At 44.5% G+C, this 257,500-nt stretch overlaps 9 protein-coding genes across 12 annotated transcripts in view; 5 read left to right on the forward strand and 4 right to left on the reverse strand.

Moving 5' to 3' along the window:
- Nucleotides 1-4,624, forward strand: part of col24a1 (collagen type XXIV alpha 1 chain) — a gene marked incomplete at its 5' end in the record, with an annotated part of 106,599 nt that extends 101,975 nt beyond the window's left edge. The window contains 5 exons of the mRNA XM_080010460.1: nucleotides 612-677; nucleotides 902-1,070; nucleotides 2,010-2,119; nucleotides 2,229-2,465; nucleotides 3,199-4,624. Coding sequence (XP_079866586.1) covers nucleotides 612-677; nucleotides 902-1,070; nucleotides 2,010-2,119; nucleotides 2,229-2,465; nucleotides 3,199-3,345 — 729 coding nt within the window. The 3' untranslated portion in view covers nucleotides 3,346-4,624. The remainder of the gene's footprint in view (nucleotides 1-611; nucleotides 678-901; nucleotides 1,071-2,009; nucleotides 2,120-2,228; nucleotides 2,466-3,198) is intronic.
- Nucleotides 4,625-5,642: 1,018 nt separating this feature from the next.
- On the forward strand, nucleotides 5,643-41,899 carry znhit6 (zinc finger HIT-type containing 6). Of its 2 annotated transcripts, none has more exons than XM_080006200.1 (10): nucleotides 5,643-5,817; nucleotides 7,294-7,359; nucleotides 9,683-9,789; nucleotides 14,428-14,513; nucleotides 15,749-15,852; nucleotides 28,881-28,949; nucleotides 29,262-29,342; nucleotides 31,003-31,083; nucleotides 39,171-39,307; nucleotides 41,165-41,899. In XM_080006200.1, the coding sequence occupies exons 1-10, from the start codon at nucleotides 5,735-5,737 to the stop codon at nucleotides 41,659-41,661; spliced, it is 1,311 nt and encodes a 436-aa protein (XP_079862326.1). In that variant the 5' UTR covers nucleotides 5,643-5,734; the 3' UTR covers nucleotides 41,662-41,899. The 2 variants fall into 2 exon arrangements, with proteins under 2 accessions (XP_079862326.1, XP_079862327.1); XM_080006201.1 differs by having other exon boundaries at nucleotides 5,798-5,817; nucleotides 9,666-9,789.
- An 11,591-nt stretch (nucleotides 41,900-53,490) lies between these two features.
- On the reverse strand, nucleotides 53,491-56,352 carry ccn1 (cellular communication network factor 1). Its single transcript, XM_080005115.1, has 5 exons — nucleotides 56,065-56,352; nucleotides 55,630-55,861; nucleotides 55,049-55,387; nucleotides 54,728-54,930; nucleotides 53,491-54,590 (listed from the first exon to the last, which is right to left on the reverse strand). The coding sequence occupies exons 1-5, from the start codon at nucleotides 56,110-56,112 to the stop codon at nucleotides 54,288-54,290; spliced, it is 1,125 nt and encodes a 374-aa protein (XP_079861241.1). The 5' UTR covers nucleotides 56,113-56,352; the 3' UTR covers nucleotides 53,491-54,287.
- Nucleotides 56,353-57,721: 1,369 nt separating this feature from the next.
- Nucleotides 57,722-128,561, forward strand: ddah1 (dimethylarginine dimethylaminohydrolase 1). 2 transcript variants are annotated; one of them, XM_079999504.1, is made up of 7 exons: nucleotides 57,722-57,998; nucleotides 64,012-64,414; nucleotides 112,594-112,693; nucleotides 113,696-113,769; nucleotides 118,861-118,980; nucleotides 124,067-124,210; nucleotides 127,901-128,561. In XM_079999504.1, the coding sequence occupies exons 2-7, from the start codon at nucleotides 64,112-64,114 to the stop codon at nucleotides 128,009-128,011; spliced, it is 852 nt and encodes a 283-aa protein (XP_079855630.1). In that variant the 5' UTR covers nucleotides 57,722-57,998; nucleotides 64,012-64,111; the 3' UTR covers nucleotides 128,012-128,561. The 2 variants fall into 2 exon arrangements, with proteins under 2 accessions (XP_079855630.1, XP_079855629.1); XM_079999503.1 differs by lacking the exon at nucleotides 57,722-57,998 and having other exon boundaries at nucleotides 63,960-64,414.
- Nucleotides 128,562-131,202: 2,641 nt separating this feature from the next.
- On the reverse strand, nucleotides 131,203-139,012 carry mpl (MPL proto-oncogene, thrombopoietin receptor). Its single transcript, XM_080010568.1, has 12 exons — nucleotides 138,895-139,012; nucleotides 137,865-137,985; nucleotides 137,572-137,741; nucleotides 136,921-137,072; nucleotides 136,248-136,398; nucleotides 136,045-136,156; nucleotides 135,744-135,910; nucleotides 134,653-134,795; nucleotides 134,415-134,565; nucleotides 133,462-133,549; nucleotides 133,213-133,300; nucleotides 131,203-132,182 (listed from the first exon to the last, which is right to left on the reverse strand). The coding sequence occupies exons 1-12, from the start codon at nucleotides 139,004-139,006 to the stop codon at nucleotides 131,700-131,702; spliced, it is 1,938 nt and encodes a 645-aa protein (XP_079866694.1). The 5' UTR covers nucleotides 139,007-139,012; the 3' UTR covers nucleotides 131,203-131,699.
- Nucleotides 139,013-142,453: 3,441 nt separating this feature from the next.
- tie1 (tyrosine kinase with immunoglobulin-like and EGF-like domains 1) lies at nucleotides 142,454-165,050 on the reverse strand. 2 transcript variants are annotated; one of them, XM_080010035.1, is made up of 24 exons: nucleotides 164,743-165,050; nucleotides 163,419-163,715; nucleotides 162,894-163,004; nucleotides 162,159-162,314; nucleotides 161,597-161,728; nucleotides 161,107-161,247; nucleotides 160,833-160,961; nucleotides 160,427-160,572; nucleotides 159,448-159,592; nucleotides 159,018-159,176; nucleotides 158,334-158,474; nucleotides 157,493-157,801; nucleotides 156,708-156,998; nucleotides 154,893-155,086; nucleotides 153,408-153,554; nucleotides 153,255-153,318; nucleotides 152,936-153,046; nucleotides 148,324-148,514; nucleotides 148,130-148,243; nucleotides 147,330-147,400; nucleotides 144,256-144,296; nucleotides 143,995-144,091; nucleotides 143,760-143,859; nucleotides 142,454-143,487 (listed from the first exon to the last, which is right to left on the reverse strand). In XM_080010035.1, the coding sequence occupies exons 1-24, from the start codon at nucleotides 164,789-164,791 to the stop codon at nucleotides 143,416-143,418; spliced, it is 3,408 nt and encodes a 1,135-aa protein (XP_079866161.1). In that variant the 5' UTR covers nucleotides 164,792-165,050; the 3' UTR covers nucleotides 142,454-143,415. The 2 variants fall into 2 exon arrangements, with proteins under 2 accessions (XP_079866161.1, XP_079866162.1); XM_080010036.1 differs by lacking the exon at nucleotides 157,493-157,801.
- A 23,886-nt stretch (nucleotides 165,051-188,936) lies between these two features.
- Nucleotides 188,937-189,923, forward strand: cUnh1orf210 (chromosome Un C1orf210 homolog; the record flags this gene model as incomplete). Its single annotated transcript, XM_080010688.1, has 3 exons — nucleotides 188,937-188,952; nucleotides 189,069-189,263; nucleotides 189,718-189,923. The coding sequence occupies 3 exons, from the start codon at nucleotides 188,937-188,939 to the stop codon at nucleotides 189,921-189,923; spliced, it is 417 nt and encodes a 138-aa protein (XP_079866814.1).
- Nucleotides 189,924-192,468: 2,545 nt separating this feature from the next.
- Nucleotides 192,469-229,204, forward strand: ap1m3 (adaptor related protein complex 1 subunit mu 3; the record flags this gene model as incomplete). Its single annotated transcript, XM_080013810.1, has 12 exons — nucleotides 192,469-192,510; nucleotides 199,218-199,374; nucleotides 201,818-201,885; nucleotides 202,397-202,527; nucleotides 209,724-209,871; nucleotides 214,964-215,090; nucleotides 219,452-219,594; nucleotides 221,266-221,337; nucleotides 222,254-222,412; nucleotides 224,118-224,243; nucleotides 224,845-224,920; nucleotides 227,756-229,204. 12 exons carry the CDS (start codon nucleotides 192,469-192,471, stop codon nucleotides 227,776-227,778), a joined length of 1,272 nt encoding a protein of 423 aa, XP_079869936.1. The 3' UTR covers nucleotides 227,779-229,204.
- Nucleotides 229,205-232,164: 2,960 nt separating this feature from the next.
- On the reverse strand, nucleotides 232,165-232,869 carry tmem125a (transmembrane protein 125a; the record flags this gene model as incomplete). Its single annotated transcript, XM_080010805.1, has 1 exon — nucleotides 232,165-232,869. The coding sequence occupies one exon, from the start codon at nucleotides 232,867-232,869 to the stop codon at nucleotides 232,165-232,167; it is 705 nt and encodes a 234-aa protein (XP_079866931.1).
- Nucleotides 232,870-257,500: the final 24,631 nt, after the last annotated feature.

Here is a 257,500-nt window from a genome sequence, read left to right on the forward strand (position 1 = left end):
CCAAGGATTTCGAAGGAATTGAAAAGAGTAACAGCTGTTTTTTTCAACAGTAGGGCCAACTGGACGAAACCCAGCTACAACTCAACTTGTTGATAACACATTTGCCAAATCCACCGTTTATTTTTCCTCGAAACTAAGGCCAATGCCCTCTTTACTTTTTACTTTTATAGATGATGTGTAAAGTTGTTTCACCGGAGAAAAACGCCGACATCGGCATTGATGAATCCCTCGCCTTCTCCTAGAACAGCGGCAAATGTTACCTCACGCTGCTCCAGGTTAAGAGCAGTAAACCCGAGCTTCCCACTGTTTTGACGACCTATTTTTTGGAATGTCCGCTAACGGTTCCATAAAATCACAACTAAAAACATCAGATAGTATTTCTGTTAACGCTATGTTTTTGACTTGAGTTTAATCATTTAATTCGTCCAGCACTGCCTTCTCCACAGAGGTCAGGAATGCAGCAGTTTATTGATGCGGGGCTTATTTCCTAGGTTTTAACATCCATTTAGACTGAATTTGTGTTGAAACTGCTCCAGGGTTGTTTTTTAAAGAAAAATTGTTTTATATTTGACAGTTTTTTTATGTGATGTTTTCTACTGTAAATCCCACAGAGGCGGATCAACGCTGATTCAACGGTCCATGCTCTGTTTGACTCCAACACAGCCTTTAGGACAGAGGTAAAACCCAGAATAAAGTGTCAGTCAGAAGGATGGATTGGTGGGTGGCCGGTTGACGTAGTTTAAATGATGCATGATGGGTAAATGGATGGATGAACAATACAATGATTCTTAGGTAGCTAGGCGGATTAGTGGATGATAGATCGATGTCAATGTTAGGGCTTGTGTCACCATTACCACATCCATCATCTTTCCTTCCGGCCTCAAACCCATTTCCCGCCCAGAGTTTCCAAAACACGGAGATGGTTCTGCCCGATCAGAATTCCGAGATCCTCAAGACCCTCCAGTACCTGAGCAGCGTGATCGAGAGCATCAAGAAGCCGCTGGGCACCCGGGAGAACCCCGCTCGGGTCTGCAAGGACCTGCTGGACTGCCACCACAAGCTCCCCAATGGTGAGAGCCGTCCCCACCGGGCATTGGTGTTGGGGGTAAATGGGTTGTTTTTCAGGGTTGGTTTCTATACATCTGTGCATCCTCGCATCAGTAGAACATTCTGGATGTTTACAGTGGTGGAAAAAGTACTCTTTTACCCTTTTACTCAAGTAAAAGTGCAAATACACTGACACAAAAGTCTTGTAAAGACTCTCACAAAAGTGGTCGCACCGCATTGATAATTGAAGTGTTAAAGGGAAAAGTACAGAGCCTATAATATGGTATAACAATTTTTTTAAATATATTTAAAGAAATATAAATCTGGATTTTTATTTAAAAAAAACCCACACAATTTATACACATATACGAATCCAGATTTTTTGAAAAACCAAATCTATATCATTAAAAATTCCGATTTTTGTGACAAATTTTACATTAAATAAATCCCAATTTTTAGAAAAAAAAAATTGATGTGAATATAAATTTCGATTTTTGTTCATAAACTGCATAAATAAATCACGATTCTCATAAAAAAATTAATTCATATACATTTTAATCCTGAATTTAAAACTAATTGTTTTAAAATATAAATCCAGATTAAAAAAAACATTTTATATATGTATATATATATATATATATAAATCCAGATTCAGAAAAAACACGACTGTGTTGAGCTTAGCTGACACAGTCACACAGGTAGATTTTCACACGATTTGGTCAATTTTAGACTTCAGATATCAGCACAGAAATAAAAGAAAAAAGACAAATTCTGAACTATGACTCAAGTGAGTACATTGAATTTTCTCACATTTATCTGTTCCTTATGAACTTCATGATTTCCCATTTACTTAACTCTGCTTTTAAAATTTAGCTATGCAAATAATGAGTATTATTACAGAGTACTGTTTTCTCTCCCCAACCCCTACCCCTCTCCCTCCGGATTGGGCATCGGCCAATCAGGTCGCTTCTGGGTCGATCCGAACCTCGGCTGTACGTCCGATGCCATCGAGGTCTTCTGTAACTTCACCGCAGGGGGGCAGACCTGTTTACACCCACTGGCTTCGAACAAGGTACGAGTGAAGGTTTCCTTTAGGGGGCAACAGCAGCGAACGGTTGTCGTCTCAAACGTTGTCTCAGTTGAACCTGTGTTTTGACGACGCTTACCCAACCTCCTTGCAGATGGTGTTCGGCGTGGGGAATGTCCAGATGAAGTTTCTCCACCTGCTGAGCACGGAGGCCAGCCACAGCATCACAGTCCACTGCCTGACCGACCCGCCCTTCAGCGCCACGGACACCTTCAGCGCTAGCGGCCCCATCCCCAAGGCCAGCGGCCTGCCCAGGTTCCGTGGCTGGAACGGACAGATCTTCGAGAAAGACACCCTACTTGAACCCAGCATGCTCCAAAACGACTGCGAGGTGAGGGGGAATGATATGGAAAACGTCTGAGTGTGTGTGTGTGTGTGTGTGTGTGTGTGGTGTGGGGGGCCGGGGTGTTGCTCTGCGGGTTCTTGGCTTCTCTGTGTGGGTTCTCGGTTCTTCTGTGAGTGCTGTGCTCTGGGCTCGGAATGTTCTTGCAGCGGCGGGCCTGTGGGTGGCTGCCAAGCCTTTTCCGCTGGTTGGAGGCACTACGATATGTTTCTGACCTGATATCCCACAACCAATCGAGACCAATCCTGCGCATTCACAGGTGGATCCATCACACACACACACACACACACACACACACACACACATGCACACACACACTGCCAGCCTCTGCTTTACACACTCCCCTGAACGCCCTCCTGATTACGTCTTTCGCTTTTGTTCTCCTTTATTGTTATGGTTTTCAGATTTTTTGGCGATTGAATAATGTTTTGTCAAATACTGTACATGTCATCTGTCTCTATCTTTCTATGTTTATGTTTTGTTTGTGTTTTTAATAATAATAATAATAATAATAATAAAGATGATCAAGATCGGCTTTGCAGGTTGTGAATTTGAACTCCTCTTGCAGATGAACTCTGTCTTGGATGCAATGGCATACAAGTACCCTGTCTACCTTCCTGGTGACAGCACAGGTTTAAAAAAAAAAAAAGAAGGAAAACTAAATAATAGAACAGGGTGGATTGTTTCATTTGAGCTTTTTTCCCCGCTCTCTCTTTTCAAGATCCACGACGGCAGCTGGCACCAGTCGCGCTTCACCTTCCATACTCAGGACAGTCGTCAGCTTCCCATCGTCGAAATCCAGGAGCTCCAAATGTCGCCGTCCCGCGGCCAGAAGCATATAGAAGTAGGGCTGGTCTGCTTTCTCTAAGGCCAACGCAAACCCCCTTTTCCCTTAATATATTTATATAAACTACAAAAGGGCCGCCGCAGAAAACAGCCGCAGAAAACCAAAGAGAGCGGTTTCCGATCCCGTCAGGGAGGCAAAACCCCTCGCCCAGCTGACCAGTCGGGAGGAGCTTCATTGGAACACCCCAAGAAGGCCAATAGGAGAACAGTTGTACATTGCAATTTGTTTTGTTTTTTTCCTCAAAAGGTGCTTGTGTTGACTGCCTTCTGGTATCAGCCGATCCAAACCCAAAACGTAGAACCCCCTTTCATCACTTAGCCATCCCTCTGCCCGGAGAAGCGTGCCAGGCCTTGGAATAGGAGCACTGTCCAACTTCTAAAGAGTGCAATAGCATGTGGAAAAAAAACAAAAAACAAAAAAAAACGTGCGACTGTTTTGAATATTGCATTTCCAGTCAAAGACGATATTTTACATTGTTTCTCATGATCTTATTTTTTTTTTTCTTATGTCCTACCCAGTCGGATGTGTTCATCTTGATAGATGGTGCTCTACCTCTACCCGCTCATTTGTCTTCTAGATGATATGCTTGTGTCAAGTTTGTTTTTTTCTTTTTTTTTTTTCCTGCAGTTGTATGTACCGGTTACATCTAAGGTTTATTCTGTTGTTTGCTTGTTTTTATTTGGTCATTTCTAATTTATGAACCTTTTTTTATACACTTCATAGTTTTTTGGTAGCTTTTCCTGCTATTTGGTAGGTTCGTCGGTGGTAACCTATCATTGGTGCTGCATCAAAGATTGATACATCAGTGAGTTTTACTTTTCCTGTGTATATATTGACAGTATACTGTATGTTTGATTATTTATATCCCTGTTTTTTTTTTTTTTGTTTTTTTTTGTTCACATTACTGTACCGCAGTACGTTATATTCTCAGAGAACTATTTGACAAATGTCAACTCAGTCTAAATATGTATTTATGTCTAAAAAAAGTTATTTTATGTCTACACACTTGTGATGGTACTTTGATTGGACTGGCAGCTACCATAGGCCAGAATCAGAATCCATTAAAAAAAAAAAAACAGTCATCATATTAAGTTATGTATCTTTGGACAAAGTGTAAGTATATAAAAAAAAGAAGCTCTGGAGGATAAAATTAGATGAAAATGTGTAAATATTTAACATGTTGACATTTAATAAATGGAACATTTTATCCCCAAATAATTTCACTCTCGTTTGTAATTATAGGAGTTCTCATTATGGGAGATCTATGCAGTTGGGGCACAGAGACTGTTTTTTCTTGGTATTTGCACATGTTATTTTTCTATTTTTGTCGTGATGACCTGAGTGCTATTATTACAAAAATCTCATTAAATAATAACAAAACCCCTGTATTGGCTGAAATCCCGTCACTCTGATTCTCATTCTCCTTTCCAAAGTGTCTGGGATATGGGCCTACTCTGCCTGATTGTGCCTGATTATGGCAATTTTATAGCCAAACATAGGAACAAACAAACAAAACATCCAGCTGCATTCTACATATTTTAATTCGTTGCACTTTATCTTTTTTCAACAACAATTTTGGATGTTTATGTTGAAGAAATAAATAAGTACTTTGAGGCAGTTGTGCTCAGCCCTGTTGGCAAACAGTTGGCTCTATGTGAAGCGAAGCAGTAAAATTATCAATATTATTATTGGAATTATTACAATTATTATATAAGTCTCGTGTAATTATTCACGGATGTTGTTGAATAAAGCAGCTATTAGACGTTGCCCAAGAGTTCAACCCACACCTGCCAGCCCTCCCAACGCCCGATTCCACAGAGACAAACAACCCGATGAAGCTAATGTTGCGTCAATCAATAGGAGAAAAATTGGTATCTAAAAGGTCAAATTAAAACAAAGACGTATCGACCTGTTTTTGCTTTGCTTTTTTTGTTGTAATAAATATATGTTTAACGCGGAGACACGTATTTTGTGATCTTCATGCATAAAGACCCCACATTGAGAACCACTGGGGCCTATAGTGAGGCCCCAATTACCTGAGAGCACACTTGTTCCACCGCGTCCTTTGACACTTCTACACTCAAATGAAGGAAGTCAGACACTTCAGATGAGAACAAGTGGATTTATTTTATTTTTCTGGTTTGGGATGCGACCAACACGCAATAAAACATCCGATGGACTCATGGTGTTGGACATAACTTCCCCCGGACGCCAGGGGGCCCCAGCGCGCCATTTACCTTCCCAACCGGAAGTCTCTCGCCCCAACGGAGGCGGAAGTGGGGTTGTTGTGGCGCCGGCCCACGTGATTGTAGCTCGTGGCCGCACGGCGTGTGCGCTGTGTTGTTGTTGTTGTTGTTGTTTGTCGTTTTTTGCGCTGCGGGTGGAGGGGGAGAGGGGTGGCGCCGACACGATGCCAACGGCGGCGAGTCCAGGCGAAGACGGAGACACGGAGAGAGATATGACGGGAAAGAGACGGAAAACAACTCTGTCGACGTAAGTGGCCTCTCGTTCGGACGGCGCTAGCTAGCCCAGCCTGCTAGCGCCGGCGCAGCCCCGTCGACCTCGTCGTCTGTCGGTCACACTCTCGTTTACGTTTAGTCATTTAGCAGCCGCTTCTATCCAAAGCGACTTACAAGGGAGAATAACATTCAAGCTACATTGCGACAGAGACGTTAGTGTCACAATAAACACTGGTAGGTAGTGCTAAGTAAGGAGAGGAGGTGCTCTCTGAAGAGCTGGGTCTTCAAGTGCTTCTTAAGGACAGAGAGGGAGGCCCCCGCTCTGGTCATTTTTGGCAGCTCGTTCCACCAACGTGGAACTACAAATGAGAATAACCTGGATTGCCGTGGCAGAGCCAGCCACGGCCGTCATCATGGTCGTCACCGAAGCGCTCACTGATCAACCCCCTTTACCAACGTGCGATTAGATTACATTACATTTAGCAGACGCTTTTATCCAAAGCGACTTACAATTGTTCAATAACTGAAGGACGCAGCCACCAGGAGCAATTAGGGGTTAAGTGTCTTGCTCAAGGACACTACAGCATGCTAGCAGGAGGAGCCTGGGATCAAACCAGCAACCTTTAGATCACTAGACCACCAGCTCTATCTCCTGAGCTACCATCCCCGATATTCCCCTTAAATGACAAACACGTTCTGAAACGAATCGATATGGTGATTACGTTGAGTGCGTGTTGTCCGCACGTTTCTCTTGCACGGTAAGAGTAGAGCAGGAGAGCCGTCAGGAGTGTTGTTATATGACGTATGTAATCGCCGCATCGCGATTATTTGATCTGATCAGCGATCTTTTGTGAAAAGCAGGATGACTTTAGAACTAATGAGGAATGTCACAAGAAATTAATACAACGTAAATTAGGCGAGCTTCCATTTGTTGGGTTGAGGCAAATTGACTGTTGAAAGTTGTATCTGGAAGTGATCATTGTCAAAAGGTAGCTCGTCTTTTTTATATACTATTATAAGGTGGTTAAAATAAAAAACAAACAAACAGACAATTCAATTGCGATTTGCAATTAGTTGTTTACAATTTGTTAACTGTCAACTAAAATTGCACGATCACGAAAGCTCTACCTGTTTTGCAGATTGGTCGATATTGTGATCGATATACCAACACACCATTGATATTGTGATTATCAGTATACATTAGATATCATCTGACATTTTGGTTATCACGATAGAGTCAAATTAATATATTTTTCTGCCTTGACCTGGTTTGTTATAATATAGACATTACTAGGGATTGTTTCCTGTGTGTGTTAATATCTTATGAAGGGATGGTATCCTCTTAAATATTATCAACTTGTCAATATCAAGGTGTAGATGTCAAATATAGTACAATTTGATTTTGTCAAAATTGCCCAGCCCCAGTACTAGTAAGCTATGTCAGGGTGAGTTTTTTGTTTTGTTTTGTTTTTTTTGGTTTTAATAGTGTTTACTTTTTCCCACCCAACAGTTGTGGCGTTTGCGGATCACATGACGCCAAGTACAGGTGCCCGGCGTGTCTCAGACAGTCTTGCAGGTGAAATATATGTTGTCAAAATATTGTTAGGCTAAATGTTGTTGTTTTCTGAACACATGCCCAAGTTCTGTATTTGGGCGCGAGCACCTCTCAAACATTTGACAAACGTATAACTTGTGTCAAGCCTGTTTCATTAAAACCATAAAAAACATTTTTTTGCGGAAACAATCTCGTTGTTGCAGTTGACTGTGGGCAGCTGCTGTCTCTCCCTCTTATTGGACTTATTTTTGGTTAACAAGTTCCATATGTAACATATGTATTTGCATTGACTGCAATATATATCTTTTGACAATGACAGCTACTTAAACAGAGTAAAACGATTGTCTACAAAAAAAGGGGGTTTTGACCATATTCACTTCATACTTCATTTTGAGTTATCCATTTTTCTATTAGAGTAGAGCTTAGTAGCACAAGTGCATATTGCCAAAATGTACTGTGTCAGCTGGCTCCATGTCGGTATCAGTCCTTTCAATGAGTGCTTTTTCATTTATGAGCCTGGCAAAGACCGCGGGCTGTGGAACTGTATGGGTAGAATGAAGATGTAATAGTCTTGCCTTCATTTCACTTTCCTGCCCAGTTCAAAACCTTTCCAGCCCCCAAGCTGCAGCTAAACTGAGGTGGTCGCCCCCTTTTAATACTCAAGTCGAATCAATTAATCTTTGTTTTATGTTACGTAATCTGAACGATTCAACGATTTTGGTTGGATCTCAGAAAGGTTTGGAAAGAACACAGTACAGTTTGCCGTATCACCACAATGATACCACATAGTTTCATTACCATCACAAAGGCAGCAGTCACATTATGCTTTGGCATTTCAATGCACAAAGCAATAATCACTTGCACATTGTGCAAAAAATCTCACTGTATCCAAGATTGCGCTATTGCCATGTTTTGGGTTTTACAATATGTCAGCAATATGATGTCGGCAATATGTGTCCCATCCCTTGAATTTTGCCATCTCAGAGCATTGGCAGGTCAACCTTAAAGTTTTAAATGGCATGATGAAGGTCAGAACTGCTTATTTCATTAGGATTTAATGAGGAGGCCAAGGGGTTTTGCATTCACTTCTCTCTTGGCTCCCTGTTGTTTTGGGCATCAGTCAACATTCCTTTTGCATAGTTTTAGGGGATATAGTCTTTGTACGACTCTAGCCAAATACCTTTCCTTCAGCATGTGCTTGAAATTGACCTTTCTTCGCTTGGACCCCATCCAGAATCGTCAATTACAGGCATTTTCAGAAACAAAATTGAAGTTTAGTGGTATTTTTATCAGTGCATATCTGGATGTGTTAACCTTCTGTGCCTTTCTGTTCCCATCATCACCATCTAACGTCTTTCAGTCAGTTATAGCTACAGGTCAAACGGCAGCTATATTCAAGGCGTTTTGGCTTTCTCAACTAATATTATCAAATGCAACTGAATTGTGTCCATGCTGGCCTAGACCTGTTTAGTGGCATTCACATCGTATCATTGCATTTATTATAAAGTGATAATGAAATTCGTCTCTGCTTGTTTTCTTAAACGTGAGCACAGGAGAAAAAGGGGATAGAATGCAACAAATAACCTGTCTACCTCTGGCCTTTATAACTTTTGCGCTAAGCCATCACTGGCCGTCCGTCACCGATGAGGCCCATTTGACGGGCAGACAGGGGCTTTCAATCTATCAGTAGAGGGGCCCGTTAGTGTCCACAGACAGTTCCCAGTGTGCGGCCAGACATCTTGAGATTGATTTACACCTCCTCATGAGATATAGTGTCTGTTCCCTGGTGATTTATGTCCCTGTAGAGCGCAAAACGCTGTCTCACTTTTGGTTGTTCAGACTTTGCATTACGGTAAACTCCATGTAACAGCTGTTTCCTGACAGACACGTCTCCTATTAAATTGGAAAAAATAAAAATATAAAGTCTCCAACTAACTGCACTCAACAGTGAAATACATTGCGTTCAGGATGAAATTACAAAACACCTTTGAAACCTTATTTCTGCCATGCGTGTGGTGGCATGTCGGTACAGTATATCTTCTGGTGGACTTGAGCTATTCCCAACGGTTGCCAGCAAGGAAGAGCAGATTAAAACGAGTGTTTCACTCAGATGTGTTGTAGTTGTACCAATGTCTTTTAATGGTGCATTTGTTCAAGAATATGGTTTGTCGAGGTTTCAAACTATGTCGGAAATGAAGACCCAGTCTGGAGACGGAGGACCTTGCTGTGTCACAAAATGGGATAATGAAGTTGACTGTCTAGAGGCTTAAGCTATTAATAACAATGTGAAAACTGTAGGCTTCTCTGTGTGCTATTATGTTTTTAAGCTCCCTGTGCCCTGCAGCTTGCTGTGCGTCAAGAAACACAAGGACGATTCTGGATGCAGCGGAGTGAGAGACAAGACGACCTTCGTGGCCCTCTCCCAGTTTGATGAGATGAACCTTCTCAGTGGTGAGCCTGTTTTTACTGCAGAACCCATAGAACTACAGAAAACGCACCCATAGAACTACAGAGAAAACAGTTTTTTCTCTGATTTGCTTGACTTTTATTTACGCTTGATTTTTATTTATTTCATTCCTATTTATTAGTGGTCAAGCCCGCAACCCTATTGCTGTCGTTCAAATTTTCATCATTTTCCTCGATGATGATAAAAACTGTCTGGAACAGAACAACTTAAGACATCTCGCGGTTCAAGTTTCATCCAAATCGATGCACATACGGAGCAGAAATTAGTGGAAAAACCGACTAAATTTGTCCCAAAGTAGCCGAACGTTCATGCCTCACCGACACGCCAGCATTTGAAAACTAACTAAAATGCTGCGTTCCGCCATCTTTGTTTATGTGCAGAACTGCTTTACGGCAATATTTTACGACACAGTGCTAAACAAGTGTAAACAGACATGGCGGAATGTGGCGGCCGCTTCGGGGAATTACTACTTTTTTTTTTTTTGTTCAATAACAGAATTGTACAGCTGTGTGGAAAACAGGGTATTCACAGAAAGTGTACATTAAATGATAGAACACAATATAAATTCAGTATACCAGGGATAGTATACACACAGAACAATAACATAAGAACCAGGGGTATATCCCACTAGACAAAAATATTATGAAACATACTGATAAGTGTTTTGATAGCCTTTTTGTTGGTCGATTTAGAAAGTAGTTTCACATATTGCTCAGCATCTTTCAGGAAAACAACCAAATTTGTTTTGTTTTTTTATTGCTAAACTTACATTTATGAATGAAGAATTTTGCAAACATCATTATACAATTTATTATAAAGAAATATTTGTCATCTTTTCTTGGGGTGACAAATCTTGTTCAATCTTGTTGTTCGATCTTCTTTTCCTGGATCTCATAAAGGCCCCCGCTGCCTCATGCCTATAGAAGCATCTAATTTATTCTGAAGGTCTAACAGATTTTGCCTTTCTTCCTCTGAGATGTCGTCAGGGGGCTTTTGATAAAATGAAGTAATTTGAGTAATCACCTCTGCTTCCTTGGCAATAAAGTTCCATACCCTTTTAAAAATGTATAGCCAGTGCTGTAGGACCTCTCTGTCTTCACTTTATTCCAGAACTGAGTAATCAACTTATTGATATCCACTTTAACTACACCATGTTCCAATAAGGAGTTATTTAGTTTCCAGTAGGATCCAGAAGGATCTACCAAGTGTATTATCAAGTACAGATAATGGGATGTTATTATGAAGTGCCCTATGGTCAGTAAGGCGTGTGGTAAGGATATTAATTGTAATATTGTCTTTATCGAATGAATTGGATATTAACCAGAAATCAAGGCGAGATTGCCTGGATCCTGCCCTGTTGCTCCAAGTGAAGGATCTATCATTAAGAAATCTCTCTCTCTCCACACATCAGCCACATCAAACTTCCCCATAAATGTTTTCCATCTTGCGTTAGAAGAGGAGGGCTGCTATCTATCAATTGCATTATTTAGAGTTATATTAAAATCTCCGCCAATTGAAATAAAATAATTAGGGTATTTGGAAAGCCAAAGGAGAATTCTGTTTTACAAGGATTCAAGTAAATTATCATTCTGAGGTATAGTATATCCATATACGTGAACAGTAATGATAATAATATTATTATACCTAATCACGAGACAGATATAGTGTCCTTATGAGTCACAATCTGAATGTGAGACTTCTTCATTGAAAGTATTTTTAACTGTGGTGACTCCAGCAGAGCGCTCAGAGCCATGAGAGAACCATATTTGGTTACCCCATTGTGATCTCCAAAAGTTGACGTCAGCAGATGTGGAATGAGACTCCTGTGAGAAACAAATCAGTTTTAAGTTTTTTAGCAGATAAAAACAAGGTTTTACATTTACAATTCTGTCTTAACCACCTGCCATTGAGAGAAACCGAGATAAAGGCATGGTTATTAATGAACAAGAGAAAAAAAAATTGAATAGTGGTCACCAACCAGTTCACCAGAAGTGTATCACTAGATAGGTTCTGCATCATTAAAATCAAATACCAGTAAAATTGGTGTAAGAATATGATAAACCAAACGAAAATACAGCATTCTTACCCTGCTGCTTAGGCCTTTAGATTTGCCTATAAAAGCCTATCAAAAAAAGGTCAACGCATTGGCTTTGTAAATTAAAGAGCAATTTAAATAAGAAATATCTCCGTTAGTTTCATTATAGTATGACTAAAGACCTAAAACCAGTATATGATTTATAAAACAATTAAAAAAAAAAAACTAAAAAAAAAAACACCATCCAACCAAATTATGTCACCATTTGTATGACTCAGTGAATGAGATCGTCAACAGCGAGGGAAGGGGACTTCGGAAAAATCCACGACCTCCAAAAAAGGAAGCTGCTTTGCCCTCCTTTCTCGATCATCGGCCACAGCTTGTTCCTATGTTCCCCGTCCTCTTTTGAAAGATCCTTCGCACATCTTAGGCCTTTGTCCCGCGGGAAGGGCGGCGTCTTTGCAGCTTTCCCTACAGCATCTCTGCAGACACGAGAGGTGAACTGGATAAATAACCCCCCCTGGGCTTGGCGTCGTCTTGCCGCTCGGTACCGGGACGATGTGCGGTGCCGATGGCGTCAGCAAGCCTGTTCCTCTGCTCTGGCAGGACAGCTTGACCGATCCCGACAGCCTTCCTTCGCCGATCCTTCAACTCCATAAAGCCTTGTTGTCTTGCTCCTGGCTGCCGTGCACATCACCGTGGTCGGGCCTTGGGGTTTACTTGGAGTGACAGGCAGTGGTGGAAACGCTTCCATTTCGTCTTCTCCTGCAGGAAGAGTCACGGAGGCGGTGGTATAGTCGTGACGTTACCGGCTTTAGCAACATTAGCTTCGTCGAGCTTAGTTCTGGAACCTTCAGAAACTCTTTTATTTTCGCATTTTACCGCTTGTCTTTTATATGGGTTGTATATGGTTTTCCGGGCAAAAAATATTACAACTGTTTTCAAAACTTAAAATTGCAGAGCTCGGTAGAAAGCGTGAGCTTCACTCGACCATCTTGGCGTGCCCCCTTCAGGGAATTACTCATTGAATGGATTATTACAACATTTGCCCGTCTAATTGAATATACAGAAACATGAATACGGTGAAGTACCGTATACCGCTGTATTTTGATAGATGCCGTACCATACTGGGAAATTATACCGTTACATCCCTAGTGTGTATCGCCTTGGACTTGGGAACTTCCACATGGAGTGATTTCCTTCCACAGAGACACCGTGAGACAGGACTCTGTGGACTACAGGGAGACAGCCACCTTCTATTTTTTGAGGATAAAGTCATAACACGCAACAAGTGTATCAACTTGTGGTAGTAATTCTGCGTGTCACCACCACTCAGAAAACTTGCGTCACTGAATCATCCAGGAACGATCGTAATTCTCAAAACACCGTTCTTCAGGGATATTTAAACTGAACGCCAGAACAGCAACATGCGGTGACGTAAGTGCAGGTTGATCGGTCCAGACGTACGTCCAAGGGGTTTGTAACTTTTGTAGCTTGCGCTGCGTTTCACAGAACCCGGTAAACTGTACTTCGTGCCTAAAACGACTAATCTTCAGCTCTATTTTATTATTTATTTAATATGATTTTAATGATGAATTTAGAGTAAATATGAAAAAAATTTAAATTTTGATTAGTATTGTAAACTGTACACATAATATGAAACAAGTCAACGATTATAATAATGTGATAAAGACACAAAAGGTATGTCTTTATTGGTAGCAAAGTAGCACCTCCAGGGGCATTTTTTTCATCTAACTTGAATTTGGAATTCTTTTGAATTTTGAGTAGTTAAATTCTTTACACTGCAATATACCACAATTAGAGTATAGTAAAACAGCCTTAAATTGGGCAATTTGTAAAAAAGAAACATAAGGAATTTGGATGGTCGACCCCTAACGGGAGCTGCAAGAAGAGGAGCTGGTGAAATGTGCTCTCCCATTAAGTAGCTCTAAATTTAGCTCAGCTAATTTAAAGAGCTTTGTCTTTAACCTTGTTTCACAGCAAGGGCAACATTGAAGTGGAAAAATAGGATCCACTCAACTCATATCTTGGTTTGAGAACACTAAGTGGTTAAACCCTGCAGCCTCTACCACAAATTCATTTTCCACCCTAGATAGCAGTTGCACGAGCGGAAGGGGCATGGAGTTTACTTTGAAATTCAGCTAGAAGCGTTGGAGATTCTCTTTTCACCACCAAGGTCAATCTCTTTGTGAGTGTGTCTGTGTACTGCTATACATGTGGTATTACCGTTAGCATACGAAACGTGTATGGAAAAAGTCTGTTGCTTTGCTATCTGACCCAAGCTGTTATAATTACCGTTGATATAATCATCTAGCTCATAAACGACCATATGTAAACCTCATACTTACCTCAACTATGTACCAAATTTATAGCACTAACCTGCAAAACCTTATTTTATAAGGGAGAAATGGTTTTCCAAATATTTGTCTTAAATGTGTTTACGATTGCTCTTAAAATGTTCTGAAAAGTAATACATTGTTTAATTCCCTGCAGTATTTTTACTTTCAGTAAGTTTTTGTTAACCTCATTTCTGCACACCACTTTCTCTCTGCTGCATTTCCTCCAGACTACAGATTTCTGGAGGACACAGGAAGGTTGGCTGATGGTGCCACGAGAGACAAACTGGTTCGCACTCCACGCGTTACTTTCAAAGTAAGTCATTTTGCGATTTCTCTTTTCTCTGTGTTCTATGTGTGTCAAACTTTGCTGCGTGAATCAAGCTCTCAAAGCTCTCTTATTTTGCCGCTCGTGGGGTTCCTTTAACTAACATTTAAGCGTCTAGGTTAAAATCATTGTGCCATCAAGCGACCTCAACTCAATCAAAATCCCTGAAACCCGGCCAAATCACCAATCCATAATGCTGTAGAGAGATGATGGACTGGCAACGTTGCAATGGATATTTACTGAATGTTTTTGCAAAATGGAGCCCTAAGCCCCATCATCCCTATATGTATACTATACTATATTTGAATACCCATCATTGGGGTTTTGAAGTTACTGTGTACTTGATTGAGACAGATTCTCAGTCAGAGATAAAAACTTCTCATACATTACACTTTAGGCGACTGGTTTTGTCTGATGTCGTTTAAATTGTACTAATGTGTCAGTAGCTCTATAAGAGCCTACTTGCCATGAAAATGTATTATGTGTTGTTATCGCCATCCTCTCATCTCTCCCTGCTGATCTGAAGTCATTAAGTACTAAAACTAGAAAAAAATAGGCTTGTCCTTTCAAAGCTTTCAAAGAGCGTAGGGTAGCTTGGACTGGATTGTATTGTTGATTAAACCTCTCGAGCAAGATTTATTCAGGTGAAACAGATGCATATACTTTGTATTTCCACCTACAATATATGCTCCAGCAGAAGATGGTCGTCTCCTCTGACTTTCTGGGCTGAGCTGAAATGTCAGCCCATCTGTGGTCCGTGCGAATCTTGTTCGAGACAAACAAGAAAACGATTTAGTTTTTGTCTGGAGTGGACTCTTCTTTTAATTTACCCCTTTTTTCATGTTCTCATGAGGTTGTGTTGTCATAAAAAAAACATGGTTTCCATAAAGTCAGTAATACTGTTTTTTTTTATCAATGTTATTGTTCGAAGATTTTCCAATTTACATATACTTGTTGCGTGGTTTTTGCTCGTAGTCTTTGTCCATATCTATTCTGCACCACTTATTTACATTTACAATACATTTGAAATGCTATGGTCTTTGTAATATTCCATATCTTTCCTAATAATAACAATACTTATCAGGAACTGTTTGGATCATGTTTTAGTAAAATCTGGGAGATCAATTCATCACTATGAATTGTATTTGCAAAAAAAAGTTTATTTCGCTATTCCGTTGGGATTTATTTTGTTGGGGTCTTAAAACTCCTTGTGCTTTCAAAAGGCTAAGAAGCTGACAGACGCTGCCAGGGAAATGAACATCAATCTGAGGTGTCTCCCCGCCACCTTCACTAGGAGCAGAGAGAACTCCACCGTCTTTTACGCCAGGTAAGAACAGAAACGCTGGATGGACATTCTTGAATCCTTCATTCTCTGATGAAAGAAAACGGCTCCTTCATATACGTCTTGATAAATGGACAACACTAAAAACACCTTATCCATGAGATCTCCCATTTCACATAATGCTTTTCAGTCAAAAAATACATACTAGCACGGTACCCACTGAGTCAGTCTTTGTAGACATTGTAGACATGTTTATTTGGAAAGAATTTTTTGCCCCGAACACCAAGCTCTATATTATCACAGAACAGGATGTTCATATAGGCTTAGTGCATTCCCCCTTTGGGATTTCCTGAATGACGGATATGATGCAGCATAGAAACAAGAAATAAAACGCTTCATGTGTCTCAGCTCTCAAGCCTTGTTGGGATAACTAGTAGTTGGAGCAAAGCTACATGAGGGGGGTCCTAGGTAAGTACTGTTTGACCTTTGAGCACTATTGCCAAGCTATTAATGGCAGGCATTAATATGAAATACAGCCCTACATATTTTACAGGCGACTGACTTACGTCAGAGCTGTAATTGTCCTCTGATTACTGATGTTTAACTTTGCCACATGATGGCACTCTTGTTAAGTCCTAACCTATGTACTGTAGGGCGGTTTGGGTACAACAGCTAGTTTTCCTGGGGTTATCTGTAGGTTGTCCTGGGCATGGCAATGAAAGAACCAGCTCAGTACTGGCCAGTCACACACTGAAATCACTGATGGAGGAATTGGATAAGGCCAGCCAATGTGTTTCAGCACTAATATGGCAGCTTAACCCAACTACAGAGGTGAACATCTTGACACATTCTAATAATTCTTATGCCACTAAATGGCATGTGAGCTCTTCTGTTAAAATGTACCACTAATGTTCCCCCAATCCTACAAAGATGTTTTTTAAGGCTTTTAAATAGAATATATTTTTCTCTGTTGGGTGCTAACTAAGTGCAGGACAATATTTTTGCTTCCTGCTTAGCGGGCAAACTTTAAGAAGTGACATAACATTGACTCCAGTGCTTAAGCCATAAGTCATATAGGGGCCACTCAAAGTGGCTCCCAAATGGGTGACCTTCTGTTGTGTTTGTGCATGTCAGCTGGATCTTGCCACATCTCCCACATGCCTGTGTTGATGAATCAGAACCATCACAGGCTCATGCCTGCCACTTCTAATTAGATTGAACCACACCCTGATTCTCTAGATAAGGAAGTTCCTTGTGCAAGCTCACAAATGGAGAAGCGTCGATACTACTTTGATCGAGCACTGAAAAAGTTCACCATGGCCCCCAAAGATAAAAAATATGAATATTTGATGAAATTGAAGTTATTTCAGAAGTTGAAGCCAGTAAATGCGTTGTTTACTCAGCCTCTTCTCTGGAGTGACTGGTGTAGGTTTGGGTTGCAATAACGGAGGCAGTGAATACTGGGTTCCCTGAGGTTTGCAATTTGGTTCGATGTAAAGGAAAGAAAAGTGAACATAAAAGTCAATTTTCCTATTCATAAAATAAATGGACACTGAATGGTGCTTACATTGTGTAATATACTGCTCCAGTTGTGTTGGGCATCCAAGAAAGGCCATGGAACCGTGTAATTGTGTATTATATTGTATTCAATGAATTCACATATATATGGCAAAGCCCATAGAGACATGTAGCCAGGAAGCCGACGGTTGAGAGGACTTGGACAAGTGGTCTCAGATGGCAGAGGTCCAGTGACTGGGTTGCCGCTCCAGGTTATTACATATATACACAGATAAAGAAGGGCTTCTCTTCACAGTCGATATCAGCCATTGATCACATTTGGGTCTCTGATGAGCCTGCTAACTAACACACAAACTATAAAATAAGACAACCCAGTCAGTTTTTTGTAAGCTGTCCATTTCAGAAAACATGTCATGAAACAAGCAATTCAGATTTGCAGCCCTTATCTATGTCATTTAGGGCCTCAGTAGAATTAGAACCCCCCCCCATCTGAGTAACTCCACCCATGGCTAGAGAATAACAAGCGCCACTGGGAACTGCTCTGTTGGTTTACAGACCAGCACAAATGTTTTAAAGGAAGAGGAATTAATACCAAATGTTTGTGAAGAAACCGCAGTCGATGAAAATCTAAGTATTGAAAAAATTCTTCTGCTTTATGTTTCTTTCTAAAAAAACAGAAAAAAAAACAAACAATGCAGATGTAGGCTGTGGCTCACGATCCGCTGTGCGTTTCTCCAAACTATTACAAGAATATGTATTTTATTTCATTTTATTTTCCAACATTTACAGCAGCCAAAAAATAAAACCCGTGCGGTGTCTGCAATGAAAGTCGAAACAAGCTTTTAAATTAGGCCTTTTAGATCTAATATGAGTGAACATTTAGCAACTGGATTGCTTATTTGTCGCCTCAAATTTGTTCAGAAACAGATGTTGGTGGACGGATAATGTGAAATCAGTCAACGTTTACAGACTTAATTCAACGGAACTTTTATAAATTTTAATATTGAATATTTACCCAAGTTTTAGCTGTGATTTTCTAGGACTGATTTCATAGAATTCTAGGACTTTCTAGGCCTTCATGATTTGTGTATATGAGTGGTCTGAGGCCTTTCTTAAAATGTTTCCGAAAGTAAGAACAAATTCAACTAACAACATAAGAAGTAAGAACAATCTGCTTAAAGTGTGCATGCATACGATGTAAGCACAGATTTGTGCCGTACATTGTTAATGAATGAGACCGAGTGAATCTACAGAGCTATGAGAACTGATACCGGGGGCAAGACCAAGCATGAGCCAAAGTCCCAGAATAAAGATTTCTGCTCGCCATCCTCTGCTGCAAAAATAAATAAATAAATCTGAGAGGGTACATTTCTTAAACCACAGGTTAGAGAAAGAATGCGGCAGCGCACTGTCTCTTGTGGTTGCCCACATGACAAGAATGCCAGAGTCATGCGGGGTTCTAATAAGCCCTGGTGCCCGCCTGGGCTTGACCGAATTTCTTAAATTCGGCTCTTAATTCTGGGGCTATGAGGACTTACCCTATGAATCTGAAGGCTTGTATATAGGATGTGATGGGATAGCTCTTTTTCTGTAATGGATGTTGTGTTGCCGTAGCAACTAGCTACCATGTGGCCTCCTCTGTTAGGCTTCCAAATAGAGTCATATCCTAAAATGCTTTGCCTCATTTCCCCCCTCAATGTTTCTGTTACTCCTTTTCATTTTTTTTCTTGATTTGGTTCTAGTGGTCTTGTCACATTTGACATTTCCTTTCAGTCGGACAACCCTCTGTTACTCATGTTCACTTTTTCTTTTGACTGAACACTAACACAGCTCTCTCCTCAGTGGGAGAATAAACTTTTGCTGTTTTGCTCCTTGCTGTTAACTGGAAAGTTGCACATTTAAGCCCGGGACTCTGTAATGCCCAGGGACAACATTGGGTGCCAATCAGTACTGCCACTGAATGATCCCTTTGTAATTTCTACCAGCTGTTTTCATGTTCTAAGGCCCCCCCTCGACCGCCGCCACCTTCTTTTCCATCCTTCATGTCTACCACTTCGTCATGTCTGTCTGTCTTTGGTGCTTTGTAAGTGGCGCGTTTAATGTGCATGTCACATTTCAGGATGAGGCAACATTATGTAAGGCTATAGAAAGACACCCCTGAGCTCTCACTCAGTAGTCCCTGCATGATTCCCATGGCAAACCTCAACATTACATGTTTTTATGGGACCATGCCTACACAGCAATTAGTCCTTTGTGTCATGATGGCTACTGTGTTTTCATGTTTTCGACCAGCATATTCTTCTTGCTTCTGTTATTGAAGCTTCCATTGAGGGAATTTCCAAATTCCAGTGCATGGATGTTCTCCTCTTTGTTTTTTTGGATTTTGTGTGTGTGGTTAGTCTCAGTGGGTTTTCTAGTCTCCCACAACAGTGTCTCTTTCACAGAACACTAAGTGGACGCAAGGGATTGGATGGAAGGTGTACACATAATAAATTGCAGTTGGAGGGAGGGGAGCAGAGAGCAAGGGGCTGAGTTTCAGAGTGTACCAAGTACATAATATAAAAAGCAGATGTGTGAGTGGTGTGACTGCAGCTGGTTAGCGACATATTCCTGCTACGCTCTCAAACAGCCAGAGGGATGTGTGTGTGTGTGTGTGTGTGTGTGTGTGTGTGTGTGTGTGTGTGTGTGTGTGTGTGTGTGTGTGTGTGTGTGTGTGTGTGTGTGTGTGTGTGTGTGTGTGTGTGTGTGTGTGTGTGTGTGTGATTTGCGCATGGGTGAGAGCTTGTCAATGCGCAACTGTTCATTAGAAGGTGTGTACTGAAGTAACTGCACCTCTGCTCTATGCCATCTGTCCCGAGTGACTAATATAAAAAACGGGGCACGGGAACAGATTGAGTCAAAATTACAGGCCTCTGCTACCTCTCAAGCCAACCCTTGAAGGGTCGATATGTAACAGCTGGCATTTGGCAGAACATTGGGACTAGTTGTGTTTGCGATGGGATCATGTTTTCGTCTGCCATCAGCCTAGCATGACAGGGCACTTCACCTAGAGAGGCGTTGCTTTATTTATTTAAGTATAGATTTTTTTTTTCTTTTATAATAACTTGAACGAATTGAACAGATGAGCTGGTTTGTGGCTTGCCTTAAACATTATCTCCCAATTATAAGGTGCCTACTCCCAAATGTCCCCCGCATCCATCAGCATCTGACTCTATAAGCACTTTCTACAGCTCCCAAACCAGATTTTTCAATAAAAAGTAGATTGGACAGAGCATCAGGTCTTGTCAATTATTCTGATTAGAAGGGCGGGCATTTCTGTTTAAATCTGCATATTCTAATGCTTGTGAATGTCTAACTCCTTAATTTCTCTTACTATCTAACTATTGTGTATCTTTTTAGTTGGTGGTTATGGTACTATTATGAACTGAGCAATTGCCGTGTTGCAAATGTATCATTTCAATAGTCAACTATTTGATGGGTGATCTGAGTGACTAATGTAGCCTCTATATACAAAAAGACAAATTTGACAGAAGCTTTTCTGTCAGCAACCCCTCTGCTCCCCCAATCATTCAATTCAAGGCAAAATTAACGAAAGTACGTCATGCTACAACTTCTTTGCTGCTTGATACAGTAGGCAAACTCGCCCGGTTCTCATGTTCCAGGACTAAAAAAAAGTCTCTTACACTGGAATATATAACACCATTTGCTCCGATTTAAGGGCTGTTGGTAGAGTTGGGCGGGTATGAGTTTTCAAGATCCCTAGATTCTGTAAGACATGCATTTCAATGTTGCTTATCGGTTTCTAACTTTTGCATATTTCAGTCGCGCTCCCAACTCGCTCACCTTATGTTGTCGGGGAGCGGTAGCAGACGGGCAAATGTTGTTGTAATCCATCCAATGAGTAATTTACCGAAGCGGCATGTTTCCCCATGTTTGTTTACATCGCTCCCATGTGCTGATAACAAAAATCACTGTGGGGTAAATATTGCCATAAAGCACTTCTGCCACTGATTTGAGATAGAAATGGTGCACCGGTGACCGCAGCAAATGCACAAAAGTTTGGCTTGTAATATTTTTCCTTCATTTAAATAGTTTTTATTTATTTATATATTTGTTTATTTATTTCATTTAGTTTTGCTTTTTTGAAAATATTGATTTTTATAAATATAAATATTTTTATGTTTTTTTTTTAATGTATTTTTTTTATTTTCTATGCAGATGCACTCCCCTACAAATCACCCCAATCATTCTAGAATGATTAATTCTTTCCAAATAGAGCTTTAGAAAAATCATTTGGGGAAAATCCTTGTGTTTTTGTATTCTTGTGTTCAGTTTTTTCCAATACCGTGCAGCCCTAAGAAACACACACACACACACACACACACACACACACACACACACACACACACACACACAAATTACAAGAAGAAGTGCGCTAAACTATGGTTAGGTTGGAAGTTGTTGAAAGGTGTCGTTTGCAGTGGTTTATGGTATGAGTAGTTCCTTCATATCATATCACTCCAGTTCTCAGGTCTTTACACTGGCTTCCTGTCCATTAAAGATTTGATTTCTAAATACTACATTTGGTTTATAAAGCACTGAATAGTTTAGGGCCAAAATTACATTTCTGATCGTCTGCTCGGTGAAACATCCAGACCCTCTCAGGTCGTCTGGGACAGGTCTGCTCTCTGTCCTCAGTCAAAACTAAATATGGAGAACCACATATCTGGAATTAACTACCAGAAAACTGCAGGTCTACTGCAACTCTCACATCTTTGATTCAAGGCTGAAGACTTTTCTGTTTGCCGCTACCTTTGACTCAACCAAATATTCATTTCTTGCACAGCACTGTCACTTTTATGCCTTGATTTTATGCGTTTTTTTTCTTTTATGTGTTCTTCCTTTTACAATGTGTTTCTTTTGCACTTTGTCTTGATGCTTCTGATGTTTCATTTAAAGAACTTTGAATTGCCTGGTTGTTGAAATGTGAATACTAGTGGCTTCATGCGCACTATACTATAACGGCCTTGGCCTATCTGAAATAGCGATATCAGATAACTGAAAGATCTTCAGACCAGTTCTCCAGGGCTAGGATATCACCTTGACATGGTGAAACGCTATTCGGCGAATAGGCAAAATAATTGTTAACAAAGAATAAAACAAGTTTCTTTGATTCATTTCTTGCACTGCACTATAACCTTTAAGCATTCTATGTATTCAATTTATTTTACTTCTCATTCAACTTCTCATTCATTCAACATTATGTCCTTTTATAATGTGTTTTTTTGCACTTTGTCTTAATGCTTTTAATGTTTTATGTAAAGCACGTTGAATTGTCTTGTGGTTGAAATGTGCTATACTCACTCTTAAAATAATCATGTACACGTTGTGTGCCTTTTTCCCCGTTTTCTAATTGTTTTGCTCCAAATCAAATGTTTGACGGTCAAGATTCATCTTGTAGATGGTTGGCTTGGTTCCAGGTTTAAAACTCTTTATATAAGGATTTTCTGAAACGTCATTGGAGTGAATGAATGGGAAAGAAATTCACTTCCGGAAATGGAGCTGTTCAAAAAGTGGGCGGTCACTGTTGAGCTCTATGATGGACAAAGAGTGAGGAGTGGCACCAAAACATTTTGTTGGCATTGTTTGTGATTCTTGCATGGCATTATTGTTGCATAATGTGCATACTGTATACTGAGTTAAATGTACACAGTTGGAAACCATTCAAGCCAAAGCCAATCAATGTATAAATTGTTATCTAGCTCGTATATTCCCGCATTGCCATGCTATCTTAAATTAAACTTGTAGACCCTTTACCTCTGCTCGTCTAACCCCTTAGTTGAGACTCTTTCGGGATTGTGGGATAAGGGACTTCATATTTTGAATGTGCAAAACATGGGATTTGAAATGCAGTGATTTCCTGACTAATTGTGATCATAACTTTCAACTGCATATATGAGTAAAAATATTAATCTTGCAACACGTCAAAAGATTTTTCGACCAGAACCCAGATTTTAATCACATGGTTTTCATTGTTTTACACTGCAGGACAGACATTGAAGCTGTTCTTGCAGGAGAACGGAATATTTGCTGTCAAACTCTTTTGGCCATCGATAACCTTTTGGGCCTTTTGTGTGCTGGTGATTATTATGTATTGTAAATACTTGATAACACACACAGGTCATTTCTTTCGTTTTTTTGGCACGGTAGCGCAATGCTTGCACTGCTGCATCACAGCAAGAAGGTTCTGGGAGCGATTCCCACCTGGTGCGCTGTTTGCACCGTGCTCAGGTGCGTGATCTCCCAATTAGGGGCCTTTCTGTGTGGAGATTGCATGAACTCCCAGGGCTCAAATGGGTCTCCTCCAATTAAAAAAAATAAAAATAAAAAAAGGACCCCAATGTAAAAACATGCAGGACACTTTCCTGTCGTGTCCCTGACCACGACATTGATCTACACCTGGAATTGGTCCTCAGGTGCCATCGAAGTAAGGGCTGCTCCTGGCTGCCCCCTGGAGGAAGGGTGGCTGGGTTGGGAGAAACGCAGAGTCTCTCTCTCTCTCTCTCTCTCTCTCTCTCTGTCTGTCTGTCTGTCTGTCTGTCTGTCTGTCTGTCTGTCTGTCTGTCTGTCTGTCTGTCTGTCTGTCTGTCTGTCTGTCTGTCTGTCTGTCTGTCTGTCTGTCTGTCTGTCTGTCTGTCTGTGTGTGTGTGTGTGTGTGTGTGTGTGTGTGTGTGTGTGTGTGTGTGTGTGTGTGTGTGTGTGTGTGTGTGTGTGTGTGTGTGTGTGTCTGTGTGTGTGTGTCAAATTAAAAAGGATATATTTTTTAAGAATATCAAGTTCCTTTACTAAAACGGAATTGGCCTGCATTAGAAAAGGTTACACACCAGAATTACGACTTCCATTCATTAATCCCATCCCAAGCCAGGACCCACAGATTCTTAAGATGCATCTGTCTGTAATCCTCCTCTCTTCTGCCTTTCCTATATCAGCATCTCTGCCTCCCCACCCACTGAGGCCTTAGAGCAAGTTTTTCTGGTATATATGTTATAAATAGACTAGAAATAGAGCCCCCGACTAAAGATTTTTCTTGTCTAATATTTGCCGTCAGTTCAAGCCATTAGTCCACTAGTCATCGCACGTTTCTGATAACCGGGTGGGGATTCCAGTTGGGGATTCCGGGTTGGGATCCTGGAGGGCCGCCGGCTTTCCAGCGGCCCTCCGCCCCGACCTCGCTGCTTCCCTACATGACTTTCAAAGTCGTCAGATCTGTCCTGTTCACAGTACTCAACTTTCTGTCTTGTGTTAGGGAATCTTGAAGGAGGTGTTGTGGTTTCACACTACGTGACTGATTGACGACAGGGGGTCACACATTACAAGATCTTTCACCAGGAGGAATCCCTGACCAGTCAGTCGTTTTGTCACTCCCGAGTCGAACCCGACCACGACCAGATATTAAACGTCGATATAAAACGCTGGCATCTTCAAGCGCTTGCCAAGCAGTTCACACCAGGCTCGTCGCTCACGGGAGCACGCCATATGATGCGCCTCCGATCTGGGGCTCTGCTCAGCGATCTCCAAAAACCTGTCGCGAGTGGAAAATCAGGCCAGAATTATGTAGTTTGAGCTCTGCGTTACTAGTTGCGCCTTCCCCCGGCCAGGATCCCAGCCCCCCAGACCTGAGGCGCACCTCTGGCCCGCCTCTGCCAGGTCCATCGGGAAGGTGGCGCTTGGGTGCGTGTGATACACCCGAAAAATGGGGAACTATGCCTAGGCAGCAGCATTTAAAATATGATTTGAATGTGATTAATGATTTCAAATGGCGCTTAAAATATACGCCATATTTTTTACAATATACATTCGTTTAGAATAGACTTTTAGTCAACTAGTCTAAGTTTTAACTTCCGTTTAAACGTAAGGGACTGGAAGGGGAGCAAGGGGACTGAACATTTTGTTAATTTTTTTCTAACACCAGCACAATAACTTATAACCAGCCTAAAATCTAAATTTATTTTACAAGTCCACATACGCATGAAGCGAACTCATCAAAAGCTGTAATTATTCTTCTGAATGTGTTGGAACAACCAGCAAGGGGACTGAACATTTATTTTTGTTAAAATGTATTCCAAATAAAAAGCCCTCTAGCGTTTCATACACTGGTCCAGCCATATAGGTCTTAAGGTTAATTTTGACAAAGCACAGCTCCTGAATGGAATTTGTTTTTTTTTCTTCTTTTTCCATGTGACCAAATGACCAATGAAAAACTTTGTTGACTAAAGCTGCTTTCACACATGCACTGCAAAACTGAAATTATCCAGACCAGCTGTATGTGTGAACCCAAATGTCTGAATCAGTTGGACAGGACATTAAAAAGACTAAACCCAGGCAGCACCCTAGTACAAATTCCACGTCCGATTGAGTGGTATGTGTGAACAGAACAGGTGATTGTCCGGAGAGCGAACGAATGGGCATGCCGCACTGCTGGACACGTATCCACAACGCGGCAGCTTTCTTTTTCCATTGGGATCTTTGTGCACGGGGCGCAGCTGCTTCGTACTCCATTCTGCCTTCCTTTATTTATTTATATTGTGGATACGTCCAAATATGTGGAGTATCAACACAAAAAAAGTCGAAATTGCTGATAGTTGGTAGCCTCGTCCGCCATTTTGGTGTGCTTTAAAACTATGCAGTGTCATTGCGTCATGTCCTGCCTCCTGCACGGTCTACCAGTAGGTGTGAACGCGTCTGACACGGAAAATCTCCGGTTGTGTGCTACATGTGTGAAAGGGCAGCTCCGGAAAATGTCCAGACCTCATTGTCTGCGTATTGTCCGGAGTTCATGAGTGAAAGCAGCTTAACACTCTTCTCATCGACTAGCGTTTGGTCGACTATTTGGGGGCAGCCCTAGTTATTACTTTGCTGCATCTCAGAATAGAGTTCCACAAGGTCCGTTTCCTCTCTGTCAAGAGGCGATTAATGGCACCCTCTCATCATCCATTACCTGGTATCTTCCCCTAAGATGCAGATGAAGTGGGCATAGGTTGGCTGCCATGCAGGCCTGGTGGATTATTTTTATATATTATATATTTATTTGTATATATTATGTTATTAAATCTGGGGAAATGTCTTCTCCTGAATCTGACAAGTTGAATTTCAAATCAGTGTTACCTGTAACCGCTCATCTGCACATACAGATTTGATACAGCTGGCTGCTAATGAATATGTGACCCGTCCTCTGGAGTCAGTGCATTTATTTGGTCAGTAACTCCAGTTGCTAATTTTTGCCATCTCACACCTAAGTTGACTAACAACTTTCACGAATAGGCAATCTAAGCAGGTGGACTTGTTTGTCCTCTCTTGGCTGATAGACTGTCTGTATTTTATTTTATAAATTCAGTAATGTGGGCATTCAAGGTTTTGTATGTGGAGAAAATAACACTGGTTCTGATAACGACCATATTTTGCCAATAACATCCAAGTGATTGCTCTTTAGGACTGTGCTGAAAAAGCGCTCTTAATTACTTGGAGTGCATAATTGCTAATAAGGCTGCAATATTTGATGTTGATGATCAAATTTAGGGAAGAGGGTAAATGTTGATCATTAGAACACAAAAACCTGTAATTAGAGCAAGTAATGAGTAACAAGAATGTTAATAATATGACTATTGATATGGATACTAAGCGGGTGTATTTTATAAATACAGTTCTTGGATTTGAGTAACCTGTATTGAATTACTGTGGCCTAGATTGCCTACCATTAGGCAAAACTCATTGTGATTTAGTAAAATAGTTCTTTCTTATGCATAATTAAACGGTTGCTATTTTCGTGTATAATTCAGTTTAAGTAAACCAAGGCAAATTTTTTTCACTATATTAAGCAACAAAATTTAATATGTTTATGAATCTATGGGTACCTGCTAATACTTATGCAAAGAGTGGCCTCCAGAGAGCATTGTTCCTCTCTTTTGTTGCTCCATGGGGTGGGTCACACAGTCATATACAAGTGTTCACTGGATTGGCGGTGGACTGAGATTTGCAGCAATCACAAAAGCCTTGCAACCAGCAAAAGTACTTTCTGTCTGTGAGCTGCTCATAGTAGTTATGATCAAACTTGACATTGCATTTGACCACCAACTTGCCCTTTTGTTGATTATAAGCGGAGAGCCGAACTTACGCTTTGAATTTATTCTATATTATTCTGGACTCCCTCTAGACATAAAAATGTGTTTGGATGTAGATTGGGATGCACTGGAAATCACTGTGTTAAGATTGTCTATTCTTCAGTCCATAAGTCTTAAACCAACATTTTCCCAGAGCACACACTTATCTTAAACTAGAGTAGAGGTTGTCCCTGCTGCTCAGCTTTTGAACATTTCGGAGATAAATACTTGACACAAAGGCTTATTAAAGCTTGCTCCTTGACTAGACCAGACAGTGGTACTAGTTCATGTCTGTGTTTCTCTTTTTTTGCCAAAGTGTTAATTTGACTTGGATGTAACATTTTTTATTATGAGATGACAGGCAAAGTTCAAAAGGCTTATTTTACTTTATAGGAAAAAATAAAATCTTACGCTGAGCTCCAAGCTCAGAGCCTTAATAACAAGGTCTATGATGTGCACCCCAGTAATTAGGCTATGCCACTTTCTGAGGGTTTCATCCCTATCCCTAGATCCACCAAGGCCTCTGGTTCTGATGTTTTGCTGATTAGGTAGGTTGTGTATGCACTCCACCCAATATATGGTATCATTTCTGGTCTTGGTCAGCATAACAGATGGCCTGACTCTTTGTAGTTTATGTCAGCCAGTAGTCTGGGATACCACGGCTCTGGAAGCACACTGGGGGCATACCACTGCCGGTGTCTGCATTTGGGCCAGCAAACTCTCTTTTCTGAGATTAACAGCAATCAAATTCTTTTGTTACATAAATGACATTTGTTAAAGTGTAATCCTTGTTTTGTTGTTTTTGTCTCCGTTCTACAGTCAGTTCAGTTTGTGGTCCAAGCTTCCATCAGCAGTTATCAGTGTTCTAGCCCATGGCTTTTTTTTAACTAAATGTAAAACAACCAATGTTTGAAATTTGTTTCCTTGTATTTCTAGGTTATTTTCTGTATGAAGAATACTTTGAGACTATGCTAGATTGCCCCATGTGACAGTATGGGCACAGTAACAGTTTTGTTGTAGAGTACACCCAGCAACCCAGAAAATCCATCCACATGTTTTAGTAATAACTGCCCAAGCAGCACCCCAGCATAAGTGACCATTATGTGATATCCACCAGCTGGTGACCTAATATTGAGTGTGTATGTCATGGTATCCATGGCGACTCTGGTCTGCTCGGTAGACACACACATAAACAAGAGGAGATGGACAAGATCTTGTAATCAGTTGTGTTGCAGTCGGTTGTACTGCATGAGACAAATGCAGGCTAAATCAGTTTTTGCATATTGTGTTCAAACGGGTACACATCTGTTTGTCTCTGACACAAGTAATACAAGCGCACTTGTCGACACTGGTCAACCAAGTTGCTCATTGCCCCCTTTCTTTGTTCTTCTCTCTTAGGGATAGAAGGTTTCTTTGGCATTTGAAGCTCATCTTCCCTCAGAGCAAAACAGAGTTTTGTGAGAGGAGGTAAGTTGCACAACTTCAGTGGCTCTAAATGTTTGTGTGTGCGTGCTTGTTTGTTTTGGTTAGTTGCGAAGGCCGACCCTGCCAAGACATACTTTGGAGGTCTCCCATTTACACGAGGTTTAAATGTACCGATGCCAGTGCAGCCACTAAGCAGCCGTGTGACCTGTAACTATTATGACCCTTCTGTTTATTGTTGGTTTGGGAACATAGAAGCATCTCAAGATTGTCTTAAAAACCGTGATGATGCATTTGGTTGCTGACATTGACATGTTTTGCTGTTCTGTTTTTCCGAACATCTGTTTCTCTTATTAGGGTTTCAGAGTGTCAAACCCTGGAGCAGATCCTGACCCCTTACATTCATCCCACAGAGTCCGACCCTGTCAGGCGCCAGAAGTAAGCTTTCCTACCTAGTTCCATGTGCATTGTTCAGATCGCTGCCTGAATGCTGCAGATGTGTTTATATGAACACACATCCACATTTCTCTCAATTGTAATACGGGTGTATTCTTCTCATGTCATGTGTCCTGTAAACAAACAGGTTAACTGTAAACTGCACCAATAACACAACCCACTAATAGCACAAACAAAATACAGGATACATGAGATATTGTATTTATTTCCACCAATCTTCATAAAAAAATGCACACACATGCAGATGCACGTGCAGAAACAGATCCGCTACAGGGTAATCTTTTGTAAAGGTCAGGACTTTGTCATGGCCCATTCTACAATCCCTGATTGTCCCAATCCTCTGGCATTATCTGACTCCTGATGACATTTTTCTTTTGAGAGGGCAAATGTGATGTGGAGTTGGCTGTGCCTGAAGTTTAGATGTCCATTCTGGCCTTTGCTTGATATGTATTTATTTTGAAAATGTGCCCCGGATCCACCATGATTTGGCTTGAAATTGAACACTTTGTTGTTATTCAATATTCATATAGCTTTTGATTTTATATTTTATATTATTGAACTTGTATTTTCTCCAGTTAACAGTATTTCATTTGGCCACCTTGTTTAATTTGGGGCTGCTCTCCAAAACCCCGACTTGTGTATCACTTTTGATGTTAGAAATTCAACTACAGGTGTTTTGAGGTCTGTCACTAAATTTATGAAGGGGTGTGAGATAATTAAAAAATATATATGTCAACAATTTGATAATTGACCCAGAAACCAACTCCAGTTTGATGTGCGGTTTGGAAGAAGAAGCCTTTAATTGCGCTTCCCTCAAGAAACAAGCAGTGTTACTGTTGGGAACAGGAGACCACTGCACAGGCTGCGTTATGTCACTTGATCCTTATTTTCCCAACACATGGGACTGGGTGTGGTTGAAACAAAGCTAATTTAATTGCTTTAAAATATGCCCGCTCTTGTGCAATTATAGTGACATAATGAATATGCAAACACTATGCCACACAAGCAATTACCAACAGCTGCACTGCAATCTGCATAGTGTTGCCCGATATTTTACAGAGGAGCTTTTTGACTTTGTGTAAACCTTGATATTGCTATCAACAACTGTACATACAATACAGTTGCTGAAGTAAAAACACAAAAAGAAACCCCGATCTTTATGTGCCCTGTGAAAACACACGGTATCCATGGTAGCAGTACTATGGTTGTGGTGACCCGTCCCAGGCCTGCAGTGGCCTGCATGCAAGACCTGAGCCCCTGTAATTGCGTTTGGCAGTAGTGTGTGCAATGATTATGCCTCCACCGTAGACTGGCTTTAAATCAGTTCTGTACGTAAATGAACCCTCTGTGACAGGGAGTGGACCCATCCACAAATATAGTTCTCCAAATCCTTTGGTATCCATTAAGAATTCTCAAGGTTTTTCTCACTCCTCCGCAAACCTACAACTATTTAGCAGATTTTCTTCCAAAAACGGCAACGTGACCATGCCTGAATACACTACACTATACTTCAGTTTTTGTGTTTTGGCCGTCCTGTCGACCACCTCATCGTCACAACCTCATCTGCTTTTCCTCTTCTCTTTAGCTGAGAATGAAGTTGGGTCTCTTTAATTATTTTTGAATGTTTGTTTTTTTGTCTCAGATTGAAGATGTATGCTCAAGCGACATTTGATGAAGTGAAGGTCTTCATGGGAGCAGAGGGGAGAAGGGCCAACTCTGTGAGGTACAATGTTATTTTTATCTTTCTCCCCTTTCATCACATCTCATTTCCTGTGAGCCCTTTCAGATTCCAAGGAGGTTGGGTTGAAGGAATTCCAGTCCTTCCATATCTATCTATTTGTCTGAGACTGGTAATCCTCGCCAAAGTCCTTTGGTGTATACTAGGAATAAAAGCCAATACTGTTCTGAATGATTGAAATTTGTGGTGTATAAACTTGGGACCACCATTTTTCTAGTGGACTGAATATTGGCCACTTTTGACTTTAACATGACATCCATTGACTCTGACCACTAAGTTAAAGGGTTAGAGAGTGGCTGGGAAAGTGTCCTCATTATGCATGGGCCCTTTTTTGTTACATTTAATAAGGAACCAGAGTAAAATAAAAATACATCTTAAATAAAAATCACAATGTTTTCATTGGTTTTATTTATAGGAACAGGGCAGGGGGACAAGAGTGTAGATCCTGGGCGCAAATTACGCCCCGATCGCTGCATTACACATGAGGAGGGAGACAGGTGTGCAAATTGTGCCCCCTGCACTGGTCGCTCCCCACCACTCCCACTCCATGCCACCACGCCAACTTTTATTTATATTTTTTTCATTCTAATTGGATGATTATCGATAACAAGAGAATGAGTTAAGCCTTGTGTCACATTTCTGTGGAGCCCCGTAGATCAGGGCTTGACAGTAGCACCCAGCAGCATCTCTTTGTTTTGCTCAAAATGAACATTCATTTAACACTAATGTATTATTCACTTAAAATTTTTAAATAAAAAATGTGCCTTGTCTCTGTTTGCTCAAGTAGATATGCACTCCATTTATTATTTTAGATTAATAAAAATGTCAAAGTCAAAATGACAACAAATTGTAGGGGTGTCACGATTCTTTCGAATCCATGGTTTCTATTCATTTTTTGATGTAAACCTACCTATTTTTTTTTCAGCACTGACGTCTATGCCGTTGTTAAGGCCCTTTCACACATAGTTTGAATTAATTAAGTTTAATTACTGGGATAACCTTTCAGGCACCACTAGTGAGTTTCACTATTCACATATGCAGCTACCTTCAGGAAAGAATCCGTCTTGCACCTTTTCACACGTGCCATGATGAAGCCAGAATAGATGGGCAAGGGACAGTCCAGCAAATGTTACCCTCTGCAATGTACCGCAGGGTTTCGTGAGACCCTCTTCTGCAAATCTTATGCCAAGTTGCCATTTTCGAAATGTGAGAAAGCAAAACACCTGCAGCACACACTCTCTCCCTCTCCCATTTGGAAAACAGTACTGTTAGTTTAATTTTATTTTTAACGTTTTATTTAGGCTATTTTAGAAAACAGTAAAGTTTGTAATAGGCCATTACAAAAACAAGATTTTCGATTTTACTGTTGACGCGGAGACAGACTGTCAATTAGTCGGCACATTTTAACATCCCTAGTTTGTACATTTGTTTAAATAGCATAAATAAACTGTAAATTCCAATAAATAAAGACCGTAGTTCTTTTTTTTTTTTTGTATGCAAATGGGTGTACTTTAGAACTGTCCACCCCTACGCAGACATTTTGTTTGTCAGCCTCATGAGAGCAGGCATCGGCCAATGCCGATTACCTCAAAATGCAGATAATTGGCAAATCGGAAAAATTACATGCAAATGAAACCCAAGACTCTCCAGGAGTGTGGAACCCCTGAACACCAACTCCACCACCACCAAGAAAAGACGACGCCCTTCATTCCAGTGCAGTTGGCTGTACATGGCCGTCTCCTCCGCTCATACTGTAGCATTGGCTGCTGCTGAAATTCTGATTATAAGCAAACCATGTCCAACAAGCCGCGATGACTACCTCCAAACATAACCAAAACTTTTACTACAAACACAGATTCTGGCAAATGTGCAATGTGAAGTGTGTTAACGATTTGGTAAAAAATAAAAATAAAAATAAAAGGGGGGGGGGGTTAAGGGGTTGAGGACATTCAATCTAAACAGCTTGTCTTCAAATGCATTGGCTATAAAAAACAATTCTCAGGGAAAAAAAACAAAAAAACAAAAGTGGCTTTTATAAGCTCCCAAGGAGTTTGGGAGTCCTGTCACTGCTCAGGCATCCTGTCCGTGTGACCGCTCTGCCCGTTCCTTCGGGCTTGTTCCCCGTGACGGCTTTACTCTGCGTGTATGAAACAGACTTTAATTGGTTTATGAACATGACATCACTGACTTGTAAATTCCTGCCCGGCTACGCGGTGCCGAGGCCGGGGCCTGGCCAGAAGCGCGCTACCTCCCTGCCCCCCTCTCGTTTCCTCCCCTCATGTTTCCAGAGGTGAGACATCTCTTAGAAATGCCATTGATCAGGGAAATCATCCTCGAGGATTTGCTCAGCGACTCATTCCCTCCCGTTCTTCCTTTCGATCGCTCCCCATTCCCCTCTTCACAATGGTTTCTCCCCATTGTTCTCAGGTCTCGAGGGAGGGGTGCGCAGGGCTGGCCTCGATGGCATCCTCTCTCCTTGCTTGGCGTTGGAGTCTTGGCTGTCATCCATTCTTTCTTCGTCATGGAGTAGATGATACTACAATGCTCGTGGTCATTCTCTCCACCTAGCGTGAAACGTCATGAAACCTCCCCTGTTCTGTCCCAGTTGCGTACAGATATCTCATCCTTTTATCCCAGGGGATTGGGAAGCCCGCGCTATGTTATTATTATTATTTTTTTCTCTTTCTCACCTTTTGATTTGCATTCCGTTTCGGTCTCAGCACATCTGTAGCCTTATCGTAAAGCTCCCTTTCGGAGGAAACTTGATTTGAAGAAAGGCACCCACCTTGTTTCCTCCAGGGCAAATTGGTGTGAAACTAAGGCTTTCAACATACAGTTTGAATGCTCATTTAATTCACGTCCCCATTTTAAGAACGGGTTTAAAACCGTTGGCAGGCCAAAGAAAAATAATTGTTTTAGTGCCCGGTAAATATCTCCATCCTGAGATCTTAGTTATAAAGGAGATTGATGAATCAATAAGTCATCCTGCATGAGCTGTAGACACACAGATAAGAAACCTGGCATGCAAGGACTCAGACCTTTTTATACATAGACACGCTCATACACAGAGCCTCTAGACATCACACGCACACAAAAGGGCCTCGGATGCTCCCAGTAAGGTTACGTAAGCCGGGCTCAGAGGACAGCAGTCGTTAAACCAGCCCGGAGAAAGCTAGGATTTGCTCCACATTCTCACCCGTTGAAGAGGTTTCCGAGTGATTGTGGATCGTTGTTTCTTGGGCTCAGGCAGGTTGTTTATGCATACTGAGGCGAGATACCGTCACGATACTCATGGAATTTCTCCCCTGTCCTCACAGAAGCAAGCCAGCACTACAGGCCACAGCTGGGACAAGTTATGAGATGTGGCATAGAGAGGGGTTTGGGTTATCAAATCAGGCAAACAAGTGCAAATAAATATACCGTACTTTAGTTATTGGCAAGAGGTCGATGGCAACTAACTCCTATTTACTTTCTTTCAGCATTTTGCCTGTTTGCTGCCTTATAGTTGTTGCAAAATGGATATTTGAATAAAATGCATATTTTCCTCATAAGGTACAGGGAAATAAGCCACAATATGTGGCTATATCTTTCTTTGCAATAATTGCAGTTTGGGTCATGCAAATTTGATGAGGAATGTTTTGATAATGTTGCCCTACAGCGTCACAAGAAAGAAGCTGCCCAGTTAGTGTTGCAACTATTGGTTTCTCCATCGTCATTGGCAGTCTTTCAAATAAAGTATGCTGGCATTGTTTCTGTCGAAAACCAAGAGGCCATTATGATGAAGGGGAAATATTAATCTCAAAGGGGACCTATTGTGCTCCTTTTCAACAAGTTAATATAGGTCTTTGAGGTCACCAAAACATGTTTTTGAAGTATTTTGCTGAAAACATCACTTAGATTTTGCATTCTAGCCATTCTAACATTCCTTTATGCCATCCTGTTCCAAAACGGGCTGTTTTTTATGGGTGGAGCCACCCTCCTGAGGCCCCTAGTTCTGTGAGCCAATGGGGTTTGAGCTTCACTCCGAGTTCCGTTATATTTAGTCTGTAAACTGTCACTGATTTCACCTCATCAGTCCACTAAAATCAGTTTCTCAACAAATTTGAGGTGAGAAATAATCAATTCAGTTGCTGAATCTTCACTCATGTTAGATCTACGGTGAACGGTTTGTTTTATGACATGTTGACTGACTGGTTTGTCTTATTTAACAGCGTATGTGTTAGTAGGCCAATCAGAGACCCGAATGTATGTTCAGAAGCACTGAAAACGTGAGTTTTTCCTTAATGGTCCACTTTAATAACAAGGATTTTTTTTCTTTAGTTTTCATATTAGTTTAAGTTCAAGTTCAAGAGATTATTTGTCACATACATACACATATGGTCGTACATATATGCAGTGAAATGTCATGACACCCGGTGATTACGCACAAGCTCTATAAGCTCGAGAAATACTCAAATGTGCGTAATCAACACGCGGAGCTCACGCAGGAGGCCGCAAGGGGCGGCGCCACAATCGCGATTCTGGGCTCTATAATTATATAATAGGATTAATTGTCTGTGTTGTATTAAATATACATCTAAATCCTCCTAAATGAAACTTTACCATACCTTACCATACCTTACCTTCAGTCCTCACCTCAGAGTAGAAATCCTAACAACACAGGGAAATGAAAATTTTGGAAACAGCTCTGGTTGTGGGGGCAGCGACGCACTTGTTTTTATTTTGTTTTAATAGCCCTCAACGAACGTTTTCCAGGCTGACAATCAAATATACATGTTTCATTAATGACTCTTAATCATGATTAAATTGTGGACTTAAATCAGCCCATAATGATTCCTTGGAGATTTAGTTTGAATTCTCTGGTAATGCGTAAGCTTTTTCAGATTCAGTTGCATTTCCGTGGTCATTTCCATTCCCTTTCCATTCGGTGTGACAGCGTGAGTCTAAAGGATGAAACGGGAACAGCACACTGGCAGCAGTGAGGGAAAGTGGCCCACTGACTACCATGACTAATGGGATGTTAATCCATCAGCAACACTTTCTAGAGCAAGGGCAGGCAGCTTAGGGGAGGTGTTGCAAAATGAGAAAATGTGCCCCTGTCAGCTGTATGCGAGACGTGAGGGACGTGTTGAGTGTGGTATGAAAAATAAATTGTGCACTATTAACCAGCCTCACCTCCAGAGACGATCCCATATCTCCTCCCATGGCCCCATTTCTCCAACTGCAGGCATTGTATAATTAAGGGCAGTTAAGTTTAGAATCTCATTTTTATAGGGTAACTTTATTAAGTGGATAATGTCAACATTAGCCGTTTTAAAACGGACAGAAATGTGGTATCCAGCCAAGGTAGAATTACCTCATATCAGCAAGGTTCAGTTATATAACGGGGCCGCAAACTATAATTCTGCCATGAACAGAGGACCCGTCATAGGGTCCCAAACGTGGGTCAGTGCATCACAGGCACGAAGCGGTCTCCGCCCTTGGAATAATGAAGTCCTCTGGGATGAAAAAAGCACCCCTATCTCTGAGCAAAATGATGAATGTTAGTAAGTCATGTTGTTCTCTACATGGACACAATTGCACATGTGGTTGTGGTATCGCTGTACAGTGGTGGTGGTGGGGGGGGGATAACCTGTGTTTGAAGCCTGGAGATGGTTAATGGCATGAACAGGACATAAATTAGCCACGTTCAGATAAAACATGTAACAGGTAAAACAGATGAAGACCTTTCTTGCCACATGACAATGAACACTTTGGTGTTTATGGATGGGAGTGGAATGATCCATTTGGCCCTGAGAAAGCCCCTATTATGAAATGTTTGTTTTATTACTTAATGTCCTCTGGAATATCGTGGTCCATCAAATAAAGCAGAGACTGTGCTAAACTAAACTTGCTGTGTAACCAGTCAACATCCTCTTACTGGAAAGTAAGCGCACTGTGCATCAAGAGGGCCATTCACACTCTGTCGCTGTTTGTTTGTGTAATATCCCTTTTTTTTTTTTTTTTTTTTTTTGGAATGTCTATTTATTTCTGATTAATTCCACCGCTCAAATCCGCTCGAATGTTCCTGCCATCTTTACACCAGTCAGTGGAAGAGATGACCTTACATCGGCTGAGAAAGACACGTGTGTGTGTGTGTGTGTGTGTGTGTGTGTGTGTGTGTGTGTGTGTGTGTGTGTGTGTGTGTGTGTGTGTGTGTGTGTGTGTGTGTGTGTGTGTGTGTGTGTGTGTGTGTGTTTGTTGAGTGTGTGTGTGTGTTTGTTGAGTGTGTGCATGTGCGCGTGTGTCTATTCTGTTTTGACTTGTGAAACCACATATTTTGTGGCGTAGCCTCTCTTTTGCCTCTACCAGCCAACCACTAAGCTTTTCCTGAGCTGCATTTTATTCCGAAGATGCTTCATTTTTCAGCTCTGGTGGTAAAGGCCTTATATAGTTAACATTGAAACAACTAGACATTTACATCAGCAGCTCATATTATGAAATAGATGAACTCTACAGCGGTGACATGGAGGCTTTATCTGTTTGCTCGTATTTTCCACTTTCTGTATATCACTCGGCATGCATTGTTCACAGAGGGTTAAAGGAGTTAACAAAATAAGAGGTCTACCCATTTGCTTCTTTTAATGGCTTCTTATGACACAATGGACATTGATGTAAGAAGTCAACCTCATTATTACTCCTGTGACCACCAATCCAGATGGTGCCACGGCGCTCATTTCAACCATTTGACTTTGCTATGACGGCTGAGCAAGACGGACTCTGCATATCATCCGACCTGTCGCAAACACACCCATCTGTATGTCTTTCGTGATTGTCATTACAGCTACGAATATCTCTTTCCGAGCGATTGCTTTCACTTTAACCATCAAGGCTTGACGGCATTCTATCGAGACGGTACGCTGAAACAAAAACAAAGGCCGAACGAGCACAGCATCGCCCACTACGCCTCCCACCTCGAGGTCGCCGCTCCCTCATTCCGGGTGTGAAGTATTAGGAACCCCCCCCCCCCCCCCCCCCCCCACCAGAGGACATCCATGTTGCCCTCCGCTCTCTCAGAGCACTATATGGAGAACAGATGCCTGTGTGCGTTCTTCGCCCAGACGGCCGCGTTTGAGCGGTGACCCGGGGGGCTCCTACAGCGCTGCTCCCTCCCCGCCGCGGGACACTGCAATCCGCCTTTCCCTTAGCCCCCTTTGCCTCGCTGTCGACATTGTATTGTTTTTTTGTTTGGTTTTCTCTCACAGATTTTAAGCACAGAAGGAAGACCTCGCCGACATGGTGCCGTGTGCAAACCCGCCGCAGAGTGGGTGTTTGCCCTGTTCTCAGACCTCTCCTCCTTTGTCCAAAACAAATGATAGATCTCACAATCCCCTCTCTGTCAGCCACTAAGTGGTTGGTGTGCGTGGAGATGGCAGCTCTATTTAAGAACCGCGCCGTGAGATTTTGTTGGTGACAGCCTAAGCTTGATGTGTATTGAATTGGTTGAGCGCCGAAGGGAACCCGTACCCCCACCAAACCCTCCCAGCCGTCCCCAGAGCCGCGTTAACCATTTAGCGTCATGATTTACAACCATCCCTAATGCATGACAGGACTGCTAGGAGTACGAGGCCGAGCTGATGTCATCTCGCCGAAGGAGCCACGGGAGGGGGGGCCTCAGGCTGCCTCAAGGCTCACAGTGTGCTTGTGAGAGATGCTGTTGATTCTGGGTGTAGGGCCTTTCCATCGAGGTGGAGAGGGATCGGCCGGGCGCGGTCTCGACTGTGCCAAGCCGCGATCGCTATCGCTCCACCAAGCCGCGCGTCTCGCTGGGAAAGAAATAAGACTTGTGAAGTGAAGAAAGGTCAACAACACTGGCTCCCTTTACTCTGCTCCTGCCATGCGTCTTAACGCTGTGAGATACATGTCACAAAAAAGAAAAAAGCGACTCCTGTAAAATCGTGAGCCAAAGAAGCACTTTTCGAGACAATTTGGGGAACCTTCACCCAGTAGGCAACCATCAAATTGCCGAGTTTGCAATCTGTAATGTTTTGTTTTTTTTTCTCTGGCCTTGCTGCTCATTTTATGTGTAACAGGTACCATGAGCTGGACCTTTGGAAGAGCCTACGAGACAACCTGATCTACAAGACGCTGATTGAGTATCCAGTGCTACACGTCGTTCTTCGAGGCAATTTCCAGGATTACCCTCTGAGTGAGAGTAAAGAGAGACCAGGTAACAAACTCTTGGAGTCATTTTTTCATTCTGTCTTGACTCTTTCTATACTTTATCCACCTAAACTCTGGAAGACCTTCCATTGGCATTGACCCTACTTGTGTATTTGGTCACACCGTTGGTCACGCCTGGTTAGGATACAATATTCATATCACTTATCACTTCACTTATCATTTTGATTTTGTAAACCTTTCCAAATTCTCAGGCTGAAGATGCTGCAAGTCTTGCTTTACTTAGCTCTTACATTGCTCCCTGCCCCATTCCAACAGCATGTTATCATGGCCCGGTGTCTCCAACAGTGACTTTAGGACTCCCGGTCGCCTTATTTCTCGCTATGACCGCATGCTGCCTTGAAAAGAACACACTGCGCTGAGTAGCGTCAGACAAGTCATCACAACCTTTACTGGAGCCACAACGAAAATCAAAAGCCAACCGCTTCCCAAATAACTAAATCCAAAGAGTCTCCCAAAAAAAGAAACTGGATGGGAAAGAAAGTTAGGCAGCCTTTGCCCGCCCCCACCCACTCTCAAGTGCTTCCAGTTTTAAGCAGTTTAAGCAGACCCAAAAATGTCAGTCATGACCTAGTAAGACATTATCACACTGATGCTTGGAACTATTTGGGCCTTGTCTCAAACTCTGCAGTGACGAGAGATAATTGTAACCCAATGTTACTGTTGTCAGACCCGGGCAGGCCAGATGACGAGGGAGGTTATTTTGGCCACTTTGTGCGTGTGTGTGCCTCTGGTGATAAGGCCTCTGGTGCTAAGCTGTTTTGTTGCACCGTGAGCCAGAGAAACATCCTGATAATTTGACATGCTGCGGCCTTGGATCCTGGGCAGGAAGAGATAACCACACAGTGTGGGAGCCGTGCAGGACATCATGTTGGGGGGGGCCGTAACAAGCTCCAAGAATGTAGAATGTGTTTGGACTTCAGCCTGAGTAAACCCAAATTTGGTTATTAGTTATGCCAGTCATTTCCGTACGGAACAACATTTCTGTGGTGTATCCTGTTGCCAACAGAGCTAGATTGGATGCTATTGCTAATAACTTCCTTTTAACACTTAAGACCCACTGAGCCTTGCAGTAGAATAGTGGTTACTGAGAGCCAGGCCTACCAGGTCTCCACAACACTGTTTCAAAGCCTTCAGTATTTATTCTTCCAAAAATTGCTTATCCCATGAGTAGAATATAAAAACAGAAGGGCTTAAAAGGTTCAGCTTTAAATGTTTCAAAATATCTTATTGTTATTTTAATGTTATTGTAAAGGTCATACTTTTGAATCTCGTTGTCTTCATGGACTCAAAAACAAGGAGTACAAATACTTTTTTCCGTACATTTTAAAGGATATGGGGACCACGAGTAAGAACATTACAGAACGCTTGACAAACAGAAACAGCATTCCTTCAAGCAAACCGAGAATTACATGTGCACCGATTAAAAAAATAAAATAAATAAAAATCTTGCCCCAGCTTCCATCCAGGCTCATAACTTCCAATTAGAAGGAATTCTGTTTTTATTTAGCATGGTTTATATCATGTTGATGCACATTTCTCCCTGCGTGTTGACTCACCATGTTGTGGGCAGATCGAGGAGTAATTGCTTATCCCTAACTAGCTGCACTGAGCACAACTTTTTCTGCCGCCCTGCTCTCACACGTCCGCCCTACTTTGTTGCATAACTAACGCTTTGGCACAGAGTCTCATTTTGGGATGAAGTACGGAGCCAAACTATAACACAATCACGCCACTCTCTCTACTGTGTGTATGGACACGCTCATTTATCGTGTGGTTTCTGATAGCCGGTTTGGTCACGGTCACTCATGCTTTCTGTGTGACAAACGGGGCTGTTTACTTTCAGCGGAACCTGGCAGTTGTTTCACAACAAAGGGGCAAGGGGAGGACCAAGGGACCAAGGAGCCGACCCACGCTTTGCCGCCGCACACCCTGGCAAGTGTAGCAGCCGATGAAGCCAGACCTCCGAAGGAGAAACGGGCCAAGAGGGAAGCGGCGGAGGACGAGGGCCTGGAGGACGGCGAGGTCTTGACCAGCAGTGAGGAAGACGAGGAAGAAGGGAAGGTTGACGCAATCGTTGGGCAACAAACCCCAGTTGAAAACAGTTCAACCGCTGACGATGGCCGACCGGACCTCGGAGCTTCCGTGTCTGATACGCAGGTGAAAGGGGATGAGCCGGCCGGCTGTGTTGGAGGGCTTGAAGACATGAGTACCGGTAAAGACCGTAACGGCGATCAGTGCGTAGATGAGTCGATCAGGGGTGTTCCAGTGAGTCAGAGCGCTGCGGAGAGTGCTGAGGTCAGCTTAATAAGAGCAGGACACAGTGAAACAGGAGAGTCATAACAACCACAGTGAAGTAAGAAGAGCAGGAGTACTGTATGTAGTCACTGCCAACTGAATAGGTTTTGCATCACTTGATTTTGTTTTCAAAGGTTTCTGAAGGTTCCTGTCATTGTATTTTCTGATGGAATCATCCTTTTATAATTCTATTTTTATGTTGAGACATCGTATGATATGACCACATCATGAATATCATAATATCATGAGAACGTGCCTTGTTAAATAAAGTCAATAAATGTGGGAAGAAGTTCTGGTATTGTCTACATTTTGTTTTGACTTAATGGTTTTGACCTACTCAGAAACAATGGTAACTCAAACGTTATGTTTTTACTGTAATTACCATACTTGGTGGGGGAAACCTACTCAAAAGCCACTCTTGAGTAAAACTACGGATATCTTACAAAAAAAACGACTGAAAGTCACTCATTAGAATAGAGTAAAAGCCTTAAAGTAGCTGATATTAAAGGTACTTAAGTATCAAAAGTAATTATATGGTATTAAATGTTCTTAAGTATCTAAAGTAAATGCATGCTCTGGAGGGGGAAAAAAAAGCAACTTCTTTCAATTTGCTATGAGCTTAGTTTTTTTTTCTCTGATTGTATTGTGGTTGCCAATGTTTATGTTTTTCTGTAAGCATGAGAGGCTTCATTCGGTACGACGCATCTTTCACGCTCACGTAAGAAAACATTTGTTGTAAACATGGCCATGTCTCCATCAGTCGCAGCAGGTGCAGGAGGGGCAGCATCGCTGCTGAAGGAGGTTGTTGCGCTGCAACAGGCTGCTGTAGTCGTCTCTCTGGGACACGCCTGTGCTTGTTCAGTAGCAAAGCTAAACTCAGCGAAACTAAACTCAACACGAGAAGGGTTGCCAGGTCTCCATGACAAACCCAGCCATCCCCCAACTCGCGGACACATAAAACAACTCGCTTCAACACTTAAAACGCAGCCCAATTCCACAAGAAAAACCGCAGACCTGTCAACTCTGAGCACGGGCTGAGAGTGAGGGTCTGTTTACACTCGGCTCACTGCTGATATGACCCTTGAATCGCCAACATTAAATTTGTAATAACTGGCTTCGCTATCATCATTGACTCCCAGTTTTCCTTCAGTTTTATTTTCTAGCGAGTAACGACGGCGTTCAGGGGAAATGTATTGGAGTAAAAGGAAGCATTCTTGATCTTGAATTAATGCAATGTATGCGTTAATCCCTGCTCGTTGTCAAGCTGATTTGGTGCATAATTTTCAGCTTATACATCCGGATAGTTACATTACCTAACCAAACCACGACAAACCAAACATTAATATGCTGCATGTATGTCTTTTCGGCACCTTGGGGCCGAGTGCCCCGTGCGCCTCCACCTTGTTGTTCTAACCTAATGTTAGTTTTCTATGGCGACGGTGAGCCAGTAATAACAACTGGATGTGTAGCTGACTGGTGTGCATGTGTTTTTGTAACTCCCGTTAACCCCCACTCCCCTCCCCTGGACGTTAACCCCTGCAGACGGCCGTGCTTTGAAGCCTGCGCTGCAATGACGCATTTTCCCCCGCGTGCGTACGGGAGGACAATGATCTCACATCCCAGAGTGCATCTCTCTCTCTCAGAACAACGAGAGGCCTTAATGACTTTACGCTTTCTCCCACAACCCGATCTCATGTGTTCCTATACATCCTAAGCAGGTAAAACCAGTGTTTCTCAAATGGGGGTACTCGTACCCCCTAGGGGTACTGCAGGGGGTACAACAAAAATGAAAATATTGTTAAAAAATATTGGTTATATAATGTTATATATAACCACTGGGTTAAACCAATAATGACGAGCTAACCTTTAATTGTGTGCAGACTGCAAGTACGGTATTTGCTATGGCTTTTATTGTATTGTGCATCATTATCACGATAGGAAAATTTACCCGAGCCGGGTAGGTAATTGTTTGTTCCATACATATTTTCCCTAAAATGCATAGCTGTGAAACTAGATGTGTTATTTGGCCTACAACAGGGAGGCCATTCCCTCTCATTTCACCTTTTATCGCCTGTTGATTATGATGCCCCTAGCCGGAGCTTCCTGTAGGTCTATAAGCTGGCGGAGCGCTCCAGAGGCTCCCCAGGTGGCTACTGCTGCGTTTGGCCTTTCTTTGCCAGCTATGCTGTTGCCGTGGCTTATGGCCTGCCAAATTCACCCAGGGCCATCAAGGTTCTGCTGTTGTTTACTCGAGTCAAGATGCCGTTATGTTCCTTTTTGTGAAAGGAGCAAAGCCGTAATAAGGGGAGCTTCACCTATTATCCAATTGGCAGGCTCCTGAATGTGGATAAGGAGGCAACGGTGGGTGTTTTGTGGATGAAATGGGAAAGTTACATAACTCAAGTCAAGTTTATTTATGTAGCCCTTAATTACAATACAGTCTGAAAGGGGCTCGCGAACCCACATTTCATAGAGAAATCAACAGCATTCCCTAATCTGAATCATCAATCAGACAAGGAAAAACTCCTAGAAAGCCCTTTGGGAAAAAAGGGAGGAAACCTTGAGAAGGGGCCACAGAAGGAGGGATCCCCCTTTCAGGATGACCAGGCTGCAATGGATGCTGACTCGGCAGTAATAATAATATAATATGAAAAACCATAGGGTATTGTACTTCTATACTATGCAATTTCAAAGCTGTCCTCATCTGGCCTGATCCAGGTAGCGCGCAGCAGTCTCCAGACGTCATGTACCGGTGCAAAGCGGTGAAGGCAGGGTGAGAGGAGAGCTAACAGGACGGGTGTGGTTAACCAAATGCAAGACTGTAGAAATGAGTCTTAAGCCTTGATTTAAACATTTCAGCGGAGGCAACGGCTCTGATTTCCGCGGGTGGGGTGTTCCAGAGGACTGGGGCCCGGAGTGGGAATGACCTGGAGCCTCCGGGCCTCTTTTTTAACTCTCGGAATCGCTAAAAGACTGGCAGGTTGTGAGCGTAAGGCTCGAGACGGTACATCAGGTACCACTAAACCGGTAAGACAGGAAGGCGCGAGGCCGTGTCGTATTTTATGGGTTGAGTAGCAAAACCTTAAAGCCACATCTGAGGTAAACCGGGGGGCAGTGCGCGGTGGCCAGGATTGGGGTCATGCGATCAAACTTTTTAGTCCTGGTCAGGATTCCAGCCGCAGCGTTTTGTACTAACTGAAGGTTTTAAGAGAGCGACACATTACAGTGATCTAGGCGGGATGTTACAAACGCATGGACTATGATCTCTGCCTCACTCATGGATAGCAATAGCAATACTGCAGAAAAATACAGAATACAGTTCTGGTAATGTTCTTAATCCGCAGTCGAAAAGAGAGAGTGGGGTCAAATTGAACACCTAAATCTTTTGCAGATTTTTACTTTGGGTAATGGTTCAGCTGTCAAAGTTCAGAGTGATATCCTTGAACGGGCGCCCGTGTCTGGCAGGGGTATAACAACCTCACGGGTCAGTTCGTTCTAAGGGCGTGAGTGGACGGGTGTCCTCAGCCCAACGATGAAAGTGAAAGTCATATTTGCGGGCGATATCGCCGAGTGGCAACATCCCGAAGCAAAACAATAATGGGCCGAGTACATAGCACTGAAAGTGAATATCGATCCGGTGTACAAAGAAATTGGACATACTTACTTAACATAACTTACTTACGTAACTTTTACCTCTGGAGTAGAGCACCCCTTCCACCCACAGGAGAGCATGACATAAGAGGCCGTCAAGTCAAAGCAAATAAAATGCTGAGGGTAACCTCTGCTGCCTGCACATCTGCTTCTGCTTCGAACGTGGCCTTGCCTGCCTGAAGTTACCACCCATCTTTGTTTTAGCCGTTCTCTTAATTTTCTTTCTTTTCTTTTTTTTTCATCTCAATAAAGCCTCTCAGCGAAAACCACACTAAAGCGCGGCCCTTTATTTCTGTTTGCCGTTAAAACTCAATTGGAGCTGTTTTTAGTCTGTTGGGAGCACAAGGCATTGGAAATAATGCTTCAAATTTTACTAAATTGCCCATTGAAATCCCCGAAATAGGTTTGCACTTAATAAGCCTTGATCTGGTGGTCAGGCTTGGGTAGCGCTGCGTGCCTAGCCGTTTTTACGAGACCTGCTGCGGGACAACGCTAAGCCGCAGTGGCTTTCTGCTCAATGTGACTAATGTTGGAACAGTGCATCTGGAGAGGCAGGTACCAGAGCACAAACCCCCCCCCCCCCCCCGGGTTCCAGAGTCTGATCTCACTCGACGGCCGACGTTAAGCACGCGAAGCCGAAGCGTTCAACGTGAACGCCGTTGGACGGTCAAGAAATTAGAAGTTTTTCGGTGACTTTTCGTGTTTTTATTCTTCCTCAAAATGACCCCCCCCCCCCATGAGGCTGAAAACCAAAGCGCCCGCGAGACGCGTAGCCACTGGTTTTGTGTTTCGGTGACCATCAAACTGAGCGCCGGAGGCACCTTTAGTCTGATCAACCAGGAGCCGTTGCTGGAATGAAACGCCGTCCCGGGGCGCCAAGCTGACCCGCGCTGTTACTGCTGTTGTCACTTTGTCCCGGGCGTCACCGTGGAGACCGGCCTCCAGTAAGTTATTTGCAGGAAGTGATTCACTGGTTCGGTTTTCTGTCTGTCTTCTGTCTTCTCAGGCTGACAGCTCCAGAGAGCGACCGCTGGTCGGTCGGTCGCTTGTTTTTGTTTTGATTCCTTCCTCTCGCCTTATTATCTGTCGCCGCAGCACTTTGGCCGCAGCTGCAGGCGCCCTGAGAGACTCGAGGACCACGTTGTTTCTCTCCTCCGTCAACTTTGCAGCTTTGATCTGGCTGTAACCATGGGAAGTCAACGCAGAGACCTTTAACACGCTATTCTAATTGTGTGGACCGGTCCCTTTGTAGATTTGACTTTGACTTCGGCGATCCCTGCCGCCGGGCTCTTCCCAGCTGCGCACCTGGCTGTCCGTCGCTTTCTGTGGGATTTCCGAAAATCCATCCATTTTCAAAAACGCCTCAGTCCAGTTTGAGGTCATCCAAGAGGGACGAGAGCTCAGGCCACACAGCCCTTTCTTCTGCAATCTTCCATCCCTCTCCCAGAGCCACAGGAGCGGAAACCCCTACCCCTCGTTGGGCTCTGGGATTGGGTCCTAGGTTGGAAACGGACAACCCTGTGGGGGAAGCCCAATTTCAGCCTGTAACCGCAATTTCATTCACACGCTCATCACCCAAGGGTCACGACCTAAGGTGCCGGTGGGAACATACGCCGCGTTCCAAATTATTATGCAAATTGCATTTAAGTGTCATAAATATTCGATTTTTTGTTTTTCAATTAAACTCAGGGCTCTTTGGATCACTGAAATCAATCTCAGACACTTGTGATCATTAGTTTGCCAGGTGAGCCCAATTAAAGGAAAACTACTTGAGAAGGACGCTCCGCAGGTTTCAAGCAATATGGCTGTCGAAAAGCCTCAAATAGTGCAATGCCTTGGACAAGGTATGAAAACATGAGATCTCTCACGAAAACATAGGTGTGATCACTGTACTGTGAAGAGATTTGTGGCTGATTCAGAGCACAGACGGGTTGGTGCAGATAAAGGCATAATGAGGAAGGGTTCTGCCAGACTAATTCATCTGATTTAGAGAGCAGCTGCTAAAATGCCGTCACAAAGCAGCAAACAGGTATTTGAAGCTGCTGGTGCCTCTTGAGTCCCGCGAAGCTCAAGGTGTAGGATCCTCCAGAGGCTGCAGTTGTGCATAAACCTACTATTGGCCCCCCCCTAACCAATGCTCACAAGCAGAAACGGTTGCAGTGGGCCCAGAAATACTTGAAGACTCATTTTCAGTCTTGTTTACTGATGAGTGCCGTGCAACCCTGGATGGTCCAGATGGATGGAGTAGTGGATGGTTGGTGGAGGGCCACCATGTCCCAACAAGGCTGCGACGTCAGCAAGGAGGTGGCGGAGTCATGTTTTGGCCTGGAATCATGGGGAGAGAGCTGGTAGGCCCCTTTAGGGTCCCTGAAGGTGTGAAAATGACCTCGGCAAAGTATATAGAGTTTGTGACTGACCACGTTTTTCCATGGTACAAAAGAAGAACCGTGCCTTCCGTAGCAAAATCCTCTTCATGCCTGACAATGCACCATCTCATGCTGCAAAGAATACCTTGTTCTTGGCTGCTATGGGCATAAAAGGAGAGAAACTCATGGTGTGGCCCCCATCCTCCCCTGACCTCAACCCTTTTTAGAACCTTTGGAGCATCCTCAAGCAAAAGATCGATGAGGGTGGGAGGCAGTTGGCATCAAATCAGCAGCGCTGGGAGGCTGTTCTGACATCCTGCAAAGAAATTCAAGCAGAAACTCTAAAAACTCACAAGTTCAATGGATGTAAGAATAGTGAAGGTGATATCAAAGAAGTTCTCCTATGTTAACATGTAACGTGGCCTGTTAAGATGTTTTTTGATTGAAATAGCTTTTGATTTCAGTCAATATGACCTAATGCTGCACATTCAACAAATGACCATTTTCAGTTCTTTACAGCCTATAAAATGTTTTGAAACTCTGTTGTGCATAAAAATTTGGAACAATGCATTTTGAGTTTTTTATTTTTGAAAAAAATACTGTTATCATTGGGAGGTTTGTTAAATAACATTCGACTTATACCCTCACGGTCGACGACTTGAAAAATATACTGACTGTCATTTGCATCGACTATTTAGGAAAATCAGAGAAACATATAATTTGCATAATAATTTGTAGATTGGCCGGAGGAGCAGATACCAAAACGACACCCTCCGTCTCTGCTCCAAGCTGCACCTTGACGTCCTTATGAAGGCATCAACGTATGAATTAGCATTTTACCTCTGTCTCTGCTCTTTGGTCATTGACAGTTGTTAAGCTCTACATGTGTGTGTGTGTGTGTGTGTGTGTGTGTGTGTGCGTGCATGCGCGCGTCCGTGCGTGCGTCCGTGTGTTTACTCTAATGCAGACTGGTTGAAACCCAGCTGGCAGACTGGTGCTTTGGACCCTGGAGTCATAGTTCCCACTCATTAGCCACTTTCCACTGCAGGGCCACGGCCGGCTCAGAATGTTTACAACCCACGATCAAAAGGCATGATTCACGTAGTTAACACCACCAACCCCTGCAGGCGACCCCGCGCAGCCACCGTGTTACGGGGGGGACACTGGGTGGCGTGTCATTATTCCTGGGGCCTTACCAGCGCTGCTCGTCCCTGTAATGGAAACTGGGCCGGTGTGACCCAGCTTGGGGTCGGGATTTACGTCACTTTCTGTCACCTTCAGGAGTTTAACAGGAACTTCAACGGAGTTCTGCTACCAGTCCTGATGTCAAAGAAACAGACCGAGCCAGCCATGGTTTTGTTTTCCACTGAAACCTGAAGTCACATGAAACCACTTTGTGAGCATAGATGGCACAGCAAATAATTCAGGATTTTTGCCTTAAATCTCCCATATGAGCAGCTTGTGTGTTTGCAGAAACTTTTGAATGTTTTTATCACGTTATTGTTCATTTTGACCCGTTTTTGTCTTTTGTAGCTTTCTCCAGCAAAGTTGTCGAGATAAAATGAAAGTAAATGCAATTGTATCGCAATAGAATTTCAGAATATTGAATGTATTTGTCTCAGCTCCAATGCAATTGTGCGTTCTGATCCGTCAGAATGCAGCAACAGAATAACCCTAAAGCCAAATTACCGGAAATAACATGTCACCCTACATGTTAAGAGTGAGAACATGTTTGACGTGTACATACACATACCGCCTTATCTCTTTATTTTTAATGTTTATCCGTACAACACGACCCTGTTTATCAAACTTAGAGCTAGATATCTGTTAATTGGTTTTAAGTGGCAATATCCAATATCCCTGCCTGGCAATGAAGTATTTTCCTGTTTTGGACAGGGGCAAAGCCACGCTCCGCATTGCTAAGCTGGTTAGTTGTTTCATGAGACGAAAACCAACCCAACCCACCCTGTTGGCGATGGTCTGAGTCCAGCGTTGTCTCAGCTGGTCTGGGCGTGTGTGGACGCTGTTCCCGTCCCCGCTAGGTTTGTTTGCACTAGTGGTCGCAGTCCAGTAGTCATCGTGCCCAGCGGGGAGAAGCTTAACAACACAACAGCCTGCGAGGGAACCAGCTCCGGTTTTCCTCCCTAAGCCCTCTCATGGCTTCCCCTTATGTAATTACAGATGGGGCATCTGACGAGTGTGTCTTTGGCAGACTTGCGTCACCGAGGCTTTTCTTTTATGTGTGTGTGGGTGTGTGTGTGTGTGGGTGTGTGTGTGTGTGTGTGTGTGTGTGTGCGCTCCCGCCATGTGTTCTGCTCTTCAGTAGCAGAGGGTCCCACGCCCCTGAAGGATTTGGCGTCCGAACGTCCTTGACGTCGCCAGCAAAACGTTTCTTTTTCACACGTTTAACCGAGTGATTTTCTCATAAATGAGCTCACACGGAATTTTCTTATTATTATTTTGTGTGAAACCTCGTAGCTCCACGTTTCCTGTCATTCGATTTGGGGGGGGAGGGATCGATGATTTGATTTGTTGTTTTTGCCTCCTGTATATATTGTTTTTATAGATTTCATTTCTTTTTCTCCTACCTTCTTCCTTCTGCTTCGTCTTCAGAGTTTGCCCCCTATCATTTCGCTGCACCCTACTTATCTAAAACTTACCGACAAAAAAAACCAAGTTCAAATTTAAATAATTACGACGTAACGATTTCTAGATATAGACTTGTGGAAAAGGTATATTAGCTTTCAAGGTGTCATTATTCTCTGAGGCCACAGTGTCCATCATAACTCTCCCTCACACGTGCCTTGATGAGGACTTTTGAGTGACTTGAGGATATATCACAGGGTTCTTCTTAGAATCTGCTCAGTGTAACTAGGAATCTTCGTTCTGATGTGACTAAATAGATTATTAGATGGTCACATCACGGCTATGACTAAAATAAGCATCGTATTTGACAAAGGCTCGTCATCATCATGGTCTCTGTGATGTAGAGGTAAGCTGTGAGCCACGCTGGGAAAATATCACCATCTGCTCTGCCATTTAGAGATGATTCCTCAAAGACTCCTGGCTGCTGTGGTGAATTTTTGCCTTTTTTTTATCTCGCATCCTGTGACGTGTTGTAGGTCAGAAAAACGACACGATTTTTTCGCCGCCTCTGCTATCCTCTCCCCTCTCCCGTCGTTCTTTTTTTTTTTTTTTTTTTTTTTTTAAATAGTTTTGAGATGCTTCTGTCGCTACTTTGTAGGCCACAAATGTTTTCTCCCCGTCTATTTAAAGTGCAAACCCATAGGGTTGTCGGTGTCGGGTTAATTCCACTGCAAACGGCAACTTTTTTCCCCTCGAGTTTACCCCTCATCGTCATTCTCTGAGACGGTCACGGTCTCCTAATCGATTGACCCCACCTCCGACAACGGACGATGGTGGGGTAAATATCACTTATGAGATTTCTTTTGACGAAATCATTGCCACTTTAATGGTTTAGTTTCGCTATTTTGGCCCTGGAGGCCACACTGCATTGTATTTTCAGGTTTTGACCAGCAGAGGGCTCTTTCCTCTAGTAAATGGCTGGCTCTCTGCTTGGACTAGGTGGCCCAACCCCCCCACCCCCAACACACACACACACACACACACACACACACACACACACACACATACACACACTATCAGAGAGAATATTAACCTGGAGTTGTGAGCAGGGAGCTGTAAAGTAGCTGACATCAGTGCTCGGCAGCTTCCAGGATGCTGTAATGCAATGGCCGCCCTCGCTCCCATCGGCTTCTGGGTGCACTGCATTACGTCGCGCCTAACGAGGCCTTAATACTTGTGTCTTTGCCATATAAACACATTTGGGGTTCAGAGAATGAGGTAGTCGCTGACTGATTTAATGTCACTGGCGTCACTGCGCGTGGTTGTTTCTGGCACCTGTGCGTCAGGTGTGCAAAAGCTGAGAGACCGAGGTGGTTCGTCCCCATAACGTGATCCTCTGGCTGTTGGAGGCGAACGCCCCCAGCACCAGAGCGCACGCCATGTGGCCGGACCCGTGCATCTTTTTTTTTTTTTTTTTTTTTCCCGAGGAATGCTACGGCCGAGAGGAAAAGGCTGCTGGCATGACATGCAGGTGCCGTTACATAACCCGGTTATGCGTTAACAAGACAAACGATGGCCCGATTGCACCGCGTTCTCCAATAATGAGGACCTAAGTGGACTCCCCGCCGCCCCTCTCTTTGGAGCAATAGGGGGGTGGTGGTGGGTCTGAGCAGAAGCAGAGCTCCTTCCAAGTGTTATGACTGTTAAATCCGGAGCGAGAAGGGCAGCCACACATCTTTGTGATTAGGTAAGCCTCAGAAGACTTTGATGTGAGCGACGTGTCGAAGCTCAGCGGGCGCATCCTGTGTGGTACGCGGCTCCATCACAAGGGAGCGTGTCCTGCTCGGCCTCCGGTCCGGACTTACCCCCCACGGCCGTGAGGTGAAAGCCGCCTCGTTGTCCCGGGTAGATAGACAGGGTGGGTTTTTTTGGGGGGGGGTGTTTTTTGTATGGGAGATGAGATGTAACACTTTTTTTTTTTTTTTTTTTTTTGCGGATGCGATTTTCCAGCACTCGGGGAGTGTTTGTGTATACTCTGAAAGGCTCCTCGCCCGGCTCAAGTGAACATGTTGCTCCGAAATATTTTCCAACATCTGCCGCCCATCAGGATGTCTGCTTTCTGAGCCGCCGCTCCATTCCTGAGCTGCTCCCTCTACCTGGATCAAAAACACCCCCGCGCTCTCTCTCTCTCTCTCTCTCTCTCTCTGCCACTCTCCGCTTTCCTTTCCCTCCAAACTACAGGTCGTCCATTCCTAAAAAAATATTTTGCCAAATTGACCCCGGGTCACTTTCACTTAATCCGGTTTGAGGAGATAATCACGAAAGGCCTTGAAGAATTGCAAGTTATATAAAAAGAGAAGAAGAAGAAGAAAAGAAAACAAAAAAAAAAAGAACTTCAAAAGTGCAAAGGTGACCCTGAAAAAAGGAGGGAATCCCAGAGTCTTCCTGCGACCGTCGATGTGTTTACGTGCTCGGTAGCTGCTAGGGTTTCCGAAGGTCCGATAACCATGGAGACGACTCTGTTGTTGTTCCCCTGCCCCGGGCCACTGTTTCCACCTCATAACAATATCGCCGGGCGCTCGCTAAAAGTTAAACATGGAGAGCGGGGGTTGAAGCCCGTCCCGTCCCGTCCCGTCCCGTCCCCCCCCCCCCCCCCCTCAACTTTTGCGAGGACTGTTTACAACTTCGCGGCCGCCCCAGGCTCAGGAGGTACGGGAAGGTTCCATGCCTTCTAATTCACGTTTAAAGACAGCCGCTAATTAATTGGGTCAAATTGGGATTGCTTTGCACTTTTCCGATGTGGGAAAAAAAAATCCTTCTACCCCTGGATACATCCATTGTACACACGGCATTGTGTACGATAATACCCATTGTCCTTGCTGCACGGTGTCTAATCCAAGCCCATTGAGAGCAGCACTTAAGATTCTTGGCATACTCCCACCGTCATTGCTACTTGTGGGCTTAATCTTTTCTCTTCTTCTCGGGATCAGTCGAGTGTGTGGCATGGGCAGATCAAGTGAAAGCGAGCTTCGCCCTCGCTTCAGAGCGGCATTCCCAAGCGCAGCGAGTTGGGCATAGGGTCTCCCAAGGTTTGGTGGCATGGTCTGTTGTGTCTACGCTTTTGACACTGTGGAACTACAATATGCGGATGTTTCTCCACCGAAAATAGCCTCTCTGGTCTCTGGACCAAGGTACAACTGAGGTGTTAAATGGTCCACCCCCACCCCTCCACCCCCACCCCCGACCCCCAATCAATGAAGCCAGGCCAGTGTTATATCTATAAATAAATCCGTTTTTTTTATTTTGTAACATATAAAATTAAATCATTTTACAATTTATTCCAGTATGACACATAATAATATTCAAATAAAGTAGCTACATTTTTTCGATAAATAATATTAATAATAATAATAATAATAATAATAATAATAAAACATTCATTCATTCTTTGACATGTTTCGCTTTTTCTTTCTTTCCGATGGGAGTAGAACGGGAGTTGAAATAGCTGCCACAAAAAAAACAAGAACACCGATGCCCACGTCAGGAAGGAATGTCGCCACGCCGCTTGTTGAACAAGTTGGGAGGCTCTGCTGGGTGTCGCAGGGTTTACACCACGGTATGCTGTTCCTTTGCTAAGTTTCGTACGGGCATATGTACTATATGCACACACAATTCTATAGTCGGGGGGGGGGGGGGGGGGGTGGATCGGATGTTAAAAGGATCAAAATATACAGAGCAAATTGATATCAATGACATACAAGGATTTACAAATATTACACGTTGCTCCATAACGAAGCTACCCAGGATGCTCCAGTAATATGAAGCGATTTAACGATAAGTATGCTGACCTAGTCACAGCAAACAGTGCACTTCATTAAGTCCTCATGATGTAAGCCCACAATTCCTTGGGAATCTAGTTACAACAAGGAGTCCGTAGTTGATTGGCGGCCCTTTTTCTTTCTTTTTCTTTAACACCACTTTAGTCAGATGGACGTGGACTTCCACGGGGCTTCCTGTCCACTTCTGCTTTTCCATCGAGGGTGGGGTCGTCCTTAACCAGTGGGACTCTCAGTCCCTGAACTTGTGGATGTCGTTGGAGAGGCGGTAGAAGGGGTAGGACGCCTCGTTGGCGTGGGGGCAGTTGTAGGTGCACTTGCAGGACTCGATCATCATGACGTTCTTGTTGAAGGTCTCGCCGTCCTCGCAGCGGAACTTGACGCGGATGGTTCTGGTGTCGTGGGGGCTGCAGCAGCGGCCGTCCACGCATGCACCGCAGTACTTGGGCCGGTACTTCTTCAAGCTGGAGCACCCGGCGTAGGTGAACTTGACCGGCTGGCTGGACTTCTTGGTCCTGCTGCACTTCTTTCCCTTCTGTGTGGAGAAGGACAAAGGGGGAAAAGAGGATGTTTTAGTCCATAACATAGACACAGCAGCGATGTTTGTGTTTGGTGGCGTGTCTCCATGTGGGTACATGGTATGGCCACGAGCCATTGGGGCTTCAAGCTTACCTTCAAACTGGAGTAAGCTGACTGGGTGCATGGTCGCACTTCACAGATCCTCGTCTCTTTGACCAGCTTGCACTCGCTGTTGTTGTTGGTGACTCGGGTGGAGATGCCCGTCCCACATGTTTTGGAGCACTGGGACCAGGGTGTGGTTTGAACGATGCACTTCTGGCTGTCAAACATATGGGCTTCAGGCTGCACTCTGAATGCTGCAAGGGGGAGACAAATACAAAGTGGAAACGTGAGCAAATGGAAAAAAGTCCAAGTCAAATATACATGTATTTACACAATGACTACTCTAAAGCAAAGGACAATCTGCTTCCTTACCAGGTAGAGACTTAAGTCCGCCCTTGACGATGGTGATGAGCTCGTTCCTGTTGGTGAGGTCTCTCTCTGAGTCGTCTGTCAACATGTCTTTGCCAAAGAGCTTCTCCAGGATGTCCTTGTCGTCGTCGCACACCCACTCCTCGCAGCACTGGCCCGCCACCTTGACCAGTCGGGGGTTGGCGCAGCCCAGGTTGGGCAGGGAGAGCTCCTGTGGGCACAGCGGGACACAGCCCACCGCCCCGTCGATGCATGTGCACTGGTGCTTGCAGTTGGGCTGGAAGCTTTCGCCGTTCTGGTAGATTCTGCTGTTGTACTCGCACGGTCTGCCTTCCAGCTTGGCTGCAGAGACGAAAGGAGGGAGAGAGAGAGAGAGAGAGAGAGAGAGAGGAATTAGAATCCTACTCAGCTCACAAAATGTCTGCTGAAGACGTCACATGCTGCTGGATGAAGGTTCGGTCCGACTTTGAAATTCTTTAATGCTGCCTACGGAGTCATTTTTCAGGGCTGGACTTAAGTTTTCCTCCAAGTCGCACTCCACACTACTCTTTCTGTGAGGACAAGGGAGGGTTGATTGTACATACCTCGGCAGATGCCACGGGTGGTCGCGGCAGCGAAGCTGGCCCCGAAGTTGCACTCCAGTCCCTTGGTGTGGTCGCAGGGCTCGGTCAGGCTGCAGTCCTCGTTCAGCTGCCGGGCGCAGACCCTGCAGCAGCCGCAGCCGTCCAGCACCAGGCTGACGCCAGGAGCACACTTGGGCAACTCCAGGGGGCACTCGCACACGGTGGGGCAGGAGGAGGAGGAGGAGGACAGGACCTGGACAACCCCCGAAAAAAAAACAAACCAACTCAGTTCGACTAAACTACACTGAGGTCACCTCCCCGCCAAAAAAACCATTCTTTTTTAACATCATGCTGCATTTTAACCATTGATTAGGGGATAAGCATCTAACTCATCCTTATAATAAAGCCCCACAACACAATCCACTGTTTAGTCTTGTGAAGAATCAAGAGACTCACCAAGTTAAAGCTCCCGATGAAGAGAACGATGGCAGTAAGCGTCAGCATCTTGAAATCTTGAATGTCTTCTTTTTTTTTTCTCTCTCAAAAGAATAAAGTTTGATCACAATTTCCTTCTTCTTCTTCTTCTTCTCGGTCTTCTTCTCCTCTGGAGGGGTGTAATCTGTCTCCGGAGGAATCCTTGGTGTCTCTCTGGAAGCAGTGGCTTGGTTTCGTAGTAGTAGTAGTAGTAGTAGTTGTTGTAGTAGTCTTTCCTTCGCTCGGTGCAGTGGCAGTCTGCTGGGCTCTGTGGCTCCCCGGCTCTTATATATATCCGAGCGGGGAGCTGACGTCGTCCTTGGCTGCCTGCTGAACTGTTCCAAAACTATGCGAGGAATGTTTCTTTGGCGCGTTTTCCATCCAAGCCTAAGCTCCACCCTGTCTAACTTTCTCTTTTTTTTTTTTTTTCTTAAATGACCCCCCCTCCCCTCCCCTCCTCTCCTCCTCTTCGGATCCCATCTGAACACACTTTTCCGTCTCACACACACACACACACACACACACACACACACACACACACACTCTCTCTCGCTCGCTCTTTCTTTTATTGTTTTCCCTCCTCAGGTCTAACAACCGAGCTTTGAAAAAGAAAAAAAAAAAGAAAATCCTCCGAGTTAAAGGTTTGAAGGAGGTAGAGGCCCTTGGGTTCCCAACGTGCGGTCCGCCGACCCCACCGGGGGGGGGGGGGGGGGTCCTCCAAGAGGGGTTCCCCCGGCAAAATGGTTGGTTAGCAGTTGAACTTCACCCTTATTTAATTCACAAGAATGCGGCGTAACGACAGTTTTGATCACAATTTGGAGGTTACCTCTCTCAACTGCAGCATATGGGAGATTGGATTGAAGCCTTGATACGGGGGTCCTTGACGCGGGGGAAAAAAAACCCAAAACGCTTGATTGAAGATGGAATCACGACATGACGCTGCTGTCTGTGTGTGTGTGTGTGTGTGTGTGTGTGTGTGTGTGTGTGTAATCAACCCAGTTAGACCCAGTCATATCGTTTTCATCTCAACCCTTTCCGTCGGACGGACACACCGATCACAACTCCATTTTAGCGCTCGTCGCCGATTCGACTTAATGCCTATCTCGATCAAATAGTTTTCCTTTTTTCTTCTTCTTTTCGTTATGTCCGCGGTCCTCTTCCCTGAGCTCAAAGGAGTGGGAGAGATGGGTTTAACAGGGTCTATTTCTGGCCCGCCGTTCCTTTTTATTCTGGGGAGCTAAGCGTTTCCAGATGCGCCCCAGACGTAACAATATGTCCTTATATGGTATGGCAGGAGGCGCATTATCAACATACTTCCTCCACGGCCGCTCCGACCACAAAGCATTCCTGACAGTTTAAAGCCTTGTTAAATATGTTCTTCGTGCTGGACATTTCTTTCCCTTTTGCTTTCCCTTCCCCCCCCCCCCGCCCCGTCGCATTCCTTCAGTTTAATTTACTTTTCACGCAATCTGTCCATCACGTTTCGGGAAAAAAAAAAGAAACAACCCTGGAACTTTTCGTTATAATGGTCCAATATATATCTTTTTTTTTTTTTTTTTCCCACACGAGATGGAGTTGGGGGGTTTCGGGGGAAGACAAAATACTTGGTGTAGTCGACTTTTCATCGGGGTCTCAAATGAGTCACATTCCACCGTGTGTGTGTGTGTGTGTGTGTGTTTTATGATCGAGCTGGTGCTGATGCTCAGATAATTATCGGGCGAGTGTGCGTGGATCTCAAGCTTATCTTGTTATTCCGGAGTCATGCGTTTGGTGGAATAGATCGCCCGGCGTGTTTAAAAGTTGATAGACGCGGCACCGGACATAATCGCCTCTTCCCCCGTCATGTCTCGGTTCAGATCGCCCCAGCGTCGGAGCGAGAGGACGGCGGTCAGGACCAGCTGAGCGGCGCTTCTCCGGTGAGTTTATTGATTCCTTCCGTGCCGTTTTACACCCCCCCCCCCCCCCCCCCCATCGATTACATTCGTTCAAGTCGATTTTTTAAGACCGTTCAGACCCGCGGTGGACGAATCGATCGTCTCTTCGGTTCCCGACGCACGTACGGGCGAGAGCGTATGCGTTACGTTTTCGACGTCTTCCAGTTCAAAACACTCGATGGTGATGCGCAGCAAATACGCCTTTTCGACGGCGTGGCCGTGGCAGGGGGCGGTGATCGTTGTCGCCCGATCAGCAGATCGACAGATTCTTTGTCGTCGGGATTATTGACCCGATGGGGACGTTACCGGGGGCGCGTTCACGGAGACGCGGGCGCGCACGTGTTTGGCGTCTCGGAGGGGGTGTGTCGGCTCTGTTGCCTCTGCAGGAATGCGTTGCTTTTGAGTCACATTTGTGCGATTGACGAGCAGTGTTTTCACTTCAGTCTATCATTGCCACCACTATCGTTGCTACTGCATCCGTATGACGTATTGCTCTTTTACTGTCCTTTGAATGAGAATATTTACACTTTGAAGTAGTGTGTGTGTGTGTGTGTGCCTATGTGTAAGTGTGTGTGTGTGTGTGTGTGTGTATGTGTATGTGTGTACGTGTATGTGTGTGTGTTTGTGTGTGTGTGTGTGTGGTTTTACACGTGTATGTGACCCCCCCCCCCCTCATGTGTAGTTGGAAACAATGTTGTCATCTCACGTCAAAGGAAGGAAAAACATGCAGTAATATTCTCTTCATAATTACCCATTCATTTCAGGAAACATTCCCCAAAGCTGGACTTGCGTCTCCCCCCTGTAGTAATTGCACTGGCAGACCATAATATTTTCCACCAAGGCTTGTCTGAGAAGCCTCCATCCTCCATCCTTCCTTCCTGCACATAAACACTCATACCCGCGTGCACACCGTTCCTTAACCCCCTAAGGGCACCTGTTTTCCAGAAATTATTATTATGTTTTTCACGCCGGCTCCTCTGTGGGAGGACGGAGGGCTAAAGTCTGTGTTGCTGTGTAGCACCCGGGTTCTTGTCATTCTTATTGTCAGATACGGGAGAAATCAAGCTTAAGGGTCCCATATCATTTGATTCCAGCTTTTCTACAGGCTTTTCTAATGTATTGACTGGAGGCTGTACTGATTATGATTGGAAAGAATGTGAGATCATATTTTTTTGCTAAAGCTCCGATCTGAATAAATCACCATGGGGCCACTTTGCGGACACAGACTAGGCCTAGTCTTTGACTGAAATCAAAATTTGAATCTGGATTCACTGAAATGGAATTCTTGGTCTTAATGTAAAATAGTCTCAGACTTGCCCTAGTCCTGGTTTAAAAATTTGATTTCAAGAAGGAAGATTAAAGATAATCTAAGTCTAAGTGAAGGTTTCAATGAAACCTGGCCAGAGGCAGGTTTATCTTTGGATTAATGGGTGTGGCCTCCAGGTCGACCGTGACAATAGAGGAAATGCATTATCTGGACTTAGACCAGGAGCTGACCGGTTCTTCATTACCTTAGTCTAGGACTTCCTAGTCAAGAACTGAGTAATCCCAAGTTAAGCAATGTCTCAGAAAGGCATTTCTTACTTCTGGATTAATTTCAATTGGATTATCTTCGTCCTGCTTTAGATTCAATCTTGCCTGCGAAACCGCCCCCGTATGAAACAAGTGAATTCGGATGGCAGCCAATCATATTTGACCCCCCATTTGCCCAAACCTGCCCATAGACAGGACTTAATTTGAGCGACACTTCAAAATTAAATATCCTCACATAATTACTCCTCACTTCAGCCAGTGAGGAGTGTTGAACAGTTTTAGTTCTGTTTGGTCATAAATCCATTTCAAGTCAGTACTGCGATAAAAATATTGTGCTTTATTGAAAGAGACAGGGACCTGTAACAGACACAGGGAAAGATAACCTCCCAGGAAGTCTGAGCTCAAGCTCTTCCTCAATGAAGAGATGAAACAGATGTGGGGGCAGCAGACAGTGTTTAAACTGCTGATTCCATTGTAGTACATTGAAGATAAATGTCATTACTGGTGTGCAGTGTTTACCTGACACATTTCCTTCCGCACCTGTTCCAATTTAGGAGCTATCATTCCAGCCTGAAGGCCATTACAAGCTTCCATGCTTGGGACATTTGACATCACAATCAAATTTTTTATTTATTTGTATTATTATTTTTTTAACCTGTGCTGTCGGCATGCTGCGCATACAACACCGAGTATTTGTGCCATTGCATTTAGGACAGCGTTAGTCTGCAAGTGGAGTTCAAGTTCTCAACCTCCAATGCCACTCTTTATTCACTCTTTATTATTCTTTAATCATCAAGAACTGCCGCAATAACTCTGTCCTGTGGATGACCTGTGGGATCATAAGAACACAGCTTTTTGTTATACAGAACCGCCGCCAACCCCCCTCTTTGGGGAACGATCCTACCATGTTTTGGTGTTTAAAAAACTAATCACTTCTCTAAGAGGGGGAGAATCACCGCGGGTAACAACAAATAAACATAGGACCAAACAACAACATGTACATGGAAAAAAAATAAACATAGAAACATGTGTCGACAAAACAGAGTTAATTAAGTCCAGGAAAACTGGAACAGCCGTTGGACACGTGGCCTCTTCCTGTCATAGTTATGGCAGTAAAGGAGGGAGGAAAGGGGAGCAATGCAACCAGGAGGGTGCTGGGGGTGTGTTCAAAGCAGGTGCTGGTGGTGTGTGTGATGTGTCCACTGGTGAGTGTACGGGACTTGTCCCAATTAGTTGTGGTGTATGAGGTGGTTATTATATTGTAGTGCCTCCAAGCAGCGGAAAGGACCCAGAGGCCACCCCTGAGTCCCACGGCCGTATAGCCACCCCACGACCGCAGGAAAGAACGGTCCACCCTGCCCTGCAGCCAGAGAAAGACCCCCTTAGCCCTAAGAGAAGCAGGAAGCCCGTGGATCAACACCCTCACACGGCCCTGAGGAGCTTTCACCAGTCCCAGAGAGCGCAAGGAGACCTTGCACCCCTAAGGCGCACACATACAACCCACCCTCACCAGTAGGAAGGAGACGTAGCCACAGGCGCATGAGACGTAGCCGCAAGGCGCAGAACCCGGGCCGCGGACGCCAGGCACGAACTGCCGGCCCGGGCCAGGTCTCGCGCCGACAGACTGTCACTCCACCTGGAGCGCCCGCAGTGCAGACGAGCCGCCTAAGATTAATTTGTTCAAGACGAGGGAATCTATGCACTAAGGCAATGAAGGACTAGTCAGCTCCTTCTGTCTGGTCTTGGTACTGGTCTTAGTCCAGATCAACCCGGTCTTCCTGGAGGCCCCACATCCATTAATCCAGAGATAAACCCGCATCTGACCAGGTCTAACTCAAGCCTTCACTTAGACCTAGACTAGCTCTAATCTTCCTTCTGGAAACCAGATTTTTCAAACCCAGACTAGAGCGAGTCTGAGACAATTTTAAGCCTTGACTGAGAAAGGCCATTTCAGTTTCAGTTCCAGCACTTCAGTAAAGGTGTTGTTTAGTCTAAGATTAGGCCTAATCTGGGTCAGCAAAACCACCCCTATGAGACACAATCATTTAAATCTTGATCCCATGACCCCCCCCCCCCCCCCCTTTGCCAAATGGAATTGCGTCCACATCCAACGGAGACGAGGAACAGAACTCTTAAATCATACGGTGAAACAGCGTCAGTAGAAATTCACATCTGCAACACACCCAAGGAGGAATCCCAAAAATCTGAGGTGCTGTCAAAAACATTCATCAAACAGGTTCCTCCTTATGCTGTCAAAAATGAAGGCGTGAGTGGGTCAGTAACAATATCAAAGCCTCTTACTCCCTAGCGGTTATTCATATTAGAGTCCCCGTGAAGTCAATTCCGAGATTTGTTTCCCAAGACATTATTCATGTTAGAAAGTAATTGCTGAAAAGATGTGAGAAGTCTGAACGATGTAGTGCTGATTTGTGGCGTTAGACCGCTAAACTGTTTTCGTGGCGCTGATGTTCTTCGGCGGGCCCAAATCAGGGACGCCTGACGTAAGGCCTTCCTACCTGGCATGGCCCCTCCCCGTCAGTCGCTACAGCCGACACTAGTTTGCTGTCCAGCTACTGCGTGGCGCCAGAATGTACACAACAGCTCGGTCTCCTTATTTACATTTCTGGTCCGCTCCAAGCGCGGTGGCTCCCCCAGCAGCCTGCCTTGCCGGACGTGCTGGTCCCGGCTCCCCGTGCACCCAGGGAGCCGGGCGCTGGGCGGGGGCTCTCCTCGGGCGCACGAGGAGCCGGAACAGAGCCCCGCTGTCTGGGAGCGCACGGGGCTGGGGGAGCCACCGCGCTCCTCCGCCAACAAATATCCCATTTTGTCATTGTTTGTTTGTTCGGTTTTCTGATTTTGTGTTTGTACATGCATGCATTGGATTAGTGGTACTCTACACTTGAGAGAGGGCTGGCCGTGGTTTCAGCTTCTGCAAGAAGACACGCCCCCAGCGTCTCAGAGCAGAGGGTACGGCCCTTTTTTTTTTTTCTCACAATTTTGAAACCAAATTTTATATACTTGGCGATTTTTTTAATCATTCAAATTTGGCTGGGTGGTTAATAACACATTTCTTTCTGTGGTGTGACAAACTCAGAACACAGACTTATTGTCGCTTTACAGGGACTTAAATGATCATAAATATATGCACCTAAACAGCCCAGAATCGGGTGCAGACTGCACACGCCGCTGCATCACTTGAGCATGTGGCCGGGACGGTTAGATTCCCATGAATATTAGAACGGCGGCAGACAAATTAGAGGCGCTATGTACTTTCGCTTCTGCCTCCCCTTCGCAGCTGGAGGGACGTCTCTGTTTTCCCTCCTTTCTTTCTTTTCCAGCCACAGAATGTACCAGCCAGGTGTGCATATACGAGGGCTTTCCTTCATCAAAACGAACCCAAATTCCAAAGCGCAGAGAGCGTGAGAGAGGGAAAAATATAGAGGGTGGGGGTGGTCTTCTTCCAGCCAGACAGTCCTTCCACAATGTGGAATGATGGAAAAAAGTGTGGATGGGGGTGGGGGGCAGGTGAAAGGGGGTGGTGGGGGTCTCAGGATCCTGGCTGAAGTGGAAAATGGAATGTGGGCCTTGCAGAATGTCCTGGAATGTTTAGAGCAGTCAGGGATAATTGAGTGAATCTGGAACAAGAAAAGACAAACGCTGGAGTCCTGGGGTGTGGAGGAATGCGCCTCTGGGAAGTCTGGAGAGACATTCCATCCATTCAGAGACGTTCCTTGAAGATGGGACCGTGGAGAATAATGGGGGGGGGGGGCACACACACACACACACACAGATTTTCTTCCGGACTTTTTTTTTTTTTTTTTTTTTTTAATAATCCTTTGGTCTAATTTTATGTGTTGACTTCATCACTCATTTTGTAAAAAAAAAAAAAAAAAAAAAAAAGTGTAATAATATAAACAAATAATGCATGAATCGAATATATAAGCGTATATATTTCAGATAATAATAATAATAATAACGCAATGCATAAAATCTAAATACAATAAATCGGGAACAGAAATCGCAGCTGGACCTGTGCGTCCAGGCTCATTCAAATCATTCCCTGACCCCTGGGATTCTACCGATGGCGCCTCAAAACGGACGCGCAGAAGCAATAACCGCACTTTCGTCGTGTCCGTTCGTTTGTTTTTACCCGACCGCAAACCAACGAGTTCCCCGCCTGGTTTGAACTTTCGCCGCGTTTCCTCCGGTAACCCCCCCCCCCCCCCCCCCCCACGGGCGACGGTTAAACCGAGCGAACGGTCCCCTCCGGCGCGTCCACGTCACAGCCGGTGCGCGTGCCCGCGGCCCTGTCGCTTCTCTCGCCGCCGCCGGTTGGAGGCGGCTCTGACGCGCCACTGTCAACAAAGAACACGGGGGGTGGTGGTGGTGGTGGGTGGGGGTGACATTATAGTTATATTTGTTTATTTATAAATCCCATTCATTCGCTGTCCGCACTCCGCAGGCTTCCAGGTCGGAGAAAGGAGAGAGGGAAAGGAAAGAGGGAAAAATAAGAAAAGCGACAACAAAAAGAGAAAAAAGCAACAACAACAAACCCAACCGCCATGGCCGGTTATATCGGGTGGACGGGCTTCGGCCACTTCACGCACGCCGTGGTGCGGGGCGTCCCCGCGTCCCTGGCCCGCGAAGCGCTGCGCACCGTCGGCGGAGCGGAGGTGGACCTGGAGCGGGCGCGGCGGGAGCACGCCGCCTACGTGGGGGTGCTGCGGGACGAGCTGGGGCTGCGCGTCGTCGAGCTGCCCGCGGAGGAGTCGCTGCCGGACTGCGTGTTCGTGGAGGACGCGGCGGTGGTGTGCGGCGACACGGCGCTCGTCACGCGACCCGGAGCCCGGAGCCGCAGGAAGGAGGTAAAACGCGGCGGGGCGGGGGTGGGGGGGGGCAACACACCAACACACACTTTATTATTATTGTTTTTTTAATTTCAATTTTTATTTCTGCGAGTGTTTTCATTCCTCTCGTGGGGTTTCCCCCCCCCCCCCCCCCCGTTGCAGGTGTTTCCAGTTTCAGTAAGCACCTGGCAACCCTAGAAATAACCCTTCAATGTGTTTCTAAACTTTGCCTGCATAGTGCGTCCCCCCGTCCCCCCCCCTCTACAGTTTATAACAACACCTAATGCAGGATATTATCACTTCATATGTAGGGTGGTGTCGTGAGATAATGCCATCACCACCACAACCCATTCATTCATTCATTCATTCACCCACTGTATAAATTCAGTGTTTCAATATTTTATGTATTTATCATTTGCAACCCTCTACCTCTAGAGAGTTTGCTGCTGCTTATTATTGTTTATTACACATCCTACTCAGTGTATGTAAATACCTCTCTTACAACTTTTTTCTTTTCCAAACTTATTTTTCCCATTTACCATTCCATTTTAGTCCGATTCCGTGCACTGTGTGTGCCAAAGCATACTTGGCCGATAAAGCCTGGTTCTGATTCTGAACGACCCAGTGACCTGTTTTTGTTGCTGATAACGGCCACCCAATTACGTTTCAGCACCTATCCAACGTAAGATGTACACGAAATGGGACCCCAAGACTGAATTGTGGCTGAGTGAGGTCAAAGTAGTTCAAGCGGGGGGGGGTTGTTTTCCTGCGTATAATGTGTGCGTGTATGTGCGCGTCCGTGTGTTTCGTGCGTGGTGCGTGTGTCGTTGAAAATAATGAAAATAGTAGAATAGTGAGCTTTCATGCAAGCCCCCGTCATGCCACATCATAGTCACATCACTGGACTCATTGATCCGAATGCTTTGTGCTGCTGCCAAGCCCCTGTTTGCTCCAGAGCTGTTTAAGTTGCGTCGATGCATTTCCGCTCAAACGTCGTCTCTGAAAGTAGCGCCTAAAAAAAACCCCCCAAAAAAACCATGTCACAAAGCGTTTGACCGTTGGCAAGTTTGGTTGCCAAACAAAAGCATTGGTTTTGAACAACAAACATAGAAACGATGTTTACACATTATCCATAGGTCCACGTAGTTTCTGCTTTAAAGCAGGGGAGCCTTTTTCGTCAAAAAGGCTTCCACAGGGGAGACAAAGGTTGTTTTTCTTTCGTTGGTATACGTGGGGCGACGTTAAGTATCGACAACGATTTCATTGTCAAGAGTTATAGTCAACAGCCAGACACGGGCATTGAGACAAAACATGTTGTCAATCCAGTGAATGGCCACTCTTGCATTCATACAAGGAGAACGTTTCTGATGCCTGCTGTTTCATCATCCCGAAATTCTATTCCACTTTTGAGTGCTGAGCATTAATTGTCTGCTGACTGCCCTATTCATTTCATTAACGTAAAATGTTGTCTATATGCAATGCTACAGCTCTGGATCTCCAGAGCTGGTAAGATACTTGAAGTGTCTGAGCCTCACAAAAGTTAATCATAAAGACGCCGGAACGGTGTTGTCTCCTTCACTTTCCCCCGCTGGGATTCTTTTTGTGTAATAAATATATAAACTCAACATGCCACATCTCAAACCCTGTTCTTTTAACCAGCTCGCAGTTTCACCACAACAGTCGGCATAGCAACAGATTTTTATTGGAACTCGTCAACCCGATCAATAGTGTTCCCCGTTGGCAGATGAAACTAATTGATCTGCGATTGTCTGATGAATGACTTTTCCTATTTAGTCTCGGTGGATGTTTTTTAGTCGCCGGAGATCAAGCGGCTACATCGGTCACAATTAGACACTTCCACTTTCAATCACTGTCACCCCTCGTGTTGATTTAATCAACACATCAATGCTAGGAGTTGATTTCCATCACATATTTGGCTTTGATTGGTTCATCCGTCTCCGTGTAGATTAGACTGTCAGGTTATATAGCACAACAACCATTGAGGCTTTAATTGATTCAGTCTCTACAAGATTAATCATCCGCTGTCCGGTAATGTCTTTGCTATTGATATAATTGTTGTTGCTCATACTGTGAGTTCTCACATTTTATACTTACCAGCTCTGAGAAGATGCAGCAGGCCAAATGTCTCACCAAACAAAGGTTGAGTTACACAGATCTTAGACTCCTTTTACACCTGCCATTAAAATATGTCTTTGGTGATCCGAACACAAGTGGACGGCTCAAGGTGCCAGGTGTACATGTACCCAAACCACTTTGAGGACGCATTGAGATCTGATCGCTCAGACCACATGGGGAGGTTTACTCTGTTTTTATTTGTTTTGGCCACAAGACACAGGAACCGAAATGCGCAGTGGAGCGGAGATCGCTCCCTCTCCTTTACGCAGTGATCTGAACAGTCCCTTGGCTCAGTGGTGTTTAAAAAAAAAAAAAAAAGATTTTATACAAGTAGAAACGAACAAAAACAAATTGATCTAAAATAAAAACAGGAAAACCGGCGTGGGAACCAGCATGGTACACAAGGCGCACTTTTGTCTGGAGGAGAAAAAAAAAACTAGGTTTACATTTTTCATTTTCCATTCAAGTAATTAACTAATTAACTAACCGTGGTGCTTGTACCCTCCTCGTGCGGTTTGTTTGGAGAAGTAGGAACATGCAATACGTTGCTTTTGCTCCATTGTTGTCCGATGTGATTTTGTGACACAAAGTGATTTTCCCTCGTTCATGTTTTTCTTTTCTTTTTCTGGCTAACGTGTCAAAACGATCCCGCAGTCCTCACCACCCCAGAGGCATTACAAGACTTCATGTTAAAGCAGAGGTATATGCCACTCCACAAGTTGAAAACTGACGCGGGTTTCACGCAACACTGGAGACTGCAGACTGCTGAAAAGCCAAGTGCCGCTATGAACATACAGGCTTCCACCCACGGCACAGACCGGTGGTGTGAGTAAAGATCCCAGACATTGGACGATGGATGTGTGAACGGGTTATATCGTTGTGTAAAGAAGGACTGTGAAAAAGACTGTCAGTGCGCCTGATCAGGTACCGAGTTGAAGAGCCGTCTATACCGTTTTCATTTCCAGTTTTGCGCGGCCATTTGAAGTGCTGCTTGTGTTATTGCTTTTTAGTGTTTGTGATCCACGCTGTTACAATGGAAGATGACAGCGATTACGTGGAGCAAAGCGCAAACGGTGACGTCACCGCTGATCGGATGAATTCTCACCCGGAAATATCCTGTCCAATAGACCTGTACGAACGCATGTCATTTGTTTACAAATTTTGGTTCACATAACACCGTGTGAACACTAACCGGACCTAATGAAAAATGCAGTAAAGAAGCAACTTGCTTTTGAATCAGACTAAATCTAGCAAACTATAGTTATAAAAGCACTCTTACTAATCTTCTATCTGGTACAGTGGCATTAGGTTGTCTAAGCCCTCAGCGATTATTGGCTGAAGATTTGGTTTAATATAATTGATCATGTGCATCATAGCAGTCCTCATTTACCTTGAGAAGGCAATATGGAACACGTTATTGAATAATGGGTCTCTGGAATATGGAACATCGCATCCATTAGGCTAAAGCTTAAAGGCCTTTTGACGAGTGGAAATGACTGTCCAAATGGTGGACGCGGCTAACTAGGGCTGCGACTAACGATTCTAATCATAGCAGATGCATTTATTGTTCATTTTTCAATTATTCGATTCATTTAAACAACAAAATCACAAGGTGTTATATGGTTCTAAATTGTGGCATCTTGGAATTGTCTGAAACATAAGTTTTTATTTTGTTCAAATGGAACAAAGATGAGCAGACACATTTTGGTGATGCTGTAGGTTTTTTTTTTTTTTGTCTAAATAGAGGCAAACTGCCAATTTCAACTAATCCAAAATGGAGATCGTCTAATATTTAACTAAATCAACTGGGCAATTGTTTGCGCTCTGAGCTGAAGGTGAAGTTATTTATGAACCAGATGACCTTGTTTAGCTATTAACCAATCTACACTTCACTAAAGTATCGCTAGTTGGAGTAAATACCTCCAGGTTTAAAACCAGTATTGTTGCTGTAATCTAGGAAACACTGCACCCACCAGAAACCCATATTTTTTAAATACACTCAAGATATCCACACTTTCTACTGTCTTCACTGTCTTTACAATGGACTTTGAACTCTGGTTTTCCATGTGAGCCCCGGTCGTACGCCACAGGAAAACACAGGAAGTAACCTGCACGCTCTCACATGGCCTGATCACGAGCAGCGTTCCTGAAGAACTTGAGCAGAGTTCCTCTCTGTGCTGCAGCCCTTTTACTACATTCTAGCACATTATACAGTAAACCTGTGAATAGAAGTTACATACAGTAACTATGGCACTGACCCGCAGTCAGCCGATTAGTTATTGGTTACGCAACAGCAATGGTTCATTTTATTCTTCCTTCCATGAAACCTTGTCCGTGTGAGTGTTTGAATGCTGTGAATTTCGTTTTCAGTTATAATTTTTCGGCAATTGGCAACAATTGGCATGGTAGTAATTTGCAGTGAATGCTGATCATTTCACACACAGTTTGCCTATAATCTGTTATATTTTTATTTTATTAATAAAGCGCATTTCATACCAGGGCAACACAATGCGCGTTGCAGAGAAATACAATCAGAGAATAAAATGTCTGTGCAATCACAAGAACAGTCACAAGAACACAGCATACAGAACACACACACACACACACACACACACACACACACACACACACACACACACACACACACACACACACACAGAACTCAGTGATAGACTGTCGTGAACAGCAAGGTTTTCAGGTCCTCAGCAGGGTGTTCCATTTACTTGGGGCATAGATACAGAAGGCAGCCTCCCCTGCTTTAGAGTTAGTAAGAGGGATAGCTAAAAGACCACTGCCTGTGGACCTGAGAGTTCTTGCTGGTTCGTATGTAATGAGCATTTCTTTTATATAACTGATTAACTGTATGGATGCTGCACAGCTGCTGCACAGCTCATTTCGGGAGGCCGGTGAATAGGCCATTACAGAAGTCTAATCTTCTCATTATGAATGTATGGATTCATTTTTCTGAGTCTGATTTTGACCGGAAGCCTTTTAATTTTGAAATAATTTTAGACGGTAGAAAGCTGATTTTGTTATTTGATTGATATGGCTCAATCGAATCTAAAATTTAGGTCGCCGTCTATCTGATGAACCCAGATTTCTGGCTTCAGTCTTGCTCTCCAGAGACAGAGAACTGAGATGAGCTGCAATTTTCTGTCTCTGAGCCTTTGCACCAAAGATGAGTATTTCTGTTTTATCTTTGTTCACCTGTAAGAATTTCTGTGACATCCATACATTAATATCATTAATACACTGAGTGAGGGAGTGTAGGGGTGTAGGTCATCAGGAGATAGAGCTATGTACAGTTGTGAATCACCTGCATAATTATGCTAATTTATTTTGTGTTTCTTTATAATATGTGCAAGTGGGAGCATATAGAGATGAAACAATAATTTAATGGCTTAATGACAGCTGTTTTAAATTCTGCAGGAAATATGCCTGAAGGTCTACAGGACGGTAGTGAGAGCAGCCATGTTGTACGGTTTAGAGGCGGTGGCACTGACAAAAAGGCAGGTGGCTGAAGTGGAGGCGGCAGAGTTGAGGATGTTGAGATTTTCATTGGGGGTGACAAGGACGGACAGGATTCAGAATGAGTACATTCGATGGACAGCTCAGGTTGGACAGTTTGGTGGAAAAGTGAGAGAGGCCGGACTGAGATGGTTTGGACACGCGTGTAGGAGAGATGAGAGTAACATTGGGAGAAGGAGGCTGAGGGTGGAGCTGCCAGGCAAGAGGAAAAGAGGAAGGACAAAGAGAAGGTTTATGGAGGTGGTGAGGGAGGACATGCAGGCGGCTGGTGTAAGGGAGGAAGATGAGCAGAACAGACGACTGGGACAAAGTGAGACATGGCAGCAGTCATATTACTGGGGAACTGGAGGGTAGGTTAATTTCTTGATGATGAGGCAGTTATATTCTGTCTAGCTATAATTTTGTTATTGAAACATGTAGCGAGTTCTTCACATTTCTGAGTGGAGGCCATTTCTGATGGGGTTGTAGATGGTGGATTAATAAGTCGATCAACGGCGGAGGAGAGCACTTTACTATTGTTGATATTTTCAATTGATGATTTAAGAGAAGAAAGAATGTCTGGCCTGTTTAATTTCTTTGTTGTACTGATTGAGTCTATCCTTCTGAACTTCATGGTGAACCTGAAGTTTTGTCTTTCTCCACTTTCGTTCTGCCTGGCGACACTCTCTCTTAAGCCGCTTAACAAGCGCTTCATTTCTCCAGGGGGCTTTTTGTTTTTCTATGTTTTTAGTTTTAACAGGTCCAATGTTATGAATGATATTTTGTATTTTTGAGTTAAATTTGTTCACAGGATCCATAGCTGATGATGCCAGGAACAGCGGTAACTCATTTACAGTTCTCTTAAAGGTTTCAATGGTATTATAGTTAATGACACATTTTTTAATTGTCTGGGTGCCCCTCTGTTGTACAGGAAAAGCAGACACATCAAAAAAATATGCAACAGTCATCTGAAATAGCAACATCCATGACACAGGGTACAGTGATATTAAGTCATTTTGATATGACCAAGTCCAGAGTGTGCCCTTTTTTGTTGGATGGGTCCAGAAACATGCTGAGTGAGGTCAAATGCCTCCAACAGGCTAATAAAGTGTTGAGAATCTGGGTCTGTTTGATTGTCACCATGAATATTAAAATCACCTGAGATAATATCACAATCATAATCAGTGGAGACCTTGGACAGTAGCTCAGAGAATTAATCAAGAATGCCACATTTAGATTTTGGTGGCCGATAAACAGTAATGATTAAAATCGGAGCACTGCAGTTTATAGATATAGCATGTTGTTCAAAAGACGTGAATTGCAGCTATGACTATCAGAGAAGACAGCTGCTATTCCACCGCCTCTCTTATCAGCTCTAGTGGTTTGGATGAATTTGGAATTAGGAGGTGTTGTCGCAGTGACTGTGCCATCTCTGTCCAGCCAGGTCTCAGTCAGTAGAGAAATCCAGGTTGTGATTACTTATAAGTTATTAACTAAAACTGACTAATAATTAGTGACCTGACGTTTAATGAAGTCATTTTTATTGTTCTAGGTGCGTGGCTTTGTTGGTGATCTGATAGTTGGAGTCAGAACCGTTAATAAATTGTTAAGATTCATGTATGTTACAGGTAAGTTACGTGATTTGGGTCTATGGTTTATAATTACAGGAACCTGTTAAGCAGAGTGACAGTCATTAATGTTGGTAGAGTGGATCGGGCTCACCAAACATCAGCAGTGAACAGAGGATTTTCACGCAAGTTCCATGTTCATTGTGAGGAGACGTGATCCGTGGAAGTTTGGATGTACTCCATCACGTCTGGAGACGTTTTGACGGTTCAAGAAGGTGCCAAAGTTGACACGCGTGAATTTTACGTCTCCAAAGCTGGGACATGGCAGCGGGCCGGAGACGACGTACCGGCGCTTCGACTGTAGAAGACGCTCAATAAATAGGCTTCGTAAAGTCCTCTCTCCTCCCTTATTAGTGAGGGATTTGCAACATCCGTTCTCGGGAGAATCGAAAGGACAAATGGATGGGTGCTATCATAGTTTTTCTATGTAACTCGAGGGAAAAAAGGTGTTGTTGAGTTGCTTTCTTTAGGAAACCAGAAAATCAGGTGTCAGTTGCAATCGATTAGTCCAGCACGTCACACATTCAGACTCATGATTCTCACAGCTCGGTTTGAACCTCTTCATTAGGCAGTTTCTAATCATTTCTGCTCGAACGGCGCTTAATGATCTGTTTGTTCGGTTATCTCAGGATAATTTGAGCTGTTGCGATGAGCTGTGAATAAGCATTGTGTTGAAGAGTCATGAATTCTAAAGACCTGTGAAGGCCTTGCCGCTACGAATTGAAGATAATTTGTTGGTTACACATTTGATTGGTTGGCATGTTCTGTGCCATCGTAAGCATCTAGTTGTTGTCTTTCTTTTTTTTTTATTCTAAACAATAATATACAGAAAATGAAGGGGGAAAAAATTTGTACCGTGAAATACCGTATACCACAGTATTTTGGTAGATACCATACCATACTGTGAAAAACATCCCGTGACATCCATAGTAGTCATCAATATGCACTCTGCAGCCTGGCTGCAGTGATCCCACTCGGCTGCTTTCACATGGCTTTCATGAGTCTGAAACTGATGCTGTTTTCACACCAAAATAAGCGGGTTGTCAACCTGCTAAAAATAGGCAGTATACACTTTGCCAGGAGAAATGCTGTTTTTTTTCCGGTGCGTCACGTTCAAAGTCACGAACACGCCGGAAAAGGGGCGTGTCACGGTTCCAGTGTGATTGGGAACAAAACAGTAGAGGAGACAGCAACTGAAACAAACAATGACATAAAACTGTAAAACTTATTTTGAGCCGTTCAAAAGAATCGGATCGTTCATGAACGACCCAACACTACAGTAGAGGCAGCGTGCAGCATGAAGGACCGGTGCGCGTACTGTTCCTTAGGCGGTGCCGAGCACGGGGGTTTTCCACTGTGCTCCCCATGGTGCGATCCCCACACCCGCAACATTTCACGGTCCCCCATGCGGAAAAAAGTCAATAACTTCCAATTTTGATTTTGTAAATGCGATAGGAAATGATGGAATGACACACAGATATTCCTGTTTATTAATGGGCCAGCGTCTGGAATTTCAACGCGTGTCGCATCGCGCAGGTAAAGGGGCCAAAATCAGCAGGTCGACCGGGGTGTCCTGTTCACATGAGAGCCGATGGGAGGTGGAGCCGATTAAAACCTGTGTCTATTGCCAGGTCATTTCACCTGGGAATGAGATCCTTTTTTTCCTTTCCCACTGATGACAAATGCCGGATGTAAGCGGGTGTTACCGGGTTTTTGTTGCAGTCTGAAATGGTTATGATTGTGTTGGCTACAAAGATCAGCTTAGAAATAACCTCCACGGATTCTCATGGTAAAGTTGGGTCACTCTCCATCTTGTAAGATGTTTGTGAGCCAAAGTGGCTCAGGTTTTGTTGCAAGATTGAAAGTAGTTTACTTTAAATTGAATGGCAGCCCTCCCAACAAGTAACTTCTGCTATTGTCCTTCTTTCATTGTTGTTTATTACACGGCTCTATGGAATACTCGATTCTGAAAGGTCAATAGAGGTAATTAGCGGTCAGTTACTTCTGAATAACGAGTGCTGTCTGTTAATAATGACCGTTGTCACGGGCAACCACCTCTCAGCCTCGTTTCACATCCCTCGATTCACTCAGCCTACATGCTAATGCTCAGTGGCATTAGGGATGGGAAAATGTTTTCTGAATAGCCCCCAATATGGATGCCATGGTCAGGATTTTTTCCCACCGGTAAATAAGCTCATGACAACATGAGTAACACTGGACATTTTACAACGGGGGGGGGGGGGGTGTTGTGTTCCCATTATGCACGGGCGCTTATTACGGATGGAGGGAGGCAGGTCCTGATCTATACCAGATCTAAAGTCTCCTATAGCCTTCTCTCCTCTCCTCCCATGATAAGCAGACTGTGCTGTGGCTCTGCTGTGTGCACAAGCAGACACTCCCACTTTTGTAGTGTCCGACCAAGTATTGATAACACGCTAAGTATTTTAAATAATAAATACGATTTTTTTTTTTTCATTTGATGAACGTCAGCGCTGATACGTTAAAATGAACGAAATGGGTTCTATCTCTGTAGAACCAAAAATAAAGTAAGGGCAAGCTAGGAAAGTAGTGTAATCGGTGTGCGCCTGAACACCATGTAACACCGATAGCACCTATAACCGTGGCAACCCTAGCCCCAAATCTAAAACAACCCCGCAGGGCGGGCTCCCTCTCTGACAGTACCGACTCTGGTGTCATTCACAGAACTGTGTGTATACAGCACCATGCGCAATGGGGACACTATCTCCATCACTCTGAAGGTTGTTGTTGATTTGAAGTCATTGATTCTCAAAGGTCTCCTGTCAATTAAAAACGTAAGGGCTGTGTCAGTACATAAAGCCTGGTGCATCCAAATAAGATAACATTGTGCAAAACTCCCTTTGTATGACCAGGGCCATTGCAGTTCTGCGAAGTAGGGCGAATGTTTGGAAATATAGTTTAATGGCGTCATTGACCAAATTATGCATGTTTGTAAAAATGCTGACTCCCCCTAGTCGAGCTAAAAATATTACGTTTTAAACCCAAGTTGTGTCTTAATAAGACGTTACTACACATGGTCAAGTGATGCTGCTTTTAGTTTCATAATTGCACGGTCTTCTTTATAGGATTTGTTAATTTCACTGGTAGAGTTCACTCCCAGTGAGTAGAGATAACTGGGCTACTAGAATTATTGGCACACATCCATGCATTTTGGTTTCTTGTTTGTGAGCTGATATGAATGTAACCACATATTGCCTATCGTATATCATACACCTTTGAATCAACTCAAATCATATCACCGTCTCAAGCTTTCTCAAATCAGCATTCAATTACCTTAATTCAGCACATCACATTGCCGAGCAATGAACCTGTTTTGTGTACACCCTCCTGATGTTTATGACTGAGCAGAGCGGTCAAAGACCAAAGTTGCCGACCCTTTTGAATCATTGAGGGGGAATGATTACACCACAACTATCAATCTGTCACCCATGACGCACACACAGAGCTCTGGTGATATAACTGATGTCAGTCTCTTCCAGGCATTTCAAAAGGGCTTTAGCGGCGGAAGACTGCTGTGGTTTTTCCCTTCGCACTCGTTACGTCCTGATCTTCAGGTGGCAGTAGCTCCCTCTGATCCACTTAATCACAGCTGAAAGATTCTAACACTCGACCTCTGTCCGCTTCAGTGTTTGATGCATCCCATGATGCCGCTCCACTGCCTGATTAGTTCCTGTAACTCCTAAAAGTAAATGTGGAAAATGACAGTCGTTAAGAAAATAGTAAAACCTCGTCATAACAGGGATGGAAGACTCAGGTGGCCCCTTTTAAGCCCTGGAAACAGGATGGGGAAAAATCCTGCTCCATAGACACAATATTTAGGTCACGTTTCGGCAGACGTAATATTTAGGCTCGATCCGTGGAGTTTATGTGTCCGTGTGGGCCCCCCTTTTCCGGTCCCAACCCCCCCAAAACTTAACACCAGACTGCCACGGAAGCCCTGTTTTGGCTAGACGGGGGCAGCAGATGGCAGGTTCCTCGCTGTTCCTTTCCCCCTCCCATCCCGCTCTCTCTCTCTTACTCTCTCTCTCTCATATGACTTCCCTTTCGGAACCGACCGGGTTTCCTGCAGGGAGGCTTTGACATCCTTGTGTGAAGGAGGGGCGGTTGGGGGTGGGGGGGGGCTGTCTGGACTTGTGGGTTCCAGGTGTGACAGGTCAGTGCTCCTTTCCCCGACCCTCTGTCACATTCCTGCCACTTTCGAACCCACGCCCTTCCTCCGTCTCACTCCGTCCGTCTGTCTACTCGCTCCAAATAGATAGATGGATGACGGATAGATGGATGGGTGGATGGATAGAAAGATAGATAGATAGATAGATAGATAGATAGATAGATAGATACTTAAACCCCAAAAAAATAGAAAAAATTGGCAATGTACAAAAAAAACGCTCATAATTAACCAAGAGATAGAAGAATTGGGCAATATACCGCTTAAAACCTAAAAATGAACAATTAACAATATAAATAAACCTAACATGCAATGATAAACCAGGAAAATAAACCTCAAAATAAACAATGAACAATAAAAAATTGGTAATATACAACGAACCAAATAATTCACATAATGCTTGGTCAGGTTGATTAAACCCAGGCTTGTTCCCTTGTGTCTAATGGTCTAAGCGTTGATCTTTGGGCACGCTCACACGTGTCCAATAGCGTCCGGCGTGCACCAAGGGGGGTTTACTTAAAGACAACCCGACGTGAACAAATCGAACCTCTCGCCTCCGCCCACCTTGACCTCGGACCTCAGACCTTTTTTTTTTTTTTAACCTCCTCCTTTTTTGTATGTTCGCTTACCCGAGCCACACCACGTCCCAAGCTGCCTGACAGCTGTAGGACACTCGCGGAACAGGAAACTCTCTTTCTCTCTCTCTCTCTCTCTCTCTCTCTCCCTCTCTCTCTCTGCCCCGGTAAGATGACCGGGTCATGCCCGGATCGTCACTGGAGGGGGTGGGGGTGTGAGCGTCTGGTTTGGCATGTGAGACAGAGGAGAGGGAGACACAGGAAGTGGGGCTGGCACCGCGGGGTTGAGGGGAAAAAGTTGGCACTCGGGGTCAGGGAGGGCAGATTCGAAGCCAAGAGAAGAGCCTCTCTCTCTCTCTCTCTCTCTCTCTCTCTCTCTCTCTCTCTCTCACAGGCATTCATCTCTCATATAGAGAAACATAAATATAGAATACAATATCTTTATTGTTATTGTACACGTACAACAAAATTAATCCTCTGCATTTGACCCATGTTCTACCTAGGAGAGGTGGGCAGGGGCAGTACAGCGCCTGGGGACTAACTCCAGCCCTTTTACCAGTGCCCCCTGGTCGGGGCCACCGACAGGATTATTAACCCGAACAAACATGTCTTTGATGGTGGGAGGAAACCCACACAGACACGGGGACAACATGCAAACTCCAGGGGACCTGGGACGGCAGGGGTTCGAACCCAGGGCCTCCTTGCTGTGAGGCAACAGTGCTAACCACTGAGCCTGCTTGTGATATGATTTCTATGTTCTCACATATGTTTGAAAAAAGTAAGAATGGCTTTCAAGTTGAAAACGGGTTAAAATCCGCTCGTCTCTGCCTCTGGTTGTTGCACATAACAGGTCACACGATTGGGACCCATTAGCCAAATGTATCCTGATGGAATTGAACAAGAAGCTGCTGTTGTGTAGACAAAGGGTGTATCAAACAGCAGGTACAGTGGAAGGCGAGAGCGTGTTAGGAGCTGTGGACGCACGCTGAGACACCTCGGTGTTTGCACCATAACAGTTACTCCCACTTTCCACTTCCACTCTCTAAAGCATCACCAACATGAGCCAAGACTAATTGAAATAAATCTCCACAATATGTTCTGCCAATAATATGTTCAAGAGATTCCATAATTGACAAATTGATAAATCAGACATATAGGTCAGTTCATGCTGAAACTTATGGTTCTATGCATTGGGGGGTAAAAGTTTAATTAGGCGCTAAACAAAGGCAAAAGACCTGCTGACTCTCTAGGCTTAAGGAGAAAATGGCTAAAATCTGCGATACAGTGAATACCCGTGCTGACCCTCAAAATAGTCACCGTTTCTAATAACATATACCCATCAAATTTGGCAAATTGAGATATTTGTTCATCCTGGACATCTGACCAGTTTCGAAGACGCGCTCCACCTTTTTCCTATCCGCTGTGAGAAATTCCTCCTCCGTCAATCCCGGCCGGGCCTCGTCATAGCACCGTGGCTCGCAGACAGTGAGCGCATTATAAACTCTTCACCCCTTCGCCTTCCATTACTCGCGGGGCTGGGTTTTGTATTTACATGTCAAGATTAAGCCAGCGTGAACTAGACCCCTGCACACTGCCATGAACCCAACATCCGTTCCAGAGCACGGCCTTAAAAATAGACTGGCCTTTTCATGCCCGCTTAGTCATTCTGACTTTTGACAAGCGAAGAGTGTCTCTGGTTTGACCTTCACTGAAACACACACAGACGCACGCAAGCACGTAGAGACACACACAGGCACATACAGACACACACACACACGCACACACGCACACACACACACACACACACACACACACACACACACACACACACACACACACACACACACACATATTCTGTGTGAATGTACTTTTTGAATCTTTGCAGAGGTTCAAACTTCCACCTGTTGTCTTTAGCTTGTATGCTCTCATATCAACACACCGCGGCCTGACCGTGTTAAACGTCAACTCGAGTGTTATTTTTTGGACGGCGTCCTGGGAGAACAAGCCAACGCAGGGCTTGGCTCGCTCATTCTTTTATTCGAATACTCCGGCGTTGTTTGACTCGAAGCGCTCACCCTCCAGAGTGCTGCCCGGGCAAAAAGTAAAACTGTAGAAACCGTTCCTTGCATCTGCTCAGCCGCTCTCGCACTTTTACGTGCCAATCCAACAAAGTTTCAAAATGATCTTTCTGACGGGGACGTTGAGTGATTTTGGCTCGGGGGTTCGCTCCCAATTTATGCCGAATCCCCCGTCATCGTCTTCCTCTCTCTTGCCTTGTTGCCAGCTACAAAGCAACCGTATGCACACCGATCCGGTTTGGTGGTTCTGGCGAATCGAAACCCTTGCTTTGTTCCAGATTGATTGAGGTCTGCCATGAAACTCAATGTTGTCGTTTGGCACTTACACCAATCTCAAATTGGGGAAAAAATGACCTTGGAAGAATGCATTCCTGTGCTTACCGTTGAGTATCTGCCCCAATCCGTCATGTTGTGTAGAGAGCATAGCCTATCGCTGTCAGCGTACAAGCACACTCTTCTCTCCACCCTGTTTGACAGGCATACTTTGAAATTCCAGACATTGAGGACTTTTAATTGTGTTTCCAGACATTTACTGAATCTGTATTTTTTTTCCTGTGATTCATTATCAAGTCTTAACTCATCTGCGCTCCAAGCAGTTTTTCAATCAGGATAAGATACATTTTTACAAGTGAAATAAACTATCATCTCAGTCATTCTTCTGCTGAGTAATCAGAGGATTGCAAACTCCTAGACAAGAAAGACTGAATTATCACAGATGTCAAGATTTGGTTTGATTCCTCCTTATATGGGTTTCTCCTTCCTGTATTTGTGCGGGTTCCGCCTGTGAAGGTTTTTCCGTGTGAACCTTTTGGAGTCCGTCCATCGTGAGAGCGAGGAGGTGTGACCCAGGTGTCTGGCTTCCACGGCAGTCAGAGAGTGAGTCAGGAGACTATGTGTCGACTCGGTGCTAGAATGTTCTCAGCTTGTCAGAAGGAGGTGCAGTAGGCCACTCAGAGGGGTGTGTGTTTGTGTGTTGCTTTCATGCACCAACCATCTACTAAAAGTAAAGTAAATGATATAGTTATAAGGGATATCAATATTTGTACTACGAACCCGTCGTACAGGCCTCGAAGGAGCAAGACTGGAGCTCAATCACTGATGGATACAGAGATTCCTTCTCCTTAAAAAGGGTGTGGGCTGTTGGATTTCGGGGGCCATCCTTCGGGGCGTGTTGTAAAACCGGGGCTGGTATTGGAATTTGAGCCTGTGGTTGTAAATAGGGTGGTGGGTGATCCAAGAGTGGATCAATACTGTGTGGCCCCGGGACATTTACCATCTGATGAGTGGTATCACCTCGTTTCTGTTTTGTCTCCCTATTTTGTGCTTCTCCCACCCATGCGTCAAATGCCTTCCAATCTACCTTTATCTATCTACCTTTTTTTTTTTCATTATTTTTCCTTCTCATAACATTCCAGTTTCTCCCTCAATTGTCGTACTGCCATTAGTTGTAAAACCGAGTTTCTTCCAGAATTGTAATTGTTGTACCGTGTCACTCCCATGTTTTTCGACCATACATTTCGCCGGACCGCTCCATTCCATTCTCGGAGTGGTTTTTGTACAGAACGCTCCCATTTCAGCGTGCGATTGGATCTGGGAAAGATGGAGAGAAAAAATAAAAAATTACACCTACAGATTTTGTCTCTTTTAGTTATTCACAAATTAATTAAAAACCTTGCAGTATCCTTTCCAGTAATCCCATCAGATATTAAGATTATAACACTACTGTTTCAACAGGGACTCATATATGTGGCTACAACATTCATACCACGCTTATTCGGCATTTATGCATTTGCTTTATTCATTGAGGTTTTTGTCAGCCAAGTAGCTAGCATATCCCACTGATAAAATCACTCCATACGTGTTCCAGAGTGATCCATCGGTTAGGCGTTCAAATGCTCCAGACACCGATTTTACCGCTCAGGACTCATGTGAAGATATTAGATATTCTGCAGAATAAAGAGAAAGATTCAGTACTGCTTCAAAGCAGTGTTCTGACCAGTCTGCTCCTGCTTCTGACGAAGAAGGCTTTATACCGATGAGAGGTAGTGTACCTACGGTCAGGTGTCATTTACAAGACAGTGCCCCCTCAATCATCCATTGATCAAGTCAAATCAATCATGAGAGCTCATACAATGGGTTAACAGCCAAACTCAGGTCACAGGTACGCTCTGACATCATGCACACAATGCTCTGTCAAGTTACCCTTATCTCCACACAAGGTCGCGGGAGGATGAAATGTGATCTCGTCTTTATGCTACAATAGACATTGTTAGAAAGAGCAGTCTCTTCATATAAAACTCAGAGAGACTCATTTCTGGAACAACGCCTCAAAGAAAAAGCAATAATGCTAAAATTTCATATACTTTAGGGAAAGGGATCAGAATATAACTATAATGTAAATTGGATACAATACAATTAAACTTCAGAGATATCCCTCAATTCTACCTTTTAGAATCTACTGGGAAAACACACATCTAATACTAAATGTAATTATATAAACTCATAACCAAATATTCCAGATATAATTCAAGGATATCTCCACCTCAAATTGGCCAAACCTCTCTTCTCACATTTGGCTAGAGAAGAGCAAAAGACCAGTAAGGGTTATCTACACTATACGATGACAACACACAGGACAAAAACCTCGAGTCGTACAGAGGAAAATCCTGAATCACATTATGAAATAAACAAAATAAACATAGAGAGATTCCACTAATACAATATGCTATGCAGATTAATCAATGGTTATCACTTAATAATGACAACAACAAAATTCATTGTGCACGTAATGACTAACACATCCTATAAGTAGGGATAAAAATAATTAGACAAACATCTTCATATCTCAACATCTCAGTGTCTCAACATCTCCGTCATCATCATAAGGTGGTTTCCAATCATCTAGTGGTATGGAGACAAACTGTCCCATCGCCATATTAGTAATCATATTAATATAAGTTGGAAAATGTTTAGTCCTTGCTAAACATCTAGATTCTTCCCATGATGTTGATATAGGGGAGAGGAGGAATGGTGTTTGCACTGAGTGAGGCATTTTACTACATACATAACAGGAATGATGCGCGCCATACTCTTCTTTAACTGAATTATTCAAAAATCTCCGCCACATATTTTGTTGTAATGAATGTCCAGTGGAGTCAACTTTTAACCATGGTTGGACTATTTTAGTGACAGAACGTTCTTTTCTCACTTGGGGCTCTTCTTCTGGATCTGATGTGAGTGTGATCTGATGTCTGACATCATTCAAATAATTGATCATATGCATATTTCTCTCACAGGACTCATAATACGATGTAATGTGATGTCTTCTAGATCATCTCATAACAGTCAAGCTGCTTTCACACATACGCTGCAACGCTGAAATTATCTGGACATTACCAGGAGCAGCTGTATGTGTGAACGCAAATGTCCGAATAATTTGGACTAGACATTACCCGGACTTTACCCAGCCGGAACCCTTGTACAAAGTCCGTGTAAGGTCCGATTGAGCGGTATGTTTGAACAGAGCAGATCTGGATCATTCACAGCGAGGGAGTGGGCGCGTCACATGTTGTTGACTTCTCTAACATGCGCCAGTTATTTACCTTCCTGCAGATGTTTGTGTATGGAGCATGGCTGCTTCCTACTACTTTCTTAATTATTCCTTTCTACTCTCGTTTATATTGAGGATACCTCCAAATACATGGAGTATCAAGGCAAAAAAAAAAAAAGCCCAAGTACTGATAAGTCGGTAGCCTTGTCCGCCATCTTGGTGTTCTGTAAAACTCTGCAGCGTCATTGCGTCGGGTCCTACCTCCTGCACTGTGTACCCCTCATCTAAACCAAACAGGTTATTTCCAGGTGGTGTAAACGCATCTGACTCGGACAATCTCTGTTTTTTTGCTACATTTTTGAAAGGGTAAATCCGGACCATGTCCGGACAATCAGGTCCGGACATTGTAAGGGGTGCATGTGTGAAAGCAGCTTCAGAGTCCTCTGTCTAGGCCACGCTTAAAAACTGTTCTTTATTTCATCTCGTCTCCAATTGAACGTGCTTATGCTCAAAATATCGTAATAGAGAACTGGTCAACATGTCACGACATGTCAAATCTCCGTAATAGACAAAAAGTCCAATCAATTAAATCTTTAAAATTGCTCTTGTGTGTGTATTGGCGTGTTTGCATGCGGCGCCCGGACGTGAGTCTGCATGTGAACACTATGTGTGTGAAGTCAGGAGGTACAGGTGTCAGGGCGGGACAGGGAGGTGCCCCTGTCTGCCCTGGACCATCACAGTGTGGTGTGATGTGCGCTTTCAGTCTGTTCTCACGCCAAGGTTCAGACTAGAAAAGAAAGAGAAATACTGACTTTTCGACTGCCCAGTTTCTTAAATTACTCAAACACACCGTCCATACACACTGGCACACACACACACAGACACACAAATAAGCCAAACTCAAAGCCCGGTGTAAACCAAAGTGTAAGATTGGAGCAGCTCTTCACATTTCCATTCCATTTTATACTCCAACAGGCTTCTTTCATGAGTGACCTTCATATCGACCGGTACTTTTATGGTTACCTATTGAATAGCTCCTCAAAAGGGTACAAAGGCAGGTTGGCTGGAGCGGCGAATGCAAGAATGAATCGCTTATTTCCATTTCTATTTAACAAAATGATAGTCACAAGAAAGCACATACAAGTTCACAGATGGGCAGGTTGTATTTTATTGCAGAGGTCATATTTTCTACCCATGCTCATGACCATGTCACCCATGTTTGGTTAAAATGAGAAAGATATCTCGCCATAGTAGAATTTTGAACTTGGGTAACTTGCATTGGAGTACTGATCCGCTCAGTGGGCAGCCATGCTTTTAATGAATTATCCACTTTGTGACATTGCCTGGCGGAACAAGCGTGTGTAGATTTAAGAACGCCAAAGTGTCTACACAGTGCGGACTGTTGAAGTGTCCGCCTTTCCGTCGCTACGTCTGGAAAAGACAAGAACACGCAGCGCTGGCGGGAAATGTCCGGAATTATCCTTGGAAGATCATTCACAGTAAGCTCATGGTGAAATTTTTTGTTCAGGTAATTTAAACGATAATGTTATGACGTCAGATGCTAAGTTCTCCATAAGGCCAATGCCAAAATCTGTTTCTCCTGACTTGTAGCGTTTCACCCATACTTTAAAAGTTTGTCAGTTAGTTGGAACCTCAGTGGAAGGCCATGAGACATCTCATTGAATAACAAGGAGAAGAGGCCGCAGGTGTCCATTGTAACACTTACTCACAATGACTGACAATACAACAAAGTCTAGATCCAAGGCTTTTTCCAGGCTCACGCTACTAGCTTAGAGCGTTATGTATCACCATAGACAGGTATTACCGAGGTATTTCACTTGAATAGTCCTGTAATCCCCGCAGATGGAGTGTTTGTTCAGATGGGAAGGTGTAACACATATTGCAGAGGAGAGGTTTGTGTGTACGATCGGGGAGATTAAGCGAGAGAGTGTGTGTGTGTGTGTGTGTGTGTGTGTGTGTGAAGGAAGGTCAAGGCAGGGCTGTGAAAACTTTTTGAGATTTAGGACACGGCACGGCAGGTGTTACATAAGGCGCTCTCCATTGTGTAACGCTGTTTATTTAGGGTTTTGGTAAAGAGGTGAATGTCAGAGAGGGAGAGAATCTCAGAGGTGCTCAAGACAAAACGTTGTGTTGGCACGCTGCTCGGAAAAAAAGATGGCACCGGTGTTGGGAAAGCTTCCCGGGAGGCGCAACGTGTTGTTTAATGTGCCGTGTTTATTTTATTCATCCATAGAAGGAATGTGTGTGGTTTTGCTGATTCGATTTTTGATATTTTGCTGATATCTATCTGTGGTTAGCATGGCTATTCAATACTTGCTTGTATGATTTCATATACTCAAAAAAAAAGGCACACTTGATAAGTTAAATGGGAATAATGGGAATCTAGAAGGATGCTGCGGATTAGACAAGAGATTCATTTATAGCAATTTATAGCATTGCAAGTTGTATCATAAAGAAATATCCCATTAAAACTCAATTAGCCTCATCAGTTGCCCAGTATCCACTCATAGGCTGCTCTGTCGAATACAGAAATGTTTTGGCATCCAGACCATAGTAACCAAATTGAGTTTTCTGGAGGTAGAAAAAAAGAAAAGAAAAGCTGTAGTCCCCCCTGGTCTTTGAGATACTCGGGCCCTTTTTTCAACCCTCGGCAACTCCAAGAGGTCACAGTTTGGCGCCAGGGGGGAAATCAACCCTGACAGATTGACAGGCTCCTCCACTTCTAAGCACTTACCATAAACTCATCTAATTGCTCCGCGGCTCCGAACCCACAATAAGAGTCCATCCGCCGGGGGGCCCGCCGCAGTGGGGGGCTCGGGAGGACTTCCAGTAGACAAAAAGAGACACGCATACTCATGTTTTCCACCCACTCCATCAGCTCCATACGTTTGCGTAAGAAGGTATGCTCCACATTTGTTACCACACTAGGAAAGTGTGTGTGTGTGTATGTGCGTGTATGTGTGCTTGCGTGTGTGTGTGTGTGTGCTTGCGTGTGTGTCTGTGTGTGTGTGTGTGTGTGTGTGTGTGTGTGTGTGTGTGTGTGTGTGTGTGTGTGTGTGTGTGTGTGCAAGAGGGTTAGTAATGACATCGCCGCGGGGGGGAAATCAAACCGGTCGGGAGCGGCAGCCCTGGCAGGTGATCACACGCTCGGGGGGGGCCGAGGGGTCAGGAAGTCGACTGCTCGGCTGGAATCCCGACTGCTCGCTGGCCCCGGCGATAGCCCCTGGCTGTCGGAGCGCGGTTCCTGTGTGCCGCTTGGCCAGCGCACCGTATCCTCGCATTAGCGCGCTCCGCTTACAGCGGCTAACACACTGAATGCGCACAGCTGCCCGGACTCACCGGGCTGGCCCCGCACGTTGGCGTCAACACCGGTTCCTTTATGAGCTTTTATTGGATTACAATGAGCGGGCAGGTGAGTGAATGTAGCACGCGGTCCGGCGCTACGGAGACCGGTCACGTGTTCCCGTGGCAGCTCAGTGGCCTCCAAGCGATTCATCGTTTTGGACGAGCTAGATTTAGAAGTTTGCGTTGCTCCATGCGACAAGGACTGAAATGCACTGGAAGGTGTCGATGACTCAAACGGTCCAAAGTTAGACGCTGCTGTACATAGGGCCGGCGACTGTATGTGCCAGAGGGCGACACCTCCAGAGGAGGCTGCAAAGGCGGCGTGAGTTTCATTGAACGCTTTCTCTTTTTTTAGTTTTGGAGCTTTTTGTGGCGGTTTGGGGGTCTCTGGTCGCTGATGAGTGTCGTGAGCGGTTCTCTTGGCCCCAGTGGGGACGGCATGTGACGGACATAAGCAACTGGGAGATATTTAACACTCAAGTTGGTGTCTTCAAGGGTCAATCCTTCTAGTCTCATTGCGACGAGTTTCCCCTGACGGTTCTGACGTCGCGTAACAGTAGCAGTGTACACAACAGTAACAGTGTGAACACACGTTGTATTGGACTAATGCAATCCCAAGTGCTGTTTCGCTGTAGTCTCATGGCGTCCATTATGCTACGGGACGCGGCCAAACGTGTCTCTCTGAGGGGAAACATGTGATTGAGCGCCCCGCGCAGCGCCAGTCCAGGCAGTCAACCACAGCGAGGGTTCCGATCGGTAGAAACCACTGAAATAGCGCATTAAGTCATAGAAAACACGGCCAGAGCTGCACCGTTTCTCACTCTGTCTCCCGTGCCTTGGCTGGAGAGTGTGAAACCGACGCAAAAACTGAACCCGCAGACACAGACGGACTCTTGCACGAACTCGCACGCACAAACTCGCCTCGAAATGAGCGGGCGCCGCTCCCGACACGAGCGATTACAGATGTAAGGAAGCTCCGAGTGCGTGCTGGAGTCCTGCACACGGTCTCTGCTCCTCACGTGTTGGATGGGTTGTTACCCCTTCCTCCCCCAGACACACACACACACACACACACACACACACACACACACACACACACACACACACACACACACACACACAAAGACACATGCAGATGCATACACACACACACACACACACACTATTAGATAAGAAGACAGACTTGGAAATAACAAAGTCCAGCCTGGCAGACGGACGGACAAACACATTTGGAGACTCATCCCGCAGAGTCAGACACAAACTCACATGCACACAAACATCCCTTCCCTTCCAGACAGGTTGGGGCGCCCCGGCGTGCACGTCCAGCACGGCAGAGCTGAGCGCCTGCTTCCTGTGGGCCCAGTCCCACGACCGCGGCCAGAACGGATCCCACATACCCGAGTCACAAGCCCACACGCTGTTTATTCACCTTTTTCCTCTAATAACCAGGCTCGTCAGGCCCGGAAAGGGGATGCCTTCATTTTTTTGCTTTTTTCATGTCTGTGATGGTGAGACTATGCTGCTGCTACGTCCACTTCCCAGCTTCCAGCCAATAATACTTTATTGCTATTGTGTGTAAATTAAGCGTGTTGCTTGTCACATTACATTAGTCCAAATTGTGAGCCAAACCCAAGACCTCAAGAAGCCTCTGAGCCTCCAAACCGCCTGCTGGAGAACCAGCTTCAAAGGCATTTCACCAGGAAGTTATGCAAACTTGTCCGTGTCCTAAAGTTGAGTATCAATGCAAACGTGGGCGTTTTGGGTTCCCCCTTGGCTTTAACCGTCGCCGCCTATGAACTGTTGTGCTTTGGTGGCTCACGGTTGTTACTGCACAGTGACAGCTGCATAATATGGAAGGATATGCACCGTGTGATAAAGGTGTTGGGGATAATGATACGAGACATGCATTATCAGGGCGACAGCATTTAAAAGTGTTAATGGTGCCATGGACAAAAGTTGAACTTTAAACTAGACATTTCATATACCATTCAATTATTCTGTATTTGAACACAAGTTGAGTGTTTTTTAATACAGATTGCTCTTCTCTCAAACTCCGCCAGTCGTCTATGCAGTCACTAGGAGAACGCCTGCAAGTTCCTGATTCTCAAACATGCACAACATAACAACAAATACAACAGCACAACCCAACACCAGTAAAGGTTAAACTAAAACAGTGGTAGATTTTAATTACCTTTAAGGCAATAATATGTTTGTGTTTTGGCTTCCATTCACAATGTCCAAATGATTAACCACTATTTGAATTGCTTCTCATTTCCATTGTTGCTATTTAATTACTGGTTTTAATACTATTTAATTCTTTATTTATATGTTTTATTGAGCACAGGGTTGCGTGCTCCAAAAAATGGAAAAGTTCCTCAACTCCCGACGCTGGAATTAAATTTAAAATATTTGAAAACGACAGTGGTGATCATGGTGAAGTGAAATGTTTGAAGCTCTGAGCTAAACTTCCATTGAAGCTCCATTCTCACTCAAGGCTCGTTTCCATTTCCTTTCCAGCTTTCCAAAAAACACATTAGAATTATTTTAAGTCAAAACAACGCTTTAATGATTAATAACCCTTATATTGTTTACGCCAACCGAACCCCCCCCCCCCCCCCCCCCCTTTTTTTTTTTTTTTTTTGCCCGTTCTTGCATAATAGATCGTTTAACCAGGGAAGTTCTGTGCGGCCTGAAGGAGACATTTCGAAGAAAGACTCCATGGATCATAAAGTGCTTTGACATTCTCTGTAATTGAGTTTGCAGCGCTCAGGGACTGTGAATGATTCTCTTATTTACCACGCTGCTAATGGATGTGACCACCTATTACCGCGGGAACCACCCGTAGTTTGGGAATAATTGTCTATAACATGATAAAAGACACGAGTGTAAGACCATTTTCTCCCCTAACGGTAGCTGGTATCAGAAGGTGTTGATCAAATTGTGAGATTGAAATCTACCGCCTCAGCTTCGTGTGTTTAAATTCCCGACTTAAAGCCTCATTAAGCCACGATATGCTTACTGGCACGGTTTTGAATAGGATAGGATATATGTTGGTAATGGGGTGCGAGGCGGGACATTCCTCTCCCGGGTGGTGCTGAACGTGCTCTGAAGTCGCTGTAAAGGGAGGTAGAGTTGCCAGAAGGGTCAGAGGGAGGTTTCCATGTTTCCGCTTTCATGCTTGGTGTTTCTGCCAGCCCCATCAAGTGATGACTCTTCACCGACACGACACGGCGGTGTGTATTTTAAGTCCTGTAAAGCTGTTGGGGGTACGTTTCAATCAGCGTGGTTGGGATGCTTCTCGGATTGTGGGGTCGCTCCTGAGAAACGCAACCTCAGGGGTGAACTTAAAGATACACCTGACATTACATCAGCCCCACATGCGCACACAGACACACACAGACACACATACACACATACACACACACACACACACACACACACACACACACACACACACACACACACACCAAACCTCCACATGTTAATTGAATGCGGTCATCTGCATAAAATAGCACGCTCGTGCGCCTTTTTGCAGGCGTGTGTGAGGAGAGCCGGGGAAGACATATCTAGGTAACATCAGCTGTTTGCCCTCTGACCCCGGTGACGACACACCCCGCCGCCACCCCCACCCAACCCACCGCCTTCTCTACCGTCCGACTTCCCTCCTTCCTGGCCCCCCACCCAGACTCTGTGAGGAAGGCACAACTATGACATAATCGCCGGCTCGGAGGTCGGAGGCCTGGCCTCCCCCACGCTCCGATTAGACAAAGCACGGCAGGGGCAGGAGGAGACGAGGGGACAAGCTGATACACAGACCGCAAGCCGATAGACTAAACCAAGCTCTTCAGACAGTGTGGGCGGGCGGGCGGAACTGCAAAATAGATATAAAAATATATAATTCGAGTGGAATAATGTCGCAAACTGCGGCCACAATAGAGTCACTTGCTGCCTCTCTCTTGTCCATCTATTGATTCCACTCGTTCTCTGCTTTCCTCTCTCTCTTTCTCTCTCTCTCTATCTCTCTACGACCCCCCCCCCCATTCTGACACTAGCCAAACCGCAGTCTGAGCACCTGCTTTCTCCATCAGCAGCGCTCTGCCATCCCACTTTCAGCGCTGTGCTGTTCCCTGGCTCGCCCGACTTCAAACATGAGCTGCTCCAGGAATGATAATGGCAGAAACATGCCTGGAAAAAGGAGGATTGTCCTCCAAAAACGACGCTATCTTCTCCCTTTTGTTTTGCCGGTCTTGTCTTTAAAAAAAAATATATATATATCTGTATCGCTGGTTCTCGGCGCAGGCGGTGATTTATCACCGTTCTGTTCTACCTGTTAAGCAGAGGTTTGGTGCGATCGGCCCGTGGGTTTGGTTTGGTTGGGTGCGAGGCCGCAGTAAAAAAAAAAAAAAGGAGCCGGCTGGACGCAGTGAGGGAATGTTCCGTCCCAAGAAGCACACCTGTCCCATGCCAAAGTAGAAAAGTCCTGCAGATGCACAAACCACACACACACACACACGCGCACGCGCGCGCACGCGCACACACACACACACTCACACACATACAGTCCCTCTCGCCGGGAGCCCGTGAGACATTCCCACTCTACTTCACATTCCAATCCTCTGACCGTATGTCTGCATTTATATGATCATATTAATGATTTTAAAAAGGAGAAAAAAGAAAAATGAATTTACCCCTCCTGCTCGTGAAACCTCTCTCTCATCTCGGTTTGATGCAATCAATTTTCCAACGGCTTACTGTGATGATCAATACTGTTCCTGAGCCGCTCAGCTGATCAGCCTGTTCCACGGTAGCCGGATGTCTATTGATGTTTTCTCTTTTCCTAAAATTTAATTTCATGTCATCTGCACTATTTGTTCTTTTGTCAGGTGGTGTAGGGTGGCAGGAGACGCATTAATGCGGTGACCAACAACTCAACTTGTCACCTTGTTGATACTAGTACACAATTATTAGTAACCAGAACTGGGCAAGCAGGTAGGGGCATTGATTAGAGTAGCTAGAACAATCTATGAAGTTCCAAAATTGACATTACTTTACTGTAACGTAGCCTTCAAAAAAACATTTAAAAGGGGACCTATTACGCTCCTTTTCAACAAGTAAATATAGGTCTTTGAGGTCCCCAAAACATGTTATTGAAGTTTTTTTACTGAAAATACTACTCAGATTATGCATACTAGCCATTCTAACATGCCTTTTTACCATAGTGTTTCAAAATGGGGTGTTTTTTATGGGTGGAGCCACCTTCCCAAGGCCCCAAGTTCTGTGAGCCAATGGGGTTTGATCAGCCTTCCGCGTTTCCTTGTATTTACTCTTAAAACTTTACTTATGTCACCTTATCAGTCCACCAAAATCTGTTTCTGAACAAATTTATTGCGAGAAATAATCAATGCAGTTGCTGAATCTTCACTCATGTTTGATCTACCAGGCCTCATTAAAAAGTTTGTTCCAACTTTTGTTGCCATTCTCCAAGTTTGTGGGAGACACGGACACCGCACTGGGACACTGCACACAGGGATTTTTTGTTTCACGTAAACGTCAGAAAATAAATAAATACATCTATAATAAAAACCCTTTTTTTATTGGTTTTGTTTGGAGAAACACACCTACACCTACGTACTCGGTCTATGTACAGTCTATCTACCGCTTATTCCCCCCCCCCCCTTTTTTTTGAAAGAAACACACAGCAGAATAATTTTTTAAATACTTAAATTTCCATCCTCTTCAGTTTCTTCACAGACAGTTGGTATTAATTCCAATTTCTTAAAAAAATATTTGTTTGTTGAGTTGCGGGAGGGCTGTTCTAATTCAAGTGTGGGCCCTGTGATGTACGAAGGGATCAGAAATCTGAATGTTTCAGGACAAGCTGCCCACAAAAAAATGACTGGATTCTCTTATCTCACGGTTTGTGTGTTAGTAGGCCCATAGGAGACCCAATTGTGTGTGCACAAGCACTGAAAAAGTGAGTTTTTCATAATAGGTTCCCTTTAAATATATCTAATAACTAAGATCCCAGATGATATCGAGTCTCATATCACGATATCCACATGATATTGATATATAGACCCTACCTCACCCACTGGTCTGATTTTGTATATATATATTTGGACATTGATAATTGTTCCCAGAAAAAAAGTCTTGTGTTGGTAAGAAGTCAAATTTCCTGCCAGGTTTGGCTTGTTTGTTGAAAAAAAAAAAGTATTTTAACCATACTGAGAAACGTGTTAAAATGAATGTGTATTGCCGAGTAAAGCTTGAAAATAATCTCTCAAGTTTAATAATTTAAAAATATGTTTGTCGCCCCTCTCGGCCTCACTCCTTGGATCCGTTCGTATAAAGTCGTCCAAGTGGTTGAACCTTTATGACATCAGCAGAACCAACCTCAGCCCATCAGCCCTTTTCCAGCAATGACATCATGCTTGTCAACATGCCTCCCGCGGTCCAAATAAACCAGGCAAACATTTGGAGCGTCACACACCCCTGCGGACAGAATTCTCCTGCCATGGCATCATGGCATCAAGGCGTCCTCGGGAATGTCACAGACCTCTGGGCCATCACCTGCTCGCCCCTGGTCAAGGGGGTCGTCGGTAGGAATGCCTTTGGACAGGTTGACTATGTAAGGCTCTGCTTTCAGCCATGGATGATGACTCACTTGCCTATTCCCCAGAGGACTATCATGGTTACAAAAGCACTGTTTTTGGTGAACCCTTGCCATTTTCTTATTACCTCATTTTATTATTTGATTTGGCAGTGCCTGTTTTATGATTTTGATCGTATCGTGGAAATGGACACTGATTCTGCTGTGGACATTGATATGACAAAGTTGGAATGTGCGACTGCTTGTGGTATGCCGAGAAACACAAAGCCTCTGGAATAATGACTCATCAGATTTCTTGGTAAAACACTCTTCTCCGGCGCTCCTGGTTCTCATTTAGATCCGTGACAGTTGTTCCTTAACTTTTGATAGCAGCCACCTTGGGTTTATCATCCCATGAAAAAAAAACAAAACATGAAGTATTATTTGAGTGGAAATTCCTGTGTCATGCATACATGTATGTACTTTGGTGGTTTGCTGCCAAGTAACCCAGAGGCCAAATTAATTAACCATGAACTCAGGTCACAGATCAGAGTCCATGACCATTTATGGAGCGCTATAAAACTGCTTTAGTCACCGGCGGAGGAAGAGGATAGGATGACTTATCGGATAGCTATTCTCTTGACAGGCACAATCCAGGGAAATACGATGGCGGGAATGCAGAATATGTGTCCTTACCAATTCCAGTTGATACCATCTGTGGAGCGTGAAACAAAATACCATATTTGACCATTGTCAGGTCACATCTCCACATCCGTTGTGTTTTTTGTTCATGAGGATCTACTTTGCCACGCTCGGTGCATTAATAAACCACCTTGTACTCCCCACTCGAGGACAATTGCTAATGGGCCAAATAAATAGCACCTTTTAGACACTGAGATCGACATTGCATTTCACAGGCAACCCATTCCATTGTGTCAACCTTGTTTTGTTTGAATCACACTGCCTTCAAGAGGCAGGAGAAAAACACCATCGTGCATCTCAGATTTTCAATAGGAAAATTTGGTTCAGATCCAAGCTCTCTACATACAGAGGAAGAGGCAAATACGCAGCCAGTCTTGTCGTCATTCTTCCCGTAGTTAGGCCAAGGAGACTGTATTTTCCTTTGACCATTACATTTGGCTCGCTGGTGGTGCAGTGTAAGTGCAGGGTAATCCTCTCGGATTGGACCCATGACATCACCGAGTGATAACAGAAGAACCACCCTGTTTCACTGGGAACTTCCTACATGCGAGCGGCCAAAAAATCATAACAAAAGTTTAAGGGATTTGGAATGGCTTTTCCATGATGTCCAATAAGAATATTCTCTGTCAGATCTTTTCCCTTAAATGGTGGCTACATGCACATGGGAACATTTGGTCCTAGTTTGCAATGCTTATAGCATTAGGGAAGAACTGGTCATGCTCGGCCTAGTAACTGGAGAGCAGAAGTTCATTTTGTGTGTGTTTGTGTGTAAATGGAAAACAGTTTGTCTCCAACAACGGGCCTCAAACGACAAACCAGCCAACCCGAAAGACTCAAACCCCTCACCACCCAAACCCCAACCCCCCCCCTCCCTTCCTTTCCTTTCACCCCACCGGAGGAGGAATTAACTCACACAGGAACTTTATTTTCTTTCTTTGTCTGAATCTAGGAGCCCCCTTTTGTACCCACCACTTAGTAACCACCACTTGTTTTTTTACTTATCGGATATGAAAGTTCAGTTTTGTTGAAATGTATGTATGTATGTTTCTCATTTATCATCTTGTGGTTACACAGCCATTTTGAGAAGTCCCTGTTCCACCAAGCAAGCGTTTTTTGGTAGTTATGAAGATGTATTTGGGTTGAGGGGAATTAACCAGAGAGTGGTTATTATTCACAGACATTGGCTTTGGTCTGAGTTCATTTGGGCGACGTTGTTTAGCCCAATTTCAACTGACAGGCCATGTAATGAAGGCGTTGAAGCAACTTTTCAGGGACTTCCTCGGTGATACAAACTATTCAACTGCTCATATCTTATAAATGTACTCACATTAGCTGCTCGTTTTGTATGCTCTTCACCCTGGCATTTTACAATCTTCTTGTTATTTCAGTAAGCTTAAAAGTTACTTACTTTTGCCCTTTCGGCAGCTGTTTCAGAGGTCATCGTCAAGCTTCGGGGGATGCCTCAGATCCACTGTATGACGACATGCCCTGAGCAGGAGGGCTAAAAATAATCTGAGCTCAGACCTTGACCGCCCTCAAGTGGCTTTTGACCAATCTATTTGTTTGGATCATGCCAGAATAGTTTCACCAGAAGACAAAGGCACGGCCCGTGAACTGTTACTCCAAAGGCGCAAAGTAAATCTGCCAATTTTTTGGTACGACTGCTGTGAATCTGACTCAAGCAGCGTGTGTGCTTGCATACTTTTGTGATTATGATAATGTGCCTTCTGGGTATGAGTGTGTGGACAAGTGGTGGGTCAGTGGGTGGTGTTTTAGTGTGTGTGCTTTGTGTCTGTGAATTGATACACCTGTCTTACTGACCCCAAGGTCGACGGCTGACGCTACTTTGCCCACATAAGGACGAGCGCTAAGGCTTGTCTCCTACTATGAGCACAGTCACTACTGATAAGATGTGGAAGTTCCCACAATTTGCCATTTAGCCCTGAGGCAATCACCCCTCCTGTTACAGTTGTTATAGAAGTAGTTGTATTCGTAAGATGAAATGGTAAAACTGATAAAAATGACTTGGCTCACACTTGCTAAGAAGAGGCATTCCACTAACAGTATTGTTTTTTTCGTCCACTGCAAATCAATCGAATGCATGTGGATACGAAAGATGTTTTAATGAAAAAATGTTTTGCTAAGAACAGGCATTAACTGTGTTCTTAAATGTTGATTGAAGAAATATTGACTCCGTAAATATTCAAGCCAACAGAAGTTTCTGTGTGCGTGCGTGCGTGTGTGCGTGCGTGTGCGCGTGGCCTTAACGGAATGCTGTTAGGCTGTTAAATGCGATGCTGCTACACGGTGCTGTTCTACACTGTGTACAACGCCTCACCAGCTGTTTCGAACATTCATGCTTAACTGACCTAACCAAACTCCTCAAACTCACCTGAACACACACACACACACACACACACTTACACACAAAAGCTGAGGGCCCAAACTGTCGAAACCCTTAAAAGGAAAAAATCACAGGTCTACAAGAGGGAATCTGTTTTGCAGTATCCCGGGCGAACTTCGGTATTTGCGGCTGGGAAAAGCATCAACTATGCAGAAGAGACATCCGTCAGTGTTTGTTTTCTCTGAGATCCCAGCATACATCCTGTGGTTCTGACTGACTGGCTGCTGGCGTTACGTAAAAGCCAGAGCCTGCACTTACGTACGCGCGCACACACATACATTTTTCCACCCCTGGGTTTTGGTAAATGATTCAACAGAGCCTCGCTAAATGAATGTTTTCATTGCCTGGTCATGAGCACAAACAGCTTTTCAGCTTCACTTTTGCTCTCCCGATGTGTAGATATTTCCGATTATTAGGCCTGTGCTTGCCACTTGTTTTGAACCATTCTTGGGTGCTTTTCGGCGGGCGGGACCCTTGACCTTCAACAGAGACACAGCTTCTTACACTGGTTTACACAAATACCTCGGGGAATCTCCTGGGTTCATGATGCCACGCACGTAATCAAGCGCCGGATGCATCAGAGCAACATTTTCCCTCAACGTAGACCCGATGTGATTTACCAAAACGCCTTCATCTGGTCGCATCCATCCACAGGACGTTCTCTCAGAAGGATTTTGGCTTGTTCAGGTGTTTTTTGGCAAACTCCGGGCTTTCTTGTGTGTTCCTCTCTCAGCAGTGGCAGTGGATTCCTCTAAGGTTTCCTACCATAGAAGCCCCTTTCATTGAGTTGGCGCTGGTACAAGCTCAAATTGTTGCATCTTGTGCCTGAAGCTCAGTTTGAATCCAAGATTTTTACCTCTCCCCCCCCGACAACGATTATATCGTGTATTGCCATATTCAGGCGGGACTGCTTCGCAATATAACATTTTGGATATCACCCAAGCCAACCGGAGATTGACTTGGCCATGCTTGGCTACTGACTTCCTGTCTGACCTTCTCAGACATTTCCGATTTTTTTTCCTTTTCTCCACACCCACTGTGGCACACGCAGTCACACAAAACAGCAGAGTGAGAACTTTCCTCCGTTCAAACTGGTCGAATAAGTGATTATTAGATGGAAGGCACCTGTGGCTCGCCACAGGTAAGTTCAATGACTCATGAAAATCACCTGCTCGAAACGGAGTATCTCACAACTCCTAAATGGTATCAGTCATGTTGCTGATGCCATTTTAAGATTTCTGGAATCCTAATATGGCCTGGGCAATATGATTGGCACCTAGTGATTGATTCCAATAACAGTATTGTTTTTTTCGTCCACTGCAAATCAATCGAATGCATGTGGATACGAAAGATGTTTTAATGAAAACATTTTTTTTTTTTATAGGAAATGGTGCGAAAAATTCAATTATCCAATTATCTGTTCGTCTGTTGACCTAGCTGCCGTTGGGCATTCGTGCCGCCGCTCCAGGTCTTGTTGTGAATCACGTTCACCTGCGGTCATTCAGTCAACCCCACTACATTTGACGATTAACACCGCGGCCATCCCACAAGGCCCCCGCGCCTCCCGGTTTTCATCACCAGCTTACAATCATGTGCTCCGGTGGGAGCCCCGTGAGCTCTCTGTGAGACACATGCACATTCGAGATGATTGGCAAACCCAATGGATCCACTTGTTCTGTATTCCCAGAACATCCCATAAAGCATATTACCCCACTGCCACCGCGGCCTCCCCCTACTCCCTTTCCCCGGACGCCGATTCTTCTCTCTGCGTCAGTGAATCAAATCAGCTGTCGATGCGACTTAAATGTCAGCATTATCATCTTAGCTCTACAAATTTGAATTGAGGAAAATCAAATCCTCCTTGTACAAATGGTCTCTTGATGACGCTGAATCTCTCTTGGGAGTTTTGTGGCGAGCTATCAACATGCAAAACAATCCAGCGACTTTAGTAGGTTAACCCAAAGCACCAAAGCATTAGCTGAAGCATCTACAGGCTCGCTTTTTAATGTGCTCAGCTGTTAACTCTCATATCATTTGACAAACAAACCAATAGTAAAAGTTTCATTTTTTGAAGGAGTGTTCAAAACAACCTTTTTTGAACAAACTTTCCTGACACTGAAAACAAACAAAGTGAAGAACTGCATTCGCCGTTGACGTCAGGTGACATTCTGGCGTGAGATTGAGGTTTGCCATGATGTCCGCTGCCAGAATTTTTTTTGGATCGCGCTCAACATACACACGAGGACACACACACACACACACACACACACACACACACACACACACACTAAAAAAACCCTTCTCACATCCACTCTTAGAGTACCACTGTCATTATACCAATAGATATATAATTTCCCCCCTTTAATTCTAAAACTAGTGTAAAACTAACTCCTCTCAAATCCGTTGCCGTTTAGTGCACCAAAATTCTTGTCCATTTGCAATCCATCTTCTTCTGTCTTTATGCATTATTCATTTAAAAAGGGTCGAAATTCTGAGGTGCCATTCAACAGTCTAGCCTTGAGCTATCTAACTAAAGGTATTCCTCACTTAACAACCTACCTGTTTAACCACCGTCCAGACTTACAACCAGCTCTCTGACCAGTCTGTATTGTACACTGTGAACAATACTGCAGCGTCTCAGTGTCATCAAGCATTTAATCTCATCACCCTTTATATACTATATACACTATACATACTTTATATACTATATACACTATATACACTTTGTATATATATACACTACATACACTATATATACTATGTACACTATAGACTCTATATACTATATATACTTTATATACTATATAGACTGTATACATTTCATCTCATCACCATTCTCAGTCTTGTACCTGCAGTCTGTCAGTATTCACTACACTAGCGTTTGCAATTCACTTAACGACCTGGTCCAAGGAACGGAGCTCGTTTGTTAAGTGAGGAGTACCTGTATAAAGAAAGGAATCTCTGGACGTTGTATGTATGTATGTCCTTGGACATACATACATGCATGTATTGTATGTCCTTATCTCGACAACCGTTGATCCCATTGACTTCACACTTGGCGGGTGTATTGCTCGGGACCCAAGGACGTGCTGTGTCGAACGTGGTGCAATTTGCTGTCGTTAGGTGTTTATGTGACACATGTAATAATAATAAACTTTCAATAAACAGCGAACAGTGAGCCATCGGGGGGGCAAGGCTTCCTGTGAAAGCAACTGACCCGTTCCGAACGGCATGTTGGTGCGGCTATATTAATGAACTTGAATAAAAAAAGAAACTTGAATAAACAAATCGAACAGTCACTTTATCCAAAAGCGTGATTTGAGTGTTTTTTCCTGTGAGTGTATTTTCCCGATGTTTTTCTCCGTGAGTCACCGCGACTTTCACAAACAGGCATGTTTTGAACCGGCACTGTACTAGTCATGATAACCAAAGTCTTCGAACAGAACGTGTGTGCATGTTTATTTGTTTTATTTTTAAGCACTGCATTTAGAAAATCAACACTTAAGGCATACCAATGCCTTGTAAGGGAACTTAATTTGGCCGCATATTACCGCAGGTTTCACAGTAGTTGAAATCAAATTTTGTAAAAACATGTCCAAGACAAACACAGCAATATACAAAAACATCCCATATGAACTTTGTGGACTGACAGATTATTCAATCCCTGGAAGGCACACTTCATATAATAAAAACAAAAAACAAAAAAAACAACACGTTATTTTCACACGCTCACAAGCACAACCACTGTCAAGTTTGCCCACACTTGAGCATTCTTGGGTAGCTTAAGTCTCCGTGTCGAAGGAAAGGCTCGGCCCCGGGCAATTTTCCGACCAGCTTCCCCAACCCAATGAGATCACATCATTCAGAATGCCGAGAATGTCAAGAATGGGTCGCTTTAAGAGCCCCGGAGCGGCATTATATGTTATCAGATGAAAGGGGGCTGATTGAGAGGGGCGGTGGGTCAGAATATGATACAGCTTGCACGACAGGCGGACGTAGTAGTAACAGGGTGCTTTACCTCCAGTCCATAGCTGCTTCTCCTTGACTCCAGGGTCCGATCAGTATCTGGACAGGAGTTTTGATTCAGCGTGGCGCTATTTGAGCAATTATTGGGCAGCTTGGGGACAGTGATTTGTAGTTTCATCTTAATCTAACATCTGAAGCGGCATTAAATCTTTGCTTGACCCAACTGCTGATAACAATTAATGGGGGGAAAGTTGGAAAAAAAACAGATCCATGAATGACACGATTTGCAAACGCAACCTATGCCAACGAGCTAGCGACTAAGCTAACACATCAACACTACGAGACCTTTCTGTTTGTTTGTGGTTCTGCAACCTAAATGATTTAAAGAAAATATGCGGTTATTTTAATACTCGCTCTTGTTGTGGAATTCTCCATCCCTGCGTCATTCATTATCACTTATTTCTCATATCGGGTCACCTTAAAAGTGCTTCACCACTGACATGACACATAGACCAGTTGTTAGCTCGACTGCACAATAGAGCTGGTCCACATTTGTCTACTAATCCAGACCTAATCAGACGGTCGTCCCTTATTGCCAATGGGAAACAGTATCCTAATCCTGTCTAGTTAAGCTCTCTGCTGACAGCGACTGCTTCCCATGGCAACGACCTCAGATCAAGGGATCACAAATGGCCAGAAACATTCAAAGCTTTCTGTGGATACACGACAGTCGTGTGGTTGTCCTGGAAGCTGCTAGACCCTTATTTGTAGGAATCGGAATAGCATGCGCACGTCATCTGCCGATCATTTATTGGAGACTAAATGTTGGGAGGGTTTAGCGGCCGCAAGGGACAATTGGTTTGACAGACTCACCAGCCAGAGACTAAATCTACTGGCCGGTATGATGTACCTCCCTGAGATAAGGTCATAAATATGTCGCTGAATAGCTTGGTTTGTCAGAACTAGATGATTTATGAGGGAGCGTCTACGCTGATTGTACCTAATTCTATCCAGCTAGGTGTCTGCTAGCTCTGCCATGTGACGGTAGACGCAATTTCTGGGCCAGACAGTGTGATTTGCGTCCAGGCCCAGTATCACGTTGGGATGGTTCTTCTTCAGGACACATTTGTCAGGCGGTTTCATGTGAGGTCACATGGTTAAATTCGGAGAAGGTCCAGTTCCAAAATGGACGCTCATTGCTTTTGTAATAGTACATTTGACTGTCACGCATCAAGGCAACTTTACAAAGCTTTACATTTAGATCTGGACCCGCGGCTGGGGAGCCACATCGTCATTTTCACACACTCATCGGTATTGAACACAGCACTTTGAAACGGCAAAACTTCTTCTCAAACTTCAAACTTCTTCCGAGGAATGTTTGCATTTCCCAAGCAATCTGTGAAATGACAGTACAAATGAAGTTATACAACCGCTTTATAGCGCTTCTGCTGATAAGACGACAAATGTTGTTGCCGTCCTTCTCAGTGTTGAACCCCACTTGTCGTTCAATTTTTTTTTATGATCTTAAAAAAAATCCTTTTCATTTTTCATGCATGTTCAATATTATAAAGTTTCCCCAGTTATTTCCTGAAAGAGGAGATGGTCCCATTGTACAGACGGGTAGTGTGGGCGGCGCAGTAGTAGGGTGGAGGTGACACTCTTCTGAGGAGAGGCTGGAGTCTGTGTTTTTTTGGAAGGGGCTCAAGCAGGGATGCTTGCTATTCCCTCAAGTGTCTGGAAAGTGTGGCGTTTCCATTACAGTCTGTCTCGTTTCGCTGCAGCGGTGGCGTTGTTTTTGCACGGAGGCCCAGCTTTAAGGAGTAGGCTCCCTGGCCCTGTGCGCCCATGCACCCGCAGCCATAGGGGGCAACGGGTGGTTCCTGGTGGTGTGAGGGTTCCCCGGGAAACACATGGGGTCCATATGTAGGTTCTGAGGCAGGAGTGAGCAAACTTTTTGGTTGAATGGCCGGATAGAGTTTTGGAGACCATGTGAGGGGCCGCATTCCAAATTCACAATTTATTATGTTCCTCCATGCTCAATAAACAACTGCAAAATTCCTTAGAGTAGTATAAGAGTATTCCTTATACTGTAATATACGCTTGTTTTTTTCAGGGATCTGTTTTAGCAGTAGTGCATAAGTAGCTGATAAGTTTTATCAACAGTGCCATTACCATATTTTTTTTATTCAGGTCGGCTAACTTTCTATTCTTATCAGTTCATATCGTTGAATTTCGTATTTCACTTTTTTCTCTCCACAGTCAAGATTCTAAACCTCTAATTTTGCTTCAAAACATATTCATATATATTTATATATATATATATATATATATATATTTATTTGTTTGTTTGTTTGTTTGTTTATTTATTTATGTTATTTATTTATTTTATATGACTTATAATACTTATTCTTCTCATAACCCTTTTTATTAGGGCATTTATTTATTGCCATTTCATATATTCAGAACTCATCACCAATATACACTGTATATCAATGTGAACAGTGGATCTGGTCTGCCCTCTTTGTCAGCTTTTTCAAGTCTGGTCGTATTCTTGAAGTAGAAATCCTCAGTATGGCACACCCTAACCCTAACCCTAACCCTACAGATATGGTCCAATGTTCATCAAACTTGGACCTCGGCATGTCCGGATAGCTCAGAATAAAGTTCTTTAGTTTGGTGCCACGGTTTCTGAGTGCCAGGCACTTTCGGTCAGAGAATGGCTAGGAGAGTAATAACAAAAAAAATCTGAGCGAAAACCTTCAGGCTGGACCGCCAATAAGATTGAATATATTCATATATGCAACATCAGCCCACAAATCAAGTGTCATCCCGCTGCCCCTACACCACTCCTGTTCCTCTCCTTCTCGTTCTCTCTCATCTGTATGTGTCTCTTTCCATTTTCTTTTGCAACTAATGATAAAAAAAAATACAATAACAAAATATTGCAACCTTCTGTCTCTCTCTTTGTGGATCAATGTATAAATTAAGGCCTGACAGATATATCGCTTTGATCGATATATCGGCCATTATTTGACTTTTTTTGACAACGATGGGATCGGCAGTTATGCAGCCGATGTGTTCCCCGATTTAAAGTATAATAAACAAAAAAAAAAAGATTATTTATCCTGAACTTGTCTGTTTTACACTACTTTTAAGTTACTCACCAAAATAAGCGCAGAAGTCCGACTATGCATTATATACTAAATCCATCCATGTTTTTATGTTTACACTTGCGTTTAGACATGGACATGGCTTTTCAAACAGGAAGTGATGCTGTGTTCATGGGAAACTCAGAAAACAAATTTGTTTCAGAAGTAATGATGCGTTCACTGGAACTCCGAAAAAATATATAAAATACAATTTTAATTTAATATTATCTTTTCATTTTTTTAAGTTCTTTGTGTGTTTTTATTTATTTATTTGTTTGTTTATTTGTTTTTATTTATTTGTAGTTAAATGTTCTCAAATATAGAAACTTGAATAAAATATACGTTTCTCAAATTGATTTGAAAAGTTTGCACTTGTTGGCAAAATATTGTTCAAAACATCGGTAGGCTGGGTAGGCTAGGATTCTCCAAAATCAGGATCCAACCAGGACCCAATCATTTGACGTCGGTCGGGCTCTAGTTTAAATTCACATTCAGTAGTCTAAATGATATACTTATTTTTTATACCTGTCACATTAACTTCTCCGAAATATTCACGTGTTCTGACCATGGGATTTCTGCTGTATGGAAGTATCGGGGCATCACGAGAACTTAACTTCAACAGAGATTGAACTTGGACTTTCACATTTTTACTTCAGCGCATCATCTAAAAAACCTCACCCGGGATCCCAACTACCTCCCAAATCTTCTTCCGTCGTTTATTTTACTTACACGTCTCTTACAAGTATATAAATGATTAGTGTTGCATCATAAGCTACGGGGAAACCGGCTCCCGCAACGACAAGCTTTTGGGTGTCGCCAGGGGGGTTTATTAGCGGACGGACCTGTGTAAATGTATTGTCGCCACATCACAGCTTATTAGCATGAAGTTGAACTCCACTCAACTTTCTCTCATCGCCGAGATCACTTCGAGGCGTGTTGCTCTCTGTCACTCTCTTTCGTTCCTCGCCGCCACCTTCAATTGTGGAAATGAATGATTTCCGGCCGCTATGTCCCTCCGCGTCGATGTGATCGTACAGTACAGACAATGGATGGAGAAACTGAAAACCAACTAAAACCTGGATTTTTTTTCAGTGAATGCTCTTCACTTGTAAATAGTAAATCCTGCACTTCTGGAACGGGGACACTTTCTCAGGCACTCAATCAGGCTCCGCGGAGCCATCGCTACCTGCCCCTCCTCCCCTCTGCCCTGCATGTCTCTGGTGATAGAGGCTCTGCGGACCGGATTCAATTGTCTCAGGGGCCGGCCCTTGCCCAGAGGGCGTAGTTTGCCCGTGCCTGTTCTAAGGCATCTATGTCTGAGATGTCCAGCTGCTGGCAGCCCGCTATCATTGCGGAGAGAAATCATCTCTTTGTTCAGAGTTTAGATACAGTATAACGGCATCACCAAGTATCATTCTCAGATTTAGTCGATTGCGTGAGGCAGACGTATACAAGAACAGCTGCATTCCTGCGTGCGGCTTGAATATGAATGCTGCTCTAGAGGCCTGTCTCAAATCAAATGCCTTTGCGGTTCCCTAAACCGCTGCATGTGAAGGACACTGACTACCCAGACACGAGACAGCTGTCTGTGCCGCTTGGGATGGACCCACATTGGGGTCTAATGTCCCAAAACCTGCTGAGCTGTGACATATGAACTCCCTCGTCATCACAATTTCCTTTTGAAAAAATTCTTGAGTTTTACTTGCACCCTCCACTTTTACTTAAGTTGATTTCATGATCTGTTCCAATTGGCTATTGATTGAGACAAGATGATGCCATGTGTCTATTGTTATGTCTATTGATTATATGTACATGTAGGTGATTATCTGATTCAGACATTCTGATTCAGCAAAGCAGCCCGAATTGACAAATTGTGATTTATAATTTACCTAAAGGTTGTGCGGTCTCCTGAGACAAGACAGAATTTCCACCAAACTCTATAAATTTGAATGTTCCGTAAAGGCACAACAGTGCACCTATTATCAGATTGTATTCTTATTTTTTTTTTACTGTTTTTACATTTGCTAGCAGGAGTGTATTTTGCACCACAACCTCTCGGGACAATTTTCCAATTCTTTTTCAACGCAGTATTAGCCACTCAGACTGTAGACTTGCCCAAGCGGTTTAAATGTTACCCTTCAAGCCAAAAGATTATGATTTTTATGACCACAGTAGTAAGTTTTAATGACGTGGAAGACTGCAGCGCGATGCATACAAATAATTCATTGCTGAAGTTGGCGGTTCTATGAAGTGACAAATAAAACCGCTGGCATAATCTCTGCAGAATGAAATTGCCTCCAAAAGACAGCAATGCCAGATTACTTAAGCAATATTGGCGCATTTCACAGAATTTTCTGCAATCCAAAATCATAGCGTATAAAATAACTGCAGTAAAATAACGGGAACTATGCTGCTGAAGATATCAACTTCTGCATCATCAAATGGTGAAATGGTGCTTCTATTGGACACAGCATTGGACCGCCCACTTCCACTGTTTTTTTTAATGCTAAGTATATGATCGTAGGTAATTATGTTATCAGAGTCAGATAAAGTATGCAGTCATAAAGGATGCATTCAGTACCCCTGTAACCAAAGTATACACACGCAAAAGCTTTTACCGGAAATCTTATTCCTAGCCATTGGATTGGAGATTTGTTCCTTACAGGACACGTCCAAATCGACATTGGAATATTTTGTCATGTAATTATAATCATGGAGAAAGACCTGAATTGAACTCATACAATACCTTTCTTCTCTTTGACAACTGACAATGCCTATTGATTTGTTGTTACACATCAGTGTGTAGCTTTGGCTTCGTAGCTCTGCTACACCCCTGCATTCTCATTAATTCCACTCGGTTTCATCCTGGTTATCCTTCTTTGGGGGACCGCTGGATTCCGTCCTGCTGGCTAACATCACGCCTGACCTCTTGTTTCATACTGCGAGAGGGGGAAAAAAAGTCTTTCTGGGAAAGCCCTTCAATAATGTTTATGGGAAACCCTGCGACCCTGTCTACTTTCTTTTTTTTTCTTTCCATTTTCCTTTTTAAAGATTAAAACACATACCTCTCTTTCTCATTTTTTCCATATGAGCCCCTCCCATATGTCTAACTCTACATGGGCTGTTTTGGGAAATCCCTTATAATGTGCAGAAAGTCTGTACTTCGGCTGGCAAACTCCCTTTTTTCCCCTTCGGGAACACGTCCACCGCATTCTTTGGAAAGTGTAGGTGTAACCGTGCGGTATGATGGTGTGCTCTTTCCTGAAGAATGCCCTGTGTTCCCAGGTCCTTTTCTTCGTTTTCTGAATACAGAGATATCTGCGTAATCATCTCACTGATGAAAAGTAATCCAGATTTTAAGATAGTAGTAGTAGTAGTATGTGTAGTAGTATGTGTTTTTGTAACAGTCTGGATACACACTGACCAAATACCGTCGATACCGTTGTTGACTTGGAACTGGAGAAACTCATATACAAATGTTAAGGTCGGGTCCTTGCTTTAGTTGCATTTATTGGAAGGAATTTATAGAATTGTACACGTGTGTGTGTTCATGCCGCCCAGTAGTGTCAACAAACGGAAACGGTGTGGAGTGGATGAATGTAAGCAGCCATTTTGCAAGTCATAGTCAGTCAAAATTCTCCAACCCTGACTCACCACATCCTCCCTTCTCAGCGCTGCGGCTTCCCCGCTCGCAAAACCCCGGGCTCCCTTCTCCGCTCGGAGCGGGGCCGGCACTTTGCGCGGAGCACTCCCCGCGTGGGAGGAAGCAGCAAAGGAGGGAATCCTTCAGAAATAATCCGCAGCCCTGTCTTCAGCTGTGACTCAACCGCCTCCCCTCCTCTCTCTCGCTCGGCCCTCATTCGCCTCCTCCAAACATTTGCTCTGTTTTCTGCTTCTCCGAGGAAAAAGGTCACGCTGTCAGATGTTTGAACACAATTCGAGCTATGTGTGAGTTCTGCATATTTTCCTCCAGGTTGCTCGCATGACTCACACGGAGCCAAACTCACCTTGCTTGGATGACCGTTGTATACTTACATTGTCAAAATATTTGGTTAACAACGTTGGACAAAGAAATCCAATAGTGACCACTGTAGACCAGACACCAGTGTCGTAGCAACATGCTGCGGTTTGGCAGAGTCGGCCAAACGTCTGGCTCTAAATTGAAAATGGACACATCGGGATCTAGAACTTTTCCCCTTTGAATCAACCTTCCTCTGCTGAAGCCTGAAGCGTGCGGAGTGATTGACGACTGCAGCTCGCCCGGTGGTGGACACACACATCGCGCTGACTCTGGGATCAGGGCTTTCAGTCCAGGTACCCTGTGGGTGGTCCAGTGTCCGCCAGCCCAGGTAGGCCAGAGGTGGGCAGGAGTAGGATTTCCCACTTTCATGGGTTTCCCTCAAGGGAGATAAAACCCAAACCCTTTGCCTGTGTGTTCTTAGAACTAATTTAGTTGTTCTCTCTCCATTGTCACAGTGACAAACCACCATTTAGGCCGTATTATGAATAGCAGCAATGACTTTGTTAACAAATTGTGGATCCACATTGACAGGAGAGAAGCTGGGCCAGCTTAATAGCCGGAGAGTGGATAGACCTTTATCCAAGCAAATACCTTGACTTTTTTTCCCCTCTGTCGATGTCAGACTTTTGTGGTACATGTTTATAAAAAAAAGTACAGAAGAGGTGCAGCTTGTCAGTGGGACTTAACGGAGCGATTTGGAGGGAATGCAAGCCATTTGACCCACTAAGTAGCCATGGTCCGTTATTAACCGCTGTTATTTCCGGCTGCAGGCAACTCTTCTCCACGGATACTTTTGTCCATTTTTCGGGAAAGTGAACCAACATTGCATGTTACAAACGCATGAATGAGCACCCGCATTGCCCTGGCAGCTTAAAAATTTGGCCACATGAGCGTGGTTCCTGAACAGGGCCGAGGTGGGCACACGGCGCCATTCTCCGTGAGGAACTGAGGCTTTTCTCCCTTGCTGGGGTACCGTGATACATCTCCAAGGGGGGTCAAGCCAATAGATATGTGGTGCGGCCAGCGGAGAGTGGCTCACCTTTTTCTCGCCATTGGTAACTACAACCTCCGCCCCGCCCCCCACCCCATCTTTCTTCTCCTCCACCACCACCTCTAGCCCGTTGCTGTATTTGTGGAGCCGTCTCTGTGTGAGGTAGGCAGCAGGCACATTCTTCACAGCTCGGCTGATAGCGGCGAGGAGGAGCCTCTTTATTTTTCTGGGATTGGATGGTTAGAACAGACTCAAGAGTGCCGTTTGTTTTTGCAGGATCAAGGTGTGTATGTTCGTGCGGGCGCACTTGTCTATATCTGCCAGACAGGGTGTTTAGGACTCGGTGCAACCACAAGTAATGAGATTTAAAGTAACTTGAAACTCAGAAACTCCAAATTCTTTGTGTCTTCCTTTTCTGTCACGACATTCTTTGTGAGATTTCTGCATGCGATACACAGTTTCTAGAGTTTTCACATTTCCTTCAGATGTTTTAGTTTTGTAGTAAGATTGTTTTACTAGCATTATTTTTAGACCAAAACCCAAATTGAGTTCGAACTTCAATAAAATATAATGAATCATGTATTGTTGTAGGCCCACTAGGCGTACCAGGTGTGAATAACTATAATAGAAAAGGACGACTGTCTTGGGTCTCTATATGGCAGATGTTAGGTAGTTCAGTAATCGAAAACCTCTCCCTATCGTATTTTTCTCTCTAGTGTAGGTCCAAGGTTATTTATGTCATCTTTTTTTTCTTTGCAATATCCAACTCTAGTCCAAATTGTCTAAGCTGTGCTTCAATGCTGTCTGCTGCTACTCGGACCGCTGTAAATATGTCTGTGTATGGTTGGGCATTTTCCTGTTTTGGGGCCCTGATATCCCGGGAGCCTGGCAGCACATTTGCTCTGGCTGAAACAGCTCTATTGTGAAGGCAGACTGCCAGGGCCTTGTGGTCTATGTGATGTGAGGGTCTCTAAACCCACTACTGACAACTGCATACGCCTTCCCGTTGAACTAATTCTCAACATTTATGTAATCGCGTTGCAGACGAGGGGATCGCGAGGGGGGAGGAAATGTCACGGGTTGGTTAACCACAGGTAGTTTTCCAACGTATAGCAGCGTTCCATTTGGATAATGTTCCGGCTTTTGCTAAATGAGTTGTTGTCATTTCATCCTTTCATTACAGCCCATGGCTCTTACTAATCCACACAGAAAGTTGGTTCCTCTCTGGAATGTACAATTTGACTACCATGACAGCTAGAAATAGGCCCCTTCGTTCCTGAGTGCCTGAGTGCCTGAGTGCATCTTCAGTATGTGTGTGTGTGTGTGTGTGTGTGTGTGTGTGTGTGTGTGTGTGTGTGTGTGTGTGTGTGTGTGTGTGTGTGTGTGTGTGTGTGTGTGTGTGTGTGTGTGTGTGTGTGTGTGTGTGCGCGTGTGTGCCCACTCCCAACTTATGTGTTAGTACATGCTGGATTTTGTTACAGGTTTATATAAGTATAGTTGTAATAACATGCTATAACTCACTTTCTGCAAGAACGGCCGAAATAAATTGATGCATACTGGTTTGCATTTGTGTAATGAGGACTTTGATCTTTTTGTCAGGGTCACGTATATCTGTTTGTGCACACATCAGTGCACACATCCGCATTCAGGCATGTGTGAGTGTCAGAGAGAGAGTGTGCGTGTGCGTATACACACATGCATTTGTGCAATTGTAAAGGAGAGTGCAAAGTGTATCACGGCAACAATAGCCTTGCCAGAACCCCATTAGAGCTACCATACACTCTCTCCCCGATGGCTGCTACTGAATCTGCCTGTTTAACATAACCTTACAACACACTGAAGCGCTGCTCACTGAAAGCCACTAACCATAGCAAACCCCCTAGAAGTCTAAAATCCCAGCTATTTAATCTCACTTGCCTATTTTACCATTTCCATGACGTCAGCAATGTAATACGTGAAAGATTCAGATAGTCTTATCCACCGAATATTTGCATGGCTAATGGGGTCGGTGCGTCTATTCAAATTCCTCACTGGAGATAGTCCTGAAGTGCAGTCTCATTATCCCTTTTCACTTTGAACTTTACTATGCATCACGCCTCTGTTATCTATTAACCATCATCAACTGGGCCCCTATGTCAGACCATACTCCAGCTGTGACAGTTCAAACCCGATGTCGATGCAAATTTTGGGTCCTTGCTCTTAACTGCCTTTCTGCCACAGTGCTGTTCCTGGAGAAAGCCTCCAAATGGCTTGTCACTTGAGAGGCATTAGAGATTAATTCAACAACTTGTACATCTTGTTCTGGAAGAAGGTCCATTCGTTGTTGGTAGACCTTACAATCTTTTCCAAAGGAAATAAGTCACTGATCCAATTATTTGTGATGTCATTCTAGACTTCAGCCCAGAGCTGCTCCATTGTTTATCTGAACTTTTACATCAGTAACGCAGCAGTATGATTTTAGAGATTAAGCACTTGGACAAAAGCCCCCCCCCCCTTTTTTTTTAGGCTAATGGGAAACAGTGGTGAATATTGTTCCATAGGAAAGGGCACATGGAAGATTTCAGAAATTCTGCTAAAATTCAGTTTCCTTTTCCCTTTATCCCATCTACCCCTGAAACTGTCCGATAAAGGGTGGAGGATAATTTCCTTCTTGCATGTGAGACTGAGAGGGAACACCGTATCCCCATGGAAGTCGGAGCGTGGGACTGTGTCGCCTGTGGGGAGGCTAGGATGACCTTCTGGAATGCCATTGTTGTGTTCTCTGTGCCCGTTCCAAATGCTCTGTGCTCTATCAGACCGATGTTCCCTTTTAGCAGAATGCGATATCCACGGGTACCAGGGGCTACGGTGGGGGAGGGAAAGGGGGAGTGCGGGTGGTTCCATGAAAAGGCCCGAAATAAAAGGCCGTTCTCTCTGCTCCATCTCCCCTGTCCTGTGCTGGAACGGCAGGAATGTTGCAGGCAGACCGCCTGGCCCTCAAAGCCCAGAGCCCCTAATGAATTTTAAAAGGCCATTCCCATTCAAAAGGGGCTGCTGGCTGGCACTGAGCTGCCTGGCCAGGGCACTTAGCAGAGAAGCACAGAACAGAAGAGAAGAGCAGAAGGGACAGAGCCAGAGGAGAGGAAAGGGGGGTTATAGGTGCATAGGGCTGGCACCCAGTCCACTGCCAGGGTTGTGTATTGGGTGTCCATTGAGAGGTAATAGGCCACTCTACATGGGAAGCCACTGTAGAAGCATTGATGCCCCTTGTACTCAGGGTTTGGAGAGAATGGATGGAATGTGGAAGAGAAAGAAAGAAATATCATTGGGGGTTATCTAGTGTTATCCTAGCTACAGCCTATAACCCTGTTTTTTGATCAATGGAACACAACGGCTTCCACATACCGAGGTCGACAGCCGTTGATGGGGATGTTCTTCGTTGTATGATCAAACAAAAGGAGGCCCTTTAGGAGCCCCGCTGTCTTTGCAATGGCAACGTGGGCAAAAACAAAGATCTCACCTCAGAGAAAGTATGGGTTTTTTCAGACTTCGGGATCATCTGTTCTAATTAGCAGGTGTGTGGGGAGTTGTTAATGATCACTTGGGCACAGGTTTTCATCTTGACAACTCTCGTTGACATTGATAAGTTTCCAAAATGCGACAGATGACTCAGGAGAGGAACTTTGACTGTGATGCTTATGATGGGAGCTAACATTAGTCAATGTCAGGCTACCTGCTGAAGTTGGTATTTTATGCTTATTTAACATTGTACAATATGGATTGAGAATAGATGCTTATTTGATAAGCTGATGAAGACAATGAAAATATGGCTTTTTGATCATTTGGATATTTAAATGATGACCACCAAATCATCAGCCAGGGGACTGTAAGCCCTCTGTAGTAGATAACTTTTTTGTGTCATGCACACACACACACACTCACGCACGCGCGCACGCGATCGACAACAATTTAGGTTACCCAAAATGGTGCTCACTTCTTACACACAGCATGCATGACACATGGCCACTTTAGCCTGCTGTCGTCTCTGCATGGGAGCCATTGCATCGGACTCGGAGGGGGGCCCCGCAACCTCAGGTCAAATCAATTATGATGTCAGAGGAAATGCCAGAGAGCTGAGGTAGCAGCATGTAGACTACCGCATCGTGGCAGATTCCTGGAGAGACAGCAGCCGCTGATAGTAGTGGCAGAAAGGAAAGAGAAGAGGGTGACATGGAGGATGATGGAGGAACAGAACAGAGTGAAAAGCAGGTACAAAGTGAGTATCCTAGGGGCCCTTCACTCATTTTAACTTCATCAGAGGTTCAGAATTGGTCCACGAGTCATAGAGAAGAATTGGACAGATGAGGTAATGAGCCCAGACGTCCATAGATTCAGATAGGTTTTACCCTTTTGAGTGTAAAGGTCTGTAAGTTGAAAAGAGTCTTTGAAATGAAATGAAGTACCGTTTTGATTACTTCTATAGTAGATACCTGGTGGTGTCATCCGTCAGCTGCAGAATGCCTTTTTGGAGGCTGAAGGTTGCCGCTCCCTGGCTTGCTCCGATGTCTACGGCCCTGTAGACGAGGGAATCTAATCCTCAAATCAAACACCCATTCCAAAACCCCGTTGGCTGAAAACGGCACTATTTTGCTAGCGTCCAGGGGCAGATACCTGGGTGACCTCATGGCTTTTCCCCCTCCCTGAAGAGAAGCAGAGCAGCAGTCAGGCTGAGGTCATGGTGAGATAGGGTCCTGTGGAAACACTGATGCTCTCACCAGCACCGCCGGCCCCTCAAGCTGCAGAACTTGCACGAGGTGATAAAAGAGCGGAGCGGTCACCGCTCTTTCTCCAAGGACACTAGTTGGAAAGGGACGTCATGAGTCTGTCAAAACACAGAATCCTCCTGGAAGTACACTTAATGATGGAATGCTACCCAAAGACACCATGTCCCCATTTCTTGAAGGTGTGTACCAGTCCCATTCCTTAACCCAACCTCCAGCAAAGTGACCTCGTAAACGTTTAACAAGTGACGTCCCACGTCACATTGGAATTGGAATTGCCACCTTGATCTGCACGTTGGGGAGATCCGGTTTCCTTGCACCCAGCCTCAGGCTTTTTACTTGTTGTATCTGCAGAAAGCGGAGTCCCGTCGCGGTGGGTTTTGAATGTGCAGCCTCATTATACTGAATATTCCAAACACACTGAGCGATGACAAATTGGAAGTGGAGGACGGCGTTACGTTTTGATGCTCAAGAAGTTTTTACCATGTCACCAAACCATATTTCGTTGCTTTTTTGACTTTTGGTAACAGTTTTTCCATTGTTTCAACGTGGGTTGATGTTTGTGTTCCAGACAGAGGCAATGAAAGCTGCGCTGCAACAGCTGAATCTGAACATAGTGGAAATGACCGATGAGAGCGCCACTCTGGATGGAGGCGACGTCCTTTTCACAGGTATAGCATTCCACCTGTCACGCGGCACCCAATTACCAATCAAGCAGCGCTATTTCACGTCCCACGTCCCACATCTCAAATTTTCAATTGTATGCATCATATTAGAGTCGTTTCAACTTTTGATGAGTTACTGGCCTAAATGGCCAAAAGCGAAGCATTATAAAGTCAAGTCAAAGTAGTTTGAGCCTTTAAGTCCTTTGACTGAACACCCTTAGTAACCCCGGCCCCTCAGCCTGCAAGGCACATTTTGGTCCTACAACATCCCTCCCCATAAAGTGCCGGCTGTATCGCGTGATTGCAATTCAATCAGCGGGGTATTCATCCTTTTACCACCGGTTTCTAACAGCCCCTCTCATCACGGAGCGTGCGTAAGCAGTGTCGCTGGTGGTCCACTTGAAGTTTTCTGTACATTCTGTTACAGTTGTGTGGTGAACTGAAATGTGGCTCAGTGTCTTCTCTGCTCAGGAAAGGAAAGAAAAAGGGGGGGAAAAAAAGCAGAAGTACACCTAATTGGTCCTCTAGACATGGGCCCACCACCGCTGAAGATCATTCCAGCTGAAATGGGTTTCGTATTGCTGGGGCTAGAAACATTTCCCGTTGGCAGGGCCCCTCTAAACGTTCAGCAGCTGCAATCGGGTCCCCCTCCCTGGGTCCCGACACGGCCCTGAACTGGTTCGGCTGTTTTCAAAGTGTCAAAGCGGTGCTATTTCAGTGGGGAGTGCTTTTGAATTGGGAGCTGTTTTCACGTGCGGATCTTCTTTTTATTTATTTATTAATTTATTTCTTTTTGGTTTGATACTTTTGATTGGAAAATTGAGGATTTAGCATGTTTGCTTCATCAGCCTGCCTGAGTTGCGACGGTGCTATTAAAATTTCCTCCAAGTGACTGCTTAATGGGAACGTTTCACTCTCAAAATGTATTTAGACGAGCCGAGTGTGCAGATGGGCACTGTGCGCCCATGTGGGCTAATGCGCGTTCATCGGTGGAGTTTTTCTCCGCAGGTCGAGAGATCTTCGTGGGATTATCTAAAAGGACCAATCACAGAGGAGCTGAGATTTTGGCAGACGCCTTCAAGGTGAGTTGGAGCAGTGCAGCCTCGGTCTGTTGTGGCTCAATTGCCCCGCTCTCTAATAATAATGAACCGTATTGGACATCAATATGGATCGATGGCTATCTGATCAGTTATGGCTATCAGTGATGTCATACCTACAAGTAAGTAAAGCTTAAGTGAGGTTAAGGCTCGGTCAATAGCGGCAGTCGGCGGCCACTTATTTTTGAATAATGACCGACGCCATGGGCAACTTCTTCTCGACCTTGGTTCATGTCCTCGACATCACTCGGCCCGCGTGCTAATGCTAACAGTAGCTAGTGGCGACATCTTGTTACCCTACATAGAAACTAGAATGAAGATTTGAAAAAATGAATGCTGGTATGTCCAAATTCACATCGATTACAGTAAGTTGCTAAGTCATGGGGTTGAATAGTTCACTACGTTGTTGCAGTGTTAGCTACGTGTTTGTTGACAGTTGCTCTTTGTGAATCTCTTGAACGAGGCATACTAGTTATAAAAAAATTTCAAATCAATCTTCCGTCTCATTGTGTTTATTTATTAAGTAGGGTAGCCATGCAATAAGCGGTATAGCCAGAGCAGCCGACAGGTTTCTTGTGCCAATTTCTTAATGGAAACCACAGAATGACATATTCCGAGAGCTAGCGCCTTCAGCCGGACCTCGGGGCGTCACAATGAGTCTATCGATTCAGACCCAGGCCGCAGTTGCTCAAAGTGAACAACCACAGCGGTTTATTACATTTTATCGGCTCGGAGGAAGGGAAACCTCAAGAGGTCCTCGAGGCGGAGACCTTCTAAATATCATTTTTCTAATTACATATCACGTTCTGATCTGCGGGGATCGCAACACGAGGCTCCAAGCAGAGAAGCGGAACACCCGATTTTGATGAACTACGCCGATGTAGTGTATTAAATAGGCCATTTATGTATTACGTCTTTCAGCTGGGAATAAAGTCTCTTACCACCCCCAGGCACCCTAATGAGATACAGATCTAATTTACAGTAATTCTCCCAGCCAACTTCTCCAAACAACTTTCATATTAAAAAGCCAGTTTAGTGGACAAATATTTGTCCTTCCCACTCAAAACAGCCTCTGCTGATGATGTTTGGACTGCTCTCTTGAGTCCTGATTCAGTATAAGCGCTATTAATAGACACTCGCCGAGTGTTTCACTAAGACCCCTGAATTCTCCTGACTCAGAGGTTCATCGCCGGGTCACGTCCTCGATGGCTCCATGTGTTACGCTAATCCGAACAGCCTCGCTCTCGTTTGAATTCTTTACAATGCGCCGTTTGAGTCGGGGGTTAATGATGCGTCCTCCGGAAGAGCCCGTACTGTTGTTTTTTCCGCATTTCTTATCAATTTTACTCTGCTAATCCGGATTCCGCTGTTGTTTTTTCCGCTTCTTATCGCATTTTTTTTTTTTTTTTTTAAAGCCTGCTCTGTTTAGCACTCCGCAATTAATTGCAGATGTCAGGTCCCTGATAGGTGGAGGTAATGAAGAACATTACATTCACCTCTTCTCCTTCTGGCCGGGGTCACAACAGGGCCAACCATTTTCCACAGCCAAACGAACCAACTCGATACAATGCTAAGACGTTAACATGGCTGCCACTGAAGAATGTAGAGGTCAAGTTCAGTTTATACTCGGTAATAATTCGGTATCGGGGTCTTTTTCCGATGAGAATGTTGGAGAATTCCAACCAATCGGATTACAAAGTAAAGCCACTGTTGTCCGCTCTCTTTCGTCCTCGCTCTCTCACCCTGTCGGGAGTTATTTTGTGATAATGACGGCCCGGCTGCACAATATCCCGCTTATTACAAGGTTCTTAAAAGATAACAATGAGCGGCCAATATTTATTTTATAACATGTATACCTAGTTTTGTAACTGTGGCGGTTTTGCCGCCACACCCACCCAAGTGACGTGTTCAGGGACCTTCAGCACAGAGACACAGACGACTGGGTTGGACACACCAGTTTGTTGTAGAGAGAGGGCTGGTTGGAATAAGCCCAGGAGCAGATGGACATGTGTCCTGACAAGGCTCCTCTCCTGAGTAGGTGTGGGGATGGGGGTTTTACCTGTTGCCCGTTAGACCAACCAATGAGCCACAGGTATGCAGCCACTCTGGTCCTGGGCCCCAATTACCTAGACCCAGGACAGGTGTTGCTGCTCAAACCACACCACCCCCACACCGCAGTAACTAGTATGGCTAGTGCCACGGCGGGCTTGGCGGCTGTAAAGCTTCTCCTTAGCTTCCGCTAAGAAAAATAATCCACTACAACGTGGCTAAAAGAGCAAAAATGTAGCAACTATTCGTCCTACAAAAAAAATAGCTTTCCCTTTTTCATGTTATTGGTGTGCGTTTTCCCCGTTTTCCCCGTTCTTCACTTCAAGTCTTCCATTGTAGTTTCTATGTAGCGTCACAAAATCCCGCCGCTAGCTTGTTTTAGCATTAGCATGAAATGAGGGATGTGAAACCACATGGAGAAGTGTTTGCCCGTGATAACAACGTCAATATTTAAAGGACAGCAGTTGTTATTCAGAGGTAACTGACCGCTGATTGCTGCTACTGACCAATCACAATAGGGTATTCCACGGCGCTGTGTAAGCATCAACATCTATTTGTCGTTAAATGTCCCGACGTGAATCTTCGCACCAACCACTCAGCCCTCGGAGAGTAAACGTTGTTTCCACTGCGTGCTGTCAATAAAACCCAACAAATCTGGTCAAAGATTCTGCCCAAGGTTCACAGGCCGCAGCAAAATTATAATATGGACCAGCTCGTCCCCGGGAGTGGTTAACTGTACTTGCTTCGGCCGCATTATCATTGCTGCATCGCACATTAATGAGCTCAGGAGCTGGGCAGCGCTGCACAAGCTCTCACAATCGATCCCTCCTGCGTTAATCACTGTTTGATCTCGGCTCTATCAACCCGACACGGTTTTTTATCAAAGTCCGGCGAGCAAGCTCTCCAATGAGATGCCAGGAGGTCACTAGGGCTTTTCTCTAATTACACGGCGCGGCCCCGGGCTCAGCCACCTCATCTCACACATCTCCTCATCCCGTTCTCCGTTCATCAAAGCAGATGCAAAACCTTATCTAAGAACAGACCTGCCAACCTGCACGCAATTTGTGTACCAACCATGCAAATCTTGGTCGAAATATGCAGGTTCGAATTACCTGCTGAAACTATGAAAAAACAAAAATAATAATAATAATAATATATATATACATATATATATATATACTCTATATATATATGTTGTAATTACGTAAAAACAATCCATCAATACAGAGCAATCATGTACGTTTACTGTGTTTTTAAACAACGTGCCTCGGATTGGACCTGATGTGCTTGTGCTTCTGTAACCCCTCCCCTCCCTCCCCTCACGGTACTGTATTGTCCCCTGAGGCAAAACGCTGCACTGCTGAGGTAAAATAGGAAGTGGGGGAGTCATAGTCAAGCACAAAAATGTGACTTTAGTGTTAACATATAAAACGTGCGATTCATATCGAGTCACCGGAATCGGCCGGTTTTCAGCTTGATCAGCGTCAGATATCAGATATGTCTGATTCTGATATTAAATTCACACGCCCGATACTGTGCTCATGTACTCGTACCAACGTAATGTAACGTAGTTGCGTAGTTGACGCACAAAAAAGAGCGAAATAAATAAAATGTCGGCTGTTTGGAGGTACTTCAAGGTAAACTAATAACATTAGACAAATTATTTATTTATCGCCTGACAATATTCCAAAAGTGTGCAAACTGTGTATCTATTGCTGTCACTACAGCGGAGCGTCGGCTCTGCTTGTTCCTCCTACTGCATGAGCTCCACTCGTGATGAAAAGTTTGACTCTTTTGAGACTCGGCTCTTGACGAGTCACTCAGTGAAACGAGTCGTTGGACTTGATTCACTTGGTTTAATGCACGGCGAGGGAAGGAGGACTTCCAGTGAACGAAAGTGAGACGAGTCGGCCATTTCTTTAATTTTGCAATGATTGCAGTTTGTTTTGGAATGGCAAGTACCATAAAAATATAACAGAAAGGTATATTTGCACTTGTAAGTGAAAGAGAGTTTCATCCGAAGTTTGAAATGGACATTTACAGTTATAATTTATTAGTTATTTGTTGTGTCGAGTTACATGTTACATTATACTGAAACTTGGTGAGAGTCCCATATTAAATTTTATTGGAACTCAGTGACAGTTTTATGTTCTTCTGTTGTTCTATAGTGAATAATTAACAATAATAAACACGCACTGTCAAAATCAGCAATCTCACTGTTGTGGTAACTGAATTGCAGCATAGTCCTGCAGCATGTGCTGCTGTCCTATCACGTGAGCGTGATCAGGTTACATAATGTATTTGTCATTGACGTACAGCAGATACACCCAATGAGAGCAAATAATAAGAACATTTGATTTCTCCTATCACAGATATCAACTCTAAATGATCATACCACAATGTAAAATATATGTTTATAGTCAAGGTTTTATTATGAACATACAATCCAATGAAATTCTGAATCGCCCCGAATCGGCAGGTCAGACGTTTAAAAAAATCAGAAATTGAAGCGTAAGCGTCGTTTGGTAATTTTACCAGATGATGCATTTCAAGGGATATATCCTAATCCGATAAATTAGTATACTGTATATAGTTAGCTGTAGTAGCTGGCATACGTCCGTTTGTTGCGTCGTCACGGCTACGCTGTGAATAGCTGATGGAGTCATTTAGCTGCAGTAACTCAAACACCACGGAGACTCCCTGTCACACTGTTGTGGTGCTCCAAATATTTCCCCGAGTTTGCCAGGTCTGTAAGAACCACGGAGAATCCCAGAAATCAGAAATGAAAGCAGAAACAATGCAGATCCCGGGTTGGCTCCTGACTTTACAGTTTGGCCCACAAGGAAGAGGACGACGCCTGTTGAGTCCATTATCGTTGCCGCACACGCTGGGATTATTACTTGACCTAATTGTGGTGCCTGCGTTTGTGTGTGTGTGTGTGTGTGTGTGTGTGTGTGCGTGTGCGTGTGTGTGTGCGCGCGTGGGTGCATGTGTGCGCGTGCGTCTGTCCGTCCATCTGTCCCGTAGGACTATGCCGTGTCCACTGTCCCGGTGCTGGGAGGCCTGCACCTGAAGAGCTTCTGCAGCATGGCGGGGCCCGGGATCTTCGTCGTCGGCTCCAGCGAACCAGCGCAGAAAGCCATGAAGGTGTGGAGCCGCCCAACGGCGTTTACGTTACAAAAATCATTCGCCTTTACCATAACAGTCCCCAGCCGACTGGCCGTATCCATGGAAACCGCTCAGCAAGCCCATTTCCATTTTGGCCGTCTTAAGTACGCTGGGATACTCATTGTGTATCCCAGCAGACAGCGGACGCAGGGCGGGGGAGACCTGTGTCGTGAGGTGGGAGGAAACTGGAGCACAGAGAAGGAAAACCAGATTCAAACCCATAATTCATTCACTTTATTTCTCCATGAGCCTTGACGCAGCAGATTCTCTTCTCGCTCTCTTTTTTCTATTTTTTTTTATCCCATCTTCATTTTCTGTTCTTTGGCTCCATCTCCTCGGCATGACAGCGCAGCATGTTTTTTTTATTTAATTTTTTTCCTCCTCCTTCCTTCCCTGATATGCGAGGTATTCGGCCTGCATAGCGCTACAAGATAGGACATCCCGCGTGTGACTCAGAGCAGATTTCCTCCGATGGCTGCCTCACCCCCAAATCTCCCCTCATTAATTCATATCGGCGGCTAAAATCTGCAAGGGGGGGGGGGGACGCACCCAACGTCTTAAATCACAAAGCCATTCTATTCAAACGCCTGGGCTGACTACCTGGTCTCAAAAGGTTCCTCCAAATCGAATCGATGAAGAGTTTGATCACATGATCGGCCTTGTCTAACCCCCGGGAGGGATGTAGAGAGAGAGGACGCGTCGTGCAGGCGGGTAGCGGGATGATTGTTAGTTTATCATTGAGCAGGTAATAAATCCTGGCCTATCCCACTAATGGAATTATCCAGAAGCAAGTCACACCCATCTACACAGAATCAGCACGCTGCGTCACCGATGATGTCGGCACGCACGCTCGCAAGCGCAGGCACACACACACACACATTTTCAGCCCCTTATGCAAGCACACCTGTGCACTTCGCCTCGGAAGTCTCTGCAGCGGCGCTCCGGTTGTCTCCCAGTCTGATATCGCCCCCTGCTGGTCGTTCCCCAAACAGGCTCCAACTTTGACGAACGAGCCAAAGGGGGGGGGGTCACAGGGAGACCATTCGGAAACCAAAAACGCAAACCCCTCAAACCGAGGGGGAGAGGGATTAAGCAAAGTCCAAACACGTCGCAAGCTCTCTGTACGCACTTCGATAGCACTTAAGGAAGCACACCTCGGTGCGCACCGTGTAAATACGCCCGCAAATACATTTTATGTAACGCCCGACACGCCGTCGTCTCGTTAAGATTCCAGGCGGTTTTGGAGCGTCTCGTTAATTAGCTATGGCAGCGAGGAGGACTCATTAGCGAGTCTTAATGACAGACTCCTCGCTTTCTAATTACAGCTTATGTCACCCCCACCCCCAACCCCTCCCCCGGCAATTAGCTCCCGTTTTAAACGGACCTTTAACGACCCTGGATTTGTAATTAGGTAATGTTCTCACAGGCTGCTTATAAATACCTCCATAATGAATGCGGCGCTTGTTTTTTTTTTTTGTTTTTTTTTGTTTTCTTTTTTTTTCGGATGTGTATACGGACCCCGAAGTTTTGTCTCGGACAAATAGGTTTTTCAAGACCCCGGCGTTAGCGGAGCTAAGATAAAATAAGGTAAGACTCTACTCATCTGCGGAGGGAAATTCGGACGTCACGGCAGCAAAAGCAGTGAAAGGAAGAGATGCGAACGGAAACGAGAGAAGACATCGCACGTGCACCGTGAGGGTCGTGTTGCTCGGTGCCCATGCCTCCTTTCACAGGTACCAACTCTCACCCAATTGAAAAGAAGTCATGATATTGGAAACGGTGTGTGGGTCTGTGTGTAGCAGCCCTCCCGCGGTGGGGATCGCACGCCGACGTACGTAACCGCGGCCTTTTCTCTTCCGCGGTCATTCCTCTTCCGCGGTCATCACCACGCTTCGGCCGTGAAGTCTTCCTCCCTCGACGCCGGCGTGCGTGGGCGGAAGGCTTGAGTGCTTCCCCCGCCCCCGTCATTGAGCGCACAACTCACCCTTACATTCTGGATATCCTGCCGGCGTCGGGACTTTCGGGATTCCCGGTCAGAGTCAGGGGCCGTACAGCGAGACACCCCAACACGATGCCAAGGACCCCACCGCAGGACCAGGGCATTGGCCCCTCCTCTTCAAGTGTCGCGTTTGAGACACAAGCCCGAGCTTGTGTCCCAAACGCAGATGTGGGCGCAAAGCGTTGAAATATGAATCGTCGGGTATTTAGAATATTGGAGGCCGAAAAATAACAGAGCATGGGTGTTTGTATAAAGTGGGAGCTCGGGCAGGGGCCTCCTCCCGTGCTCCGGGGAGAGAAGGTATCGGCATCGTACCGTTAGTTATAGTCTGCGAGCGTTCCTTTGTGTTCTCCCGTCGGGCTTTCCTCACCGCAGGAGCCGTGCTGATGTAGGAACGGCCTCCTCTTCTCCCCTTCCTTCCTTCCTTCCTTCTTCCCTTCCCCTGCAGTCGGTTTGTTCCTGATTAGACATTTCAGAGCTAAACAATCTGCGTGGGGGCAGTAATATTTCCAGGGAGGAGGGGAAAAATGTGTCTCAGCGACTGCTCGTAAACAATTCACAAAAGGAATTCATGTTCACCCTATCACGGCAATTTCCCCCGACCGGGATAAGTGTTCCGAATAAGTTTTAGGCGTAGTTTGTCTTTTGTTTATGTTTTTTAAGGATTCTTTCCTTCGTCATTGTAAAACCTTGTGAGGGCCTCATGGGGAAGGATCGGTATGGCAGAACAATACAAACTATTCAAAATCAGGTCCAACGACCGATGACCCACGTAGAAAGGCGTCCAGGAAATTCCGCTGCAGCGTTCCCTTCCGGTGAATATCTTTTGCTTTTGCCAGTCTGACGGGGCAACTTCTGCGGTTGCCGGTCTCCGTTTTCACTGCCCCCGAACCCCGTCCTCCATCCTTGGCCCGGGTCCCGGCGTGACTACCCACCGTCCTGGGGCGGCGAAGCGAAGTTTTCCTCTTCCTTTCCTTTCCCTGGCGCTGGGAGGAGACGGCAAAAAACGTGACGCTCTCCCGAAAACCAATTTGATTGTTAGCCGAGAGTCCCGCGTGATCGCACCTCGCCGCCAGCCAAAATAAAGAATGTCAGATGAGCGCATTTGGTTGAGATTTAACGAAGCGCGACCTTGCCCTTTCACGATTCTGCTCACATGACCGCAAACAGCTGCCGTGGCCGTGGTTTAAAGAAATAATTGGAAAAAAGCTATCGTAAATGTCAGCCCGTGAATTGTCCCCATTAGCGTCTCTGTCTGATTAGATTTAGTTTAACTTTGTGCCTCAGCTGTTGTCATAGACCCCACCACCTCATCTGAGGTGGAATTTTGCGACGCGATGACGCGAAGACAATGGAAATTCTACGAAAGCGTTCTAAATCTACAGGAGGGCAGAGCCGAGCGCCTCGTCGCCGGGTGACACGGAGCTCTGCATCGAGCGACGCTCCGCTCGCAACGGACAAGGAGCAGCAGACTCGGCTCCTCGGGCGCCGTGCCATAACGTCACACAGGAGATTTTCCAGGGGGAACCGGGGAAAACATTTCCCTGTTGGGAGCGTTTGCAAGCGCCACGGAGATTGCTCGCCCCATTCGGAGGCGACTTCCTGTACGCCTCCGGAGCCGTTCCTCGACCCCGAATGTAGTGCTTGGGAGCGGAGATGAGAGGAGCCGATGAGCAGGGAAAACTCTGATCTTTGGTAGAGTGGAAGTCCCTTCTCCTTTCTGTTCGACTCAGTCTCCCCCTTTATTTGTGCGTGTGTGTGTGTGTGTGTGTGGGTGTGTGTGTGGGTGTGAGATGGACAGTGTTTTCGCTTCGGGCTGCCGCAATCAATTAATCAGTTGCAAACATCTCTCAGCCTCTCTCAATCTTGATTGAGAGACACACACACACACACACACACACACACACACACACACACAGACACTCACACACTCATACACATCTAAACACACTTATGCCATCAGTTCCTAAGCCTGGTCTAATCCAAATAGTAGGAAAGTGCTCTTCTGAACCAAAAAATGGAGTGAATAGCTGTATATAATATCTAATATAATTCTACATAATACTTTAGTTGTACTAGCCTCTCAGCCCAATCATATATATATATATATGTGTATATATATATATATAAAATCGTACATAAACGGACACTGTGTGTGTGTCCATACAAGGACCACAAACCTCCCGTTGGACCACCAAGCACTGGCAGTATCTCGACTGTTGTCTTCGTTTTTTTTTTGTGCGTGTTTTCTTTACCTTCCCCATCATGGCCATCGGTGCGGGTGAGAGTGAGCGAGGGAGGAGAGGAGAGAGAGAAGACAGCACCGGAGGAGCAACAAGAGAAAGATGGAAAGGAAAGTGAGGCGTGTCGGGAGGTGGGGGGAGGTGGGGCGGTGGGGGTGTATCTGGTGGAGATTTCACGCCGGAATTGCCATTTTATTATCGTCTTCCTCTTTCATCCTTATCTTTTCCCTTTCTTTTCCTCCCTTAACAGCTTTTCCCGTCCCCTCTTCGAGGTGCCCTCCGCCCGCAGAGGCTCCGGTCGTAAACATCAGGAGGCACCTGTGCCGATGCGCGGTCGTAACCTCCTCAGCCCTCCCCCACCACCCCAGCCCCCACCCCAACCCCCGCTCCACTCTTATGTCACGTCTCACCTTCAAGTCTGTCAGATTACATAAATAACATGACATCTGCCGAGAAAGAATGTCTGTCTGTGTTCTCCATTAAGGCCCCCACCGCCCCCACCATAACCCCCACCCCCCGATCACGGTCGGGGGGGGGGGGGGGGGGGGGGGGGGGGGTTGGATGATGAAGAGGGGGGGGGGGGGGGGGCTCGGTACTGCCTTTGGTGCAGTGTGTCCCTCGCGGCCCGGCCGTCTGACTGTTTGTCAAAATACCAGACTTTTTCTGGGGTCTGTCCAACTGCACACATTGCTGAGCGCCTCGCTCCCTGTCTGTTTAATGGATTGTCCCTCCAGGCCGTCTTTCCATTTTCCCGCCCGTTTGACCCGTCCTCTGTCTGACCGTCTCGTCCTGTCCGCTCCGTTTTTTGTCCGTCCGTCCGCAGGTGATGCAGGAAATGAGCGATCATCAGTACGTGAAGGTGACGGTGCCCGACGACCTGGCCGCCAACTGCGTGTACATGAACCTGCCCAACAAGGGACACGTGCTGCTGCACTGCACGTCGGAGGAGTTTCCGGCGAGCGTGAAGGTAATCCCACGGCGCGGTTGTTTTGTGGCGCCGCCTCTTCGGCGTTAAGGGCGCGAGGTTCGCGATTCGGCGAGGCCCGGTTCCTTTAGTGGGATTAGTGACTCGTAGTGCGCAGGGCCGGGCGAGGGGCGCTGAGGAAGGAACCCGGACGGAAGCAACCTACTTCGGCCGTTGTCCCGTCCAAAAATGTCTAAAGTAGGTCATGCCACCAAACGCGGTTGTCCGCACCGAAACTCAGTGCACGTGTTTGTGACGATAGAGTGAGGAAAGAGTCAGAGCAATCCTAAATGCCACCATCTACGTATGTGTTTTTGGACTAATTGCCTAATTGAGGCTGGCAAACTATTTGGCTCTGAGCATGATGACGCCTTAAGAAGTCACTTTACTCGGGAGGAACCTGGAGATAAACAAACGATGATTGAGGGGAAAGTCTTCTTTGAGAACTCTTGCCAGTTGCTTGTGATTTCTCTGGGCTCACAATGGGACCAAAGCCCTTGAGTTTGTTTATGTTATCAAGCTGGCCAGGAAGGATACAGAGATGCTGCTGAGTCCTCTGTGCTAGTCACGCTGGTCGGTCCTGTCCACTTTCAGTGCTTCGCAGTAGTAGCTCATGAAATTTTTACCCAGCGTTGAAAGGAAACTCCGACTTCGAAGCCAGTGATTTTTTTCCCGAATTTCAATAGGAATTCTCTGTTGTTGGCTCCAGACTTTGTCTTACGGAGACGGCCCTCGGGTTTCAGGGTTGGCTGATGAATGATTCCTTTCCTCCTAAACTGAGTCTAAATACCAAGGCATCTCCAAGGCAAAACTTAACTGTGCTCACAGCAATTCCTAATAACCTTAACAAAGACGTTTGCATCACAGACATAAACAGCCTTGGGTGGTGTGAAAGCACCACTTATCATCATTTCCGGACTGTTAAGCGCACTTGAATATAAGCCGCACCCACTGAATTTTTCAAAAATATTTATTTTGAACATAACTAAGCATAAAATAACAAAACACAGCTTGTAACAAAAATGCCTACCAAGAAAGTCACTGGTCACTATCTTCCACTGAAACCACTGAAGTCATCTCCTTCGGTGTCGCAGTTGAATGGCCTCAGAATTGCTTCATCCGATGTTGGATCGTTTTCATTGTCGCTCTCGTCACTTTCATCCGGAGGCAAATTCCCCGCTGAGCTCCTGCTGCCCTCTTCAACACGCAGCAGTCCAGCCTTTCCAAACCCGTTGATGATAGCGGATTTTTTGACAATTCTCCACGCTGTCAGGACCCACTGGCAGACACCACGATGGTCCCCCTCTAAAATCCTCCAACCTTATTGCGGTGGCGATTGTTTTGGCTTTCAGTCGAATCTGTACAGATGAACCACCTCGGCCGTCTGCTCTCTGTGTGTTGACCCGGTCCATCTGCTTTTCTTCCCTCTGAAAGCTTTTGTTGTCTTTTTGCACCAGAGTCAGTTCCTCACGCCGCTGTTTCCAACGTCTTATCATCGACTCAGGCTCCCGTGCAGCGGCTCTATTTCCTTTTCCCTCAGCCAGATCGATCGCCTTCAACTTGAAAGCTGCATCATATGCATTCCTTTGTGTCTTTGCCGTGATGAGGGTGACGAAATGACGACCGCAAATGATGGGAAGTTTGAGCGCGCTCGATTTAATCTAAACAGTTACATTTTTTCACCTTAACCCGTTCGGCAATTTCGTTGGTCTAATGAAAGCTTCATGCCGCCAAAAAACTGAGCACCGTCACATAATGGGTTTTTTGCTCAGTTTTTTGGCGGCATGAAGCTTGTGAAAGCGGGAAAAATCCATAAATTAGCCGCGTCATTGGATAAGCCCCGAGGTTCAAAGCTTGGATAAAAAGCAGCGGCTTATAGTCCGGAAATTACGGTCGATATTTTCTGCTTTTAGCTGTGAGATGGGATGGACGACCCATCCCGTGGCATTAGCCAAACCATTGAAAACGCTTAAGATCGGCCACCCGGGGGAATATTTCAGGAAAAGTATTTCCAATGAGTCGAGATCCAACCTTCATGGGAAGGGAGCTCCAGAGCATGCTGTGGAAGGCCAGAGCCCCCCTCAGCCCCGCAGTTTGGGGAGCGCCGAGGACGATGTCGTTTGACCCGGTGACCCTCAGGTGTTGTCCGTTGAATTCCTTGCGCTTGGAAAGGCAGAGTCGATGTCCTTTAAAGCCCTCGTCGTTCTTTCCACGTCGAAACAAGTCAACACGAGCTCCCGATTCTCCCAGGATCAAACCCGACACCCTGCAATCTGCTGAGACAGTGCTCAACCCTCAAAATGTACTCTGTGGCTAGAACTCCAACCTCCAGCCGTTATTTTTAGAACGAAAAGAAAAAAAAAACAAAAAAAAAACACAAAATTCTGCCTCTGTGGAGGCTGCTCTGCTTGTTAAGTCAGCGAAAAAAAACAAAACAAGAAAATACTTTCCCAAGAAGATTAATGAGCGGGATTCAACTTGACTGTGATGAAATCCATATCTGTGATTTGTGCTTCCTTTGCTTTGATAAAGAAACCTCCTCGCTGACTGTAGACTAATGCAGGTCGGCCAATTCCCCTCCAGAAACAGGCCTCAAAACCGCCTTGTCGTCCTGGAGGCGAGGCGTCTCAGGCCTGTGCCGAAACACCGGAAGCGTGCGTAGACTTTTTTTTTGGTAACGCAGCTCATTCTGTTTATTAGAGCCCCTGGCGTCAATATAAAGACATTACTCAATGCGCGAAATTATTATTATTATTAGCAGCCACACAGCATTTCGATCTGAGAGTTTTTAGAGGTCCTTTGTACATTCACGCTGTGTATTGTTAGTCTTCGCACGTTTCACAGGAGTCTCTTCTAGAATCAGAATCAGAATCTGTTAATAAAAAAAAATTATAATAGATATACTGACAAATGTGAATACACAGAAATAGCCCAAAATACAGAACATAAATAGCCAAAGATATAAAAATGTGAATACGCAAAGTGTGATTCTATGTATAGGATAAATTATTGCTATAAGTTTAAAAAGGTTTAAATTATTACTATGTACTTGTATATGTATATGTAATTATTGCAGTGTTATAACCTATATAGTGTTATTCCTATATATTGCACGGTGAAAAATGTAATAAAAATCTCCAATCTCCCACTATTTTTAACTCCTCTGTTATGTTGTTACGTAATGGCCCCACATTGACAAAGGCAAGGGGTCCTAAGGGGCTTCTTCTAACCCGACTGTCAGCCACACGGCGAAACCAGCCCCAGAGCGGCCCATCATAGGAATAATCGCGGTCGAGACAAAAGCAGCCGGCCGTTCCAGGCTTCCGAACGTGACGTCGGGGGCCCCGCTGAGGAGCCTCGCTTGGGGCCGCTGTTACCTCACAAGATGAATGGGTCGACTCGGTCACCCTTGGCTCCGCCACCGGTTCACGCTCGGTATCACTGCGGGGTCGAGAGTGAAAAGTATCCCGTTTCGTTTTTGGAACGGGAGTAGGAAAACACCGATTTTTCTCCTGGACGAACTCCACGGGATCGCACATCGCTTTATGAGGCTCTTTTCGGCATGGTGTAATAATCATATTTTGTTGGGGGCGGGGGGTTTGGTCACATCGGATTGGATTGAACCCGAAAAGTGACCCCGGAGGGACGGTCCGTCTCATGTCTACCTGTCTGCGTTTTGTGTGTGTGGCGCAGGTGTTTAAGAAGCTGAAGAACTACACGCTGGTGCCCGTGTCCAACGCCGAGAAGGCCAAGGTGGACGGCGCCCTGACGTGCTGCTCGGTGCTCATCAACAAGAAGGCCTGATCCCCACGACGCCGCCGCCGCCGTCACCACCACCACCACCACGCCCCAAGAGCGCTCAGTGTTCAGTCAATTTTTCGTGCTCATGTGTAAATGTTTACGACCTTTTAAGAGAACCACACACACACACACACACACACACATACACATACACACACAATCACTGGAGAAGAGCAAAACACATGAACCTCTTTTATAGGTGATTTTTTTAAAGAGACGCAGTATTGTACACGTCGTGCTGTAGATATGTGGGGGTATAACGCGTACGAGTAGAGCTACGGCGCCGTTGTGTTGTGTCTTGATTGACGATTTGCAATGGGGTTTTTTATTTTTTTTTGTTTGTTTTTCTCGAGGGAAAAGAAAGTAAAACCTTCATGCTGAGCCGTTGAGGCAAAGTCACATGGAAAATGTGTTCATTTGTCAGGTTTTATCAGGTTATCAAGTTTGGTTCACGGTCCTTCAGGTGTGAGCTGTCATCATGACCGCACAAAAACATAAAGATTTGAACAGCTTTGTATATTTTCAAAAATATATGGCGTTTTGTCCGACAATACAGGCTATTTTGAGTTCTTCATTCTAGAATCGGGGTGCGGTGAGAGTTTGGGCATTTTGCACGGTCGATCCTCGCTGTCGATCCAGAGCCACTCCAAGACCATTGATACCGAAATTCAAGGCAACAGTCAGTCACTGTGGTCTCCATTCTCCATCTTCCGTCCTCCCGTCCGTGAGCTTCTGATTCCATTCACTCTGGGACGGGAGTTGGATCAACCTGCGACGAACCCTCCAGTACCATCACAGGAGCGGCGTCCTCGCCGACCTTCAACCAAATGCCTTTCCAACGTCCCGTCATCCCAGGCTGTGTCCATGACTCCTTTTGCTCGTTTCTCTCAAATACTTGACCGCTGCCTCTTGCCTGTGTAGCGTCTTGTGCATTCTCCTCCCTGTTGTTGATATTAAAAGCAGCACCGGCGAGAGTTCACCGGAAGCTTTAGGAGCTCTTCGCACCCAGGCCTCATACCGCTGTTGCTCGGCCTGTTATGGCAGCCGGCCCACCTTCAACTAGCAAATGGACTTCGCAGCTTAACAGCGTCGCATTCAGCTCGTAGGGTATATTCACCCCGGGTGCCGTCGCGCCCCCCGTCGCGCGGGTCCCTCGGCGTGGATAGTATTGCAAAGGTCCGAGCGGAGGAAATGACATCAGCCGGCGGTCCAGCCCACCTTGTCTGCTGCCGCTGCCGCTGCAGAGCCGCTCGGCCCCGGCCTGGGCGGTGATGAAACATGGAAAGAATTCTTTTTTGGGAGGAGAGGCTTGTATGCCAGTAAACATTCTCTCTCGCTCTCGCTCTCTCTCTCTCTCTCTCTCTCTGTCTCTGCTATTGCCTCATAAACAATCAGGGGCTAATTTATGACCATGACATCAGCCAGTCTGGCAAAATAAATGTGATCGCATGGCGTAAGACAGTGTAATGTGTGACACTCTTTAGTATATTTTACACAAGGCTCCCAGCCAAATAAATGACGAGACCACACTTCCAGAGCACCCAGCTCTCAAGCCACTACAATTAGTCGGCGGGCACCAGCAAATGTACCTTTCAATTTGGATTCACCAAGATTGCTGGAAAGCATGTTTTGTAGATATATTACAATCTGGGTTTACACGTATACAGATCTTCCTCTGTACTCTCTGTCAAACTATACTTCAGGTCTAATGGCCACCAATCCCAAATCTGAACTCTATTCCCAAATAGAGAGCTCCTGGCTTCCTTCTTTTTATATTCTGTTGATGCAAAATTACACAACCTACGTTAAAAGTTATGGCCTCTTGGTTATTGCTGACCTAAAGTTGTTTGTTTCTCCAAATATTTCCAAACGTTAAACCTGCTGGGAATAGCATTTGGTCTACTCGAATCTAATCTATTTTGCAACCTCTTTCCAGAACATCTATTTGTGCAGCGGCCAAAATAATGAATGAATAAAATACACATCATGAGCTGAGATCTTATGGCATTTTCATCCTTAGAATTGTGGATGGAGAACACAATGGAAGTATACTGTATGTCACTACTGCTACTTATAGTCCTTCATTCATATACTGCTGCACTTGGATCTCGGTGAACTCTAGTCCTTGGTACTAAGCGGTGTTGTGTCGCCACCTTGTGATCAATGGATGTAAAAATGATGTGCCCCCTTTTGGAACTCAATTTGAAGCCCTTCCTGTAAAAAAAAAATATATATATATATATATATATTTATATATATAAATTACTTAAACTAGTTTGGTAATAGTCATTAGTCAACTATTCATTAATAATAAAATATATGGAGCATCAACTGGAACTTGGGGGCCCAAAAGGCCTTTGCAAAGTTATTCTAAAGGGTATGGTACATTCATTTTAAGCACCGAGTGAATCAGAATCAGGATCAGTTTATTCCGGCAGGCACATTAACATATTGTAGGAATTTGTGAGATTTGGTGCGTTTCTCTAAAATAGAAATATAAAAAGTAAAAATAAGCCAATGTCAAATATATACAAATATCCCAAAAATAGCAAACAGAAATAGTCAGATATATACAAATATGCAGAATATTCAAAATGGGTTACTACAGGATACCTACTGACATGGTATGGGTATATAGGTATTAATTGTGAATTATTACTATGTACTTACTACCTTATTACAGTATCTACCATGTGATTGTAACTATAGTCGTATGTGTTTTAAGTCTATAGTATGTCTTGTGTGGATTGGCTACGAGAAAGGGATAGTGTGTGGACAACAAACAAAAAAATGATTTCCATGGATTTCTTTTATATTTAAAACATGCATACAACAGGCTGTATGTGCAATACTTTTCTCAACATGTTTTCAATATATATAGCTGTTTTATCCCTTTGGCAAATCATTAGATATTTTACTGTCCTTATAAAATAGAAACTGAAAGAAAATAGAAACTTTAATTAATAAACTTTAATGCTAAATTAACAAAAAGTTTGTTGTGAATTAAAAAAATATATTCATCAGTTATTATACCGAGGCAAGTTTTTTTCTTAATATGGTAAATTCACCCCAAAATGAGATGAGATTATATTTATGTACAAAAAGAGTCAAGGTGATGAAATCTACATGGAACTTTAATGTTGCATTAAGGTATATTTAATTTACTTTCACGTACCTGAAATAGGTTTGTAGGTATACCTGTCCCATACTTCCAAGTGAAGTCATTTCCACCACACAACCAAAAATGCTATTATTAAATTTTTTTCACACGAAAGTTTACTTGAGTTACCACAGGAGGTGATAAGAAATATTTATAAATACCACTTTTTTTATATAACTTTATATGATTGTCAAACTAACTTAGATATAATTTCTATATAATTTTATTTTATGCAATATGTATACACACAAATTTGCCCCGATATGCCGTGTCCATTGTCATTATAAGTCAAGTTTTGTCACGGTTTCCCATGATTTCCTATGGTAGAAAAGACAAATATTGAAATTGTGTACAGTAAAAGTGCAGCCATGACCAGATGTTACAGACAAATGGTGCAAAATAGTGACTCTATAAGGGTATTGAATAATCCCCCCTTATATACAGCTCTTTGAGTCAAATATTAACATCTTGTGTGGAATTCCATCTCTTAAGTAATGTGAAATATACACAGGTATAAAGCAACTAAAATACTCAGTTGGTGACCAGCTCCACGTTGGTGTAGAGGTTCCCTGAGCCTCTACTGGAACCAACAGAACAGACCAATACGTCGGCTGGTTTGTCCAGGAGCAGGTAGCAGCGGTTCAGGATGTCCGTGCTGCTGCTGCTGGTGCATGATGGGAAACGGACGGAACAGCCACGCCTCCCCGGGCCGCCGCACTCCGCCACGCGCTCGTACACGTACTCGTTCCCTCGGGTCGCCACGTTGTCGCCGTTCAGGGTCACGTAGTCCGGGCCGCTGAGCTCCTCCTCCGTCCGGGCCCCAGCGCTGCTCCCCTCCTCGTCCTTCGTCCGGGGTGGGGGGGCGGTCCCCCTGTGAGGCTTCACCGACCCGGAGCCGGGGCTGGAGCCCTCATCCTCCTCCTCCTTCTCCTCCTCCTCCTCCTCCTCGGATATGAACTCCACCACGGACTCCGGGCTTTCCTCGGACCACAGCTTCACTGGGAACACTGGGTCCTGTGGTGCAGAGGGACCAGTAACGTGCCGTGAGGTCTCAGTATGGAGGCCGCCATGGAGGCGTCGTCCTACGCATTATCTATTGAAGCGATGCAGCGTCATTGTCCAACCACTCGCAATCCATACAGTTGTTCATACAGTTATAGATCCCGCAGCAAACCATCCGAGTCAAACGCAGATTTCCACATCCACATAAGTCAAAATGGTGATGCTGGTGCACCAATGCACCCGGGAACCGCACCCGGTTCGGGTCCACCTTTTATCACGGCCTCTGCCACACATCGGGTTTGTTGTGTAATATCTACGGTGAATCGGGCCGCGGTATTTATTTGTATTTAAATTATTTGTGGTTGGTCCTGGACAAATTTCCTGGTTCCAACCGTCTTCCGGTCTGAGTTTTGTGAAGGCCTCTGGTATGGTGTCGGCGCAGCATCAATAAACGCAACGATGCAGTACGTACTTCACCGACCGCAGCCGGTCCTTCTTGGTCTCCTTGGTGCCTCTGCAGGAGCATTCACAAGCTTTTATTCGAATCAAAGCCTCGCTAAATTTCTGATGGGGCAAAATGCGAGCCACCTCGTTCGCGAGGGCTCAAACTTTTGGAGCGGACGTGACGAAGTGACGGCGTGAGGGCGTAGCGTATATGTGCATATAGGCAGCGCAGCCCCGTGCCTTTCCACGTTGATCTTAAATGATGCGTGCGCCGTTGCTGCAAGCTGCCGTATTTGAATAACTGTCATTGTTTCAAGCGTCCAAAGATGCCAAATTTGAACAAACATATATCAGATTAGGTATGTTGAAATTGAAAAATATGTGCAAATCTAATATGTAAAACTCATGAATTTTGAATCCAAATGTATCACGCACCTCACTGAGCAAATCGCAGCAGCGTGGAAAAGCAACGTTTGAAGTGTTTCTATCGACAGTTCCTTTCCGATTCCAATCTGTGACATAACTTCCTTATCAACCTTAGAATGGAGGCCCGTGTTCCCCCAAACGGGCCCGGTTTTGACGCGTCGGAATCTCTCACCCATGTTTGGCCGTTGATCTCGGTCAGAAAGCTTTGTAGAACTTTATCCAGGTTGGGAATAGGAGGCCAGAGATGCTGCTGAAGTTTACTGGGGAAACGCACGGGGAGCAAACACCTCGAACGTCAAATGTGGTATATGTAGGATATATGTACATGTATATATGTGATATGTAGGATAGACCTCGCTGGATTCCACAAAGGCCGGTATGAACGTGTGGTGTGTTTCAGTGCACGTGAGCAGCTCCGTACCTGAAGAACCTGAGGAACAGCGATTTGAAGACGATTGGCATGACCAGCAGGGTGAGGAGGATGCAGGGGAAGAGGAAGAGGATGGCTCCTGCACAGGTATTTCACATTTTGTCAGTGATTCAGCGGTAAGAGGGCTAAACGGTGAGGACTATACGGTCAGACTATAGGAAGGAATGTTCTCATATGAATATGACAAAATAGCATCCGCCCTTGACAGTTAATGTATGAGTCATGAATTCGATAATAGTAATGAATTTGTTACCGTTTGATAAATATTTGTAAATAGTACTTCAAGAGTAATGACGTTGATTTTAGAGTGTGTACATTGTCAACGTTCTTTTAATTAAAAACTTTATGTCAGTATTGATTATATATTTTTTCAACCATTTTATTTACTTAGTTAAATGATTTTATATTTTTTTTATTAGTGATTGCTAGGGATTTTAAATATATGTGTTCACATATATTGATACACAAAAAGTTACTGGATGTAAATTGTCAACTATACCTCTTAGAATATTTAATACAGTAATAGCAGTACTAATCAATAGCAGCAATAATACATGTGAATATAACTGAATATTATTATTATTATTATTATTATTATTAATAATAATAATGATAATAATAATAATAATAATAATAATAATAATAATAATAATATGATATTATTAATATTATTATTATTATTATTATTATTATTAATAATAATAATGATAATAATAATAATAATAATAATAATAATAATAATAATAATAATCATCTTTGAATAATATTTTATATATATATATATATATATATATATATATATATATATATATATATATATATATATATATATATATAAAATATTATTCAAAGTCTGAATAAAATGATCACTGTGATGTAACTGCAGTATCAGTAGGGTTTGTCAGTCCAACAGAACCTTCTCATCATTTGGACGGAGGCCTCACCTCCATCACTGTGAACCTTTCTCTGGGACCAGTCACTCCAGGTCCCAGAGTACACGGTCCCACCGGGCCTGGCTCGGACCTGCACACTGAACGGAGTCTCCATCAGACCCTCCAAGCAGGTCCGTGTCCCTGAACCCTTAGGGGACACCGTCTGCGGAGGGAGTGGGTTTGGGACGTGGGTTCAGTCGAAGCAGAGAACGTGCTGACATGGGTTGTGACGTCTTATGTGATGTCTCACCGTCCACGGTCCTCCGTCTCTGGTCTGGTATTGGACCTGGTACTGCAGGTGATGGGAGAGAGCTGGAAGAGGAGCTTCCCATGACAAGCACAACTCACCCCTCTCCATCGCCCTCTTCAGGTGGCCAGGAGGAGCTGTTTTGACTGAAACACGCGCACACACACACACACACACACACACACACACACACACACACACACACACATGCAAATATGAACAAACACGATTTTGGTTTAGTTATCATTTATCATTTTTGCTTTCAAAAATTGCTTTCTTTTCTCAAAAGTATGCCCTCTCGTGATCGATTGATATGTTTGGTTTTGCCTGGTCACTTGAGGGTGCTGTTCTGTTATTGTGAAGGTTCATACAAACATCTTTCCGCAAAAGGCGGACCCCGCCGCCAACGGTGGAAATAGTGTCAAGAGGATCACATGGAGGGGCGGTCGTAGTGATTTGCAGGCGCCATCCAGGGCCGATGTAAGGCCCTTCTCCACCTCTCTTCATGTAATTCGTGTGAGCAATTATGGGTAATTACGGCCATACAGATTTTTGAACAACATACTTTTTCAGATTACCACTTTCCGGAAATTCTCTTTCATTCTTAATAATATCACCAGTGGCCTTAACACCAGTGGTCCAAATAGGATGACTGAGGGATGTGGAATGTTCTACCGCTCTCATATGTACGTACTATTATTTGTCGAAGAGTATTCCTAGTTCCATACTGGATTTTACTGATATGCATATTCAGTATGCATTATTTATTCTTTATATATTAGAGATTCTGTTTCGGCCCAATCTCTACAAGAGCCTTTATACAAGTACTTAACTAAACCCTACACAATATCGCCAATGTTAGTTAGGTTTATTGGTATAGGCAGCATTGAGTCAACGGGCATGTGTTTTTCAACATGGTGCAATTGAATGGTTCTTCCATTTTTTTCAGGTTTCTTCAGGTTTTTTTTCTGCCCCCAACCTTATGTTTTTGTTTTTTTAAATTGATAGTTTGCTGTCTAGACCAATGGGGAACTAAGGAAACCTCAGCAGTACATACGAGAAAAGGGAGGCAACGGTGTAAAGAAGAAACTTACTGCTATTGTTTAGCGTAAAGGGATCAGAGTAGAAGGTTCTGTCGAGCGGACCCAGAGCAGTCCCAACACCAAGCTTAACCCAAACCGGCCGGAACTTGTTTCCGTGGAAACTGCAGCGGCCTCTGGAGTCGTCGTATGAGAGGCATTCTGTCCACCCCAGAGCCTCGCTGTTCACAGCAAGAACAAGTTCATACAGCCACTTTGTATTTTATCTAATTTGTTTAGTTTATTTGGACAGTGCACAATGGATATTGACAAGGAAACAGATTTAGGTAAAAATGGAATATAATAATTATTGTACCTGTGACCTATTCTGTAGAAGAGTTTGAAGGTGAGCTGCTCATACATATTCTCGTTCCATCTGCAGGTGATATTTTTCAGGTCAAAGGTGAAGCACTCCAGCGAAATGTCGCCTAAAAAAAAAAAGAGCAGAACTACAATTAAGTTCTCACATCTTTTGTGCACTCTCACATTTATCTTTAGGTTTAGTCTCTTTTTGCCCACCGGCGCTTTGGGGTACCATGGCCAACACCGGCTGTGACCATCGGCTCCAGTGTCCGCTGTTCGCGTCAAAGCCATGTTTGGTTCTGATCTGAAACTGAAGAACTTCCCCCGGCACCAGAGACTTCAGAGTCTCTACTTGGTCCTTCTGTCCCTGTAGGACAGGAGTCACGTTTAGAAGAATCGATATCACGAAAAGAAAAAAAACGAACATATCCCGATGGCTGTAACGGTAACATGCAAGTTATCTGTCACGAAAGTACATGGGATGTATGCCAAGCATGCCGAGTCCATGGATCATTTCATTATTCTCCCATTGTCATGGGGGGCAATCACTTTTCCGCCTTGATCCACCTCTTTCAAATCACCCCGCCTACATGCGTTTGCTAATATTAACACTCGCAATGATTGCAGATCTGTCCAATTTCACATTAATAAAAGCAAATATGTCATATTTAAGGCAACGTTAAATGTGGAGTGAGCAGTTTGCCGACGGAAGCTCTTAAACTTGTCGCGCTAGTTAAAAATTGAATTCAGCAGCTGTCAGTGCCATTATCACAAAAGAACTCCCTTCAAGATGATACAAGACCTGATGGCTGGCTGCACATACTACCACTACAACAACATATAAAACATATATGTGATCTATTCATTGAAATGGCGTGTTGTACAGTACTTCTTTCCTCATCTCTCTCATCTGCTGGGAGGAGTACCACGTCCCATAATGCACCCTGTTTTCCCATTTCCTGTCCACATGCCACGCCGCCCGCAGCTGACCTGCCCGTCCGGTGCGGTGCAGAGAGACATTCACGGGAGGGCCGCGGAGAACTGGAGAGAAAGGGTGCGAGGAAAAAAATGTTGAGAGGAATTCATCGTTGAATAATAATAAAAAACAAACACGTTTGCCTCCAAAAGTTTCAACAACGGTAAAATTTCAATGCAGAGGGAGGAAAGTCCTGTCCGCACTCCATATCATTCTGGATGCCACTCGCCACAATTTTTTTCAGGTTTGGCATTCTTAAAATGTCTTAAAATATCTACTTAAAAGTTTTTTGACATTATTTAGCATTTTGATATTTGTCAATTTGACTATTTTCGATGCTGACCCGGGCTTAAGATTAAAGACTCAAAAGGCCTTAGAGAATGTGAGGATTTTCCCGACCAGCACAAATCTTATTGTTCGGCTGAAATGCAAACGCTGATTCTATGCCAGGTCATGTGATTTGGATGACCTGGTGCTTGCTTTAATAACACATAAACATTTGTTTCCATTTCTGTCTAAAAAGGGGACATTGACTTCTTCGTTCAAGCATGTGTGCGTGGTTACCCTGGTCCTCCACGCTGACGTTGCGTGCATGGACGGTGGTGTTGGTGCTCAGCTCCAGCACTCTGAGGTGCGTGAGGACGTACATGTAGATGTCGAACGGAGGGAAAGTGCAGATGTGGAGGACCGAGCCTCCCTCTGTAAGCTGTGAAGTCAAGTTACACCTCTTCTCCCTGGATGGAGGTTAGGAGGTACCATAAAGAAAGAAAGGTATATAGATAGATAGATAGATAGATAGATAGATAGATAGATAGATAGATAGATAGATAGATAGATAGATAGAGAGCGTTGCATACTCATCGGTCTTGTAGTAGAAGTCATATGTCTTGTTGTCTGACGTCTCGAAGAAGCAGGTGAAGTCCCACTCCGTCCGGGTGAAGCACTTTGGATCTTCCTCGTCCTTCAACAGCAGAACATCTGCTCCAGAAAGAGTCACGTGTGCTACTGGTAACTTAAACACATACGTAATGCACTTATCTTGTGCCTGAGATCTGATATTCTCATATTGTAAACAAAGTCAATTTCTTTCAAATGAGGAACAAACCTATCGTGACAATGTGGTCTTAGTAACATTTTTTACATAGTCCTAGCATTGCACTGCTCCCTCACAGCAAGAAGGTCCTGGGTTCGATTCCCGCCTGGGGCGCTGTTGGCACCGTGCGCCGGGCGGGGTATCTCCCAAATAGGAGCCTTTCTGTGTGGAGTTTGCATGTTTTTCCCGTGCTCATATGGGGTTTCCTCCACCTCACGTCAGTAAGGACCCCCACCAAAAACATGCACACATGTTTTTGGTGGGTTGGTCTGACCAGCGATGGACACTTGGTACCAGGTCCCCGGGCGCGTCGACGAATGCTGCCCACTGCTCCTGACTGCGCCCCCGGAGGAAGGACAAGCCAGGATGGGGAAAATGCAAAGGCCTCATTTCACCGGCCACCACCCAAAAAGCACGTGTGCGTGTGTGTGTGTGTGTCTATATCGATGTGTTGTTGTAGCGCAGTGTGTCATGTGACGAATAAAGATTCTTCTTCTCTTCTCTACATAAAAATGCAGAGCAAAATCAGACCATCAAAATGTGATAATAAATCTAATATCATAGAACGAAAAATCAATAAAGAAGTGAAATGTCATTAAATTACAAATTGTGTTTGATTTCAAAAATCGATGTGAAGGGTGCGTGAGAAGTACCTGAAGTAGGGTTGAGGGGAGTGTGAGGCGCATGTGCTACGGATTCATTGAGGCCACTAGGGCCTTGATGAAGAATATTGCTAAGATTATTGATTCCCACCCACTGCTTAAGGTACGTGTGCCCAGACAGTGTGTCCTTACCTTCCCCCGACAGGTGAGGGACACGTCCATCCCTCTGGTGCTCGTCCGGCTCACAGCCCACATGTATCCACACGCTGAGCAGGAGAAACTGCCACAGAGGGGAGAAATCCATGACATCACGCCCGTTATGTGTCCTCAGCCATAGTGGAACCTGAAGGAGCCCAAAGCGACTATGAGTGTGAGGATGTTTCTGTTTCTCTCATGTACTGTTGTTGAGTGGGCTAGAAAAGGGGGGGAGGGGGGCGGGCCTGATGTGGGTGGGGCTGGGTTGTACAAGAAGTTTTGTTCCTTATTTTTGTTTGTGATGACTTCGGCCATATTGAGGAATTCATCGGCAAAAAAAAAAAAGGCCAATTAGGGTTTGATTGATGACGAATGAGCTGAAAAGAGACAACAAGCGTCCTCGGGACGGGGTTCTATTGACGAGTGCTCCGAGACACCGGGACCTCATCCATTAACTGCTGCAGCAGTGGAACAGTGGGCCCAGTCGTCGGACGATTGAGTCAATAGTCGCTTCAGTGAAAATGATACTGTACTGAAATGCATCAGCATCAGGCAGTTAGGTGGATGTAGATTAGGACGTCAGGACCGCATAAAGTTTTGCACAACATGTATTTTGACACAAACTAAACAGTAAACAGCCCGTTGCACATTGTGGCCGAATTTTGTGACACACCGAGATGCAGGGAAAATATTTGGTGAATGAGATAATGTGCGACATGTTTTTTTTCTTGCTTACACAGTGTGTAGGTTTGTGGGTTTGTGGCTGGTTGTGTGTGTGTGTGTGTGTGTGTGTGTGTGTGTGTGTGTGTGTGTGTGTGTGTGTGTGTGTGTGTGTGTGTGTGTGTGTGTGTGTGTGTGTGTGTGTGTGTGTGTGTGTTGTCAGGAAGCAGCTCCAGTGTTTGACAGACAGTCTTCTGCCGGTGGTTGGTTTCTGGAGGAAGCCATGTGACAGATCAACGCAGTGCAGCCAGGAAGATTAGTGTTTCTGGACACGCACGCACGCACACATACACAATCCTGGCCTGCGTTTAAGCTTGATAATTCCTTCCAAATTCATCCTCAGGCAGCTCTTTACCTCTTATAGTGATGGAAAAACTACCTGAAAGCCACAGTTAAGTAAAGGTAAAGATATCTTACAATAAAAAGGAAAGTAAATGCTGTGGAGAATATTATAATTTTTTTTGCTGTGAGCTTTTATTTTGCTACGATTTCATTTCGATTGTTAGTATTTCCGTATTTTTCGAAGAGGCATTCCATTGGGTAAGACACATCTTTAACTCTGACATAAGAAAACGTTGTAAATATGGTCGCTCTAGTTGTGGCTCTCTGGGACAAGCCCATGGTCAGACTGGCCAAAATCTGAGTATAAAGAGGAAAGACAGCGCTGAAGAGGCTAGAGATAAAAAAGTTAACTTCAAAAAGTCACTTCAAGCTGATGCTACAACTTGCATGAAGACAAATGATGTTTGTGAGCACTATCAGCAGCAGCACTGCCAGCGGCACGCAACAGCATTTGTTTTTCCAAGCTGCGATATTAGATACTAGATATTATTTATAATTTATGGACCAGCAATACCCTAGCTCTAGTACAAATATATACAAGCTGGTGTTTGTTTATCTAAATATTATTATATTGTTTATAGACAAGCAATATCGAGGCCAGGAGTAATAGTCTTTATCTCAGCAGCCGGCCAAAAAATGTACAGCACTTAATTTTCGTAATTATTTTTCATTTTTATTTCATTTTTTTTAACCTGTGCTGTCAGCATACTGGGCATACGACACAGAGTATTTGTGGCATTGCATCTAGTTCAGCATTAGTCTACAAGTGGAGTTCAAGTTCTCAACCTGCAATGCAACTCTTTATTCATTAACTATATCATGTTTGGGTCTATAAACAACTGATCACTACTCCAAGAGGGAGAGAATCACCACGGGTGAGACAAATAAAAATAGAAACAAACAACATTTACACAAAAACATAAACATTGGACGACAACATGTAGTGAAAAACAGTTAATTAGGTCCAGGAAAACTGGAACTACACAGGTGACGTGGCCTCTTCCTGTCATAGTTATGGCAGTAAATGAGGGAGGAAAGGAGAGGGATGCAACCAGGAGGGCGCTGGCTGAGTGAGGTGTGTGCGTGTGTGTGTGTGATAGGACCACCTGTTTGTGTGTGTGTGTGTGTGTGTGTGTGATAGGACCACCTGTTTGTGTGTGTGTGTGTGTGTGTGTGTGTGTGTGTGTAAGGTGTCCACCGGTGAGTGTACATGACTCCTACCCATTGGTTCTGGTGTAGGTCGGTAAGCGGAAAGGGCCCCCGAAGACCCCCGAACTCTGCAGCCTTGTAGACACCCTACGGCTGCAGGAAAGCCCCGAGCAACCTGCCCTACGGCCACAGAAGACCCCCGAGCCCCCAGAGAAGCCGGAGGGCCATAAAACATCATAAAACATTTGGGCTGAAGCGCCGAAGTGACACGCTAGTGTCGCCAACGTTCTATTACCATAATACCTGAAAGTTGGGGGACAAAAAATCCAGCTGTCCCACCCTATTCCGTCGATCCTGGGTGGTATCCGTGCGCTGCTTGTTGTGGGCTGGTCTGGGTAAAAAAATTCCAGGGCAATTTTTTAGTCCCAGTGCATCCCTGGGACACGCCTCCGCTTGTTCAGTAGCAATGCCCCAAAAACTAAACTTAACACGGGCAGGGTTGCCATGACAAACCCAGCCATCCCCCAAAGAGCGGACAAAAAAAAAACAACCCGCTTCAACACTTGAAAGGCAGCCCAATTCCACGAGGAAAAACGCAGACCTGTCAACTCTGACCGCTGGCTGAGGGTGTCTGTTCACTCAGCTCGCTGCTGATTTACATTTACATTTACATTTAGTCATTTAGCAGACGCTTTTATCCAAAGCGACTTACAAGGGAGAATAACATTCAGCTACATTGCGACAGAGATTAGTGTAACAACAACATTGGTGTAACAATAAATACTGCAAGGTGGTGCAAAGTAATTGTAGATTAGGACAGGAGGTACTCACTGAAGAGCTGGGTCTTCAGGTGCTTCTTAAAGACAGAAGCACTGATATGCTGATATGACCCTCGATTTGCCAACATTAAATTTGTAATAACTGGCTTCATTAACATCATTGGCTCCCAGTTTTCCTTTAATTTCATTTTCGAGTGAGTAACGAAGATGTTCAGGGGAAACGTATTGGAGTAAAAGTATCGTTTTTTTCGGCCAAAATGGAGCAAAGTAAAAGTAAAAGTTGACAGAAATATGATAACTCAAGTACAGATACTCAAAAAATACTTAAGCACATTAACCAAGTATTTTTACTTCGTGACCTTACACCACTGACCTCTGAACACACTGTATATGGCTACAATTAAATGGCAATATCATTGATGACCTTCGCCTGAATCCTGGGTTTATCTTTATTTCAGCCCTCATTCTATCTCCGCCTCTTTCTGCATGACGACCAATCTGCAACAGTGGGACAACAGTGTGACGGTTTTCCATTTTTAAAACTAAAGGAACAACATAGACTTCACTGGCTCTTTGTGATGAGTCCAGTCACCACATGATTTTGCTTTATTTAGGACGCCAACAACCTCATAGCGTTGCTATCGTCCCAATGCCATAAAATGAGAGATACAGGTCACATTATGCTAGAAAACAAATTTCACGGCAGCTGTAGAGGAAGAACTCCCGATCACCGGGATTTAAGTTCGCTCTCAATAAACAGTCTTGTACGACGGCTGCTTTGGAGACCTAGGATGTGGTTCTGAATACAACCGGACGAGACGCTTCCATAGTTTTCTTGTCCACTTAAAAACGAGAGACACTACCTGCAGTAGTTACATTCACGTGGCAGTAATAGGCAGAATGAGAGAAATAACATACAAGAATTGAATCAATCAATCAATCGATACACCAGTTTTTTGTAAGTGCTACATTAGATGTATCTTTGCTCCCTTTTCAAACTTATCAGTTTGAGTACTTGGGTGTAACAATAACATGGTTGGTAATGTGTGCTTGTTTGTTCTTTATACAGTATATATACATATATATATATATATATATATATATACATATATATATATATATATATATTTATCCCCCACAGACCCTGTGGTGTTGCAAACATGTTGCGCCAACCCGTTGACCACTTCCCTTTGTGCTCTCAAGTCCAGGGTTCCCAGAGCTACAATGTTGAGTCCTTTGAGCACAGGACTTGCTCCAGAGTTTGTCCCATGCTTTCCTCCCCAAAGAAGGCTGGTAGCAATACATCCGTCTCCATCCAAGACCCAACCACACCTCGGTGTTCCTTCAATAACTCTACACAGTGTCCTTTCACAGTTTCTCCCTATAGCCAGGTGGTCTTGGTGGAGTCCGCTTTGCGCCTGCTTCCCCTGCTTCTGTGCGGAGCAGGAGGGCGGCAGTATCGCGGCGTCCAGCCCCGGGGCTTTGTCTTGGGTCTACGTGGCGCGCGAGGGTCTGGGGGGGCTGGTAGTCAGGCCTCTTCAGCTGTGGCGTCTATCCCGGCGTAGGTGAAGTTCTCGAACAGTGCCATGTTTACGTAAGCCTGGAAGCCGGGGAAGGAGAGGGGAATCAGATTTAGAGTTCAGAACTTTGTTTAAATCCTCTGCCTCTGTGGCCCGGACAAGGTTACACACTCATTCAATGGCCTGGCCACGATATATAAACTCCTACTGTGTGGAAAAAGTCTTTATTTCATGTGAAAGGTTTGAAACTGACTGTCAACAGCCAATCAATTCAAAAGGTTCTGATACCAGTCACTCAGGTTGACGGGAAAATAAGGGCTTCTCTATCAGTAGGTCAACACCGATGCCTTACCTTCCTGGCCTCCTGCATCCTGTTGAGCTGGACGGAGACTTGAGAGAAGGGGGGTCTTTCATACGGCCGATCCCTCCAGCACTGCCTCATCAGCTCATAGCTGCATGAAGAGAGCCATTAGAGAGGGAGAAGAAAGAAGAAGAATTTAAGTATTCTAAAGGGGAGTTCAGCCGTTGAGAATACTTACCCATCCTTTAGGGGTAAATCATAGTGAGCATCCATTTAGAATACCTACATTTCATCGTCACAGTTCCTGGGCTGCTCCATCCTGTATCCTTGGGGCAGCTTTTCGTAAAGCTCGGCGCAGGTCATCCCGCAGTATGGAGTGCCACCTTGAAAAGAGATTGAAAATACAAACACAATGTGGAAGTACCACGTAAAACACACAGAAGAACGAATGACCACGATGACGGCGAATATAAGAGATGTATAGAGAATCACATTTTTAGCTTTTTTTTTTTTTAAGTATTTCAGTTGACTCTTGGGCCTCACTTACCCAAGCTGACAATTTCCCAGAGCAGCACGCCAAAAGACCAGCTTAGAGAAGAGATAGACCAGACAGAAATTTGAGGAAAAAGAAAGGAGAAAGCAAAAATAAAAGGGGGGGGGGACAATTTTGGGTTAATTACTAAGGCAAACTGTACAAAAATAACATTTATTTTTAAAACAAAACACTGACAACACAGCACCTTTTCAGTCAAATGCATTGAGAACTAACATACATTTCACTAACGGCAAGCCAACTCTACACCACGGATATGTTTCAGACAGATTCCTGTCGGGTACCACCGGTTTCACACGCAATGTGTATCTGTGGTATCTGTCAACTGTTGCAATGAAAAATCATGCGATGCGACAAAGTTCCTGTTTATTTACCCTTTTTCTCCTTTCGAAAAAAAACCCAGGACACAACTTGAAGTATTTGACCATGAATTGCTGCCTGTGCATATACTCTGGGGGCTGTTTGTGCTGAGACATTTATTTGAAGGTACACAGCAGTGAGCATGTGAGGAGTTCTATGGCAAACTGCAACACACATCCACAAACAAACTTTTACTCGAGACTTTCATTGAGTGAGTCGATTCATTTTGGGACTGAATGGAACCTAAACTCAAACCCTGTTTGCCAACGCTCAGTTACTTTGAACTGAGAGGAACAGAACGTGGTGGACTGCTTCGTTCAAGATAAACATAAATGCTTCGATGTACCTCACCACTAGTTTGTCTACTTTTACTTCTCCGTCACACTCCATTGTCCTGAAGGACAATTTCATAAAAATACATTTTTATTTGTCTAAAGAAAACCTCAAATACAGAGGAGTGTGTGCCTGGGCCTGAAAAGAAGTGAAGGACTTATAATTGGCTATAAGATGGGCTATGAAATGTGACTAAAACAAAGAAGGATGAAAATGACTAAAACTAATAAGCATCTCAGTCTGAAGGCTGAGAACTAAAACAACATATAAAATAGCTGCCAAAATGAACACTGCTTCTCAACGGCCGGCCAGCTCTTCCTCACCGCTCTGTTTCAGGCAGATTCTTGTGAGGTGGTGCTGGTTTCACATGCCAAGCTGCAGCGCTGTGATTCAGCCGTTGCAATCCCAGACATTTTTGGACAGTTCCTGTCCATTCATCTCTGCATTTCTCCCGTTTGTCGCCTTTCTCTCTCTATAATATTAACTTAAACTGACCACCGTGTGCTTGGCTCACACTGTTCTTAATATGCAATTCTCACTATCTCTTCATCTATCTAAGGGGGCGGTGGCTCAGGAGGTGCTGATGTGTCCTTGAGCAAGCTCCCCGGGCACCTCTATATGGCAGCCCACTGCTCCTAGATACGTCAGTTACTAGGATGGGTAAATGCAGAGAAATTGCAAATTTCCCCGTTGTGGGACTAACAAAGGTTTGTATAAAAAATAAGGAAAATGCCCCTTTCGGGCCTCTCGATCAAGTGTCTTGCTGTCTTCCGCTTGGCTGTTCTGAAGGTCCGCTTGCTGCTTTGCTCAGTGCTGTGTATAAATAGGTTGCAGTTTGACGAGCCAACGTCTCAGGCTGCCGGCTGACTCGTACCCTGCGTTTCCTGTGTGTTCTTATCAGTTCTCCAGCACTTATTTATCGGTTCACCACTGACAGAGATAAAGGCAGGGAAAGGGGGGCCGGTGGGGCTATGATTTGTTGACTTCTTGTACCGTTCAGAGGCTTGTGTTATCAAGACGAAACAATGGCAAAATAGGAATTGGAATTCGGCAACAGAGTTAACAAGGAAGACGGACGGTTGTTATTGTACCCAAGAATACAATAATAACCTCACATAACACCGTTTATGACATCTGAAGACTGTTTGAATAATTCATATCACTCCCAAAAGTGACATTTCATAAAGTGACAGTTATTTCAGCAAGTTAAAATGTAAAATAGTATGTTGTCAGAAACATTCCTTCTTAAGATGATACACACATCTTACAATGAATCTACAGCCATTCAGACGCCCTTTCAGTTAAATCCATGGTGGTGGTTAAGTTTCCTCTCTTCCAGTGATTTCCAAGTGTAAAGGCCTATTCCTATGGAAAAGCCACAGGGCCTTCTATCCAGTTCCAGTCCTCCAACAAGTCTTGTTACTACACCGTTCGCTTCCACTCCACCATTCCTTACCGGTACTGCTCTACATGACGCTTACGCAAGGTCTTGCATAAGTCTGATCGATGCAATGCACAAATTTGTGCTGTCTCTTCAATGTTCCAATTGCCAGTCTTCTGCTGTTCCTAGGCGGCCACCAGGCATTCTCGGTTTACACTCGAGTCTTCTCTCCTGCTCCGATAAAATAAATGGCTGGACAGAAGTGTGATCGCCTGATGATCCTGCATTTGATGGTCTCCACTGTATCTTCAGCACTTTGCGGCACCTCGATAGAAACCCTCTCCTGAAAAGATTTAAGAGCGTGCGCAGCAGCACGGCAGTTTGTCAAAGATAGCAGAACTTTTGGATGGACTGGGTAGCAGGTCATGCACAGCCAGGACCAAGCAACTCGATGCCGTGTTGCAGACCAAAGGGCCCCGTGGTCCAAAGTCTTCTCGACAGTCCTCCTCGCGGCTGCACGCTCACCAGGCTGCTGGAAAAACATTTCCTCCATTTCCGCTCGTACTCCCTCCTGGATCAGTGGCACTGACAAACACTTGCACCACCTGCCCACTGCGTCTTAGCATTTCCAACTTTGCCTCCCCTGCACGGGGAACACTGTACTCCTCATCCAGGCTTCCAATGGGAAGTCCTAGCGAGGCAATGCTGCTTGGGCTTTGTGGCAAAGCAAAGCCACATCCAACCAAAGCGTCTGACCTACCATTGCAGCTTCTCAATCATGGATAGTCATACACAAACTAAAATAAATCCAGACCTTGAACTTGCCAGACAACTCATAACATCAATCCACTGTCTGGTTACTTGCTACATTGCTAGTGTCGTGGTGCTCAAAGAACTATAGCTAGGACATTTTGTTTGGTGATCAGCCGTGACAGGAATCGTGAGTCTCCTCCGTCAGTGCTGTACCTCTCCCAATGACGAGCCTGATACTCACACATCACTCTTGGTGGTGTACACGCTGTAGTTTAGGGACTCGATGGCCATCCAGCGCACAGGCAGTCTCCCCTGCAGGAAAACACAGTCAACCTCAGACCTTTTCTTGTTGACTACATCGACAGAACAATTTTAGTAGTTCAATAATCGATTTCAGGAAGATAGAGCCAGTTGTCGCTTTGTCGTCATGAATTGTCGCTGAACATTTGAGTAAAATGATAATAATATGTAAAACAATCCACAGTATATATAGTTTAACAATTTGTAGTTTGGCTGTCTTTAATGGTAATGATGGGATGCGTTTATGAAAGTACATAATACGTCTCAGGCACAGCACCGAATGCAGGTATGTTAAGCAGTTGATGTGTACTGTAAAGCGATCGTTTGTATTATTCAGTGTATTCACTTTTAATCCATTCACACTGCTGCCACCTAGAGAGTGACAGTCAAAAGCCACTAAATGAAAAACTGGGATTAGGTGAGAGAGAGGCGTCTTAAAAACACATTAGACATCCTTTTCTATCGCTATTTGTTCGTTTGGTTTAATGGTGCCAAGGCCTCCCCCAAAACTGTGTTATTTTCATTGGTTTGTCCCTTATATGTCTGCACTTAACCTCAACCTATTTCCATATGTACGGCACAGGTCTGCTAAAACATTACAGAGCTCCCCTATTATCTATCCTACACAAGTGTTTCAGAAACTTACAACGCTCGAAACTTCTTTCCGCCTCGTCGAGTAAAGCTGGCGATCTGATTTGATTTAGGATGTTTGCAGTTTCTTCAGAAGCGGGAAGAACTCACCATGGTCTTCTTGACGTAGACCTCCTCCCCACGAGAGAGGCCGAAGTCCGCTATCTTGGCCACGAGGCTGTCCCCCACCAGGACATTTCTGGCTGCCAGATCCCTGTGGATGAACTGGAGGGAAGAGCGATAACGGATTCAAATGTACGAAAATAACTCCGCGTGACGGAAAACGGTGCTGTTCTCCTCCCCACCTGCTTGTCACTGAGGTAGTGCATGCCATTGGCCACGTCCACGGCAAACTGCAGTAGCTGCTGGGAAGTGAGGGTGGAGGCGGTGCAGTGCTCCTTGGCGAATGCCGGGTCGGTCTCCAACACGCGACTCTTGCGCAGGAAGTCCAGGAGGTTGCCGTAGGGAGCGTACTCGATGGCAATGTACAGGTAACCTGGAAACGAGGGAAAGACGGAATATTATTTTTTAGGAGCGGTCCGTTGGAACTGAGACTGTGATCTGGCTGCAACTCCAGGGCAGGGTGAGCCATTGTGAAAAAGGATGTCAATTTCGTTGAGAGTAGAATGAGCTAAACAGAGGTGAGTAAGGGATAATGACCGGCTGGCTGCACATTATGACTATATACTGTACTGACTGTTATTGCGTGAAATTCAACATTTCCTCACTCATCTCTTCGGGTCCTCCATTGTGGTTTCTATGCAGCATCGCGAGACATCGGCGCTAGCTAGCGTTAGCATTAGGATGTAGGCGTCGTGAAACCAATGACGTGAAAACCAGGAGGCGAAGTGTCATTGTTAACAGACAGCGGTCATGATTCCGAGAGAAGTGACCACTGAGTGCCGCTATTGACCAATCAGAATCTAGTATCCCACAGAGCCGTATCATAATGGGATTCATTTGTCCATTCCTGTTGAAGCCGATATATATTTTTTGGCTGATCGAATACGAACTCTTTCTCAGCAGTCAGAGAGAAGGTTGGTGCCATGGCATTGTTCCGACGGCCCATTAATGCGAAACCCAGATAGTCAGAAAAATGTTCCTTTGGACACGAAACCCTAAACTTAACCACCTCTAACCTTATACCTAAACGTAACCACCTCTAACCTTATACCTAAACTTAACCATCTCTAACCTTATACCTAAACTTAACCATCTCTAACCTTATACCTAAACTTATGGGGATGGTAGCTCAGGCGGTAGAGCTGGTGGTCTAGTGATCTAAAGGTTGCTGGTTCGATCCCAGGCTCCTCCTGCTAGCATGCTGTAGTGTCCTTGAGCAAGACACTTAACCCCTAATTGCTCCTGATGGCTGCGTCCGTCGGTGTTTGAACAATTGTAAGTCGCTTTGGATAAAAGCGTCTGCTAAATGACTAAATGTAAATGTTAACCATCTCTAACCTTATACCTAAACTTAACCATCTCTAACCTTATACCTAAACTTAACCATCTCTAACCTTATACCTAAACTTAACCACCTCTTACCTTATACCTAAACGTAACCACCTCTAACCTTATACCTAAACTTAACCACCTCTAACCTTATACCTAAACTTAACCATCTCTTACCTTATACCTAAACGTAACCACCTCTAACCTTATACCTAAACTTAACCATCTCTAACCTTATACCTAAACTTAACCATCTCTAACCTTATACCTAAACTTAACCACCTCTTACCTTATACCTAAACTTAACCATCTCTAACCTTATACCTAAACTTACCCATCTCTAACCTTATACCTAAACTTAACCATCTCTAACCTTAAACCTAAACTTAACCACTTCTAACCTTATACCTAAACTTACCCATCTCTAACCTTATACCTAAACGTAACCATCTCTAACATTATACCTAAACGTAACCATCTCTAACATTATACCTAAACTTAACCATCTCTAACCTTATACCTAAACTTAACCACCTCTAACTTTATACCTAAACTTAACCATCTCTAACCTTAAACCTAAACTTAACCATCTCTAACCTTATACCTAAACTTAACCACCTCTAACCTTATACCTAAACTTAACCACCTCTAACCTTATACCTAAACTTAACCACCTCTAATCTTATACCTAAACTTAACCACCTCTAACCTTATACCTAAACTTAACCACCTCTAACCTTATACCTAAACTTAACCACCTCTAACCTTATACCTAAACTTAACCATCTCTGACCTTATACCTAAACTTAACCACCTCTAACCTTATACCTAAACTTAACCACCTCTAACATTATACCTAAACTTAACCATCTCTAACCTTATACCTAAACTTAACCACCTCTAACCTTATACCTAAACTTAACCACCTCTAACATTATACCTAAACTTAACCACCTCTAACCTTATACCTAAACGTAACCACCTCTAACCTTATACCTAAACTTAACCACCTCTAACCTTATACCTAAACTTAACCATCTCTAACCTTATACCTAAACTTAACCATCTCTAACCTTATACCTAAACTTAACCACCTCTAACCTTATACCTAAACTTAACCATCTCTAACCTTATACCTAAACTTAACCACCTCTAACCTTATACCTAAACTTAACCACCTCTAACCTTATACCTAAACTTAACCATCTCTAACCTTATACCTAAACTTAACCACCTCTAACCTTATACCTAAACTTAACCACCTCTAACCTTATACCTAAACTTAACCACCTCTAACTTTATACCTAAACTTAACCACCTCTAACATTATACCTAAACTTAACCATCTCTAACCTTATACCTAAACTTAACCACCTCTAACCTTATACCTAAACTTAACCACCTCTAACCTTATACCTAAACTTAACCACCTCTAACCTTATACCTAAACTTAACCACCTCTAATCTTATACCTAAACTTAACCACCTCTAACCTTATACCTAAACTTAACCACCTCTAACCTTATACCTAAACTTAACCACCTCTAATCTTATACCTAAACTTAACCACCTCTAACCTTATACCTAAACTTAACCACCTCTAACCTTATACCTAAACTTAACCACCTCTAACCTTATACCTAAACTTAACCATCTCTAACCTTATACCTAAACTTAACCACCTCTAACCTTATACCTAAACTTAACCACCTCTAACATTATACCTAAACTTAACCATCTCTAACCTTATACCTAAACTTAACCACCTCTAACCTTATACCTAAACTTAACCACCTCTAACATTATACCTAAACTTAACCACCTCTAACCTTATACCTAAACGTAACCACCTCTAACCTTATACCTAAACTTAACCACCTCTAACCTTATACCTAAACTTAACCACCTCTAACCTTATACCTAAACTTAACCATCTCTAACCTTATACCTAAACTTAACCACCTCTAACCTTATACCTAAACTTAACCATCTCTAACCTTATACCTAAACTTAACCACCTCTAACCTTATACCTAAACTTAACCACCTCTAACCTTATACCTAAACTTAACCATCTCTAACCTTATACCTAAACTTAACCATCTCTAACCTTATACCTAAACTTAACCACCTCTAACTTTATACCTAAACTTAACCACCTCTAACCTTATACCTAAACTTAACCACCTCTAACCTTATACCTAAACTTAACCATCTCTAACCTTATACCTAAACTTAACCACCTCTAACCTTATACCTAAACTTAACCATCTCTAACCTTATACCTAAACTTAACCATCTCTAACCTTATACCTAAACTTAACCACCTCTAACCTTATACCTAAACTTAACTATCTCTAACCTTATACCTAAACTTAACCACCTCTAACCTTATACCGAAACTTAACCATCTCTAACCTTATACCTAAACGTAACCACCTCTAACCTTATACCTAAACTTAACCACCTCTAACATTATACCTAAACTTAACCACCTCTAACCTTATACCTAAACTTAACCATCTCTAACCTTATACCTAAACTTAACCATCTCTAACATTATACCTAAACTTAACCACCTCTAACCTTATACCTAAACTTAACCACCTCTAACCTTATACCTAAACTTAACCATCTCTAACCTTATACCTAAACTTAACCATCTCTAACCTTATACCTAAACTTAACCACCTCTAACCTTATACCTAAACTTAACCATCTCTAACCTTATACCTAAACTTAACCATCTCTAACTTTATACCTAAACTTATTATTATTATTCCTCTCTCACGTGTTATAAATATGATACGATGTGGGGGAAAAAATCCGCCAATGATTCAATTTTTCTGTATAAACAGGATTGGATGAGACCGGTAATTTGATCAATCTTGCCCAGAAGCCTTTTCGCAAAAGAAAAAGGTAAACGTCAGGCGGCAGATATGAAGATCTGATTGCAGATTGTTTGGCACGCATACAAACCAAACTAAATGGGAGGCGTGCGTGATGGCCTCGGCAGGCCAAGGCTGTTTGGACCGGAGACATTTTGTTGGTGTGGAGATAAGAGGTGGAGCGATGATTGGTCTTAAACTAATCTCCTCCTGCACAGTGCTCCACAGAACCGCCCGTGTCACCAGTGTCAGACTGCAAAAAATTTTTTTTTTTAATCTAAAAAAAACCAGTCTACACTCAGTGATCAAATGCATATAGCATGTACTTATGCTGTTTCTTGCCCGCTAATAACACAGCCGCTTCTAAAGTGGGGTCCCAAAAGCAATTGCAGGGGGTCCGCAGCAGGTTGCATGTTTAAATAATTTTTATTTTTCTACAATATTCACATTCCATATATACAGTAACTCACTGTGTGGTCGTAGTATCAATGGTAGAATTGAGTTTTGGGAGTTGTGAGCCCAGGTGTCACTCTGACACATCTAGTTTTGAGTAGCAGCCACTAGGTGGGGCCCCCTACCTCTGTTCTCGCAGGCTCCGATCAGGTTGATGATGTTGGGATGCTGCCCGAGTTTGCAGAGGACCTCCAGCTCCCCGGCAAAGTCCCGGTGGTCATTCTCTGAGGCAAACTCTGCGGGAAGGAACCACAGCACTGAAAGCCAAGCGGAATCCGCTCCTTGGAAATTAAACCCAAGCATCAATAAATGAGTCTAGCATTTGGAGATGTCTTGTTCAATCCTTTGGTGATCTTTTGAGCATATGTGTGTGAATGTGCGCGAACATGAATCTCCACGGGCCTGTGTGTGAATGTGTGTTTCCATAAGTTTCAGGTGTATCACCTTTCAGCATCTTGATAGCGGCGCTCATCTTGTTTCCGTCCTTCTTGATCATGGCTTTAATCACCTGATTTAAAAATGGGGGATGACAATTTGTTCATGACTGTCTCAAGATAAAGGTTTATGTCAAATTAAATGATGAGAAATGAAACAGACCTGGCCAAAGTTGCCCTCTCCAATGACATCTTCAAACTTGATGTCCTCCCACTCCAGGATGGGGTAGGTGAGAGGCTCCGGGGTGGGCTTGGGTCTCCGTGTCAGGGTAAGAGTCCCCGAGTTGAACTGCAAGATGGTCTCCTCACCCTGGATATTCGAAAATGTTATATTTAATGACAACACCTCAGTGTCACACCTGTAGAGAAGAATGTATCATTGGCTGTCTTCATCTCAAGTAGGATCCTTCCTTAATACAGGAAATTCTGACGGCTATTAACGATCTAAGCTCCATCGACCACGGCTGAATTATAACTCCCCTCACCAATCTTACCATGGACAAAATTAACAGTTTTAGCTCTTGAGCTTTTGACAGCTATTGTACAACCTCCAAAATATTTTTCAGTGTGCATGGGTTTCACAATAATCACGAAAAGGTCTGTAAAATATAAAAGTTCAAAGACTTTTCTATTTAATTTTTGAAATGTCCAAGTTCAATAACGCTCAGACTAGAATACTAGGACATAAACTTCATGTTGCAGTCTTTTGATTTCAAAGTAAAAGTTCAAAGACCTTTATTCTGAAATCCAACAGCCAAAGACTAGATTCTATAATTATATCAGACCTAGTCTGATTGCTCTCATGACAAAAAAAGCTATTGAACGTTGTAATCTAAAAAATGTGAATACAAAACAGCTTTTGTTTTTAAATGAAAAGGCTGTGCAACATGTAGATTACATCTCAGAAGCAGATACACTTAGTTTGAGTGTTCATTTGTTCATAAGACAAACATTGAAAATTGAGTCACCATTGGTAGACTGTCCCTAATACGCCATTGAAATAGTGACCGACTCGCAGCGCTGTCACTGTCCATGAAACAGCACCTCATTCACGTGAAAACCGGCTGAATAAAAATTTCCCCAAATGGATGCAACACTCTTCCATAGTTTTCAGTCTTTCAGGATCTGGAGCGCCGCTATTATGCCCTGTCAGCATCCAGTGGTTTGTGTGGGAGGGCCGGACTGGTTTTTATCCAATGGGGCCATGCGGGTGTGTCAGTAGCAGTGTGTATGTGTGTGTGTGTGTGTGTGTGTGTGTGTGTGTGTGTGTGTGTGTGTGTGTGTGTAAGAGAATGTGAGGCACTGAGAGCCGGGTGAGAAGTCACAGCAGTGGCCAGCGCTGCAGCAAGTATAGCAATGATAAAATTCTTGTAAATGCCAATTAGCCAAACTGGGCCTGCTTTGACTTAATATCATATCGAGAAGCATCATTTCTGCAATCATTATTTTCCTATAAACCTGAGACTCACTTAACTAGGAATTAGTTCATTCTAATTTGCTTTTTGTAGGTCACCCAACGCTGCCATTCAGAAGTCGATGTGACGTGAAAAGTTTTTTCACGCCACCTTGCCGCCGAGACCCAAAATTGCCTCGGTCTCCCACTTTTGCCACTCTCTTTCAAGTCTTTGGTCCTGGGTGTCTCTCTCACCGATCCGGACTGGTAGGTGAAGGTGCGCCGCCGGCTGAGCACGGACTTGCGTATGAAGAAGAGGGCGAGCAGCGCCAGCAGGATGGTCACGCAGGTGACCGTCACCGAGCCCACCACGGCCACCAGCAGCTGGTAGCCATCCCCGGGCGGCTTCTTCCACACACCCTGCGTGGTCGTGGTGAAACTCTGGAAGCCTGGTTTGTGGAGGGTCGGGGAAAAAGGTGGACAATGGGCTTAGAAAGGATGTATGCGATGGGACGACAAGATGTAAGAGAGAGAAAATTAAGGTGGTGATGATTTTGTGTGATAACTGCACTGCAGTCTACTGATTGGTCATCGACAATTGTACCATTAATAACATCAATTTTGGCTTAAAATCGAAGGAATAACACAAATGTATGTAACCGCCTGGCCAAACATGTGTTTTTCCACTTTAACTCTTCCCTGCCTCCTCAATTTTCAAATAAATGAATTTCCAGTGAGATGTGATAAAGAAGGGTCTGAATTTCAAAGCCAGGTATTCTATGTCTGGGGAAAAGTGTGTCCCAACAATGTCTGTAGCTGTGCACCAGTCATTATTAACATAGTATATCTATACTCCTCTTACAAGTGTTATGCCGAATTCTGCATGCTCCATGAGAACTGCATGCACCGAGTGTTAAGGGCTGTTCTTTCAGTTTGGGGCATTATTGACCTGGTATTCACACTGTCGAGCCAAAATGGCACAAAAATATTTGCTGATAAAGCAAGTTGGTTCATAGAGAAATAAGGTTGCAGTGTGGATGCATTATTCGGCAGATGTGTATTTTGTTACCTGCTGAAATTTGCATCCCCATCCTTTCTCAGGCGAGGTGAATGTTAGATGTATTATATTCTCAATGTCAAGTCAAAACAGCCCAAAATGTGAGCTGGTAACAGTGTTTGACCCCAAAGTGTCTGAAAAGAAACCTAAGAGATGGATGCATTGTTTGGCCCCGGGAGGTGCATGCAATTCTCTGCATTACACCGGCTCTTATGCCCCGTCAATTTGCTTTCTTTAAGTACGGCTCGAACACAACAAGTTAACTCACTTCCGCATGACTAAACTTAACATTGGCAAACTGACATATAAATAGAAAAGGCACCAAAAAGGAGACAGCGTCGAGCCAGTGGAGCTGCTGCATCTGTGCGTGCCACCATCTTAGTGGGGTCCCAATTGTCTGTGACCAATCAATAGACTGCAGTGCTATCACATGACCTCCACGCCGCCATCTTGCGATGATGTGATTTCTATGTTGCAGAGATGATAAAGCACTCATTAACTTATTCCACAAAACTGGACCAATCTGGATCAAACTCGGATGACGGTGTATCAGAACTGCCCCAAATATAAATCGTACTCATCGTGTCCACGGGTTTGTTGGTTCCATGACATCCATACACCAGTGACGTAAATATTTCATGAACAAAAAGAAAAAAGTTGTCTCCGTCCCCTTCGGGGGTGGGACTCATAATAATAATAATAATAATAATAATAATAATAATAATAATAATAATGATAATGATAATGATAAGAATAAATAATGATAATAAAAATCTGCACAAAAATAATAGGGTTCTCCGCACTCCGTGCTGGACCACAAATAATAAGAATAAAATGTACCTTTGATATTGCTTGTAGATATTGCTTGCTTAGAAAGGTAAATCCCAATGTAATTACAATGTGATTATTATTTGAAATATTTAACACATTTTCTTTTCTTTCTTAATTTTTTACACATTTAAACATGCTTGTTGGCCGGTAGAAACTTACAGACATTAAATTCCAACACTCACCATCCCCTTGTGTCATTGCCTGGACAAACTTGCTCCACTCCCCAGGGACTTTAGAGAAGGCCCTGACGCGGAACTGGTACAGTGTGCTGCCGTTGAGTGCCGTCACGTCCTTGGCAGTCTTGTTGCCGTCATCCGTGTCCACCCACGGGTGTGTGCTGCTCTGCCCCACCGGCTGGTACTCAATGACATATTTCACAATGCCTCCGTTGGGATCCTCGGGGGGCTGCCATCGTACCTGTACGGCAGACACGGAAAGCGGCAGGGCCTGCACGTTGCGTGGCGACGACGGGCCTGGAAGACATACACATACCGCTCTTAGCATTGACGAACAGGGACCCTCTAATTTCCCAATCAAAATACCATCGCCACTGCTTGGGATGGACCTATCTTCTTCGTTACCATTGTTACCATCCCTTGACTGCTAAGCTCCTGAATAATCTACCATTGGTGGGCCGGGAGAGAGTCAACAATCAACCAGCAACTACCACTCGGTCTCTGTGCCTCGCTGTCCGAATCCAAATGTAGTTGGTTAGTGGGCCTTAAATTAGCCGGTTTTGTTTCGTGGGAATTCTTTATGGGTCCCAATCCATATTCACATATCTCTACATGTGAAAGTAAACTATACAACATTGGTAACACCATTGGTCGCGACAGTCATGAATACATTTGACATGGGGGAACCTTCTTTTAGAGGGTAGCCAATTTATTCCACCTCCAGCCATTTTTCTTTTTTCTTATCCATCGTTCCTTTATCTAACCAACAGTTCGGTCGAGGCTCTAGTTACCCTGGCTGTTGATGCGGAAGAAGTACGGCCTGGAGGCCGGCCCCTGGCTGCCACAGTTGATGAAGCGCACCACCACGGTGTAGTCCCGCTGGTAGTCCAGGTTGTGGAACTTGGTGGACAGCACATTGAGTAGGGTGGTCTCCTCGCACAGTTTCTTACTGGAAGGCGAAGGCCCAAAGAGCTGCACTAAAAAGCCGCTGGCTTCGACTATGCTAGCGCCCCCGCCATTGTTGCCGGGCAACCGCCAGCGCACAGTGGCGTTGCGGCCCTCCACCGAGCTGATGTCGATCTCGGGCCGAACCGTGGGCTCTGTGGCAACAGAGAAGACTCAGTCAGGGTGAGGGCTCTTCCTCCTCACTAAAGAAGATCCAGCTCCCTTCACTCATTTGTTGCGTTCAGTTTCATTTTCTTCACCACATATAGTTCATCTCAAAGTCACCAAACTAATGCATGTGCCCTGGTTTTTTGCCTTCAGTCTACACCACTATCACTCTCTCTTAGTATATGCCCTTTCCATGCTCACACACTCACATACTCTCTCCCTTTGCACCAGAATCAACAAAGGATTCGACCCATTTGGCAACTCATGTTATGGGTTTGAAACTCTATAAACTTCATTTTGTAGAGCTGACTGGTTTAATGGTTCCTAGCCAACATATGGAGTCTTACAACAGTGTGAAAGACTCCTGAAATATAGAGTAGAGTATGAATAGAGTATGTATTTTAAAAGTCCCCTGGTCTTCCCAAAAAGGCTGTTTGCAAGAGCCCTATTAAGTTTTCAGTAGAGTAGAAATGCTGTCTTTGATCAAAACATTTTTTGGTCCCAGCGTGTGGTTCTTACCGGGACAGTCGGTCTCCATAATGGCTTCTGGGCCTGGAGCGCCCTCTCCTCCCTCACTGGGGCGGGTCAGCTGGACGCGGACCTGGTAGCGTGTGGAGGGCTTAAGGTTCATCATTGTAATTGGCTCCCTGTCGCTGTACACTGCCGTGAAACAGGAAATTAGATTAGATTATTTGGCACAAAACTTTGATTAATGCATCTAATGTCATTAATAAGAAGATATTCATATCTATGTCAACATTTGGACAAGATAGAAGATTTTGGGGTCTTCCCCACTTTACCACTATTTACATGAGAGGAGCAATTTATGAAGAGAAGCCAGTTTGGCCAAATGCAATATGTTGAAGGTAGTGATAACTTCAAAAATCCATGTTAGTAATGCCTTAAACTATGGCTCAAACAACATTTTACCAAGATACACGAGTTGAAACCACTAACTGAGCACTTTATGAAGCGAAAGGCTTAAATCCATCACTAAACATTTTAAACGTAAACGTTTTGCCCAGGCCATTTTAGCCAAATGCATTCACTTAACTGTGCGCTCGATACAGTGGCGAAATTAACCAGATAAAATTCCTCAATTGACTCTTACACATATAATGATTAAAAAGCAATTATTGGTGCGGGTAGACGGAGCGACCACCCCGGCTTAGCAGGAACTCAAACCGTCCTCTGGTTCCTCACCGATGATCGACGACCATGAGTCTCCGTTGTCCATGGGCTTGTAGAGGAGCTTGGTGGAGATGATGGGTCCGTCCCCCCGGTGGGACATGGTGGGCATCACTACCAGCTGCTTACTCCTCTTCTCCAGGAGTTTGGGGGGAGTAATGGGCACCGGGGGCTCTGTGGGGGGTTAGGGGGATTTAATTTTTACTGCATGTGCCACTTGATCAGGTTTGCTGGGTGGCATGGTCCAAAAACGAGATCGCAATTTTCTTTTCAATCCAATGCCAAAATTTGCCGTACTGTAGGTCGTTATGTCATTTAAAACCAATGTTATGAAATCTAGAATCCAATGATTGCGCCGGAGCATGCAAAGTTGTTCCACACCTTGTGAGGAGCAAGCAATCATTTTAACACACACACACACACACACACACACACACACACACACCTTTGACAGTGAGGTTGAACTTGCGTGAGTCCTGGCCTCCGTTGGTGGAGACCCTGCACTCCCAGACGCCTCCGTGTTCGGCGTGCAGTCGAGGGATCTCAAACTGGGCCGTGCTCTGATTGGACTCCATGGTGGTTCGAGAGGCCTGGGAGCGAAAAACAGAAATGTAGCACATCACATAATCACACAGAGGGCATTTCAACAGTTATCCGGAACAAAAACTATTAAGAGATCGAGTTGCCGAACACGATCCCCAGCCAAGGATAAACAGCGAGCGGTTGGGTTAATGCTGTTCCACATCTTGGTGTTTATTTAAATAGTCAGAGATTTAAGGAAACACCTTGTTTCACTCCTACACCCAGAACCTTCAGAATGTTTATCCCATGTTTTAGGAAACACGGCAGAAAGAACAACACACGTGTTGAACTTGTCACCCATAGGCGACGCTTTAGTGGGTGCTGCATTCTTTTCTCATCTGGTCGGTCCATTTTGTCGTCCACTTCATCAACACCGGGCTCAGCTGGGCCTCAAAGACAAACTTTTGGGCTGCTTTCTCACTTATGCTGTGCCTTTAAAAAATCTTTTCTAGGTTATTTTGTGTGAACGAAACTGAGTGAGACAACATGGCATTGTAATAATTTTGTAATAATATTGTAATTATTTAGCCTGCTCATCTACTGTTATCCATGCCCATAATATTGTACATATTTATTCACCCTGTACAGGAATATCCCATCTACATATATGTTTATACCCACAGCCAATACTACCAAACATACTGCGACTTAGACCCTCATATCAGCTGCTTATATTCTTAGCCCCTCGTCCTATCAGCTTATAGCTAGGAGGAGAGATGATTGATGGATGCAATCTGAGGATGCCACTTCAAACTGTTTGATTTTCTACCCTAACCCTTTGTGTCATACTTTCGCCCCGCAGCTTAGTTTGGAGTAGAATCATGCACCCCCACCCAGCCTACCTTGAGTACAGTGCTGTCCAGCTTGCGCAGCTCAATGCTGGTGTGGCTGGGTAAGGGGTTTCCAGTGGCCGAGCACAAGATACGGGGACTGGAGTTCAGGTTCCACTCGATGCTGCTGGCCATGTCCAGGATCTGGGGCGCACGGTCTGTATGCAAAAAAAAAGAGAGGGAAAGATGGTGGATCGTTCCAAATAACCATTGATACTTGCGGGTCGTTAAGTTGAACATCTTTGAAGGTCAGAGGGAGCCACAGCTCCCAGAGGAACCCCATGTAAACCCGCTACGTACTATGCAATATTGCTGCTCAAGTAGACATATGCCAACAACGACTCGATGGAGGCTGGAGGGAAGTGTGAGGGAAAGGATGATGGTGAAGAGAAGAGGCTGCGACCGTTAGCTTATCTACCTGACTTCTCACAGTGCTGCCCCCTCCATCCCGTCGGACACTGGCATCCACTGAAATGCTTGCACACGCCGCCATTCTTGCACTTGCAGCTGAGCCTGCAGTCTGGCCCGTACATGTCAAGGGGGCAGGCTGGCGACAGAGAGAGAACATGTCGATTTACTGTAGACCATTAAGCCTTTTTTAAGCCTCTAGCTTTCCTAGACCAAAGGAATCGTGTATGTGTGCTTTGTAAGTGAAGTCTTAAATACGAGAATAATAAAACAAAATGCCTTACGTATTTCACAGCGGCGTCCAAACCAGCCGCTGGCACAAGAGCAGCCGTAGGGGTCGAGGAGGCAGAAGCGCAGCCCCTTGCAGTCCAGCGTTGAGCGACATGACTCTTGGCAGTTGCGGCCAAACATTCCCTCCCTGCAGGCTGAGCGGAACCCGAGCAAAAGAGATTGAGAGAAATGATTTTAGTCACACAAATGTTGCTTTACCACGCTTGACGCCTGCCTTGCAAAAGCCCCTGGAGGGCCAACTAAAAGTCTGTCAAAACACCAATCTGTGCCACGATCCGCATTGCGCAATGGTTTCAGCTTGGCGTACGATTATACACTAAAATGCATAACTGACAAACGATGAGACTGACAGGCAGCAGAACACACTGCTCATTGCAAACACAAAACTGGCAAAGTGACCCTGTGAAACTGGTCAATAAATACATAATAACATACAGTATCTACATGGCCCACAAAGACACTATGTTGCCGGCGAGGACAAACCTGTCTCACAGCGCATTCCCATGAAGCCTGGAGGACAGACACAGTCCCCTTTCGTGTCATGGCACACACCCCCGTTGAGACACTCCGGACAGTCCTTGTCACAGTAAGTACCCCACTTATTACTAGGGCAGTCTGCAGATATCAGAAAGAAATAGTCAAAGTATTGGTTACTTAGTATGTACCTCCGTGACACAAGTCCATCACAGATGCCTATGTACTGTATGTTACCTCTGCAGACAGTATGGCACCTGTGGATACAAGTGGTGCTTCATTTGTCCTTTTCAAGGAGAACATGATGATTTAAAGTGGTAATCTGTAAGTGTATTTTGTTAAAACAAATTACATATTTGATACTTAATTTAGCTAACGCTTTATTAGAAACCGGCATTCAATATATTTGCTTTACTGTATGTATGTGCTCCTCTATATGCTGTTTCCATTGTTGGCGGCAGGGTCCGCCTTTCCTGGCAAGAATTCGGTCGGGTATTTACAAGAAATTATGAATTTTTGTGTGGGTTTGGCATTAAATGTGAATTTAATTTTCTGTGGTAATCCGGCCCACCTCGGACGATGAGCCGCATCCAGGCTCCCTGCAGGGGGCTCTCCCCCATGTATCTGGCACTGTAGACGCCCTGGTTGTCGTAGGCTGCATTCTCCACGGTCAGCACCGCGGTACTGTTGGTCACATCATTCCAGTGAGTCATGTAGTAGTAGTTTCCTGCGCACACAGTGGAGAGTTTTAGGAACCAGGGTGGAGGTTACAGAAAAGTCTGGAATCCTATCTTATCTCAGTTTAGTATGGCATTTAAAATGTTTGGCATTACAGAGTCATCCTTCGTAGCTGTATTTAAGGCAGGATCCTATCTCTACCCTGTCCAAAATCCAAAATCAGACAGAAGCGTCCAAAATTAAGAATATCCGAATGCCTCGTACACAATTGACGTACGCTAGGTCGAAAGTCATTCAGGTGAAACGAGGAGCCCCTAAACGGAACGTAAAATGAAGCGCCCCATGGTGACCAGCGCATCTGTTGAAAACGGAGTGGCGGATACCATCGGAATCTCATTTTCAAAGGGAAGCCGTTGTTGACATGAATACACTCATGTGCTTACAGTATATGTTCTGTTTATACTGTATTTATTTTAATACATACATTTTACTTTTAAGATTATTTTATAATGCTCAAGAAAGATATTTTTTTATCGTTCTTCTTTGCTGCCTGAGGTCAATTTTATCTCAACTCACAGACCCTCGCTCCTCTCCGAAATTCTACCCAATGAACGTGAACCCGACTCACCATTGTAATTCCAGGTCACGTCCCTCTTCTGGGTGTCGAGGAGCAGCATGCTGAGGTGAACCGTCTCTCCCTTGTTCGCTGTCACTGTCAGGTGGGTCGGAACAAAATTTGCTGCAAGGACAATACAATTTGAAAGTTCAATTCAGTCCCAGAGATGACATACAATCAAAAAAAAAAATGCAAATGGAAAAGCAATCTGTAGATCACTGCTTTCAAACTGCATCTTCAGTCATGTAAACAAACGCTGGGCAACCTCAGAGTAATATTTCAATTCAGCTTCCAATAAATCCAATAAATAAGTTACATAAGTTTCAGCGTATACCTGTAAAGCCTCATCAGGTGACTTCATCAGGGCCTTTGGAAGTCTTTCTACAAGAACCCGACCACAACAGAACTAAACTAATCAAGGCAGCTCCTATCATACTTAAAATGATAGCAACGTAAATTGCAACTTCGTAATATCGCCAGGAATTTTTTTCTTTATGGGAATTGACTGCATAAATGGTCTTATGAATCTGCTTGTACCTCGGCCGGGGTTGTTGATCATCGTGATTTTGTCCAGCGGGTTGACCTCCTGGGCAGCTTCGCAGTAGAAGATGCCGATGTTGTCCAGGTTGCGGAAGTCCGTGGCCAGCGCCTCCTTGGCTCTGGGCCTGTGCACCTTGAAGAGGGGATCCCGGGTCATTTTGAGGATCTTGTTGTCCCTCTTCACGTCCAGGCCGACCTGGGCTGCGTCGCGCTCGCCGGTGATGCAGGAGATGGAGAAGCGGTTGACATGTGGCTCATCCGCCGTGGAGATCATGGTCAGGTCCATCACCGCGTCTGCCAGACAATTTCAGAACTTAAGTCTCTCGGCACCTTGTTGTTTATTACTAAGAGTGGTTTGACATTGACACTGAAACCTTGGACTTCTATAGGCGCCTGTTATTAAGACTTTATAAACTTCTGACTGGGTGAATCTAGACTCAACCTGTGTCCCAGGCTGTTGAAAACCAAGCTGATTTTCCCATCATTTCAGAACTTAAAAGGAATGGCTTTGTGATTTATTCTGATCTACTCTCTCAAGCATTTCAAATAATTTGAATATATTTTCAAGATAGAGGCAAAGAGACATAAAGTCAAGTCATTCACAAAGAGTTTTGCAATAGTGTCAATGGTCAGTTCAGTATCTGTATTGTGCGATTCTAAAATCCAGTGCCCCTGTATTTCCTTCAGTATATGAATATTGGAGGAAAAGCCAATAGATCCTACCTCCAACTAAAGCTCAGCCTAGACTGTATAAAGTTTTAATATACTGCATAAATATGCATGCAAACATGAGAAAAAGTTCTTGGAGATTGAGATGAATGATATCACTGAAACTTGGTACTCTTTGACATAAAAGTAATGAAGTTTGGATTCCTGATGACAGTCACCAATTTAAAGTAAAACTATGTTTTCCCGGCCAACTTTTCTTTTGTGTGCTTCAGCAAGCACAGAAAAGGCATGCACATATGTAGTTCAGAACCTATATGGGCCAAACCAAATAATGTCAAAGTTGAAACAACATTCCTGCCCCTGGCATTCGGGCCCCCAGATTCCCAGAACAATGGCAGGAAACAGGGATGAGCTCCTGTTCTCCCTGAGGGCTGCATGGCACACAATCTGAAGTTCTTAATAACCCCATTAGTAAAAAATACTATTTAAACACAAATTGATAGATAAATAGATAGATAGAAAAAGATACCGGATTTCATTCCAAATAATAGGAACGCATTTTTTTTTTTAATTAATTATTTTTTTACATAACATTTCTCATTAAAATGACAAGTTTTAAGGTACTAAAATAAATTGAGAGAGTTCCACTTACCCGACAAACTAAAGCCACACCATACAAAAAATGTCCACAAGATCCCCATATTAGTAATCCTTGTGCAGCAATAGTTCTTTATAAATTGGATGTCAACTTCTCCTTTCAGTCACAGCCAAAACCAGTGAGTAGAACATCCACAACTATAAGAGGCATCGCGCGTTTTGAGCGCTTTTACGCACAACGCGCTTTTACGCGCAGCGCTGCGCCGCTCCGGTCCCTCCGGCGAGAGGTATTCACTTCCTTGAGAGGTATTTACTCCGTTTAGAGGTTTTCACCATCCACCCAGCAGCCTCCAAACGTGCATAGCTTCATCTCACTCAAGACCAAGAGGCAGATTGTGACGATCTCAGCGCAGTTCTCAGGGCGGAGAGGCAGGAAGAGCGTCACATAACTCCAGAGGAGCCTTGTGTCGGCTCTCCAAACCTCAAACACTTAAGACAGTAGATTCATACCAATAGGAACTTTGCAAACATCCCCCCCCTTTTTTTTACTTAGTATTTATTTGCATTACTTTCTTATTGTTTTATACTGTACATGTTTTTATGCAGTTATTATTTATCCATTAAGTAATTTAGAACCAGTTAGTACGTTTTATTTATTGTATATTTCCAGTTGTTCGATTTTTGTTTGTTTTTTATTAGGTTAATTGCATATGACCTTTTTTTATTTATTTTTATTTTTTATCACATGTTTAGGTTTTTTGCATATTGCAGTTTTTCCAAATTTTTTGTTAATTTTTCGTGATGCTATATCAATCAATCTATCAAGGATGAAGATGGGCAATTTGCAGTTAACATGGAGGTAGATGATCTTTTAGGCATATTGCTTATTGAATATGATAATAATATAATATATTTTTTGATTTTTCGATTAACAACTATCTATCTATCTATCTATCTCTCTATCTATCTATCTATCTATCTATCTATCTATCTATCTATCTATCTATCTATCTATCTATCTATCTATCTATCTATCTATCTATCTATCCATCTATTCTACTCTTCATGCTCAGGGCTCAAAAGCTGGCTTTGTGCTTTATTGCTGCCCTTGGCCAGTGTTGTGCTGTTGAGATAGTTTCGACCCAACGCAACAACAGCTGCAATTCTGTTTTGCCAAATGCAACAGCTTTGTTCTCTCCCTTGAAGCCTTTATGGCCAATTGACCCCCTTCCCTCTCTGCCACAGTCGGCCAGCCCCAGGAAACGTGGAACAATGCGCTTGTTGTGTCTATTTCTGCCACTTTAGCTCTAATCTCACGAAAGTGTTTTGAGTGTCTGTTCTTGAAACTCTCCTTTAAGTACAAGCCTGTCCCCCTAATTTTGCCATTTTCAGTGCACGGGCCGACGGGCTCTGCCGTGGGTTGATTCGATGTTTTCCTTCCATTTCCTTGCGACCTCGAACAATTGACTTGTAGTCGACTCAACTTCTTATTGTTTCAGATTTCCTGTTTTGGATGTCAGGAGGTTGTGGCATTTTTTTCTTTAGTCTACAAGGATTTCTCTATTTGTCACTGGATTTCCCAAAACACAGAGTAGGAGTCGTCAAAGTTGTTGATAATCCCCATCTGAGTGTAGGTGAAGACGTGAAATGCCACAACACGACGCGTGCACATTATATGACATGAGTTGAGAGAAAAGACAAAAGACAGTGCAATAAAGAAAGTGAGAGAAGGAGAGAGAGAAGGAAAAATAGCACCGGTCTCGCCAAGGTTGGAATTGTTATGGCTTCCGATCTCAATGTTTCCATTTTGATCCAGCGCAAACAAAAGAGCCTGGCGCCCACAGTGGGCTCAGTCCTGTGTGGTCTTTCCGACCTGCGTCTGTGACCTGTGCGTCCCAGCAGGGCGGCAAACAGTAGGTTACCTTCAGAGGACGTTCCTCTTTCCCCTGCCCACGCTCAGAAAATGCTCAGCGGAGGTGCAAGGGGAATAATGACATTGCCGTGACTCAGAATGCAAACTACTGGCACCTCACAGCTGCAGCATCAGAGTTGAACTTTTAACTCCTATTACCCAGCAGTGCAGGTCTTGGCTGTCTTTTCTTTTTTTAAGTGGAAATCCATGAGATTTTCTGTGTTGGGTGAATTTCACTGCAAATCCCAGAATTCAATTTGGGGGTTTGGTCACTTGAGGTGGTGGGGATATATATATTTTTTTGATATAACTTAGCACAAGCTAAATAACATGTCTCCATGAACAAAGGGGGGGAAAAATCATGCTCAGAATTCACAAACAGACATATTGGTTGCATTACTACGAATGGTAGAGAATTATGTTCCCCCAGCTGGCCCAGAGGGGCTTCATGCATCACAAAGTCGTCTCAATTGGGAGTCGGGACGGAGGAGTAGGAGAGTGAGAGAAGATGTGAAAAGAGAGAACGAGGAAAAAGTGGCGTGCGCTGCAGAAACATCTTGGTGGAGCCTCTTGGATAGGAAGCCAGGAAGGGAAGAGAGCAAACGCTGGGTCAACACAGATGCTGCAGCCTCTGGCGGCAGCCCGGTTCTCGGCAGCCAAGCACCAGGGGCGTGGGCTGCTTGGGAGAGGGAGTGTGTGTGTGTGTGTGTGTGTGTGTGTGTGTGTGTGTGTGTGTGTGTGTGTGTGCGTGTGTGTGTGTGTGTGTGTGTGTGTGTGTGTGCGTGCTTGTGCGTGTGTGGGGGTGTGTGTGTTTAAATAAGCATGTGGGAAGTTGTCTTGGCCTGGCCTGAAGATGGGTGGGGTGGAGGGGGGATTTGTATGTGTGTGTGTGTGTGTGTGTGTGTGTGTGTGTATGTGGGGTGGAGGTGTGTGTGGGGTGGAGGTCTCGGTCTGTACCCGTTAGACATGAGCCATTGTGTCCAGAAGCCTTTGTTGTCCGCCGCTAATTGCTCCGAACCATGTTTGTTGTGAGAGCTATAGAGGCTGATTGTGGCGCTTGCTTTAGATGCCACAAGCAGACAAAAGGCTCTCTGGCTCCTTGTCTCCACTCCAGAAACCCAACATGAAACCCCTCCACCCCCTCCCCGCCCAAAACAAACCCACACCGACACCAACCATCAAAAGAACATTACACATGCAGGGGAAGGAAATCCAGATGTCCAAGAGCTTTGAATTATCTTTCTCTCAGGTAGTGTATCGGCAGACAATATGATATAAATATTTAAGTTTGGTTTTTTTCTTGTTCACTTAAGACAACAGGGAACAAATAATTCTTCAAAAATAATCGCAAACAGCCCCGGAGAGGAAAAGCCGACACTTGGCGGGGAAACGTCACCTAAATCACGTCGGGGGGTGAATTTACGGCGACCCACTCCCGGGCGTGTTGTAGCGGTGTGTGACATTTTGTTGTGGTTTTTTCTTGTGGCCCGAGCTGCGCTGCTGGTAGTGGGGGTGCATCCGGGGAAGCGATACGGCAGGAGAGGCGGGAGGTCTCTTTGTGACTTTGTGAGAAAGTTTGTATTAAATTTCCCATTTCCCCTCATTGTGTCGTAAGCTGGCAGGACTCCACACGCACCGATCCTGACGGAGGGGACCCCTGGTGGGTCTGCGCGGTGGGGGGTGTCGCTCACACCTCTTGGACCCTCCACCCCTAGTACACACCACGTTGCCCATGAGAGTGAGATGCATAGAACTGGGATTCTCAACTTTTTTTTAATATCAATACAAATTAGGACACAGACCTCATTTCATACAGTTTTTGCTCAATTGAGGCAACCTGAGAGGATCTCTGTTGTTAGATGTGATTTAGCCTAAACCTCCATACCTGTCTGTGCTATAGTAAGGGAGACGTTCGTTATTTCTCTAACGGCGCTAACGTCTTGAAAATGAAATAATGGCGACGATTTAACCATTAGTCCTTTTGGTGGGGACCCCTCGAAGGACCCCTGTGGGTCGTCTCGCCACCCCCCCCCCCGACCATATGATGAGTATTACTGGTTTAGAGAAAACAAAGGTGTACATTTTTGGATAGAATGTGAGTTTGCGTAACAGAGAAGACGTGAGGATTGGTGGGGGCCCCCTGGAGCCTCTTGAAGGACCCCCTGGTGGGTCCCGGGACCCCATGTTGAGAGCCACTGGTATAGAGTATGCGTGGTTTACACAGGCCTCCTTCCAAGAACATGTGTTTGTGTAAACGCCATGAAGTGAGGGAGAGAAGCTGACAGAGCATCTATGGAAGTGTGCATTAGAAGCTTTCACCCACATCATACCAGACTTACATATCAGATATCCCCCCCCAGAGATAAAATTGTTTACACTCTGATACCCACCCCACCCCCCCCCACCCCTCACCCCCCATGCTGATTCCATGAAGGCTCTGAACTCGTTTACGCTTCCATGCCGCGTGTCAAACGCTGCACAATGATATCGCTCGCTTGTGTGTTTGCCCGCTGGAATCAGCGAAACGGAGGCACTCCGGTCAGGGAATCCGACCGGCGCAAAGCGGTGTCTGACACTGGTTTTATCGCATTTGTAATGGCAGGGCGCGTCTCATTCCAAAAATGCAAAGGATTCCCCTGAGCCCCCCGGAGCTCACTCCCCCTTCATAGCTCGGTGTGTGAGTCAGCGTGGTTTGCTCTACCTTGTCGCTTCGGGGGCAGATAGGGCCGTGATTAACTGCATTCGCAGTGCAATGTTTTGGATTCCAAGAAGTGGAATATTTTGGAGATTAATTCACCAGGCGTCATCAATCATATTTTTATGTCAGTTTATGATCCAGGGCTTTTGTGATTGACACTCCGACACACCGAGTTTAACAACAGGAAGAATCACTCACTGACATGCTCTGCTAGGCTTCAAAGGAACACCTATTTTTTCGATGATTGGGAGTCAAACCGAGTGATTCCCGAGTGTCAGGATCTTTGAAATTGATCCATCATTGAGAGAAAAGCTCGCCGACTTTCTTTGGCGATTGCCCCACTGGTGCTCAACGGGCGCAATTGTGTCGCTGAAGAATAGTTATAGAAATAGAAAAGAAAAGAAATAGAAAATAAATAGTTGAGTTTTTCTTCCTTTAGGAGCGCCCTGTGAATGAGGGGAATGTACAGGGGAAGGTATACTTGGGAAGCAGCGAGTTCAAGAACTGGACTGAAGAAGTGCGACATGGGGCCACCATGGGGCCTGTGACAGGGGGCCATCGTGTAAATCGAGTTTTTTTGGTCAGGAAACCCGTCAGATGGGATGTTTAGATTTTGTTCTTTGTCTATTGCATCCTATCCTTTCTATCTTTCCTGTCACTTTCCACTGTTACGCTATCTTACAAAGCACAACTGTCAGGGAATTAAATCTTTAGGGAAAACATCTGTCAGTGTGGCAAGGAGGACGTGAGTATGAAATGAGAGCGACAGACTGTGTGTAGAGCTAGCACCGTTATTATAATGTAAGCCTACATTGCGCTGTAGGGAAGCTCATATTTTAATTATATTAAAATAAATATGTAGTAAATCTGAACTATGAACACATAACTGTAATTAGTGTGTCATGAATATACTATATGAATGAATCTGTAGAAGAAACAACCAAAAAAGCACAAGAGTGCACATAAACATACAGTATATATAACAGACACACACACACACACACACACACACAAACACACAAACACACACACACACACACACACACACTATGAGGTAGTAAAGAAAAAACTGGTTTCTCAGACATTCTCATGAATCAAGTGGAGCTCCCGCTGGACAGAACACTTCCCCTCCATCCCTCCGGTTTCCGCTGCCTCCTCGACGGCCTTATCACTATTACAATGTGTTGAGTCAAATCTCGTCTCCGAGGCATTATCACTACACATTCAACATCACCAGGGAGTGTAATGTAATATAAGTCGAAAAATAAGAAATACTGTATATATACTATATAAGGACATTGTTTTTTACTTGTGGATTAAAACTGCTTTATATTTACACCAGCTCTTTTTATTTATGGCGTTTTCTTTAAAGGACCCCAGTTTTGATAATGAAAATTTGATGTCAAGCCAATAAAATTAACCCGTCCTCTCTACCTGGGTAAATTACAACTTATCAACACAGGACTCATTTACAATGAAGAATCACCATTTGACTGACCTGACAGAGCAGCAAAATACAACCTATATACAGTAATACACTCATTCTTATGCTGAACAGTTCCGTTTTGGTTTGGCTTTTTTTTAATCTAACAATTGAAGGAAAATGTCGATTTGTCATTTCTGAAAATCGAATTTCAGTTCCATCAGGGTTAGAGTTGTTGGTCTTAATTATGACTAAATAATAACATTTTCGGGACAATAATATCATTTGGCCCCCATGTAGATCCATTGCCAACTTCTGGGGGTGGTCTGGAGTGCTGCTGATGCTGTTGGGTGGGGGTCGGGGTCCTCTTCCTAAAATTCTCTCTTCCAACTGGATTGTCCTCCTCCGCCTCACTGTGCCTTGCAACATCAGATCCAGGTTCCCTTCGAGCACTGTCCTGTTTGCTTGTGTTGCTGGACTTTCCTCAGACTGTGAGGCTGATTTGGTCGGCCAGAGGCTGATGCAGAGATATATATCTATCTCCCTCCCTCCATCTCCCTGTGCAGCTGAAAGAGGTAGAGTGTGGGAAGTTAGAATGTTGAAATAGAATATACTAGTTTCTCATGCCATAGAGGGTTAAAAGGCATAGTGCTGAGACCCCAACTCGGTGATACCAAAACACCACTGTGTGCAAGTGGGGTGCACAGCTTGGGAAAATAGAATATTTCTGGGCTGATACTCACGCTATGGAGTCTATGGAGGTTATCTCACGCTACAGAGTAAATCATGGTGGGTGAGTCACATTTTATAGGAAACGAAAGTTCAGGAAGGTGCTCATGGTCGACTTTTGCACAGTGTATGTTTGAATGTGTGTGAGACCCGACTCAATTTAAGCCTCGTGAAGAACTGTGTTCGGAGAGATGGAGGTGGAGGTAATGTGACAGGGAGTGGAATCCTAGTTTGGCTTCACATTCACTGTGCAAAGACCGTTCAGTTTTGGTTGCCACTTCACCCTCATCCATCCATTCTCTGAAATTGTTTCTCCATCAGCGTTGCAGAGATGGAAAGAAGAGCAGAACAGTTCAGACTTCTGTTTCCCTCATGCTCTTCTTCTCGCTCCTCCTGCGGGATCCCCTGGGCGTTCCTCGGCCAGCTGGGTGATATAATCCCTCCAGCCCTTCCTGGATCGTGACTATGTCATGGTGGATCCAGAGCTTTATCATACAGAGCCTTATGCTCTTCTTTGTTCCTTCCTAGTTCCTGTCATCAAAACCCAGTTCACCCTTCCCAGAACAGGGTCAACAGGACTTGCCGGAGCCAGGCCTGCTGGAGGTGTTTGGTGGTTAGTGCCTGGTGCCTTGGCACATCACCCTGAAGAGGCAACATGGAACCATCAAGTGGGCTCACCCACAACTTGGACTAAAGGAGTCTGGTATAATGCCTGGCAAGCATGGGCACACTTTGTGCACCAAATGTGTACATTTTCCCTCCATTTTTTCTCTCATGTTGAAAAAAGTCATCTTTACTATTGTTAAATTTTTTGTAGACATTTGAAACTGGTAATTTTGCCTCAAACAGAACATGAGGCTTAATTCAACTTTTATGTTGCTTTTCTGGCCATCCTTAATGGGTCCGCGCTGACGCACCAACTCATCCATCATACTTGAGAGTGTTTTGCCACGTTTATTTTGTAGTTCCCTGCTTCAGTTTTTGCTGATCAACATTTATTCCTGATCTCCATAACTTGATTTCGAGCAGTGATGTCCTCCAGAACAGACAATTTTTGAACCTTCTTTTTTGAAATCATACTGTGTATCTGGCGTACATAATATGTGTGTACATGTTCCGTCTAAGGGGACACACTCCCTTTATCCCACACTGGAAAGTAAACAGACCCAATCTGGAGACACGGCTGTCACAGGTCCAACGCCAGGCTTTGAGCAGGATGACACCGACCCCTTCCCCATGTACATATCAGGATGTTGAGGTTATACCCACAGCCTTGCACGGGTACCTGCACCAACACATGTTAATATTATGAACACAAAGGGACCCACCTCTCACACACACACACACACACACACACGCGCACACAGGCACGCACACACACACACGCACACAAACATCAGTAATGATGTTATGGAAAGTCAAACAGTCTGAGGAAGTGCTAATCGTGATGACATCTGCTCCCCATGCAGGTTTTATGTGGCGAAAGTGCTGCTGACGGCGTAGAATATTGATGGCGAAGGGATTCAATGTCACCCCCATATGGTTAAGCAAAACGGGGATTGCAATTTGCAGGGGTTTCCCAATATCTGTATGGCTCATTATCTCATAGAAGAATTAGAGGGTACTGTTTAGTGCAGCCGAGAGTTTAAATGGGCATTTGGTTCTTACTTAGTTCTTACGTTTATACGTTTGAAGAATTGGAAAAAGGCTTGTCTTTTGTCATAATGGGGCCGATATGTGTTTATGTGAACGCAAACTTTAAGTACAGTATTTTCATTTGCTCCAGCCATCAAACACACTGGCAAAAACACTGGCAAAATTACAGCTCTAGATGAACTTCTGACTGGATGTCTCTTGTCGGCTCTGGGCTGAAACCACAGATAGAAACACATGGCTTTTCCATCGCTATTATTACGCACCAACCTGGTGAAATTGTGGAAAGGGAGTGGCACTCCAATCCAGCCAATGTGTCTCTGGGATATTTTAGGCGTTTGGAGGGAAGTTGATTAACACCATGGGAGGTGGATGGCAAAACAGAGAATTGAAAAGAGATGTCTGGAGCATCGAGGAGGATCACAGAGCACCTTAGCAAAGAGTCTCCACGGACCGCTACCTGCGGAGTCAGTGTGATAGAGTAACTGGGAGTTAGAGAAAAAGGGAAAAGAAGGATGCAAGGGAAGTGGGAGATCAAGTGAGGGAGAGATGGATTAACTGCTTGTTGCTTTGCTTTTGCTTTGCTGGCTCCGACCAGGGAACTGGAGCCAGATCCAGGAAGAGTTGCTGCTGCTGGAGGCTGATATGTGTGTGGAGGAAGTGGAGGGAGCGGGGGCAGGAATCACCCTGCCGACCCTCCAGCACAGACAGGAAAAAGCCTATGGAGGTGTAGGCGGGGGTGAGAAGAGGGTGCACGGTCTGGGCTCCCGTCTGATAGCTGTTTGCTAGAACACACACATACCGTACACTAACGCAGTGTTTCTCAAATGGGGGAGCTGGCACCCCTAGGGGTATTGCAGGGGTACTGCAGGGGGTACTCTGTACTCTGCAGTAAACATTGGTTAATTATCTATTTTTTCTTCTAATGGCACTACTAAATAAAGTTTGAGAACCACTGCACTAACACACACATGCATACATGCACACACATGCATACATGCACACACACACACACACACACACACACAGACACACACACACACACACACACACCACGTTCAGTTCCCACCAGTCTGTGGGTGTGAGAGGTATTCCTGCAGAAAATAATGCTTGCTATAAAAAAATAAATGAAAATCCAAAACAAACTAAAAGCTAAAACTATTCAAAAAATCTCAAAAATACAAAGGGGTCAATTCATTTGGAATTCAGCCCACTCACCGCTACTCACTTCGAGGCCTCTCCTCAACCACTTATTCACTTAATGGCAATACTTTAGTGATATCTGGTCAGCTGCTGTCTAACAATACTCAAATTTCAGCCAAATCTCTATCCTTGGGTCTACTTCAAATCACACGCTTCATTGACAGAGTCTCCACTCTGCCTGTCCTTGGAGCTACAGTCGTCTCTTGTCTGGACCATTGCTATAGCACTTCCCCAAAGCACATCCTCCATAATATTTCACCAGTAAGACTCGGTATGAAGATTGCAGTGCATCACATATACAAATACCCCCATTTTCTGCCAGGGTACAATGGTGCCTTTGGTACCTTTACTACGGCAGGCCCCTGACATACCTTCTTTGCAGACTGTGATGGAATCTGTGCCTACGTATCTCCAGCCCTGGAGAGGAGCCTGCAACCTGCATTTCGCATCCATTCTAACCCCTATGCTAGTTATTCCTAAACGTTGGTGGTCCAACGCATAATACAAGACCAGGACTTTGGTTGATTCCGAATTTGAAACAACTGGGGAGTGGATATTGTCCCACTGGTGCAGACGGCCTTTAAAGACATTAGTCCGTCAAGCAAAGTGGTAGGCATAGGGATCCAGAGGAATTTTGAAACGTACGTTTCACTCGAATCAACATGTGCACGATGGTTTAGTGTGGTGCGAACCCCTGGATAATACCCCTTCACTTCCATGGCAGGTCCAGCTGGAACACCTGCAGGGAGAATTGCAGATATCTGCAGGCCAATACCCACTGGATTATGGGGATGAAATGAAAAAGCAAGAGTATGTAATTTCTAAGCCTCTCCCACTGTTTTGTTATCACCACCACATGTGACATTTTGAACCCTCCTCACTCTCTTCAACCTGGGAATGATGCAATATTCTCAGTATCGATCTCAAAAATGCTCTTTTAGCATTCCACGGGGATTGAAGTTGGCTCAAAGCAGAAATTTCGACACACATCTCTGCAGCTCACACATAATTTGAATCCATTTACAGCCGTGTGTCGAAGTAAGCAATTTGCAATTCCAGAGGTCTTCAGGAATTCTTCACTTGCGGCGAGTTTGTTGCTTTTTCGACGAGACCACTTTGAGAAAAGCACTTTCCCCCTCAGTCTATTGTTACAGGCAGCAAGTTCACACAGTCATTAAGTCCAAAACAAACAGGCAGGTAGGTGATAGGACGCACTGATTCGCACGCTACTTGGTTTAATCATTTTCCTGACAGAGGAAGTTTGCTTCTGTTCGACCACCTTAACCAACACCCCACCACCTTAAACTCATGAGTTACCTTTATGTCTTTCGTGGTCAAATTTAGAGATCTGATACGTGAAACATCTTAACATGTATTTCCTTGACTTAACTGCATCAATACAGTTTCTTAAATTTGTGACCAGGGAGAGGATAAAGCCCTTCGGCTACTAAAACCAGCCTTCGTCAAAACGCCAATCATAAATGCTTCCTTATACAATACTAATAATTACCCACTTACATTGTGCTATTAGTGATGAGTCTTACAGCTGCACAAAAAATAAAGAAAGGCCATTCAGGCCATGTCGGATAAAGTGAGATATAGGAGCCACTCTTTACTGTATCTCAAAGTGACACTTGCTTCACTCAGATTCAGACGAGAAGGTCAATACCAATTGAATCCCTGTGTGCCCAGGCTGCACGGTGACTGTGTTTGCTCAGTGCAAGGCTGCAGAGGGAATCAACGAGCCTGGAGAAATACACCTCCCAGTATCTCAAAAGCTAAATTATTGAAGCTATTCGTCTTCATCAGTTTTTTCCCCGAGTCTCAGGCGGTGCACCAGGTGATGCATTGAATAAAGGTAAACAGTGAAAAACAATGTGAGGGGGCATTCTGTGACAGGAAGCAGAATAACCGACTCTACTTGTCTCCATTTTGTCCTGCTGAGCGCAAGGTTATTCCACTGAAGCCGGATAGCCGGACAGACAAAGACACAGGCAGAGTTGTTTGTTTCCCGGCTCTTCAGCAAAGAGTCCTACCGTCCTAAGTCCTACCATTGTTATTAACGGTGCGAAGGCACGTGTTGTTATTTCCCCCCCTCTATTAAAAGAATTAATGAGTTTTGCGAGAGGACCCTTGACCTGTGACCCACAACGCTTCCGATCCGTGGCAACCCCCCGGGAACCCCCTTCGTCTCCTTCAAGGTCTCATCCAGGACATGGGAAAATTGCTATCTTAAAATATTCATGCTTCACCCATTAAAAGTTTGCATTCACTTCAAAGTTTTGTCGTTTTTCTCTCTTGAAATTGAAACCCTGGCTCGGCTCATTCGTCAGAATTAATGTGTTATTATAACACAATTGGAGAGGATTCAATATTCCAGTCAATATTTTAATAATTGTCAGGGCTTGGCTGAACCCGTAAAAGAACCTGTAACATATAAATTCTGGATATTAGTAATTGAACTCGTCGTTAGTCATGCAGTACTCGCAAATGATTCTTTCAATGACCCTTGAGCCACTCTGGCGAAAGAGTTGTCCGTTTGAGTTTTTTTTGTCCGCAAATTGGAAAACTGAATCCCGAGACATTGGCCATAACTCATATAGAGTTTTTATGATTCACAGGTTTTATTCCACCAAAACGCATAATCGTGACAAAACGAAACGATTCCTCCGAAAATTCCTTTCACAACCCATAGACTCTTGTTCATCGAAAAAACTGAACGCACCATTTTAGTGACGCGTCAAGAGGCGAGTCTTCAAAAAAGGAGCCGAAACCTTTCGCCGCTCTTGTCGTCGGGCGAGAGACAGGCCCCTGGCAGCGCTCGGTGGGAAACCCCTCCTGTCTCCTTCAGCTGCTGCTGAGTTGTCACTTCCCTGTCCCTGGCCTGTCCCGCAGGCCCCGCCCGCCGCATCCTGTAGCGCGCATGGCGGCGGGAGGTAAGCAGGAAGAGAGGGAGAGTGAGAAAGAGCGAGAGAGAAGATATACTGTAAGGATGGGAACGGCACGGCGGAGTGGCCAGGAAGTGGCCCTATTGTTTTCAGGGTCACCTCTACTTTCCTTTCGTGGGGGCAAACGGAGAGGGCGGGAGGGGCCCGACTCCCTCAGGGCTGGACGTCTTGCGTAAACACAACTCCTTGGCCCCGCGCACTGTATCTTGTCCGCTCTTCCTCCGTCCTCACAAGCTGCTTTGAGACAATGGACGGCTTGAGGAGGACAAAGCGAGGCCCTGCCTGCTGGGTATCCCAAATAAACTTGAAGAAAGTCAAACAACACACGCACACACGCCGTACGCGCACGCACACACGCACACACACACACACACACAAGCGCGTGTACTATATGCAGACACATTTACAGACACGGAGCTGATTGCCAGAAATGATACGAGTCTATTTTTTGCCCTCGTACCTGCATCTGACGCTAGTTATTAATAGTTATTACTGTTTTTACAGACTTTGTTAGGAAACAAAAAGATAATATATACTTTTTTTTTTATGAACACAACACAGACCTCCGCTTGTACTAGCTGGGAATCTTTTAGAGCCTCGTTAAGAGGAGAAAGAGCAAGTACCACTTCTCCCAAATGAAAACATACCCCTCATCAACTGGAAGTGCTAGATTCTAGGATTAAAAATCTAGAGAAAGACAAGAAGGGTGTGGTGACTGTGGACCCTGAAGAGATAAATGACGTCTTCAGACAGTTCTATGACTCTCTATACTCCTCGGATTATCCACCAAACCCGGACGCACAAACTTCTCTATTCGGTCATTTGAAATTCCCAAACATTTCAAAACAAGCAAAAGCCAATCTAGTTTCCGATCTGACAATGGACAAAATGATGAAGCAATTGATGCCATGAATGCCGGTGAGGCAACTGGCCCTGATGGCTAACCAAGCAATATTAAATATCAATAAAAATTAAAAATGTCAAAGTAAACTTCTAAATCCAATTATAGAAATGTTCCAGGAATCCCTCAAAAGTGTTTCACTCCCTCCTTCACTGAGAGGAGTCATGGTCGCCTCCCTTTTAAAACTGAAACAAACCAGCCCACAATTGTCAACACTCACTCTTAAACTCGGGCATTAAAAAATCTTCGCGAGGTGTCAGCACGGAGATGGGAGTCTGTTCCCCCAGTTATTGTGGAGTTGGGTCGAGATGGATTTGTAAAAGGGAGACAAGGACTTTCATAATGTACGGAGAGTGTTAAATATTCCACAGGAAAAGGATACGGCTCTGATATGCGCCAGATACGGCTCTGCTATCAGTGGATGCCGAAAAAGGCGTTTTCGGAGAACTGAATGACCTTTTCTGTTTGCAACACTTGACCCGGCTGGGATTTGGGACCGTTTTCTGTAAATGGGTAAGAAGACTGTGCCCTTTGACACCGCTCCTATGGCAGTTAGGACACAGGAGCGTCTCTCTGGTGTCGGGTTAGGACAGACAGGTCATCGCGTAGCTCTATTTGCACGTGACGTCATTTTGTTCCTTATGAACTTATTAAACTACATTCCGGCCTTATTGGATGTTATCAAGACGACTGGATTATTTTCAGGTTGTATGGTGAATAATACAAAATCCTCTTTAGTGTTGTTGAATGAAAAAGAAAGACGCAGTCCTATGGGTCATATTTCCTCATTTAACCCAGAAGATCATTTTACCTATCTCGGTATACACATAGTTCCTGATGTGGGAGGAATTGTTCAAACCAATTTCGATGATACTCTTGAGTCAATTTATAAATCAATTGAAGGATGGTCTAACATGCCAATTTCTTTAATGTGGTGAATAAATATACTTAAAATGAATTTCCTCTATTGAAAACTATTGTACCTGTTTCAAAATATGCCTCTACTGCTGCCATTATCCCATTTTACTAAATGAAGGAAAACATGTCTGAATTTCATTTGGAATAATGGATGAGGCAGGCTACCTTCGACATTATTATACTTGCCGTATGACAGAGACAGAGAGACTCAAACTCCCAAACGTCCAGTGCTATTACTGGACTGTGCAATTACATACTAGAAGTAATACACTATAATATATTACTTCTCCTCAGAGCCAATCCCAGCGTGAGCAAACATCGAATCCCTTTCACTCACAGTACACCTTAACTCACACTGAACACATACACGTGCTCGGCAAATAATAAGAACCTTAGGGAACAAACAAATCCACCTCTTTCTGAGATGGAACGATTGATCCCTGATAATTGTCATAGTAAAGGGCGTATTTCAGTGTCTTATGACTTTTGCTACAATACAATTGGCCGATCACATTTGCATAACATCAGATGGATTACATCTGTTTGATAATAATATTCCAGATATTTGTATTAAATGTGAACAGTCTAAAGGCACACTTTTTCCACTGCATGGGGGATTGCAAAGAGATCGGACAAGTTATACACAAAATGGTGGATGTCAAGCTTCCTCTTGATCCAAAAATTCTTATTTTGGGGTTATAACCTGCAACCATAGTCATATCAAGTAAGGAAAAAAATCAAGATTCAAGATTCAAGAGGTTTATTTGTAGCATACATATACATAGGTTCATACATATATGCAGAGAAATGTCTTTGAAACGCACCCGGAGCTTATGCACAATAGTTACTAAAACGAACATAATAACTAATCTAATTCCTACCTAGCTAACTAACTGAAACGAACTGATTCCTAAAACGTAATGCTGTTAGTGAATAGAATAATACAAATACAATGAAATTAATTAAAATAAAACAAGATTCAAAAAGATCATACAAAGTTGGGGTACAAAATAGGCTAGGGATAGGCTATATGTATATACAGATATGAGCCGTAAAGTGCATGTGAACAAAGTGTGTATGGAGATATACAGTACAGTATACAACAGTACGACACAGCAATACAGTAACACTGAACAGAACAGCAATATAGCCCAGTATGCAGTAACCCAGAGCAGTGATACAGTATGCAGTACAGTATGCCACATACAGTACAGTAAGGCAGTGGGGCCTACGTGAGTGTCTCAGTGCTTTCGTTAGGACCCCTGTCGAGTTCAGCATTGACAGCCCTTATGACTTGTGGGAAATAACTGCGTCTCAGTCTCTCTGTCCTCGCTGTGTGACTGCGGAGGCACTCGCCGGCCGCAGCAGCTGGAACAGTTCGTTGTTGGGGTGGTGATGATCCTTCATGATCCTGCTGGCTCTGCTACTACACCTCCTGGTGCATAAGTCCTGCAGGGCGGGTGTGTACTCCACCCCTCAGCATGGAAGAATATCCAGAGGCCACAGGTGGGCCGATGGCTTAGGGAACTGAGTAAGTGTTGTGCTATGGGGAAGGTAACTTATATTCTGAAAAGGAAAATGAAACCTTTTTGATAGGGTTTGGGGCCCTTTTACCAAACTGTTAGGGAACATTAATGTGTCGGATATGCTACGAAGTGATGACACTAAGGGACTACACACAATCACTGATTTGATCTTTGCTCTCCGCCAGATACGGCACAGATGTCTAGTTTTAAATGTGATGTTGAAAAAATAATAATAATAAAAAGATAAATAATGAATAAATAGTACAAAGCCATTCCCGGTGATCTATGACGATCTATGATCTTAAAGTACCTCTCAAACAAATGCGGCTATGTACACTTCCTCGGATAATGTTGCTCCTGCCCGATTTTTGGGGGGGATTTTTATTTTCTGTCTTGTCTTGTCTTGTCTGTGCCTCTGTTATATATACTTTGGATGTAAGTTTGTGTAACATATGTCTTGTATTACAACTATGCTGTTTAAAAAGACTGTTAAAAATTGTTATTTCTCTGTTATTACAAGCCAAGTCTTTTGTTGTCTGACTTCACACAACACAGGCCTATTTACTGTAAGTTCTGTATGCTGTTTACTATGCAGTGCACACACTTTCACAGTTGCTGTAAAAAACAATGAAGCATTTATGTATGCAGGTAGCAAATGACAGCATTGCCTAGCAACCAGCCCACACCTGTCTGGGCTCTCAGGTGCGGCGCGCCATTGGACAGCCAGGACAAAGTGGGCGAGGACACCTTCGTTCGAAAAGTTATCCATTAACCAGTGCCTTTTGTTTGCAAACGCAGCGCACACCTCTCTGCAACCTTTGCACAAAATGACTCCATATGACGGACTCGGCTAGAACAACAAACCGAGGGAATCTTTTTCGGGGAAATGTGTCACTTGGCTGAGCGCATGAACTTATTTTCCCATAGGTTTTGGATCGCGGTGCGTGGACGGTGACCTGGTAAGGCGAGAAGAGAAAGGTAGAACTCAGAAATGTACAGAGCGACTGGTTGTGATTGATATGCAAAATCATTTATTTTTTCATTTTTGCTTCTTCATACGGACAAACCCTTTCAAATAGCTTGAGCTCGATGCTGTTTACCGTGCTGAAGAATTGTGAAAATGACACACTTTTATTGATTGACTACAGTATATGCCTATTGACCAAGGAGGAACATAATAGTGAGGTTGTGATTGACTAGGTGTCAGTAGTTGACAAAAAATGGAAATAGTTGAGTCATGAAGGCATGAATATAATGTGGTTCTTAGCAGCCATTGTGGGAGTCTTAAAGTGCACATGTCCTGGATCAGAGCTGGAAGGTTGACTAGTTCACTGCTGTCTCCTGATATGGAAAAAAGATATAACAATCCCCCTCCAGCTCATAGGTCATAAACAAATGGCAGCTGCATATGGAATATTTTCTTAAGAAAACATCGGAAATCTTGTCAAACATGTTGGCGGAGCAATGGTGCAGTGTATAACTATTCATTAAACACATCTTAGTTGTAAAGAGGTGACACAGGAAACACCCGATCCCAGATGTAGACCTTCTTCGCTTATTTGGTTCACACAAAATACTGCTGCGACGCTGACATTTACAATGCTTTTGTCCAAAAAAAAACAAACCAGGAAGCTACGTTGCGGTGAATTCAGCTCGCACAGGGCATAGATAAGTGCCGAAATATGTTGTTATTGTGGAAGTTGGGTTAGAGTTTGCCGCCATACCTATACAGTACTTTGGACAAACATTGGAGCGAAGCGGCTTAATGATTATTCAAAATGCTGCGTTTCTCATCGAAGAAGGTGTTTAACTCGCAAAAAGCAAATAGTCTAAGCTCCACCACGGAGCATCTACACCAGCTGTGTTGTAACTCGCTGCACCTTCAGACCATATGACTTTATCCCTGACAAACAATGTTACAGACTCACTCCCCTCCAAATATCAAAGCAGCAGCAGAAATACCAAACTCATTGCTTGGATAAGAGGGAGGGAGTGTGTGTGTGTGTGTGTGTGTGTGTGTGTGTGTGTGTGTGTGTGTGTGTGTGTGTGTGTGTGTGTGTGTGTGTGTGTGTTTCTGGGAAGGGGAGGTGAAACGTAGAGAAAAATCATAGACAGCGTCTCGTGGGAATGGTGGCAAGGGAGAGACAATTTGTCCAGAAAGTGTTGAGAGGGCAACTTGTTTTATAAACACGAGTTTTATAATCCACCTGCACAAACACACACAGGCACAAACACACACACACACACACACACACACACACACACACACACACCCCCACACACACACACACACACACACACACACACACACACACACACACACACACACACACACACACAAATGCAGGCATGTATCAACCCCTCCATTCTTTTCTTTCAGGCTTCACTTCCATAACCTTTAGTGCTATCCTGCTTGATGTAGGCGTGAGTGAGTATGTGTGTGTGTGTGTCTGTGTGTGTGTGTGTGTGTGTGCGTGCGTGTGTGTGTGTGTGTGTGTGTGTGTGTGTGTGTGTGTGTGTGTGTGTGTGTGTGTGTGTGTGTGTGTGTGTGTTTGAGGACAGGGCAGGAAGAGATAAAGGCGACTCCAGACGCATATTTACAGCCAACACGGCTGAACAAAATAGCAGCACAATTGGAAAAGGAAGAGGCCTTAATGGCCTCAGAGCAGCTTGAAAAAATGAATCACCAGACGACAAGGCGCAAAGACAGATGAAGAGATAAAGGAAAGATTCATTTAGTATGAGGTAGGCTATACAGTTTGTTCGAGAGGCTTGGAAGCGCCCCTGGGTCCTCGTTCTGTAATTCAGGGGTGTCACAGATGTAGACCTGGGGTGGGATGTGGCCTCCTGGGGGCTCCAATCTGGCCTGCGGGATAATCAGACTTAGTTAGTTAGTTAGTTAGTTAGTTAGTTAGTTAGTTGGTCAGCTAGTGTAGTGCGTTGGCCACGGTGGGGTACGGAATGGACGAGGCAACAGCCTGAGCGGCATGAGTAGCACCTGACGGTGTGTGTTTTATTATAACTGAAAGGCTTGCTGGCCAATCATATTGACCGGAAATCATAAATTTACAGCCAGACGCTTCATATCTCCCTTCCTCGCCCGAGGTCCGGCTCCCGCACACAACCCCCCACTGAAAGAAAAAACACACAATAACGAAAACTTCCTGCTCCGAGGCAAGCCAATCAGCGCCGCTCGGGTGCTGATTTCCCTGAATCGAAGCAGGTGTGCCGACGCGGGAGAAGCCTGTGCCAGCATTTGCACACAGTGGCTTAACCATACCCCCCACTCTGCCACATACCCTGCTGCCAGACTTTGGTCAGGGAGCCATCCAGCCGACAGCCTGGCCGGCGGGAGAAAGCATCAGAGAAGCGACACTGAAGCACGGCCAGGTCTCTAAACAGGGCCTCGGTATGATCGGCCGCTTTTGGAACTTCTGGCCCCAACTCATCCCTCTCGATTACTACCGTGGCCAGTGCAACGTATGCTCCCTCCCTCCATTCTTTTATGAGGTTCAGGTGATAGATCTGTGTCACTCCGTCCGTCCGTCGATACCCGCGAGCACAGCGGTCCTGCCAGACGAGGGCCATCGCAAGCCTTTCGAATGGGATCTCAGCTAGGGGAAGGGGCCTTCACGGCACTCTAGGCATAGCCAGAGGATTGACCTGGCACTCCACTGGTGTATAGCTACCCAAATAGCCGGGCCAATATAACCGGACCATTATCCGCTGGAGTGTTTTATTGTGTCTAAGTTGATCAGCCATCCGGTTAAGGTGAGTCCATCGGAACCAGCAACTGGGTGTCATGGCTCACTCTGTACAATATAGTGTTTGTAACAATTGAAACTACTTGCTCAAAGGCCACGCATGGGGTATCGTCTTGTGACTGTGCTAATGGGAAAATCATCGATTCAGACTGGGGAAGATCCCACTTGGGATTTCCCCACTCTGTGTTACTGAGCACCACGTAACATATCACCCTACCTACCGTGAGCACACTCAGCCAGCTTCTTTTATTTATGCGTTGAACCCTGGCCAATCTGTGCCCAAAATCAGGCAGTGCGGCAGGCGGTAACTTACCACGGCCTTCAATGTTTACCTCAAACTCCCTTTTTTTTTGGTGTGAATATCCCCATGCACACAGCAAATTTACACCCGTGATGCCTGCACCAATGCCTCGGGTTGAACAGGCATTGCTGGATCACCGGAGTCCAGCAAAGCCTGATATCTACCCACCGCCGACTCGTACAACCTGACCGACCTCCATGAGGGGGCAGTCCCTGCGTTTGTGTCATGGCCACCCGCAGTGGCAAAAACCCTGCCCAAATGGTTGTGGAACTCTTGTGGTCCCTGCGGGGGACCACAAGAGTTCCACACTGCCCTGGAAGACCCGGGGGGACAGAGAGGGGACAGGGGGAGAGAGAGAGTGAGAGAGAGAGAGAGTGAGAGTGAGAGAGAGAGAGAGAGAGAGAGAGAAGGAAAGAATGAAAGAAAGAAAGAAAGAGATTTGCCTTAAGGTCTTCACCCCTTACCGGTCCAGGGAGCTGGAGAGGGGGCCCCATCCCCGGCACGGAGGGACCCCAGGCTGGTTGGGCCGATTCGCGCCCGGACTCCTCTCTATCTCCTGCTAGTACGCCACCGTCTGCCCGTAGACTACGCCGTGGTCCTCTGCAAGGGTCACTGCCTACTGGAGGGTGGCCGGCATCGGACCCAATTGGCAGTCCTGACCGCAAGGTCCGTGAGGAGCTGTTCCATCACGATGAGGCTGATCATGTCATCCGGCGTATGGAACTCTGGACGAAGCCACCGCCGGGTTGCTTGTGCGTAAACGGGCATCCCACAGTGGTGGTCCTGGACGTGGTACAGGTCCAGGACCGTCTTCCGCAGGGCCCCGTAGTCCAAGCGGTCCTCGGGAGGACTATGGGCCTCCCTGGTCAGAAGGGGGAGCAGCCGCCAAGCCCGTTCGGGGCCACCCCAGCCCGCCGCAGCAGCCAACTGGTCAAAGATGGTGAGGAACGCCTTGCCGTCATCATCCCCGTCATCTTCTGTCGGCAGGGGTTGGGAGGGAGCAGCTGGGCCTACCTCTTGCAGCTGGGGTGAGCGCTCCGGCAGGAGTCCCATGAGCGCCTCCTGATCCAGCTGTTGGTTGTGCTCCAGCCTCGGTCCCGCTCATGGTCCCTCGCCATTTCCCAGAACTGCTGAGCCTAGAACAGAAGACATCTCTCGAACTATTTCCAGCCAAGCCTTCTATCTTACAATCAATCATGGCAAAATTTTCACACAGATGTCAAAGTAGATGAAGATGGTCATAAATGACCCTCCTCTTTTTGGCTGGTTTGCAAATAAATGTTGATTTGATGACAACTCCCTGTCAAGCAAGTAAACCTCCAAAATATCTGTGTTTGGAACCTCACTGGTGTGTTGTGCTGTCTAGCGTAGCTCTAGGCAGGTGAAATTGCTGTATAAAGTAGGATATAATACAGGGTCAAAATCTTTTGAGACAATGGAGATATATTTTAGACAAAGTGTGATATTGCCTTTCATCGGTAATGCTGATCAAATTTACAACAAAATTGTGATGAATCATGATTATATTGTCTGCCAAATGAGTCACTGCCAAAGTCATGATGCAAAACCATCATCGATGCTGTTGCGGAATCCCCATCTTGATTCGATTTGTATTATACAGTCTATGTACTGTGTGATGACTCTTGGGCAAGGTTGGCGATTTGGAAAAATCCTGGCGGCCGTATACAGTATATTATCGAAGCCTTCCGTATCATGACACTTGCGATCGTGTTACGTGCTGCCAAGTGCAAAATGTACGGCCATCGGGGAATGATCTGCGGAACCTGTGGAGATTTGGGTTTTGTTGTTATCTTGCTGCAGACCCCCCGTTGTGTCAGCTCTCCGCTCCTTCATCATTTCTGGGGCAGTAACATTTAGACTGTATATTCTTTTATCTTTTTTTCTTTTTTTCATCCTTCTCTCTCTCTCTCTCTCTCTCTCTCTCTCTCTCACACACACACACACACACACACACGCATATGCACGCACGCACTCTTGTGATAATTCCCATTGCTGGGGGGCGTCCTGTTTGTGGCACACTTCTTTTCCTTTTGTTCCTGGTGTCCTTCTCCCGCAACATCTGAGAGCTTGTCGCCCCAAAAAGGCACTTTTTGAGAATGAAATCATGACAGTGTCATAACTGTCATTCTCTGTATGGTAATGCATTGTTCTGGCTGCGTTTTTTAATTATTTGGGCCGTGTGATGATTGATTCTTGTGTGTGTGTGTGTGTGTGTGTGTGTGTGTGTGTGTGTGTGTGTGTGTGTGTGTGTGTGTGTGTGTTTGTGTGGTTCTGTGATGAAATATGCAACGACCGGCAGCAAAAAAGCATCTTAAAAAATTTAATGTCGCCACGATGCAAATTAGGAATTTTGGGTGTTTTCTGCAGATTTGAAAAGTTGCCTATTTCTTTTCATTTAACATTCCTTTGTAGCTTTTTGCCTTTGATACTTTGACAGAAAGATGCCCGTTGAGTTACATTTGTTCTTTTTACCATTTCCCTCTCTCTCTCCCTCTCTCTCGCTCCATCTCTCAGTTGACAGCAGAGAGAGGATTTGGGCTCATATCTCCACCCACCCAGGGGTGGGTAGTGCTCCAGCACCCTTGACCTGCCTCTGAACCAGCCCCGCAGCGCTCAGCCTCGCCACCTAGAGGGGGACTCTGGAGGTGCGACACTCGTGGGGTCCTGATATATCACCCGGGCGACTAACCCCCCCAGCTGGGGAGAGGGCTGCTCTGCAGCCCCTCGCCTCCATCACGCCTCAGGACCCACAATCTGTTTTGTTACTTAACCCTGGAAGATGATGAAGTGAAATCACCAGCTTTGAAACTATCAATTATATGTATAAAAAAAAACACCTGCTCTGAGCCAGCAGGTCACAGAAACAGCATTTGGGCTGGCAAGCAATAATGCTGCAGCTTACACATTGATTGATCTTCTTTATTTTTATTTTCCCCGGCAGATCAGACACTTTTTGAGATAACAAACACAACTCCTTGAAAGATAGTCGTGCTTAAAAACTTCCTTTGGGTCACCCAAAAACGCTGACACTTAAACATGGAGGCCTTGAACACCACGACTCCTGCTATTCGGACAACCCAAAGCGGTAAGGATTAAATAACCCCCACCGTGGAATAAAGAGTTCTAATGGCTTCCTTTTACATTCAGCACATTCATTCCCTTGTTATCTACTGTGTAATGGAAATGTTTCATCTCTGTCCTACTCATATTCTACTCATCAATATAGGCCCACTCAATTGAAGAAAGAAATCAAAAGAATTGTACATCACAACCTCATATTTTGGAAAGACGCATTCTGTCCTTAATGCGTTAATCTATATCTATTCTCTGCTATAAGCGTTAATAAATTCACCTTCGATTTGGCTTATTGCTTCCTCTTATTTTCTGAAACCCTGTTTTCAAACGTTTATAGGATAAGAGGGGTAGAGGAGTAAAAAGTATGATATTTGCGTGGTGTAAAACAGAGCTTATAGTGGGCTGGTACTCACCTGTACCCAGTACCGACACTTCTACATTTTACTCTTTGGCGTACCGGGACGTTTTCTTGAGCACTTCTTACAAGCTGCCGGTGCTCTGTTCTGACCTCTCAAATGGACAAAATTAAGCGGACATATTGCAAAATATATTATGTTATTAAGTCAAAGTGTACAATTGTATTTTATTATTATGGCGTTCAAGCTGCATATCCAGCTCGGGGTTTGGCGTGAAGTCAATGACCAAATGGACACGGACAGGGGATTTCTTTAGATTGTGGGCGTCCTTGTTTGCGGTTTCTATCTCACACCTTTTTCGGTGGAAACAGCTGGTTTCCATCATTATCAATTCCACCAGTTCTGTTCCATCGTTGGTAAAGGCTGCTGCCCGTGCTCTGGTTCAGGTGGATTAAAAACTGCAAGTTTGCAGTCGGGTCAAGGCAGCAAGAAGTGATGCTGCGTTCCATGGGAACTCGGAAATCTGTAATTCAAGTTGGTGGTACAGAACAGTTCAAAACGATACACGATACACTTTCCTTTACACTTTTCGTGTAAAGGAAAGTAGGGCATAAGCTGTTGTAAACACACACAAAAGGACACTTACTTTTATATATTTATTAATTATGAAGCAGAAATATGCCTCCGCCAACATGTGACTAAGGGGAGTACCCTCACCTAATTTTCCCCACTTCATGCACCGGTGTAGAGGTACACATTTCCATAGAATTACTGGTATTACTGTAATATTATGGGACTTACTGGAGTAAATATACCCCATAATGGTACTTAAGCACAGTACCTGAGTAAAATAATTTAAAATCTGTTCAATTCCATCCAAAACGTGTTTGCTAATATTCAACGCAGCTGAAGTGGTTAAAAGTAGGTTTTTCTTTCTTCCCCAGCCCTTACAGGCACACGCATCAGCCAAATAAGCGAACCCACCTCCCAGAACTGGGAGTTCCTGGTGGCGGTGCTGGCCACAGCCATTTCCATCTCCGTCATCATCGCCATCTTGGCCAAATGCCAGGTGGTCCGCCGCTACTTGGCCAGCTACAGACACACTCGCCTGAAGGAAGGAGACAACGTCAGCCAGTACGGCCCTTCAGGTTTGTTGGAGTTTCAGGAGAACCTTGATGATTCAAGCTCTGTGGTGACCACTTGGCATGTTGCTGATGAAATCGTTTTTTGATGGGATGAATTTGGTTCGGGATTTAGAGGTCTTCATTACCCTAATTTGTAGCATGGGTTATTAGGATAATGTACACCTTGTCATTAAATCAGTTAGGCTGGAACTACTTGGTAGATGTCCGTTTATCCAAAGAGTACCGGACACCCTTGACCCTGGCCATGGTATTCCTCAAGTCATTGCAACAGAAGCCATGGTGAAGGGCTTTGCTGTCTCTGCTCACATTTGATCTAAGAAGGTTACAGGAATTACAGGAATTATTCCAAGGTGAATGGCATCCAATTCATCTGTTGTTTCTGTAGTCTCTGGCTGGTGTTATTTCTTCTTCTTCACAGACCTTCACAAGGGTTTCTCCTTTTCTTCTGCTCCTATAGGCTTGGATGTGGAATTTTCCATGCATGGCGGACATGCAGTGAACCCGCATTCCATCCCCCAATTCGTCGAGGAGGACGACGACGGCTTCATTGAGGACAACTACATCCAGGCCAGCGAGAGGGAGAGGGCCGACAGGGAGGTGAAGGACATGGAGGAGAAGGAAGAGGAGGAAGAGATGGATGAAATTGAATTTGCCATCGCTTAGCCAAATGGACCATATATATATATATATATATATATATATATATATATATATATATATATATATATATACACAGTATATATGGCATATATGCCATATATGCCATATATATATGGAATGTTGTTTTTTTTAGGATCAAGCTCTCCCAGTTAACCATCATTCACTCCTATAAGCACATTTCCGACTGAAGCCATATCCGTTTGTTGTTCATAGTTTGCCAAAGATATTGCACAGAAATCCAACCTTATATTGAGGTCACTGTAAGTAATCTGTTCATTCAAATACTTTCTCCATTCATCATGGACATAGTTGGCGGAGATTCCAAATCTTGTATAAACTTTCCCCACTTTTGAAGCCCTCAAAACATGTCCGATGAAGGGGACCAGACCAATATGTATTTTGTCAAAATTGTTTGTGACCTCAAAATTATTAAACCTTTAGAGAAGAAGAAGAATCTTTATTTGTCACATGGCACGCACACCACAACACGACCAACACACACACACACACTCACACACACACACACACACACACACACACACACACACACACACACACACACGCACACGCACGCTTCAAATGGTGGCCGGTGAAATGAGATCTCTGCTTTTGACCCATCCTGGCTTGTCCTTCCTCCGGGAGGCAGCCAGGAGCGGTGGGCAGCATACAGCGATGCGCCTGGTTACACATGTCGATCGCTGTTTAGAAGACGATGTTCTGCAACTTTTTGGTGGGGGTCCTTACTGATGTTTCAAGGAGGAAACCCCTTGTGAGCACAGGGAGAACATGCAGACTCCCCACAGAGAGGCCCCTCATCGGTAGATAACCCTTTTAGCCTTAGCCTAGCCGTAACCTTGAGTGTCTCTTTAGTGCGCTATGGAGGTTTCCCCCAGTGATGTGGAATCAAAATATCCCTTCATGGATCCTGACTGTTTGGGCTCATTGTGCAGGCACTCTAAACACATGTCTTTTATAAATGAGAAAAAAAATATGAAAATTGTCTATATTTGTGTGTATGTTTGCGTGTCTACAAAGCATTAACATATGTAAGCAGTATATTTTACAGTACATTTGCATGCCCGATGAATACACAGTACTGTGAACTGGCTAAACACAACATTTTACAAACAACTGCTTGTGTGAATTTCCGAATCAAACATTTTGGTGGCAGTAAAGTTATAGAACCTGAATAAAGAAAGATATTGTTCTCAAACTGATTCATGTTATTAATATCTTAAATAATTAACTGTCACCACTACGCCACAAGCTAGTCAGCTTCCTCTTTTGCATTTGCATTGCACCACGATTGGTCCGTTTTTGTGACATCTGAAAATGCTTCTTCACGCCCAATGTATTTTGTTTGGTTTTTTTTACCCCGGAAACCGTTATTGCTCACTTTTCTGTTCATTCATTAGTAACTTCTTCCAAGAGACAGTTACAATAAAAAAAATGTACAGAATCAGTATCTCGGTTATACACACACACACACACGCACACACACACACACACACACACACACACACACACACACACACACACACACACACACACACACACACACACACACACACACACACAAACTCATAGAGCTTGCGGGACATGACGGGTGTTTTCTCAATTATACTTTTTAATCTGATTCGATTTTATTTAATAGATTTTAGTCTGTGTTCCTATTCTCGAAACAACAAGTAAATTGTCAGGATGAATTAGGCATTGTTATTTTGCAATTTCTTTTCAGGCCAGACGTAACAACATATTATTTACATGTAGCAACCGCCCTAAGTTGTCTTGCGGCCAGATGTGGCCCCCGGGCCGGTAGTTTGGGATTTTGAGAACGAACGTATATCACAAATAATGAGACGCGCCATGTAGGCGTGAACGTGTCCCATTTTGACTTCGAAATACGACGTCAACTTTATTCTCCAAGTACCGCTCCAAGTCCCTTCCATCCCCTCATTTCGATTCTATTCCCAAAAGAAAGCAGCAGAGCACTTTCTTCCACGTCGCACATCTCCACACAAGGCGACGGGGCTCTCACGCCGGCCAGCGCGGCGCGAAACCAGCGGACCTGGCAACCCTGCGCCGCACGGGCACGGCGGCGCGTGCAGACGGCTCAGCGCGTGGAGTTGTCGGACCGGCTGGCGCGCGCGCTACCCGGAACACACACACACACGCACACACACGAACACGCACACACACACACACACACACACACACACACACACACACACACACACACACGCACGAACACGCACACACACACACACACACACACACACACACACACACACACACACGCACGAACACGCACACACACACACACACACACACACACACACACACACACACACACACAGAGCTTGCGCTCCAGGAGGAGGGACATGACGGGAGTTTGCTCAATTAAACGAACCCTATTTTGCGCAGCTCCACTCAGCCGCTTGTGAGAGAATCCTCATTTGGTTCTTTTTTCTTTGTTTTACGCTCGGGGGGGGGGGGGGTTATTTTATTTTTATTTTTTTTTGGTCCCCTCCTTTAATTTTTAACCGAGATGTCCGCGTCGGCGATATTTATCCTGGACCTGAAAGGAAAGGTGAGTCGGCTTGTCGCTTGTCGGGGTGAGGGGGTGGGGGGGGGCTGAAGTTTTGCGGGGTGTGATGACGTCACGCCGCCCCGCACACCTCGGCGGGTGACCTCGCGGACGCGTCCGGCGCAAGCTTTCGATTCGGGCTTTGCGACGCTGTTCCGCGACCAGGCGAGCGGAAGGCGCCGACTCGCCGAGCCGGTTGGGTTGCGGCGGCGGCGGGTTACGCGGGGACCGCCCCGCGAACGCCCCGTCCCTGCCGAGCAATGCCCAGCGGTGGGTCACCCCCGGGGGGGTGGGGGGGGGGGGGAGCAATAAAGGAAGTCGCTGCGTTTTGAAATGCCACGTGTAGCATTTCATGCGACTGTTGTCGGGGCGAACAACTTGCGGTAGTACACGTCCACCTGTTGCAGCTTTTGGCGTTGTTGAGAGTATAACGATTTTACGAGAACGTCACGATGCTCTTTCAAAACAACAACGATCACGTTCAACTGCGAGAGCTCCGGGGGGTGGGGGGGGTGTAGTCTGTGCCTGGGTGCAGCAGGTCTGATCGAAAAGATCGCTCCCCTCCACTCCCTGTAATCCCCCCTCCGCTGCCCCGGGGCAAGGCGGGATATCCACCCCAAGGCCTCTCTCCGGTGGGGCCATCCAAGCTCGCACGCTGAAGGGGAGCGTATTATCACTAGTGATCGACCTCTTTTTTTTTTTTTCTAACATCGAGTGCCGTCCGTTTCATACACATCGCACCACGGACCCCCATTTCATTTTTTTTTTTTTTTTTTAGATTCAGTCTCTGAGAATATATATTTTTTATTGTTAAAATACGATTAGGTCAAAACCTGTCTGTAGTGCGGCGGGGGAGACAACGGCGAAAGTGTGCTCCAAACAGTCACTGTACATTCTCCAATGGCGCCAACATCGGATGAAGTTAAACTGTTCTAGGGATACAGACAGACACCCCCACCTCCCCAGAATTCCCAATGTACCGACGTCGATCTGAAGAGATGTGTAGAGCCGTCCTTGACCCCTCTCTATTCCATCCCCCCCCGTCTCCCACCCACAGGCTGCAGATGCTCCATAGCGAGTTATCTTCACCCCAGTGGGACCTCATTAGTGGCCTTTGTATGTTTCGGGTTATGCCCGTTATGGCGTGGTGATGAAGTCAGTCATTTCGAAGTGATAACGGGACAAACCGGGGAAAAGAAAAGAAAAAATGTGCGTTTTTTTTCTTTTATTTTATTTTTTTCACCCTCCACGGATTTGAATGAAGACATTCGGACTGAATGGATGTGCTGTTATGAACCTGTTGCTCGTCAGTAAATGTGCCTCTGTAAGCCCACATAATGCTAAATGGCTGCGATTGATAGACCGGTTCACTGACATCATTTTGCGTCCTTCAGTGGGGCATTGTTCATCCCACAGTTACTACACAAATGTAACCCCCTCAGGGATTTTCTTTGTAGGGCTGATTTGTGATAAACATACATTTTTCTAACTTTTTCTTCGTGTTTTTTTTTTGTTTTTTTTCCTTCTGAAATTCACCTTTTAGATGTCATACAACAAGCTTGTTTCCTATCAGTCCACAGATAGTATAAACACATTCCCGATTGGCCTGTGTTTCCCTATCCTGTTTAAAAAACATGTCCTAAAGCCTTTCTGTGTTCCAGAACAAAGACATCTCATCGAGTGGAACAGTAATGGGAACTAGAAAGAGGTTTTTTTTTGTTGTTTTTTTTCTGTCCAGCACAAGCAGTGCAATAACAGAGCTGCTTTCTCTGGATCCATTCAGCTGTGGTGGGCAGCCACAGTACCAAGTTTTTCGACAAGTGAAAATGTAAAAAAATAAAAATTTGCTCTTACAGCGGTAATCGCTGGATTGCTTCTTTAAATAGCACAGACGCATAAACTTTGATTGCGAACTCATTTTCCTAGGGCTACAGACCAAAGAGAGTACCTACATTGTCGTCAATGTCATTGATTACCGCTCGGCTTCAGGGTATTCAAGCCACCATTAAAATGTCAGCTAGAAAAGTGTCAAAAGAAGTAACCACGAACACAGTAGCCCATTGTGAGAGCCCCCTGGAGAAGGGAGATCGTATGGTTCACTCTAGGTGCCATCTGGAGTGATTTTCTATTTTACTTTTTTTTACTGTGGGAGGATCTTCACCGTTAAATCTCTCAAAGCGTTGGTCGTTTAACAGTTCTCAGCAGCTGCCAAAAAGCTTACACATATGAATTCTGTGTCCTTTCCTTCACCTCCAGACATCAGCTGTGGAGTTGGCGCACTCAATCCGACTCTCGGCACCCCCGGTATCTGAGCAATAGAGACAGAACTCATACTCAGTACATACACCACACAATAGGCCTAGGTTTTGCAGGACGGGCGGGGTGCAAGCTATGTGGGCGGGGATGTGGCGGGCGGCTGCGATCACGCCCGTCACGCTCCTGCCTTGAATTATGTCACAACTGTCTGTTTTAATACCATTCTCACTAGCATAGAACACATACACACCCACACAAATCTCACTTCAAACAACACACCACCAGACCACAGTTTGCAGGGCATGATGGATGCGATTGATTCAGGTTCGATATGCTTGGATGGCTCGCACCCACCACATCCCGCAACTTTAACTGCATACACAAACAACACACATTGAGCACTGAGTTTTCAGGGGTGGCGTGGACACCGTGGTTAGTGTGGTTGGCCGGGGGGGAGCGGGTGGGTCCCCTACCGCCTGTGTTTGGGTCCTGGCGGCTTGCCCCTGGTGCTGGGTGGTTTCCAGCCTGCTGCGACCTGGCGGGGCTGCAGAGAGTGCATCTAGGTTCTTTCCAGGGCCCCTATGTGGCTGCTTCCGGTCGTGGATGTAGGTTGCGGTGGAGGCAGCGGTCGGCCTTACTACCTCTAAGCAGCTTCTCTGCGGCGGGTGCCCCTGGTGCTGGGGGTGGTGGAGGGGCTGCATATCTGTCTGTGGGCCGCATATCTATGTTGGGTTGCCCTGTGCCATGCACACTCTGCTATGTGGGTTGCTATCTCGGCAGTTGCGATATGGCCGTCCTTGTCTTTTTGGGCATGGGGCCCCCTTCGGCTCGCCTGCAAGGCAGGCGGTCCTGGCGGGCTGTCGGCCTGTGGGCCACGGGGCCCACCTCCGGGCCGTGGTCAATGCCTGGCGCCCACGACCCAGGTTCTGCACTTGTAGGTGGGTCTCATGCCTGCACAAGGGGACACACTACCAGAATCAGCCTCGAACACGCCCCCGAACACCCTCCTGATTACATCCTTCTCCCTTTCTCTCCGCCCGCCCTCCGCCCCTTGTTCTGTGAGCCAATAGGGTTTGAGCATGGCTTCCGGGTTTTGTTGTACAGTATTTAGTCCGTAAGCTTTCACTGATTTCACCTTATCAGTCAACCAAAATATGGTTCTGAACAAATTTGAGGTGAGAAATAAGCAATGCAGTTGGTGAATCTTCACTCGTATTAGATCTACAAGGCCTCATTGAAAAGTTCGTTCCGACTTTCACTGCGGTGTTTAGAGCAGCGTGGAGATTGGAACACTGTGGGGTACGATGGGGCGTGGGGCCTTTTTTGTTTCATTCAATTACAGAAACGTCGGAAAATAAAATGAATACATCTAAGGTTCAGAGTTTCCGTTAGAAAAAATTGGCTCCTGTCCACGTGTCCTGGAAGATGTCAATGTCCCGGACAAATAGGAGAGATTCCGGTCGAATATTATCTGTGTTTATTGAGTTTAAAAACAATTGATAGGCAAGCTATATAAAGAATGACATCATGAAGGCATGGCGATTTATAATATCTTTTTTATTGAATATTCAAAATAAAATAAGGCATATATTGTGTGTATGTTTTCTAAGCTAGTAAGAGTGGTTTTTAAACAGACAGTTGTGATGTAAGGATGTAGTGTACTGTATGTCCCTGTCTAAGATACATCCATACTTTCTGCATCTCCGAGTTTTGGTCTCTGTTCAGTGTGTGTGAGTCTGCTGTGTTTACAAGCCAAACCGCTGGGCTTATTTCTGTGTCAACAAACGTGATTCGTTTGGGGTGTAAGGTCAGCTTGAAATTGTCCAAACTTATTGGCTTTCTGTTCCAATTTGCCAAACGCGGAAATGAGCAGCTGTTGAATTGTTTGTTTTTAATCTAAATGATCTGAGTCTATTTTATTTCGACATCGAGGGGAAAAAATATGTCGATAATTATGTTTTTTGTTTTATCAACTGGAACAAATTTAAATTGTGCTTTGAGGTAATTATTTTCACCAGACATTATGACCGAAGAGATTTAAATATGTCGGACTGCAACAGATTTTCCCGGTCAAAAACCGGCAATTACCGGATAACGGAAACTCTTGCTACAGTTTTGTTTGGAGAAACACAGAGCGCATCGTGAGCCTTGGACACACACATTTTGACTACACGCATCCTCCTCATATTGTTCATAAATGTAATTTATTTGGAAAATTATGAAGGAAGGTAAAATTTAAAGAGCTACAGAGTAGCTAACATGTTTGATGTCTTCTAACCCACATTGTAAAATGTATTGTCTGAATCAACTATGACCACAGACATGGAATTTCTTTCATATTCTTCCTTATGGAATTTATTACATTTCCTTAATTTCTTACTTGTATGGAAAATGAAAAACGTAAACCTAACCAGTGCGCACGCATCGGGCCCAGTTCTTGGGTGGAGGGGAGCAGGGTTTGGAGGCCGGCTTGGGGTGGTGCTGGAGTGGCTCGGAGCCCAGTGGGGAGCGTGGGGGTTCTCCGCTTGTGGCGCGAGGTCCCCACGGAGTGGTCCCCACGCTCCAAAGGTTTCATGGCCTGCGGGAAAAATGTCAATAACTTCTGATTGTGAATTTGTGTGCTCATTGGAATTTTGCACGATCGCCCAAGCCTAGGGTGAATAACTGCAAACTTGCATCACGTCTGTGCCGTTGCGGTCTTAGACCTCATTCTCATTCTGCAGTGACCTTTGACCTTTACGCACTGCGGTTTCGCTCGCCTGAAGCGACACGGCGGCCCATTGATATCCCTTCCTCTCCATGAGATTACTTTGCTTCCCTGGTATTTCCCTTCTTTTATTTTTTGTTTCCTCCAGCTTTTGTTGTCTCTGCCCCTGTGTGACCCCCGCGTAATTGAGGCTCCCTGATTCAGGAAGGTTGCCGGTATTGTGTGTGTGCATGCGCGCGAGTGGGATCCCTCAAGTGGAGGAGCTTTGATCTTTTTTTTTTATTTTATCAAAAAAAAAAAAAAAAATGTCCACTTCTATCTGTGTGTGAGGGCCCCATTGACATGTTTCTGAAGCATCTTTGTGTGTGTGTGTGTGTGTGTGTGTGTGTGTGTGTGTGTGTGTGTGTGTGTGTGTGTGTGTGTGTGTGTGTGTGCGTGCGTTGAACTCAAGCGTAGCAGTGGTATTTCTCTGGAATGAATGAAAACATTCTGAGAAAAATTCTAAAACTTTGACTATTAACAATAGTCAAAGTTTTGGTTAGGAGCAAATAGTTTTCATCACATCATGCTAAACTAAGTATCGTCTAATACCAAGTACTAATCCAATTCTTTGCTGTGACTGTAGACTTCCATTAGAATTTACTTATAATATATTTTTTTCTCCATTTATGACATGACAGTGACGATGCTATAGTGTTTCAGCAAATCGAGTTGTTCTTCTTGAATGTGAGATGTGTTTGATACGGCTCTTTGCAGAGCGGTCCCCACACAAAACATTTCATGGTCCCACATGCAGGAAAAAAGTCAATGACTTCTGATTTAGATTTTTGGAATTGAAATCGGATTTGAAAAGATGGAATGATACGTGGATGTTCCTGTCTATTTATGCTGCAATGTCCGCAGTGGAAATGAGGTATCAGAGAATTGGAGCGGAGTTTTTTCTAATTTCTCCTCCAGACAGCGGTGTGCGTCTGCACCGTGCGCGCACTGTATTTATTGTAGTTTGTTTATTACTTGTATGAAACAACATTTTTTTTAAACACAACCGAGTTAGGGGACTGTCCCGTTTCGTTCTGTGCCACGTCACGCACGTCTGGAATTTTGCACGATCGCCCAAGCCTAGCTCTTTGTTATGTTTACTATTTCGGCCTATTGTTAGACTCTTATTGAATACCAATGTTGGTATCGGTGCTTCCCTCGGTGTCTGGTTTTCATTTGAAATGTGTGGCGCAAATAATCGTAAGGAGGTTAGGAATGTGTGTGTGCTCTTTTTCTACAGTTGTGTGCAGCATGTTTTTCAATATTTATGGAAGACAAGGGAAGGTAAGGTAACTGTTTTTCCATGAGTTTACTGATATTTTGTCTCTGACGAAGCAGGGTCTGGCCCAAAATTTCAATCAGTTTTTAGTACCCACACCTAGAAACGAAGTTGATTTTTTTTTTGTTTTTATCCCCCCTCACAAACACTTAAACTTTTCCATTGGGGCTTTAAGTTGTTTGTTTCTGTCTAATATGTGAAAAGATCACACGTTTTTTTTTTTTCACAATAATTTTCCATTTCCTGACCAATTCATTTTCTACGAGATTTGATCAACAAACCCTAACCACTCTGACATTCAAACTTTTTGCATTAATCAAACGCTACAAAATGCAGTGGGTGTTTTCTCGACTTCACCTCCAACACGAGATAGTGAAGGACTTTGCTAAGCGTTCATTCCGCCTCTACATTTTTTTGTGTCAACTTTAGGTGCTGATCTGCCGTAACTACATGGGGAACATGGACATGAACGAGATCGACCGCTTCATGCCGCTCCTCATGAAGAGGGAGGAGGACGCAGAGATCACACCTCTGCTCACCCACGGCTCCTCACACTTCCTGTGGATCAAGCACAGCAACCTCTACAGTATCCAAAACAATGATTTGCTGCCGATAAAATATGATTTGTTGCCGGGTTGAGCAGCCGTTTCTTATCAGTAGGAGTCGAGATATGTTGACGCGAGGGATGCAACAGTTCACAGAATGTTGTCGAACCGTTCGGTACGTCCCCCACGGTTCAATACGCACATGTGTACTGCGGGTATTATGATATCATGGTAGAAATCCACCGGACGCGTTGGTGCCTGTCCACAGTTCAGCTGAGCTGCACGACATTTCTTTACTTTTGCGTGAGAGGACCATTATTTATTTTTCACTTGTGTGCGGCTAGGGGGGTCCTTTTCCATAGAAACACGAGATAAAACTACATAGAAATGTTTTTGTAAAGAGTGCAATCAATTGAAATGGGTTTTATATGAGCCTACATTGTGCCAGAGACCGAGGTCCACTGTCTGATTTGCTTGCTGATCCAGACCTGTTTTAAATACAAAGAACAAACATACATGTGATACATAGAAGTAATCCAATACAGTACGAACATCTCACAAATGTCCCACCGACCAATTCCGGCAATTCCAGCTGTAGCTCACATTTCAATTATATTGTGACGCTTGGCAGGGTCGACCAGACAGACACAATGAAGGAGACACAGTTGGAACCTCCGTGGATAGCCAAAGCTGCTTTTATTGCCTGCCACGAGGCATACAGCTACCCCTGGGTTGAGGTGTCCGGTCGGAAAAAACCCCCTGGGTTGGCCGTGTCCCTTTTTATTACAAACTTCTCCTCAGACACTCACTTCCACTCACACCAGGCGCCCGCCTCACTTCCCTGTCTCCCCTTCCTCCAACTCTGACTCTCTGCCAGGAACCTGCCCCTGAGACACCTGGGCCAATTACGAATTATCCTGGACAACTCCCCTCCAGTCAGATCAACTTATGCTAATTATAACAACCCACCAATCGGGGATGGGCATGATTAGTCGTCCAATCAATTAGTCGTCTCGGGCAGCGCCGTCGACGTCCTAGAAACTCTTCATGATTAATAAGTGCAGAACACGCATCACGAGAAACTCCGCCCGTACTCTAATGAGTGTAGCACACAGAAGAACATGCCTGTATGAGAGAATGATAGTGGCGAGAAGGGGCGAAGTGTGGCGTTATTTTACCCAATTTGAGGAAAAAGGACAGTGCTCATTGTGTGGGATGGAGCTGTCTTACCACGGTTCTGTGATGCAGAGTCCGTTGCAATTTTCACCACTTTCATTTTGTCATCTCTGGTAAGACTTGTTTTTGTTTGGTCACTTGCACTTGGCCTATTTGGAAAAATAAAAGAAGAATTTTAAATACCACCTTATATCATTTATGTACGGTAAACAGTTTTTATGTGCGGTTAATGGTCTATGGGGGTGGGGTGATAATGTCACGTTTAGTCGACTAATCGACTAAAATTCTTGTGAGTCGTCAACCACAAAAAATAAATTGAGATGCCCCTCCCTACCCCCCCCCCCCCCCCCACGGTCATACACACACAGCCTAACACTATTAAAAGTTATTTATGGCCGACTAATATAAAAACATTTTTTATACCTTTTAACTTGTGATACATACCGAACCGTGGGCCCACTGTGCCGTTGTATACCTAGTTGATCCGGTTTCCATGTTGAAGCCTTGTGCGCAACAATATATACATTACAGTTTTCATCAATACTAATAGCTGCCTTGTGGTTTTTGTGCTCAATAGTTTAGGGATATAATGACATTTCGAGTAAATGGGAATCTGTTGGTTTTGTAGTTTCAAAGTTAAAATCTACACGTGCCACAAGTGTCATATTAGTAAAAGCTTTGCTTCAAGAGGGAATCTCTTCAGGTTTTTACTGTTATTCTTAATAAAAAAACATTAATGCATTTATGTAGCTATCTTCGCACTAATGAGAACGAGTTCAGTATTAAGGAGCTCTAGCAGACCTCCGTCTCGGCCCTTGAGTCTTTTGTCTTTTTAACCTAGCTTCCTGTCTGGGTCCTGCGTCCTGTTTGGAGGTTGCAGACAAACTCCGTGTCCCTTCGCAGCCTATCCTGCGTTTACAGCAAGCTGAAAAATTGGAACAGGATCTTTATGCGTAACACACTGTGTATCCTATTTTCCCTCAAAAGGAGAGTCAGACTGCCTCAAACACATTAGTAATTCAGCACAACGGTGCAGTTATGAGTGAGCGTTATTCCCCGACGCCGTGCATTAGATAACCAAGCTCTTTTGCGTCCCCATGGCCATGTTCTCCATGACACACGCGGGCACTGCCTTCTGGGAGGCCTTTCCAACAACCTTATCTCATCTCATTTGTTCCAGAGAACCTGTCGTTCACCATAGTCTTTTTTTTCACTTGGTCCGGGAGCAACGCGCATGTTCTTCAAGTCAGTTAATTTGCATGTAGTAGATCTATACAGGTAGTTCTCATTCTTAACAGTTCATTCCAGTGGTGGCGATGACCAAGAAGAACGCCAATGCAGCCTTGGTGTACTCATTCCTCTATAAAATAATACAGGTGTGTGCGTTACTGACATTATTCTGTCTCCTGAAATACAAGATAATAACAAAATTTACACAAATGTATATGACAGACAACTAGGACTGGGCAAGATATCAATATAATATTGATATTGTAACATGAGACTTGATAACTTCTAGTCAGGCTTTGTTTACAGTAATATTGTGATATAGTTTCATGTTGTCTTTGCCGCTGCATAACAGAAAAGTAATGCAATTTTTCTAAACTACATACATAGATTGTTCTAGGTCTAGTCAATTCCTGCTTGGTCATCATATCCACATTACTAATGATTGTTTACTGTGTGTGAAAATCTAGTTAAAGCATCAATAGTCCCTCCTAAAATATCTTCAAATGATTTAAATCGAGGTATGCATCAAAATGTATCATCATATTTGACTACGTCGGTATCGCCCAGGCCTATGACCAGCATACACAGTACATGTAAGTAACCTTTCTTATTCATCTTTCTGTTTCTTACCTCTGTGTCACTGGTGTCCGTGCGCAGGTGTTTAAGGAGTACTTCAAGGAGCTGGAGGAGGAGAGCATCCGTGACAACTTCGTGACCGTGTACGAGCTGATGGACGAGGTCATGGATTTTGGTTTCCCTCAGACCACCGACAGCAAGATCCTCCAAGAGTAAGAACAGGGTCACGTCACCCTCTGGTTTCCAGACAGCACCAGTGTCACTTAATGATTTTTTTCTTTTATTTTTCAAGCGGAAGTGACCTTAGACATCTGTTGAGCTTGTTAGTTACAGTAACGTGCTTGACGTCAGACGTCAGCCGCTCCCAAAGGAGGTTCGGTGTCTATGATCGCGCAACCACAAACGCCCCTCGGGCGTTAGGTGCGCCCAATCCCCCAGGTTTCTAATTAGTGTTGTCCCTTTCAATTGAAGCGCCTCTATTTCTGTATGAAGTATGAGATGTTTCTTCCCTCTTTTAATCTCCACCCCCCTTTGGTATTATGCTGACTGAAGGAGAATTTCTTTAGATGTTTTTGTTCTGTATATCAAGGGGTGGGTCAGGTGTGCATGTCAGTATGAATATGCGTTAATTTGTGTGTAAAGGGTGACATGGGGTGTTCGTTGTTTGTATTGTGGGGGTCTGAATAGGGCTGATAATCAGGAGGCTCCGATTGATACCATCTCACAATGCCAGCGTCAGCTGGACACACTTGAGACGCATTGACAGAAAAGAGACAGTGTGTGTGTGTGTGTGTGTCATTTTGGGGACACACACACACACACACACACACACACACACACACACACACGCATTTGTTCATCACTTTCTCTCATTTACAGTATAGGCACTTGGTGTGTGCCATGAGTACCACAGCAGAAAAGTTTCTGACACCAAACCCCCCCCCCGGTGTGCGTCTGGATGTGGGAGATGGAGGAAAAAGTTTGATTGAGAATGCAAACATAACTGTGTGTGTGTGTGTGTGTGTGTGTGTGTGTGTGTGTGTGTGTGTGTGTGTGTGTGTGCGCGCGTTTTCATTGCTATCCTAATGCTAAATATGTCATTGTCAGCCACATTCGCAGATCCTCATAATTAGCATATCTGAGGAGAATGGGGGCAACGTGTAACAAACAACATCAACCCCTGGCTCGCTTGTCACCGTATTCATCACTCAGCATGCTCATGCTCCTGGGCGTATCAGCATGCGTCCAGGACTGTTTAGGTGAGAGGAACTAGGACAGAACGCTGGAAAATGTTACCCTAAATCAATCAGTCAGTTTCAGATCTTCCATCTTGCGTATGTTTTGTTACTGTTGTTTGGTTGCTGACTGGTAACAATCCAGCACTTCGACTTTTCCACCGTCAAAAGAAAACGCCTTCGATTGTAAATCTAACATGAAGTTTGAGGGATTTTACAGGAGGCCTAGTGCCTGGGCTTCCAATATTTTAGGTGAACAGAACATAGCATTAAGTGCATTAATCCTGGTTCACAGTCCTTGTTTGTTGTCGCTTTCCCATCAATATGAACACACAAACACACACCCAAGAACTGGACAATCAGTCCATGAGCTCCAGTCTATATTTGGAAGGGGTTAGTTTTAGGATAAAGCAAATAGGTCACCTTCTTCTGGCAACATCACAAGTTACCAGGTATATAGCAAAGTATTTAGGAACTTGCAATCCGTTTTTAACTGGAATTAAAAAAAAAACTGGCCTTTTTAAAATAGAAAAATCCACAAGAGTGCTGGAAACCAAAACCTTTATACCAAAACCATGTAGTTTTGGTATAAAAGAAGTCCTCACTTAACGACCTACCTCTTTAACGACCGTTCAGACTTACAACCAGCTCTCTGACCAGTCTTTATTGTACGCTGCATAAAATACCGCGGCGTGCATGCTGCATGCGCCATGTCTCAGCGTCAAGCATCTCATCGTGCTCAGTCTCAGTCTTGTACCTGCAGTCTGTCAGTATTCACTACACTAGCGTTCGCAATCACCACGCCCCCTTACGGTGAAATAACACGGGTCCTCACTTATCAACCAATTAGCTCAACGACCTGGTCCTAGGAACGGAGCTCGGTTGTTAAGTGAGGAGATCCTGTATTGTTCTACCATGATACACCTATTTCTTCAATCTAAACGGTAGTATTGGAAGTGAAAGTCGCGAGACAGTGCTTCAATCAATGTTGACTGTAAAGTGACCTTAGGGAGATATTTTCTGTTTGTTTCCCTGGGAAAAACAATCTGAGGATGGCAGATCCATATGTAACATTGGATTAGCCTGTCGGTTACTCCGGGGAAAACCTAGAGGCCTGGGGATGAGAGTCAAGGAGAAGGATGGGTGAGTAAATGGTTGGGAGGAAGCGGAAGTAAAGACTCCAAGATAGAAAATAATGTAATGGCTGGGTTGTAAATCGCAGGGTAGAGCAAGGATAAGGAGGGCTGGGTGTGGTTGAAGTCGTGAGACGGGGAGAGGAAACTCTCGCTACAGGGGGTTGCCGCTTAAAAAAGCTCTGTGCTGGCCCATCTGTGTTCTCTCTCCCTGTCTAAGCTGAGTGTAGCGAGTGCAAGCCTGGTTGATCCTTAATCAGCCTCCGCTCTGTTAGAGGCTAACAAGCCATATTCAGACCACCTTAATTTTGCTGATACCATTTAACAAAAACACTATCGGTTATCCTCTAATTAACTTATGCCTCTTTTCCCACTGCACCAAAAACCTGCTTACACCCACTAACATCTGGCTTTTGCCTTCAGTGGGAAAGGTTGCACTCGACATTCATTACCGGAACAAAATGACTGAGCAATAATCACGGGTATATATCGGCTCCAGCACAGATCGGCAGTGATGGAAACACGACACCCGGGTAGACATGCAAATTTTCATCACGCTTCCAGACGTTGGCGTGTAAATGGACAGGAATATCCATGTATCATTAGATCATGACTTGATTGGACACAACAGAAAAAAAAAGAAAGGCATACTCCTCTCCTAGCAATGGAAAAGGCGTCAATGGCATGTTTTTAGAGTTTAAAAAACTTTAAAAAAAACCTGCATATACACAAAAAAATTTGGTGTTAAAACAGTATTACAAATGAGTTCTGGCAGTTGTTAGATACATTCTTGTTTTGTTTTATTTTTTAAATTGGCATCAAGGGAGGATCTGATTGCATTAACTGCAAACTGTGAGGAAGCCCTGATTACCCACATTCGGCTCGAGAGTTGTAAGCAAACATGGGGCAGGTGTTTAGCTATACACATGCTGGGTCACATGTTGTTTATCTTGTTTCACCTCCCATCCAATTCTCCTGATAAGTCATTATGTCTCCCTGGGCTACTTGGGTAATAGTACTTACAAACTGTTTTCCACCTTACACAACACTCAGCAGCCAACTGAAGCTTGGACAACAAAAATTTGTTCATTATTTGTCTTTCCAAAATGAAAGAACAGCTTAGGGCGGTCCATTTAAAATGTGATTGTTCCTCTTTAAGGATGATTGTACCACAATCCGTTTGGCATAAATGGTCTCTGAACAGCTTAATGACCAGGTAAACATCTAAAAACAAGGATAATAGAACTTTGTGGCAGTTTCGCCGACCACACGCCACCCAAGTGGCGTTTTCAGGGACCTTCGCCACAGCCGATGGGGTTGTAGACACACCAGTATATTGTAGAGAGAGGACTAGTTGGAATTAGCCCAGGAACCGATGGACATGTGTCCTCGCCTGAGTGTGTGTGGAGATGGGGGTTTTACCTGTTCATTAGATCAACCAACGAGCCACTCTGATCCTGGGCCCCAACTACCTAGACCCAGGACAGGTGTGGCTGCTCAAACCACCCCATCCCCACACCACAAACATATAATTAGTGGTCGACCGATTAATCGGGCCAATTATCTGCATTTTTAGATCATCTGCATCGGCCGATGTCTGTGCTCACAAAGCCACAGACCACAGAGGAACAGGGCACAAGCAATTGCTCGTGCCTCGGGTTGTATACTGACACCCGGTATTAAACGGGTCCTGGGGCTAAATTATTAAAGACCTTAGTATGGATAAGTATCGTATTTTAATTATCAATAATTAATGGTATTGGAAAAATCAAACAAGTTCGGCTATATAACCCGGTTCAAACTTGCAGTATGATTAAGATATTTGACCAACAAGCATTTTCGCTATTTTCAAAGAGACATCTCTCCTCTCTCTCCCGCGCCGTCATCTTAAGTGGAGATATTTGCGAGGGGGGTGGCACTGGCTCCCTCTACCCGGCTCTCACACGGGCACCGGGAGACCCTGCTCTGAGTGAGTGACAATGGCACAGCGAGTGCATATTGTGCCCCGATCGCCCCCTCTCCGTGCGTCATTCACAGAAAACAAAGCAGCGTTATTTCTACTCTTAATTTGTTTTAGTTTTTCTCTTAAAAAAAAAAAAAAAAAAAAGTAAATAACAGTACCGTCTAAATACTGGATTGATAAGCAGTATCGGTAAGAGTAGTAGTACCGTTAAAATCGTAATGATACCCTTCCCTACCCTCGTGCCCAGTTCCTCCAAATTATACAACTGTGACAATATGTTGCTCTTTTGGTGATGTAAAGACTGCTATAAATTACATTAAACGAAATTATTTTGTGTCTGTTATTATATATAAGAATTTATGAAAGTAATAACCTGGAGCCACAACTTATCACCAGACCAATCGCGCCACGCGAGACCACCTTCTCCAAATCCTCCATCTTCTTCCTTAATAAATATAAATTTGAATTTTTTTTTTGATTTAAGCAATTTAAGTGCAATATTCCAGAGATAGCGGCATCTACGGGCTCCATCACTCCAGTGCAAAACTCTGGAAGTCACAGCAGACATGCGCAGTAGAGTCAGATCCTTAAAAGGTTTTTTTACATAGTTATTTTTTTGGATTTCTTTCTTTCTTTCTTTTTTTTTTTATTTGTTGGGACTTAAATTTAAAATGATAAGTAGAGTGCAGATCTACTTAAGAAAACAGAGACAATGCAGACAATAACATTAGAGTTTAATAAATGTTAATCTATGTTTAGCAATTTTGTGTCTCCATTATTTTTCTATTAAATTGTTGTATTTTATCAGAGGCAAAAAAACCCTAAAAAACAACATGATATCGGCATTATATATATCGGCCATGGGCCATCCGGATCTCTAAATATCGCCATTGAAAAAACCTGTAACGTTCGATCACTACATATAATCAACATTTTCTAGCTGGACAGTGTCATTCATGCTTGTATGTCAGTATTTCCAAGTGCTACCTACAAAACAACTTGGGCAATCGAATAACTAGTAGCAGTAATTAGTAGCAATTACATCCTTTATTAACCTGCACCTAACTTGAATTTGTGCAAGAGCAACTCCTCTTGTAACCCCATCAAGTCCTCTGAAGATTGGGTTGGTGGTATAAAACAGTCAGTACACTAAGTACCATCTTTAACATTCTTTGGAAATTGTACAGATTTTTGTTGATGCTATTGAAATGTCCCCATTGCTGGTGTTCTTGCTTGCGATTGCTAAGAAACACTGTGTAACTAGCTCGAAACCAGTACGCCCCTCCTGGCCAGGATCCGACTGAGGGTTTTGTTCTTTTTTCCAGGGACTCTGGCGTTATTAAAACTGTCTCTGTTCGTTCCGGTTGCGTCGATCACGCCACACAAGGACGCGTGGATTGAGAAAACAGGCAGTGACGGAGTTCACGGAACAGAACACCTACAGAAACTGTTCCTGTAGGTGTAGGAGTGATTTAGGGGTCCGTCCAGTCTGTGAGTCAAGTCTGTTCGTCTTGCCTTCCCTTGCTCTCTCTCACGCTTTCTTTCATTCCACCATACATTCTTTCTGGAGGTGGTGGTTATGGCTAGTGGATGCTGGTGATTTATATGTTAATGTTGGCTTGTGCAGGCCCTTGAGACTGTACCGTGATTAAGGGCTACATAAATAAACTTGACTTGACTTTCTTGTTTGTTGATTATGAAAAGCAAACAGGGTGCCGCCTTCCCTCCCTGAAGAAAGCCACGCTGACAGGGTTTGAGAAGGAGGCCATGCTCTATATGCGCCAAAATCCTGCGCTTATGATCTCTGAAGTAATTTTGTTTGACTCAGTCTTGGTTTCACACTTTTTCCCCGAAAGGCTGCTCACTGTCTCTGTACATACTTCCTGATTTAAGCAGTAAATCAAACCAATGGCGGACTTACTTTGGGAGGATCTTAATGGAAAAAGCTATAGGTGCTGGCTAACAGGTGTGACAAGCTGATCTTAGCAATGTGGAGTTTTCTGATCGGCGTGTGAGTTGCACCTGATAGGCTGTAGTGGCGATAGTGGCGATAGTGGCGATAGTGGCGATAGTGGCGATAGTGGCGCCGCCCCTAGCGGTCGCCTGCGCCGGCGCTCCGGTTGACTCTTGCATACTGTTGTATACTGTGCTGTATTATCCCAAACACTACCCCACTTTATTCACATGCCACTTTAATGCACATATCTGTATATAGATAATTGTCTCAGTCTCTCTGTGTATATTCCATATACATAAGCATATTCCCTCTATCTATTCCATTTTATTTCATTTTATTTTTACTGTATTTTATTTTATTCTATATATTTTTATTTTATTCTATAAGTATTCGACTTACTGTATTACGTTTTAGGAGTCAGTTAGTTGGGCTATTAGAAATTTTTCCTAGGACATATTGTGTGTTATCACCGGGTGCGTTGCATTACATTTCACTGCATATATGTATGAAAGTAAGTATATGTAAGTGACGAATAAAAAATCTTGAATCTTGAATCTTGAATCTTGTTGGGGAGTGGTTTTTAGTGAGGATTTTTGTCTTTGGCCCAGATCCAGTATATGATTGCGGTGTGGGGATGGTCTGGTTAAGCAGCCACACCTGACCTGGATCTAGGTTATTGGGTCAGAGTGGCTGCATACCCGTTGCTCATTGGTTGGTTGGTTTGTGTGAATTATTATATGCATTTCAATATATTTTTTATTAGTATGTGTTTGTTTTGTATTGACTAAACGACTCTTAAAGAAGCCATGAGATGCAGTGTTCTGAAATAGACAAAGTATTTGTGCTGCTAAATTAGATTAGATTGAAGTTAAGTATTGTCAAGTAAAAATGTTATCCATCCCTTTGCAAATTATTTTAAAGAACAACTTAGAACAACTGAACAGACTTTGAGAACGTTTGTACAGCAAGTCAAGGAAAGGATTGTGGCAAACTATATTTCTTTTGGTATAACACTTACCTGTCCCAATGCCAACTCCACTTTGGTTTTGAAGTCCTAAACGCCCTCCACCTTTTCAAACGTTGCACCTGTATTCACTCACTTACTCCCTATCTTCCACAGGTACATCACCCAGCAGGGCCACAAATTAGAAGTGGGGGCCCCTCGACCCCCTGCCACCGTAACAAATGCCGTATCGTGGCGCTCAGAGGGCATCAAGTACAGGAAGAATGAAGTCTTCATGGATGTCATTGAGTCCGTCAACCTATTGGTGAGGAATTCAATACAGTTTTTTATTATGTGAGACACTGCAGTTATGGGACTTTTTTTGGTTCATATAAGTCTTGATCGTGCTCTACATTCATCTTTGCGTGACTTGACTACTTGACATCCGTCGGTGGTGTGAGAGCCATGCAGTCTAGCAGTGTGTGACGGTTTCTGTGATCTTCCTGTGACGGTGTCGGTGGTCTGCACCAGAAAGAGTTTTGTGATGGGGACTCTGACACTTAACATATGCCGGTGGGGATCACAGCCGCCTCACCGCAAACACTGCACGACATGGTTTGCACACATCAGCAGATTGAAAAACTGGTGATGCAGGTTTTTTTTTTTTTGCTTGTTTGTTTTTCCTGAGGAACTAATGATGCAGGACACCATTTAACAAAGCAAGATGGATGCGAAGGTGGAGGAGCATTTACTTATGGGGCCGGGGGCGCAAGTCCTGTTAAAATAGTGCAGAAATTTCATTTTGGAAGTACCAGTGAAGCATGAAGTATCAGTGGCATGGTTTTCTGTAATAGATAATGTATGCATCAGTATCATAATTTCTTTGTTCTTCTTCTCAAGGTAAATGTGGATTTTATTATCAAAATGTGTATCAACGGGGTTCTTATTCTGCTTTCAAGTTTGAGCCCTTTAGGCTTTTCCTGTTTAAACATCAAAAGAAACAGTAAAAATATATTACACAGTTACTTCCTGTAGAAAATAGGAATGCAAATTCAAGGGCGCAAAGAAAGAAGCTATCGAACTTGGAGAGAAGGATTCCATGTTTCCGAGCGTTTGAACATCTCTAAGAACGACTTGTTTTAAGAGATATTTTAGAGGGGCTTGTTTTGAGGAAGACAAAATCTATAATGAAATGACATTTCCTCTCTTCTATAACCAATAGAAGGAAAAGTGTTACGCTAGTCACTCGGCAAAATGACCTGCACACTCATTGCACAGCTCAACAGAACATTTTCCATCTTCCAAGCACCCTAACGTCACCCATATGTGGATTTACAGCTCGTAGGGTTTCTTTCTGACCCCTGAAATGAGCATACGCTTGTTTCTCCGTCATGTTTCATTATTCATCGACGAGAGATGAGATTGGGCGACTTCATAAAGAAAACAGTGCCGTGCTCTCGACAACGCACTCATTTATAATTAAAAAAAAACACACGCATATCAGTGCCATCAATAAAACGTGATATTCTCTTTGAATTGGACGCTTTCATCCTCACCAAAGTAAAATAGTTTTGTATAAATAAATCCTGTAGTCTTCCTGTTGTAAAGATGGTGTCTGTAAGATAGTGAGTTTTCGAGTGTAATTGGATATTTAAGTTGTTTTTAATCAATTTTAATATGCTCAAAACGTTTTCCTCCTCCACAACGGCAAGTATTTGGTTCAAACCTTCTTTGGCATGTCTCAAGGACAACTCCTCACTAATTAATTTCCAACATCTTTTTCCAAATATATGCTCTCTGATTTCCTTTTCTTACATCAGCCTTTTCGTTAAAAAAAAAAAAACTTTTGTTGGAACGTTCCACTTTATTGTGTAGACTACACAGTGAAAGAACAAGTATGTCTTTGCCTTTGTACACTGTCACCTGAGCAGGCCAAAGTTAATGATTACACTCAGGTCTCAGATACTCAGATCAATAAAATGTTGACTGGTTTCGAGTGTGGAAGTTCCTGCCCTCAATATGTCGCACACTCTTTGAGTTCACCGACAGTGATTTTTTTTCCTTCCTACAAGACAAAGTCATTGCTCCTGAATGAAATTGAAATCTCACGTCGCCGGGTCCTCGAGCTGTGTGCACACAAGCTTGTTTGTCACATCTGCTTTCCAAAACTTAGTTGAAGTCTCAAGAGTAATTCTCCAACCATACTGTGCGTGTTCAAAAGGCTGGAAGATACTCCGCTCCCCTGATACATCTCGGCCAGAAAACCAGCGAGGAGCGTTGGGGTTTCCCAGCTTTCCCAGTTTGGGTCCAAACAGTGTGTCCGATGTCACGCTAATGAGACTTGTTCAACCACGGCGAGAAACGCTGTTCTTGCCATTTCCTCATCTGCATTTTTTATTTTTGTCATCACACTCGGCTTTCCCCTTTTAGATGTACCGTAACAGGGCTGGATGATATGGCCAAAAATGTTATCGCAATGTTTTTTTTTAATCTTTATCAATGTTTATAATTATCACAATTTATATTTAATAATAATAATAATAATGCTCAATTTACAGTTTTAAGCGTATTCTCACGGCTTTACGTTAAATACTGAATAAATACAATTGTAAAAATGTAAACAAAAAAATTAACTAAATAGTAAATGATATATATAGATGATAAACATTTAAATATATAATATAATCTTCATTGTCTTCTGAGAACAGTCCCAAAAGTTTGAAAAGTCCCTGAATCTGATTATGTGTTATGCGGTGTTGTGTGGGGCGGACTGAGGGACCTCTACGACCGCGTTGGACCAGATCACTGAAAATCACGGATTCTTTCTTTCATTGCACTCCTTTCGCGGGGATGGGGGCTGCGCCGGGCTCGGGTTTGGAGCAGGGCGACTTCAAGTTGGGTGTTTGAGGAGGACCCGCCGCCTCAGCTGCGGGCCGCCTCATCCCCACCGCGCGCTGCCCCGGCCGCGGAGAGAGCAAACGATTGGCTGTTCGCGTCACATGGTTGTTTCCCTGCTGTAAAATCGGCCCTTCCTGTCCTGTCTTTGTAGGCAGAGGAGAACGGAGTCAAAAAAAACTATCGAAAATAGATTTATCATCATCATGGAAGATTTCATTGCGAAAAAGATCCAAGATCGTTTTTATCGCTCAGCCCGACCGTAACATTGTTACAGAAGTGAAAGGGTCGCTTCAGTCTGCAGTTTGTCACTCGGTGGTTTTGAATAAAGAGGCAGACAGACGTTGGCTTTTGTTTGCTAAAGGTTCGGGTCAGAGCTGTGCTCAAGAGCAGCTCCCTGAGACAAGCCGTTTATTCGGGACGCCGACAAGTTTATTTGGTCATGGTTTTGCATTATGACATAGGAAGGTGTGTCACAATGTAATGGACGATGGGGTGACTAGAACTGGTTTTAACTGGTTTCAACTGGTTTCTATTGTGACGAGTGTACACGGTATGCAGAGTATGTGCGTATTATATGATCATATAATAATACAATATTGTAGGAAATATATTTGGCAGGAGTCCAAGGCTGACCGCTGACCGTGTGTGTGTGTGTGTGTGTGTGTGTGTGTGTGTGTGTGTGTGTGTGTGTGTGTGTGTGTGTGTGTGTGTGTGTGTGTGTGTGTGTGTGTGCGTGCGTGTGAGAATCAACACTGTGCTGAAATAAAGCTGTGACTGGGGCTGTATGAGGTTGTGTTGTTCATTATGTGTGTGCATATATCTATGTGATTACATAGATTTAGGTATATTGTTACGACGTCACACCAGACCCGCTGCTTGCCTTCTCTTCCAGCGGCGCTGCATGTTCATCTTGTTCAGTGGTTCCATGGTTTTTCTAATAGGCCTCGCCCTTTGTGCCTTTTATATCTCATCGACGTATTGTAGTTTTACTTATTAATGACGCTGTGATGGTCGAAACTAAACAGGCACTGGCTTTCATGGTCCCCGATAGGAAACGGATTTGTACGGTGTGTTGAATCGGCCTGGAGCATTGAGGCGGCAGCAACGTCTTTCTGAGAGAGGATTAGATGTGAAGCAGATTGCTGATGAAAATCCCATCGCAATCACATTTTTTGGAATTGATTTATATTCAGTACATGAGGGATATACACATTTTGAGGTCTCGCTGGAACTGGGACATTTCAGACGTCTTGTCGTACAAGTTTGATCAATACGGATCTACATTTGGAGCAGAAGTTAGTGGAACAACATTTGTGATTTAATTAGTTTGCCGAGCGGGCCGCTTTGTGACTTCATCATCCGAAGTTATAAACAGTAAGTCTAAGCTTTGTCTCTCGGAAGTCATTTCCTTCCGGCCACTTGCGAGTACGACACCGTGGGTGAAGAAGGGTCATTTACCTTCGTGCTCGGAGCGTCGCTGCTTCGTACTCCTTTCTGCTTTCATTTGTATTCCTTTCAACTCTTTTCGTTGAAATTGCAGATGCGTCCAAATACATGGAGTGTCAACCCAAAAAATGTCACAATTGCTGATAAGTCTGTAGCCTCGTCCGCCATCTTGGATGTGCCAAAACGCTGCAGTGTCATTGCGTCACGTCCTGCCTCCTGCACGGTCTACCCAGGCTCCGGCCGTCGCCTAAAACAAACCGAGTATTTCCAGTGGGTGCGAACGCGTCTGACACGGAAAATCTCCAGTTGTCTGCTGCATGTGTGAAAGGGCAGCTCCGTAAAATGTCTGGAGCTGATTATCCCGGACTCTGTCCAGAGTCCATGTGTGAAAGCAGCTCTAGACAGACAGCTTGAGCTGGGGCTGCGTTGAAAGGAAACATGTAAAACTGTAACTCTTGCCGCGTTAAATAAAAGCCCGGAAACTAAAATCGTTCAAAGAAAACCTTTTTGCACCGCAGGAAGTTCTAATAACCATTGGAGGAACCAACCTTTTCTTTTGCGTCCGCACTGCGATTGCGAGGAACGATTGTAATTCTTTAAACACCCTTCTTCAGGGCAAGGCTCAACACTAACTTTTAAAAGTGGTTGCCAGACTGTCAACTAGGCATTTGCTTTTGGTTGCTGAAACTGAAAATAGTGTTGCCATTTTTAGTCACCTTATATTATGAGTAATTAAGCTACTATGCAGTTATACCGAGGCTTCATAATGCTGCCTGCAGCTATATTTGTTATTATCATTATTATTTTTTCTCTGTCTTCTGGTTCATTAGATCTGCCCATTTTATCTTTCATCTTTTCCTTCCTCTTTCATATTTTGTACTTTCAGACAGTTGATGTTTTTACACTTTAGAGTGACTTCCTGTGTACAGTGCCTGATCTTTACACAATAAAGATGAGGGACTTTGAGGCTCTAAAAGCTTACTGATAGCTGTGAGATCTCTCTTCTATGGGCTCAGTGTGTTTCTGTATCGTGGTGGTTGCTCTAAATGCCCGCTGTGCTTCTCTGTCTGCAGGTGAGCGCCACGGGCAGTGTGTTGCGCAGCGAGATTGTGGGCACCATTAAGCTGAAGGTGGTCCTGTCCGGGATGCCGGAGCTCAGGCTGGGCCTCAACGATAAAGTCCTCTTTGAGATCACTGGCAGTGAGTAGCCCTCCTCTTACCTCTAGACATTTAAAAAAAAGAAAAAGAAAAAGCTCAATTTTTTTGCAGGGAAGCAAACAGCATAAAAGATCTGACTTGTAAACCAGTGCTTATCTGTCACATACTGTACAATTGGCACCCTGTGTGACTTCCTTAAGGTGTGGACCGTTCATACACACTTCATGACGGGTCGGTGTTATTCACATTATATCACCTTTAGGGTCCTTGTGCAGTGATTAACAGGTTCTATGCCTCTATCTGATGTGTCCCGCTGTTGTACTCCACCCATTCAGCTTTCCAAGTAGGTGAAAAGAAATGCTCAAAATGATCCGCATGCGCCGCTTGACCCAAATTTCTTTGTCATCCACACAAAGAGATGTAGAATCTCTCTGGTTTTGGGGGAGTTGCACTGAAAACGCAGTTAATTTCCGCTACTTGGCGTTTACCCTCCCCCACCCCCATCCTTCCAATCTGGCTTCAGCTCTCCTCTCCACCCAACTCCATAAATCTCACGCTTCCCCTTAAGTCTTCGAGACCTTCCTCATCCTCCCCCTCTTCCTCATCTCCCATCACCTCTTCTCCCTCCTCCTCCTCCTCCTCGTCTTCACCCGTTCCTCTCATCCTCCCCAACCCACTCCGCCGCTCATTATGCTCCTCTTGCCGCCTCCTCCACCCCCCCCAGCCTCTTTGCTCCTCCACCACCGCCGCCGCTGGAGAGGCTCTGTGAGACTCTGTGAGACTCTGGCCTTTTTCTCCCTCTAAGTTAATCCCCCTCCCCACCACCCAGCGCCCCCCCACCACCACCACCACCCACCGCCCCCACCGCCCCCAGGCTGTAGCCGTACAGATGAAAGGCCGGGGGTCCCTGGAACTCCTGCCTGTGAAGCCCCCAAGCCTCCCGCTGTCTGCAACATCCTGGGGAAAAAAAAAATCTTACAGTGATGATCAAGTCTCACACGCACACACACACATGCGCGCGCGCACACACACACACACACACGACATCAATACACACACGGATGCAAACGCATCGGAATATGTTTTGAAAGACAGCAGGATCGGTTTCTCACGCTTAACTTTGACAGCTAATTATGTTGTTATGTTGTTATTATGTTATTAGTGTTTGGCTGTAATATTGTTTTTCCCCCATGACCCGTAGAATAACTCTGTGGTGACGGTGCTTGCATATTGTGAACGTAGTAGTAGCGGTAGGTGGGTGCAGTTGGAACGAGTGCAGTGGGGGGGACGTCTGAAAAGTATTTAACGGCGCCCTCTTCTGGCAGCGGCTTAGAAGAGTCACTACAGGAAACTGGGGCTTGACTGAGGTTTGTCATTGACTGAAAAATGTCTGGTTAAGAGCGGTTACATCTAATGATGTAGCTTTAAAAAAGCTGACATTTTAGAGATCCGGTTCCTTTTTGTTTTTCTGAGTGGAAAATATATCATTGGTTAGTTTAAGTAAGAATTTGTGGAACCACTTGAAACCATGGGTTGCATACAATACATGCAGCAAACTGTTCAGAATGATCATGTCAGATATTGGGAAGAGAATTTGGAACTTGCATTCAAAGCTTATGTTCATGCATTGGCGTTGATTGTGACTGCAACCAAAGCTTTTGAACGATTTTTGGATGGAGGACTTTTGGCAAATGGCACATTAACATTCACTTTGGTGTTTTTCGGATTCACACCAGCGAAGGTGAGAAATCTGTAGACCTGTGACGTGTGAATTAAATGCACTGAAACAAGTTGGAGCCCGCAAGGGACACTGTGCCCCATCTCCAACCCTTACTTCTGACGCGCACGCGCACGCACGCACACACACACACACACACACACACACACACACACACACACACACACACACACACACACACACACACACACACTTGTCTTTCCATCTACCTACCCCCCTTGGCCCTGGAGATGGAATATGTTCCATTTGACCTTTTCTTCCTGTCCATTTTTGAGAAGTGTGTGTGAGTGTGTGTGTGTGTCTGTGTGTGTGTGTGTGCGCGCGAGAGTGAGTGAGTGAGAAGAAGCTCTAACAGGCTTCCCTGCCAGGCAAGCAGGAGTGTTCTGATTTCTAAAGAACTGACCTTAACCAGCCCCAATCAACCTTGAGGAAAACTCTCTCACACAAAAAACAAAATGCTGGAAAGAGATCAACGAAAATGATCTGCCTGTTACAAGATGTGTTCACACACACACACACACTCTTTATCCCCGGTGCCGTCCAGCTAGCCGCCCCCTGGTTGTATTCCAGGCAGGGGGAACAGGGTTAAGGGTTCAGCTGACTGTTAAATGGGGGATTTAGCCCGAAGCCCACAGGCCCACATTCATTCCAGCTGTTTTTCACCACTCAGCACCCTCCATTTGCCATGGGAAAGGAGGGAAAATTGGGCTTTCTCCAGCAGACTGCCGATGTGCTAATGCCATCAAGGTCAGCCAGGTTTTGTTGACCATTTGCTGCTCTAGCTCACATTGCAGTCCATACAGCACTCCAGGAGGAATTGTTTGCACAAAATCAAGAAATTTCTTCGTGGTATAGTTTGGATATATTACGCATATAGGTCTGAAATCTTAAATTGACATCATGCCAATCGCACGAACAGCGGTTTATAAAAGAGTATTGCAACATCATGCCCTTCGGGTTCAAAATGAATAAATATTTACAAAGGCCTAAAAAATATATAACCTTCCCAGAGTTGTTTGTCAAGAAGGTGCTGCAGACACAATGTATTGAATCACCTTTTAAAGTGGTATTCTGTAAGATTATTTTGTGAGAAAATATCATATTTGATTGGGGTTTTTTTAACTGGCACTTTTTAAGCAATAACCTATCAATGTATTTGCATGAAGCATTCGCTCCTCTATGTTCTCCCTCCATGGTTCGTGGCGGGGTCCGCTTTTCCCGGTCAGAACGCAGTGATTGGGCACGCTCAGGAAGTGACGGGTTGCCGCGAATTCTGTGAATTTGAACACAGACTGTTATAGCCACATTTAAATGTTTTTTTTTTATTCTGTCTTTCATATTGGGGTCGAGGAAAACTAGATTTGTCATACTTGTCACCATTCTCACCATTTTTGTGGTCCGGATTTTTTGGGCACGGCTAAATCAAGACTCAATGACATAGAACGGTCATACCCGGCATGGCCCCGCCCCTAACACGATACAAACACCAGCTCAGATGGTGAAATGAGCTCAGCTAACTGCCCGGAGTTTGGGATAAACTAAGGTGTCTTCAGAGAGAGCGTGAACTCTGATGCTGATCCCATGGGGGCCCCGTGATGTCCCACAGAAGACGCACAGCGGAGGGTCCACAGGCAGGAATATAAATTGGTGCCAATGCCCCAGAACAAAAACAAATAAGGGACCGTTCCGTCGGTCTGACATGCAGGGTTTGGTTATGTTAGCATTAGCTGCATGCTAGCAGGCCGCGGAGCCCCAACCTGGCCGACAGCAGGGGGCAGCAGCGGGGCAGCCAGATAATGACTCTTTGAGGTGAGCGGCACAACATTTAAACATGGAAGTTACTCCAATGTAAACGTTTATATATTATTACACGCGTAGTGTGATTGGGCGTGGTTTCAGCGTCTTCAGCTGGCACGCCCCAGCGTTTCATAGCAGAGGGAACTACTTGATATACTTTGATATACATGGCGATTGTTTTTAATCATTCAAATTTTGCTAGGTGGTTAATAACACATTTATCCTGTGCTGTGACAAACTCAGAACACAATTTTATTTTCACTTCACACATACTTTAAATACTATTTTAGTGGTACATAATTGAGACAGTCTGTACACAAGACTGTCTTTTGGAGGAGAATCTTTTTTTCTTCTTATGTGCTGATCCCCCATCGCTACCTAGTAGGAGGTTGCGTTCCACAAACTGCTCCCGCTGTCAGGTGCTTTTGACAACAAATCAAGACTTGATCTGGCCGGTTACGATAAGCCAAACAACTGTGGAAGCGAAGGGGGGCGGGGCCTGACAGCCTCAGATTAGTGTTTTTACCATCCGATAAGAGAGCAATAATACACACTTCACTTGTGTGTGTGTGTGTGTGTGTGTGTGTGTGTGTGTGTGTGTGTGTGTGTGTGTGTGTGTGTGTGTGTGTGTGTGTGTGTGTGTGTGTGTGGCAGCTAAATAAATGTTCATTGGGGAACAAGATACGGTCCGATGGATTCAGTAGCTTGTGTGTGTGTGCCTGTTTTTTTGCCACGATCTTAAACTTGTGTTCACCGTGGATGTGGGATGAATTCAGAAACAAGACTGTCTCTATACTTTGTGTGTTTTTCTGTATGTTTGTGTGTGTGTGTGTGTGTGTGTGTGTGTGTGTGTGTGCGTGCACGGCAGGAGAGAAGAGCAAGACTGTGGAACTGGAGGATGTGAAGTTCCACCAGTGCGTGCGTTTGTCGCGCTTCGAGAACGACCGCACAATCTCCTTCATTCCCCCTGACGGCGAGAGCGAGCTCATGTCCTACCGCCTCAATACCACGGTCAGCGGTGCACACACACACAAACACAGACACACACACACACACACACACACACACACACACACACACACACACACACACACAGTCAGCTTTAGCTGTTACTCACATAAAACACCATCTGCCTCCCTGTGGCAGCACCCAGAAACGTGTAATTTTTCTCAACACCTACTTCTGTGTCTCACACACACACACACACACACACACACACACACACACACACACACACATGTTGACACAAACATGAACATGACGACATGCTGTTTGGCACTGGCACAAGGGCAGGTAAGCATATTTTAAATGCATACCCTGTCATATTCAGCGTGACAGAAATGATAAGTAAATACATATTCATTTCTTCCTTATGTTATAAAAGTATATACTGTATACATTTATTGTACACATTCTTAATGCACATTCACACACATATTTTCTCTCATACAGTAATTGTGGTGTTAAGTTATTCTAGTGTTAGAATTACTAATTCTAGCCGATTCTAGCTCAAACTAATTCTTGTTGTAACTTTTACATATACTACTACTAATACTAATACTACAAATACTAATTATTATTTTATCTATTTGTTTGTTTGTTTGTTTATTAATTAATTAATTTATTTATTTATTTATTTATTATTATTATTATTATTATTATTATTATTATTAATAACTTTATTGGTAAAACACAATTCATACAGGAGATACAGCTCAAGGTCCTTCACAGAGAGTAAAAAAAGAAATGCAATACAAAAGAATACAATAAAAATATAAAGTGGGGTCAAATACAAAGTACACAAAGTTAAATATTAAAAGATAATAACATTTTGTTAATACAATTTGTTAATAAACACAAACAAAAAGGCTTGCTGGAAAAACGGGAACATAAAATGACAGGAATAATATCTCTAGTCTCTCTAGTTCTGGGTGTGGTCAATCAGTGCTAAAGAGGTTGTTCAGGCGGACCCGGTACAGCTGCGCCACAACGGGAAGGAGCCAGCACCGTCACCTGCAGACCGCTACTTAACCACGCCCCCTCGTTTGCCACGATGACAATTTAAGACAGAGCCCATTCTATGTTTTTCTTAGGGTTCTTACCAGGTCCTTTAGGTGCCGGAAGTGCTTTAATTTTGCCTCGGAAATTTGAGTACTGGAATGCCTTGAAAATAGCCCCATTTGTGCTGAAGTGCTTGAGAAGTGATCATTTAAAACCTGTTTTTGTTATTCAAATCATTCCAGAACCACTTTTATGACATAGATTATTCAGGGGAAAATGTAAATGAAATCCATGATTGGAAATACACTTATAACAGTAGATGACAATGAGATTTTTATATATATATATATATATATATATATATATATATATATATATAAAATATATATGAGATTAAGATTATATTTTAACTATAAATAATCACATTGAAAATTCATTATATTTGTTTTGCGTGAAGTCCTTGAAAATGAAAAAAATAGTGCTTAAAAAAGGTCTTGGAAGTCCTAGAATTTCATTTTGTACTGCCATAACGAAGCCTGGTATTACCTCTTTAACCCCTATGGGCGCACGCATAGTCTGAAATACACGCCACGTTCCATCGTTCCTTTCGCTGAGGCGCGGCGATGCGATTGGACGGTCGACAGGCCGCACCCGTCTGACCTTGTGCCCTCCCTCTGACAGGTGAAGCCTCTCATATGGATTGAGAGCGTGATTGAGAAGTTCTCCCACAGCCGCGTGGAGATCAAGGTCAAGGTAACGATAAGGGACACGGGCACGCGCTAATGGGACACACACACACACACACACACACACACACACACACACACACACACAGCCATGTAAATGTATTTGCATACGTTTGCCTTGCCGTCTCTGTAGAGTAGCCACTTCTCTTCAAATCTATGAAGTGAAGGGCACATGTATTTAAATTAAAATTCATAGTATAATGTCCAATTATATCAGGCCATATCACATTCATATCCCTTTTCCTATTGTATTTTACTATCTGTGTCAATCTACAAGCATATTTGAAATCTTATTCATAATTTATACTCTTTATAACCATAACAATAAATGAGTCTGTGCATAGTATCACATTTTGTATATATCTTTAAATATACTCTTTCTCTGTTTTGTATTTCTTTGTATTTTTTCTGGCCTTTTCACTGTTTAATATTTTTTATCTCACTGTTGTTATTTAAAACTTTTTACTCCACTTTTTATGGTATTTTATTTTATTATTTTTATTCTCCTTTTTTCGGACTGTTATGATTTTTTTTATGCTAATCGTCTCTAGTGAAACACACCAAACCTCACCAGGGAGAAAAATCAATACCCCACAAGACCTGTCGTGTCGGAGATGCTCTGACCCAGTCGTCCAGCCATCACAATTTGTCTCTTGTCAAAGTGGCTCAGATCCTTACGCTTGCCCATTTTTCCTGCTTCCAACACATCAACTTTTAGAAGTGACTGTTCACTTGCTGCCTAATATATCCCACCCCTTGACAGGTGCCATTGGAACCAGATGATCAATCTTATTCACTTCATCTGTCAGTGGTTTTAATGTTGTGGTTGATTGTATATTATGTGTCAACATGCCTAAATGCACACACTGGCTTTTTCTTTAACTGTCTTATTTCTTAGGCTTAAAAAACTGCTCTGTCCTCAGGCTCGGAGTCAGTTCAAGGGTCGCTCCACAGCAAACAATGTTTCCATCCTGGTGCCAGTTCCCAGCGACGCCGACTCGCCCAAGTTCAAGACGAGCACGGGCAGCGCCAAGTGGTTGCCGGAGAAGAACGTGGTGCAGTGGAACATCAAGTCTTTCCCTGTGAGTATGACACAGCGTCTAATGTTTTTATGTTCCTTGTCAACTTTTAACATATCAAAGGGCCTCGTTCCCATTGTTTTATCACTTCTTGATTGTGGAATGTCGTGCATGGGAACGTTTAATTTTTACACCCCAAGAACTACTTTGTCTGTATACCAAGATAGGAACACGAAGTAAAAACTGTATTCATAATTGTGTGGAGACGGGATAGTTTCAGCAGCCACCCCTGACCTGGATCTAGGTGATTGGGTCAGGTGTGGCTGCTCAAACTATCTCATCTCTACACCACAAAGAGGTTTGCAGCCACCCTGACCCAATCACCTGGATCCAGGTCAGGCGTGGCTGCTGAAACCATCCCATCTCCACACCACGGTAATATACAAAAAATGCCTTTCTTGACATGAGTGCAAGAATCTTGGTCTCATTTTTACCTTCAAATAAAACCGAAGTTAAGATTTAGGAGTTAACATTTCTTCATTAAAATTTGTTTTTCAAAAATAACTCCTTTACTGTAGGAATTAGCTTTTTCTATCAGGTGATATTTTGATGATACTCAATTATATCTGATATTTGTTGAATACAAACATGAAGAAGAGACATACGATATCATTTATTCATATCCCACGTTACCTGGAATCCCTGTGAATCTGAAGCACACATTGTGTTGTTACGGCGAGACTTTGCACCGCATGAAATCCTGGCACGTCTCAGCGGAAACGCCGTTTTGACTTGTAACTTTTGATGACAGTCACAGGAAACTGGCTCATTGTGGTAAGAGGCTGATAAGGATGCTTCACTCAGCCACACTCACAGCCTCCTGTTTCGTTTGAATAGTTATAATCTAACACACAAGCGAGATGAAGGAGTTGGGATTGTTTTACTGCAACTCTGTTGCTCACTACAAAAGAATAATTGACTGTTCAAGTGAAGTGATTTTGACTTCCTCTGCAGTAAGTTTAAAGGGAGGGACCAATCAACCGAAAGTCAATTTCAAGTGCAAACACTGAGGCGCCGAAAAACACAAAGCGGGTGATCGGCGTGCGCTGCGCTTCATCTGAGCTCCTCGACTTTTTCTTTGTACAACAGACGTTTTGTGATGGATGCATTTCAACTAACGTATTACGGTTAATGCGCCGCTGGGTTTGTCTGAGGCCGAGAGACGGCAAAAAAAGTACTTGACTTGTGTCAACAACCTCGTGACAGGTTTAATAATGAGTTCTGGAAAATGCTTCAAAACGATAGATACATACATACTTCATTCATTCGTTCATTCATTAGGCCATCCATCCCCTGGGGGAAATTGTGCGGTTACAGCAGCTCACATTAAAAATGATATGCAATAATTATAAAGAAATAAAAATAACATATATATTTTTTTCATCCGCAACAAAATAATCCTTGAATAAAGGACAAAAAAATGTGCGATATACAATAAACCTAAAATTTAACAATCGAACTAAACCCAAGAATGGAAAAGAAGCGTTTCAACAAACAATAAACCTCGGCATCAGCAATTCACACAAGAACAATGCAATTTCAGTGTTGCTTCATAGAAAACAATACAACAATTAACTACCACTAACAACTAAACAGAATCACGTCAGGAAGAAAACCTTTTTTCGTATGCCGTTAAAAAAGGGTGTGTATGTGGGTGTCTGTGCGTGTGCACATGTGCGTGTGTTTTGTGTGTTTTGTGTGTGTGTAGGGTGGTAAGGAGTACCTGATGAGGGCGCACTTTGGGCTGCCCAGCGTGGAGAGTGACGAGCTCGAGGGGAAGCGGCCGATCACAGTCAACTTCGAGATCCCGTATTTCACGGTGTCGGGGATTCAAGTGAGCTGCAGAAAATGTTGCTGCGAAAGCCTTGCAGTTTTAGTTTGGTTTGGTTCCTTTTTGAACCCTGTTGACACTGACTACCTGACACTATAATGATGACACTGGAAATTGTTCTATGTTTTGTGTACTTTGGACTCAATGTGCTCTGAACGAATACCTAATAACTCATTACTGATACTAAAAGTGTCGGCCTACAGTAAAACTGTGGGTGAGTTTTTAGTAACTGATGTGTGTGATTCAAATTGTTTTTGCACCAAAAAACTAAATTAGATTTTTCTTAACTGGACACTAGCAGTTAGCGAAACAATTGTGAAAAAAAGCTCAGACACTGTAAGAGATGTGAGAAGAAGGCGGATAACAGAAATATCATAGAAGTGCAGTTGTTTTTGTTTTCAGGTGACTGCCTTCTGTCTAATGCTCTAAGTCTTTGTTCAAGTCTTTGTCAGTGTTAATGTCGAGATCGCTGAGATGCATGAATTTTGAAAGTTTACAGCAAAAACCTGGAACTTATTGTATTGTGGCTCTAATGTGCGAGAAGTTTTGTTTGTTAGGCCGAGTAACACAAAGAGTTTTATGTAAATGTGCATGTGCTCCGTAGGTGCGTTATCTTAAGATCATTGAGAAGAGCGGCTACCAGGCGTTACCATGGGTGCGGTACATTACACAGAGTGGAGGTGAGTTATTCATGACTAATTTTAGCAATACTGCTACACTGAATTCTTGGAGCATAACCACCTGACTGCAGGAAGTGTGCTACATCAGAGCTCCTAATGTTGTTTAGTAGAGTTAAGATAGGATAAACCTTTATTAGTCCCACAACGGGGAAATTTACATCGTTCCAGCAGCAAAAAGGGGACAGCAGAAAATTGAGAGCATATCAAGTACACGCTATAAACAATATAAAATATATTGAAACATAAAAAATAAAAATCGTTTGGTCGTTTTTGTCATTATAGCCCCTTTCCCACATGGAATCCTAACATTGCTGGATAAAAAAAATATCCAGCAAAGGCAGTAGGTAGTCCTTCACACATTGGCCTCCTTTACGGAGAAGTTCCATATGTTACGGATACAGCAAGTAATGGGTTGGGTACATTACGTCCAGGGTAGATGCCGTCGTTTGGACAATCTGTCGGAAACAGACGTGCAATACAAAATCGGCTTGGTTCTTTTCCTGGCTCTCAGAGACCAGTGCTTGGCTTCACGTCTCCCCACCCCTCCCACCCGCACTCTTCCCTCCGCTGACGCAGCCGGGACACGGGGAGAGAGCCCCCGTCCTCGGACGCAATTACCCTCACCCAAAGTCCTTAAATCAGTGTGATCATTTTAAACCTGTCCTCCACTCTCTGCTGCTGGTGTTTGGCTTCATATCAAACTGGTTTGAAAAATGTTACACTGGCCCAAAGCTATTGTTTAGTTCCTCATTTGAAGCTTTATGAAAGGAAATGGATATATAACACTGCTGTTCTCTTAGAAAGTGTTGAATTAAATTGGAATTTTGCAGTGTGGCTTAAATGCCATTTAAAGTGTTTGCAAGACCAAAATCATCATCATATTCTCCTTTCTTTTTACATACCTGCTGTTCTTTTACCACATTAGTAAAGAGAATATTTTTAATTTTTTATATAAAATTCAATACTAATCAAGAGGATGGGAACAAATACATATATAACCCCCACATTTTTTAAAATATTTTATTCATTTCTGCGGACCTGAATATCTGGATCTGGATGGTTTCTTGTTTGTGTGCGTCTCCTGGCTGGTACGCCCCAGCAATGAACCCATCTGTGTGACATCCATCATCTCCATTTCCTGGCACAGTCACCCTGAGTCATAACCTAAGCTGTTTGAAATGACACTACGCACGCCGTGCCAAGGACACAAATCTAGACATTTTCCCAAGACCAACGTTAGCCCCAGTGCTTTCACTAGCCAAAATTCAAACGAGGCTGTGAAATATAAATAAGTAAAAATGGCTATCAGATTTGCCCAGCCCATGGGATAAATCCAGTCGCTGTCATAACTGCGGCCTGGACCCACCCACATGGGTCGATGTCACTGTTTACCCATTGGTTGATGGGACGGTTCCACCCATGGATTGACGAGAGGGTTCTACCCGTGGGTTGATGGGAGGGTTCAACCCTTGCACGGGAACGTTCACCAGCCCATTAGCCAGCAGTTCTAACTTCTCCGAAGACGTGAGTGACACTGCCAAAGAAGCACTGATGTGTCATACTTGAAACGTTTCAATTTCACATTTTTACCATCGGAAAAATCTCCCTGCCCATCCAGGGCTGTTTGAATGGGAGGTGCAAATGGATATAAAATGGAGCGAGCTGCCTGGTACAGTACCTCCGCTGGCAAAACGCCAGAGCTCCCTAGTTTTCATAGCTACTACCTGCCGTATTCCCCGGGAACGAACCTACCCTGGTCTGATCCGTCAAGTACATCTCCTGCCGCCGCCACAACGCTAGCGTTCCGCTTACGACTTTGAGCGATGCCGCTGGGTGCCAGGAGAATGGCTCCCCGAGGGCGCTGCTCGATGAATGCCAAGGTGACTATGGCCTCGCTGTACCCAAAGCTAGGTGGAGGACCTTGAGGGTGGAGGGGCAGAGCCCGGGGAAACAAGACGGTAAAATGTGTAGGAAAAGGGGTTAAGGGGAGGAAAGTGCGAGTTAAGGAGGGATAAAAGTGAGTGAGGGAGTAGGAAAGGTGTCACCTTTCTCCTCTCTGATCAGAGGAGAGAAGCGCGAAGAAAGGATAAAGCCGGGGGGGGGGGGGGGGGGGAGCAGGCGAGACGGAATGATAGATCACATTTCCCTTACTACCACACGTCGAAAAGAGCGGTGCAAGCCAATATTGTACATGGTGCGTTGACTTATTAATGAAGAGAGAACAACGTCGTCCGACATTTGTAACTGAGCTAGAATACCCGCTGACCCCCGACAGGAACTGTTTGGGATGCTCATGAAGCTCCGGCTGATTGTGATGGGATCAGTCATTGGCAATGTTCTTCACTTGACCTCACCTCTCCTTTCTTCTCCGAGATGTGAAGTGATATTTCTCCCGAATCCCATTCACGCTGTTGTCAGTCATTGTGAATGGAAGGTTTTTCAGACAGCGATGTTGTCTTTTGCAAGGAGCATCCTCAATGTGTGTCAGACAGCAGTATCTCTCTACCTGAATGTCTTTGATTTCGGCAGCAGCACTGTTGTATATACAGCTCACATGGTCGTGAATCTCATGTCGACGGCTCACAAGTGCTTACTGTCTGTTGACACCACTTACAAGTCACCACTTACAAGCCTGTTTTATGGTAAATATTAGTCATCTCTGTTGGTAAAGTGGTGGATATTGGCACTTCATATCATGCAGCTGGCTAATGTAGTTAATATGAGAAGTAATGGGACTTAGGGCATTAATTAAGCCAATATTAAAAGTGATGTGTCGTGCTGAGGAGTGGAAGATGGCCGTGTGTGTTAATTCTCTGCTGTTACATTTCTTGGCAGATTACCAGCTGCGGACAAACTAAAGGACACGCACACCGCCGGATCAATGGATATTTTGCCTCCGTCCGTCTTCTCTTCCTCCCTCTCTCTCTCTCTCTCTCTCTCGCTCTCTCTGGGATGGCAGAGCGTAAATGGAGGGAGAGCAGACCAAGATGGAAACATGGATGGGAGGAAGGTGGACAACTTCGTCTTGCTCCTCCTTCGCACGACGCCGACCCCTCAGCCGGTGCTTGACCCTTCGGGCAAAAAGGCCGTCGCTGTCGGCTCAGACCGGCGGCGTTTTTATTCTCAGCATCCCAGAAGGACAAATTAGCATCGAAGTAATAATGGGACAAATAACCTTGTGGGACCATCAGCATCTAGTGGGACATGGAGCTCTCTTAATATGATGCCCCATGCATTTGAATGAATTGGGAGATTTTGGGGGCGATATATATATTTTTTTGTGGGGTTGTCATCTGTGTGTGACAGGGTTTGTCGTGTTTCTGGTTCATTGAGGATCATGATGCTGTAGGTGGGTAATAGCTCTTTTAAATATAGGTCCCAGAGGGATTCAACCATTCCAGTGGGTTTTATCCATTGTGGGCGGGGGAGAGGGTATACATGATTTGTATTTTGTGCTCTGCAGCCTGCCATGTTTTCCATACACATTTTTGTCAGAAAATGATTCCCTCCGCCTGTTACAAGCAATACTAATAGTTTGCATTCGTGGAGAAAAAAAAAGGTCTTAAAATGTCTTAACAATGTTAATAAATGTCTTGAATTGTTAACGTTCAAGTTGAGCTGCAACTTAAATTGATTGCTACATTAGCCTAACCAACCAGCAAGTTCTTAAAACTTTTCAAATTGTCAGGCAGTCTCCAAGTTTCCATTTACGCTCTGGACAACCTCCGCAGTTCACTGAAGTGGACACCGGTGGCGGCTCGGGACAGATCAATGATTCATACGGCACAATATTGTCGCAGCCGTCAGCCGATGTAACAGGATATGGTCGACACAGCCCTGCCGGCCCCGTGACCTCGTCCTTGTGCCCAGCAGTCGACGTCAGATGACGAAGAGGAGTCGACAGGTCCAAGGAATGAGAACCGGCCTGGAATTTGCGACATATTTTAGCCGGCGGTAATACTTGTTTTCTCCTTGTGGGAGAATAAGCTGTGAAGGACGATCAGGAAATGGAGATCTATGGCAAAAGGAGCAGAGGAGTTTTTGTATATCTTTTTTTCTTCTTTTTCAGCACAGACTGAGCGCATTGAGCGACTGTGAGAATTATTGTATTTCTGCGCGACTTTGATTTTCTTCTCGACCTCCAGAGGCCTCCAAAAACCTTTGAGATGTGGAGAATAGGAGTTCCTTGAGGTTCTCTGACCCATTGTCTCAAGTCAGTTTCTCAACATCTAAGCTTTAGCTACACTCTCCCATATTTTCTGCATTCAATTAATTGTTTATGTGTGGTGGTATACATAGGGAAAAAGCATTAGCACTATATGTGTGTATCTTTTTTTTTCATTAATTTATCAACTAGTTGGAGGCAAGAGGGAAGGGACAGATTTGGAAATAAACTTTTGTACCTAACATTTTCTATATTTTGTGTTGTTCATTTGCTCCCTTTGGCTGTGTTATGAAGTCAGTCCATTCCGTATTTCTGTATTCAATTTTAATTGGAAGTGTGTTGACGCCACAAGGATGAAGCCGGTGACTAGACCGACAGTGATTTCAATGATAGATCTTGTTAACCTCAATACCGCGGACCCGAATGACCCGCGTCTGCAACAATTTGCATTTGCAGATTGTATGCAATATTTGAAACCTCATCATCAAATCCAAACGTATTAAGCCCGCTCTTGCTTCGACCCTAGCTAAGAAATCCAGCATCGCCACGATGAGCTCAATGTGGCGTCATTGCTGTGGGTCTGCACTGTGTCTTTGGTGTTGGGACCAAACTTGGGAGCACCCGGCTGGAAACCCATGCAGAAAATGCAACGTCCGCCCAGACCGACAGATACCCGCGTCCAGACAGACCTGAACCCCCGGTGTCTCCGGTGCCGCTGGAGGTGACTGTGCACTTGGGCGTGAGGATTTATCTCTCCTGCACACATTTTCACCTCTCTCCCTCCGACGCGACAAGCCCCTCGGATTGTCGTCCCCCCCCCCCCCCTCCCTTTGTGCGGTGTCAGCCTCCCTTTCTCTGCGGCCCACCTCCTGTTGTTGTTGTTACGCATGCACAAACACAAGCCGTTGGTCCGGGGTTTTAGGCATCAATATGTGTGTCTAAAGTAGCACCGCGACCCAGTGAACCGTGTGTGTGTGTGTGTGTGTGTGTGTGTGTGTGTGTGTGTGTGTGTGTGTGTGAGAGCGGTGCTGGCCCCTGCAGGCCACCGCCTTGTGCATTGTCCCTCCACTCGGCTGTCCGTCATTCCGCCAACAAAGGTTGACTCTGTGACCCCCTTTGTCTCAAGGCACCAGACGATGCATATGCACAGCGCGATAAGGAGGTCCGTCTGACTCAGGCACACACACACACACACGGACACGCACACGCAACATAACAAACTGGGACTTCTCTCTGCGTTGCGATGGCTGCAAGGGAAATTTGAGAAATGACTACAGCTCTGCGAAACGATTCAAAAGCAATGTCGCTCGTTGCGTTTGATTTTTTCCTCAACGCTCTCTCCCCGTTGCCTCCCTGCTTTGTAGTGATGGATGACGAAGTGTTTTGCATGTATCAAAGCCAAAAATACAATTCGATCATTCGAATGGAAACAGCGGCATCAGTTGCACAAAAGTGACAGGATTTCTCATCTCCGGTTTGATGTTGGGGTCTATTTTCAAATTGCACATTTTACCTATTTGCTGCCCCGGGAATGTCAACAAACTCAGGTTTCACCGGTGTAATTCTGAAATGAAACTGTTATCGATCAAGGCTTCCTCTACGTCACCCCAATCGAACAACTTTCATTTTTCCCCAAGTCGCCAGCACAGAGCTAATGCATTTCTCAAACCCAAACTGAGGATGTAATCGATTGTTGTTAATTGAATCATCATAGGATTAAAAGAGTTTGACAGATTTCCTAGATGCACTCTAATAATTTATTTCTATTCAAAGCCGAGGGGGAGACACTTGGTTTAGGGCCAACAGGTCAATAGCGGATTTATTCAAATATGAATGTTAGTGTTTCCGTAAATATTTCCAACTTTTCCACACAGGGAGTAGTTACCAGGAGAAAACATCTCTTTATCCTAGATTCATCATAGAGTCCTTTATTCTGCAGCCTGGCTGTGGTGCTTCAGGGGATCCAGGCACTGCAGGCTTCTCAAACAGTTAAGACAATACTGTGATTATGTGCAAAAAACCCAAACCAAATGTCACATTCAGCGTGACCTTGATTTCTAATTCGCAGCAAAACAAACAAAGAGAAAGAATATTCCGACGACTCCGGTGTCGAGGACTCAACGACCTTGTTCGGTTATCCTCTTTGTATGGAAAGTAAGCTGTGAAACAAAACATACAGATAAAGATACATTCATTCAAACATTCAAACATGAACATCTTCATGTATCCGCCGTCCAGGCGGCTGCGGGAAAGGAATCTGGTGGCGGGAAAACAGCAAAATAATCATCTGTTTGTGCTCTCTCTCCTTTCACAGACGCTCATATAGCAGCAGGCAGGTTTCAATGCCTTGCTCAAGGACACTTGGGGAGCGCACTCCACTGTTGGTGGATGAATTTGATTCTGTTGGTGGGGAACCTGCGCTCCGCCAGCAGCGGAACTCAGGTTCAGCAGATGTGCGCTACTCCTGCCCACCCCCCACCCCCGGGGAGGGGGTGGGGGGTGGGCAGGAGTAGCGCACATCACAATTTCCCTTTTCCTATCATACTTTTGGGAGCTGTTCATGAATCAATCAGGATCATTTTTATGGTATCTCTCCTCCACGGTCATCAGCGGCTGCAGCCCCAAGCCTCCCGTTCCCTTCAGAAGACAAACAGCTTACTGTACATGCCTTCATGATTCCTAGTTCTTGGAATTACTACATCCCGTCTGTGAGTCCAACACTCTCACAGGCGGTTGGCGATGTGAACCGCAGCATCCCTCGCAACCCCCCGCGCTCCCTCACTCTCCGGATGGGCTCCTGACACCTGTGGGAGAAAAGAGCCTGAACTCTTAAATGACAAAATCCATTCCCGTTCCTCCTCTTCTGTTCCCGGCCTCTTAATCGACTGTCACAGTCATTATAGCTAATTAGCGATAATCCATGTTCTTGCTTGAGCTAGGCACTCTTTTTTTTTAATTTTATTTTTTTTACCAAATATTTTCAACTTACTCAGTCTACCCATCTTTACTCTGGGGTGGCCAACAAAAAAAAAAAAAACGTTCTGACATGAAGGTGACTGCAGTTGAAGGCTGTGATGTCTCATATGAGGTTGGCCAGACTGGAGGTGGTCTCTCGGCGGGCCTGGCGGTCCATGCGTCCGGACACCGTGAAGATGCTGACGACCCGGTCCACCAGCCTCCTGCCCTGCCTCGTCCTCTCCAGCAAAAGCACCAAGGCCGCGTACACCCCTGCCCCGGCCACCGTGCCCCCGCCTCCGGCCAGCAGCACCACCCCGGAGATGTACATGTCGTTGAGGGCGACGCCCGGCTTGGGCATGTGGTTGGCCAGGGCCAAGCGGAGGAGCACGCTGCCGCAAATCATCAGCGATGTCCCTGTGATCAGCACCACCAGGAGGTCCGACAGTCCGCCGCTCTTCAGCATGTCGATCCTCCGCCGGCTGCGGACGCAGTTCATGTCCTGCACGGCCGAGCTGAGCAGCTGCTTGAGCAGGACCCCCAGGGCCAGCAGGCAGAGGGCCGTGCCGGCGCCCAGGCGCCACTCGCTGGAAACGCTGGTGGTGGTGGAGAGCAGGCACACCCCGCCCAGGCCGCAGCCCAGGATCAGCAGCACCGCCACGCCGTAGCACAGCAGCGACTTCACCGGCTCCCGGAACCACCACAGCTCCACCTGCTCCTCCAGGATGCTGTGCTGGATCTGGGCCGGGTCCGCTTGTCCACTGGGGGCAAGCCCATGTCCGGGCTCGGGGCGAGGGGGAGGAGGAGGAAAGTCCTCGAGTTCAGGCATTCCACCGGCACTCCCAGCCTGCCGAACGAGAAGGCTCCCAGCGCCAGGGAAGCTGGAGGAAGGGTTCCAGTCCACTCCACTCCGCGACCCTCTCAACAGAACTCTCCCAGTTTAGACTCGAGAGGGAAAATATTCCAGGAGCCTTAAGCTGAATCCACTTAAGACACAAGAAATTCTCTTTACGGATCACTGTGTTGTCAGCCGCGTGGTTTTCTACCAAATAGAGAAATATAAAAGGTAAAAAACTAAGTATTGTGTCCTGTCCCTTTATTTACAGCATCTCACTGGATCCCCAGTCTCAGAGCAGATTCAACGGCGTCTTACTGCATCCACTGGAGCCATCCCAGTGTCCACAGAAGTTTCAATTAAATTTTTGAAGAATACCAGCAGTCACCTGGAAAACAGAAGAGAGGCAGAGACTACATTTACACAAGCTCACACACAAACAACGAAATACAAACAGCCCTCAAACCAGCCCTCAAATTGCTGTGATGGCTACACGGCTTTCAGGCCAACAATGGCTGAAACTGAGACTGGAAAACAAATGCGCGCACACGTGCAGAGTGCAGGCAAAAAGCTTGTATTTTGGTAGCTTTGCTGATCATTTAAAACTTTTGACTCTTTTACTTGGGGAAAAAAAAACCAACGTTGTGTGCTGACACTTGCAACCTTTATCCATCTCTCATTATCGCTATGCTAATGGGCTCCCACTACCGAGGCAGCTGGATAAACCCAGCATCAGCTGCCCAAACAATGCCCACGCATGCATAGAGAAGGACACACACACACACACACACACACACACACACACACACACACACACACACACACAGACACACTGTACAGAGTGATAGAAAGAGGCAGGTGTGACAGCAAACTGTGTCGTCACCAACCCTCTATCATCAACCTGCTATATGATGGTGTATTATGTCCCGGAAGTTATTATTTACACTTTTTATTTACATGCTAAAGTACTCTGGATGGTACTACGCACATGTATGTAGGATACCATTTTGGACGCGGGGCTAGTCAACCGTAATTGTGAGGACGACGTGTGAGAAATCCAAACCAGACCGTTTTGGCCTCCACCTTGATGAAAAATCCACCTCCCCATTTGTCCTACTCAGTGGTGGAGATTACTTGTTCCATTCTCTATTCCCTCAAAGTGTGTTGGTTCAGAACAGCAGTGAGTAAAGACACGCCTTTCCTGGCCTTTTTTTTAGCATATTTAAAAAAAGAAAAGGACCTGAAACCCGTCCCAATAACCCTGCATAAGGCACAGTCACAGACACACACACACACACACACACACACACACACACACACACACACACACACACACACACACACACACACACACACACACACACACACGCGCGCGCACGCGCACACACTCAAGGTTACGGCTGCTGACAGCTTGTCTTTAAAAACCTCTCAGTGGCTTTATTACTATCAAAGTCAGCAGTGCGTGCTAGAAGCCCACGCACCCAAACACAGTGTGACAGGGAACCCTGCCTGACTTTATGGACGACAGGCTTTACTGAAACGAAAATACGGTAAAATCCTGTCAATATCATATAAATATAAAAATTATATCTAATGGATCTGTATATGATGTTGATAGTAATAATACTAATAATAATAATAAGAAGAAGAAGAAGAAGAAGAAGAAAGATAAGAATAATAAGAATAAGAATAATATAATGCATATAATTTATGTAATAATGATATAAATCTATATATTATATTTAGATGAAAAGATCAAATAAATGGAATATTTAAACATATGTAAGAATTGTGAATAAAATGCATTCACCCTCATGTTTATTTGCTTTATCGGAACATTTGAACTGAAGGCGAGCTCACGAATGGATAATAAGGAAAGTTTTTCTTTATTTGTATTTTTTTAGCGTTGAGCATATCTGAGCAGTGATGCTACCGGTGTCACAGAGGGGGGGAGGGGGTGATGGGGTGCGGGGGGTGAGAAGTGAAGGTGTGAAATGAAGGGTGAGGTTACCACAACACAGGTCGGAGGGGGGTTTATTGGCTACATGCTGTTCACATACGGTTTCGTGCGAGTGTGAGCGTGAGTGTGAGTGTGAGTCTGTGTGCGTGTGTGTGTGTGCGTGTGTGTGTAGTAACTCATTAATCCTGGTGGGTTTGAACGTGGTGTGGCTGACAGGTAGGGCAGAAATAGCGCGGTAATTGAGGTGTGCGACTGCTGTATACCTGCATCTTTCCACACGTTTATGCGTTTGCAGACGAGGTGCCGCAGATGTTCCAGAGACCAAAAACCTGCGCGTCCTGCCCGGGTGATTACCATGTTACAACGTGCTGCAAGGTTACAAAAGGCTGTTGTTTATTATTGTATCTGTTTGCAAAAGTCGTGTTTATGTTTGTGCATGTTTGCACACAGGTATGCTTTTGCATGTGTATGTTTATGTTTGTACAAAAGGCTGTTTTTTTGTTTTGTTTTTGCAAAAGGCTGTTTATGTTTGTGTGTTTGCTTCGGAGAGCCTTTCAACGTTTCTCCTTTATTCATTGGAATAGTGTGAGTTTGTACATTCTAGTCTTTCCCCATACGTAAAGGGATAATGTGCAGCCAGCCGGCCATTATCGCAAAATAACTGCGAGAGAGAGGGTGAGCAGGACCCACCCTAACACTCTGAAGGGACTTTATCACATTATCCCGCTGCTTACTAAATAACATAATACATTGAGATGGAATATTGGTTCGTAATAGTTTTATCACTAGTATACCTAGTTTAAGCGGCGCCGCTAAGAAAATTTCGCCTATAACCAGTCGTTGTCCATGACAATGGTCTTTTATTTTATTAATTATTAACAGACTGGTCTTTATGATGAAATAACTGACCGCAGATTGTCTCTATTGACCTATCAGAATCAAGAATACATAAGTATTCCAACTGTTCTAATATCGATGCCGTGACATGAGAATAGATATTGTCTGGGATTTTGGTCATCGTAATGTTGTGATATAGTTCAGTGTTGTCTTTGCTGCTGCATTACAGTAAAATGATCATTTTCTGAACTTTGTAGACTTTTCCAGTTGTTCTACTCAATGCCCGCGTGCTTGCCCATAACAATCCACATTAATTAATAATTTCTTCTGTGTAAATACCCTATGAAAACACCGGTGGCCACCCCCCAAAATATCGTCAAATTATTGATATTGCGGTATTCGTCAAACAATATCATGACATATATACAATATCATGTGATTTTGTCAATATCACTCAGACCTAGCCTCCGTTTGGCAGGGGTCGTCAAAACAGCGTTAAATCATCACGGATAACGAAGCTGGTCGCCCAAAATTGCTGACAAAGTTGACAACCTGCAGGCTGGCGTATAATTGCCCGTAAAGTAGCCATGCACATGAATACGTTCAAAGTCGCCTTTGTTTGACGAGATATTTGTCTCTACAGCGAAATCCATGTTTTTCTTGCCTCAAAGACAAACACAAACCACAAATGGATGCACACGCACGTTCACATGCGCCAGCACGGCAGAGAGGCTCTTCCCCTTATCACCATAATGACCCGTCCTCTCCTCTCCGCGGTCGCAGCCACCTGACAGTGGCCTCATTTGTACATTTATGAGAGGCACCAGCTCAGTAATTATTCCTCCACCGGCCTCCTCTAAGTGAATAAAAGCCACACCGCCTGTGTGTTTAACGCGCATTTAAGGGGATTCGGGATGTCCGCCAGTCAGTTTGCTCCCGGACGGGGTACCCAACGTTATCTGTTTACACTTTGCTGCCAAAAGGGAGGCTCCCCCCCCCGAGGGCCGGGATTTTCAAATCGAATGACGAATTAAAAGGCGCTCGTCGACCGCCGCTCATGAAAATATGACTGCGTAATTTAATTACGATGACACGCTGTAATAAAAAAAATCATTTAAAAAAAGACAGGAAGGATAAACACCCATAACAATGATTGACTTCACATTCGCTCCGGTCCAATTAGTGAGTTATTGATGGAAGAATCTGGAGGGGGAGGGTGGGGGAGATTAGGGATTAAAAAAATAAAAGTATTGTCAAGCGCGTAAGGAACTCCTGACAAACTGAGAGGAGACAGACACTGAAATGCGCCTACGGATGGACGCCCCACTGCCTTCGTGAAGCAGATAATGGCGCTAACGCTCCTTAAAGCGATCGATCTGACAACGACACATCTTTGAGGGAGAAAAACCCTACATGGATTATTTGCTTTTGAGCGAAATGAATAATCCCAAGCACTCTGCGGCGCGCTCACGCACCGGCGATAACAACTCCGGGAAATAATTGCAGACCTCGAAAAATGAGAAGATTCTCTCTCTCTCTCTCACTTCATCCCTTCATCTCTCTCTCTCTCTCGCTCCCTCACTGCTTCCTCTGCCTTCTGAGAGAGTTCTCGGTCTCCAAGGTCAACAAAGGAGTTGTGCTTTGGTGTACAAAAACAACCACGCACGCGCGCACACACACACACACACACACACACACACACACACACACACACACACACACACACACACACACACTGCACTCCATTCCAATTACCTGGGAAGCTGTGGGACTTGCGTATTCCCCCCTCTGTTACACCATCCCGCCGAATTCATTTCTCTGGCCATTAGCGTCTCATTCTATTGTTGATGTGTGGTTCTTTTTTTTTCTTTAATTGGTTATCCGGCGCTTTATGCAAAGCAGGATCCAGGTGCCGCCCGGGGAGCACGACTCAGTTGAGGGAACCCGATCGGCGCTTGTTTTGGTTGGTACTTGTCAGGATTGTGGGGACTTTCGGCCGGACGGTTGAAAGCACCGCGGCCCTGACACCGAACGGGGCTTTGGCTCCGAAAGTCTTTTTTGCCTCCTCCGGGGGCGGGACCCGCTGAGGGGAGATCAGCGCGACTTACAGACGAGGTGAATGCACAAGAAAGTAAACGTTTGCTGTGACGCTCCGCCTTGCCCGGGCCAAAATAGGACAACGTCTGGGTGATGGGCTTCAAAGGAAACCAGGATTAAAAAGGAAACAGCTCCTCACATTCTCCTCCTCCTTTGCTTCGTTTGCATGTTTTTTTTCCCTTGGACATTTTTGTTGGGAAAATGAAGCTTTTAATCATTTATCCAGGGAAAAGTTAGGCGATCCAATCCAGAGGGAGACCCACTGGGAGATGTTCCTAGCTGCACGGCGAGCTTCCACGACCTGTCTGGGAACACATATTCAGACCGGGGATTTCCGATCGAGCTGGTAGAGGTGTATCATTTTGGCCCTTTTAGGCCAAGGTTCCTGTCGATTTATTATTGCACTGTGGTTCTTTCTAATCACCTATGGCTTTTTTAAGCCGTAGTATTAATTAGTATTTCGTCTCATGAATACTGTCCCCACAGCCATGGGAGACTAAGTCTTAGACAACTAAACAAAACAAAAATATGACGGCCACAAATGAGCTAAGCAAGGGGGAAAAACTAGGGGGAGGTCCTGCTGCTAAGTCGCCTGCTGTGTGTGTGTGTGTGTGTGTGTGTGTGTGTGTGTGTGTGTGTGTGTGTGTGTGTGTGTGTTTATCTGACAGCCTTGGGGTGGGGTGGGGATTGATGGTACACTGGGCGCAGTGTTGCTGTGGTGACAAGGCAATACTCTTCTTCCTGTCTCCCCCTGCAGTCAGGCGCTGCTCCTCGCGGTGTCCCTGCGGGTGCGAGGAGGGGTCAGGGTTGGCTCCATCTGTCCATGCGACGGCCGTCGGTGCCAAGCGCCACGGGGGCCGGAGGGGGCGGAAGAGAAGGGCGGCGCAGGGAGGGCGGCCGCGGATGTTTTCCAGGTCATCGGGGGCTGGGAACTGGACAGTGGCAGCGGGGTTGAGGCTGGAGCCCGGGCCAGAGGGAGGAAGGGACAGGGGGCCGGTGAGAGTCAATGTGTCTTCTCTGCTGGCAAGTACAACTAGAGGGGGAGAGAGAGAGAGAGAGGGAGCGAGAGAGAGAGGGAGAGAATAAGAGAAACAATTTTACACAACTACACATATATTTCCATCGCTGGCTCATCTTGCCAATTGCCTCTTTAGTCGCTGTCTGCATGGGCAATGGCTGTCCCCCGTAGCCCAGCCAAATACCAAGGCTTAAAAAGCTCCATCGTCAGAAGATGTTGTCCGATCACCCCCCCCCTTCACACACACACACACACACACACACACACACACACACACACACACACACAAAACAAGGTCCAAACACATAGTATGAGTTTGCAGCTGTGTCCCGTCTAAGTGGAAAGAATCAGATGATGCGTTCGGCTTCAGCCGTCGCCAAACTTTTAGAGAAATTGCAACTTTAAACGGGTCCCTCCAATTTTGCACGCCCCCCCCCCACCCCACACACACACACACACACACACACATCCCTATTCTCTGTTTTCCTCTTATTCCATCGAGACAAATTCATTCCGCTCTTTCAGAGCAGACAAATTTTCTCAGCTCACGGTTGAAGAGTAGCCCCAAACCAGCGCCGCCAGCCAAGACCCAGGCCCGCTGACACCTCATCCTCACCCATCTGTTCTGCCCTCCTTTTCCTTATCTCCAAGGCTCCCCGCACCCCTCTCCTCCCTCTCCTCCCTCTCCTCCCTCTCTCTCCCTCTCTCTCTCTCTCTCGCTCCCCTCCCTCCCTCCCTCTCCTCCCTCTCCTCCCTCTCTCTCCCTCTCTCTCCCTCTCTCTCTCTCTCGCTCCCCTCCCTCCCTCCCTCCCTCCCTCGGTCCTCTCCCTCCCTGTCTCGCACCGATACTCCTTATCTCCTGCAACTTCTTATCTTCTGCCTGTCTGCTGTCTACGCCGGCGTTTTAGTGTATGGAAGGGAAGGAGGGGAGAGAGAGGAGGGTGGGGACGAGACAAAAGAGAAGAGGAGGAAAAAGCGAGAGAACTCTGACGCAGATCCTTCTCTGCCTTCACGTTTTGTGTCGTCTGCTGTGAAAGCCCCTTGTTGTCCGTGTCCTCCAACGAGCCCCAAGCGCGGTAAACAAGGGACGAAACATAGGTGAGTACATACACACACACACACACACACGCACGCACGCACACACACACGCGCACACACACACACACATTTGTGTACCTGTGACCCGAATAGTAAAAAGCGGCTTCTCAGGGGGGTTCTGGTGATGCCATTGGCCGGGCTAGCCTTCTGCATCCACCTGAGACATGCAATGTCTCAAAACTTCTGACATAACAATTAAGATGGCTTCCCTTCCTCCCACCTCAAATATAGAAACTAAATATCCTTGTTTGCCCAAATGTGATTGCACAGCGCAAAGAAAAACATCCCACGAGGGGGAATGTGTTCAAGGATTATGGTTAATATGCCTGCTCGCTAAGTGGTCAACTTCCTCGCCATGGTTCTGCCGCTCTGCCACGCCCGGCTGCGGAAGCGCTGGCTACTCTCCTGCCGCACGGGGCGAGCGAAGGCCCGAGCCACTTTAACCAGGTCACGACAGAGCCTCCCCCCCCCCCCCCCCCTCGAGCGGGTCCTCTGGAGAAACGTAATGCAGAAGGAGAAACGCGGGGAGCGTTGCGAGGAGGCCGTCGAAGGGAAAGCCCCCGGCGCTGCGTTAGGTGAGTGACATCCGTAATGACCAGGGGCCGTGTGCTCAACCCCCCCCCCCCCCGGACCACGCCGTGAGCGGAGAGATGGAGGAAGAAAAAAAAGGGAAAGAGGGAGAGAGACAGCGAGAGCGAGGGGGAGAGAGAGAGAGAGAGACAGCTGTCTTCCCTCATTGGGCACAGCTGCAATAGCAAAACACTAATCAAATCACCAATTAACGTGCGCATCCCAGTCGGCCTCTCGCTGACTGCTGATTGGAAAATGGTCCAACCTTTCGTCTGTTTCGTCGGTATTTTTTTCCGTTGAACCCTCCCTCAACCCCCCCCTGTCATTTCTCTCCAGGGTTCAGGGGTGCTCTTCGCTCCTCGCCGCAATTAAGTTTGTGAGGCTGGCCGGCGAGATGTCGAGCTCCCCGGCCTGTATCGCGCGGTGCGCCGGCGGGGGTCGGGCGCAATTTGACCCCCGCCATTGTCCCTCTCGGTGATTGGCTGTTGGGTTAGATGGTTATTGGCGGGATCGCTTGCTGATTGTCTCACTGGCGGCGGGAAAAGCCCAGAGCGCACGGGCTGCGACCAGGTGTGTGCACCGTGGAGTTCGAAATAGCCTCGTTCCTACAAACTACCTCGGAGGAGACGGGGTAGGAGGATGTTTCGGCTCTAAATACCAAACATTGATCCCGGCGACAACTAGTAGTTATACACTCTATTTAACGTGCACCTGTCAGAAATACCTTTTGAGTACAAAGTTAGGCATGAACGCTATTAATTGGGCGGATTAATAGGTGGATATACACGACGGGGTAGAAGGGGCGAAGGCGAATGTACTCTACAGCGAGTCCATCTCCACATTACAGGCATGACTCTGTATCTGCTGACTGTGAAACAAAATGCCTCTCAGGGATATTTAAGATTCTGCCCTGCTCTCTCCACTCCACTCCTGGTATCCACGTCAAACACACACACACACACACACACACACACGCACGCACGCACGCACGCACGCGCACGCACACGCACACACGCACACACCTATACCGGAGCTCTCACATAACCCTACAGGCACACTCCTCTGTTTTACTACTCCGCACATAGACTCAAATTACTGTCTCAGATATCTTCCTCTTTCACCTTTCTCACTCCATCCCACTCTCCGGCGTCGGCATTCGTGGCATTTACGAGTCGTCCGTTTGACATTGTTTTCTTCTTGGCATTTTTTTACGAGTGCGATGACTCATTCTACATAATATCTGAGGGCAGTTCTGTCTTTTAATGGATACCAAAGACAGTGGGAGCAAAGGGCAAGAAACATGTCTTAAGTTGAAACGAGTGGTAAAATGCTTCCGGGCTTTTGTATACAGAGCTGCTCCCATAGCCAGGTCATTACCTCACCATCAGCATCCCGACACTTTGTTTATAGATATTTCACAACACAGCAATATTGACCTTTGGGACATTTCACCTGCTGTACAGTACGTAGCCCTATGAAATTAAGCAAGACGGGCCTGCTATCGGCCGCCCGGCAGCAGTTGTCACCGGTAAGTTTCACTTCCTGGTTTTGAATGGAAAACAAAACAGGCCTTATTCATTCGTGCGGGGAAAACGCTCTGTACCAACTATTTGTCTTTGATGTGGAAAATAAACGGAAAATTAATGTCATTTCGACGTATGAGTCAACATTGATGAAAATGGTTCCATCACTTATTTTTCTGGCATAGCAATATAACATGAAGCATTGAAAAGCATCCACTTATATCCTAAAGGAGCGTGAAAGAAAGAACAACAAAGTCAATTTCAGGGATTTAATGCAGCGTTTGTGCATGTGATTCCTATTTATAGGCGTTATAGTTAAGGCTACTGGCAAGTCAACACAAACAGAGGCTGCTTTTCAGCCCAGCCCCTTAGATATCTCTCACACGAGGGGGGGTTATGGTTAGTTAAAAGAAAGCCAAAAACAGATACTGACGTTAACATCATTATGGTAAATAATCCTTATATCTGTCATTGCCACAACCGTTCCTAGAGGCAAAGGCAAAGAAAATCCTACAGAATAGGGTCAAGAAACAATAGTTTATTGAAGGTTAATTAATGAGGGATATTCTATTCTCTGTATTGAGAAGACATGTTCTTATATATGAGCAGTCAATTAAAGTGAATTAATTCTATTAATGGATTATTTTGAAGAATAATCCAATGAATAAAGTAAGTGGTCAGGCAGTCAGGTACTCAATATTTTTCATATCAAGGACCCATGAATTGATACATGTACTCCATGTACCCGATCGATTTTTCATAATACTTCAGTAGTCGGTAAAGTAATTGAGTAATCAATTTTGAAGGGGGCACCCTGGAGCCTCTAGAAGGACCCCACGTCGAGAAACCAGCGGTCGCAGTTAAATAAAATATGATCTGCGCTCAGAAGTGGCTCGAACGGTTGCCTCCGAATAGTTTGGTTATAAAAAAAAAAAAACAAACAACGACACGCAAAGAAGTTTCAATCGGACCCGGATCGTTCAGGAGGTTTATCGCGCACGTACCTGTGCATCTCAGACGATCCGGGCTTGCACCGCGCGGTGCGTGCGTGCGGTCTGAGCTCCTATAACAACGTGATTATTACAAGAGCCGCTGGACCGTCGTCCCCACGCGGCGTGTGCACGGTCCCCCCCGGTTCCACAGTCCGTGCGTGTCTTCCTCCATCCAAGTGTCCGTCTCCAAACGGCACCGACTGCACCGACTGTCTCCTCCTCCTCCTCCTCCTCCTCCTCCTCCCTCTCTCTCTCTCTCGCTCCCTCTCTCTCTCTCTCTCTCTCGTGGACTTTTCTCCTTTATTGCAGGTGTGGCCGCGCACGCACGCACGCACGCAGGCACGCAGGCACGCAGGCAGGCAGCGGCATCACGGGGGCCGCCGGTGGGAGGGCGCCAGACAGCGTCGGTAAAACCAGGGAGAGGGGATCAAGGATCCGTCCCGCGGCCCCCGATCGAGGAGGGGGGGTCCAAGTCAGAGGTCCACGTGGATGTTTTTGGGGGTGGGAAGAATTTTTTATTTTATTTTTCTTAAAGCAACAAAAAAAAAAAATAATAATCTTTTTGATTAAAGTATTTGCATCCTGTTATTAGCAGTATATGTGCTGTGAGAATAAAACAAGGATGCAACTGAATCGATTCCGTTTACAGGAGTCCTATGACGCTCCTTTTCAACGTGGTGAGGTCCCCAAAACCTGTCGTGAATTTCTATGCTGAAAAATACCGCTCAGATTATACATTCTAGCCATTCTAACATGCCTCCAAACCATCCTGGTCCAGGACGGCCCGTTTAGTGAGTGGAGCCGCCCTCCTGGGGCCCCGAGCTCTGTGAGCCGGGTTTTGAGCTTTACTTCCAGGTTCCGTTGTATTTATTCCATAAACATTCACTGATTTCGCCTTATCAGTCTGCCAAGAGCTGTTTCTGAAGAAATTTGAAGTGAGAAATAAGCAATGCAGTTGCTGAATCTTAACTCATATCAGATTTACAATCCCCTCATTTAAAAATTAGCTCTGACTTTCGTTGCCGTGCTTCAAGCTTGTGGGAGACACTGCACCGCAATGTCTTTTTGTTTTTGTTTTTTTAGAAAGAAACACACAGCAGATTTTTTTTTTTCAATACATACATTTCCATTGTCTGCAGTTTCTTCGCAGGCAATTGGTATTAATTCCTCTTTCTTTTAAAAGATTTGTGCTGGTCCGTCAGGCAACAGAGCAGTTCCCAGCAACGCTTGTTATTCTCCAGCCGCGGGTGGAGCTGCGCAGATGGTGGGCGGTACTAATTCTTCTGAGGCCCTAAATGAGGTAGATAAGGGCTGCAAACCTGAACGGCTTGTTGAATCATATGTTTTCTTAAATAGACAGCCTACAAAAAACTGACTGGGTTGTCTTATTTCACAGTTTGTGTGTTTGCAGACCCATCAGAGACCCAAATGTATGTGCGAAAGCACTGAAAACGGGAGTTTTGATAAGATATTTGAGTGAAGGAAAGGGAAAGTCTGTTTGTCTGGCACATTTCATAAAGGGCAATTCAAAATGTTTCACACAAGCTAAAATACATTTTACTGTATGAAAGCAAAATAAAAAATAAAAAAAAACATAGACATAAAAAGATAAAAACTGATATAAAGACTAATTTATAACAATTTATTTACAATTCACAACAGGTCTACTCCAGTCTGTATTATTCCTAAAATTAAACGAAATATGTTGAATGAAACTCTTAGAATGAAGGGCAGAGATGTGAGGGCAGGTTGAAAAAAACCCCCTGTACTATCATCATTACACCCGTCACGGTTATTGTTGTTTCTTTGGGCTGTTGTGTAACTGTGATTTTTGCATTTAATATTTATTTTAGTTAATAGAATCCAAGATAAAACACACACAAGCTCAATTACACGCACGCACGCACGCACGCACACACACACACACACACACACACACACACACACACACACACACACACACACTTTTCAGAGACACTACAGAGTATAAAGAATAACTTTCATGGTCAATTGTTCCTCATATAAAAAGCGCAACACGCCGTAACTCATCAATCACTTCTCGTGACACAATGCCGGGTAATGATTTCCATTTGCCTTCGCCAAGAGTCCTATTGCATCAAGTTCAAGTTCAAGAGATTATTTGTCACATACATATACATACGGTCATACATATATGCAGTGAAATGTCATGACACCCGGTGATTACGCACAATAAGCTCTATAAATACTAAAAAATACCAAAATGTGCGTAATCGCCACAAGGTGCTCGCGCAGGCAGCCGCAAGGGGAGGCGCCACAATCGCGATTCTGGGTCCTATAATTATATAATAGAATTAATTGACTGTGTTGTTTGCATGCAGTCCATAAGTTGGCGAGCTATATGGAATATGTGGCATTCCCCTGACTGGTGTGATGTATGTGGTCTGTAGAGATATGTCTGATGACGTAAATATCACATTTCCTTACTTTTTTTTAAATTTGTTTTTACAGGATGAGAATACTTCAACAAGCTACAGCCACAGGAAATCATCTGGCACCTACACCAGCTAGCAGGCCAAGACCGCATGCTCCTCTAAATATATATTTTGTTAAAACAAAATGCTCATGGAATATCGTTCCTGAGCATTGATCATCTGCATTTTCTCTCACAAGACTTAGGTCTCAAACTAACAGCCCTAAATAATCATTTGTCAATACACTGCAACAAGTGGATACATCTGTGGATTATGACACAGATGAGATGCACGTTATGATTATAATGGGGGAATGTTACAGGATTTGTGATTGGATTGACATCTACTTGTCAAAAGTTCTAAGTTATAATGTCCACTTTAGAGCGCGGGGGGCGCAAAAATAATAAGCAAAACATGACCTTAATATATGATAACTAAATCCTTTTATCCATTTTTTTCCACCCAAAGTTTCCAAGGGTGTTTTTTTACACTGGGCTTAAAAAAAAATAACCCCCAGTTCGATATTCAATTTATTTTATGGCAAGCTGTGTTTGCTTTTAGCGTGTAGCCTACTTGCTGCTGGCCACACGCACACACGCACATACACACCCACACAAGCACAAGCAAAAGCACACGCACACGCACACAAGCGCACACACATTTTCCGTCCCCAGCTGAGTGTCACTTAATCCAGAAAACCCGAATGAGGATTTATTGAAGTGCTCACATTTCGTAATCAGAAGGTTATGTCCTGGAATACCTTGAAAATAGGCCCTTTTGTGCTGAAGTGCTTGAGAGGTCCTTGGAAAATAAATACAATCACTGAAAACCTGTGATATTCCCCCTGGTTGTGTTAATCAAATCATAACATAATAAAAAGAAAAAATCCAGAATCGCTTTCACAACATAGATTACTCGACGCATGCACTGTTGGTGATTAATGGGACTTCTGTCGACAGGGTGAGCAGCTTCAGGCACCTGGGAGTCCACATCACAGAGGATTTAACATGGACTTTACAAACAGACAGTCTGGTGAGAAAGGCGAGGCAGCGTCTTTACCACCTCAGGCAGCTGAAGAAATTCAGGGGCCCAGAGGGGATCCTCAAGTTCTTCTACTCTGGAGCAGTGGAGCGCATCCTGACAGGCAACACCACTGCCTGGTTTGGGAACTGTACTGCTCAGGACTGGTGGGCCCTGCAGAGGGTGGTGCGTTCAGCCCCACGTGCCATTAGAACTCCCCCCCCCCCAGGAGGTATAGGAGAGCCAGCAGGATCATGAAGGATCATCACCACCCCAACAGCGGACTGTTCCAGCTGCTGCCGTCGGGCAAGCGCCTCCGCAGTCACACAGCGAGAACAAAGAGACTGAGGCGGAGTTTCTTCCCACAAGCCATAAGGGCTACAATGCTGAACTCACCAGGGGTCCTAACAAAAAGCACTGAGTCACTCACACTGCCTTACTGTCAGGTATGTGGCATACTGTACTGCAAGTTTCTGTATCACTGCTCTGGGTTACTGCATACTGGGCTGCATTGCTGTTCTGTTCGGTGTTACTGTATTGACGTACTGTTGTATACTGTACATCTCCATACACACTTTGTTCACATGCACTTTACTGCACATATCTGTATGTACCAATAGCCGATCCCATATACATAACTATATTCCCTTTACTTCTATTGTGTGTCCCCACTTTGTATTAACTTTGAGTCTTATTTTATTTATATTATTCTATTCACTAACAGCATTACGTTTTAGGAATCCGTTCGTTTCAGTTAGTTAGCTAGGTAGGAATTAGATTAGCTATTATGTTCGTTTTAGTAACTATTGTGCATAATCTCCAGGTGCGTTGCAAAGACATTTCACTGCATGTATGTATGAACGTATGTATATGTATGTTACAAATAAATCTCGAGTCTTGAAACTTGAATTTTTCCAGGGAAATGTAAATATAATCAACCATGGTTGGAAATATACACTTTTAATAGTAGATAATGACAAATTTTATATATATAGAGAGAGATCATACATATAAATAATAGACAGAGACTAAGATTATATTTTAATTAAAATCACACTGAAAATGTATCATTTATTTCACACAAAGTCCTTGAAAATGACAAAAAACAGTGCTTCAAAAAGTACTTGAAAGCCCTTTTATTTTGTAATGCCAGAATGGACCCTGTGCTATTAAATGGTCACAAAACAGAGAGTCGTGAGGTCATGTGGGTTTAAATGTTGATTACTGCTGTTTTCATACGCAGATGGAGTGAATTCTTTTGGTGTGGAATGGACGGAGGAGCTAAAGGTCACATATCAGAATGCATGACACACACACACAATAAAGAGGATGTTGAACTTTGACTGGACTTTTTCCATTTTTCAGCTTTTGTCATCTCCTCGCTGTCCAAACACAAATGCTGTTTGCCTTGGATATCTCTACCAAGCAAACATTTTCACATCGATCAGACGTCCAATCAGCGTTGGTCCTGGAGGTCGATAAGACGTCTAGCGGAGGGGCTGTTATGAAAGTTTTTTTCTGACGTCGGCAATCAATCCACGTAGCTTCAATGTTGTATAGATCCATCATTATTTCAACCGATATGAAATGTACTTTTAAAGCAAGCCACTACATACACACATACTTGATTGTAATAATTGTATTAAGGGTCTGGCGTGGCTGGCCGGGGGGGCCCCTCACCGTCTGGGCTGGAGTCCTGGCGGCTTAAGGTGTGCTGCCACATGGCAGGGCTGCAGAGAGTGCCGCCAGGTTCCTTCCGACAACCGCCAGCTCGCATGCGGGGCGGGCTTAGGCGGGCTGTCGGTGCGGGGCCTGGATCCAGGCCTGCGGTCCGTGCTTGGCTCCGGCGGCTTGAGTTCTGTGCCTGCAGCTGCGTCTTGTGCCTGCACTTGGCGGTGGGTTGCATATGTGCGCCTTTGGGGTGCAGGGTTTCCTCGTGCTCCCTGGGACTGGGTTATGCTCCTTGGGCCGGGCGTAGGGGTTGCTCTGCGGCCCTCCGGCTTCTATAGCGGGGGGGGGGGGGGGGGGGGGTCTTCTGTGACTGCAGGGCAGGGTGCTCGGGGCTTTCCTGCGGGTGCAGGGTGTCTACAGCATGCGGCTGTGGAGCTTGGGGGGGGGGCTTCAGGGCCCTTTCCACTGCTTTAGGCGCCACGACATAACACCAACCTTATACAATAGAACCAATTGGGATAAGTCATGTACACTCACTGGTGGACACCTTACACACACACCTCGAGTGCACCCCAGCACCCTCCTGGTTGCATCCCTCTCCTTTCCTCCCTCATTTACTGCCATAATTATGACAGGAAGAGGCCACATGACCAGGTGTAGTTCCAGTTTTCCTGGACCTAATTAACTATTTTTCCAATACATGCTTGTTTTTGTGTAAATGTTGTTTGTTTCTATGTCTCCCCCGTTTGGAGTCGTGATCAGTTGTTTATAGACCCAAACATGATAAATAGTCCAAAGAGGGGTGTTGGTGGTGGTTCTCTATAACCAAAAACTGTGCTCTTGTCATCCTACAGGTCGTCCACAGGACAGAGTTGTTGTAGCAGTTCTTGATAATTTAAGAATTAATAAAGAGTTGCATTGCAGGTTGAGAACTTGAACTCCCCTTGCGGAATGGCAGAAATACTCAGGGTTGTATGCCCAGCATGCTGACAGCACAGGTTAAAAAAAACAAAACAATTATTGTATTAAGCAAAATATTATCGCGTAGTTTGCCCCTTTTGCAGTATAGCTTCCACCTACATGAAGTTGGACACTGACACACCCTAAACAAGCACAGCTCTTGTGCTGCATGTAGATAATCAAATATTTCTCAATCTGTAATAAACATATTTACAAGCATTAGACTTCTTACTTCTCAAACCCAGCAAAAATGTCCTCAAACTGCGACGAGGTCATGTTATAAAGTGCATCAGCCCAGGTGCTTAATGTGTCCACCTTAAGCACCTGGGACCACCAAAACACCTTTAGTGTGTACTCATGGCTACTTCGATTTCACTTTCTGTGGCCTTGGAAATCCATGTCGTCATGGCAGCTGGAAAGAAGTCACAACAAATAGACAGTATATTCACCTTTACAGAGCGCCTCTTATGATGCTGGAGCATTTTTAGTCCGTCAACCCCCGAAACAAAAGACTTCCTGCCATCTATAAGCTTGCGCATGAAAACACCAGCACAAGCATGGGATGTTTGACCCACCAAAGTAGACAAGGGTTTGCGAATGAGCCCCACAGATATAACTTTTAATAAATTCAATTTGAACACATACAATGAGAAGTCGACATACATGTTTGACTTGAAATCCATGTAATTCACTGTTGACATCAGCTGAAAAAAAAAGGGAATAATTTCTCCATAGAATTGTTTGCAATAATGAAGATTGTTGGGGAAGCGTCTTTCTAGGAATCTCTCTCGAATCCTGGAATGTTAAGACATTGAATACTCAGCTTTTGGGATATTACTCCAATATGAGTAATGACACAGCGACATAACGATTGGCTTACTTTCTTCTGCCATTGGCTACGCTTCGGGATACAGGCAAAGTATGATTACCGAGAGATTGAAATTCTACAAGACGCACATTACAGGGACAATAACTTTATACGGCACATAAGTGGGTAGGTAAAAAAGAAAAAAAAAAAATCCAAATCACTATGAAATGGCAGGAGAATTGCAACAAGGGAGACATTACAGCTGCTTTTCTGCCTCTTAATGAGACAGGGGTTGAAGCACATCTCCGCAGGAAGGATGGTTGCTTGGAGATAAAGGACGGATTGCAGATATACCAAGGCAACACAATTCCCCCATTCCAAAAGCGACATACCTGTGCGTGGCCCTTCAGCAGCATACAGAAATTGTCACAACAAATTCAGTGTTGTTCCTTTCGGTAGGGTTTGAGCGATCACTGCAAAGGTCTTCCAAGTGCACATGGCATGTTAACTTAATATGTAGTATTTAATATGCATTTGGCCAACCCAAGCTGGAGAAGACCCAAAAACCTCCCACTTCCTCACCAGAAAACATCAACCTCTAGCAGAAATCTTTTTTTTTTTTTATAAATTGTAAGAGTGTAAGTGAAACATTAGAAAACACCTTATCTCGTCAAGGAGACACATAAGCAACTTATTCAATGCAATATAAATATTCTACACGAGTAAATGCTCCAGCTTTACAATGAAAGAACACATGAACAACTTCTCAAGGCATCATTGATGGGGACTGGTGTCCATGTCCTCCTGGATTTATTGGACGACCGTTTACACCGAGTTCGTATGTACAAATACAAAATAAGTCGCCTACGGGAATGCTCTATGTTGTGTCAAACTCAACAGTTCAGCATGTAAATGTTGAATGTTCACACGACTGCAGACCACAGGGCGGCAGACAGGCCCCCCCACCCACCCACAGCCCGGCCCCGCCAGCAACGAGTGCCCCATGCATTGAGAGCGCCAGAGAACAGGTACCCGGACAGCCAGGTGCGACGACAGGAGTCCTCCCCTCAACGAAGGAGACCACATAGGGAGCCTGCACAGAGGACGCCCGGTCATGTCCCCTCTCCCTGGCAAATGACCAAAATAAAGTCACGTTGTGACTCAGCGTCTATTGGACCAGTTGGCCTCAACGCAGGTTGAGGAAATGTTTGCTGGGTAGTCATAAAGAACCATGAAGCCTTTATTAAAAACAACAAGATTGGTCACAAAGTGCACAAAATGAGAAATATGGATCATAAGAGATTGAATAAAAGAAAGTGAATGACAGAATGAGTGCAGAGAATGAAATTGTGAGAATAGGACTTTCATAACGTGGGATGAAATGGTATAAATGGTTCACTCGACTGAATAAACAAGATTTAACACCATTTATGATTTTTCAATTTTCAACAACAACAATCCCCTCCAAAATGTTAAGGTTTAGTTTTTAGGTTGGACCCCAAAGGCAGAGACCGGCCACGAAACCGAAGACGGAACAGAGTTTATTATCCAACCTGAGTGGAGAGCAAGCGGGAAGCTGGCTGGAACCAAGGAGGGCCACCACCATGGCTGAGCACATGGCAGCTCAGACACCGGCAGTGCAGCGACAAACCAACTCGACGGAACAATCTGGCACCGTAGCGGAGTCATGACCAGGCTTATATGGAGAGGTTGTTGACAAGGGGAGTCAGGTGTGCCTGATTGCTGCCTGGGAGGAGCCAGCCAGGCCTCCTGCCACACACATGCCCTACCAAGGGAAAACGAGGGACAAGGGGAGACAGGGGAAGAGAAGAAACAGACAGTACAAAACAGAATCCTAACACCAAAGCTCTTAAACAAATCAAATATAATAATAATAATAATAATAATAATAATAATAATAATAATAATCATAATCATAATCATAATCATAATCATCATAATAATCATAACCATAAAAATGTTATAACAATTTTGAAGTAGAATGTAATAAAAATTCAATAAAATTAACAGGGACCTCACCACACCACAGTGCTGAATATAATGTAACAAGATAAGGAGTAATCATTAACCAATGACAAAGTGCATTTATACAAATGAGAAATTCTCCAAAGTACATAGTTTACATCCAGCCTATCACACCTATCACAGTTAGACCACACAATTTGATACAAAAGACTTTGTTTTAAGGAAAGAATTCATGAAAATTGTCAATGAATTTGTCAAAGCCACCGGAGCGCGGAGCGAGCTCAAAGCTCTAAAGGTTCGGCGTTGGGAGGCTTCATTGGATGTTTTTTTTGTCCTCCATCATGTGGAATGAAAATGACAGCCCGGCGGAGGCTTTTATGAAGCATTTCTTTCAGATGTGTCAGTTACACTTTTCCTTATTGTTGTTTTTTATTTTTTAGTCAGAGAAGCCCGATGGGAGTTGGGAAGCTTGCGACGATCAAGGCGGCCGTCTGCGTTTCTGCTGTGAGCCCAAGTGGAGAATCAACATCACAGCAAGGGTTTGGGATTGAAATTTTAATTTCATCCTAAAATGGCCACCAAACAAAAAATATACTCAGGGTGGAATTCATCAACAAATAATGAGCAGTACGTAACATGTTTTTTTGTTTTTTGTTTGTTTTTTGCTTTTTTTCAGAAATATCACAAAGAATGTATTTTAAAATAGCTCTCTCTATCTATTATACTCATCAGGGACGGGGTGGGCAGGTTACGCTTGACAGATCCCATCAAACATTATAAAACATCAAATTATCAGAAATAAATAATAATGTCATTTACCAGCTTTTGAATGAAGTGCCGCTGAAGGCTTGAATGATGTCACTTCCTCTTTATGATTTCGCTTCTTCTTTATGATGTCACCAAAAGCAACAGTTTGTTTGTTGGAGGGAAAATAAGTTGGTGTGACGGGGAACGCAAAACTGAGGGACTCCATCTAAGTTTATGACCAATTATTACATGGAATTACTCATTCGTAATAAAGTATTGGAATTTGGCTTTGGAAATACTTAAACACAGGCACACAAAACAAAAATGTGAAAAAAAGTCAATAATAAAATGATTTTAATTGTGGTGGTTTTAATTGTTGTTTCAAGTTATTTTTTCAAGGTGATTGAAAATTACCCGCAAAAGTATCTCCACCGATCCTCCTCTACCAAATAACCTTGTTTCTCACCGAAAGAATAATGGTCATGTTTACTCCATTCCTACAGGCTAATGTGTGTTCTCAAACTCATATTTTATTTCGGAAAATCCGTCTGGGGGATTGAACTGTTGGCCTAGATCAGCACTATCTGAGTGCCGGTCCGAGGTCACGTGTAAATTATTCATGTTGCAAATGCTGCTCAACCCTGTTCCCCCTCCAGGTTGAACCGTGTTTGTTTGGGAGACGTTACAAAAACCTTTGAGCTCCAGAGTTTGGATTCGTGCCCATTCTTCCTCCCTCGAGGTGTTCAAGCTGATTTTCCCGCTAGAGGTCCTTCCTCGGGTCACTAGTTCCACTGATGAACACGCCACTGTCCTGTGACAAAGCCTCGGCTAATCACTCAATACATTTATCAATCAATAAAAGAAACTGTACGGCATTCGATAGACTATTCAATTTATTGGACAATACAAATAAAATAAAAATAAAATAAAATAAGATAAAAATGTAATCAAATAATAAAAAATTTAAAAAATCCCGCCACTGGCATGAATTTCAAAATCCTCCACAAAACATTGTATTGTTAAAATATGGAAAATATGTGTTAAAACCTCTTTGTTCAGAGTGGAGCTATTTGTCTGACGAAAAGAAATCCAGAGAATTTGTTTTCCAAGCATGATAGCTGAACACATACTTCCTAAAAGCAAGCTACATAAACCTACACGCACAATTCTAAGACAGATAATCTAACTAAAACGAAAAAATAGAATCAATAGATAATTTTTATTTGTTTTATTTTATATTTTTTTACGGTGTGGAATTTGTATCTCCAGTTAACCAGTATTATACAGTATATACTATTTAATAACATGACGTTCAAAAAGGAGTGTAGGTCATCATAGTGTAACGCTGACAGTCAGCTGACTCAGTGTATCTATCACATGTCATTCATTCAACGACGCAGAGTGGAAGAGAGGATCAGAGCAAGCGGTGGGAGGGGAGGGCGGGGCGTGGAGAAAGATGACTTGTGACACTGATACTAATATATGGAGGCGGTCGGTGATGCACACAGTCATAAACACAAGTCGCTTCCATAAATACTCATTCTACACCTGAGCGCGCACACACACACACACACACACGCATGCGCACACACACACACATACGCACACACACACACACACACACACACACACACGCACGCACGCACGCACGCACGCACGCACGCACTGTACTTACTGTGCAATTGCTTACTATTGCAGGTAATGGTTTCTGTGCTGTGGTTGCTCAGCGTATACACACATTTTGAATTTCTTTGCCGGCTGCAGAGTTTGAGCTTTAAAACACACACAACCACACACACACACACACACACACAGAGGCACGCAGCACGCACGCACGCACACACACACGCACACAGCGGCCGATCATGCACCGATCAGGCACCTGATACAGGATCTATAAGGACTTGTGCCTCATTTCCATTTAAATTAAGCAGGTCCCTAGTCGACGCGGCGCTACAAACTATCCCCAATGATGATGCGGAATTGGAGAGTTTTCCAGTAAAAATCAACGCGGCTAAGATGAGCTCTTTCAATCGATGTCGTTTCCTTTTTGTTTCCGTGTCGTACCTGCTGATTTGTCAGAGGTTTTTGTGGAGAAAACCGCAAGGAGCTTTTTCCTTCGAGGAAAATCTGTAAAACTCCACAAAGGGCAGCGACGACAGGAATGGATGTAATGCAAGGGGTCTGGCAAGATGTCGTTGTATAGAAGAGAAGACCACGGCGGTCAGAGAGACAGTATCACCCGCGGCAAGGAAGGTGTTGGCAAACTGGACGCAATCATTATATTAACCGTGTAATCCCCCAAAGGTTTCCTTCGTAAGCAGAATTTCAGTTAATTCCACGTAAATCCCGCATTTAGCTCTGATGCGATGGACAATGAATACGAAACAAATGTCAAACATGTTTCAACAACAACCACAGCTCGGAACAAAAGCCAGATTATGAAAGCACTGCAGAGGCAGCAGATGAAAGTGTTGTAGACTTTTCGGAGCATTGGAAGAGACTTACATCTATTTTCGGCGGCGCTGACTACGCTCTTGTTGGCCGTAAATAATATCACAGGGAACATTTCCACGGTGGCAACGTTGGGATCTGTTTGTTCTCCCCCTTGATGTCGCTCCCACGGGACTCAATTTGTTTCCTTCAGCCCCTTGATCTCGGCGTCCAGGATAAACCTGAACTTCCCAGGCTCATTGTTCCTCTTCCCCAACTCATTGTTCTTCTTGTTGCACGGCTCCTTCATCAGACGAAGCCGAGCCGGGCGAGAGTTTGAATGAAGCAAAGCTGAGCTTGAACTGCTCCCACGGAGACCCAAGCCAACCGATGACAACACATGGCAAACGAGAGCCTGTGGAAGTGTCGGCGTCGTCGACTTGATGGAGTCGCTGCGCACGGAGGTGATCAGACATTGGGAAAGTGAGAGCGCCGCCATGCGGGCTGCCGTGGGAGTTCTGCCGCTCCATCCACTTTGAAGGTCGAAATGAGAGATCTCCCGAAAAACCCGGAAGTCGACACGGAACGGAACGGGCGAGTTGAAACGCCCTGACTGTGGCCAAACGCTTTGCGTCGCCGCCGTGCCTGGAAGAGCGTGTACCGTATATACAGTGAATTCCGTCTATTTAGCGGTTCTCAGTGCCGCGTTTGAGCGACGGGTAAACCAGCTCAGCCGCTAAGCGGCGAAACAGGCGGGAGACGCGACTGTTCTCCGTCTCTGACGCCACCTTCTCCTTCTCTTTAGGTCGACATTTTTTCAGCTCGGGTCCCCGAAACTGTCGTGGAACTGAGCAACAGCCGGAACTGGAAGCGAGGGAGGAGGTGGAAGCGATGGGGAAGAAGGGGACCGGAAAAAAGGAGGACGCGGCCAGCTCGGGCGGAGTGAGAATGCCACCGCACCACCGGGGAGACGCGGAGAAGGTCAAATAAGTTTGGGCTGAAAGAGACGGCCAGACCGCTCAAACCAAACTCTTAAACCGGAGGCTTTTTTGTTTTTTTTTGTTTGCATTTTTGCATTACAAAAGCAAAAGCAAATGCGACAATCAAACGAAAGGAAATTACAAAATCACTCATGTTCAGAATAATTAGAACGAGGACGCCACGGAACAACCTGACGAGACGGATCGTCAACAGCAGCTGCTGCACTCAGAGCCAATCTTTATTCATGAATTTGAACAAAGTGTAAACTCCTCGTCTCCTCATCTACAGTACTTACGTACACACACACACACACACACACACACACACACACACACACACACAAAACCCATACGCACGCACTTCCTCTACGCATTCAAAAAAACAATGAGCCAAATCCCTCTTTTTTTCATCCAGCTAGCGTGCAGACGCAGCCTCGAGCCTCCCTCAATACTCAGCATCTGTGACATTTACACACCAAAGCAACTTATCAATTATGCCCCGTCCTCCCCCGTCCGCCCCCCTCCCCAGCTCATAAAGGTAAAAAAGAAACACCCCCCCCCCCAAAAAAGAAGAGAGAAAAAATGGGAGGAAAGAATCAGAGCTGCGGAGGAATGGGACGGCGGCCTGCATGTAAATGCCAGATTGTTGTGTGGTCGGTAGCGAGGTGCAGGCGATGAAATATGGGCTTGCTCTTTCCAGGAAGGGCAAATGCCAGGCTCTCTCTCTCTCTCTCTCTCTCTCTCTCACACACACACACACACACACACACACACACACACAAATTCACATGTCCCCCGTGCAGACAGGCGCTACCTCGGCGTTGAAGGAAAACGACCGTGCCGTGACACAACGCTCAGGATCAATCTCCCGCTGAAGGCGGTGATGAATGGATGGAGGTTTCGGGGGAGCCATCGATGACTTTGGACCAAACTACGAGGCTGAAATAAAAGTGGTATCGTGTTATTACAATCGTATTATTTGACACGGCAGTTCTCAAGGTGTGGGGCGCAGAGCAGACTGAATAAATCAGTGAGTCAAGTAAATCCTATATCCTAACATGTTTGTTTATTTATGTATATCTTACATCCATATCTTACAACTAAAGGAGCAATATAATTGCAAAACAGAAAAAAGTATTATATAATGTATTTTTTAAACTGGGTAAGTTTAACTTACACTTTTTCATTGGTCATTGGACAAAAAACATTATACAATGTTGTTATGATCATCTTATTACACTGTTGTAAACCCCTATGCCGATAAAGAAACATACACTGTATCATATGTCATGTAGTATTGTAAAGCAGGCTACCATAGGCATACAGAATACTATTGCTGCAATTGGTATTTGGTGAGGTAATAGCCAGTCATTTACACCTCCTTTTCTGCATTTATTTGCATATCTTTTACACACATTTGAACACGTTTCACCCTCTACTACCCCCTACTTTATCCAATTTCAATTTCCCCA

The sequence above is a fragment of the Zeus faber genome (genome assembly GCF_960531495.2).
Source record: "Zeus faber genome assembly, chromosome: 1".
In the NCBI taxonomy this organism is placed as follows: domain Eukaryota; kingdom Metazoa; phylum Chordata; class Actinopteri; order Zeiformes; family Zeidae; genus Zeus; species Zeus faber.

Bases quoted from the DNA above. Each gene is read 5' to 3' on its own strand.
- znhit6 (XM_080006200.1), top strand. From the start codon at position 5,735: ATGCCAACGGCGGCGAGTCCAGGCGAAGACGGAGACACGGAGAGAGAT. The intron at 14,514-15,748 runs GTAAGTCATTTT...TGCTTTCAAAAG, and splicing joins CTCCACGCGTTACTTTCAAA to GCTAAGAAGCTGACAGACGC. The intron at 15,853-28,880 runs GTAAGAACAGAA...CTTCTCTCTTAG, and splicing joins TCCACCGTCTTTTACGCCAG to GGATAGAAGGTTTCTTTGGC.
- ccn1 (XM_080005115.1), bottom strand. From the start codon at position 56,112: ATGCTGACGCTTACTGCCATCGTTCTCTTCATCGGGAGCTTTAACTTG. The intron at 55,388-55,629 runs GTATGTACAATC...TCGTCTCTGCAG, and splicing joins CACCCGTGGCATCTGCCGAG to CCAAGCTGGAAGGCAGACCG. The intron at 54,931-55,048 runs GTAAGGAAGCAG...TCCCCCTTGCAG, and splicing joins CGGACTTAAGTCTCTACCTG to CATTCAGAGTGCAGCCTGAA.
- ddah1 (XM_079999504.1), top strand. From the start codon at position 64,112: ATGGCCGGTTATATCGGGTGGACGGGCTTCGGCCACTTCACGCACGCC. The intron at 113,770-118,860 runs GTGAGTTGGAGC...TCTGTCCCGTAG, and splicing joins TTTTGGCAGACGCCTTCAAG to GACTATGCCGTGTCCACTGT. The intron at 124,211-127,900 runs GTAATCCCACGG...TGTGTGGCGCAG, and splicing joins AGTTTCCGGCGAGCGTGAAG to GTGTTTAAGAAGCTGAAGAA.
- mpl (XM_080010568.1), bottom strand. From the start codon at position 139,006: ATGGATTTCTCCCCTCTGTGGCAGTTTCTCCTGCTCAGCGTGTGGATA. The intron at 137,986-138,894 runs GTAAGGACACAC...TTTCTGGAGCAG, and splicing joins CCCTCACCTGTCGGGGGAAG to ATGTTCTGCTGTTGAAGGAC. The intron at 136,399-136,920 runs GTACTGTACAAC...CCTGTCCTACAG, and splicing joins TGAGAGAGATGAGGAAAGAA to GGACAGAAGGACCAAGTAGA.
- tie1 (XM_080010035.1), bottom strand. From the start codon at position 164,791: ATGGGGATCTTGTGGACATTTTTTGTATGGTGTGGCTTTAGTTTGTCG. The intron at 153,319-153,407 runs GTCTGTTTCATT...TTTTTAAATCAG, and splicing joins GAGAGGGCAACTTTGGCCAG to GTGATTAAAGCCATGATCAA. The intron at 143,860-143,994 runs GTAGGTATTCTA...CTCTTCATGCAG, and splicing joins AGGAACTGTGACGATGAAAT to CTATGAGCTGATGAGGCAGT.